General features: G+C 43.6%; 1 protein-coding gene across 1 annotated transcript; it reads right to left on the reverse strand.

Moving 5' to 3' along the window:
• Positions 1-16,681: 16,681 nt before the first annotated feature.
• LOC144688002 (kinase suppressor of Ras 2-like) lies at positions 16,682-222,735 on the reverse strand. The gene is made up of 6 exons (XM_078554657.1): positions 222,292-222,735; positions 142,270-142,410; positions 129,522-129,672; positions 83,648-84,152; positions 29,194-29,375; positions 16,682-16,782 (listed from the first exon to the last, which is right to left on the reverse strand). The coding sequence occupies exons 1-6, from the start codon at positions 222,466-222,468 to the stop codon at positions 16,682-16,684; spliced, it is 1,257 nt and encodes a 418-aa protein (XP_078410783.1). The 5' UTR covers positions 222,469-222,735.
• Between the last annotated feature and the right edge of the window lie 43,822 nt (positions 222,736-266,557).

Consider the following 266,557-nt stretch of genomic DNA (forward strand, 5'->3'; position numbering starts at 1 on the left):
AGGGAAATGTTCCGACTGCAGAAAAACATGCAGAGCCTGCTCCAGCTGCAGTCGATGTGGGGTCGATGTCAAGGAGGACCTTCAAGGGGATGAAGAGCCAGCAAGTCTCACTCTTTGCCTTGGAGGCCTCCAAGATCATCTCCCAGTCCAGAGTCTGTTCCATGGAGCAGAATGAGACGCGCTTGCATTTCTTCTTGCAAAAGGTACACAGAGAGAACTCTGTGATCAGCAGCCTGAAGGAAAAAGACAGCTCAGTAAAGTCATCGCAGTCTGACATTTTGAGGATCAGCAAATCCTTTTGTGCCAGATTGTATGAGGTGAATCCCACAGACAGCACAGTCTCCCAGTCCTTCCTGACCTCTATCACGGAAGTCTTAGACGACAGTACACGGGAGAGTCTGGACAAACCGTTAACTCTGGATGAACTGACTAAGGCCCTTGAGTCCTTCGAGAAGCGTTAAACTCCCGTTAGAAACGGCTTACCGGCTGAGTTGTATTCAGCTCTGTGGGACTGGATTGGCCAAGACTACTAGAAGTGTACAAGCGTATGCTTCTGGCTGGCAGCATGTCAGAATCCATGAGGAAAGCCATCATCACCCTCATCTACAAGCGAAAGGAGGAAAGGGAGGAAATTAAAAATTGACGACCCATTTCACTGTTGAAAGTGGACTATAAAATTCTGTCCAAGGCCATTGCCAATCAGGTCAGATCTGGAGTTGGTGATCCACCCTGTCCAGACCTGCGCTGGACCAAGCAGGAAGATCTCTGACAGCCTCGCGCTACTCAGGGATACGACTGCTTATGTACGGACAGAGCTGTGGACCTGTGCTCTCTAAAATGGGGTTTGGGGAGGGAATCCACAATTGGATCCAACTGTTCTACACAAACATCAGTAGTGCAGTTTCAATTAATGGGTGGGAATCAGGAAGCTTTCCAATTAAATCTGGAGTCAGGCAGGACTTTCTCCCCTGTCCTGTCTGTGTGATGCATAGAACCCTTTGCTGAGTCCATCAGGAAGGATTCGGGCATAAGAGGAGTGATAATTCCAGAGAGTGGAGACCCCAGGTCAAAGCCTCCCTGTACATGGACGACATCACCATCTTTTGCTCAGATCCATTGTCGGTGCGCAGACTGATCAACATCTGCGACCAGTTTGAACTAGCCTTGGGAGGCTAGTTCAGGTAAATTGTGGCAACAGCAAGGTCATGTTCTTTGGGAACTTGGGTTGACCGATCCTTTGTCCCTTTCACCGTCAGGTCAGACTGCCTGAATGTGCTGGGGACATAGCTCGGAGGAACCAGGGAATGCGTTAGAAACTGGAAGGAGCGAGTGGCTATCGTGAAAATAAATCTGGGCATGTGGGAGCAACGCTCCCTCTACATTGCGGATAAGAACGTGATCATCAAGTGTGAGGCACTCTTGGTGTTGCTGTACGTGGTGCAGGTCTGGCCCATTCCTCACTCCTGTGCTGTGGTGATCACCTGAGCCATCTTCTGCTTTATCAGGAGTTCGAAAATAGACCGTCTTCGTGGTCTAGACCATGAATAAAAGGGGAAAAAAACATGCCCAACATCACCCTCGTCCTGATGGCCACCTTTGTGTGTGGCAGCATCAAGCTGTGCCTAGATTCTCGGTAGGCAAATACCAAGTGTCACTACATGCTGAGGTACAACTGGCCCCGGTATTGCAAAGGATGGGTCTGGCCACGCTGCCGCGGAATGCTCCAAGTAGTTGGACCGTGCCGTACCACCTGTTCCTTGTGGAAAAATTTAAGCAGAGAAACACTTTTGACCACAAGTCCATCAGGCAGTGGTCTGCACGTAAAGTCCTAGAGGCCCTGTGGGAAAAGGAGATGGTGGATCCTGTCGGATGTTTCCCTGAGCAGACTGTCAAACTCATTTGGCAGAATGGCTCATCGCCAGAACTTTCAAACAAGCACCAAGATATAGCTTGACTGGTGGTGAGAAAGACCCTCCCAGTCAGACCCTTCCTACACGCTCAGCGTCTCACCCCGTCCGCACATTACCCTCGAGGTGGCTGTGGTGGGGACGGGACCATTGTCCATCTCCTTGTAGGATGTGCCTTTGCAAAGAAGACCTGGAGAGAGATGCGTTGCAGTTTTGTCGAGGTTCATTTCGAGCAGTTCTGTGACACAAGACTCTGTGCTCTTGGGCTGTTCCCAGGTACACACACCGAGACAAATATTAACTGCAGCTGGAAGATCATCAACGCAGTGAAAGACGCTCTTTGGTCTGCCCGAAACTTGTTGGTCTTCCAGTGCTAAGAGTTGCCCCGACCAAGTGTTACAGACTGGCACATTCCAAGGTCCAGGACTATGTGCTGAGGGATGCACTAAAGCTTGGGGCAGCCGCCGCAGAGGTGCAATGGGGAAAGGTCGCTGTCTAAGACCTTTCTGCCATAGTGCATCAAGGGGCTGGGAATTATATAGACCCCCCTCAGGATGTATGCCTCACACTGAATGTATGCAGTGAATATTACATCTATCACAATTATATTGAAGCACCTCAGAGCGCAACATGATCTATATGAACAACTTAGATATCACTGCACTTTCTGTAACAACCAGTTTGGAATATTTGTAATGTTCCTCTGATTGTATTGAAGCATTTCAGGGTGCAACATGTAGAAAAATTGAATATTATTGCACTTTCTGTGATGGTCATTTTGAAATGTTTTAGAATGTTCTTTCAGATATTTTATTAATAAAGTATAATTTTGCAAAAAAGAAACAAATAGAATAGCTTTTGGAGACCCAAATGAGGCTCAATGGGGAAAGGCCACTGTCTAAAGCTTTCCTGCCATAGGATACCGAGGGGCTGGAGACTGTATAAAACCACTCAGGCTGTATGCACCAGAGAAAGCGTGACATGAAACGTAAATGTACATTGTAAATATAACCTGCAATGACAAGTATAATAAGGCACCTCTTATAGTATGTTGAAAGAAACTGGCCTGTATTGCACTCCATGTAATGTCAAATTTGAATTGTTATGTGATGTACTTTTACAAATTTTATGAACAAAGTATATGTTTGGGGAAAAAATGTAATTTGGAGACCCATATCAATTTGAGAATTTAATTGTTTTGTTTTCTGTTGCTCTATTGGACATGTTATTTATTTGAACTTGTTTGTTTATTATAATAATGGTGCCCCACTTGCCATACTGATTTCCATTTGGAGACTTTGGCAACTCAGTGTCACCCAACAAGTCAATCAAAAAAAAAGACCTTATAGTGACTCCACTAATTGTCATATAGTTGGATAATAAATATGCAGAGAGGGCAACTGGAGCGCAGTTGAACTGAACTGCCAGCAGAAGTAGAAAAGGATTGGACCATTAAACTACAAACAGAATTCTTCTGATTGTCTCCAGAGGCAGAGATAAAAAAGGAGCTAATGTCGAAACGGTGAGACTTGGTGAGACCACATCTGGAGTACAATGTACGGTTTTGGTCTCCTTACTTGAAAAAAAGATATAATTGCATTAGAAGCAGTTCAAAGGAGGTTCACTTGACTCATTCCTGAGATGAGGGGCTTCTTCTCATGAAGAGAGGTTGAACAGGTTGGGCCTTTACCCATTGGAGTTTAGAAGAATGAGACGTGATCTTATGGTAACTTAAAAGATCCTGAAGGGATTTGATGGGGTCGATACCAGGGGGATGTTTCCACTTGTGGGAGAGACTAGAACTAGGGGACACAGTTTAAGAATAAGAGGTCTACCGTTTCAGATGGAGATGTGGTGAATTTTTTTCTCTCAAAGGGTCATTAGTATGTGGGATTCTCAAGGGCTGAATGGCCTACTCCTGCTCCTAAGTCTTATGTCCCTATATAATCCTTTAGTTGGATCACAATTGAAGCAGTGAGTAGCTTTTGTTACATTAGTAGGATATACAGTGATGGAAAAGTTGCAGAGCCGGGCCGGGATTTTCTAGCCCCTCCAGCCGGTGGGGATCTTCCAGTCCCGCCAAAGTGAATGGAAGTTTGAATGGCCCACCACATCCGGGATCTGCCATGCCAGAACCAGAAAATCGAAGCCTAGATCAATTAGAATGTCACCAGGGATGAAGGCTTAAAGAGTCTTGATCAGCAAGAGGAAACTTAAGCAGGAAGAGATCAATGGAATGCAGAAGGCCAGGAATATGGATTTTAATATCAACGGATATGATGAGGACAAAAGTATTGAGATTTTTACTAATTTGTTTTATTATATTCTGATGTGCACTACTTTATATTCATCGTTCAACACCAGGAGCTGCTGCAAGTGGCTCATTTGGTGTCTCATCTCTGGGATGGTTTAATCAGGTAATGGGTTAATTAATCAATTACATGTGTGCTGTAAATAGCTGTTCTGTAATTGATTGTTTTGCTGCCCAGTGGCAATTGAATTAATATGCAAATTGAGATGGTTTAGATTTGTGGTTACTTTTGAGGCATTAACCTTCAATAGCAAGAGACAAAAGGGAAGTGCAGCATTTAGCTTCATCAGGAGTGAAGCCTCAGAGGGAATTAAGCCTCAAGATACAGTTGGCCTAACATTACAATTGAGCCACAAAATTGTTGTGTTTGACTTTATTAAAGTTTTAAGAGTAAGCTATTTGGTATGAGGAGCAGCTGAAGTCCTCCACATGGTTGTTAGGCTCGCTAGCCCTCATCCCTCACCCAACCCCATGTCCCCTCATGTTCCCATGTCCCCTCTGTTCACCCTTATATTCCCCAGTTTCCTAGTACCCCCCACCAGATCTCCTCCATCTCCCCATGCTCGCTCCACCCCACCATGCCCCTTCCTTTAGCTTCATGCCTCTTTCTTGCCCCCATGCATTCTCCATACCCACTCTCCCAGTATCTGCTATGTACAGAACCAATGAGCCATCGACAAGTCTGACAAGTCTTTGAAATGCTCCTGAAATTGTCATAATGAGCAGTGGCTTTGAAAATCTACTTTGAAAAAAACTGCTCAATTTAAAACATCATAAAAGTGTCAGTCAACCACAGCCATTGATAGCATCAATGTCAAACGCTTTCATCCACTTCACAGCTCTTAATCTTTTGTAAATAAACCATATGCATTGAAAAACCACATAAAAGAAAAAGTAATTTATTACAAAGTAATAAAGATGTCAATCAAACAAAGCTTGCACTCCCCTGCAAGCTGTGTCAACAGACTCTTGATGGGCTGAGTACATTAACTGTTCTTAAAACTCAGCCAAGCATTCATAATGAGGCCACCTAAGAACTGTATCCTCTGAAGCAGTTAGAACAAATAGCCTGGCATCTGTTCTTCCAGCCAACTCAGTAGAGAATTGCACCCTTCCTGAACCACAGTTTACCCCTTCCGCAGAATCATTGAATTGTTACAGATAGAAGGAGGCCATTTGGCCCATTGCATCCATGCTGGCTCTCTGAAAGAGCAATTCTCCTAGTGCTACTCCTGATAACTTTTCCCTGTAACCCTGTAAATGTTTACTTTTCAGATAATTATCCATTTTCAACAATCTGTATTTATATTACAATTGGAGTTTTATTGCAGTCACAAAACTACCAAAATTTCAAACTCTTGGCTGACAAAAATATTAATACTATACACACCTATCATTAACAGAGCTAGATATTTAATATAATGTACAACCAAATTATTCCAATGTGTCTCATATCAAGTACATGTTTCCATTTTATATTTCTTAATTGGTTAAAAAAAAGTACAGAATGCTGCTGCATTCACACAAATGGATAAACAAAATACTCCCCCTTCCCCTCAGCTTTAAATAACCATTCAGTGAGCTGGAAGAAAATGAGCAAACTCTTAAACTTGCAACAGCATGTCATTGAAGAGAGAGCAAGAAACAACCTCAAGCTATTACAACGTCATAGAATGAAGTGAGGTGAAAAGTCATCCTCTGGCATCTGGAATCAACGTTGTCAATTGTTTCTATGTTGCTTGGATAGCTTTACATCTAAGTGTGCTTGTTGTCACTTACTGTGACATTTTCATGTCAGGAAACAGGATGCTAAGTTTTGGCTATGCAACAAACTTTTGCAGCTTGCAACACATGGAAATGAATCCAGTATCCAAATGCACAAGCATTTTGAAACAACTCAGCTACCAATTTTATAAACTCCCCTGACACTCTCTGTCTTTAATCATTTGGGACAGAGAGAATGTTTTCCTGCCTGTACACTAAAGGGAAAATTTTCACTGAAATTTCATCTGTCCGTAGTGACTGATTAGTAGCTTTATGAGAGGAAAACATATCAGTGTTTTACAACCAACATTTTAAAACAATTCCACACCCAGTTGTAAAGATAATCATTACTGCCTCATTTAAAGTGCATGCAAGACAGATTTATTATATAATATAACCAAAGAACATTGGAAACTTCAATCATTTTCATTAGGTAGAGCTTTTTCCATTGCAGAGCATCTTACTAGGGGCAGAATTTTGCCCTTGGCGGGCGGGCTCAGCGGTGGCGGTCGGGAAGCTGACCGCCGCCCGCGATCGGGACCGGACCGCGATTTCACTCTGGCTGGCCAATTAAGACCGCCCAGCGTGAAACACGAGTGGCAACGCTCAGTGCTGCCTGTGCAAGTGGCGGGAGGATGGCAAGCGTGAGCTTCGCACATGCGTGCAAGCACGGAGCTGCCTCAGGGTGATGATGCGTTTTTAATAAAGAAAGCAAAAATGAATTTGTCACATGAGCAGGGACATGTTATTAATTACATTTTAAAATGCTTATCTTATTATTATTTGCTTTTGGAAACCTCATCCCGCCCGTGGATGAGGTTTCCGAAAAAATGCAAAGGCCACTTGGCCTTTTTGCCTGCCCACTAACTGTTAGGTTGGATGGGCAGCAAAAAATTTAATTTGATAGATTATCTAGTAGCCTTAACAGGCCTTTTAATTGTCGGTGGGCACACTGCCGACTCCAGCATGTGCCTGCTGACTGAATTATCGCGCGACTGTACGTTGAGATCAGCACACTCGGCCGACGTCAATGCGCGTCATTTCACGCTTGAACAGGTCGGGCACGTGCCCACCCACCGAGCAAAAATTTCTGCCCTAGGTTTCCAGAAAATATAGGTGTTCACCCCCAGGATCTGCAATATCGCAACAACTTTTAGTTGCATTAAAGGTGAGTGAAAAACTTACCAGAGGTTTATAGTACAGTAAATGTTCCTTAATATTTTCAACTCTGAATTATGGTACTTATGGTAAATCCGTAAATGCTTTGGCCAAAAAATTCCACCGGGAGATATATTTTTCCAAAAATATACTTTATTCATAAATTTACATTAAATGACCATTCAAGCTTGACATTACAGAAAGAGCAAAACAAATCACTTCCTGCCAATTCTGTATATTACTCACCACATTTACAATTACAATGACAATTTACAATGACAGTCAATTTTTACAATGTTCATTACATGTCTAACGTGTAGCCTGAAGGGATTTTTCACAGTTTCCAGCCCCTCTGTGTACTATGGCTGAAGGGCCTTAATTAATGGAACCCTCAGAGAAATGGTTTAAGCAGCTGTTCTTTGCCATTAAAGTCATTTCTCTAGAGACTCTGATGCTCTCTTGCCAAAGTTATGGTGGGAAATCTGGAGGACCCTACAGAATTGGCTGTATCTGGTCATGCCAGAAGTCCCAGCCAGAATAGAGATGGTGGCCAGGATTTTGTCCTCGTCGGGTGGGCTCGGTGGAGGCAGGCGGGAGCGGTCGGGAAGCCGACCACTGCCCGCAATCGGGGCCCAACTACAATTTCACGCTGGTAGGCCAAGTAAGGCCCGCCTAGAGTGAAAAGCCTCAACATCTTCCACTGCCTACAAAAAAACAGTAAAAGTTTTTTCAGCTCCCATGGAATGGCTAATCGTATTTTATCATTATTAAATTTAAACTTACCTTTAATTTCAGTCTACAAGTTTTTTTGCCTTGATACCCAAGTCTTTCATAGTTGAAAGTCTTGTATCATTTCACAGGAAATGGAATGTTAGGCTCTCTCCCTGTAGTTGTCACTGTAGTGCTCCTACATAATATTCAAGCTTTTGGAAACATCTCTTCCAACTTCAGGATCATACATTGCTTCAATGTATGAAATTAAGAAAACCTACATTTATAGATGTCTCAGAAAAATCTCAAAGTATTTTGCATGAATTACCTTGAATTGCACTGATTATTATGTAGGCAACTGTAGCTGCTACAATAAAAATGAGAGGATTGGGCAATTGGGATGGTGCTGTCTGAGTGAGGAATTCAGTGAGGAATGTTGACCAAGGCACCAAGCAACCCCCTTATTCATCTTCAGTTCTGCCAAAGGAACATTAACAATCATCTGACCATGTAAATGGGACCCCAATTTAACATCTCATTCAAAGGACAGAATCTCCAACAAAGCAGCATATCCTCACTAGCAGTAAGGTCCTAAGATCAAAAACACATGTTTTCGGAAAATTCAATCAGTATGCCAGAACATTGCAGTAAGGCGAAACTCAACTACATTTAAATTACTCTTGCTTTCCCAAATAATTTTATCTGAAAGTGTTTCTGGAATAATACTCTGCTTGTTGGGAGATATTAAATGAAGCATGATGACCTTTAAGTGATTGAGATTCAACGGGACTGTTTGTCCACAGGCTAGCCCAAGAATCACCTGAAAGCAAGGTCAGGTCCTTCAATTTTAAACAATCTGTTATGACAGTGAGGGGGCACTCTACTAAATATTTAAGTTGTGCCAAAGGCTCTTCCTACATACCTTCCTCTTGAGGCTTTTTTTTTGCACTGAAATGATTAGAAATGTTGAAGTTAACAAACTGATATATATTTGACTGATTTTTAATGCATTTTTTAATGCATTCTTTCACAGGATGTGGGTGTCGCTGGCTAGGCCAACATTTATTGCCCATTCCTAACTAGCTTGAGAAGGTGGTGGTGAGTCATCTTCTTGAACCGCTGCAGTCCACATGTTGTAGGAACATCCACAGTGCTGTTAGGAAGGGAGTTCCAGGATTTTGGCCAGTGACAATGAAGAAACGGTGATTTATTTCCAAGTCAGGATGGTGAATGGCTTGGAGGGGAACTTGCAGGTGGTGGTATTCCAATGTATCTGCTGCCCTTGTCCTTCTAGGAGACAGAGGTCGCAGGTTTGGAAGGTGCTGTCGAAGGAGCCTTAATGAGTTGCTGCAGTGCATTTTGTAGATGGTACACACTGCTGGCACTGTGTCAGTGGTGGAGGGAGTGAATGTTTAAGCTGGTGGATGGGGTGGCGATCAAGCAGGCTTCTTTGTCCTGAATGGTGTCAAGCTTCTTGAGCGTTGTTGGAGCCGCACTCATCCAGACATTTATCCATCTGCTGCACAAGGAACATCCATGTATTTTTACTGATGGAGGGGTCTTTGCTTCAGATATAAATGCTTTGTGACAGCTTTGAAGTAGACCATTCATCAAGCAGCAGAGTGGTACAAGGTGCTGGTCCTGGTCCTGGAGAGAATGATAGGATGTGTATTTTTTTCCTGCAATCCTCCACAAACTGAGTCCCTGATTTGAATGGCGCTGCTGAATAAGGGCTCGTGCATGCTCAAAGAGAGCGAGAGTATATCTGAGGGAGAGATGCGGGGTCTCTCGAGCATCTCTTGTTGGCTGCTTCCACATCAGCATTTGAAAAGACCTGTAAGTAACTCATTTATCTTCCCTCTTGGCCATGGAAGGTGCTTAGGAAGAACCAGGGAAGAGAAAAGGGAATAAATCTGTCAATGGGGAAGAATCTGGCCCTCAAAAACAAAACAACACCTTTCCAGAAAAAAGGCAGCAGTGCCAGGTCAGTATACACATTAAAAACGTAGACATTTATTATTTCAAGTGAAAGGTCAATGATGTTTCCTATAATTGCTGTGTATCTGTAAACTTGATTTAATTAAAAGGTGAAAGACGCTGATGATGATGATGCTGAGTCATACCCTTTGTCAATAACCTACTGCTTTGAGAAAAATCCCACAATTCCTTGGGGATGATAATATGGTCTCTGTATTATATTCGGCAGTCCTCACCTTTCCCAGGAGACTGATCTCATCCAGTAATGTGAGATCAGTTCATTATCAGTATTTGCTGGTAGTCCCTGCTCATAGAACATGACACATGGGAATGGACTAAAGAGAGATGCAGGATTTTATACATCAGGGGCTGCTGGCAGCATATAACGGCATTCATTGTTTTAGGCTAGAAGGTTGTTGTATAAGATCCCCACTCAGCGATAAGACTTGGGCCAGAATTTTTTGCTCATCAGATGGGGGCGTGCCCAACCTGAATGAGCGTAAAATGACGCGGGATGATGTCGGGCGAGCGTCCCGATGTCATCACGCACTCGTGCAATATTTCAGTGGGCGGGCGCACGTGGGAGTTGGCAGCACGCCCACCGACAATTAACAGGCCTATTAAAGCCATTAAAGGCCTATTAAAGCCATTAATTGAATTAAATTTTTCGCTGTCGGCCTTTGGATGTTTTAGGAAACCTCATCCCTGGGCGGGATAAGTTTTCCAACAGCAATTAAAGATTAAATTAAAATTTTAACATTTCATTCATAGCATGTCCCTGCTCATGTGACAGAGTCACATGAGGGGGCTTTTTTTTTAACATTTTAAAATTCTTTATTTTTAAAATCTTCAGCTCCCTGAGGCAGCTCTATGCCTCAGGGAGCTTTCATTGTGCACGCCGGCGCACATGTATGAACTGCCGCACTCGCCCTTCTCCCCTCCCCACACAGGCAGCCCTGAGCCCGATCGCAGGCAGCAGTTGGCTTTCTGACTGCTCCTGCTCGACCACGCCGAGCCCGCCCAACGCGGCAAAATTCTGCTCTTGAAGATCTTGCTGCAGAGGCTCCTACAATAAAGGGTGGCTCCATTTTCTCACCGTTTATAGAACACACCCTGAGGAACAGTGATGGTGGCGGTGGACTACTCACCAGTAGTCTGAGCCTGGGAGCTGGTGACAAAGAATTATCTTGGCCAATACAAGGTCATGGCAGGTATCACAATATATGACAATATTTTAAGAGATTGTTTGCCGATCTTTTTTACTGCTCTTCATTGTAAATTTGGCACACCACCACAGAGAGAGAAAGCAAGGAACATGGTTAATTGTAGTTTAACATGCATTCTTACTTTTTTAGCTTAATTGTGTCATGTAACCATGTCTCACTGACCATTGAATGAATCAAGTATCAAGCAAGAAGTACTATGTCAGAATAAAGTTCCTTACAACTTACAAATTCACTTATTAACACGTGATTGTTGTCCCAGTTGTTTTGGTAGAGCTCGCCTTCTCTGTCAAGTATACGGAGGGGGAATATTCACATAATGGAAGACAAATCTCACAAACAGGAAAGGGTCACTAAAACAACAGTCCTTATGAACATCAGCATTATGACTGTGAGGACAATTAAGACTGTGAGGTAGGATGAAATTGGAGTCCTTCCCAAGCTACGCTCTTGCTTACTTGCTTATTTATAGCTTCATTCATTCCATCACATCTTTTAAAAGTTAATTCACGGGATGTGGGCTTCGCTGGCTGGGCCAGCATTCATTGCCAATCCCTTGTTGCCCTTGAGTAGGTGGTGGTGAGCTGCCTTCTTGAACTGCTGCAGTCCATGTGATGCTGGTGCACCCACAATGTTGTTAGGAAGGGAATTCCAGGATTTTGGCCCAGTGAAAGTGAAGGAACAGCGATATATTTCCAAATCAGGATGGTGACTGACTTGGAGAGGAACTTCCAGGTGGCAGTATTCACATGTGTCTGCCGATCTTGTCCTTCTAGATGGTAGTGGTTGTGGATTTGGAAGGTGCTGTCTAAGGAGCCTTGGTGAATTCCTGCAGTGCATCTTGTAGATGGTACACACTGCTGCTGCTGTGCGTTGGTGGTGGAGGAAGTGAATGTTGTGGATGTGGTGCCAATCAAGTGGGCTGCTTTGTCCTCGATGGTGTCAAGCTTCTTGAGTGCTGTGGGAGCTGCACTCATCCAGGTAAGTGGGGAGTATTCCATCACACTCCTGACTTGTGTCTTGTAGATGGTGGATAGGCTTTGGGGAGTCAGGAGGTGAGTTACTCATCGCAGGATTCCTAGTCCTTGACCTGCTCTTGTAGCCACAGTATTTATATGACTAGTCCAGTTCAGTTTCTGGTCAATGGTAACCCCCAGGATGTTGAGAGTGGGGGATTCAGTGATGGTAATGCCACTGAATATCAAGGGGCAGTGGTTAATTTCTCTCCTGTTGGAGATGATCAATGCCTGGCACTTGCGTGGCATGAATGTTACTTGCCACTTGTCAGCCCAAGCCTGGATATTGTCCAGATCTTGCTGCATTTGGACATGGACTGCTTCAGTATCTGAGGAGTCGCGAATGGTGCTGAACATTGTACAATCATCAGCGACCATCCCCATTTCTGACCTTGTGATGGAATGAAAGTTATTGATGGAGAAGCTCAAGATGGTTGGGCCGAGGGCACTACCCTGAGGAACTCCTGCAGTGATGTCCTGGAGCAGAGATGAGTGACCTCCAACAACCACAATCATCTTCCTTTGTGCTAGGTATGACTCCAGCCAGTGGAGAGTTTTCCCCCGATTCTCATTGACTCCAGTTTTGCTAGGGCTCCTTGATGTCACACTCGGTCAAATGCTGCTTTGATGTCAAGGGCAGTCACTCTTACCTCACCTCTGGGGTTCAGTTCTTTTGTCCATGTTTGAACCAAGGATGTAATGAGGTCAGGAGCTGAGTAACCCTGGCAGAACCCAAACCGAATGTCAGTGAGCAGGTTGTTGCTCAGCAAGTGCCACTTGATAGCACTGTTGATGACCCCTTCCGTTACTTTACTGATGATCGAGGGTAGACTGATGGGGCGGTAAATGGCTGGGTTGGATTTTTATGTACAGGACATATCTGGGCAACTTTCCACATAGCCAGGTAGATGCCAGTGCTGTAGCTGTACTGGAACAGCTTAGCTAGGGGCACGGCAAGTTCTGGAGCACAAGTCTTCTGCATTATTGCCGGAATATTGTCAGGATCCATAGCCTTTTCAGTATCCAGTGCCTTTAGCCGTTTCTTGATATCACATAGAGCGAATCGAATTGGCTGAAGAGTGGCATCTGTGATGCTGGGGACCTCCGGAGGAGACCGAGATGGATCATCCACTCGGCACTTCTGGCTGAAGATTGTAGTAAGTGCTTCAGCCTTATCTTTTGCACTGATGTGCCGGGCTCCTCCCTCATTGAGGATGGAGATATTTGTGAAGCCTCCTCCTCCAGTGAATCGTTTAGTTGTCCGCCACCATTCACAACTGGATGTGACAGGACTGCAAAGCTTAGATCTGATCCATTGTTTGTGGGATTGCTTAGCTCTGTCTATCACTTGATGCTTATCCTGGTTGTCACGCAAGTAGTCCTGTTTTATAGCTTCACCAGGTTGACACCTCATTTTTTAGGTATGCCTGCAGCTGCTCCTGGCATGCCCTCCTGCACTCTTCATTGAACCAGGATTGATCTCCGGGTTTGATAGTGATGGTGGACTGGGGGATATGCCGGACCATGAGGTTACAGATTGTGTTCGAGTACAATTCTGCTGCTGTTGATGGCCCATAGCGCCTCATTGGCCAGTCTTGAGTTGCTAGATCTGTTCAAAATCTATCCCATTTAGCACAGTGGTAGTGCCACACAACACGGTGGAGGGTATCCTCAATGTGAAGGCAGGACTTCGTCTCCAGAATGACTGTGAGGTGGCCACTCCGACCAATACTGCCATAGACAGATGCATCTGCAGCAAGCAGGTTGGTAAGGATGAGGTCAAATATGTTTTTCCGTCTTGTTGGTTCCCTCATCACCTGCCGCAGAACCAGTCTAGCAGCCATGTACTTTGGGACTTGGCCAGCTCGGTCAGCTGTGGTGCTACCGAGCCACCTTGGTGATGGACATTGGATTCCCCCACCCAGAGAAAATTCTGCACCCTTGCTACCCTCAGTGCTTCCTCCAAGTGGTGTTCAAGATGGAGGAGCACTAATACATCAACTGAGGGAGGGCAGTACGTGGTAATCAGCAGGAAGTTTCCTTGCCCATGTTTGGCCTGATGCCATGAGATGTCATGTGGTCCAGAGTCGATGTTGAGGACTCCCAAGGCCACTTCCTCCCGACTATATACCACTGTGACGCCACCTCAGCTGGGTCTGTCCTGCCGGTGGCATGGTGATGGTGGCATCTGGGACATTATCTGTAAGATATGATTCCGTGAGGATGACTATGTCAGGCTGTTGCTTGACTAGTGTGTGAGACAGCTCTCCCAATAGCCCTCCGATGTTGGTAAGGAACACTTTGCAGGGTCAACAGGGCTGAGTTTGCCATTTCCGGTGCCTAGGTGTTGCCGTGTTGATGTCGGGTGAGGCTTTGTAGCGGTTTGCCAAAGATATGTTCCACTATGACTCAGCTGGATATATGGGTTGACCGTACCACTTCTGGTTTTTGATTGTTTGTCACGAGCCCAAAAGCCACTCTGAAATCCTTTCAGCCCTTCCAGTAAATCTGGCTCTATTGACTGCAGCAAGCTGAACAAATCGTGGGAGTTGTTAAAGTTAACATGCATGATTCTAATCTTGTGGTCACAGGCTACCTAGACAGTGATGGAATCATGACCATTACTATTCATGGATGGTGCAATGCTCATACTGGTGGGATGATAACCACATTCTGCCACATAGGGTTCTTTCTTGCTGCCAGCTGCTTTCTACAGGAAATGGCATGAAAATCCTGGCTCTGTCAAACAATGCATCAGTTAATTTGCTTGGTGTAGTGGTTGACTGATGATTGGAAAATGGGCAGTGTTCTCCTGCATTTGCCTGGAAGGAACCTGTCATGTAACAGCTCAAAGTAGTTGTATCCTTGAGAGACACTGACAGAGTTGTCCCTGGGTGGGAATTGGCCCCTTAGTTTGGCTGCGGCAGTGTACAAAGCTCAGTCATGGTTTTCTCTGGGAATCCAGGTTGTTGCTGAGACTTCTTCAGACAGCTTCAGGTGACAGATCCTGGCCCTGTACACACGGGCATCAGCATAAGAATGTGTCTGAATGGAACATTTAAGGTGCAAAATCACCAGTCTTTCATGCTTCCTCTGATCCTCCTCCTTCTCCAGAACCAGAAAATATAGGGTTATGCCTATAGGAATATCCTTAACTCGAAGATCATGAGCCCCATGACTGCTACAGCTTTACAAATACCCACACAAAGCACAGTATAGCTTTAAGTAGCTATCAGGAAGGCGCCAATGTTTTTGAATTTTATTTGTCCAACAAGACCACAAAAATGCAGAAATAATCATTTGTTAAGAGATACAGCAATAACAGCAATAATTTATCTTTCTCAAGACAAACAAAACTGAAGGAAGGAACATCCTTTGCCACACACAGTATAAATGCTCAGCCTTTTGACATTTGTTCACACCTCCTGATGCCATTACGGGGAGGACCCCTCATTCAATTAAAATTGCCGACTCAGCAATGCTTCAGGGTCACACTTCGGCGCACTGTACTCTTTCATCGCCTAGTGGACCTCAGGCCTTTGCATCCAACAATACGGGGAACCAACTGTTGATTTAGGTCCGTGTTTCTGAGGCCCATTGTTGAATTATTCTTTAATTTGTGGCCTGGTGCTATGTTACTTAGGTCTATTGGCCTTAGAGATCAGCAGGGGTGTGATCCCAGTTGTTGGGCGAGGCTGTGAGCCGTTTTGCCAGAGTTGTAGCAGGAGCCCACCGGAAGAGATGAGTATGTTCGGAACCATTTTGTTTTAACTCCCTAACTCAAAAAATGATACACAGACATGTATTATTGCTCAGCATGCACCCCAAGTGTGAGTGCAGTCAATGTCCAAGTTTGTTGCTTCACTCTAAAAAAAAATCACCTTATTGTCATTGTTTCTGTTTAAATTAGCCAGGCAGTACGAAAAAACATGAATGTTTAAAAGCAGAGTATACTGGCTACTTAAAAGAATTAAGTACAGTAAAATCTCCATGAGTTGAATTCCAGGGGCTCCGCCTCCAAATTCGTGTTAAGCGGAGTTTTGTGACAGCTGAGGACAATCCATTTCCACATGAATGTCTCTCTATGTAACCTAATATGCTTACAAATGCAGTCTATGACAAAAGCAACAGATTCAAATGCCAAATGCAAACACAGCAGAGCAGTAAATGTGTGAAAAAGTCTTTATTCATTTTATTCACACCTTACAATGACCTGACCTTGCAAAAGGCTGGAGCTTTGCATTGAAAAAGGCCGGGAGTTAGCTCCAGAAAAACTCGGTAATCGTTTTCGGCTTAGCATGCTGTTTTTTGGTCATGCCCGATACTGTCCACTAGGTTGTCAATGCAGTCAAACATGTTTTTGCTGTTTACGTGATGCAGTGCGAAATCCTGGAGCATATCTATGGCCTTTACGGCATCAGCTAGGGAAACAGACAGGTGAGCAGGCAGGCACTTGTTTGACTCTTCAGGGTCATCGGCATCCTCGGGCTCCTCAATTGAAGAACGTACTGCATCTACGATTGCATCATCTGTCAGTTCCATCGTGCAGCATAAGGCATCGTCCATCTCCGTGTAAGTTTCCATGGTTGTCTCTGCTGGAATTTCCATGCCGGCCTACTGCTGCCGAGTGAAAAGTGCCTTGTCATCAGGACGGTTGGCCTCATCCTGCTCCTCCTCGTCCTGAACGTCTTGTGCACTTGTAACCTGTTTGAACACTGTGTGGTGGAAGCAGTTGGCAATTATAGCTTCCGTCATTGTCTTCCATGCCTTCTTCATCATGAACATGGCCTCTAGAACAGCTAGATTGTACTCCCGCTTCTTATCGAAGGCCTCGATAACCTGAGTTCAGCTCCTGTCGGTTGTGGGTTTTCAGCCCCGATACATTAGCTGCAGCTTTGCCGTGATGTTGGGAGGCAAGAGCAACAGTTTCACACTCTTGAGGCCAACGATGTCAGGGTGGGTGGGGCAGTTGTCTGTAATGATGCCAATCTTCTTTTTCTTTCACTGATACGTTTTACCCACCACTTTCCTGACCCATGCCTCAAAAATGCTAGATGTCATCCAGGCAGCTTTGTTAGCCTCGTACTGCATGGGTAGTCTCTTGACATTCCCAATGCAACATGGCTTCTTGGACTTTCCTATCACAAGAATCAGCAGCTTTTAGGTGCCATCCATGTTGGCGCAGACCATAGCAGTGACATGCTCCTTACTCCACTTTCCACCATTACAGCTTTCACCTTTAAACATCAAAGAACAGTCTGGCAAAAGACAGTAAAACAGTCAGGTTTCATCCACGTTTAAAATGTGGTGCATACTCTTCCAAGACGTGGCACAGACTATTTTGGAGCCAATCATCTGTCATTGCTGCTATAACTGCCGCACTCTCACCACGTGGAAGATGATGCTGCGCCTTGTCTTGAATTGGTCCATGTCATGAAGCTATTAATGTATATAATGTTATTGGAAATTATTTTTTTAAAGTAGAGGTTTAGTCTGTGGGTGTGTCTGTTTGTGTGTTTAGAGCTGCAACTCAAAATATACCACTTGAAAATATAGGTTATGACAGTTGTTTTAAGTTTCCCTCTGGGATTTTAAATAACTCAGCTTTTAACAATTGCTGTGTAATAACAGTCCAGCCATCTTCACTGCAGATGAACTCCATGTGTCCCAGCTTCTTTGCCAGGCCGACTCCTCTTTCCTGCAGGATTGGACCGGAGATGGGAATATTCTCTGCTTGGACTGTATTGAACCAAGTTAGCAGAGTTTCTTCAACGTCAGGTTAGGCAGCTGTCCTCATCCTGTTCCTTGCTGGAGAGAATGCCTGCTTGTCGAACTGTTCCAAGATGTTCGCCTTGTGTTTCATAACGGTTGACAAACTTGATGGTGGAATCTCCCACTACTTCGTGATGTCTGCTTTCCACTTCATGCCAGGGTTTCCCACTTGTTGTATTCAACTTCACCTTCTCTCCGATCGACAACATTTTTATCTTTTTCATAGGTTTAGCCACACTTGCAGGCTTTACATGTCCTTTCACAGGGAGATCTCAATTCAAACGATGGCTTTCCTAGTGCTCCATGATTTCGCGCTGTTGTGTGGTCTAACTCTGCTCTGATTGGTTGGCATAGTTATACAACAAGCTTAGACAAGTTCAGCTAATCCGGAGTTACAAGTGCAGAATTTCAGCTTATCACGGGCATTGTTCTATGGGATTTGTATTCTCCTAGCGGGAATGGTCGATGACTTCGACATAGCAGGAATTTTGTGACACCCGAGTTTGGCTCATTGCGATCTCTACCGAAAACATACAGGCTTGAAATTAGAATGGTCCCACATTTTCTACTTAGGCTGAGACCTGAACTGTAAGAAGAAAATTTTCCAATCAATGGGAAGTTTCTGAATTTCTCTTTAAACATAGGAGATAAATCTGTTATGCGGAAAATCCAACCAAACAGAAAAAGCACAAGTGTTCCATATATAGCTGACATTCTGCAGATAATGGGATAAACCTACATCTGTTTTGCATTAAGGGACCAAAACACAACACGGAGGAAACATGTTGAAGTAACAGATGAGAGTATGTGTGATAGACCAGTGGTGATTCAATCAACTCCCAAAAAAATACTGGGCTCCCAAATCCCTATTGTCCTTTCTTCATTCCGATGTAGATTCACGCATCTTTTCAACTACATTTCATATTTACTGTTAAACACTAAAAACAACCACCAAAAGAAATATCAATGGAAATATTCAACTGGATAAATTGTCTGCAGTTATGTTCATTTACCAACAAAAACTTAAGTGCAGGGCCTGCCGACATTTAAAGAGGCAAAACCTTCACACTTGAAAAATGTGAAATTGATACAGCCCAACATGCGATTTGACTGCTTCTCTAACTTTATATTATTTACACTGGCAAACAGTAGCAAAATCATTCCCAAAGTTGGCTCCTTTTTTCCAGACTAAACAAGGTGTTAGTCTATAAACCATTCAGACTCTGAAGTTGAAACAGCTTCCCCATCTCAAGCTCCTTTCAGCTGACTATATATTGTCCATCAAGCACCTTGTTGTAATGTGAAAGCAAAATACTGCGGATACTGGAAATCTGAAACAAAAACAGAAAATGCTGGAAAAATCTCAGCAGGTCTAGCTGTGGAGAGAGAAGCAGAGTTAACGTTTCAAGTCCATATGCCCCTTCTTCAGAGCACCTTGTTGTAACTGCTTTGTTGGGGGAGCTTTTGGGGATCTTAACTGAAGAAAGCTAGTTTCATTCAGTGGCACAATTCACCATGGCAGCACCCAAAGCGAATATTTAGAGAATTATGAATATTCTTCTCACGGAGCAGGCTGTTGCTGCTCACACTGGTTCCTAGACAGACACACTTGACAAATATGTCAAACGTCTTGCTGACATTTCCCATGTAAAATGAAAAACAGAAAATGCATGGAATAGCACGGCAGGTCAGTCAGCATCTAAGAGAGATGCTTCCAGTTCTGGTGGAAATCTCCACTGAAACATCAATTTCTCTGCTGTTTACTGCATTTATATCATTTTTGTTTCATTTCTAAATCTAACACAAATGGCCCTAATCAGATTGAGAAAAGGGAAGTTGCTGTGCCATGCAGGCCAAAATGTGCATTCAGTGGTTTAAGGGGTACTAGGACAGAAAACATAACCCAACAGGGATTCAAATTTAAGAGATAGCCACAGATCTGATTAAAATTATACTATACCGGCCTGAAATGATATTGCATGCGTGAATCGACACATCTGGTAAATGATGGCTCAAACTGAATCTTGACTGCTGAGCATCCAGCAGTTAGGTGATATTGTCAGGGACTGTTAAGCTGATGAAACCATTTTGTTCCTGCTGGTCACAGCAGCTGTTTAAATTTGTCTTCATTAGCATCTTATAAACAGGATAAACAACCCCAGAAGAAACATTTATTTGATCAGTTAAGTTAATGCAATTTTACGGGCAGCCTAAACTAGAGCTTAAAAAAAAGAAACATATTTAAAGCATGAGGCTTGCAGTATGTTTGTGCACTGCATCATCAAAATCTTCTCTTGGAACAACTCACGAAACTCCGACGGTGTTGCTCAACGTAAATCAGAAAATAGGGACAATATATTGTGTACGTCAAAGTGAATTACTTCTGCTATTAAAGTGGAACTGTATCAAAAGTGGTCTGTCCCTTTAAGGCTACAAAGTCTACTTTGGAACCTTCTAAAGTGAATTAAAGGCTGATTGCTCTTAGATTACATGGCTCGTTCCTAAGGTTTTAAAAAAGTAGGGCATGACTAGACTTTTGTTTCGATAAATGAGTTTTGCACCTGTGTTAAACATAATCAGCTGGATTTTCATCAAGGAGACGGATATTGGGAGTTGAGAAAGTTCCTGATCCCACAAACCCATCTTCATTAAGGAGTTCTCCCGACCGCCCTATTTTTGTGTCGGGGTTGTGGGGGGGGGGGGGGGGGGGCGCCATGGAGTCAGGCTTGCCAAAGCTGAGGCAGCAAAGGAGGTGGGCAAATGGTGATACCGGCAGGCTGCAAGGCCCACCTCCATTTATGGGAAATTGGGTCGAGTTGTAATCATGACAATCAGGCATCAAGCCCTCACCCTCCCACAAACCCCCATGCCCCATCAATGCCCCGTGATATCCCACCCCTCCCCATGCCCTCCTCCATGCCTGTATTTCCCCTGTATATGACCCCTCATATCTCCCATGCCCCTTCATATCTCCAATTCCACCTCAATGCCCTTTCATATCCCCCATGCTCCTTCCATGCCCCCATGCACCCTGCATACCCACTTTCCCACTATCCACTATGGACAGAACAAATTAACAATTGGCAACTCTGGTAAGTCTTTGAAGTGCTCATGTAACTGACACAATAAGCAAGGGAGTTTGAAAATCTACTCTGAAAAATACTGCCCAGCTTACGGCTTCAAAAAAAGTGTCAATCAATCAGAACCATTCATAGTATCAATGACAGAACATACTTCAAACACTTTACACTTCTTAATCTTATGTAAATAAACACAGCGGCATTGAAAAAAATCTTCAAAGCAAGGTTATTACAATGCAATAAATATGTCATCACTCCCCTCTGCAGCTGTGTAAACAGACACCTGCTGAGAGCTAAGTGAGTAGCTATTCTTGAAGCTCAGCCAAGAATTTATAATGAAGCCATCTAGCAACTGTATCAACAGCAGTTACAACAGAATGCTTCCTCCTCAAACTAATTCACTTGTCTAACTTCCTCTCCTTCTTTAAGATACTCCTTAAAACCTCACTATTTGACCAACCCGTCCTAATATCTCTTTATGTGTCTTGGTGTCAAATTTTGTTTGATAATCACTCCTTGGGATGTTTTACCAAATTAAAGGTGCTATATTAATGCAAGTTGCTGTTGTCGTTATATTACATAAAGTTAAACAGGTAGCTAGATTTCCCTGTGTTAATCATTTTTCTCCCCAATTTCAGACTGATTTCAGTGCCCCTTCATATCATGACATATCATATCATAACTGAAAACATTCAGTTTTTTTGCCTTACCTTTCCTGTTGTTTCCTTGTATAAGTCTGCCATGGCCATTTAAAAAAATGGCATGTACCCATGTCATTTATTACAGTCCATGGGCATCCTTGATTTTCTGCTTACTCGATAGCAATTGATCTGTCTGAAATCAATCTATCTGCCAATGGCAAATTACATTGGACTCTGTTTTGTCATGTGATTGGGTTGTAGATGGAGTTCTTCAGGGTTTGTCTACTTTCCATAAGTAAGCTACTGAATATTTGTTAAAATAATTATAATTTATTTACAGCTCTATGTACATCTTAGGAACTCTGCTTAAGGTTGGACTTCTCCTTCCTCCAGGTCTCTGTTACTTAGTCATGTGACATTACATCATAGTTACATCTACATCAGGCATTTCTGATGTTAACTCAACCTTTACACAATGAGCTCCACTTATGGTGCTTGTATGGCTAATGTGCCAGGTAGCCTGCAGGCATAATTTTTTTTTACACTGGGTAGAACTGGCAGGATTTCCGCAGAGGCTGACATCCTATCCAGCCAGCTTTCATGTGTGACATCAAGATGGGAGGGAGGGAAGAATGGAAGTGGTGCTTGCTCTTCGTTCTCAGAATTTTAGAGCTGGCCAGAAAGAGGTACCTGGCAGAAACAGGTGCTGTCTGAATTCCATGCTCTGCCTACCCAGTTTGCATCCCAAGCAAGCTGCAATTCTAAGGTAAAATCTGTGGAAAAAATGTTTTCAGGGATGTCTATTAAAATATCAAAATTGTGTATTAGAGCATTCACTCAACTAACTTTAGCATTCAGAGAGCATTTTTAGGACTCTCTCTCCTTGGATATGTGTGATTATTCAGATCCCCTCAGAATATGAAGTAAATTAAGGAAAACCTATGGCAGTGTAAAAGCACGTAAGCTGCAGCAAGAAGCAGGCACAATGGGTTAATTGGCTCTGCCTTGTTTCATACTGCAGGTCTGGTTATCAGCTTGGCTCTTGCTCAATTATCAATTACTTCAGCACTATCATTGCTATCGGCATGGATTAAACAGAAATTCTGCATTAAGATAAAAGCAAAAAACTGCGGATGTTGGAAATCCAAAACAAAAACAAAAATAAAAATACCTGGAAAAACTCAGCAGGTCTGACAGTATCTGCGGAGAGGAATACAGTTAACGTTTCGAGTCCGTATGACTCTTCAACAGTTCTGTTGAAGAGTCATACGGACTCAAAATGTTAGCTGTATTCCTCTCCGCAGATGCTGTCAGAAATTCTGCATTACTGGTTTCCAATGGGCCTACTTTACCATTAACTGCCTCAACGATTATTATCCTTTGCCTGTCAATGCCACTCACATGTTAGAAACAGAAAGTAGAAGAGAAAGCACAAAGCATATTGATACATTCTACTGAAGGAACTTAACATTATACCTTGGGATTACAGTTTACAAATGTTTCCATGCCTCGTTTGAAATTCCGTTATTTTTGTAGAGGCTTAACATATGTACTTTACGAGAGAGGAATTTCAAAAGGATGTGTTAAATGCTCCTCCTTCATTATCCAATTGTGTCATGTCAATGAGATGAATAAATCACTGAGTAGAAGATGCCAAAAATAGTGAGAAATGAAGATCATTAAAAAAATGAAGATACAAAGCTTGTTAAAAATGATCGCTGGTTTTATTCATTAAGTATGTAACTTTTCACAGTGTGCATATTCTCATGCCCAGCAGTTCATCCCATGCATAAACAGCCTTCATCTGGTAAAAGATTAATTGTTCATCCCTCCACCTGACAAGAATCTTGTGCAGTCGGAGCCAGCACCACAGGATGAATCATGTTGGCAGGATAAGTAGCAACAGATGAATTAGAACATATTGGTCTAGCTTTGAGGCTATGATGAGTCATGTTCCATCCGGAACAATTACAGTTTAATTTGCACTACTTTTTGCCATTTGCAGTCCCCTCATACGGTCACTTCAGATTGTAGATTAACTCATTTCAACATATTGCCTACTGAAATAGCACAACATGAAATGCTGGCACAGGTAACATCTAGGTTATAGAATGCCCACACTTATAGTTGATTAGAATAGTCGCTTGATAGTACAGAACTTGAGTATTGCTGAAAAAACAGACATGTCTAAGCTGTTCGTCTTGCACTCATCAGAACCAATATAAGGGGAAAAACAACAATTTATGCTGTACGTGAAGAGACTGCTGACTGGTTAGCAAGTGACGTTGCCATGGAGATTGCACCACTGATGGTGACTGACAGTTAACTGCCAGGCTTTGTATGAAATTTAAACCAGGCAGCTTGACCCTGATTGATCAAGGCATTGCCCTGAGCAATAAGTCAGCAAATGGCTATCACTTATTTTGTTTAGCTGAAACAGGCGCAATGTATATACATGTTCTTTCTGCCTGCAAAGAACAGGGCCTTGTATATTAATATATGTAGTTTCCAGTACACGCAAATGCGCCACATTGCGAGCCCAGCTGACAATCTTAATTGGTTGTCAGCGTAATTCTTAGCACATTGATGATTATTTAGCAAATGTTGTCCAATCGCGGAATCACATCTAATGTTGGACACTGTGCTTTGAATTTTGCGAGCACGGGCTGGTTGAGTATGGTCTGTACCCTGCCCGTTGCGAACAGTGGCTGGGACATGCTGTTTGACATGATCCACCAGTCTTTGGGATGTACAGCCGTCGTACCTAGCATCACACTGGTGCTGAAATTCATATACTGCATTACTCATTTGCTCACCATGCAAGCTTGATGCTGAAATAGGGTGCATCAAATGTATCCTGCAGGATAATGGCCACCCTGATCAGGTCATTTTGTGCCGTACATCACGCAAACTCTTGAACGGGCCTAAGGCTGTCACTTTTGGCCCTGAAAGGTGCCCATCTACCACAGATTACCCAGGAAGGGCAAGGTATCTCAAAAATTTAAGCAACAGTTGAAGCTAACTGTTTCACACTGCTACTTATGCAGCAGCAACACGAGTGGTATTCATCACTAACAGGATGCTGCTGATCAGCCAAAAAGACGTTCTGCCTATCACATAAATGAGTAATGTGGTACATGAATTTCAGTGCCAATGTGATGCTAGGTACATAGGCCGTACGTCCCAAAGACTGGCAGATCGTATCGAACAGCATGTCCCAGCCGCTGTTCACAACAGGCAAGGTACAGACCATACCCAACCAGCCCGTGCTTGCAAAACTCAAAACAGTGTCCAACATTAGATGTGATTCCGCAATTGGACAACATTTGCTAAATAATCCTCAATGTGCTAAGAATTACCCTGATAACTAATTTAAGGTTGTCAGTCGGGTGCGCAATGTGGCACATTTGCGTGTACTAGAAACTATATATATTAATACAAAGGGCCCTGTTCTTTGCAGACAGAAATAACATGTACATTCATTGTGCCTGTTTCAGCTAAACAAAATAAATGACAGCCATTTGCTGACTTATTCCTCAGGGAAATGCCTCGACCAATCAGGGTCAAGCTGCCTGGTTTAAATTTTAAACAATGCTTGGCAGTTAACTGTCAGTCACCATCAGTGGTGCATTCTCCATGGCAACGCCACTTGCCAACCAATCAGCACTTTCTTCACATACAGCACAAACTGTTGTTTTCCCCCTTATATTGATATCCTTGTGAGTGTCCTGATGAGTGCAAGACGAAAAGCTTAGACATGTCGCTTTTACCAGCAAAACTAATTAGAAATTAAAATTCTGCTAATGTCTCACTTTTTCCTGAGGACGATGTACATACATCTATATTTGTCACAGTGGTAGTTCATATCACGTTTACTGAAATTCTTTGAAATGTATAAACCTGAGATTCAGCAGTGTGTAAATATTTAAAATTGGAAATTCAATGGTTTTAGGCTGTTCATACAGATATGAGAGCCAGTAATTTATCACTTTAACCCAGATCTCCAAGGGTGGAATTTTACACCAGGACAGGAAAGTGGAGTTCAGACCACATCCAGATCAGCCATGATCTCATTGAATGGCAGAACAGGCTCAAAGGGCCAGTTGGCCTACTCCTGCTCCTAAGTCTGATGTTCCTACGTTCTAATGCTTAAGTGCCTCCAAACTAAGCTACTGAGAAATCCATAAATACCATGTAAATGATAGAGAATTTAGGGAACTCAACCTGACAATATATGATCTATGGACTTTAAAAAATGCAGAGTGCAATAGACCTTTCATTTTAATTCTGTAAATTAATCAGACCTACATTTTGCAACATATTATAATTATCTGTAGACTTAAATGTTCATAATTGTGCAATCCTTCTATTATTTTACGCTAGATTTTATTTTAATGATTTTCTATAACTACGTTATTAATTATGTTTATTTGATTTATTTGTATCACCATCACAATTCGGCATCTGCCGCCATGATGATTTTTCAATAAACCAATTATCTAACATAAAAAGCACACTATTTTCACATAGGGAAACATTCTGCTTAACCAAGTCCAGAGATTTTGGCTGCGTTGATTTGCACCACATGTAGGTTAGAGCAGATTTGTTGCATGGTCCTAACATGTTCTCTGAGCTTGTCTCCGGTTAGATGGCTCTGCCCCTATACAGGTATGCTTCACTGATCGACTCAAACATTTTTATGCCAGTACCTGTTTTCATACCAGCCTCCAGATTAACATCTTCCAGCAACTGTTATATCAAATTTCAGAACTTCCTCATGGGATATACTATGGTCATCTGCCATCAGCATAGCGAAAGAATCTACACATATCAGCTCATGACATGTCAGTCACCTTGAAGCCCTAGAAGCCCAAAGTCAATTCTACATACACCACTGGTTGCTCAATTCAGGTCCTTGTGTAAAGGACTCTGTCAAGCCTGGTGAGGTTGACTCTCCTTCCACGGTGTTCAGGAATAAGTTGATGCAAGCCAGAGGCCTCTGACACTGCAACCATCCTTTGTGCCACAAACCCACCTCTTAGCTCCACCTTGGATCTTAAACATGGGACAAAAGAAGCCCCACTGTAGCATGCTTGGAACCATAAAGGAGAACTGTTTTGACACATGCCATATATATAACTAGTCCTGTAATTTTACTTTGAGCTTTGAGGTTTGTTTGCCTACCTTGCTTTGGGTAAGCCCTCGCGGTCATCAGCGCCAGGCTTCTCAGGTAGCACCACATCACTTTTAAGGGGGTTCACAGGCAGGTCTCTACCTACCAGAGCAGCTATAAGGGGTGGCTTTTCAATGGCTGCAGAGCTAGGGCTTGCTTGGAGAAGGGAAGAGGCTGCAGGGCAAGGGCAGAACTGGGGAAGGGGTGTAACCCAGGTGTGTGTGGGAATACATGTTGATCTGTGCAAGTGGCCTCAAGATGGTAAGGGCTGAGGAGACCGTCTCCAGAGGAGATGAGGCCAGATGGAGATGTGAGGGTGTGTGAGAGCGAGCGAGTGATGATGTCCCTTTAGCTGGCAATGAGTGAGATACCAGTGAATGTGTGATGGGCTTGTGAGTGTTTGAGTTTACAGTGATGAGATAGTTTCCTTACAGCACGGATGAGATCATTCATCCTCTTTCTGCATTGGATAGCCAACCTCTACTTTGCGGCATTGGCACTGACCACCACTGTCACCGCCTTCCAAGCCAGAGTGGTGAGATTGCTGGACCTCCTGCGGCTGGAGCAGGGGTAGAGGACATCGCGGTGGGCCTGAAAAAGGCTTTCCAGTGACTGGTCACTGAACTCTTCTTGGCTTTCAGGGCCCTGTCTTCACTGGAGCAGTCCTGGGCTGCAAGGATTGAGAACTGTGTGCGCAGCTGCAGTTACAAATGGCACCCAGAGTGAGGAAACGGTGAGGTACTGGCATGGCAGGTTATTCAGAGGACCCCCCACCAGCAAGATGGCATGTTTCCTGTGGCTGCATAATTAATGAAGTGGGAAGTGAACGATACGGTGTGAAAACCGGTCTGTCCGCAAGAAAGACCCAAACCTCCCTGTCGCTTGCCATTTTAACACTCCACCCTGTTCTCTTGCCAACATGTCTGTCCTTGGCTTGCTGCATTGTTCCAGTGAAGCCCAACGCAAACTGGAGGAACAGCACCTCATCTTCCGACTAGGCACTTTACAGCCCTCTGGGTTGAATATTGAATTCAACAACTTTAGATCTTAAACTCCCCCTCCCCCCATCCCCACCCCGTTTCTTTTCCCCCCCCCCACCCGCTTTTTTTTCAATAATTTATATAGATTCTTCTTTCCCCACCTATTTCCATTATTTTTAAATCTAAAACTAAAACCTTTAGTCTTTCCACCCCACCCCCACTAGAGCTGTACTTTGAATATCCTGTTTTCCATTCTTAATTAGCACTTTTCTCAGACAAAGACCACCACCTTCAACACCTCTTTGACCCTTTTGTCTGTGACATCTTTTGATTATTATCTGCTCACACCACACCCTCAATGTGTCTCTTCGCACCCCCCCCCCCACCCACCTTAAACCAATTTATATTTCTCCCTTGTTGAAACTATGCTGCAGTTCTACCGAAGGGCCATGGAGGCTCGAAACGTTGACTGATTTCTTCTCCGCCGATGCTGCCAGACTTGCTGAGTTTTTCCAGGTAATTCTGTTTTTGTTTTGTCCTGTAATTTTACTGTCATTTAAGAAAGTCAGGAAACATCAATGTGTCCCTATGCCACTTTTCAGCACAAACTGTGTGCAGTCTGAAGCTGGTATCCACTATGATCCCAGGTATCAATATGAATCAAAAACTGAGGCCAATGTCCCTTGTATTTTCCAGTCAATATCTTTTCTATTTTCTGAGTAATTTTTTCTACTCTTACTAATAAATCCTATTTTTAACCCTACTCCAAAAAAATGATTTTCTACTACACAAATACAGCACTTTCCCCATAGTTAGCAGAGCTGACAGCTTTAGACTGGATGTAACTCCAAAACGCTTTTAAAACTTTAAACGAATCTGACTGCTCCCATTTTAATGATTGTATTTCCTAGAACACCAGTGCCTTTCTCTTGAGAAGATGGTAGAATTTTAATGTGGCTGGGCCCATTACTGACAATATCACTATGGAATCAAGCACCGTAACAATCAAAAAAAACTTTCAAGATCCTTAAAACCAAGCTCTGCTCTTTAATTTACAATACATATCATAAGGTTATTCGCTGAATTTCCTGCGAGATCTTGAACTGGATGTTACTCTGCTGTGACTCTAAATGCATGCTACAGCCTGAAATAAGTGATTTAATATCACTGGTTCAAACCAACTACCTTTGATAGCCTGCTAAAACTATAACCAGCTATTGGTAATCTCCCAAACGGTCCACTACTGAATGAACAACTGCCCCTTTACAAACTTATCAAACTCCATGTGAGTTATTTTTGGAAGTAAAACAAATGAGTAAACCAAAACAATATCAAAGCATTGGGATTAAAAATAAAGTGGCTTTAAGATTTGAAAATAGAAGGCTGATGTTATACCAAAATGAAGTGACTGAGTATTAACCTATAATATATACTGTCTGTTCAACCAGCAACCAATTCAAAATGACTTGTGGTTACTTACTTGATGAGAAATTGGCTTCAGTGTGAACGGGAGGAGTGGAAGGAAGGAAAGATGGGTATCCAACAAAGAAGGACCTTAAAGAACGTTCAGAGAGAAGAGGGGAACGTTGAGCAGGGATGTTCTCGCAGCTACCAACACTATTGTGAATCTTCAGGTTTAGTGGTTTGTTCTTTTTCTTTGCTCTGGCAGAATGATACAAAGGTAACAAATCAGTAAAGACCTATTCACATGTACAAAACGAGCCCTCCAAATATAATAAAAGATTCACTACTTAGAAACAATAATGACTACAGAAACAACTACTGCTGGACATTAAAAGAGATGCAAAAATCTTTCTGCCTCTGTTCAACTTTGATTAGTTCTTAAATAACTTTCTGGGATTTTACTGCAGGATTGATCAAATTTCAAGTTCTAGTACCCACTGCAAATACTTCAACAAATTGAACAAAGGAAATATCTTATAAAGTAGTAGGTAGACATATTTCAAATACAATACAGTTCTTCATTTTCCACAGATCTAACTGCTGGGCCAGTGGAAAATATCAAGGAACACATTGGAAAATTAAAATTTGCCTGCAAGTATCACATTAAACCTTTCTGTTTTGAATGAAGGATTAACAACAAAACTTGTTGCCTCCATCCCCACCTTCAAAAGGCTACTTAAAATCCACCTTTTTAACAATGTCTTCAGTCACTTCCCTTACCTGTTCTCTGGCTATTGTTTGCCTCACTGAAGGATCATGGGATGTTCCACTAGGTTAAAGGTGACATTTAAGCGCATGTTGTTGTTATTATTGAGGCAAATCAGTTTGAAGAGTACAGTTAGTGCTGATGGTGCATGACAACCATCTCCCCTCATTATTTTATACACTGGAAGGAATACAACTGTTAGAAAAATGCTTATTTAGAGAAACATTTTTCTATGGTTACATTAACAGACAGTTAGAGGGTCTTTGTTTTTGCTGGCTGGAGGTTTTGTAAATAATGGCCCCAATATTTGCTTGGAGCCTGGACGAGAAACAGTGAAATTTTTAATTTTACTGAGGTTTTTCCCACCCAACAGCCAGCTTGATTGATATGCTGATTATCTGTTAACAACTCAGGAATGAACGGTAGATGACTTAGAGATAGTGGGGGTGGTGTGGTGGCTGAACATGACAGAGAGGAGGGCCACTTGCAGAATATAATGAACAATGAACATCTAGAGAATTCTGTGGTGTGTGGAATAGTAGCAATCAGAGATTACCAGGCGTGGGTTGGGGGAGGTGGGGACGTGAGATGCATGGGTGAGAGGGTGCGGGTGGAAGGGGTGGGAAAAGTTGAAGATTGCTTGGAGTGGAGTCAGACATCAGCGGGGTCTGATCATGGGGTGCATAAAGAGATATGATTGAGGGCTTGGGGAAATACTCCTGTTCCTCTTGGCCCAGAAGCAGTACACTTACCTCATGGCTTTTGCCTCCTTTTACATGCTGGGATTCCTGCAGTAACCTAGTCTCCACTGGTTAAAGATAAACATTTTGGTAAAATGGGTGCATGCACTGCCCGAGAGAAGATTGAATGTCTGCCCCCTGACTTGCCTCCGTTAAAACTGGGTGGGTAGGAGACAGATTGGGGTTGGGTTTGGGAAATGGAAAATTTTTACCTTGCACCCAAACATCCTTGGGGATTTAAGATCCTCCCCACCACCCCCCTGGCTCATGAGAGAGTTAATCAGGAGAAATAATCCATGAATTGGCTCTTCTAAAGGAGAGAATGGGGGACAATTAGATGACTATGTATATGTGCACTCAAACTGAAAAATGATGTGATTACATATAAAGATTAAATAACTTACATTTGTATAATTTAGAACTGGGCGTTGATCCAATTCTGATAGGGTTGAATTTTTTGCCATGTCGGGCGGGCTCAGCAGGAGCGGTCACAGAGCCGACCGCCGCCCACGATCGGCTCTGCACCACCATTTTACACAGGCGGGCCAATTAAGGGCCACCCAGCGTAAGGCGCGAGTGGCAGTGCTCAGCGCTACCTGTGCGGGCGGGAGGAGGAGGAGGGAGAGTTGGGGGCAGCATTCTTTCGCGCATGCACGAAAGCACGGAGCTGCCTCAGGGAGATTGAAGCGCTTTAGAAAGAAATAAATAAATGGAAAAAAATTTAATTAAACATGTCCCCTCATGTGACACAGTCACATGAGATGGGACATATTTTTACATTTCAGAAAATTTTTTTCTTTAATTCATAGAAGCTTTAGGAAACCTCATCCCGCTCGTGGATGAGATTTCATAAAAAACGTAAAGACCCCTTGGCCTTTTTGCCTGCCCGCCGACCATGAGGTTGGATGGGCAGTGTAAAGTTGACCTTAATTACTTCCTTAATTGGCCTTTTTAATATTGGTGAATGAAACATTGCGAGACAGCGCGCGGGACGCACACCCAACATCATCGCGCATCATTTTACCCGCCGGCGTGTCAGGTCCGCCCCCGCACGCCGACTGAAAAATCCTGGCCATAGTTTCTGGACTCCAATTATGTTGTTTGTGACTGACTAATATGTGCTCGGTCAAATGCCTTCCTCTAAGCTAGTCGCCCAGTAAAAATCGATCCCCTAATTGATAAATTTTTTATTTTTCAAATTCCTTCATATGACTCAAAGGTATTTCACCAAAGTGTTTCTGGATTTGCTTTAGCACGCTTTATTTGCAACCTTCCAGGCACATGCAAGATATGAACTTACAAAACGACCACTGTTCAGATGCAAATATAAGTTTGTACCAACTTCGTGGCAAGATTCTGAAAGATATCTGTGGTGGCTGAATCCAAATATTAGTATTTTTTGTGCCATTTTATTTTTGAATTTACCGTGCAGTTTTTCAGTTTTAATATTAGGTTCATTGCAAACTTTAAGGGGGCAAAATTCGATTTGGTTGGTAGTTCAAGATAACGGGAGTCATATCTGCCGCTTCTTCTAATCCCTGCCGATATCCCATTCCATTGCAGCCAGCTGGCTGGGTGATGACAGTGAAGTATAGCGAGGTAGGGTCTACCAGATGGTCAAAGACCCGCGGGAATTATTGGTGCTGTCTGTGGAGAAACGGGGAAGTTACTAGAGGGAGAGTTTGTAAGTCTGTGATTTGTATTTTAAAATGTTTTTTGTCAGCCAACTTTTTTATTTTTATAGTGGCATGGTTGAAGAACTGTCACGGTGCTTGCTTAAAATTTTGGGGGTATTGGGGAGGAAAGTGAAACTAGGGGAGAAAAATTTTGCATATTCTGACTAATGAATAACAAAAATGGAACGTAACCAAGGTGAAATATACAGACGAGGAAACATTTATCCAATGAGAAAAATGACTAGTTATTGAATGGTTACATGATATAGGACAGACTCATGCAAGGATGATAGACACAAGTCATTTTCTGATAAAATAGTCGAATGCATTGTGAAAGCACCTTTATTGTCTCTGTATTACTTTCTCCCATTAAAACTATGCAGATGACCGGAATAGTACATTGTTTCCCCTTTTATCTTGAGGACATGAGGTCGTGTTTCCTGCATTATTACCATACAACAGGATTTCCTCCTGCAGCAATTACATTTTGTGCTCGTGAAATTAGTTCATCTTGAATAATAATTAAATTGTAAAGCCATCATGCCTTTCTGACAGATCCATTATTTCTAACTGGAGAACAAATGAATAGCTTTTTGAAATTGAGGTATTCATTTTGTAAAATAATGCGGAGAAATAATTTACAAAGTAGTAGGACATTTATTGGCACTTGAATGTGATAAAAACAGTAATACAAATACTGCATGACAGGATAAGGCACATGGTTGCATCAGATCAGACAGCTGTATCAAGAGTGGCATGTGGTACTTGTCAAAATGAGGAATAGGTCATCCAAATTGGGAGCTAAGAGTGGTTTCACACAGTATTTTCTGTAGCTATAAAATAGTTTCACGGCAATGACAATGTTAATGTGTTAGCACCATGTTGAGCTTTCCATTTAAAACCATTTATGTTGTAGTAAAATAATTTGATAGTTATAACTTTAATTTGCAACAGGACTTTCATAATTCCATTTTATGAAAATATAATGTAGGGAATACTACAGGGAAATATTACTGATTTTTATTTGGGTCCTTCACAATGGGATATCACATCATTAACAGTGGATAAATTAATTTATCACTATAAATGTTGCCCCCACATGTTGCGCAAATTTCCACAAAATAGCTTGTTTATTATGTGTATAGATTGTGACAATTCCTCCTTCAACTCAGACAGAGGCTAATAAATTTCACACATGACTGACTTGCAGCAATTCACTTGTGAACATGGCAGTACCATGTTTATAGTATCTGGCTGGAACTGCTGTACTGTAGCCTAGGAAGAGTTTCTCACTAGTGTCAAGTCAGCCACCAGTTTGGATTTATACTGCAACTTTAGCATCATTACAAAGCAGAAGACACTAAAATTTCCATATAAGCATACCCAAACCAAGTCAATAGGGGGGTGGAATTTGACCTGGCCAGGGATGCAGAATGGGCATATCACATCTGCCCCCAGTTGTCTGTGGCCTCACTTTAGCCTTATAAGTCCCATCTGCAAGCACTTTTTCATTCTAAGTCCATCGATATGGAAAACTGGCTGCCCCCTTATCTGGTACCTCAGGATAAACTTCAAACTCTCTCCAACTTCAAATCCCATTTGTTTTGCATCTCTTATTAGTTTATCCTCAAGTTTTTTGGCAATCACCAAAACTTCACAATCATGAGGACTTCTGCTTCCAAACTGTTCTGTGGCCTTTATTTTATTGTGTAATCTATTCAAGCTATGGCCTCCACTTGCACATTATGTCTGTCAGGACCAAGACGGCAAAATCAACCTATTGCAGTATCAGAGGGTCTTTTTCCACTATGTGATCATTCTCTGATGCATGAGACACTTCTGGACCCTCTATCAGTGCTTGCACTGTGCTTTCTTACTTTCCATTATTTCATCCCATCTGCTGCACTTCTTAACCATTATCCTGGACATTCAAACTATATTTAAACTTGCCATTACCTTTTTCTGCACATCCCTCCATTCACTAGACCCCCTCTAGAATAGATATCACTACTATATCCAACAACCAGTTTAAGTTTGTGTCTTATTATAGGGGCTGAAGTGAATGCCCAGTTAATATCCACCACCTGCATCCACTTAAATGCAATTAACTGTTATCCCTGGTGTCCCAGGGTATATATTTCTCAATCAACAACACTAAAAAAAAGTTATCTGGTCATTAACACATTGCTGTTTGTGGGAGCTTGCAGTCCACAAATTGGCCTCTGTGTTTCTGATATTTCAACAATGGCTGCACTTAAAAAGCACTTCATTTGCTGTAAAGTGTTTTGGGGCATCCTAAAGTCGGGAAAAGTTATATATAAATGCAGTTATTTCTTTCTAATTTTCTACTGTACTCTCAGCGTACAAGCAGATACCATACTCAGTGTTCTAATACTATATTAGTAGCATACATGTGGATACTATAATTCCAGTGTACCAAAACTGTGCTATGCAAGTAGATTATTACAGAGCATTTCATCTGGACAGCATAGGCATCTTTGAAACTTATATTAAAAAAGTCACTCCACTTACAAAATCTCTTATTTAGCCTGAGCAAGGACTTCTACAATGTAATATCATTTTGAACATTAATATTTATAGGCTGTCAAATCAGATGAGTAACAAATATATGTTGGAATCACTTTCTTGGTATATTTCTTTTAAATGTGTGAAGCAAACTTTGAAACCTGCAGCACTGCAAGACAATTCATTTTATCAGTGGGAAGAATTTTCCCCATGTCAGGTGGGTCATGCGGGAGCCAGCGTGGGCGGTCGTGGACTCGATCGCCGGTGATCGGGACCGCACCACCATTTTATGCAGGCGGGCCAATTAAGGCCCGCCCAGCGTGTTTGGTGACTCCCAGGGATGGCGGGAGTGGGCGGGCGGTGGTGGATCGGCAATCGCCGCCGGGTCGAATGGCGACCCGGCAGCCTGTTTAAAGACCAAGCTGCAGCCACACCAAGGCTGCTGGACATGGCCAGAGGTTGGGGCCAAGGCATATCCAGGCTGGCCATGCAGGAGGGTAGGGCGGGTGGTCACTGTGCTCCCAGGTTTTCAGACGAGTGCATTGCTGCCCTCCTCGAGGAGGTGGCAGTATGGCGGGAGGTGCCCGTCCCCGAGGACAGGAGGAGGAGGCCACCCCACTTGACCAAGCAGGCGTGGGAGGTGGTAGCAGAGGCCATGGGCTTCCATGATGTGGTGTGATGCTCATGGACCCAGTGCCGCAAGCGCTTCAATGACCTGCTGTGCACAGGAAGGGTAAGTAGCATGTTGGCATCGTTCAGTTCACCCATCATGTAAGCTTCTCCCCCTCTGGCGCCCCACCCATGTCTGAGTGGCCCGAGTGCAATGAGTCATTGACAGCATATGTCCTTAGCTGGGAAGCCCAGCAGATATTCCCTATGCGTTGGTCAGCCTGAGAGGGCTGTGATGAGATGGGTTCTGCACCCGCAGCATGTGATGGACTGACACCCACATGACTGTGGTAGGGGCAACCTGAAAAAGCTACGCCCAGGCGCAGTGTTCAAACTCCACGACATGTCGAAGTCAGGGTGATGACATGGTGGGAGGAGATCTTCAAGGTCCTGTGGCACAGATGGATGTGCTGCCCTCTGTGCTCCACGTCACTGTGCTTCCTTGCAACGGCAGGTACAACTGTGTGCCCCCAACAGTGATGAAGGCAGCATGTGGCCAAGGGGTGGGGGGGTGGTGGTTGGCGGTAGGACACACCAGGCATATTTGTGTGAGTGCTGGCCAGCAGTGGGGGAAGGATGCACTGCACCCCTGCAATGGCCAACTGGGCTTGGGGTGGGCCGGCCGCCGGGAGATTGATGGTTCAAGTATCACTTATCAATGCTATTTTTTCATTTCCAGGAGAAGAATTCTCATAACAACACCGAGCAGCTGAGGACTGGCGGTGGGCCAGCCCAGATATTGATGCTCAGCCACTTTGAGCAGGAGGCCCTCGACCTGGAGAGGCGGCACGTGCCCATGTCCGCTGCAGCGGAAGAGGCTGGGGTTCCACAGGCAGGTATGCGTGGCCAGTACTTACATCACCAACAGTCTCTCAACATCCATGGCAGTGGATGAGTGATGTAACCAACATGGTTTGCCCATTGCGTGTGGAATGATGAGCGCACGATGAGCCGGGGGACAGGCATGTACCTTGACATTGCCCACACGCTAACTGATCGAGCATCCTCACTCTTCCTTTCAGCATCAGCGGCGTAGGCCCGGGACCCGGAGCAGCAGGGGCTCCCTCTGACACCTGAGGGGCATGAAGTTCCAACATCACCAGTGTCACACCATCTTTGCCAGGCAGGCACCAGCGCAGATACTGGCACCTCAGAGGGCATCATATCTTCGGCTAGTGTCCCGGGTCACAGTGGTGAGGGCGCTTCACAGTCGCTGGAGGAGCTGGCGGAAACAGACAGTGCCGGTGGCGCCCGCAGTCGGAGGTCTGCAGGGGCCCAGGCACATGCTCAGTCCGTCGCTGATGATGAGCTTCCGGAGTCGTCAGCGATGTAGCCAAGTGCTAACATGCGGCCAGGAGTGTGGGGCCATCTGGTAGAGATACATGAGGCTGTGCTTGGCTTGGTGTCAGTGGTGGAGGAGTCTACGCAGACCATAGCCAATGCATTGAGCCTCATGGCTGAGCGCCAGGCTTACTCCATGGAGAGTCTCATGGAGAGGCAGCTCCAGGGACAGGACCAGGGGTTCCTGGGGTTGCGCTTGAACCTGCAATCCCTCACAGGGGCATTGACCTCATGTGGTCTGTGCCCGTGTCGGCGGTGGTTTGGGCACCAGGTATCTCACCTTGGTGCCCATCCATCTACGGTGAGCAGGGAGGGCCGAACAGACCTCATGTCGGCGGAGTAGCTGCCTGTCGTTTCTGCTGGTGCCTCTCAGGGCGCTCCGGATGAGGGCGGCAGCTCCTCCGCCCCTCTGGCACTGACCACTGCACCCAATGAGGCTGCGACGACTGAGGATATGCCAGCTGCAGAGCTGGCAGCTCCCTCCCAGGCGGTGCTAGGACAGGCTCGACGGGCCAGAGGACATCTGCCAAAGTCATTGAGGCCAACAGGACATTAGAGAGAGCAGGCTGTCTCAGATACCAGTGCCAGCGAGGGGGCACCACAAAGACGTAGCGCCCGCAAACGTAAAATGAAGGCACCTTAGGCACACCCCGGGTTCATCACTGGTGGTTTTATGTTGGCCCCACTGTGAGTTCCTTCTGATTGTGTGTGAAGTGCAACACCATTTTATTTCTGTTATGTCAAGAGATTTCTGTTACAGCATTACATTTATGTCATCTAATATGGCTGGGGGTGCCTCTTTTCTCAGGCAGGTACATGGATTCCTGAGATTTGATGAGTGATTTGTGTGTCATTTACATTTATTGACTGGGCCTATCGCCAATGCTCCTATCCAGACAGATTTTGCACTAAGGTCTCCAGGATGGAGGCTACAGGCCAGGCTTGTGTTGCAGATCCATATGTCCTGTGCTAACTAAAGGTTCCTTGGGTTAGAGCGTCCCGGGTGTCCCTGCCTCCCTGGAGTATGCCCGGGTCAGCGTGTGCCCCCTCAGCATTTCCCTGTGCATACTCATCCTCGGACTCACTGCTGGGCTCATCGTGTTCAGCCACAGCCGCTCCGTCTACATCTTCTTCGTCCACAGCGTCCCCCCTTTGCAGCTCAAGATTGTGGAGAGCGCAGCATGCAACCACTATCAGCAACACACGGTCTGGAGGGTACTGGAGTACACCCCTGGAACGGTCCAGGCATCTGAAGCGCATTTTGAGAAGACTGATGGCTCTCTCCACCACAGCCCTTATGGAAGCGTGACTTCGATTATACTGCTGCTCAGCTTCTGCTCTTGGATGGCGGAGAGGCGTCATGAGCCACCTTCTGTGGGGATAGCCCTTGCCACCCAGCAGCCATCCATCCAGCCGAGCCGGAGCACTGAAGAGCCCTGGAACCTGCGAGTGTCTGAGGATGAAGGCGTCGTGGGAGCTGCCTAGGTACCTTGCACAGACTTGTAAAATCAGCATCCTGTGATCACACACTATCTGCTCGTTCATGGAGTGGAAGCCCTTCCTGTTGACGAAGGCGCCAGGCTCACCTCCTGGCGCCTTGATGGCCACATGTGTACAGTCTATTGCGCCCTGGACACGGGGGAAGCCAGCAATGGCCACGAAGCCTCTGGCTCACTCTGTCTGGCTGGCCTCGTCCCAGCGGTAGTGGATGAAGGTCAATGCACACCTGAACAGAGCGTTTGTGACTGCTTGACACAAGTGTGGACAGCTGATTGCAAGACACCACAAAGATCACCCACCGATCCCTGGAAAGAGCCGGAGGCATAGAAGTTGAGGGCAGCTGTGACCTTTAGAGCCACTGGCATGGGATGTCCACCCACACAGTTAGCTGAGATCTCTGGATCAATCATCTGACAGAGACTGTTGACTGTCTCCCTTGACAGATGGAGCCTCCTTCGGCACTGCACCTCAGACATACTGAGGTCGGTGCTTCACCTTCTGTATATCCTGGCAACAGGATAATACAGTCTTCTGCAGCCCCTTGTGCCTTGGTCTACCTCTTAGCCCTGCACCCCTTGTGCCTGCACCTGTCCTCCCAAAGGTGGCTCCCTTGCAGGCTGAATGTGCACTCCTGGCCTCCTCCCCCTTCTAGCCCTCCCTTCCTCCTCAGATGAGGTGCCTCCAGTGGAGAGCACAACTCCCATTCCCAGGCTCAGGGAGGCTTGCTGAAACCTGCAGGCTCCAAAACAAACCCTCACTGAAAAGTGCTGACCTGAAGGCTACGAGTCCAGTCCAAGCAGCTGCTACGCATTTGAGACTTCTCCACCTCACACAGGCAAGTTTCACTAACTTCTGAGCAGTAACTTTTAAATGTCTGGATTCGCCAATCCACTGAGCCCTCTTCTCCCGCCCGTGGATGAGCTTCATGCAAATTTCTAATACCCGCCTGCCCATTGCGCCCGTGCGACGAGCCGAAGATCGCACGGGTGCCTTAAAATCCAGGTAATTGGAGCCTCAAGTGGCCCATTAGTTAATGGTGGTCGCGCAACGGACATTGTCGCGCGCACCGAAATATCGCGATGGCGCGCGGTGACGTTGGGATGCGCGCTCGACGTCACCGCGCGTCATATCACGCGTTGGCCTGCGGGTCTCGACCCCCGCACGCCGACGGAAAAATTCTGCCCAGTGAGTAAGAGACAAAAATATGTCTTCAATGCATAAACAGAGGATGCATGAGTTGCTCAGGGTTTTGAAAAGTGACCCAGATGTTGGATTGGAGTTTCCCAGAGCTGGAAAAGTAATCTTGAAAATCTTTTTAGCTCTTTTGGTCACATATCCATGTGGGTGTAGATTAATCAATGTAAAAGCCGCACTTCTGCGGTGTGAAATCTTTTAGAGAGAAGGCCAAAGAGACAACAGTTTTTCAGTGAGACTGGCATTGTTGGAAATAAGTTATGTTTAACTAAAATCAGACTCTGCAATGCTTTATTGGTATCATAAAGGGAAACTTTCAAGGATCTTCATGATACATGTTGATAACTTTTTGTGGGATGCTATGCGAACTGTGCTATTAATAAGATTAAGGCAGAATTTAAAACTGGGAGACAGTCTTGTGAGGCGCTTAAATATATTGGTTTAAATATTACGCAGAATAGGTCTAGAATAACATTAAGTCAACAATCCTATTTCGGGAGTGTTACTCGCATCCCAGCTAATCAAGCTAGGTCAACACAGAAAGGTGATGTTATATCTGAAGAAGGGACAGAGCAATGGCGAAGCTTGATTGGTCAGTTGAACTGATTTTATATTCAGGCTAGACCAGATGCTTGATTTGATGTATTAGAGTTGAGTACTATGATGAAACACTCTAGAGTAGAGAATGTTATGAGGGGCCTAGATAGGGTAGACAGGAAAGACTTGTTTCCCCTAGTTGAGGGGTCAATTACTAGGGGGAATAGGTTTAAGGTGATTGGTAGAAGGATTAGAGGAGACATGAGGAAAAGCTTTTTCACCCAGACGGTGATAGGCATCTGGAATTCACTGCCTAAGTAAGTAGTTGAGGCTGAAACACTCAACTCATTTAAAAGGTACCTGGATCTGCATCTGAAGTGCTGTAACCTGCAAGGCTATGGACCAGGTGCTGGAAAGTGGGATTAAAATAGGCGGCTAGTTTCTTTTTCCTCTTTTTGGCTGGCGCAGATATGATGGGCTGAATGGCCTCTTTCTGCACCATAACTTTTCTATGGTTCTATGTTTTAAGGGAAATTAAAACATTTTAAAAATTAAATCTCCAGAAATGATTACTTAAGTTCCCATCCTTAAGTGATCCAAAGAATGTGAAATAAGTCATTTTTACCAAGATTTCATAAGCTAACCTTCCTGATGGGTATTCTAATGTAGTTGGGTTCATAACATTTCTTGTGGGTGAAAATGGGAAATATTGTCCTTTAGCTCAGGAAGATAAGAAAATAAAAAGGGGTGTTAAGCTGCTTTAACTGCTGAACAATGGTTCTCGTGGAGGCAGTGGATATTGGATTCTACTTGTCAAATATTTTAAGTGGGATTCTGTACAAGAGGCATACTGAAAATAGTATATCTATTGCATGTGATGTAGATAATTGTGGAATAAGTGTGACTGAGAAAAGGTTATGGATCGACCTTGCTGGATTGAAACAAATGCTGGCGAGACAGGAAATCTCTAAAATTAAATAAGTGGATGCAAGTCATCAACTGTCTGATTGTTTTACAAAAGAAAATAAATTTATAAAGACATTGTTAGGATTCTAGAGGGGAGTCTTCAATGCAGTGCTCTGAATATAATTTGTTTTGAAAATTTGGTTATACATATTAACACTTTTTTATTTAAAGAGAGAGACGAGAATATGTTATTTGCATGACAGTTACGTTTTATTGTACGCAGATGGTCAGCATTAATTGGGCATTCGCATGAGCCCCTACAGACAAACACAGACCAAAATTGTTATCGTTGGGTTAGGAGGTGTATACTTCTGATGCATAACTCTGTAAATAAATATGAAAGAGTGTAAAGGTTGCCTCCAGTTCTATCCTTCACCCAGCTTTCTGGAATAGAACAATAACTTTCTTGAAACAGTGCCATGGGTTCTTTTATGTCCACCTTAGAGAGCAAATTAACATCAGTTAACATCTCAACCGAAAGACAGCATTGCCGACAGTGCAGCACTCCCTCAGTACCGCACTGGAATGTAAACCTAGATTTTTCTGTTCAAGTCCGGGTGTGGACTTAAACCCAATCTTCTGACTCAACGGCAAAGGTGCTACCAACTGAGCCAGGCTGAAAGTACAGTATCAACTTATATAATGATGGTACAGTAATTGTAAAGCATCCACTCACACATCGATAGTACAGTACTAGAACAATAACGGTACAAATTTTAAGTGGATAGAAAGCAAAGATTTTTTCAATAATGGTATATCAATCAATTCATGGAGAAATATCAATTCCACAAAAGTCGTACTACTTAAGTAAAACATTAACAAATGAAGTTTGAAAGGTGGAATTTCAGTATTTTAATACAGGCTCTTGAGCATATTTTATTCTTGAATGACACGTACAATAATAAACTAAGCTTTGATGATTATTGAGTCATATTTTAGAGAAAAATTAATCTTTCTGTAGGCCTTTATTGCAAGCAGATTTCAGTACAGGAGTAAAGATGTCTTGTTGCGATTGTATACAGCCTTGGTGAGACTGCACCTGGAGTACAGTGTACAGTTTGGTCTCGTTACCTACAGAGGTTTAGAGGGAGTGCAACGAAGGTTCACTAGACTGATCCCTGGGATAGCGAGATTGACCTATGAGGAAAGATTGAGGACACTGGGCCTGTATTCTCTAGAGTTTAGAAGAATGAGGGGCAGTTTCATTGAAACATACAAAATTCTTACAAGGCTCGACCAAGTAGATGCAGGAAGGATGTTTCCCCTGGCTGAGGGATATAGAGCCAGCGGACACAATCTCAGAATAAGAGGTAGGCCATTTAGGACTGAGATGAGGAGGAATTTCTTCACTAAGAGCTTGGTAAATCTTTGGATTTCTCTACCCCAGAGGGCTGTGGAGGCTCAGTCATTGAGTATGTACAAGACGGAGATCAATAGATTTCTAGATAGTAAGTCATCAAAGGATGTGGGGATAGTGCGGGAAAATGGCAGTGAGGTTGAAGAACAGCCATAGTCTAACTGAATGGCAGAGCAGGCTCAAGGAGCTGAATGGCCTACTCCTGCTCCTATTTCCTATGTTCCTATGTTTATAAACTCTGGAACAGGTTTACTGATCAGGTTTCTGGTTGGTAATCAGTTATTAACAACCGTCCAACTATAAGAGTGCTCATCTTATGTGATTTTGCAGAGTCCACTTTACTTATGTAGTGTTGGCAAGCTTTTGAAAGTTATTGGGGCCCAACATTGGAAATTTGCCAACAGAAGTAGGGAATCACATTTAAGGAGAATTAAATTGCTGCCCACAAGGAGCAGTGAGTATATTTAAAGGGACGCAAACTTCCAGGTAAGTGGCTGTGCATAGGATGTCTTGGTAGCAATTTCAAAAACTGTATACATTTTTGGAAGTCGAATTGTTTGAGACCATGAAAATAATGTAGCAAATACTGTACCACACCAAAAATAGCAACAGTTACTACTGATGGGTGCAGGTCAATCTGTTATATGCTATGTCCAATTACATTATAACGTGGCTAAACAGTCCTGAAGCCTTTTACCTCTATTTTAGGTTAGTTGCAAATCTGGACTGAGCGGTATCAAAATAGATAAATAGGTTTCCCACACCAACATTGCCCACAATTCTCCCATCAGCGTGGACAGAAAATCATGGCCAATGTGCCTATAACTTCCTGGTACACATATCTAGAAGGATAAGGGCAGCAGATGCATGGAAACACCACCATCTGGAAGTTCCCCTCCAAGTCATTCACCATCCTGACTTGGAAATATATCGCCATTCCTTCACTGTCGCTGGGTCAAAATCCTGGGACTCCCTTCCTAACACCACATGGACTGCAGCAGTTAAACAAGGCAGCTCACCATCACCTTCTCAAGGGCAACTAGGGATGGGCAATAAATGCTGGCCAAGCCAGCGAAGCCCACATCCCTTAAATGAATTTATGAAGAAGTGGAGGTTCCTGTTGGCAGTGCAAACTTGGAAAATTAACCTCAATTGGATAATCCTTTTGTGATTAAAGACAATATCTAAACATTTTGATTTGGTTACATATTTTAAGCTATCATATAAATTCAATCTGTGCATACACATACGTTTTTGGAAAGGGAAATAATCCCGTCTTTGTCATGTATGAATGCTTTAGATTTACACTTTTAGCTTTAAGGCTCCCTTGATGTAATTTCTCAGGCTCTATTTTATGGTCTGATACACCACAATAATGGGGCAATAACCACCAGCCTTCTTCCTCTCAGTAAATGTAACATACAGGAAAATTCACTGAAGGCATTTCAGTCTTCATTCTGAATTAACTTCTCCTCTGCATACTATGAGCAATGAACAAGATCTAGCATAACCTGTGGGGGAGACTTCAGGATTCCTAAATCAGTTAAAAGCAACTGTGTCATGCCAGCACATTACATTCCCTTTTTCTACAGCACCTTCTTATCTTTTCAACAGATGGAGGCATATTAATATATTTGCCAATCAAAATAATTTAAAAAATTCTTTTTGCTGCTCGAACATATATTTAATTCAAAATGTTGTTTTAATATGTTTAATATGATCTATATGACTGAGTGGCACACAACTGTTAGAAAACCTCCCTCAATCCATAGTAAAAAGGATAGGAAAATTTACGTGGAAGACAAGCTCTTTGAAAATGAGTCCTCAGTGGGTAATTCCACACCGATTACTGCCTTTCTTTACCTTTGTTCCTTACAATTATTTAATATGTCTAAGAAAGTGTGATCTCTGCTTTCTGACAAATGCATATTGTACACTTCGTACATTAGAGAAAACAGAGATGATGTGTCTACAACTCTTGTTGAATGATTCACTTTTTTGCCTGGGAGCTTAATTCCTGTCAGTTGATTAATCAATGGGGCCTTCCAATTGGACCCCATTCTTCATTTTTCAAATGGTTCGAGCATAATGCTTTGCTTAAACTCTCAGACACATCTTGATAGTAGTGGTGAGTCAAACTGGTATCTTACGGAACATTATAGTGTCAAAGGGGCCCCACTTCAGCATGTATTTTGTAAGCTAACATTTCATTCTGGCACTGAGGGGATGGTGTGCTGTCAGAAGTGCTATCTTTCAGATACTGCCGAAAAAAGAGACATGTCAAAGCTTTTTGTCTTGTACTCATCAAGACACTTCACAAGAATACCAATATAAGGGGAAAACAACAATTTATACTGTATGAGAAGAGAATGCTGATTGGTTGGCAAGTAGAATCTGATTGGCAGAGGTGTTGCCATGGAGAATGCACCAGTTGATGGTGACTGATATTTAACTTTCAGCATTGTTTGAAATTTAAACCTGGCAGCTTGACTCTGATTGGTCAAGGTATTTCCCTAAGGAATGAGACAACAAGTGGTTGTCACTGATTTTGTTTAGCTGAAATAGATGCAATGTGTGTACATGTTCTTTCTGTCTGCTAACAGGGCCCTGTGTATTAATATATACAGCTTCCAGTACATACAAATGTGCCACACTGCAAGCTCAACTGACAATCTTAAGTTGGCTGTCAGCATAAGAATTGAAACTTAGAGACTGCCTGCTATTACACCTTGATACCACTTCAGGCAGGGACAATCATTCTTGTCAGGGTGTGCAGGTCATTGGCCAGTCGTGAAGGCCAATGAGACAGTTCCAACACAACTAGTTCTTCCAGAAGCTTGAATGTTTATTTTTTTTCTTATCACAGGTGTTGTGGGAAGCAGAAGGAGAAATAACCGTGGGCATTTCTGGCTTGAGCTATGTCAGACAATGTTGTATCAGTCACCGTGGACTTGACGAACGACTCCAGGTTATGTCACTGAATCTTAGTATAAATAAGATGCTCCCTCTTCCATCTGATCAAGCTAAGCAAACATGATAGATAGAATGTACATTTAGTTATCCCAATGAGTGAGCAAGCACAGGACCTGTTGCTGTCAAAGAATCAAAGTGATTAACATATCTCCAAAAGCTAGTCTAAATTAGAATATGACACAGAGTGACACTGGCCCACTGCGTTCCACAGTGGTGGATCTGCTGGACAGGAACAACAGCAAATCATTCAAATTCTATTCCGTTCACACCAGTTCTAATCAGACTGCTATTCAGCAGAACTATATATTTCTTTAAAGCAATTATCTTTGTGAATGTGGCTCCAAATCCCAGCTAGCTGCTAGCTACCTGTTGGGGAGATTTAGAACAGCAGTGTAGAATGGCAGTGTGTTTTTCCTAAAAATGAAGAGCTTGGGTAATCTTAAGCAAACGTTTTCCCGCGCTTCCAACTCAGAATATGTTTTGCAACTAACCCTAAGTCAGACATCCACATTAATGACGCGTATTGAAAATCTCCACAATGGGGGATTTTGTGGTTGCACCAGCCACAAATAAGACGCACTGGGGCCACTCCCAACAAAGAAGAATAGAAATAACGCACCTCAAAACAATAACAAAAGCACCGAGGATCTTCAGAACAAGAGTTTATCCATTTTGGGGAGATGGTGGCGTAATAGTAATGTCACTGGGCTAGTAATCCAGAGGCCTAGGCCAATGCTCTGGGGACACGGGTTCAAATTCCATGTTGGCAGCTGGTGGAATGTGAACTCAATTGATAAATCTAGAACTGAAAGCTAGTCTCAGTAAAGGTGACCAGGAAACTATCATCGATTGTTGTAAAAACCCATCTGGTTCACTAATGTCCTTTGTGGAAGGAAATCTGCTGTCTTTATCTGGTCTGGCCTGCATAACACTCCAGTGTGGTTGACTCTTAACCATCCTCTGGAAGGGCAATTAGGGATGGACAATAAATGCTGCACTTGCCATCAATGACCACATCCCATGAAAGAAAAAAATAAATTTGTACTTGTGCTAAAATATATCTATTTGTAAATTCATAGCTTTATCTGAAAATTCAGTATCTCTATGATAACCAGCATATTTTCATTCTTCCATGTTTATTCCCAATTACCTCCCCCTTTTTCTCTAAATAATAATGGGATTTGAGTCGCAGGCACAATTGCATCTGGTGTTTCATTCAGGTACACATTCACAGTATTTAAATCCAGACAGCAAAGGTCAAGCAGGCTAAACAAAATGCCACAAGAAAAATCACGGATGACTGGAAATCTGAAAGGCAAGCAGAAAACGCCAAAATCTATATGGAGAACAAGTTAACGTAGACTTTTCACCAAAATTTCTTAAGAAAGATCTCACATCTGAAATGTTAACTTGTTTGTTCTGTTCACCAATACTGATGACTGGCTCAGTGTTTCTACCATTTTCTGTTTTTATGCCCATAAGCTTTTGATGATAAGATTCACACAGATGCACTTTCAACAACAACAACTTGCATTTCTATAGCAACTTTAACCTAGAAAAACACACCAAGGAGCTTCACAGCAGCATCATCAAAAAGAATTTAACACTGAGCCACATAGAGAGATATACAAGAGACCAAAAACTTGGTCAAAGAGATAGGTTTTAAGGAGCCTTTAAAGAAGGAGAGAGAGGTAGAGAGATGTTAGTAGGGAATTCCAGAGCTTAGGGCCCAGGGAACTGAAGGCATGGTTGTCAATGATGGAGCAATTAAAAATTGGGAATGGCCAAAGAGGCCAGAACTGAGAGATTGTGGAGGGTTGTGGGGCTGGCAGAAATCACAGAGAAAGGAAGGAACAGGACCATGGAAGGATTTGAAAACAAGGATGAGAATTTTAAAATCAAGACGTTTCTAGATCAGAGCCAATGTAGGTCAGTGAGCACAGGGGTGATGGGTGAACAGGACTTGATCAGAGCTAGGATTCAGGCAGCACAGTTTTGTATGAATTCAACTTTATGGAAGATGTAAGGCCGGCTGGGAGACCATTAGAATAGTCAAATCTAGAGGGGACATAGGCATGGATGGGGGTTTCAGCAGCAGATTAGCTGAGCCAGGGGCAGAGTTGGGTGATGTTATGGAGGTGGAGGTAGGTGGTCTTGGTGATGGAATGGTTATGTAGATGCAGCTCATCTCGGGGTCAGATATCACATGATTGTGAATGGTCTAATTTGGCCTCAGTTCTCAGTTTAAAAACTGAAATGGGGTGCTAGCGCCCCACCCCCCCCCCGCAGACTGCCACCAGGAGGTTGCCTCCTTTCATTGGCTGTGTTTTAGCCTCAGCAGGTGGCCCACATGATGACTGAAAAAGGGCCAAGAGGTTTTAATGCGTCCTTTTTGTGGTCTAATTGGCTATCCACCACTTGCGTGATTTTGCGGCCTCTTCCATGTTCGGTCCCACCTCCTCATCCAAACCAAAATTGAGCCATTGTGTAGACTGGTGATGATTAAATGTTGTGCTACTGCATTTGATTTTGCAAGCAACAGCTCTTTTTAAAATTAAAAACACGATAAGAAATATATTTGTCCTTAAAAAGTTCCAGTCATCACAAAGAGCCCTAAAAAGAAACACAGAAGCACACTTCCCCTCTCACTGACATCACGATGCCACTTGAATCTGTCAGAGTGCATGCTTAATGACGACAGCGCTATTGCCACAACATCCAGGCTTAATAAATCAAATATGCATGGGCAACAAGAGAATTCCAGGCATCAACACTGGATGCATGTAAATACTCATATAAATTCATAATCATGCCTTCAATTTCTTGCAATTTGAAGCTGCAATGCTTTTCATTAAAAGAAATGGATGATGCAAAAAATTAGTTCATCCTTGCCACACTTCAGCACTCTGATCTCCCATCTGTCTTCACTGAAGACTGAACATTATGGATGGTAATCAGCTTCAGTGTGATTTAAAACCAGCTACAGATTCCAAGTAATGTTCTTTAATGTTGATTGTTACGTGATAACACCATGGTTGGAGACCGGATGTACCCCCTCCCCCCCAGGAAATGCTACAGGACCCCTCGGAAGTCCCAATACAATAACTGTGGGAATTGCCCGGGAAGTCTGAACTTTCCCCTGCTCCCTGGGACGCTCCAAAAATGTTTCCAACTCTGAGTTAGAGTCAGAGAATTCAGACAGTTCTTACTTACCTGAATAGTTACTCAGGAGATGTTAAACAGATTAAAACCTGGATAACTAACACCTGGATAACTAGACAACTGACACCCCAAATGCCAACTCTGACCGCCCCTCCACACTGCCCTCAGCCAACCCCCCCATGCCGCCCCAACACCCCATGACCCACCTGACTCCCCCAACTCCCTGCGAATCTGATCTGACTAGCCCCTAGCACACAACTACCCGCCCATCCCCCAACTCGCCCTTCCAACTCAACCTAACTCCAAACCCCCCGACTCTCCCCTGATCCTCTGACTACCCTGAACCCCTGGCTCCCCCCAACCTGACCTGACTTGCCTTCACCACCTGGCTCCCCACCCCAACACCCGTGATCCAAACTGACCATCTTCTACCACCTGATTCCCCACCAACCCGACCTCACCACTCTACCTACCTACCACCCTATCCCCTCACCCACTCTGACCCTCCATCCCCGCCCTACCACTTTACCCACTTACTTTAGCCATCCTACTCATTTACCCACCTTACCCCCTCACCCACTTTACCCTCTTACTCACTTACCTTCTCTCCGTAGCTTTGCAAATAAGCTTTGGGACATTTAAACTCTTTGCTTACCAGAATACGGTAACTAGTGCTGTAAAAAGGCTGTGTGTTTTCTGCGTGGATTCGCTCCGCTGCTCCCTCTAAGGTTTCCTGCACTGACCTGAGTTCTGCAGGATCCTCCATCGGAAATTGTCTTGAAAAACCAGGGGAAGGTAAGTGTGTATTCTTTTGTCAGAAATAGGGGTTCCAACGCTGAACGGAAGATTCGGTCCAATGGCTTTGGCAAGGCTTTGTGAAAATCTATATGCTATTTACAAGGTAGCAGCATCACAATCACTACTTAGGAGGCAAAGTGTGTTTATCTCAATTAAATTCAACTTTCAGGACTGAACTTTTAGGCCCTGAAGGCGGTGGGCACAGAGACGAGTGGGCATGTAAACTCACACCACTAGCCAGCATGCCAGTTGGCTGGTTCTATCCCACCCCCAGCCACTTTCCAATTAGTGGGATGGGGGAGGGGTGGCAGGGCTACCTGCCCCAAGCTGTGGGTTACCAATTCAGCTAGTTAATGACGTATTAGGCCTAATGTTAGAGGCCAATTGGAATTTTCCAGTCAGCCTCCAGGTCGCCAGAGGTGTCGGGGAGCAGTGTAACTGCCTGGAGGCAGCCACCCAGCAGCTGACCAGGGGCCCAACAGACCAGGCAGGCTCAAATGTCCTCTCTTCCTGCATGATGTCAGCTGCAGGGCCCCCTGTGGAGGCCCCCCCACCCATCGCCACAATGCCCTGGCTTCTGAGGGGATTTTTTTCTGTTAGTTCAAAAAATTGGAGAGAGGGCGCTCCCTCTCACTTACCTGGAAAGGCAGCCTGTTGCTTCTTCTGTGCTGGAGGGCCTCCTACTGGCCCTCCAGCTTCAAGAGCCTGCCCACCATCCTTAATTGACATGGCCTCTGGTCACAACCAGCCATTTTGAGGAAAATCATAGCTGAGTAACTATGTCCCCTCAAACAGTGTGGGCTTCTGGTCCCCAGTGGAGCTCAAAGGTAGGGTCCTGAAGCCCGCAATGAAAATCCTGCCCTCAGTGCTTAACAGCTAACACAATCATGGTTTTTATATCACATTACATGTATATAACCTACAATACGATAAATGGAAATATGTTAACTTATTCAGTAAATTATAGAATAGAAATTAAGATTCCTCTAATCATATTGTTTACATAGTTTTTCTTTGAATGACCTCAATACCATTTCTAATTGAGAATCCAACATGGGGAGTAGCATAATATTTAAAACCTTAAATTTAGATTCTTCTAACAGAACTGAACCTTTCAGCTTGCATTATCCTTAGTGTTAGCCTACCATGAAAGGAACTTTGGACTGAATCTTCTGAGGAATGGCAATCATTGTCGAATTGCCATTCTGCTCCTTTTTTGCACTGAGACTGAGCTCCGTATTTCTGGCCCAGACTTCTGAACTGGGTTTCTACAGAAATGCAGAGCATACCTGTTCTGGGATTCCTTCTTGGTGCAAGATCGTCGGGGAAAGCCAAGCCACACCCGCTTTTTACAGCATTAGCTGCCATATTTTGGTAAGTCTTCATTCACTAAAACAGTGAATAGCTTTGGGACATTTAAATAGCTTTTCAATGTTTTAGTGAATGAATGTGTGAGGTAATGGATAGGGTGGCAGGATGATAGGCAGGCAGGGTGGTAGGATGGCAGGGTGGTGGGTGGCAGGGAGGGTAGGCTGGCAGGTGGTAGGTGGCAGTGGTAGGTGGCATGGTGGGCGAGGTGGCAGATAGCAGAGTGGGAAGAGTGGCAGGGTGACAGGTTGCAGGGTGGGTAGGGTGGTAGGTGGCAGTGGTAAGTGACATGGTGAGTAGGGTGGTGAGGTCAATTCAGGTCAGGTTGTGGGGGGAGTCAAAAGGTCAGGGGAGAGTCGGAGGGTTAGGGTGAAGTCTGACGGTCGGGTGATGAGTCAGTGGGGAGTTGGGGGGATCTGGTATACAGTTACCCAGGAGTTAGACATGTAATTTTCTGATCTACTATTTCCTGGGTAAATGAGTCAGAACCCTTTGAAGCCTCTGACTCTAACTAGGAGGTTTGCGGATGCAGGGGAATTGCCCATTGGAAGTTGAAACTTCCCAGGCAATTCCCACAGAGTCCTGGTGTTGGGACTTCTGAGGGATCCAGTAGTGCAACCTCCGGGTACTTCTGGTCTCCAACCATCCGCAGACCGGAAGATCTGGGCTCTTATCAATCAATTTACTCCTTCTGCAAGCATCATGTGATCAATATGTAATATGGCTTCATAAAACATAAATGTATGAATTTAAATACAATTTAGAACACGTAAAAAATGAACAAAGCTGAACAAATCCATATAGAATGGACTTCAAGTTTTAAGTAGGAATCTTCCCATTATTGATAGTCCAGTGAGGCCTCTACAAGCAAGACTGAAAAAAGCAGAACTGAGAACTTTTCCTCAGTGCTAGCACCTCTGATCTTTGATGAACTTGGTCCATTGCAGCCAAATTCACAGTTCACACTAAAAACAGAAGGAACTCAGCAGGTCTGGCAGCCTCTGTGAAGAGAGAAATAGAGTTCATGTTTTGAATCCAATATGGCTCTTCTCCAATGCATTAACTCTGTTTCTCTCTTCACAGATGCTGCCAGACGAGCTGAGTTCTTCCAAGACTTTCCGGTTTTATTTCAGATCTCCAGCATCCACAGTATATTGCTTTTACCACAGTTCACACTGTTTGGACGTGACTAGGTTTACATTAAATACAAGGACAAATTCAATACTACAAACACTAGGGATCATTAGAGAGCAGCACCTGTAGGACAATCAGGGCTACAGAGTTGTAGCCCTATCTCTTACTTGTCCTCCTAACCAGTAAGGGAGCACCGGATTGATGAATAACCCGAAACATGAACTTGTTGTTAAGACCCAAGTGCATTTGAATGGGAAATGCAGACGGTGAGAAGGTTATGTTGAAAGGGGAATTAATGTGGGGTGAGAGTGGGATAGGGAGGGTTTTGCCTGGTGATGGGGCATCTGCAGGCAGTGGGGTGGTTGATGGCGAAGGAATTGACATCCAATGGTTCGGCTGGAAATGGAAATGCAGCTAGTAGAGAAATGAGGAAGGTTTGAAATTTTGGTCATAGTGGGACATAGTGAGGCAATAAAGCTTGCTCATTGCTTTTCCTCACAATGCTTTGAAAGTAATTCCTTGGCTATAAAGGACTTTGAGATGTCGACAGGTTATATAAATGCAGGTTCTCTCTTTCTCCTTCAATGGGAGAGTTTGGGGGAAAGGAAGAGTTGCTCATGGTGAATTGATGAATGACATTTATCTTGCTGGGATGGAGAGATTACCACAATCCAACTCAGTGAGTGAAAAGGACTGAAATCTTGCTCAACTGAGGGATGTATGGGGAAAATTAGGTTCAGTGCAGGGGATATTAATTGTATAAATTAAAGTTAAGTATATACAGGTTGGAGGGTACTCATTGGAAATTACTTATTGTTATGGGCAGGTGAGAAGTGGTAGAATGGCTCCCTTCTCTTTCCACGCCTTATTTGACCGCAACAGTTTTTTTTTAAAGAATACGCTTGCCAATTCAGTGAGTGTTTAACTGTTTAAGTGCTGTGACTGTAAAAGACACACGCAGACAAGTTTACTTGTAAGTTTTTTAAAAGAGAATAGTTTTTATTGTACATAAGTCAGTTGTATATGGATCTAGTAAAGTGATGATTTAGATGGTTTCTAACTGGGCTTGATGGTCTTTCTGGATTTTGTGTTGGCACGCTGTTGACATACAATTTATAACTTTGCTTCTGGAGTCAGCAGCTACTGGGTTGATTCTTAAAACACTGCCTTGTGCATGTAGATGTTCAAACAACAGGCAGGGCTCAAGCTTGCAGGATGGGTGTGGAGATAGAGACAGAGACAGAGTCGGAGAGAGAAAGAGAGAGAGAGAGTGATAGATAGAAAAAATGCCCACTCAGGATCCTTCTTCTTCTTTTCTTCTGACTGGCCTGGAGAAAAGCAGTTACTTAAAACACAAAAGAGGATTAGTTGGCTCATCACATGATCCCCTCTCACCAACTGACCAGTTGCCCAAACATGGTCATAGCAAGTTGATTCCAGGTCTATGGTTTAGGCATGATTAAATTGTGGTTCCAAGAGTTCCCTTCTCAGCCAGGGTCTATTGTCCAAAGTGATTGAGCATAATGGCTTGTTCCATACCCAGTGGAATACACAGGTGATTGTCTGGATGTTTTGTGAATGGTTCAGGAAAAGGTCATTCACATTCCTCTATGGTGATTGTCTCCAATGGGTTCTTCTAGACAGCCTGACTCTGTTTTAATGTCTTAACGCTCTGAAGAAGAGTCATGCAGACTCAAAACGTTATCTCTGTTTCTCTCCCCATAGATGCTGTCAGACCTGCTGAGTTTTTCCAGCATTTTCTGCTTTTGTTTCAGGTTTCCAGCATCCACAATATTTTGCTTTTATCCATTCTAATGTCTTTGGAATTCGTGGTGTACTTATGCAAATGTTCTGCCGTCTTTGAAGCTGCTTTCTAAGTCATTTTTTAAAAAAATGCTGCTGTTCAGTTTTTTTTAAAACTCAACCAGTGGTTTCAGTCCACTCAATAATTAAGGTCATTTTCAACATGAAGTGTGGCTTTATAATACATATGCACATATAAAGAGACACTTATTGACGCTGGTGGTGGCATGTAGAGTTTGCTCTACATTATAGAGAGCTATACATTAGTAATGTTTCACTTTGTGAATAAGTCTAAAACTGAGTAAAGATTGACTTCTGGTCTCCTCTTTCACCAACTGGTTGTCAGAAGTTTAATGAGGGGGATGGGGTGGGGTGGTTGGTGGTGAAGGGTTTAGGCCATAATTTTTATTCACTGTCAGCGTGATTCTTACCCAAGTGACTAAATGTTGTTATTCCTGTGTGTTTAAAGTGTGTTTCACTGTCAGACGTGAGGTTACTTTAGATCTGCCATGATGCACTTATTAATCATGCAACATTATGCATTTGTTGTTAATTTCAGGTGCAAACCCATTACAATTTGCTTTGAATGCAGCGTAGAATAATGAACAAATGAATAAATAACAGTAACATGATACATATGTTTACAGCAGGTATTCCAGTAAGGCTATCTCTTCAACAAAGGAAAATAATAGTGTGCAATCAGTATACTAGAAATATTTTAGAATTAGCTTTCATCTACACAGTTATCTTTTATTTGTACAAACTGCAAAGCAAGGCAGGCAAACCTGACCTCTTAAGAAAATTCCAGATTGAGCTCAAAGGTTGTTGAGCAACTCCACCTCTTAGCAACTCACTAAACAGTTATCTCGGCTAATGCACTTAAATGACTGCCAGCTAAATTAAATAAAAGAGCTGCCAATCGTGAACAGAACTGAACAAATCACAGGGCATTTTTGTTTGAATAAATGGCTCAACTCCACCCTCAAGGCCATAGCCTTGGACAAAATCAAATGCACAACAGGCTTGTAAGCAAAGTTATAGTTGTACTACAGCCTGTGAACAAAGTTATAGCTCATAGAATAAAAGGGACAATAGCAACATGAATATGAAATTAGCTGAGTGATAGGAAACAGAAGGTAGAATTTTTTGCCTCGCGGGTGGGCGCGCGCCTGAGCCAAACAAGGCCTTGAAATAGCGCAAGATGATGTCGGGCGAGCATGGCAGTGAGAAGCATGCCTGCCGACAATTAAGGGGGCAATAAGCCCATTAAGGAGGCAACTTAAAGTGATTTTTCGTGGCCCGTCCACTTTTAAGGTTGGCAGACAGGCCAATTGGCCAGGCGGCCTTTACATTTTTGCTCAAACCTCAATCGAGGGTGGGATGAAATCTCCTTGGAGAAATAAAATAAAAAGACAGATCTGAGGACTGTCTTTTTACGAGGTATGCTTTCAGATGCTTGATTGTGCTGCATGGACATATTTTGTAGCATTTTTGGTGTTTTGCTTATTCTGTGGAGGTCTGCAGCTCCCTGAGGCAGTTGTTTGCCTTCAGGGAGCTCAGTGGAAGTGGTCACCAGCACCCGCGGTGATGTTGGCTCCCACCCTCTTCCCGCCCCCACCGGCAGCACTGGGCCTTTCTGAGCTGTTAATTGGCCAGCCAGCTTGAAGTTGCGGTCGGCGGCTGATTGCAGTCGGGGTCCCATTTCCCGTTCTGCTCCTGGGCCCGCCAATCACACACGCCCGACAAGTGAAAAATTCAGGCCAGAGAGTAATAATTGATGTTTTTCAAACTGGAGGAAGATTTGTTGTGGAGTTCCCCAGGTGTCACTGTTTTCCCTTGCTTTTCCCTTCCCACGCTTGCTTTTCCCTGATTATTTTTTTAAATTCATTGATGGGGTATGGGTGTCACTGGCTAGGCCAACATCTATTGCCCATTCAAATCAGGATGGTGAGTGGCTTGGAGAGGAACTTCCAGGTGGTGGTGTTCCCATCTGTCTGTTGCCCTTGTCCTTCAAGATGGTAGTGGTTGTGGGTTTAGAAGGTGCTTTCTAAGGAGCCTTGGCGAGTTCCTGCAGTGCATCTTGTGGATGGTACACACTGCTGCTGCTGTGCATTATTGGTGGAGGAAGTGAATATTTGTGGATGGGGTGCCAATCAAGTGGGCTGCTTTGTCCTGGATGGTGTCAAGCTTCTTGAATGTTGTTCGAGCTGCACTCATCCAGGCAAGTGCAGAGTATTCCAGCACACTCCTGACTTATGCCTTGTAGATGGTGGACAGGCTTTGGGAATCAGGAGGTGAGTTACTCACCGCAGGATTCCTAGCCTTTGACCTGCGCTTGTAGCCACAGTAATTATATGATTAGTCCAGTTTGGTTTCTGATCAATGGTAACCCCCAAGGATTTTGATAGTGGGGGATTCAGTGATGGTAATACCTTTGAATGCCAAGGAGCGATAGTTCGATTCTCTCTTGTTGGAGATGATCATTGCCTGGCACTTGCATGGCTCGAATGTCAGTCCAAATCTGGATATTGTCCAGGTCTTGCTACATTTCTACATGGACTGCTCCAGTACCTGAGGAGTCACGAATGATGCTGAACATTGTGCAATCATCAGCAAACATCCCCACTTCTGACCTTATGATGGAAGGAAAGTCACTGATGAAGTAGCTGAAGATGGTTAAGCCTAGGACACTACTCTGAGGAACTCCTGCAGTCATGTCCTGGAACTGAGATGATTGCCCTTCAACAACCACAACCAGACCTTGGTGTACAGGGCACAATTTCAAAATTTGTGGATCATATAAAATTTGGAAGCATTGTGAACTGTCAGGAGGTTAGTGTAGAACTTCAAAAGAACATGGACAAGTTGGTGAAATGGGCAGACAAATGGCAGATGAAGTTCAATGCCAAGAAGTGTGTAGTGGTTCATTTTTAAAAATTCATTCATGGGATCTGAGTGTCACTGGCCCATCCCTAATTGCCCTCATTCAGAGGGCATTTTTAAGAGTCAGCCACATTGCTGTGGGTCTGGAGTCACATGTAGGCCAGATCAGGTAAGGGCTGCAGATTTATTTCCCTAAAGGACATTAGTGAACCAGATGGGTTTTTACAAGAATTTGCAGTAGTTTCATGGTCATCGTTAGAATTTTAATTCCAGGTTTTTATTGAATTCAAATTTCACTATCTGCCATGGTGGGATTTGAACCCAGGTCCCCAAAGCATTACACTGGGTCTCTGGAATACTCATCCAGTGACAATACCACAATGCCACTGCGTTTCCTGCCACTGCACTCTGATGTGTTTCACAACTGTACATAAGCTATGTGCAACTGGCGAGCTGCACTTCGCTTGGGACTTCGAGGTTTGTTTGCCTCCATTTCTTCGGGCAGCACCAGTACTGTCATCAGCACCAGGCTTTGCAGGCAGCACCACTTCAGTTTTAGGGGGGGCTCATGAGCAGGTCTTTACCTGCCAGACTAGCCATAAGGCAGGGATAACTTTTCAAAGGCTGCAGGGGCTAGGGCTTGCTTGGGGAACGGGGAGAAGTGGCCTCAGGCAAGGGAAGAGACTGCAGGGCTAGGGCTGTACTGGGGAAGGGGGATATCCCAGGGTGTGTGTGGGGGTACATGTTGATTTGTACCAGTGGCCTCAGGATGGTAAGGGCTGAGGAGGCAGTCTCCAGAGGAGATGAGGCTAGGTGGATGTGAAGCTGTGTGTGAGAGTGTGAGTGGTGATGCCCGTTGAGCCTGCAGTGAGTGAGAGGCCAGTGAATGTGTGATGGCGTTGTGAGTGTGTGGGTTTAGAGTGAGATGTTGCCTTACCCTGGCGGCACAGGTGAGATCATTCATCCTCTTTCTGCACTGGATGGCCAACTTCTTCTGTGCAGCATTGGCACTGACCACTACCACCACCTCCCAAACTGGAGTGGTGAGATTGCTGGACCTCCTGCGGCCAGAGGCAGGGTGGGGGGCAGTGGTGAAGGACATTATGGCAGGCCTCCAAAAGGCAGTCCAGTGACAGGTCACTAACTCTTCCTGGCTTTCAGGGCCATGTTTGCGCTGGAGCAGTCCTGGGATGCAAACATTGAGAACTGTGCGTGTACAGTTTAGATATGGCACCCAGAGTGAGGAAACGGTGAGGTAATGGTGTAGCGAGCGGTTCAGAGGCCGCCCGCCAGTGAGACCATGTGTTTCCTGTGGCTGCATATTTAATAAGGCAGGAAGTGGACAATACCGTGTGAAAACCCACCATTGCAGCCAGCGGGTAAAGCGTCGTTTTTCATGCCCGCTACAGCACTTAGTGCAATTCTGGAACAATTCCACCCTATTCCTCCATTTTTAAAGCCCAGAATCCCATATGCATTTTTAACCACTTTCTCAATATATCCCTGCTATCTTCAACAATTTGTGCACATATACATCCAGGGCCCTCTGTTCCTGAACCCCTTTAGAAATGTGCCCTTTATTTTGTATAGTCTACCAAAATGTGCCATTTCACACATCCCTGCATTAAATTTCATCTGCCATTTGTCTGTCCATTCCACCAACCTACCTCCTCTAGAAGTTTATCGCTATCCTCTTCACAGTTCACAATACTTGCAAATTTTATATCATCTGCAAATTTTGAAACTGTGCCCTGCACTGCCAAGTTTAGATCATTAATATATATCAAGAAAAGCAATGGTCTTAGTACCCCTGTGGAACCCCACTGTATACCTACCTCCAGTCCGAAAAACAACCATTAATCACTACTTTCTGTTTCCTGTCACTCAACCAAATTCAAATCCATGCTGCCACTGTCCCTTTTATTCCTAGGACTTCAAATTTGCTGGTGCCATTAATAAGTGCCATTTGCAAGTTCACATACACCACGTTACCTTTCCCAACGCTCTCTGTTACCTCATTAAAAAAAACTCAATCACGTTCGTTAAACACGATTTGTCTTTAACAAATCTGTGCTGGCTTTCCCTAATTAATCCATACTTGTCTAAGTGGCTGTTAATTCTGTGCCAGATTATCCTCCCTAGAAGCTTTCCCACCACCAAGGTTAAACTAACTGACCGGTAGCTGCTGGTATTTTTCTGAACAAGGGTGCAACATTTGCAATTTTTCAGTCCTCTTGCACCACCCCCTTATCTAAGGAAGATCAGAAGATTATGGTCACTGCCTCTGCAATTTCCTCCCTTGCTTCCCTCAGCATCCTAAGGTGCAACCCATCCAGCCCTGGTGGCTTATCAACTTTAAGTACAGTCAGCCTTTCTAATATCTCCTCTTTATCAATATTTAGCCCATCCAGAGACTCAACCACCTCCTCTTTCACTATGACTTTGGCAGCATCTTCTTCCTTGGTAAAGACAGATTGAAAGTATTCATTTAGTACCTCAGCTATGCCCTCCGCCTCCATGGGAGGATTCCCTTTTCTGTCCCTAATTGTACTTCATCTCCTCTTGCTACCCTTTTACTATTTATATGCTTATAGAAGACTTTTGGGTTCCCTTTTATGCTAGCTGTCAATCTCTTCTCATCTCTGATTTTCTTCACTTCCCCCACTACACTTCCAATATTCAGCCTGGTGTTCTCACTTCTACTGATGACATGGGGCTGGATTTTACACTCCCCTGCCGGCAGGTTTGAAGCCAAGGGGGCATGTAAAATCCAGCAGGCGGACTTCCCGCTTCCTACCCACCCGCGCCCCCCACCCCCCCACCCCAACCTGTCTGAAAATTTATAGGGAGGTGGAGGAGGTGTCAGATGACCCACCAACCCTTGGGCCTGTTGAGGCCCTTAGTGGCCACTTAAGGGCCTCATTCCGCCACCACAGAAGTATTTTACCCACAGCTTGAGAGACCCAAGTCATGCAGTTTATGGAGGGAATTCCTGAGCTCGGCATTTGACAGCTGAAGGCACGGCCACCAATCGGGGTCTTAAGAGGCAGGAATTTGATGAGACCAGATATTACGCAAGTTATAGGGCTGGAGGAGCTCCAGGAATAGGGAGGGGGCAAAGCCTTGGAGGAATTTGAAAATGCGGATTAGAATTTTAAAATTAAAGCTTTGCTTAACCAGGTGCCGATATAGGCCGGCAAGCCCAGGGGTGATGGGTGAACGTGGCTTGGTGCAAGTTTAGGAGGGTAGGCTATGGGACGCCAGCCAGAAATGCATTGGATTAGTCAAGTCTAGAAGTAACAAAGGCATGGATAAGGATTTTAGCAGCAGATGAGCCGAGGCAGGGGTAGAGTCGAATGATGTTACGAGTATGGATATAAGCAGTTTTAGTGATGGCACAGATCTGTGGTCTGAAGCTCAAATATGACACCTAAACAAGACTGGTTGAGGTGGATAGCATAGACACTTTTAAGGTGTGTACATTCTATGTAGTTCTGTGTAATAATGATTCAATTTCAATACTCCGTCCTTATAAGATACAAAAGAATAATCATTTCTTTACAAGAATAAACAGAAATAAATTCCTGGGAAGAGTGGTGGTGGGGAAGAGAAGGGGCAGTGTGGTTACTGGACACAATGCAATGGCTATTTATCCATTCTATATCTGAACGTTGGGTCACTAACATATTCAGGATGGGCTCATCGGTAGAACTTGCCCCAACAGAGGCTCAAGAAGTTGAAGTGGTGCTATGCTACCCCAATGCACCACCAGAGGCTCACCAGACATAGGGCAAACACTGAAGTGCTGCCTCTAGGAGGTAATACATACTCTCCAGGATCAAATACTTGCTCCCTTCTGCATTTTGAAGCCAATAATGGAGGCTCACTACCCCTCAGCATGCATAGAGTACATTGAGTCTATGAGAAGCCGCACTTGGCAGCTTTTGCCAGGGAGGCCCAAGAGCCATGATAGGAGGGGAAACCAACATTGCAATACCCCACTCCCCCATCCCCAATACCACCACTATCAGAATCTAAACAGGGTGAAGTCATGGCATAGTGTGGACCCATTCCAAATTCCTGCCATCCCCCCTCACTGACTCAGGCTTTCCACCCTTTCCAGCCCCAGGAACTCAGAGATAAAATAAATTTCATATTGAACGCAATCTATATTACATCTCTACCTATTTGTATTATTCAAAATATAAGTATATATCATGCATATATATTGCAGCATGCAAATTTTTAAATATGCTGCCTTATATAAATTTAAATGGAACGATGTGTAAGGTGCTGTTGAAATTAACAAGACTGAGAGTGTGAGATTGTTGTTAGGTAAGAGAATCAAAAGACATGGAGAAGGGTAAATGGAATTGGGATACTGATCAGCCATGATCTAAGAGAATGGCAGAATTGGCTTGAGGTGCTGAATGGCCAACTCTTGTTCCAACCTTGAAATCTCAAAGTAACCTAAAATAGAATTAGGCAATCTTATAAGGAGTCAGGGAATCAGTGGATAATTTACCCACTGCCACATGCCGGTTAACAGAAGAGAGAAACCTGGGCAAAACCGAGCCACATTCTGGAGGCAGCTGCATGAGTCATAAACTTCTGTCATTTGCAATTTAGATCTTCCACACTATTTCAACTCAACATTGTCTACATCAAATACATGCAGCCATCACCATCTGAACAATCATTATGGCACAATCGTTCTCAATCAAAACATGCTTAATTTTTGATACAGATCTCATCATATTGTGCTGCATCAAGTATAAATGAATAATTATTACTGGGAAATTTTGCCTCACTACATATATAAAAATCAAATAGTCAATATTTCTTCGGTTAACTTTTATCAGTTTGATGTTAAATGATGTACAACCCAAATTGACAGATTATTCTCTTTTGTTTAGTTAAGCCTCATCACATGGTATTCAAGATTATTTAGAGTTAAATGAAATGACAGCAGCATTGCAGAGGTTAAATTTAGACACCTATAAAATGAGTGTACAGACTGAAATTTTTAGGTGTGTTGATTTTTTGAAACATTGAAGCCTTTAAGATGGTAAGTGCATCATTTTAAATAGAGACAGCTCAAGATCAGGAACTACAGGAAACACAAACCTGCCACTTGTCATCCAATGGAAGTGGCAGTCATTCATTCTCAGTTGAAATATGTAACCCATTTTGACATATGTCACTTTGAAATATTGGCTGTACATCTCATTCCTAACATTTGCCGATGTTCACACTCTATCTTTGGATATTGCAGAATCTCAGAAAGAGAATGGAACATGCACTTTAAGGTGGTCACCACTACAATCATTCAAAAGCATTGCAAAGAATTTTGGATATCTTTAGCGGCAGAAATTACTAGAGCCTTTCTCACGCTACCGATCCCTTACAAAAAGAAGCAGCTTGGCACACACGAGCAGTAACATAATGTCAAATTCCAAAGACATACAAGTTGAAATGAAATACTGCATCATCAAACTTTTTTTTAAAAAACCTACATGTTCTTAAATGTGTTGACACCAATCTTGTTTTTGTACACATCATATACTTTTATAGTGCACAATCACACATCATAAGAAATGTGCCACTAAAAATAAATGGAGCTGCCATCTTCAGTTATCCACTGATTATCCCTAAATTGACAGTGTTTTATGAATTTCATTCTAAATGAAAGCTGCTGTGTAGAATTGCATGTGCAGCAATGAGGTTCATCATACACTACCATAAAATTAATTAATTGGCCCAGATTGAAAAATCATGTCATTGAATCATAAAGTAATTATCTTCAGTGACTAAGAAAAATATTGAGCTCATGAATGACATTTACAATTGGAAGTGAGACAAGATGCCTACCCCTTTAGTCTATTTTCCAATTAAATGTGGATGTATATTTGTTCTTCTTTATCTATTGCAGCCAAAAAACATTTAGCAATGTATTTTTATGGCTGTAAAATTAAATGCCTTGCCTAGAAGCGACCACCTGTGATGAAGACTTATTAATGATACACAGCAGTTCAATCCAGATTGCGACTGAAAAACTCCATTTATCTCAAATAATTTACTTTAGATTTGTTTGGTTTTTTGAAAAATGACTTTAGGCTATCTAAATCATGTAACTTCGCTATCATATAAACAAATGTGATCTGCTCACAAAATGCAATGTTGTTAAGGAACTGTCTCAGAAGTTTTTCTGCATCCTAAATGCAGCATTTTGTTTAGGTCAAAGTTCCAGCACAAAGTTGTTTAAGTTCAGGGGTTGGAACATACTGACATGCAGAGCAACATTTTCTGAAACCCTACAACCACTATCGAACAACACAAATAATGCAGTGCAAACCCTAATTTGAAAGAATGCTACAGTACAATACATCTATCTGAAATTCCTCTGTCTGTTATTTTAGTGGGAATGTTATTTCCAGGCTGCAGTGTTCTATTTCATGTCTTCCATGACAAGGGCAGTTTTCTGTATCAATTTATTAAAAAGATTAGTGCTGTGCCACCTCATATGGTGAATTTTCAATCTGTCCAGATGCTTCCCTACAAGGAAGAGTTAAAAAAGAGTCATTATGGTTACAATTCTCCCTTTCTTGGAATGGAAAGAAGGAATGTCTTCACTGCAACTAGAATCCGGAGATCCAATCTCCACGCACCATAAATGAGGGAGGAGAGGAGAATTCCATCCAAATGCATGGAGTAGTAACAAGCATCTTTTGAGAATAGTCTATAATGGAATACTGTGTATAATTCATGACATTTAACAGTGTATCAATTTTTGTTACTTTATGACATTTTCACCCGGGGCAGCTGTCATGTGGGCGGTAGCCGAGGTGGTTGGCAAATCATTCAGAACACAGCAGTGTGAGGCTTTAATGGCATAGGTAGGAACCAACAGCATGTGAAAGAGGGATGTTGGCAACAGGAAGCTGCCCCCAGTCGCCAAAGAATAGTCCCCACAGTCAGTTATTTGACCAGCAAGTCTTCAGGAAGGCCATGCGGTCGGCGAAGTGAGGGGAAGCCTGGGACAGGGGAGCCCTAAACTTTCTTGTGGTGCCCCACGGAGCATTCCAAGAAGAAACTCAAAAGCGAGGAGAAACATTTTGGGCCTAATCCATTTGCGAGTCCTCATCCTGCTATACTGAACTGCCAGAAGGCTATACATCCACGCGCAGGCCCCCAGTTAACACTGCAGTTGGACCCTGACGACGCCATTACAGCCTGAATTCCATGTTCAAATGACGACCCCTTGGGTGCTCCAAGTGGATGCCCCCTCTTGCCTGTTCATTGATGCTGCTCAATATCGGAATCCACCATTAGACAGTGGAGACACAGCAAGTCGCATTCAGACTGCTGGCCATGCCAGTTTCCCCAGGCATTGCCTCTAGAAACACTCTCATAATACACATTCCACTGCTTTATAACAGTGTCAATTTAAAGCTATGGTGTTAATTACTCTGGAATTGATGACACTAATGATAACCAGCCAGCGGTAACAACAGATAAACATGTGGCCACGTGTCATTGGTCTGGTTGTTATTTGCCACATTTTTCTTTCACTAAAATGTTCACCTCATTCACAGAACACCACACAACTGTGCGAAGATGACAGAGATGTGAACATACATATGGGTGGAACACTTTGATCAAATAGGTGTATATTTATGATGAGGAGGAACTTGACAAGGTTTCTAGGAGTAGAAGTGAAACAAATGTTATGCCCAACATGAGCAAGGTCCACTGAGAATCAAGATAATTTATTTGCATTTATCCGTTCCCATTCATATATTCTTTATTTTGAATGTTAGTTTGCAAAATGCTTCCATTATATAAAAATTAAGCTCACTGTTCCTGATGTACTTCACCTGTTGGTGATGATTTGGGAAACTGTTTTGTTGCTGCCATCATTTTTTTTTTGTTCAAGGTGACATGCTCAACATCTTGATACTTCAATTGACTAAAATTAAAGTCAAAGGCTTCTTTAGGAAGCCTGTCTGTCGAACAGGATAAGAATCTGTAACGTCTTTCTCGGGTTAAGTTCCTCCTATAACTTTACCAGGCAGGTGTATGGATGGGTGAACAGCCAGGAACATAAAGGGATTTGAAAAGCCGTGAGCTATAATTTGTAATAAAGTGAAAGACAACAGCATAAAATATCTTTTGTTCTCCATTAAGCAAGAGATACAAGCCATGGACTAAATCGAATGCTTACTCATCCATTTTATTTGCTATTTATTGATCCCATCACCTTTTCACATTTACTGCTCACAGTTGCATTAAAGCCAGGAGTTGGGAGTTTCTACTCTAATGTCCAATAATATAGTGTATGCACGACTGCAAATGATTATTGCTGCCATCACAGTTGAAAGGGAAAGCATTCTCTGCAGATTCTAAGCACAGCCAATTAATTCTGTCTTTGGAATGCTATTTATCTTACCAAATAGTCTGAGGTGATGACTCCCATTATCAATCTACTCCCTGGAGTGAACAACATTTCCCTTCTACTCCTAAATTTGTCATTCTTAATGCCAGGAAAGAAAGAATGAGCATTAATCCAGAGAATCAGCTAAAGTAATCTTTCTTGTCATCAAGGAGGGATAAAAGATTCCCATTCATGCCAACTAGTCAAGGTAACATCCTATCACATTCTCACCCATATCCAAATGGGATAGCGAGCAGTAAGATAGGCTTAAGCAATTTACAGTCTCAAAAACCTGATTTAGATGCTTGATTACATATGAGTCTGAAAACCAGATCAGTTACCAGATCAGCGTGCAAAAAGCAAGTTCTGCCTATGGCCGACTCCATGATCGTGTCTATAAGCAGCATTAGGCTGAAATCAAACTCTACCAGGCCATTGCCCTGACCATCCTGCTTTATGGCACAGAATCCTGGATCTGCTATAAGTGCCATATAAAGCTCTGGCGCACTTGCACCACAGACACCTGAGGTCCATCACAAGAATTCAATGACAGGACAAAGTCACAAACAACAAGGTCCTTCATCATCCTGGGCTCAACAGCATGGAGACCACTCTCCAGAAAATTCAACTTAGATGGGCATGCCATGTCTCCTGCATGAATGACTACAGAATCTTCTATGGAGATCTGCCTCAGGGCAAACAACATCAAGGTAGTCAGCACAAACGATACAAGGGTTTCCTAAAAAAGATCCTTACAAATGTCTGCAATGCAGACCACCTCTCCTGGGAAAACACTGTAGCCGACTGGCCCATGTGGAAACAAGCACTGAAATTTGGTTTAGCATGATTTGAGGACTATCTATGTCAAATTTGCAACTCTCAATGTTTCCAGAGGAAGGAGGGCCAGGGATGGCGCAGCTGCAGAGGTTCCCCCAAGCAACAACAACGACAACATGAACTGCCAGTTCTATGGACGCCCATGCCGATCTCGCATCGGGTTGTGAGAGGATCCACAGAAGACGATGAAGTCACTTACAGCTTGGAATAATGAAGAGTCTATCATTGCTTATGAGGAAGATAATGAAATTATTCTCTAATGAATAATACATCCAGAACTTGCTTAATGCACCTGTACACGCCTGATTAGCCAACATTACTGATTTTCCCAATGGGAGCTAAGAGGGGCTTGTGGCTCTTATATGTGGTGTCGGTGGGTTTTAGGTTGGGTTACAACATGTGGTATAACTCAGTAATGGTCTCTTCTCTAATTATGTAAGGCCTTCACAAGCATTGCTCATGGGACAGCTGTGGTAGGAACATGACCTCTGTCTGTATATTCTGGTGTGGTCAGTGAATGGCATGCAGATGTTATGCTGCCTCACTAGATTTTCACTCTTTCATTGTTGTTGCTGTTCTTCTTCCAAAAAGTAAAAACACAGGGAATTATGTGGAACACAATGTGTTCTTTCTGAAATGATGAGAGGAATAATTGGAGCCCCACAGCCAGTGCTACAAAGTAACAAAGAAAGCTGTTAGCAATAGCAAAATAAATTTTAAAACACCAAAAGAATCAGAAATAGGTTCTCTGGAATTTTTTTAAGATTCATTCTTGGGATCTGGGTGTTGTTAGAAAGGCTGAAATCCATTCCCCAAATGCTCTTTGAATTTGTTTTTTCTACAGTGCCTAACAAACAAAGGCACACATTTTAGATGGGCATGGACATGCACTTGGGCAGAAATGATATGGCTGCTGCTTCATTTGCAGGTGCTCACATAAAAATGAGTAGATATCGCTTCTGGCCACCTAAAATGGAAGTAAGTTAGGTGAGTGCTGAAGTAGAAGGTACTGTTAATTATATTCAGGTAGTGGGTATACCCTGATTTTGCATCTGTGCTTCTGTATAAAAAGGTGCAGGCTGAAAGAGTGTTTTTGTTGGAAGGCACGGTATGCGATTTGTGTCTCTGTAAATAAAAACTTACAAGTGAATAGCAGTGTGGCAGAAGCTTCAGGCAACTTGAAGCCCTTGAGAGTGGCTAAGGAGCCAGGAAGGGAATTGGGATCTAGTCATGTTGACTGGCAGTATCCCTGAGTCTGAGAAGCCTCATGGAGAGAGAGGGAACCAGGACTGCAGCCAGGAGCTATGGGCATCAGGACAAGCCTGAACATGCCTGCTGAGTGCTGCGCTGAGAAGCCGAGACCCTGACTAGGGCAGAGATCTGGAGCATCGGCGGTGAATATTCTCTGTAAATAGTTGTTTCTTGGATTAACGTTTTCATTTGACGGTTTATACAGTTTTAATGCCAGTGGAATAAAGGAACCTTGTTTTTAAAAAAAATAAAAGCGTGCATGTGAATAAAAACTAGACTCTAGTATTCTGATCTTCACTAGCTGTCTATCCAAATTTTGACAGGCACCTTGACCAAACAGAACTCTGACCCAAGCTGCCCGATTTACATCATAAACTGGGTGCTGCTGTTGAAAAATTCACAGCTGTGTCCAAAACGAGAAAAAATATTCTGACAAACCTCACTTTGCTGAGAGAAGATATTTAATGAAGCGAACACATTCTGCTTTAACAAAAAAATGGATTCCAACATTAATTTTATTTTTAAAAATTTTATGCACTTTTATATAAATCAAGGTTGCCTGCAACATAAATGTTACATAAAATCAGATTTATTTTGTCTGGCTGCAGCAACATAATTTACGATACTTGAGTGTTTAAATAATTACAGCATCTTATTTCCTGCTTTCATGGTGGTCTGCCACCAGTCATACTAGATCAGTACTGACAATTGAGAAATAACTTCACAGGATTATAGCATTTTACAGAAGACATCCTTCCAGAATCATGCAATGGCAGGCCAGAAGGGCCCTTTGTTATTGTTTTAAATGACCGCGAAGCCCATATTGCAGGAGCACACGAAAGAGCGACTAAAAAGGGATAAATCAGCTACCGGTTACTTGATACATAATCCTGTGGATTGTAGAAGGAACAGAAGAGAAAGAGGAAAGGAAGTATTTTGAGGTTTGGGGTAAGATTGAGGCAAGTAAGAATCTAAATGCAATAGATGAGGAGCAAAGGGATTTTGGACTACATATGTACAACCAACTAAAAGTAAGGATGCAGATTATTAAGGCCATAGAGAAAGCAAACCAAGCACTTGAGTTTATTTCTAGAAGGACCGATTTGAAAAGTAGAGAAGTTATACTGAATTTGTATTCAATCTTAGTTAGACCACACTTGGAGGTACTGTTTCTGGTTGCCATAATAGTAAAAGCATATTTAGAGACACTGGTGAGGTTGCACAGATTTGCACAGATGATACCAGGAATAAGGTTATACATACCAGGAAAGAATGAACAAGCTGGGTCTCTTTCCTCATGAAAAGAGAAGGCTGAGAGGTGACCTATCAGAGGTCTTTAAAATTATGGAAGTTTTTGATCGAGTAAACATAACGAGAGTGTCTCCGCTTGTGGAGAGGAGCAAAACTAGAAGCCATCTGTACAAGATAGCCACCAGAAATCAAATAGGGTATTCTGAAGAACCTGCTTTACCCAGAGAGTGGTGAGAATGTGAACCTTGCAACCACAGGTATTCGTTGAAGTGGATAGTCAAGATGCATTTAAGGGGAGGCGAGCTAAGTACATAAGGGGAGGTAGCCAAGCCCTCCACATCAATCAAAACAAGTGGGAAACTCTAGCTGATGATCGATGCAAGTGGTGACACCAGCTGTGGGCAGGAATTCACCACCACGATGACATCTGGTTTTCGAAGCTTCAAAGCAGATGCAAGCCCTACAAGTAAGGCATCAGATGAGATCATCCTGCACCACCAGCAAGGGACAACTTCACGTGTGCCACTTGTGGCAGACTTTGCCTTTCCAGAATCAACTTGTTGAGCCATCAAAAGAAGTGCAGCAGGTGATCTCATCTGACTTCACCAAGTTCCAGAGGCTGCATTCTCATCATCTCTCGTAGATGGAAGGATGTCAACCAGATAAGCATATGATAAGCACAAGAGGAAGCAAAGAATTGACAGTTGGGCCAAATGGCCTATTTGTGTGATGTATATTCTATGTAATTCTATATAAGAATATTTTGATTTCAATACAGTGGTACCAATTAAATAGAGAAAGACAAATCGATAACAATGAAGCATGGTTAGATACTCGAGATGATAGCATGTCAATCAGATAACAAATTTTATATTTTTACCTGAAGGGGTGTTAGAAGATTCTCCCCAGACATGTCATTTCATTGATTTTATGTCTTCCCCGAAGTCAGTTGTGAACTGTGTTTCATAATTATAACTACAAACACATTCAAGTGCCAGAAGTGCACAATTAAAATTTACATAGTTGAACTCACCCTGGTAAGGGTTAATATATTGGTCCTGAATTGTCAGTCCGTTGTTAAATTAACCTGTTGATCACCTAAATGCCTAGTAGAGTTGATGCTTACTGTAAAAAGAGGTTCATTTCCAATCCAACAGTTGCCAGCTTTTCTCTCTACCATTAAATAGCATCCTTTAATTCCACACAACTTCCATAACTCTTACAGTCTTCACAGACACTTTAATTTTTCACTTATGTTCTTGGTTTTTCAAAAGAACAGCTTACAAGAATTGCTGCAAAACCATACAATATATAAATATATTCCTAGTGACCCTTGAAGGCCATGTAGTGTAGACATTCAGAAATAAAGTGAATTTAGTATAATTGTGGCTTCATACGCCATCAATTCCCAAGTATTACCAAATGTTCATTAGCTGATTTCCTTTTATTAAAATATAATTCTCAAACTTCCCCAACAGAAGTTTTCACTAATATTTAGTTTTAAGTTTCCTGTAGACATGTAACAATCTGAGCAGTTGAGCTGATTTACTACCGTTACCAAGGTTGACTTCATTCCATTCCCCAACTGAAGTATTCCAATTGCTTATCAATCTACTCTTTCCACAATGCCTCTAGTTAAAACTGTCATCCTGCTCAGACTGAACTGATAATGGTAAAATATAGATTTACTGATATGGTGCCTGGTATTAATAAGACTAAACTTAAGATCCATAAAAAGCTGCCAATCCCTGAAACTCATTCACCATTTTGAAACGGTGCTAAAAGTAAGCTATGGCTATGTATTGCCATTGCCTTATTGTCAGGTCTTGCAGCCACGTCTGTATTGATAAGAGATGCAATATTTTCATTATTCCATTTCCAAAATAGTTAAGTTTCTAAAAATACTACAATTATCATTTTTTTTAACCAAAGTTCAGTTGATGGCCTTATAGTGTCTTCTCAAATTATTTTACCTGCAATATACTAACTGATTCCTAACTCAAGGGTTCCCTATGCTTGTGTTCTTTGACCCACTCTGTTCCTTCTTTGTGTCAATGATTTCCTCCACTCATCATCCGCCCTTTTGCTGGTGATTCCTCTTTACTGCCTACATGCCCTCAGTATCCTCAGCACATTCTTCTCAAAGTGAAAAAGTTCAACTGCTTTATCTTTCCCATGCCTGTGAATGGGCTAATGGAAGGCATATTTGTTTTGATTCTTCAAAGACACAATTCCTTCCCACCTTTTAATTGCAAATTCAATTCTTGCAACACAATTATTTGGTCTCAAATGGAACTCCCTCCAGCAAGTTTTGTTTCCTTCCTTGCTCAAGGCCAACTCTTACTTAAAGGCCAAGTCCATTTAGAAGCCGAATACTGATACCACACCTGGGAATACTCAGCAGTCACATTGCTGGACAAGGTGAAAGAAAATGTTGCTATCAGACAGACAATATTTTTTCTCTATCTCTAGATTCCAATCTCCCTTCGCAACTTCACCTTTTTTGTTTCTATTTTGTTGATACTACAATAATCAAATGTTTCTCTGAATTTTCTTCTGTTATTACTTCTAGGCCTGATTTTTTCAGTCGTCAGGCACGCGGGATCGGCCAGCCCGGGAACAGACGGGAAATGGACCACCGACCGCGATCAGCCCCCGACCGCAATTTCACACTGCTTAGCATTGCTGGGTGGGGGCAGGAAGAGGGTGGGCACTGACGTAACCGAGGGTGTGGGTGAGCGCTTCGAAAGAGCTCCTAGAAGGCAGACAGCTGCCCCAGGGAGCTGCAAACCTCCTAAAGGACTAAAGGACGCGGCAAAAATACTACAAAATGTGTCCATGCAGCACAATCAAGCCCCTGAAAGCATACCTCATAAAAAAACAGTCCCGAGATTTCTCTTTTTATTTTATTTCCCCACATAGATTTTATCCTGCCCTGGATCAAGGTTTGAGCAAAAATGTGAATGCCACCTGGGAGGATGGCCCATCCGCCAACTGTAAATGTGGACGGGCCATGTGAAATCGCTGTTGATTGCATCATTAATGGGTTTAATTGCCCACTTAATTGTAAGCGGGCACACCTCCGACTGCCGCATGCGAAATATCATGCCAGCGCGCGATGACATTGGGACGTTCACCCGGCGTCATCTCGTGCTATTTCAAGACCGTTCGGGTCAGGCGCACCCCACCCTCAGAATGTAAAATTCTGACCCTTGGCTCCAGACATTGTGCACAGTCATGGAAAATGAATCAGAGGAGGAGCCGTCTGTTACCAATTCACATGAACTTCCTAAAAACACCAACTTGATTGTGGTTAAGGCACTACCAAATGCAAAGGATGAGCAAGCTTATATTTTAAAATAATGCTTATTGGGTTAAAATGAAGGCCGGCAGCTAACTGAAACTGAGTTGTTCTTGATTCTTCGCGAGAATAGTTTCCACCGGTGAAGAATGAGTTGTTTTTATATACGTAAGCACCATTAATATTTTGATCCTTCTCTGCACCACATGAAAAATACAAAGTTAAGGAACAAAGGAGCAAAAGAAGGCATTAGACAAATGTAACTAAGATGGAGGCAAAAATACAAAAGATACAGAAAAGAGGCAAAGTGTGAAATGAAACAGGACAAAACTATTACCAAACGGAAGCAACAACTTTGTTTACAGTGTGACACATGTTTTGGAGTGGGAAGATTTAAATTCCTTTGAAGCAGGAACTGTTCCGTGAGTTGCATTCACAATATTATCTAGAATTTTCAGATACTGAGCAGCCATTTCGCGAAGCTTGTGGTGACTTCAGAGAAACAAAAAGCAAAAGCAATTTCTGGATGACAGAAAAATCTATATGAAGAAAAATGAGGATGAAACAAAAAAGAGACAGAAAGTAAGAACAAAATATATTTGACCATGAAAAATAGACAGTTGTCATTAAAGACATAAGCAAACAATGAGGTGAAAATAATGCTGAAGATACAGATGTATGTGTATAGAGGTATGTACAAATATGTGTTTGACATATTGTTTTCCATCATATATACTTACATCACATCAAGCAAAAATAGGAACCAAAGACAAAGAGCAAAAATAAGATGAGATAAATACTTTGTTTCTGTTTTCTGATCACTTTATTTATTTCTATTTTTCCAGTTTCTTTTTAACTCTACTTTCAGATTTATCCACTTATCCGTCATTAGTGAATGGGAACTGGGAGGTCAATGGGCAGAGAAAGAGGAAAGGGGAGAGAGGGAGAGGGAGAGACAGTGAAGTAAAAGGAGACTGGGGAAGAAACTCTAGTCACAATGTCAAAATAAGTGCTTAGCAGTTCCAAGTACTAAAACCACCCAAAGTCCACCTGAGTGCTCTGAATTCATTACCTATTTTCAGCGGTTTATGGATAGGAAAGCCTGAAGCTGGTCAGAGCTCATCAGAGGTACCACAACAGAATACCACAATAATGTGGATCAAAAACCCGAGGGAGCTGACTGGAAGGAGGGAGGTTCTTTATAACAGCAATCAGGAGCTTATTTAACATTGGGACCATAAGTGTGGTGTTCACGTAATTTACTGATGGGCGCGTCATTAGTTCTTTTTTTCCCATGGAAAGTTAATTTTAGGTGGCAGTAAATTATTCGATTGGACATAAGAGGAAGGGCGGAATTGTCCCAGAATTGCACTAGGGGCGATGGCGAGCATGAAAAGACATTTTACCCGCTAGCCGCAATGGTGGGTTTTCACGCCGAATTATTTGCTTCCCGCCTCATTAATTATGCAACCACAGGAAACACACCGTCACGCTGGCGGGCAGTCTCTGAATTGCCCGCCACGCCGTTAACTTACCATTTCCTCACTCCGGATGCTATATCTAAACTGCAGCCGCGCACACGGTTCTCATTGATTGCAGCCCAGGACTGCTCCAGTGAAGGCATGGCCCTAAATGCCAAAAAGAGTTCAGTGGCCCGTCGCTGGAATGCCTTTTGGAGGCCCGCCGTGATGTCCTGCACTCCCACTCTGGCTGCAGGAGGTCCAGCTATCTCACCACTCCAGCTTGGGAGGCGGTGACAGTGGTGGTCAGTGCCAATGCTGCAGAGAAGAGATTGGCCATGCAGTGCAGATAGACGATGAATGATCTCATCCGTGCCACCAGGGTAAGGCAACCATCTCATCACTCTAAACTCACACACTCACAAGCTCATCACACATTCACTTGCATCTCACTCACTGCCAGCTCAAGGGACATCACCACTAACTCTCTCACACACACACTCACATCTCCACCTGGCCTCATCTCCTCTGGCCACTGCCTCCTCAGCCCACACCATCTTGAGGCCACTTGCACAGATCAACATGTATCCCCACACACCCCGGGATCCCCAACTTCCCCAGTACAGCCCTCACCCTGCAGCCTCTTCCCTTGCCTAAGGCCACTTCTCGCCCTTCCTCAAGCAAGCTCTAGCCCTGCAGCCATTGAAAAGCCACCCCCGCTAGTCTGGTAGGTAGAGACCTACCCGTGAGCCCTCCTAAAAGTGATATGGTGCTGCCTGCGAAGCCTGGTGCTGATGACCGCGAGTGCTGCCTGAAGCAAGGTAGGCAAGCAAAGCTCGAAGTCCCAAGTGAAGTGCAGCTCACCAGGTGCACGTCACTTACGTACAGTTGTGAAACACGTCGGCATGCAAACGCGCCCGGATGATCCAGCGGGGGAGATGATTCCGGCGAGCAGGGCTTATAATGAGATGCTAGAGTATTGAAATTAGCTTCCCAATAGGGCGGCAGCAGGAAACGCCATTGACGACTGGAGCGGGCGAGTGCAACCTGGTTTCACGATGGGGTAAAACCAATTTTTGCCCTTCTCTCCATATTGTCTGCTCACGCTGGCAAACACGCCCACCGCCAACGGGAGCAGAAAATTCCACCTGGAGTCTCTAAGCGGGTAAGCTTCGAGACCACAAACTCTCTTTTTCTCTCTGTTTGTATACCAATATACAGTATAATTTCTCTGCTAGGGACAGGAACTCAGACCACTGTTGCTACTTGAACTGTGAAATCTTCAACAAGTTGCATAACACCTAATAACTATATGCTTGATTAGAAGTAGTATGAAGCTGGTTAAAATGCAACAAACATAAACATTTCAGGAGCTGGAATTCTTCTCTCAGTATATGTGATGCTTGTTACAGCTACAAAGTGACAAAAGGTAGGGAAGGATGGCATGAGAGAGGGAGCAAGTTTAAGTTTTTATTCCGTGAATTATATTGAGCACATCAGAAGTAAACCTGTGTTCTGGACACAGGAGAAAATAGACTTTCAAATACTATGACAATAAACAAGTCACAAGCCCAGGCTGGTGACAGAATTTGTATTTCCATTCCTAGGCCTGTTTTTCCACATGGGCAGCTTTTTGTAGCTTTATCCAGAGTGCAAAGTTTTGATTTTGTTAAAGACTTTGGTGGAGTTGGATTGGGGGGGAGGCATACATATGGTGAGAAGCCCTTAAAAACTGATAGCCCTAAAAAACTGGGTGCAGAACAGGTTTAATGGTCTCACAGAAGTGGTCAAGGTCAGTGAATGTATCTTCAAATGACTTATCCCACCAACTGTACTACTAGCCTCAGCCACTGCTCAATTCACCACACCCCCATCACTCACTCAACAGTTTCTATTAATCAGGACCCACACTTGATATCTGTATGTTTCACCCTCACACGTTTAGCACTGTTGCAAATCTCAAACCCACAACTCACAGTCTTGCACACACTGGGAGTTATTCAACCATGACAACCACATTGCCCAAACAGCTTGCACAACAGTCACCAATACACTTCCCTCTATCTTGCAGGAGAAGGTGACGACCAACTGGAGTCAGCAGGAGCTAACCAGAGAAGGAGAGATGCGGCTGTATGCATTAATGCTCATGGAGTTTTGGCCATATTGTGGGAAGGGCTGTGGCTGAGGCCATGACCACTGGTGGGGCTGAAGCCATTGAAGATGAGGATATCCTCTTTCCTCCCACTTCTCAGTCATGTCACAGTCTCTTTGATGGTCCAGGCATGAACTGCTTCCTGTCTCTCCTCCCTCAACACAACCCTACTCTGATCCCTTTTAACTTTCTGATATCCAAGCATTTCAATCTGCCCAGGCAGCAAAGGAAGAGCAAGAAGATAGTGAGGATGAAGGTCCACCGTCGCTCAACTTCACAGTCGCAGCCATCAGCTCAGATACTGACATTGTGCTTAATTTAAAGGATAGCATAGAGGCAGAATCTACACATGGTGAGACTCCAGACACAGGCACACTGCTGCCAGGGCATGGGGAAAGGGTAGCACAGCTGCTTTTGGAGGGTGAGGTCACACACTAGTTCTGTTGCAGAGGATTCAGGTGCTGACTTTGTTGGACCAGGCTAAGGCTAGAACATACCTAAATGTTTATGTTTGGTGCACGGCAAAGCTTGCCAGAAAGCCTGCAGTCAATGTCAATGAGCACTGAGGATCCAGCACCAAATTGGCAGAGAGCTTTGCACAGAGTTTACAGCCCATCCTTGGCAGCGTGGAACAATTGGGCTACCTCCACAAACATAGCTGTGGAGCCAACCATGATGCCGCCTCTGATGGCCAATGTCTCAGCTTCCAATGCAGCACAAGTGCAGCTACCCAATGCCTGAGTGCCGCAGTGGAAGTGCAGACTGCTGTCATGAAAGCTTAGCTTGCCACCATGGAAGATCAGACTGCTGCCATTGAGGTTCTGTGAGAAGAGGGGCTCTTAGGGTGTCATAGCACTCCTGCAAACTTCTCTTCAGTAGATATTCTGCCTAAAGACCCTCAGCTGGCATTTCATCCTGCTGAGAGCCTGTCCCCCCCACTTCCTTGCTCTGCGACAACAGCTTATCCCACCCTATGTGGCCACTGCTAATTCATCCAGCTATGCCATGTCAATGCCAAGAGGAAGCCCTATTTAGCTACCTGTGTGTGGAAGCAACTGATTTTTGCACAAGGCTTTAAGTCACCAAAATAGTATGTAAGCATCAGCCTGACCACTACCTGTAAACTAACAAAACCATTAACTGGTGTGGGGAAATCATCCAAAATATGTCAAATTGCAGCAACGGCCAGCAAAAAGAATCCAGCAACTAACTTGCATTTAGTTGATGATCCCTTTCAATAACAGTGGCAGGCACTGTCGGGGGTTGGGGGCTTGTTCCTTCATACTATAGGATGTGTGTTCAGCTCTTGGGGGGTGAAGAGAGGTCATAGTCCAGTTTGACGCTCTAAAATGGCAGCATTGGTAGCAAATCAATATTGCACGCTGATGGTGACATGATCTGCTGCTCTGCATGCTACCGCTGGTCATTAGGTACCCAAACACAAGCCCCTTTACAAAGATAGCATCCAGCACACTTCGCATCAGAAGGGTACATGTGCCACTGATGCCATTTGAAACCTTAAGGTGTCGCATAGCACCTAAAAACAAGCATTATTGAGTTATGTTTCACACCTTTTTATTTTCCATATTTAGCTTCAAGTTCCTTTTTCTAATTGATACCATACTCAGCATTCCCAATTGTGTTTTTATTGCAGTAATACATGTACTCTCTCAACAGTAATGCAAGATGGCTAGACCCACTTTTCCTTACGCACCACCTCATAAACTGAGACAGTACCATGCTGTGCAACTTAAGCCCATTAGAGTGGATTGATCCGCTAAAGCCCTCAATGAGTCACAATCTACATAAGTTACAAATTCATTAAGTATGAATGTCAGTCTCCAAAGTTAAAATGATCACTTTGAGGTAATACTCCAATCTCTAACTTTCCAATCTCCAAGAAAGCATAATTCTGCACAATTTTCCAAATGGTTGGAAGATATGCACTCTTAGTGGGCGAAGGTTCCCATTAGAAGTGTGGAATCAGAAAATCCTTCCTTCTATTTAAAAATCAAGGTTATTATCCAAACTCTAAAAGAAATATGGCTGCATAAAGGTATCAGATTTGGGTTGGGAGTTAGACAACCCAATCACAGAGCACCTCTATAGGTCTGATGTGCAAAATCAGATACCCTCGGGACTGAGACCATGCTGGATTTCGGGTTTTCCTATATTTTGGATTACCCACCGGTGGAACAGGCAGCTTTGAGTCCGAAAAGTAGGGAGGGCCAGGGGAGGCAGATCTTAAAGCACTGTAATGGACTCAGGTCCTGTAGTGGTGTGTGAGGCTTCTGTTTTTTTAATGGAGAAATGGACTAGAACTTTGAACAGTACAGCCCATGGCAACAAATCAATAGATGCTACAGATACTATCACCTGAATGTAAATGCACAATGTGTTGGTTGGGGTGCGGGTTCATTCCTGAACTTTTTTGAATGCTTTGCTGGTCTGACAATAATACCACTGTAAGCCCCATTCCTTAACAGCTGTATGCAAGGACATCTTACAAGCTCTAAGTTTGAGGAAATAACATTTTTCTGGTTCACGTATCTAAAAGGAGTCCTGGTGTTTCTTTATCTCTTTCTTGTGTTTGCTGCTTTGTATAGGTGGCACCCCACACAACATGAAGTTTCTTTAGCTGTTTTAGCCACACAGTCCTCTGTGTGCACAGCTCTCGCTAATTTCGTCCTCTGGGATCAGCCCCAGGATGGCCTCTTCACTCCCGTGCTTACTCTGCTGCTGGAGCAGCACCCAGATCTCCCAAGGGAAAAATGTCCAGTTTTTGGACAATTCTGGCTTTTGAACAGCCGGATTTTTGACATTGTACTCTGTACTTTATTATTTTTATACCAATTACCCTTTATTTCTTTCTGTATCTTTTCTTACAAGTTTTAAGTTTAGTTTAATGAAGTTTATCAATCATCCCTGTACTCAATGACATTGGCTCCTTGTCTGCCAATGTCTCAATTTTAAAATTCCCATCTTCGTGTTCAAATCCTTCCTTGGCCTCTCCCCTCCCTATCTCCGTAGAGTCTCCTATCCTAAAAACTTTCAAGAACTCTGGGTTCCTCCAGCTCTAGCCTTTTATACATTCCCTGTTTCCCTTGGTCCTGTTGGTTGAGGTCACTATTGTGCCTATTTATAGGTGCATCATTACATTCAAGATTAGCATATCTTGCCAGTAAGGCCCAGCAATGCTCAAACTGTCCATTAAACCATGCAACTTTGCTGCTTGATTATTTTTCCTTTGTTTGCTTTCTCCTGCTGGGAAATGGTTTAGTATTTGGACAAGTACAGAGAAAGACAATGAGGGCGTGGGCTGTGCTGAATCAGCTTCCAAGAATGAGCCCAGGATAACCAGTATTCTCTTAGTTCCAAGTGGATCCAATTTTTTGAAATTGGAATATGTCAATTTAGTGTTCTAACCATTGGTTGTGGACAGCGCTGCTCAATGGTGGATAGTGCATCCATGTGTAGCTCTTGCTCTCTCCTTATCATTGTGTTTGACACTTTGTACTTTATTCCGTTTTCCCCTATATCTGTTGCATTTTCTGTGTTTTATTTATTCCATTTTTCTTACTCTGTCCATTTTACTGTCTATTTCCAGGCTCTTCTGTATTTTTAACTTCAGTTGCATTCAAACTTTCCAAGCAACTTACTATCCTTGTGCATTGTTTCTCTCTAAAGTGGCCATTTCCTACACAGTAATATCCCTCTTGGAGTCCCTGAAGATCAACATGCCACTTCCATTTATGCTCGGGTATCATGAAAACAGCATGTCTGCAGCTATCAAATCTGAGCTAATGTAATCACCACAGCCTGCACTGAAGAATAAGTCCCTTGTTGCAAATATTTTTATCATATTTTAGGATGATACATGGAAACAGCAAGAATGATGAAAAACAGACTTTGCAAACTATGTCAAAAATCCATATCGACCAAATAATGACCCCCAAATACAAAAACAGCATTCCATATTGCTGCACCAATGTCAAAAGTGTAACATGATTATAGCTTTGCACTTTATTAACATGAAATATTTCTCTTAATTAAAAAAATAGTTTTGAGCATCCTCAAATCCTGCTTGGATCATTAGGAAGGCACAGAAAATCAGTTTTTGTTTGGAATGAATGGCAAAAAGATTCAGAAACTGAGATGTTTCCACAGTTGAAAACTTATCATCACAACTTAGCAGCCATGCATTCTTGGAATGTGATATTCAGTGCAGATGTATTCTTCATTATATTAATAATAAGCCAATTAAAAAAATTAAATCTATGAATGTAAATGAAAATGTCTGAAGGCATAGACTGGGTTGGACTCCATTAACGCCTATGTTCACATAATAATTGTTGATTCAGATATTACGTTATATTCCACAAGAACTGATGTGATTATCTCTTAATATGATTTTGCTCAGTAAAAATTCAAGAAAGCGAATAGATGGCAAAGGAAAGAGACATAAACCCTTATTTATCAAATCTTTTCTGTGTTAGGGGACTAAGACCTCACACTGGATATTATATATATATATATGTATGTATATATATGTCTCCTCATAGCTAATTTGTAACATTTTAAAAACTGGACTATGTCCTTTTAAAAATGGTTGAAGCTATGTCTGTCTGTGACCCTGAACAAAAAGAGCTACCATGATAGTATTGCAGAAACTTGCACCTAATTATTTCTGAAGAGGTACTAACAACCCCTGTGGGCTGCAGAGACCAAATTCAAAGAGAACTATACAAAGACCATCTGCATTTCAGAAGCCAGGCCTGTCTAACCAGAGCCTAACTGTCTGCTAGGGCAAAGGATCCCGCAACCTTCCTTTCAAGTCTTAATGGTTGGAGCATTTAACAAGCTTAGGGAACCAGACAAAGGAATACACACCATTTGTCGAAACCAGAGCGGAGAGTCATGTGATATGAACCTCTAGCTGGTGGAACCAGTTATATTGCCTTATATCCCCTACAAGACTGATTCACCTCTGCATGCCTATCTCCTTCTGTGAAGTCAACTTCACTGGAAAAGTGTTATACAGCATCGGTTTTCAACCTGCCGACTTCCGTGAAGGAATAGCTCATTGGACTTCAATGCTGGACTCTGGACTCACGTGAAACAATAATTCTTTTCTCTGTGGCTTGTGCCCTGAAAATCTTTCTTTTCTCTATCCCTCTTTTACTGTATCAGTGCAAAGGAGGCAAAGTTGCTACCCTCCTCTCACATTTGAGCCTGTGAAAATAAATTAACCACTTGAATTCATCCTATCTCAAGTTTGCTGTGGGTTTGTTAGTAGAAAAATGGATCACACCAAAACTGAGGGGCTGGGAAATACGCCACCATTTATAGTGGGGAAAGCAAATCAAAACACCTTTCTGCTTATGGACTGGTGGCAAGAGGAGAAATCAGGGCTGTTTAAATTAACCCTCCTCCTGTCCATTATTCCTACCATGAGTGGAAAACAATGGGAAGCTAACCTGTGATTCTTCACATAGGTGCTTTCAACAGGCAAGGTACCTCACCATAGCTAAGGGCTAGGAAATTTTGCCCTATGAAGTAAAATACACCAATTACAAGAAACCTGTTGTGAAAGGTCACAATGCTTAATAAATGAGAAAATGTAATAATGGAATTACTAATTTAAAGAATAAAGGATAAACAAGCTTGAGTTTTTCTCTATGTAAAGAATCAGAGATGAGCATCCAAATCAACATTTATATAGTCCTTTTCATTAATAACACTGAATTCCATGGCCTGTACGAAGAGCTTTCAAAGACAAGCTCATTTTGCCAGGCATCACAATTAGTCAAAGACATGAGCTCCTACAATAACAGTTACAGTACACTTCTAAAGACTTCAATTTTGCTTTATAACAAAAAATTATTGCTAAATATTTTCTGTAACCAATTGGTCAACACCACCATAATGGACATCTGACATTGTCCTATTTGTGCTAAAGTAGCCTCCATATAAATTGAGAAAAAGTGTTGCTCACAAGTATGAAATCATAGTAAATATTGTGATACAAATCAATGTAATGATTCAAAATAGCTTCTGATATCCATAAATTATGACGGCGGGTTGCATAAATTTGACTTGTATTTCCTTGTGGTTAGAAGGATCTCTAATACGATAAACTAATTTGATAAGGTACGTACAGAGGAATCATTTATTCTCATGGGGAAGTCCAGGCAAAGTAACTAAATTTTAAAATTAAAACTTAAGCACTTAGGCCAAGAAGGAGTGGAATCAGAATGCACTTTTTCACACAAAGGGTATCTGGAACTTGCTCCCTCAAAAATGCTATGGAGGCTGGGGCAATTGAAATTTTCAAGGCTGACTTTTGTTATGTAAGGGCATCAAATGATATGATGCAAAGACAGGAAATTGGAGTTCAATTACAGTTCCGCCATGATCTGTATCTCAAATGAAAGATCTGCTCCTGTACATATATTCCCAGTATCACTGATTTTTCTTTTGCCTTGTGGACCCCACAACTTAATTTCTACAGGACTACAGTATCAATTGATAGAGTAAAAATATAGGTGCTGTTTAAGCAGTTCACTCTCCTAACAGCAGCTTGGTTGTGTGTGATAAGATTTTATTTAAAAATTAATTTGCAACTCTTCAGAGAAAACATATCATTCTGTTTATTGAGTGACAACTTAGTGTGGTAAATAATTAGTAAAACCATGATTAGTTGTTCATTTGTAGTTATAAATTCGTTTTTTGATATTTCAGTGCATCGTTAAACTACTCAAAACAAAATTCCACAGTGTAATTTCAGTTAAAATTGTTTTGTTTCTGTGTTTCTAACATGAAAGCACAAAGAAAACAGGATGAGAAGCAATTGATTTAATGCTAGGCCCTTTACCTCCCAAAAGACCACACAAGATTTCTCCAGCCTGGGCTACGTCCAATTTATTTATCCTCCTAAAGTAAATAACAAAAGCTAAAATTTTGCACAAATAGTACAGCAGATTCAGGCAAAGGCAAATGCAAGGTTAAACTAAGAAATGCAAAAGTTGCCATTTAAGATGTGCCACTCTGACATCAGCTTCATGAAAACAATATCTCGCTATCTGACTAACCGTTGAAATGCACTGGTATTATAGGTGAGCAGCAGATATGAACTAAACTTGCCACAGAAAGTTAATGCAAGTCTTTTCAAGCCTAAAAACTCTTTCAAAGGCAGGATAAGTGTTAATTACTGCCAGTAAACCTCTCAGGCACTGAAAATGAACCAAGTGTGAAGTCTCATTCCTTTAAATTTTAGTTGTTGGAGATTTTAATCATGTCGAATTTAACACTTTTAATTTTTACTTTACTTTTCAACTCTTTTCATTGTTCCTAATCCAGCCTTTCCCCCCACTCTCTTTATATCTCTTTCCCTACTTGATCTGATATTCAATTCACTTACTCTAATTTATACCTCCTTCTCAGTCCTTACACCGTAATTTCACGGCCTTTCAATCTAACTCCAAAAGGAGACAGAAAGTTGAATTCCCAATTCACTAAGTCTACAGAAACAGATACAGATTTCCCTCACTGTTATTAGCTCCCAGTTTCAGCAACTTGCCAACAAAAAATTTATTAACCTAAACAAGCAAGGAAAAGTCTAACTAATGCCGACACCTTTACAGGCCCTGTCACAGCCAAACGTGGCCCAATATTTTAAACACAGTTGTTAGCAATTTGCATTACAGTGTGCCACAGTTTGAATAAAAGGAGTTACTTTGCCAGAAGCTTGTTGAAATGAATAGGGCTTTCACATGTTCAACTTGACTTGTACAATGCTATTGTCTTCAAAGTCTAGATAACTATTGGTTGATATAGATGGCATTAATTTCGTGTAAAAATGTTTTAATATTAAGACAGCACTTTTGAGATAACACAATTGATGGTCAAGACACAGGGCAGAATTTAGCCCTTGTCAGGCGGGCCCGGTGGGGGTGGTCGGGAAGCCAACCGCTGCCTGTGATCGAGGCCAGAAGGCAATTTCACGCTGGTGGGCCAATTAAGGTCCACCCAGCGTGAAACGTGAGCTGAAGCGCTCAGCGCTGCCTGTGTGGGGGAGGGTGGGGCGTGTGAGCGGGGCGAGCGCGAACTTCACACATGCGCGTGAGTGCGTGCTTGAGAATCTCCCTGAGGCAAAGACCTGCCTCAAGGAGATGAAGGGTTTTTAAAAAAGATAAAGATTAGAAAAATGTTATAAAACATGTCCCCGAACATGGGCAGCGAAAAATTCTATTCAATTGGTCCTTTAATGTCCTTAATAGGCATTTTAGTTGTTGGCGGGTGCGCTGCCGACTCCGGCACATGCCCGCCGGCTGAAATAACGTGCGTCATTTGATGCTCGAGCGGGTTGGGCACGCGCCTATCTGCTGAGGTAAAAATTTTGTCCATGAAGTTCAGTGAGAAATAATAATGCATTAAGAGTGTTTAACTTACTTTGGCGTTTGTGTTTCTTCCACCCGGTTTCCTAGCTGGAACTCATGTGATTTACTTCGGTGTAGTGCAGTGAAGCCAGGGATGAGGTGAATCAGTTTGCGAGAAGTTGGTGGAGGAGTTCCAGGTGGTTTCAATTTGTTCCTTCTCCTCACCGGTGGCGTTCCTGGAGGTGTCATTGTCGTCACTATAGGAGGGGTTCGTGGAGGAGTATGAGTAGCATGCCATTGTCGTGGAGATGGTGGCAAAGAACTTGGTCCACTCTCAAATGTAGGGTAAAGTCCAATCGGATCTCCAATGGTCAGTCTATCTGTGTATGTACAAGTGGGTCCTAGCACAGGCACTGAATGGAAGTCTTGCTGCATGAACTTTGATGGGAACTTGGGACTGTGTGCGGGATGGCATCCAGGCCACTGGACAGGTTCTGCTTGGCTGACAGGAGTATTCTCTTTCCCAGTTTCTGTTGTTGGCCACTGGATAGCCCAGTCCTGGCTGGAATGGCTACTCCCTGCATTTCAAAAACACAAGACACTCATTAAATCCAACAAATATAAAAGCATAAGAAAATAATAATATATTAATTAGCAGTCTTAATAGGCAACTAATTGTCTCAAAATTGCCTTGGCTACAATACCATTTTTCCTAAAAAAAATTTCCGTTAGTGTTACTTCAGGACTGCATTAATTTGATAATTCAGGCAAATGCTCAGCTTGCTTCTTGCCAAAAGTATAGCTCTGGGTTCAGATTGCCTAAGTGCCTAAAGGAGTAATGGGACCAGTTTAGCTGTATTCATGATTATACTTCAAAAGTAACTTATTGGCAGTAAAACGATTTCTGCTGTTCCCAGCTTATGAAAGATGCTGTACAAATTTCTTTCTTACTTATTCTTGTTGAAATAAGCTGTTCCTTCAATTCATGTTCTGTTATAAAAGACACTGAGTAACATTATTAGCTCATTCTAATTTGACTATCAATTTTGTTACAGTACTGTGTGAAGTTTTAACTTTTAGAAGGGAAGGTGAGAAACAGGAAGTTTTGCACTTGATTTAATTCGACCAACGTCTATTTTTTGTCACTAAAATAAAGGCAAAATACTGCAGATGCTGGAAATCTGAAATTAAAATAGAAAATGCTGGAAAAGCTCAGCAGGTCTAGCAGCACCTGTGGAGGGAGAAACAGAGTTAACGTTTCAAGTCCATATGACTCTTCTTCAAATCTGTTTCTCTCTCAACAGATGCTGCCAGACCTGCTGAGTTTTTCCAGCATTTTCTGTTTCTCTTTCTATTTTTTTTCTCTCTGTTTGGGATATGTCTGTCATGTGACTGTGAGCATCAAGGACACCTGGGTCAGGTACATCATCAATATCGTAAAAAAGTAAAGCCCAATTTACCTGCTCCAACAATGGCCAGGATTTTCCAGCCCCCATAGAGATGGGACTCGCCGCAGTAGATTCGATGGCCCAGCCAAAAGTCCATTGACTTTTGGTGGGACCGGGTGATCCCAGTGGTGGGTCGGGCCGGAAAATCCTCCCCAATGTGCGGTTAACCTTTATCTACAAAACAGCCGCGGCACTTCAAAACACAAATCATTTGTGAAACAGTTTGAGATATTTTGATATGATAGGCACTTTATTATGACTCTAAACTGTTTCTGGAGTACAGTACAGTGGCACTGAGGTTATGTTACTGGACTAGTAACCAAGGGGCTTAGGCTAATGATCCACACATGACTTCAAATCTCACCATAGCAGCTCGGGGAATTTAAATTCAATTAATTAAACAATTCTGGAAATGAAAAAATCTGCTCTCAGTAATGGTGATTGTCAGAATGTCGTTTAAAAAAGACCTGGTTCATTAATGTTCTTTAGGGAAGGAAATCTGCTGCCCTTACCCAGTCTGGCCTATATGTGACTCCAGACCTAAAGCAACGTGGTTGACTTTTAACTGTCCTCTAAAAAAGCAGAACAAGCCTTTCGGTGGTTAAGAAGACAGCTCACCACCATCTTCTCAAGGGCAATTAGGGATGGGCAATTAACACTGGGGGAGGGTCTGTTTAAAACAAGATTGCTTTGGCTGCAAAGACTTTGAATGGCTCTATGGAGCAAAGGAGACTAGCAAAAACTGATGGATAGCAAAACTAATATAGAGTAAGAAAATAGAAGCTGATGGCACGCGATGGTGCCAGGAGAGGTGCCCTGCTTGGCACAAGGGTGCCTTTCCCCCAGGACAGCAGTGGAATATGCTTCCAGGAGGAGGAGATGGAAATGCTCATCACTGTGTATGCCACCCACAAGACTCATAACAGGTGCAGAAGATGATGCCTACCTTAGAACACTCAGCATTATTACTAAGCAGGTAGACAGCCCAAGTGTGCATGACACAAAGTGCTCCAGCAGCACCATTTCACCAAGGGGATTCCACCACTTACATCAAAGTTACGGTAGCACACCTGAAGAGCTCCTCCAGAATTTCAGAGTTTCTTTGGACATTTTTAAACTAACCTGCCGGCCGGGAAACTGGCAGGATCGGTGCAACACTGGTTTTTCAAAACGTTTTCAAATCATCAGAGAGTTATATTGGTCAGGGTGTGAATCCAGTATACCACCTGATCCCATTTCCCAACTGGTGAGTTAGGTTAAAATTATTCCGGTGTTTTTGTATGCTCTTTCTTTCTATTACTTGGTGTTGTTCCGTCAGGTGAGTTTACCCGTTAACAGAAATCAAAAGACAAAACATGAAAGTGGAAAATCACAAACCTTAAGGAAATATTTGATGGCAAGAGGAGAAGATGGGGAAAGTAACAGGGAATTGAACATTTATGCAGCATTATCAATAAGAAAATGAATATCATTAAGTTTATCTAAAAGCACTATCATTGGATTCACATGGCTTTGTAAACTGCTTAAAATTTGCTCTTACAGTTTAATATTTAATTTAAGCCAGAAAGACATTTTAGCCCATTAATTGTTCTACGTATTTAGCATTTATGTAGAAATGGATAATGGCTAAAAACTGCAAAGTCCCTTTAATTATACATCAGAGAATCCCCATTAAGCTAATCAGATGGAACTGCTTCTTTACCAGAACTAGTGTGATCAGTGAAACAATGATTTTAATCATTTCATTTGCACAGAATTGAGAGGATGCTCCAAGGGGGACAGTTAACAAGAAGTTATTTAGGCAGGGTTCAGTTTTAGCAGTTGTTTTCAGCTGTCATGATCTTCATTTGCATAGAGAAAGCAATTCAAAACAAATCTGAAATCTTGTTCAATTTTCAATAAAAGCTCATTAAAGACAAATGCTAGTTTCGGTGGACACTGAACAAGTAACAATAATAGTTTGTCATTGGACAAGCAGATTAATGAAACAATACTGAATTACATAGTGTTTACAACACATAAACAGGCCATTTGACCTTCTGGTCTATGTCGGTGTTAATGCTGCAAAGCCTCCTCCCACTCTACTTAATCTATCCTTATCTGCATATCCTTCTAAAACACAGAAATTGTCAAGTAACACAGTAGGACTCCAAAAAAAGAGATAAGACAGATTCTTATCTCAGGTGGAGATCCTTCATCAGAACTGGAAAAGAAATGCAGCAAAGCCTCTTTGCAGGACTGACTATGATTTATGTAAAATATAGGGCTTGAAGATGTGCTTGTGCCACTGCTTTCTGACTTGGGGATCCAGCACCTCCAGCAGCAGTTCCAGTGCAACTTTACCAGAATAGATAGCATTGCTGTCAAAGACCTTTCTGCCATGGTGCACCAAGGGTTGTAGGCTCACAATGAATGTATGCATTGAATAATAATTGTATTATAATTGTATTGAAGCACCTCATAGTGCAACATGATGTATGTTGATAACTCCAATACCATTGCACTGTCTGATTGTCTGTAATGACCATATTGAAATGATTGTAATATTCATTGATTGTATTGAAGCACCTCGTGATCTATGTGTAAAAGTTGAATCTGATTGCACTTTTTGTGATGGCGATTTAGAAATGTTTTGTAATGTTCTTCCAGATATTTTATGAATAAAGTATATTTTTAAAAATAAATTGTGGGGAGCATGCCAAACAACTGCACTACCCCCTGAACCTCCCACTCCCCAGCAGAGTGAATCAATGGAGGAGGAAGCAGCAGAAAATCATCAGGAGGAGTGGCAGCTGGTGAAGTGAGCCAAGAAGAAGAAGGGGCTAAGAAGGGACCAAGCCACTTCCCAGATGAGTGGCAAGAGGCATCTCCCATCTGACATGGATGACAAGGGCAGCTGCTCTTTGGATGAAGACGGGCAAGGGCAGCACCTACAGAAGAAGCGGCAAAGCTCTAGGGAGTTGGAGAACGAGACACCCGAGCTCCAGAACATTGGAGACAATGATGAGAGCAGCGCACCCCAACTTTGCCCACAGCTTGAAGAGGCCAGTGCACACCAGCCCCAGGAATCTGAAAGCAGTGAAGCGCTCAGCGCACCCCAGCTCCAGGAAGCCAGGAGCAGCAACGCCCCAGAGGGGGAGAGGATCAGAGAGACTTCTCCAACAGAGAACAATTCGAATCTCGTTCCTTGCGTGAAACCCCAGATGCCACCTGAGTGGAACATCTCCAATGGGGTGGTTCAAGACAGTCTCCTCAGCCCATCCAAAGTGAGACAATTTATGAACACTATGGGTATGCAGGAGCAGACCAAAGGTCTGGAATTCTCAAAGTCAGCAGGTTTGGTAAGCGACAAAATGCTTTAAAAAATGGGGATAAAGATTGTATCCATAAATGTGCCTAGCATTAAATCTATTACGCGATGTGTTACGACCGTGGATTACCTTGCCAAGGTTAAAGCTGACCTGCTGTTTCTGCAGGAGTGTGCGATACCGCACCTCAGCTCCTACAGGCAATGGTCATGATGGTGGTCCCATGGGCCATCGATCTGGTCGGGAGGAAACGATTCACATTCCTCCAGCCTGGGTATTCTGCTGAGGGGAGGCAACTTCACCATCTCCGAGGTTAAGAAGGTGGTGGGCGGGCGCCTCCTAGTAGCAGACGTATTGTACAAGAATGCTCCACTCCGGTTAATTAACGTGTACACCCCGGCACAAAAGGGCGAGCGGCTGGCGGTTTTTCAGCAGCTCCCACTGCTGATGGCAACCTCCAGGCCGGTATTCTGGGCGGTGACTTCAACTGCATCATCGATGCGGCTGGACGATCCGGCAGGGTCAGCAGCAGATTGGACATTACGTCCAGATCCCTGATGGAAACAGTTAGGGATGTCAAGCTGCACGACCTCTTCAGCAACCCTGCAGACGGAGCGCAGCATAGATACACCTGGTCGCGGCCAGAAGGGTCCATCCATTCCAGGATTGAATTCCTGTTTGTGTCCCGTGCGTTCACAGTCAGATCCACCGACGTCAATCCGGTGTTCTTCTCTGACCATTGCCTCCAACTGGGGCTGACTGTCATTACAGGAAGACCAGAGGGTTGGCAGGGGGGCATGGAAGCTGAACGTGCAACTGCTGACCCCAGAGAACATTGAGGAGCTCAAGAGGGATTACAAAGGTTGGAGAACCGTGAAACCCCTCTTTGAGTCCCTGACACACTGGTGGGAAGCGATCAATGAAAACATCAAAAGGTTTTTCATCCTCAAAGGCATCCAGAAAGCTAGAAAGGAACAGAGGGAAATGTCCTGACTCCAGAAAAGCATGCTGAACATGCTCCGGCTGCAGTCGATGGGGGTCGATGTCAAGGAGGAACTCCAAGAGGTGAAGAGCCAGCAAGCCTCGCTCTTTGCCTCGGAGGCCTCCAAGATCATCTTCCAGTCCAGAGTCCGCTTTGTGGAGCAGGATGAGACGTGCTCACGTTTCTTCTTCCAAAAAGTACACAGAGAGAGCTCTGTGATCAGCAGCCTGAAGGAAGAAGGCGGCTCAGTAAAGTCATCGCAGTCTAACATTTTGAGGATCAGCAAATCCTTTTATGCTGGATTGTGTGACGTGAAGCCCAAAGACAGCGCGGCCTCCCAGTCCTTCCTGTCCTCTATCACGGAGGTCTTAAACGACAGTACACGGGAGAGTCTGGACAAACTGCTAACTCCCGACAAACTGACTAAGGCCCTTGATTCCTTCGAGAAAAGTAAAACTCCCGGAAGTGATGGCTTGCCGGCTGAGTTGTATTCAGCTCTGTGGGACTGGATCGGTCCAGACCTGCTAGAAGTGTATGAGAGTATGCTTCTGGCCAGCAGCATGTCAGAATCCATGAGGAAAGGCATCATCACCCTCATCTACAAGCGCAAGGGGGAAAGGGAGGAAATTAGAAATTGGCGACCCATTTCACTGTTGAACGTGGACTATAAGATTCTGTCTAAGGTCATCGCCAATCGGGTCAAGTCCGCTCTGGAGTCGGTGATCCACCCTGACCAGACTGCGCTGTGCCCAGCAGTAAGATCTCTGACAGCCTCACGCTACTCAGGGATATGATTGCCTATGTGCAGAACAGGGGTGTGGACACCTGCTTCATCAGCCTGGATCAGGAGAAGGTCTTTGACAGAATATCGCACACCTACATGGCGGATGTGCTCTCCAAAATGGGGTTTGGGGAGGGAATCCACAACTGGATTCAACTGTTCTATGCTAACATCAGTAGCGTAGTCTCAATCAATGTGTGGGAATCAGAAAGCTTTCCTATTAAATCTGGAGTCAGGCAGGGCTGCCCTCCCTCCCCTGTCCTGTTTGTGTGTTGCATAGAACCTTTTGCTGAGTCCATCAGGAAGGATCCGGGCATAAGAGGACTGATGATCCCAGGCAGTGGAGGAACTCAGGTCAAAGCCTCCCTGTACATGGACGATGTCGCTGTCTTCTGCTCGGATCCGCTGCCGGTGCGCAGACTGATCCACATTTGCGATCAGTTTGAACTGGCCTCGGGAGCCAAGGTAAATCGTGGGAAGAGTGAGGCCATGTTCTTTGGGAACTAGGCTGACTGATCATTTGTCCCCTTCACCGTCAGGGCTGACGGGCTGAAGGTGCTGGGGATATGGTTCGGAGGGACCAGGGCATGCGTTAGAAACTGGAAGGAGCGAGTGTCTATGGTGCAAAGAAAACTGGGCATGTGGGAGCGACGCTCCCTCTCCAAGGTGGGTAAGAACCTGGTCATCAGGCGTGAGGCACTCTCGCTGTTGCTGTACGAGGTGCAGGTCTGGCCCATTCCAGACTCCTGCGCAATGGCGATCACCCGAGCCATCCTTTGCTTTATCTGGAGGTCGAAAATGGATCGTGTCTGCAGGGATGCGATGTACAAGCCTCTAGATAAGGGGGGAAAAAACATGCCCAACATCGGCCTCATCCTGATGTGTGCGGCTGCATCAAGCTATGCATAGACCCTCGGTATGTAAACACCAAGTGTCACTACGTACTGAGGTTCTACCTGTCCCCGGTGTTGCGAAGGATGGGTCTGGCCACGCTGCCGCAGAACGCTCCAAGTAGTTGGACCACCTGCTGTCCCTCGTGGAAAAATTTATGCAGAGAAACACCTTTGACCACAAGTCCATCAGGCAGTGGTCGGCACGTAACGTCTTAGAGGCCCTGTGGGAAAAGGAGATGGTGGATCCTGTGGGATGGTTCCCCGAGCAGACTGTCAAAGTCATTTGGCAGAATGCCTCATTGCCAGAACTTTCCAACAAGCACCAGGATGTAGCTTGGCTGGTGGTGAGAAAGGCCCTCTCCATCAGATCCTTCCAGCACGTCAGGAGTCTCACCCCCTCTGCACGTTGCCCTCGAGCTGGCTGTGGTGGGGACAAGACCGTTGTTCACCTCCTTGTGGATTGTGCCTTTGCAAAGAAGGTCTGGAAAGAGATGCAGTGGTTTCTGTCGAGGTTCATCCCGAGCAGCGCGGTGACACAGGACTCTGTGCTCTACGGGCTGTTCCCAGGGACACACACCGAAACAAACATCAACTGCAGCTGGAGGATCATCCACTCGGTGAAAGACGCTCTTTGGTCTGCCTGAAACTTGTTGGTCTGCAAAGAGTTGTCCCCGGCCGAGTGTTGCAGACTGGCACATTCCAAGGTCCAGGACTGTGTGCCGAGGGACACACTAAAGCTTGGGGCAGCCACAAAGGTGCAATGGGGAAAGGTCGCTGTCTAAGACCTTTCAGCCATAGTGCACCGAGGGGCTGGGAATTGTGTAGACTCCTCGGGCTGTATGACTCACATTGAATGTATGCAATGAATAGTATATGTATCACAATTGTATTGAAGCACTTCAGAGTGCAACATGGTCTATGTAAACAACTTAAATACCATTGCACTGTCTGACTGTCTGTTCTGACCATTTTGAAATGTCTGCAATGCTCCTTGATTGTATTGAAGCACCTCAGGGTGTGACATGATGTAGGTGGAAAACTTGAATATTATTGCACCTTTTTGTGATGGCCATTTTGAAATGTTTTGTAATGTTCTTTCGAATATTTTTTCAATAAAGTATATTTTTGCAAAATAAAAAATTGTGGGGAGCAATGTGCCCATCACCTACCTGCCTCTGCTGGGTTTTACTAGAGGCATGGGGGTGCCATGCCACATGGGGAGGCCCTCCTGTATGGGTGCTCTGTGTCCAACAGAAGGTTCCTCCACCCCAAATGCAAGACCTGAGCCTGCTTGTCCTCCCATTCTTGCGATCGCCACCTCTCAAATCCCCACCTGCCATGCTGGGACATGCCTGACTCTTCTCCATCACTGTTTCTTGTCGGGGACTGACTGCAGTCCCAGCATTGGCCGCTGCTCCCAGTACCGCTCTGAAATGACAATCTGTTGACCACCTGATTGCCCAGCAGCTCTTCAGTTAACTGCCTGATGGCCATAAAATACAGTTGTGGCTTCCTGTGGCAGCAGTGGTGGTTTAACCCCCAACTTTTGAGCTGGTGGACGGGACCAACACCTCCTCAAAAATTTCCACCCATGCTCCCTGGTCTGCTGATGGAGTGGTTACACCATTTCCAGTTTTTTATTTTGTTTTGAAGTATCAACAATATTTTGGTTTAGTTTTAACGTTTATATTGGAGCTGCTGCCCGGCACGATTAGCTTTGGGAAGCAATGGCTAAAGTGCCCCTTTAAAATCCATTTAAATCAAATGAAAGAGTGTTCAAAGAGCAGGCAAATAATACCAGCACTGAAGTAGTGAGAATGCTGAAAGCAGCTAATTGCTTAGTAGCCTGGAAACAGATCTTTTAAACATCTTCTTTTAGAGATTAAATGAACTCTATGATAAATAATGTCACCTCAGCTAAGCTGTGAAAAAACTACAGGAAACCAAAACTGAAGTCTTTAAAAAATATAAATGCTTAACAAATTGCAATAAAATGAATGATGAGCAAATATCTACAAGCTGACACAATGGATATGCTATCCGTTTAGCTGACCTAGCTACACTTCAAATAATAAATGATAATTTTTAAGAGCATACTTGGGTAAGGGCAGGACAGACTGGCAGGAGTTGTTTTCACCCAAAGTTTAAGGTCTTAGCTACACACAAAGAGAGAAAGAAGAAGAAGAAGGAGAAGAAGAAGAAAAGTAAACAATATTAGTGTTCTCGCTCAAGCCAACATCCCCAGCATTGAAGCATTGGCCACGCTCGATCAGCTCCACTGGGCTGACACATCATCCACATGCCTGACATGAGACACCCGTTGCAAGCACTCCACTCAGAGCTGTGACACGGCAAACGAGCCCAGGAGAGGGGAGGATACACTTCAAGGACACCCTCAAAGCCTACTTGAAAAACATCCCCACCGACATCTGGGAATCCCTGGCCCAAGACGGCCTGAGGTGGAGGGAAAGCATCCGGGAAAGAGTTGAACACTTTGAGTCTCATTGCCAAAAGCCAGCTGAAGCCAAAAGTCAACAGCGAAAGGAGCATGTGGCAACTTGGGCACCCTGCCCACCGGTTCCCCCTACCACCATCTGCCCCACCTGCGGCAGAGACTGTAGGTCACGCATCGGCCTCTTCAGTCACCTGAGAACTCATTCTTAGTGTGGAAACAAGTCATCCTCGATCATAAGGGACAACCTAAGAATAAGAATAATAAACAGCTGTGGCCGAATGCAAAAACTTAAAAAAACAAGATTAAGACCAGCCCAACAGAGTTTACTGTCTGAAATTATTGAATTATTATTCTGCCATTCAAACCCTTCTGGACAAATCTTCTGTTTCTTTACCACAACCATCAACACTCTCTTTTACTTTTGTACCATGAAATCTTTGCCATTCAATCTCTCCTGCCCTCCACCCTATCACAGAACTCTCCTTTTGCTCTTCCTCCCCGCTTTCACTGCTCAATGGCTGTTACATTTCTATCTTCCTTCAGTTCCGCAGAAAGGGCCTTGATCTGCAATATTAGGCTGGATTTTCACTAAGAGGCAGGTAGCTCGAGTCAGGAAATTTCCCGACTTGGCAGACCCACCTCAGTTTTAAGAGTCCGTTAAAGCAACTTTTGCTCCGGGGAGGTGGGGACGGGATAGACTCAGCAGAGTATAGGCAGCCACAGGGGCAGATGAGTGCTGAGCTGGGCTGGTTAGAAGGCCCGCCTCGGTTCTCTGAGACCTTGTCCCAGTTGTTATAAAAGCAAGTTAGGCCCTCTAACCCTCACCACTGCACCGCCCCCCCACCACCCCCCACACCCCCACCCACCCACACATCCCATACCTCTCATATTGCCATGACCCCTCCATGCTAACTCATGCCCTATCAATCCCCCATGCCCTTTATAATTCCCATGGTCTCTCATGCCACCATGTCAGCTCCATTGCCACTCACACAGTATTCACCAGCAGCGGACCTCAAAATCCACATGGAGATGTCAATAAAACTTAACTTCTAACAACCTAATGCAGCTCTCACTCATACATGCTTGATGGTGAAAAAAACTCCCATTCATGAAACCCATTCAAAGTTTTTAACTCCTCTCAAGTGTTCAATCTGTTATAAAAATAAATTTCTATTCCATGCCCACATCAAAGGCAGTTAATCCTTGAATTCAGAATCCCCTTTAAGATAAGTGTTTCTGTAGCTTTTGAAACTCAGCCAAACATTCACAATTACCTTAGCTGTAACAACAGCCCTTGGAACATGTCAACAAAGAACTCTATTGAAACTGTGAAACAGCTGGTCATGGCTTCTTCTAATGTACGCTAGTTGACCTGTCAATCAAAATGGTCCAGCAGATATTTTACTCCATATGACAGCCTAAGCCTGTGTGTTCAAGTTTAAAGAACCGGGGATTTTAAAAAACTTCAGATCTTGACATTTAAACAGACTTTATCCACCCTTCAAGAGTGCTTACGTCCACTCCATCAATTCATGACTCCCACACTGCGGAATGAGGCCCATGAACCAGCGAAAATGGGGTCTGTATGAACTCAATACTAGTTTCAAATGGCCCTGCAGAGTTCGGGTTTCACGCCTATGTGAATCACGCCCCATCCCCGTCCCCCGCCAGCAAAAATTGGGATCTGGCGGAAATGGAGGCAGGACTTCCACATCCGGGTCCCGCCCACCACTTCTAAAGGTCTCCAGAGTTGGCCTGTCTCCACGAAAATCCGGCCCATTACCTCTGTTTCTGTATCTATTTATGAGTGTTTCCAGCATTTTCTGTTTTTATTTAAGAAGATAGGTGACCAGAAGCTTGTCCAAAGGAGTAAGTTTCAAAGAGCATCTTGAAGAAGGAGAAAGAGGCAGAAAGGTGGAGAGGTTTAGGGAGGGAATTCCAGAATATCGGGCCTTGGCAGCTGAAAGTGAAACAGCAAAAATCAGGGATGCGCAAAAAGCCAGTATCAGAGGAGTGCAGAGTGGTAGGATGGGGATAATGCCTTCTGTACAACTCCCGATATTAAACCAAGCTGTCAGCCTTGTCTCTGTGGTAAATTTCTCTGAGTGTAAAGGGCCTGAGTTCAAACCGCACCATAGGTAAAGAGAAAATCTGCATTAATAAAGTACCATTTTCACTGACAGTTATCCTTATTCCACGCCTTTCTGTTGGTCAGAGCACTATTTACAATGCTATATAAATGCATGCTCTCTTATTGTAACATAGATAATCGTGATGCAGTGCTGTCTTTGCACTGCCGCTGCCACAATCACCATGGTTTTGCTATTCCGGGTCTGTTCTCACTGGCATATGGAGATAATAAAGTACAGTAAAATTTTTCTGACATATGCCAGAAACACAACATTTCTTTCACAGAACGTAGCAGGTTATTCCTGATTCTGGCATTTGTTATTTTAGTGTTTTTTTTACTCAAAGCTTTTAGTCCTATTTCAATTGTGCAGTCTGAATAGCTCTGATCTTTGCTCACTGAGACTAATGGCAATAATGAGACCTTTTCTGATGTTCACACAAAGTTAACGGCAGCCACAACAATACCTGGAGAGCTACAAAGGTGACGCACAATACAATAAACTTCGTCACATTGTAAAGATTCCGAGTCTGTGTCCTCAATACAAGCAGGTCATGACTTCCTTTTGTGTCTACCTGTGTGTTGCCATGGCCTCAGTAAAGCCTGCACACTTGTAGCGATATGGGTTTTTGATAATATCCCTTGGATAACCTGCAAATAGGTGCTGGTTTCACTCAAAAAGCACCTAAGGCTAACTGAGAGGACGGTAGATGCCACACTGATTCAATAGGGCCAGCTTTTCAGAGAATGGATATAGCTACATGGCTGCGTGCTCAAGATTTGCATTAAACATAGAGTGACAATGAGAACTTTCAAGATTTCCATAATAATTTATGCTAAGTTAGTTAGTGTCAATAGGTTTCCGAACACCACATCAAGTGACATCATGTAATGGTATATTTAGTTAGGAACAATGACAGTGAGCCACATCTCACTTATCACTTAGACCATGAAAACACTTGATATTAAAGTGATTGATGAAAGAATTGCACAGCTTCAAGCTATTTGTGTTGCGCAGGCAGTCAATATAAGTTAAAATGTGCGCATACATCAGCTTTGTTACTAATTTCACAACCTGTCAAATGTGCAAAATATTATTGGAAAATTCCTTGTAATCTTTATAAATACACTGGGAGGTTTAGAGGGGAGAATAATTGGTGCAGTATGCTTAGAATATTGTCCTGTCAACTTTGAGGCACTAGATTTAGACTAAAGGCATGAAAGCTTCCCTTTCTGTGGTGGAAACAAGGGTGATTTTCTATCAGTCACAATCGAATAAAACTGCCTCCATAATTCATCAACCATTGGCTATTTTACCAGAGTCATTAAGGCTGACTGTGAGAATTGGAAATGCCATATTTATTCCATTGGGAGTGCATTTCAGAGGTTAGCTGAAAGTGCAGTGTTAGGAATTGTCATCTCAGCAACTATCAGATTTGGTTCAGATGTAGCACTCCTAGTTAGAAGATTGTGGCCGGAAGTTTCCAGCCCCTCACGCCGGCAGGAACTTCCGGTCCCACCAATGTGAATGGAGATTTCAATGGATCACCGGCCCCACAGCAGGGGAACCTACTGCAGGGGGCTGGAAAATTCTGACCTGTGTGTTCAAACCTCACTTCAGCTAAATGACCTTGCATTGATATAGCACCTTCGCAGATGTTCCAAAGCGCTTTACATCCAATTAATAACTTTTGCTGTGTCATCACCGATGTAATACAAGGAAACACAACAGCCAATTTGTGCACAGCAAGGTCCAACAAAAAAATAATGAGATAAATGACTAGATAATTTGCTTTTATTGATGCTGGATGAGATACAACTATTGAGCAGGGCACTGGAGGAACTCCTCTGCTCTTCTTCAAATAGTGCTATGGGATCTTTTATAACCACAAATGTCCTATTTTCTGAGTTAGTTTAGTGCCTTCTCTCAGAGCTGTACCATTTCTGTGGTGTTTGTCTTGCTATTGAAGTTATTTTTAGTGTTATATTTTCAATACAAGTTGTCAGATCAACTGACCTCAGTGAGGGAGGAGGAAGGTTGCTGAAATTAGTTCAAAAGGAAATGTTTTATGGTCATTGGTGGGTTTGGAAAAAAATAGTAATTTCATCAGGTAGCCTTGTGGTATTTTCTTGTTGTTAATTGGCAGCTTTTCCTTTGCCTCCAGTAAAGGGTCATGAGGACTCGAAACGTCAACTCTTTTCTTCTCCGCCGATGCTGTCAGACCTGCTGAGTTTTTCCAGGTAATTCTGTTTTTGTTATGGATTTTTTTTGTTTGTTTCACAGGGAATCAAATACTTATGCCAATAAATATGGTTACGAGACCAGCTACTTGATGAAATCGTAACTCGTCATCCATTGGATGGGTGGCACATTTGAGGTGTGATAATATGGACACGACAGAAGCCCGAGGGCAGGATTTTGAGTCTGGCGTGCAGGAGCAGCAGGGAAACGGGCCGCTGCCTGGGATCAGCCCTCGGCCCCAAAAGGCAGCTCCCCAATGGTCGGGAAGGGGCAGGTGGGGGCACTGCATAGACCCTCATGGACGAGTGCGTTGCCTCTTCCATGGAGAGAGTGGCAACTCTCATGGAGATGCAGCTCCAGGAACAGAATCAGGGACTCCTGGGGTTGCGCTCGGACCTGCAAGCCCTCACACAGGCACTGACCTCAGGTGGTCAGTGCCCATGTGGGAGATGGATGAGGCACCCAATATCCCAGCTAGGTGCCCGTCCATCAATGGTGAGCAGGGAGGTCCAGACCGACCTCAGGTTGGTGCACGAGGTGCCTGCCATCTCCTCTCAGAGAGCTCTGGATGATGGCAGCAGCTCCTCCGCCCCTCTACCAGTGACCATGGCATCTGATGAGGCTGCAGTGACTAGGGAGATGCCAGCCATGGAACTGGCCACTCCCTCCCAGGCAGGTCAGCACAGGCTCCACTGGCCAGAGGAGGGCCGCCAAGGTCATCAAGGCCAAGAAGACAGCACAGTCAGCAGGCTGCCTCCAATGCCAGTGCCAGCAAGGGGGAGCACCAAGACGTGGCATTCGCAAACGTAAGTTTAAGGCACCATGAACACAAGAGTGACTGGTCACCAGTGATCTTCTGTTGTGCAATGTTTTATTTATTTTAACTGGTCTGAGGTGAAGATCAGAGAAGGGTCTGTCAATTTGTTTTGACTGTCCACATGAGATTAATTTTTTTTTGTCGTAATGGCCTGAGTGTGCTTCACCTTTTTTATTTAATGTGGTGCAGGGTATGGTCAGTATGTAATGCTGGATGTGGGTGGCTCAAAATTTTATTGCAAGGCACTGAGTGGACTTTGGGGTCAAAGAAAAGGGTCATTTCAAACATCCAGGATGGAGGCGGTAGCTTTGGCATGAGGCGGTAGCGCTTATTTGGCAGCCTAGCTGAAGGAGCATTGGATCAAGGCACCCCTGGTGTCCCTGGCTCCCTGGAGGTTACAGAGGTCTGCCTCCAAATCTTCAGCGGTTTCCTCGCCATGCTCCTCTTCTGACTCACTACTGGATTCATCACCTGGGACCTGTGCAGCTGCCTCAAGATCCTCTTCCTCCAGTGGGTCCCCCCTTGTCACTGCCAGATTGTGAAGTGCACAGCATGCAACACTATCAGTGACACCCGCTCTGGAGGGTATTGCAGTGCTCCCCCTGAACGATCCAGGCATCAGAACGAATCTTCAGAAGACCTCTGGTCCTCTCTATCAACGCCCTTGTGGGGGCATGACTCCTGTTATACCACTGCTCTGCCTCTGTTCTTGGGTGGTGGAGAGGCGTCATAAGCCACCTTTTCAAGGGATAGCCCTTATCACCCAGCAGCCATCCATCCAGTCTGGCTGGAGCATTGAGGAGCCTCGGCACCTGGGAGTGCCTCGGATGTACGCGTCATAGGAGTTGCCAGGGGTTATCTTGCACAGACTTGCAGAACATGCATCCTATGGTCACACACTATCTGCCTGTTCATGGAGTTCCTGTTGACAAAGGCACCTGGCTGACCCGCTGGCGACTTGATGGCCACGTGTGCAGTCGATGGCACCCTGGATGCGGGGGGTCCCAGCAATCACTGCAAAGCCTCTGGCTCGCTCAGCCTGGCTGGCCTCGTCCATACGGAAATGAATGAAAGTCAATACCCGCCTGAACAGAGCTTCTGTCACCAGCTTGACGCAACTGTGGACAGCTGATTGGGAGGCTCCACACAGATCCCCCACTGTCCCCTGGAAAGAGCCAGATGCATAGAATTTGAGGGCCACGGTGACCTTCAGAGCCACTGGCATGGGGTGTCCACCCACACAGTCGAAGGTGATCTCAGCCCCAGTCGTCTGACAGATGGAGGTCACTGTCTCCCTTGAGAGGCGGAGCCTCCTTTGGCATATTGAGGTAGCTGGATTGCCGCCTGTAAACCCTGGCAGCACGATAGTGGCATCTTCTGCGGCCCCTAATGCCTTGGACAGCCTGCTGGCCCTGCGCGCCCTGTGCCTGCGCCTCTCCTTCCACAGGCCGCAATCCTGGAAGCTGCACTGGGTCACCTGACCTCCTCTCCCTTCTGCCCCTCTCTTCCTCCTCAGAGGAGGTGCCACCAACAGAGACCACAAACCCCATTACCAGGGGAACGGAAGGCTGTCTGATACCTGGAAGGGTCCACATGGTCTGAATTGTCCATGGTCCTTGGAGACACCAAGGAGTCCTGAAATGAAGTGGAAATGCTAACAATGAAGCCCTGAGCAGAGATGAAGCTGCTTTATACCAAGTCACCAGCAGCAAACTATCTACCAAACTCCTCACTACTCACACTGGCAATGCTGCCGCCCCTTTTTATCCCACCTGTGGATGAGGTTTTTGATTGGCCGCTTGCTCGTTTTGCCTGTGCGACGAGGGCAAAATCACACAGGCAATGAAAAATCAGTGTCAATTGACTTTTTAATGGCCTTAACTGGCCTCTTAATTAATGGCGGGCACAGCTCCAGCACCTGCGCGCTCCCACCGACCGAAATACCACGCGAGTGCGCGATGATGTCGGGGTGCTCACCTGACATCATCACGCGGTATTTTAGACTCGAGCATGTCGGGCTCACGCCCGCACGCTGAGCGAAAAATTCTGCCCCAAGACTTTCATTCTCAGGGAGGATGGCCTTCAGATTAAAACTCCTGTCTCCACTTTTTGGTTATGGTGGCCACTGCAAAATGGAAGAACTGTACCTGTTAAATACAATAATGTAAGATTTACACCTGTGCATTGTGAACACTGGCATTGAGATAATCAAAAGTCATTCTTGGCATTGGTCAGGTTATTTATTCAGCCTTCTATACAAACCTAAAAATATCTAGGTCAGATATCCTGATCAAACTCACTGCGGTGTCAATGGTATTATAAGCCTGGATGACGTTTCAATTGGTAAGTAGCTTCTTAATTGAATTTTGCTGGTCATACGTTTGCTTTCTGCAGGCAGATTTATTACCTGCTCATTTTACTGATTTCTATCCTTCATAGTCTAAAGGACATCTAATTCAGCCAATGGATAATCAAACTGTAATGGCAGACTTCTTGAAAGAACATAAGTCTAAATTATAGCACAGGATATTTAACGTTCCCATGGTCCAACTCTTCTGACTTTGCTATGATCCACTGGTTTAATGTTTTCTGCATCCTCAAGTCAGAGTTATTCATTGCTGTCTTTCAAACTGACAGCTGCATACTTCTTGGCCAGCTAAGCCCCCATTTTCAAGAATGTTAATTGCATCCTCTAGCTCACACAAGGGCCAGAATTTTCCCATTGGCGACTTGGGAGCGGTGCCCGCTCGCCGACGGGAAAATGACACAGGATAACATCGGGAGGAACCCCTAACGTCATCCCGGTCCATTAAAATTTTTAGGAAGGCGGGCGGACAGCGAAATCAGCTGTCCGCCGGCCGACCTGTCAATGGCCAATTGAGGCCACTGACAGGATCATTAAGCTCATTGAAAGACCTGCCTATCCAACCTTAAGGCTGGCGGGCAGGCCAGGAGCCCCAGCGGGCTTCTGAAAAATCATTAAACCTCATCTACTGGCGGGTTGAGGTTTCATGTTCATTTTTAAAAAGTTTATTAAAGTTTCACTCATATTTATTAACATGTCCCATCTTGTGTGACAGTGTCACATGAGGGGGACATGTTAATAATGTTTTTCTTTCTCTATTTTTAAAGTTTTTTAAACATTCAGCACTCTCCCTGAGACAACACTTAGTCTCAGGGAGCAGTGCGCGCATGCGCGAAAGAGCTCCCTTTGACAGATGGGGAATCCCTCCACCCCCCGCACAGGAAGCGCATAGTGCATAGTGCTTCCTGTCAGGCAGGCTGCTGGGCGGGCCTTAATTGGCCCGCCCACATAAAATGGCGGCCAGCCCTGTTCGGCGGAGAAGTTCGGCTGCCCGCCCACCGCCGAGCCGGTGGGGCCCACCCGCCCATCAAGGTCAAAATTCTGGCCAATAGTTTTAAGTCTGCTTCATTCCTTACCCTGAAGCGGTCTGTGAAAAGCCCAATACAGTAAAAATGCCATGAATCCAAAAACCTCCCAAGAGGGGCCTTTTGTTTGAAAATGCAGCAGCTTCTCTTTCTCATGATACACTAATTATCTGACATGCCGATCAATTCAAACTACTGTGATCACAACAGTGGCATTTACATGTACTTAAAATTATTTTCCTCAATTTTATTTGCTTCAAAAAGTATTCCTTGCCTGTCTAACTTTTATTAGTAATTATTTCATTCACTAAATCAAATACTGTAGTGTGGCATAGGGATATTCTCTGGCTTAATTTTATTTAGAATAAGCTGTGCCCAAAAACCTGTGATCTTTTCAATAGATGCAGGAACCTGTTAGTGGGAGAAGGAGCTAATTTTGGGGTAGGACCCAAGCCACCTGGTCTCTACCCCATTTGACATACACCAGTGATATGGTAGCCTTGCGTAGCCCATGCAGTTACTGAGGCATGGACAAGTGGCTAGATGATATCATCTCCTCTGCTGAACAAAGCAGATGTGCATTACCTGCCAGGACTACATCCTTGTCAAAATGGGTCTGATAGCATTTTGAAATGCCAGTGTCCTTATGTCAGCCAGTTGCAAAGCAGAACAGTTTTCATTTCAAGTGTGCATCTTTATTCAGCCTTCCAGGCGCTCCACCAAAACCACTGCCCACTGCTCTCTTTTGGGTTAACTGGCATGGGTACCTGCATATTTTATGCCCCTAATCCTGGGAACTCAGACGTGATCAGGGGTGCAACATGCCTGCAGGTGTAAGTCCCACTTTGCCATGGTCACTGTGACAGAGAAGCACTTACAGGTTTTCAGGCTTGCTGCTTTTAACCTAAAGAACTCAATACAAAGCAAGACCATAAGTTAGAAACAAAAATACTCTACTGTTGTCACACTGTCCCTGTGAGGGATTTCCTTGAGCAAGAAGGGGAGAAAAAAAATACAGAGAGACAAAAATGACATTTTGGAGCAAAGTTTCCACATAATATTTGCCTAATTGATTGTTAGTAAGTCATGTTGATGAATTTCATGATGCAAAGTTAGAGAAATTTTTAACAAACAGTGGAGTTAATGTTCCACTTACCACCCAAGTGTAAATCCAGCACTGAGTCCTGGATTTTACAAGGCAGCAGTGGCCCTGTCCATTGGTTGGAAAGTCAGAGGCAACCCCACCTCAACCGATTCTGGGAGCCCCATCTGAATGTTAGGAGGATCAGGCAATTAATTGTAGCAGGGGCTCCCATTCCTTTCAATCCCTGGCAATCTTAAAGTGCAACTTTGCTGTTAGGTGTGAACACTACCAAAAGAGGATACAATTCCCACACCATCATCCTACCGCTTACTGACAAGTTGGCCTGTCTGCTTGAGAAATACATCTTCAAAGAGACTGTATTAATTATTAAAGAGATCCCAATGTGTAAATGACAAGCATTGCAGCAATTCTCTGTTTCTTTCTTTATGCCTTTGCAGAAGTAGTCCGGTAGAGCTTTGTAAAGAGCACTTAGGTATTCAGCACTGGAGTCTGTCTGCTCAAGGGTTTTTCAAGAGAAACAAGACGAATTAAGACTCTTTTCTTAAACAGTCAAAGCATTTTGCATGTAATATTAACTGATGATTGTCCTGAATAGCATCTTGCCCATACAAAGTGGCCTAATGATGTGATACTCTCTGTCATCTGGATTTACAAGATCTGTACTGGTACCCTCTGGTAAGCAATTTACCGCATTAAAGGTTAGTTGCCAGTCTGGGGTTATGCTAACTCACTGCAGCAGAGAATAAAAGTCACAGGTTTACGTTCATAAACTGACAGAGTTTGCTTATGGATATTGTCAAATCTTTCAAATGAGAAAAATGTGCTGAAAAAGCCTAAACCAAAAAATGAGGGTTTACCATTTGACAGATTTACAATTTGTAGCACAGTAAAATGGCTCACTAGCAAAAGGGTCAGTTAAATCAAAGTAAATATTTAGTTTACCTTCTGAAAGTGGGCCATTATTCAACTATGCTTGCTAGATTTATCACTCCTGTGCTTGAGAACCGGACAGTTGTGCAGAGCTCTCACTAGTCCTGGGGCAGAATTTTCTGCCTGTCGGGTGGGTGGAGCGGAAGTGGGCACAGGCGGGCGCAGACCCGATCGCCGCCTGCAATTGGGCGTGGGCAGGCCAATTAAGATCACCCACCAACCACTGGAAGGAGCCAGAGACATAGATGTTGAGAGCAGCTGTGATCTTTAGAGCCAAGGACATGGGGTGTCCACCCACACAGTTAGCGGAGATCTCAGGCCCAATCATCTGACAGATATAGCTGACTGTCTCCCTTGAGAGACGGAGCCTCCTTCGGCACTGCACCTCAGACATGTTGAGGTAGCTGCTTCACCGCCTGTATACCCTGGCAGCGGGATAGTGGCGTCTTCTGTGGCCCCTTTCGCCTTGGACTACCTCTTGGCCCTGCACCCCTTGTGGCTGCGCCTGCCCTCCCAAAGGTGGCTCCCCTGGAGGCTGAATGTGCACTCCTGGCCTCCTCCCCCTTCCAGCCCTCCCTTCCTCCTCAGAGGAGCTGCCTCCAATGGACAGTTCAGCTCCCATTCCAAGGCTTCCCGAAACCTGCAGACCCAAAAAAGATTCCTCACTGCAGAGTGCTGACCTGAAGGTTGTGAGTCCAGACAAAGCAGCTGGAATGCGTTTTGAAGTATTGCAGATCACACAGGCAAGTATCAGTAACTTTGAAAAAACAATACTTGAGAGAGCACACTCACGACCCCACTGAGCCCTCTTATCCCGCCCGTGGAAGGGGTTTATACAAATGTGTCCTACCCGCCTGCCTGTTACGCCCGTGCACCGACTCAAAGATTGCATGGGCGCTGAAAAATCACCGTTGATTGGTGCCTCAAGGGCCTTAAGAGGCCCGTTAATTAATGGCGGGCACGTATTGGAGATCAACGCGCGCCCGCCCAACAAAATATCACGATGGCGCGCGGTGACGTCGGGACGCTCGCCCGATGTCACCGCGCGTCATTTTACGCGTGGGCGTGTGGGGCCCGCCCCCGCATGCCAACGGGAAAATTCTGGCCCTGGTGTTCCAATTTCAGCATATCCTCTGCTGCTTCAGGGTACCTGGAAACATTCTAACTAATCGAAGAACGGTTTCCTCTCCTTCTTTCACTGTCCCCACCCTAATGCTTACATTTAATGAAGACCCACATTGGAGGTTCCCTGCGCTCCATGCTTAACTCAACCTTTGAAGTAAGTTATTGGAGCACACCAGTAATGGAGAAATCATGGGAAGCAGGTTCCACAAGAATCAGTTCCACTGCATAGTCCTTGATTTAGAGTAAAACAGCTTTTTTAGTTATACATCAAATACTGAAATAAAGCATCACAAATGCATGAGACTCGTTAAAATGGTGCAAACTAAAAGCCACCTAAAGTGAATGACACATACTATTCTTAAAAAATTATACTTATAGAATTTTTTTTTCTGTTCATAGGATGTGGGCATCACTGGCGAGGCCAGCATTTATTGCCCATCCCTAATTGCCCTTGTTCAGAGGGCATTTAAGAGTCAACCACATTGCTGTGGGTCTGGAGTCACATTTAGACCAGGCCAGGTATCCTTCCCTAAAGGACTTTAGTGAACCAGATGGGTTTTTACAACAATTGACAAAGGTTTCATGATCATCATTAGACTTTTTAATTCCATATTTTTATTGAATTCAAATTCCACCATCTGCCGTGGCAGGATTCAAACTCAGGTTCCCAGAGCATTACCCTGGGTCCCTGGATCTCTAGTCCAGCAACAATACCACTACACCAATCCCAATTACTATTGATTAATAGTTGCATAATTTTCCTCTGCATGTTTAGCTTGATAAATTCACTGATAGTATTCAGAATCACCAAAGCTTCATGGAATTTTACAGGGTGATATTGTAGCTCAAATCTGTCATAACACCCCACATTGAAAAATCAGCCAAGTGAGGAAAATTGCACTTTAATGTATTATAGTGTGGTGTACTGGATAACCACACATTGATTTCCAGTCACTGGTAGCAAAGCCGACAGTTTAAACATTGAGAAAGTGACACAATGGGGAAAGAAATGGAGTTCAACGGTTTTCCTGTGTATTAAAAAAGGCTCTTTAATTTGACACTAAACCTGGAAGCCTCACTCAAAAGGATGGCTGGTGTGAAAAGTGGAAGAGGCAGCTAAGCACTGTAGGAGTGTTCTCCTGACATTAGGGTTAAGCCACAATGTTAAGGCAGCAGTGATAGAAATATTTGGATTTGGACTTTGTTGTGTCAGATCCCACAGTGCTGATACAAAGAAAAACTCTTCCATTGTCCATCACTGGCATCGCTCACCTAAGTAAACCCCTAACATTAGGTTGTAGGGAGGTCAAACAGTTATAGGGATTACATAATAAATGGGAATATACTAAGAGGGGTAGATGAAGTGAGAGATCTTGGCGTACAAGTACACAGGTCCCTGAAGGCAACAGTTCAAGTAGACAAAGTTGTAAAGAAGGCATATGGAATACTCTCTTTCATTGGCAGAGGTATAGAATATAAAAGTAAGGATATAATGTTGGAATTGTATAAAACACTGGCGAGGCCACAACTGGAGTATTGTGTGCAGTTCTGGTCACCACATTACAGGAAGGATGTAATAGTTCTGGAGAGAGTGCAGAGGAGCTTTACAAAAATGTTGCCAGGGTTAGTAAAGTGTAGCTACGAGGAGAGATTGGATAGGTTGGGGTTATTTTCCTTAGAACAAAGAAGGCTGAGAGGTGACTTGATTGAGGTGTACAAAATTATGAGGGGAATAGATAGAATGGACAGGATAAAATTGTTTCCCTTGGTGGAGAATTCTAGAACCGGGGACATAGATTCAAGATAAGTGGCAGAAGGTGTAGGGGGGACATGAGGAAGAACTTTTTTATGCAGGGGGTAGTGGATGTCTGGAATTCGCTGCCCAAGTTGGTGGTAGAGGCAGAAACTCTAAACTCTTTTAAAAAGTACCTGGATCTGCACCTTAAGTGCTGTAAGCTGCAGGGCTATGGGCCGGGTGCAGGAAGGTGGGATTAGAAAGGGCACCTGGGTGTCCTCGGGCGGCATGGACAAGATAAGCCGAATGGCCTCCTTCTGTGCTGTAACTTTTCTATGGTTCTAATAAGTATGTGACATAGAATATAGAATAAATACTTATTTTTCAGAGTTTCCATTGGCTTAAGTTAGGCGGATGAGCGAGAGACGTCCCATGGAAAATAAGCCCTCATAATATATAAACGCAAGGAAGCACTGTTCAACTGGTGCAATTAAGGTCTTAAGAACTTAGTTACACTGCAGTTGAAGTACTGTGTGTAGTTCTACAAGCCCCATTATAGGAAGGATATAATAGCAATAGAAAAAGTGTTGCACAGTTCCACTAGGACATTTCTGTTCTGTACCATCCTAGAATTCGTTAGGCAGAATTTTACATTCCCTTGCTGATAGGTTTCTAGGCAGGGAATGAGAGTAAAATTTGTCGGATGGCGTTACCAACGGGTTCCGCCCACCCCAACCTCTCCGCAATTTTACGCTGAGATGGGCAAGGCTCACCCACCCTTGCTCCAATTTAGAAACTTAAGTGGCCAATTATTGACCACCTAACGGCTGTTTTCCACCCAGCCTCAATTTTCAGGCTGGCAGGAGCAGTTCAGCGGCAAGGCAGGAGCCCGAAAATTAACCCGGTTCAGTCCTTGGGTGGGAAGGTAGGAGGGATACATCGGGCAGCCACTCCCCCCAAACCCGCAAAAGATCTGACCCTGCGGGGGCTCCTCCCCACCCCAATCTCTCAACCGACATCCCCAGGACTCACCTACCCACCCCGCTGAGAACACCAAGACTTACCTGTTGCTACACTCCTGGAATTAGGCTCTGGCAACTGCCTTCTGTCTCAGTCCTGTCTACTACAGTTTTTGGCACAGCAGGGACTCGAAAGCTGATGGCCAATCAGATTGGCTGGCAGCTCTCTGAGGTGGGGCTTCTTCCTGAGTGAGGAGTAGAAGTCCCACCTGAAGCCAATTAATGCTTGTTGGAGCGTTAAATGGCTGCGGGACAGGCAGAATCGACGGGGATGTGTTCCCTGCCGACTCTGCAGCTGGCAGATAGGGTAACCCCGCCATCCAAAAAATCCTGGCCTGTGATTAAGAAAAAGGATTGAAAAAAAACCCTTCCAATCATTAATACGAGTGCAATTAAACTGTGACAAAGTAGTTATTGTGTAGCAACTTATATCTCAACAGTAATTCTGACTGCAGCCACCATTTTCAGAAGAGTCTTGGCCGGTCGTGACAGCTCCTGTGTGTTCACAAAGCAAAAGGCAAAACTTATTTTATATTTTCAGTCACAAACTAAGAAGTTGAATCTGGGGTTTCTCAGTGTATGGCTCAAACAATGAAAATCTGACTCCTAGCCTCAAGTTCACGTCACAGGAGATTGGTTACGGAACTCACATTTTCAGCTTGGTGCACATTGTCAGTTCTCAATTGAAAACACGGTATTGTATCTCAGGGGAAAAGGTGAGCTTTATTTATCTGGGTATGCAGACTTGAAGCAGTGCCATCACTGGCATTCAAAGTGTATGGGCCAACAGATAGTAGGTAGGCATGGTTGACACAGTCTGATATTCTGACTGCTTGAACCATATCTTTTGGCTTCTCCAATGGCTCAATTGGTCAAAACCAGTAAGTAGCTGAGCCACAGAGACCAGACGGCTCCTACGTTCAATATTTGATCATCGCTAACATTTTATTGCTCTCAGCCAGAGCTGCAAAAGAGATGCAGCAATTGGATTTAGTAATCTTAGTTAATAAAGGAAACCAGTCAGGGTTCCTACTCGATTGTTATCGAGGTGACTCCCATCAGAAAGTGTGCATGTTCGGTTGCTCAGACATTGACTACGATGCTCTGTACTGTGAAACAACCAGTCACAATCAGCATCTCAGTGATGCCTAATTTCAAAAACCAGTTTTCACACAGAAGGTTTAGAACACGAGGCCAGTTTTCTCATGCATTAGACGGCAATATTACAATTACATTAAAACAAGTAGAAAATAAAGAGAACGCTTAAATGTCCTTCTAATTTCAACAAAGTGTGTCATTATGACCTCTCCACATCTCTTCTTTCTAAATGAGATTAACTAAATCCAATTGCTCCACCTTTGTTGCAGCTATGGCTGAGATCAATAAACTTAGCTGAGACCAAAGATTGAGTGTGGGGTCTTTCAGCTCTGTGTGACTGAATTACTCACTGGTTTTGTGTAGTAATCTGATGTTAAGATTGAATGTGCTTTAAAACAATTGATAAATATTAATAAAATAGATTTGATCCCATATTACAATAAACCTCATTGCGAATATGGGCTACTTTATGTGGAATATCTGAAAGTACAAAACTACACAAAAAAACTTAGAATGCCTAAAGCATTGTGCCTGAAGAATGTCAGTTCCATTTCTGGCATTTGAATTTTATATCTCAGTGGCCCTTGTTTAGGTATAACACTGCTTCATAATAAAATGCCTTCTTCAGAAAGATTGACTAGCAGGTTCAGGAGTGCCTAGTGTTATATTTTCTCTTTGTGTAAGGCTTCAAGAGAGCTGTCACATTTAGCATCATGAGAGGTCATGGATGTTACCTCACTGACTGGTCTTAAAAATGTACATGACTGAATTGTGACAGATAAGCTGTCATTAGCAAATGTGACAAGTGACATTATGGGCTCTACATGCAAAGAAAAACTGATATTTTGACAGTGCAGAATTTCCCAATGGTGTCGCTGCCTTCTCTACTGAAAGCTTTCTGTTATTGTTTGTGTCTGTGATAAAGAAAGTAGAGCTGCGTATCTTAGCCTTTGAACATAAGGAGTAACTGTTTACTTTCAGATTAAGTGTATTTTATTGATTTTTCTGTAACTTTTTTAACTGTAATCAAATCACAATTTTTAGTGACTAAAACAGTACAATGAATTCACTTTGCCTGTGGATTTAAGGTGCCTTTGGCGCCAACGCCACTGCTAGGGGCTTTTAAGGTCTAGTTTCTTTTCATGTGGTCCTTTGAGATTTGGGTTTGAATACAACTGAGCTGATGCGATGTAACGTCTCTTTCTCTCTCGCTGCTGGTTGTAAGTGCAGTGAATTTGGATAACCTGGTTGAGACCCTAGTCAACGCACACTCAAAGCACAGTAAAGATCATAATAAATTAATAAAATTGCAATTTCATTCAGAGAGGCTACAAAGGTGACTGGTGTGAGAAATTAAAGTGTTTCACTTATACCCTAAGGATATTTGTTGAGTGAGTTTCTGTTGATTGTCATTTGATCATCAGGTAGAATATGGCAGCAGGGTTCTCTGTTATACTATCAGGAGGAGTGTTTGAGAATATCAGAGTATTTGAACCTCAGGGAGAGCTAAACTATTTTTAAATTCCAGATCATTTTTCTAATATTCACATCTTAGAACTTATTCATTTTAATCACTTCACTCTTCAAAAGGCTAGTTTGAAAATGGATGTGAATGTGCTGATATCATATCTCTTGGCTGACCTGGTGACTCTACTGGTAAAATGTTGAATCCAGTGCCCTTGGTTTGTGGGGCTAAAGGATCCGGGTTGCATGCTTGTTTCGGGTTGACTGAGTTGGTACCAAGGCAGAGAAGGTCTGTAGACTGTTCTTAGAAGAAACACATTCTGTTTATTTACAAAAGGAACTCAGCAGCCTCGCTTGTGGGCTTACAACTCTAAACTCTGTCTTCTCTCTTCAGACTCTAACTCAAGACTCCTCTACAGAGGTAGCCTGTGCTACTCTGCTATTGGGTGTCAAGATCATGTGATCTTGTGCCTTGCAGTCCCCAGCTGGAATCATGGCATGTATCACTTTATAAAGCAGTCCAGTCAACATGAACCTGCTGGTCAATCTTTCTGAAGAAGGTATTTTATTATGAAGCAGTGTTATACCTAAACAAGGGCCACTGAGATATAAAATTCACATGCCAGAAATGGAATTGACATTCTTCAGGCACAATGCTTTAGGCATTCTAAGTTTTTTGTATAGGTTTGTACTTTCAGATATTCCACATAAAGTAGCCCATATTCGCAATGAGGTTTATTGTAATATGAGATCAAATCTATTTTATTAATATTTATCAATTGTTTTAAAGCACATTCAATCACAGAGATATTACTGACTAAGTCAATGCAAACATTTTTGTTTCCAAATCTCTCAAAATGTCTCTTTTCAATTTCCAGAAACATAATGGTTTTTATGGAGCAAAATAAAAACACAATCTAAAGATGGACTGCGTAGGATAACAGAGGGATAGGGAGTGAGTTAGGAGGCGATAATTCAATCAAGTGGTTCTGATGGTATCATAAACTATATATTGCCATTGTATTTTGCAGCATGTTCCTATACCAATGCTGCTGCACAGCACCAAGCAGGGTTCATTTTAAACTGGTATATGTAACAAGGATCTCATAAGAAAAAAAGACTTGGGCGGGATCTTCCGCACCTGCCCGCCGCTGCGATCTTCCGGTCCCACCGCAAATCAATGGGTTTCTGGCTGGGGCACCACCTCGCCCACAGCGGGTCCCGCCCACGACAAGACCGGAAAATTCCGGCCTTGGATTTATATTTTTTATGACCTCAGGATGTCCCAAAGTGCTTTACAGTCAACAAGGTACTTTTGAACTGCAGTTACTGTTTTAAGGCCGGAAAAACAGCAGCCAATTTGCGGGATGGTGAGCATATAATCGACTTCAGTGATGTTAGTTTAGAGATGAGTATTGGCCAGGGAACCAAGGAGAGCTCCTCTGCTGTTCTTTGAAAGAGTACCTTGGGATCTCTTACGTTTGCTTCAGAGGGCAGGTTGAGCCTCTGTTTAGTATCTCAGCGGAAAGATGGCATCTCCAACTGTGCTGCAAATCCTCAATACTGCACTGAAGAGTCCGTCTTGATTTTGCAGCAGCAACAACTGATCACTTTTACCTTGTGTCAGCCCAAAACCTGCTTTCACCTGTTGAGTTTTCAAAATGTTTATAGATGGCAGCTTGAAAATAGAACACCTTTCTATTCGGCAACGGTGCTCCAACAGCCTGAAATTTCAATCATACGCACTGCACTGTGCAACATTACAGTTTGTCTTCTTAAAAGTAGCTATATCCTTTAATGATAGCACAACATGCAGAATATATTCAGATGGCACTCTAAACCTTGAAAAGGAATAACAAGAAGTTTATAGAATCATCCCTCTTACTTGAATTGCAACCTTGCAATGCATGGTGCTCACAGCTTTTCCCGGAAATCAATTGCAAGTTGTTTCTATGGGCTGGATTTTAAGCTTCCCCATCGGCAGGTGTAAAGGCGGGATTGTACGTAAAACCCAGTGTGTAGCCTTCATGTCACCCACCCACACCTCCCCGCCCAGTCTGAAATGTTACAGGACATCAGGCTTAGGCTTATTGAGGCTTTTCACCCACAGTGGAGGGAAGCCCATGCTATGCAGGAAGCTCAGCAGCTTTGGCTGCACAGGCTGATGTTGGGCAAAGCCAGGGGGTCCCCTGTTCCCGTCAGAAGCACCCCTCCCCCCAAGGTCTTCCCCCCCCCCACCTTTAACCCTCTTCCCAGTCTCTTGAACTTGGCCTCCCACCCCCTCACCACCCTCGCTGAGACCCTTGAGCCCAGACTAACCTGGGTACTTGACATGGTGGGACTGCCTGTAGTTCCAGCATTGGCCACTGCTCCCAGCTGGTGCTGTTGAGGCAACAGAGCTGTCAGCCAAACTGATTGGCCAGCAGTTCTCTAAGACAGGAAAGGGATGGAAGTCCTGCCTTAAAACAATTACTGCTGGTTCCAGCATTAAATTGCTGCTGGGCAGCTGTTCGGATCAAGGGCAGGATCCCCCCCCCCACAACTTTTTAGTGGCGGGGGGAATCGGGGACCCTGTAAAAATGCAGCCCTATGATTCTAAAATGAAACAGAGTCGCTTTAATGAACACCATGACCTCCACTGGTCTCAGCAGGCTTACATCAACTCCACTTCTTGGTGAAACAGAGTTCCGATACTCCAGCAATGGACTGATTTCTGAACTTTTACTTAACTACCGTCCAAATTTGGTGATTGCTCCAAATATTGTTAACAATGACCAACTTGTACACCACAAAAGATGTAGCAATATGCTTCAATGTGGAGAAATGTTGTATATTTGAATCAGATGACATTAGCCATCACTGTGATATGCACAAAGATGTGAAGAGAGGTTGTACTGTTAAATTATCTCAGCCAGAAAAGCACAATTTCAAGGACCTTTGAAACAATATTCTGACCAAACCCAACTTCCCTTCCTGGACCCCATGGTAGTCGATCTGGTTAAAGGTTCCCTCTCCTGAGGTATTGACCGTTCCTCTTTCAAATCTGCCGTCATCAGTCCTCTTCTCAAAAAAGCCTGCCCTTAACCCCTCTGTCCTTGCAAATGCATCTCCAAAGTTCTTGAATGAGTTGTAGCCTCTGGAATCTATGCCCAGCTTTGAATTCCTCCATATCAGGTTTTCAGCCCCAACACAGAACCAAAACAGCCCTTATCAAAGTCACAAAGGGCATTCATTGTGACAAAAACAGAATTACCTGGAAAAACTCAGCAGGTCTGGCGGCATCGGTGGAGAAGAAAAGAGTTGACGTTTCGAGTCCTCACGACCCTTCAACAGAACTGAGTATAGTTAGGAGAGGGGTGAAATATAAGCTGGTTTAAGGTGGGCGGGGGGAGAGAGAAGTTGAGGGAGTGGGGTGGTTGTAGGGACAAGCAAGCAGTGATAGGAGCAGATAATCAAAAGATGTCACAGACAAAAGGATCAAAGAGGTGTTGAAGGTGGTGATATTATCTAAGAAAATGTGCTAATTAAGAATGGATGGCAGGACACTCAAGGTACAGCTCTAGTGGGGGTGGGGTGGAAAGACTGACAAGGTATTAGTTGTAGATTTTAAAATAATGGAAATAGGTGGCAAAAGAAAAATCTATATAAATTATTGAAAAAAACAAAAGGGAGGGGGAAGAAACGGGGTGGGGATGGGGGGAGGGAGTTTAAGATCTAAAGTTGTTGAATTCAATATTCAGCCCGGAAGGCTGTAAAGTGCCTAGTCGGAAGATGAGGTGCTGTTCCTCCAGTTTGCGTTGGGCTTCACTGGAACAATGCAGCAAGGCAAGGACAGACATGTGGGCAAGAGAGCAGGATGGAGTGTTAAAATGGCAAGCGACAGGGAGGTTTGGGTCTTTCTTGCGGACAGACCGCAGGTGTTCTGCAAAGCGGTCGCCCAGTTTGCGTTTGGTCTCTCCAATGTAGAGGAGACCGCATTGGGAGCAACAGCGCCTCATCTTCCGACTAGGCACTTTACAGCCTTCCGGGCTGAATATTGAATTCAACAACTTTAGATCTTAAACTCCCTCCCCCCATCCCCACCCCGTTTCTTCCCCCTCCCGTTTGTTTATTTCAATAATTTATATAGATTTTTCTTTTCCCACCTATTTCCATTATTTTAAAATCTACAACTAATACCTTGTCAGTCTTTCCACCCCACCCCCACCAGAGCTGTACCTTGAGTGTCCTGCCATCCATTCTTAATTAGCACATTTTCTTAGATAATATCACCACCTTCAACACCTCTTTGATCCTTTTGTCTGTGACATCTTTTGATTATCTGCTCCTATCACTGCTTGCTTGTCCCTACAACCACCCCACTCCCTCAACTTCTCTCTCCCCCCGCCCACCTTAAACCAGCTTATATTTCACCCCTCTCCTAACTATACTCAGTTCTGTTGAAGGGTCATGAGGACTCGAAACGTCAACTCTTTTCATCTCCACCGATGCTGCCAGACCTGCTGAGTTTTTCCAGGTAATTCTGTTTTTGTTTTGGATTTCCAGCATCCGCAGTAGTTTTTTGTTTTTATCTATTCACTGTGACTGTTGATGTAGTAAACTATCCCTCTTCATCCTTCTTAACCTATCTACAGCCTTCAAAACAGTTGACTACACTAACTTCTCTAATGCCTATCCTCTATTGTCTAGCTGGGTGGAACTGCCCTTGTTTGGTTTCAGTCTTATCTATCGAATCAGAGTCAGAGAATCACCTGTATTGTCTTCTCTTCTCACTCCCACACCATTATCTATAGAGTGCCCCAAGGATCAATCCTAGGGCATCCACCCACCATCTACATGCTGCCCCTTGTCAATCTCATCCAAAGACACATCAGATTCCATATGTACATTAATGAATCACTTAGCTTCATCTCAACACCACCTCCCTGGACCCATACTGATTCTTATTTGTCACACTGCTTGTTTGATATTGGATCAGCAAGAATTTCTTCCAACTAAATATTGAAGGCATTGAATGTTGTCCCTGCCACAAACTGCATTCCCTGACCACCATTTTTATCCCTGGCAAATGTCTGAAGCTGATTGAGACTATTATCAACCTTGGTGTTGTGTCTGGCCCCAAAGTGAGCCTCCAATCACATATCTGCTCTGTCACTAAGACCACCTACCTCCGGCCCTGTAATATCCTTCGACTCCAACCCTGACTCAGCTCATCCGCTACTGAAACCTCATCCATGTCTTTGTTACTTCTAGACTTGACTATTCCAATGCACTCCTGGACAGCTTCCCACCTTACCTTCTACATAAACTTGTGTTCATCCAAAACCCCACTGACGTTATCTTAACTCCCTCCAAGTCCCTTTCACCCATTATCCCTGTACTGCTGACCTAGCCTGGCTCCCGGCCTGAAAAAAACCTTAATTTTAAAATCCTCATCCTTGTATTTAAGTCCCTCTATGGCCTTGCCCCTCCATATCTGTCACCTCTTTCAGCCTTTGAGATATCCGCACACCACTTTAACCGCTCACCTTTGGCAGCCATGCTTTCAGCTGTCTTGGCCCCAAAATCTGGAATTTCCTCCCTAAGCCTCTCTAGCTCTCTTTCCTCGCTTAATACATTCTTAAAACTTACTTTTTTGACCAAGTTTTTAGCTATCTGTTCTGATAGTTCCTTCTGTGACTCAGGGTCAATAAAATTTTTATTAATATTGGAATGTTTTGCTACTTTAAAGACACTATGGGCAGAATCTTCGGCTCGGCGAGCAGGGGTGGGGCCCACTCGCCGAGGCGTAAAATGATGTGGGTGACGTATGACCTGTGTCCCGACGTCACCGTACGTCATTTAGATTTTCAGTTCGGTGGGCATGCAGCCGACTCAGCTGTGCGCCCACCAAACTATCAAAGGCCTAATAAAAAACAAAAACAAAAATAGCTGGGAAAACTCTCCCAGCTATTTTTGTTTTTGTTTCAGATTTCCAGCATCCGCAGTATTTTGCTTTTATCTTAAGGCCTAATAACGCCTGTTAAAAACCAATTAAGGCAATCAGCTGAGCTGCCCATCCAACCTTAAGGTTGGCGGGCAGGCAAAGAGCCCAGGCGGCCTTCACATTTTTCATGGAAACTCATCCAAGGGCGGGATGAGGTTTCATGAATGATTTAAAATTTTCAGAAAAATTTTTAATAAAATTAATGCACATGTCCCAGCTCATGTCATAAATATTTTTTCAACACTGTTTAAACTTAAAACTACCTCTGTGCTTCAGGGAGATTTCTGCACTCTTTCACGTGCATGCGCAAAAGAGTGTACTCCCAACTCAGGCAACCCCCCACCGCCCGCACATGGAGCACACAGTGCTTCTGGGTGTGCGTCACGTTGGGTGGGCCTTAATTGGCCCTCCCATGTAAAATGGTGGCGCCCAGCCGATTGCGAGCGCCGATCGGCTGCGCGCCTGCCTGCGCTTGCCCCTGCACAACCCCCCCCAACGGGGAGAAAGTTCTCCCCTATATCACAACAAGTTTTTGTTGGTGTTGTTGAAACCTGTAAATTAAGTAGACCGAGGGATTTACATCAGGCGTCCTTAATTTGAAAAATTCTTATTTTCAAAATGGTCATAATATGTACAGCAATCCGATTGAGCCAAGTTTCCCAGGACTGGCCGCATCTCCTGCAACATTCCTTCTTCCTTCAGTCTCAACTGAGATCACACCTAATTCAGAATCCCTGTGATTTCAGTTAACTTTCTGTTCCTTGAGTTTCCTAATTCATTACCACCCTCAGGTCCTTTTTTATTAAGGGCGGGATGCCCAGATCCTAGGATCTGCTTTGTTGGCAGCCTGCACAGTGCAAGTTGGCTGCTGTAGGGTTGGAATGCCTGACAGCTCCCAGCCAAAGTGGGTAGGGGGTTGAATTAATGTCTTGCAGAGCTCTGTCTAGGGCCCTATTTCCTCCTGTGCTGCAGCTACTAATGTTTGAATTGCTGTGGTGATGGGCAGCTACTGTAAGCTGCTCAGTATCTGAAGTACTGGTGGAATGAGATTTCTAGAGTTACCAACTTTGGTTGGAGACATTCCTGAAAGTTTGATTACCTGATATTCTGATCACATCTGACCCTGACATGTGAGCATGTGACATCTGCTCATATGCCCCAATTCCCCATCTCTCCCCCAGCCACCATTGCCCATCCCCAGTCTCCATCTCTTTCCTCAAGCCCTGAGCCCCCACTCTCCTTCCCTCCCAAATCCTGACTCCTGAGAGTACCCCTGCTGACCTATTCCTGAGGCCCCTTGATCCTCCAGTTCAGTCAACATATAGTTCCAGTCAAGATAGTTCCCAACACCTGTGCTCATGTAGCTCATTATTCCCCAGAGTCCCAAGCAGCCGGTCCTGACTCTCTGTGGGAGTGGAGGTGTATCACTGGGATAGAGGTGAGAAGTTACACAGTGGAACCCAACGGATATCTGAATGTAAACTGAAGATGAAGTCAAATGGAGAGTTATTTACCCAGCATTCATTGCAGCAGACAAACCCCTCTATCTCTGGGATCGAGTCACGCAAAATTCAAATACCAGAGACGGATGCTGGATAAAGAGATCTTCAGTCCACAAAAGGTGTTTCTTTCACCCTTGCCACCTTGCATTTAACTGCATGTCCAGTGTTTTAAGTTGTAAACTGACTTGGTGCATTGAAGGCTGCCTATAGTTCATATTTTCCAAGTGTCGTGGGCAGCTTGTATCTATTACAATATATGCTATTTGGAATGGTCAGTAAGTATCCATGTTTTGCAGGTATCCATTTTTTGGAGTTGCCCGTTTATAAAAGTGTACATCACAGGAGTGCATTACAATGCTTTAGTTATACCAAATCAAGAATGGGGCAGAAACTGTTCACACATGTAGTGGCACTGTAAATACTTCGATGAAGTCGTCCAATGGTTGACATTACATTGTAAATGCATTCAAACACCTTCTGGACATATTTTTAAATGCCAGGACTCTAAATCTCCAAGAGATTAATGTAAATGAAGGGAGTGCATGTCTCTTTTGTGGAGTGCGCTTCCCAATTTTTTTTCATATGTATTGATTTTCTTCTTCTGCTTTGTCATGTGAAAAAAATACATTGGAGATTTTATTGTTTTCTCCCTTTGCTCAACACAATATTCAGCACCTCTGATGGAGAGTAGAGTCAGAGAATATGTTCCAGGGCCCTGCAAATCCTGCCTTTAAATCAGTCCCTAATTGATGCCTGTTGATTGTTGACATGCATTGCATCCGGCTTTACAGAGGCGTTAATGGTGTAATATTTGACATATGGTGTCGCTTGTCATTATCAACTTGCTTAAAGGTGCTCACCCTTATTTGAATGGACACTTTTGGCATCCAACTTAAAAGACACCAGAAAATACGTCAAACACAGAAATGGACAGGAATCTGATGCAACAAGTTCCTGACCCATGTTAATTTTAGGACGGGAAGAAAGCAATATGAGTTTGGAGAGGCAAAGATATAAGCAAAAGGTACAAAGGCATGACTGGCCTCTATTGGTCTGTTTTTCCTCTTGTCTACTTTTTATCTGAAATTATGGAGATGATAAAGATATACTCTTTCTTCTTATGTTCTCAGCCACAACATTTTGGAGCACAGTGTTTCCTCTGACTGCTAATGCAAGGATATAAATTTGGAACTGACTTATATATTCACAGTTGCAAACAGAGGAAAATATGCCCAACTAATCTCTAGCACAGTGTCTGTGCCCATCTGCCGACTGTGGAAATACATCAATAAAAGAAGACTCACTGTGCACAAGTACGGACTGTTCATCATATTCTAATTTGAGAAAATATAGCAATTAAGAGAACATGTCTACAGCCACAGTGAAAAATTGGATGTGAATGCACAGAGGAAATTAAAAATATTGTAATTGCGAAAGAATGCTAATTTTGTACACATTAAACACTAACATACTAGAACAGGGACAAGTAGGTTTCAAATGCTCGATATGTACACTTTGTTCCAGCCACTTGCATCTTCCCCGGTAACCTGATCCCTGCTGCTCCCAGTAATTAGACCCTGGTGAGATGGTGAACGTGTGAACTGCTCTAAAAAGGCTTTGTTAATGTTTCCCTGTTACCCACCCAATATAAGGTGCATCAACAGCTTCTCAGTGAGTTTTATTCAGATATTCCTTCCTCTTGGGAATTGGCTGTGTTCCTCGCCTCTTCCTCTTGTGTGGAGAAATCATGAGCGTAAACCACTATCATTCCTTGATGCAGTGTGTTGGAGATCCCATAATCGATGCCAATGTTTAAAACTGCATGTTCCTTCTAGCTTTCATTAAAACTTTTAAACATTTAAACTGAGGGAGAAACAGTGGTTCATGAATTATAACTTTGTCTATCCATCTGCTCCACGTGGATTTGAACTAGCCCAGACTTGAGAGCGAGTTCTACTTGCTCTTGTAACTATAAATGGTTCTAAGTGAAATGGGACAGCTGTTGTCCCAGCTCTTAATAATTTCTATTGACCTCTCTGGGTGTGATTGCCAGTTTATTGTCAAATTGTGGAGAGCTATGGATTAGTGTTCAAAATGAGCTGAGCTGAGACTTAACCAAATACATTTTGCTTAGGAGCTTACCGTCAACAGTGTGAGGAGCTATAATTTTATCATTCTAGATATGGACACTACTACAGGCCCTCAGATGGGAAATGAAAGTGTGCTAACTTACTATATCATGCATTCCCACTAATTAATAAGAAAACTAATTACAGATAAAGATACAGGTACAGTAGGACAAGTGGGTATTTTGGTGCACATAATGTGCCTGAAATTTCTCTCAACAGTCCTTGAAAAAATAATTTTAATATTAGTATTTCACAATTCAGAGCAACTCTCTCTAAATTTAATTTCTTTTAATGCAAATTCCTCATTTTGGACAAGACTTTGTGATCATGAAAATTGGCATGACTGCCTTTAATAGAATTGAAAAGGACTGCTGACAAATTGTCCTGACAGAACTTCTAATAAGTTGGAGTCATAATAGCCAACTTGTGAAAGATGTATTTCTGAAATTTGTTTTTGTGGTCTCTGTTTTTTTTTTACCAAATCTTAGGCATCATATAATATATCAGTCAACACAATGGTGGGGGTGGGCTTGGGTGGAGGGGTGACATTAACTGCTAGCTACTTTCATATTCTCACCTATCCATTGCAATTTGAGTCTTAAGGTTAAGTTATGGAGCAGAAGTAGGACGTTTGGACTATTAGCAACAGTGCTGGTGGCAACTTTCCAACTGGAACCTTTCTATGCCCTTTTAGCAAATTCCAAACTGTGGAAGCAAGACTTGGCATAGTTTTGAGTATGTGAGTGTAAAGAGCTTGACAGAGTTCTGTCACAGAAAGTCTTTTGTGTCCTTTTTTCATGGATGCAATTTAATTTTGTTGGCAGGTGTGGGTGGGAGGGTAGCGGGGCAGTATTAATCCTACCCACCTAACAGTTACAACTAAGACTATGTTACGTCAACACTATTAAAATGCAATATCAATGTTAATTCATCAGATATTTTTTCAAATATTTAGCATCTCAATATTAAATTATTTAACTCAATAATGCTGAAAAAGTGTAGATTCCAGGGATTTCAGCATGCCGCTGTCAATTCAATCATACCAAAACAATTCCAGCATGGTATTGAACTTAATATAGTCATTTTTCCCTCGGTTATTACCAACTGACTTTCTTTTTTTTTTGCTATTTGAATGACTACTACTAGGCAGTTTTCAAGGTGGTTCACTTCCTAAGATGCCAAGAGCAGCTAACACTAGATTTTTCAGCAACAGAAACCACCACTCCATCTGTTACTGTTGCTGAGTGGCATGTGCTAAGCTGCTGGGGCACTAAATGAAGAGAGTAAGTTCATGTCAGTGTTTTCATTGAACTTGTGAGGTTCCTGATTCCTCCCAAGTATTTGCCCAAAGGCAAGAATCGAGAAAACAAATCATAGGTAGAGTCACCAGGGGTCCCCTCCGCACCTTATTGGAACTAGTTTCAGAATAAAGGAAAAAGAAAGATTTGCATTTATATAATACATTTCACAGGAACACAGGATGTCCCCAAGTGTACTGCCGTCAATGGATTATTTTGAACTGTAGTCACTATTGTAATGCAGGAAACACAGCAGCCAATTTACGCATAGTAAGCTCCCCAAAACAGTAACGTGACAATGATCAGGCAATCTGATTCTGTGATGTTGATTGAGGGAAATTCTTTGGCTAGGATGCTGGGGATAGCTCCCCTGCTCTTCTTCAAAATAGTGTTGTGGGATCTTTTACACCAACCTGAGAGGACAGATTGGGCCTCAGTTTAACGTCTCATCCCTAAGTCAGCACACCTGACAAAGCAGCGCTCTCTCAATAATGCACTGGAGAGTCAGCCTAGATTTTGGCACTTGAACCCACAAGCTTCTGATTTGGAGGCAAGTGTGCTAGCAAACCCACACTAAGGTCAACAGTCTGCTCTCTTAGCTAAAAAACTAATGGAAAGGAAATGGAAGGAGAATTTTTTGAAAACGGAGATGCTCAAAAACTGTGGCATGCAATTTTTACAATCGTCAAGACTTCAATTTTTGACAATAACTTTATGTTATTGAGTTTACAGTTTGGGTCATTTAAATCTAACAGCTCACAATATGTTAATGCCCCTGTCTTGGATCAAACTGAAAAACTGCACAATATGGGGACACAGTGGGTGCACTTTGAAGATACTCGCCCTCGCCTGCCAAATTACTGCTTTTGTCAAATACACAACAGTTAATCCAAACTGTAAAGGGACTGCTACCCTCTGCTGGTGAAAAAAAACACCTTAAAGAAACTAAGCAGTTCATACAATGGTTTCGACTTTGTGCGATGGTGCAATCCTTAAACCCAGTGAAGGCAAATTGGAAGGGGTGTAAAATGAGTCCTTCTACACATGTGCACTAAGCCAAAATCTACCTCAATACTTCAGCCATTATTTATTAATAAATTCAAATCTCACAACTATTTCCTCTTCATATGTAAATATTTCAACCTCTTTCTGGAATAATATATCTTATTTTATCAGAACACATTAGATCGCTTTTTAAAAATTTGAGTCTACACCTGTGTGTCACAAAAGCTCCCAGCCAAGGCTCGGTAAGAATTGTGATGCAAACCCAAACCTTTCGTGAATTTTACAGCAAAACGCAACAAGTGTGGAAGTATAACTGCAGGATGGATGTTTATCTTGGGATTGCCTTTCAAAGTTATGTTGACACAGACGGCCAAGAGAGTTACAGCAGTTGCCAGAAAGGTCTATGTCTGTCCTGCATTAATTGAATTCAGGTGGAGTGGCAGTAAAGGTACCACAGTTGGCCCCACTGCTCTGAGTCAGAGAGGAGGAAAACAGACAGTTGAATGATAACCAGATAGGATTCAGACTCACTGGCCGGAATTTTCTAGCTCCGTTGGCATCGGGCGTCATGGCGAGAAAGCTAAATGTGGCGAGAAGGCTAAAAATCGGTTTTACGCTGTCATGAAACCAGTTTGTGATCATCCGCTCCACCCATCAATGGCGGGTCACGTTTCCCACCGCCACACATCAGGATCGTCATTCTAATACATTTGCATATAATTACTATCCCTGCTCGCCAGAGTCATCCCCCCACGTCAAATTTACCACTCACGTGGGTGCGGCTTCAGAACGGCGTGCTTCACAGCTGCTTTGAAAAGGCATGCACCTGGCGACCTGAACTTCGAGGGGAACTCGGAGTTGAGTGCTCACAACATTGCGCAGCACTCACGAACATCACCCGTAGGACATCAAGGAAGAGGCATTGCGCATTTGGTGTGGGTGGGAGTGGGGGGGCATGTGGGGGTGGGGGGGCACATGGTGGGGAGGGAGCATGTTGGGGGGGGGTCACTTTCTCTCGGCTGGCTTTCAGTGCGCTGCCAGGGACAAGGGTTCCAGTGTGGGTCAGATCGGGTGGATGGAGTGTGGGGGGTAAAGCAGCACAGTCTGAAGGAAGTACACAAGGACATGCTGGGGGGGGGGAATGAGGGAAATGGCCACAAACTTGGAAAAGCTTGTCACAAGTGAACATTCTTCTGCAGCTGAGACAGTTCAGCTGCAGCTCCATTGACATGCTCAGAGTCAGGCCTCTGAAGCTTTGCTGCCCAATCAAGCAAACAAAAGCATGAAAGCGCCACCAAATGCTCCTGAACTTTTAACCCCTTGGGCGCAGACTGCAAATTAATGTGCGGTTTGGTAACGTGCAGCAGAGTAATTGGTTGACTGGACAAGTTGTATAATCCCCTTGTGAAAGGTGGCCATGGCGCAGTCACTGGTGGAGGTGCTCACAGCCCCTAGCAACGTCTTTATTAAGGTTTGGACCAGTCTCCTCCATGGTTCAAGCTAACAGCGCAGCCTTGCAATGCGGGATGGGAGAATGCCTGCACTTGAGCTGACAGCACAGCATGCAGTGCAGTTGCCAAAGCTGTCGCCAATGGGTCAAGTGACGCTGAGATGGATGGGGTTTTGGACAGCCAGTGAGCGCACTAAACATTGGCCATCCAAATGGTGGCTAGCACTCTACTGCATGCGTGAAGGGGCCTTCAGACTTAACCAAGAGAGGTTCTTAGTACACCTATTCTAACTCACGTGTCTCTCTCCTTTCATCCTGCAGGAGGAGAACATCAGGATCATAGAGCCTGGTGATTTAACGATTTACCCCATGGCTTAGACACCAGAGAAGAAAAAGAGAGTGGCAGAGCACCTGACTCGGCAAAGGGAGGAGCACCTCCCTCGAGATGAAGGGGCAGCAGGGTCTGCTGTGCATGCAGCGGAAGATCCACAGCGAGCTATATGTCTTAGGCGCATCGCTAGATCCAGAGTCTATGAACGGCGCCTGTCATTCCTGCAGATGACTGAGAACCAGTGTCACCAAAGATTGTGCATGTCTATGGAACTGGTCGGTCGCATATGCCACCTACTGCCGAATTTGGTGCCATGGGGACATGGAGGGCATCCACTGCCAGTGGCCATGTAAGTGATCACGGCGCTCAATTTTTACATCAGTGGCTCGTTCCAGGGCTCCACCGGTGAGCTGTGTGGGATCTTGCAAGTCTCTGCGCACAAGTGTATCCAGGATATCACTGATGCCATCTTTGCGAAAGCACAGACCTTTGTGCATTTCACCCGGGATCAGGAAAGCCAGGAAGCAAGAGCGCTGGGATTTGCGCAGATCTCAGGTTTTCCACAGGTGCAGGGTGCCATCGACTGCACTCATGTGGCGCTTGGATCTCCATAGCAACAAGCAGTCAAGTATGTCAACCACAAGGGCTTCCACTTGCTAAATGTTCAGCTGGTCTGCAACCACCACAAATGCATCCTACAGGCCTGCACACAATTCCCAGGGGGCATCCACGACTCCTACATCCTTAGCATGTCTCAGATCCCTGACATCTTCCAGGGTCCACAGAGGCTGCAGGGTTGGCTCCTAGGGGATAAGGGCTGCCTGCAGAGGACGTGGCTGATGACGCTTGTACAGCGGTCTCAGACTGCAGCAGCACAATGACACAATGAGGCTCATGCCACGGCATTGACTTTAGTGGAGCAAACGATAGACATTTTGAAAATGAGATTCTGGTGTCTCAACAGGTCCAGTGGAGGGCTGCAGCATAGTCGCCAGAGGGTGTCGCGCATCATCAACACTTGCTGCAAGCTCCACAACCTGGCGCTGCAATGGGGAGAGGATCTTGCTAAGGAGGAGATGGGGGAGCTTCACATATCCTCCGATGAGGAGGATATTGAAGGGGATGATGATGATGAGGTCCTCGAAGGCGAGAATGCTGGCAATGAGGCCATCACACTGGCCAGATGAGGCAGGCGCACTCAGGAGGCCCTCATAGCCGCAAGACTCGTGGAGGATGATCACGAGATGCAGTGAGGACAGTCCTGACATCCTCACCTTGCACCTGTGAACATTTGACTCCTGTGTGGCTGATGGCAGCGCACATACCCTCAGTGCTCAGGCTCATGTCATGGAGACACAGTGGAGGCCCTAATAGTCACTAGATTCCAGGAGGATGATGACAACATGCAGTGAGGTCACCCCATAGATCTTCACATTCCCTCTGTGAATGTCTGACTCCTGTCAGGCTGACGGCAGCTCGCTTGCACTCTGTGATCAGGGTCATATCATGGAGACGCAGCTGTGAAACTATAAATGCATCTGATCCTTTGTCAGTCTTTAACACCTGATCCCTTCAGGAGCACAGCATCACCGGTCACAGATACTGTAGAGATGGGGGCCAGCCCCACCTCAAAGGTGCTGAGAGCACACAGAGAGAATGACGGAACTCTGCCCACGACATTCTGGCAGCAATGACAAGCACTGTCGGGGCACAGGCATCACTAATGTGTCCAGGGAGTGTGAAGCCGGACCATCACTTTGGTCTGAAGGTTGCACGCTGCACAGGGAAGAGGCCCTGAACTGAGACACCTGCTTTTATCTTGTGCAGGAACCAAGGTTTCACATCTGAGTGACACAAACACTGCTCATGAGAACAAGGAGCTATAGGCAAGGAGACATTCTTGGGAGTTTATTTACAATAGTGAACATCAAGTACAAGTGACTAATACCCATGTCCAGACTGTGCAACTACATCTTCTTAACGTTCCTAACCTTGCCACTACGCCTTGGTGCTCCCCTGACGTTCTCAGTGGAGGTGGAGGCAGCCTACTGACTGCTATGCCCTGTCTGTGATGACTTTAGCAGGCGTCCTCTGGAGGGCCAAGACTTGGAGGGCCCCGGCCTGCTTTCAGGGTCCTGCCGTGTGGCAGTGGCACTCTCCTTGAGCTGTGGAGCTGGAGCTGCTGGGGTCACAGGAAGAGGGGAGTCGGATGGGCTAGACACTCTCAGAGTCACCTCGGTGTATGGCCCCGGAGTGTGCACCTACTGATCCTCCTCCCTATGGGTTCCTAAGGGCCCGTAGCTGACTCCTAGAGGAGAAGGGGAAGCTGGAGTGAGATCAAGCTGCCCCGCACCCCTGTAGCATTGACACTGTCGAAGGCCAACTATGGCGTCAGTGATGGAGTTCAGCTTGCACAGCAGTGCAGGACTGATGTCCTGGGCCAAGGTCTCCATGACGGCTGCCATCCTCCCAGTGTTGGCCTCAGTGCGTTGGCATGCCGGCGCTATCACCTCAGCGTGAAGGCGGACGGACTCCTCCACCATGTCTTGCAATCTGAGGAGTTCAATGGACATCCCTTCCTGATGTTCCCAAGCTTGACTTTGTAGCTGTAACAACTGAGGTATGACCGAGTCCAGAGGCTTCTCATCTGACTCGGACTCAGCAGACTTCTTGCCTCCAGCAGTCCTCAGAGTACCGGAAACCTGGGAAGTCCTTGCCGCTACCTGCTGTGGATCAATCAGTGTGATGTGCTCACCAGATTGTGACCCCGAGGCTACTCTAGAACTAGGTCCCACCAAGGTGTGTGTCCCTGCACTGGTGGGGGGTGTGGGTGAGTGCTCTGATGCGTCTTCAATTAGTGTGTCATCAGATTCTTCTTCTGAAATGTCTTCGGGGCTTGAGTCGAGGGCCTGGCCTGTGGACCCCCTTGGCTGCTTCCCAGATGTGCCTGCGAAAGCAAGGAGAGATAATTAGTGCATGGCAGGGGACTGTGGAACAGGGGAATTCACTCACAGCATGGTTGTGTGATGGATGTTGCACTGCTGGACCCTCACTTAGTTGAGCAGCGCCAACCTCACCATCAGCACGGGAACGGTCCACGTCGTCGCCGGCCAGCTGGATGACTCTATTTTCAAACTCTGTGAGGACCTTAATGTCAGGCACTCCTCCGCCAGTCTGCGACCTCTCCCTTTCATTGTGTACCAGCTTGTACCACATGAAGATAGATGGAGAGAATGTAAACAGGACGCTTGCCAAGCCAGATGAGAAGGATGCCTGGTATGTGTGGGTGGTGAGTGGTGCCATGGATGGAATGGGGATACGGTCCACAGGGCAGATGAAGATGTGTGCGAGGGAGTGAATGGTGACCTTCCTTGAACTGGCAGTGAGTGAGATCCCTGTGGATGTGTGATGGGTTTGTGAGTGTGTGAGTTGAGAGTGATGAGAAGAGTGACTTACCCTGGCAGAACAGAGGAGATCATTCATCCGCTTTTGGCACTGGGTGGCTGTCCTCTTTTGCAGGGCGTTGGCACTGACCCCCGATGCCACTGCCTCCCATGATGGATTGGTGACCTTGCTTGCTGGTCTTCATCCAGATCGGGGGTAGGGGACTTCACGGCAGGCCTCCTCTGCATCCAGCGGGTGTCTGAGGGAGGCATCGCTAAGTATGGGGGCAGCATGTTTCTTCCCTTTGACAGCCATGACTTTGCACCTTCCAATCCCTTAGAGAGTGCAGCTCTGTGCAGGGGAACCCTTTCAATGTTACGCCCGGATTATTGAAAGCCTGGGATGACGGTAGGGTGGGCGAATCAGGGGCCGCCTCGTCAGCAGTCCAGTGTATTCCCCGGGAATGCATTACTAATGAGATGGGATGCGCCGGGAATGGGACGATACAGCCCGAAAACCCGGCATTGCGACCGTTGGGTAAAACGTCCATTTTCCTGCCCTCTACCTCACGTTGTGCAAATCTGGGACAATTCCGCCCACAGTCTGGAACACATTACACATTAGAATATTGACTTGGCTAAGGCAGCTAAGGCAACCAAATCTGCGAATTGTACCACAGCAACGTGTTAATGCCTTCCAGGGAGGGGGGCTAAGAAAACTGGTGGCAAAATGAGGAGAAAAAAAATTTATATCAACCTATGGGTTTAAACTGAAAACTAAAACACACTGCATTCTAAGGGCAGATATTTTTAATATCTTCATAAAGAAGGTAATGCTTGCTGGAAAGAAATCTGTTCACTTTCTACCCCCAAGTGGCAATATGATGTAATAACATTTCAGATCCTACCATGTCTGCATTATGGTAGTGGCTGATCTTGCCCAATTTCTGCAGGATTCATTTCAGTTGACCCCAGTTGATCAGAACATGTCCTTTCACAGCTGTCCAGCACAGGGATTCACACCTCAATGAGGATGAAATTCAACTTCGACTGGGGCTCAAAAGGGAAGGTTGCAGATCAACCACCAGTTATACACCCGACCTTGCCCCCTCACCCACCCACCCCCCCGATTTCCTTCCCATGGACTTCAATGCCGCTAGTCCCCAGTACTTTTCCCTAATTGTGAATTCATCATAAATGAGTTTGGATGGTTAATATCAAATGTTATTAAGTCATGGAGGGCGTGGGTACCAAGCCCAAGGCTGTCTCCACCCAAAATGTATCCACATACACTTTCAAGCAGGTGTCAATGAACAGCATTGAGGAGCAGGAAATCACTGCTCCAGTAGCTAACTTAGGTCTGTATAGCTCAGTGATGCAAGGGGGCAGAGTCTTTACAGAATCACAGAATTGTTACAGCGCAGAAGGAGACCATTCAGCCCATCATGACTCCGAATGAGCAATTCACTTATACTGCCATTCTCCCAGTAACCCTGCACATTCTTTCTTTTCAGGTAACAGTCTATCTCCCTTCTGAATGCTTCAATTGAACCTGCCTCCACCACACTCTCAGGCAGCGCATTCCAGAACTTAACCACACCCTTTGTGAAAAATTGTTTCCTCATCTCGCTTTCACTTCTTTTACTAATTACTTTAAATCTGTGCCCTCTCATTCTCGATCCTTTCACAAGTGGGAACAGATTTTCCCTATCTACTCTGTCCAGACCCCTCATGATTTTGAATACCTCTGTCAAATCTCCTCTCAGCCTTCTTTTACTCACTGTACTACAGAGCTGAGTTAACTATGCTTTAAATCCTCTGCACAATGTTTATATTTATTAAACAGGAAAGTTTTAAGGACATGAATCTCACTCTTCCATAATATCTAATCATCTTCAATGTGCTCACTTTGGGTATATTGCACTACACAAGTTGCTCACCTGATTTATACACACTTCTTAGGCAGGATAGTGAGGCATTTAATCTGGCACATTCCTCACTATTTGTTCCGTATTTCTTCACCGTTTCACATACTTCCTCATCGGTCATCTCTAACAGGGCTTCCAGAGTCAGCTGGTCAGGGGTTATGTCCTAAGGGTTTTAAGAGAAAGTTTAAATTATAAAGTGTATTGTATGCTCATGATGTTTTTAATACCCTTGTGCTGCACTTCACCTGTCAGTTTGAGAAACATTGCCTCTGTTTCACAGACACAAAATGGAAACCATTCATTCAGACTAATTAATTAGTCCATGCTGGTGTTTATCCTCGCCAAAAACTGTAATCCTAATCCAATGTACCCACCCTGTTCCCACATTCTTTTATTTCTCTTTTCCTCACCCACTAGTGTTGTCAAAATGTTAACTACTAGTTAACATGCTAACATATGGCTAATTGGAAACCCAGCAGTGGCTAATTGAACTCATGATTAGTATGTGATTACAACGTTCACAATCACAGGGTGTAAGCACATGCACTTCAACCTTTTTGTGCACTAGTGGTAAAATGGCAAGACAGGAAGCAGAGTGTGCTCAGTTATGATCATTGTGTGAGCTTTACTTCCTTTGTTATTGATTAACACTGAGGAAGCACTGGTTTTCAGCAGGATGGCAACACTGAGGTACTGTCATGTTTAACTAATCAGAAATGGAACAAAGCAAACTCAAGGCTCCAACAGGGCATGTCATGATAAAGGACTAGCAGCATCCAATCATGTGTGGATGGAGGGTGGGGTAGGATCTGGATAGAGAGGAATGGGGTCTGATTAGAGAATGGGGGTTGGGTCGGGATGGAGGGTGGGGTGAGGTCTGGATGGAGGAAGGGGGTTCCACTGTCAGATTGTGTGTCAACATTCTCAGAAATTGCACCAAGGAAGTGACAGTATGGCTCACACCTCCTGGGCATAAACCTCAAAGCTCCACTAAGTTGTTCCATGTCCGATAAGTTGAGGCCAGAACTATGAACTTTAGCATGAAAGAATGACTGCAAATTTCACATTAGTGTCAGATGTTCATTCAGTAATTATGCACATGCAGCATATTTACCAGTATTGTCTATAAAGCGTTCTCTGCTAATATTACAGTATGCACTAAAACAGTCTCACCCTAACTGCACCAGTACCTAGTCAGTGATGACTATTTAACCTATTTTTAAGCGTTGACATGGGAGTAGCTTTTCGATTGATCATGAATGAGGGTTTCAGCAGCAGATGAGCTGAGACAGTGGCAGAGTCAGCTGATGTTACAGAGGTAGAAATAGGCAGTCTTAGTGACGGTGCGGATATGTGGTTGGAAACTAATTTCAGCGTCAAATATTATTGCCAGGTTGCGAACAGCCTGGTTCAGGCTCAAACAGTTGCCAGGGTGAGGGATGGAGTTGATGCCTATAGAACTGAGTTGATGGCGGCGACCAAAGGCAATGCCAGTGTTAAGAGAGGTGGTAGAGCTGGGTGTCATCAGTGTGCATGTGGAAACTGACAGTGATTTCAGGTGATGTCACTGAGCAGCAGCATGTAAATGAGTAATCTCCTCAAAGGGCTGTGGATCCTGGGACAATTAGAGCTTTCATGACTGAGATGACTAGGTTTCTGTTGAGGAAGGTAATCAAGGAATATGGAGCTATGACAGGTAAATGGGGCTGAAGCTCAGATCAGCCATGGTCTGACTGAATGGCCGAGCAGACTCGAGTGGTTGAAGCCTATTCCTGTGTCTATGTTCCTTGAGGAGTGCTGAAATCAGGAAAAAAGGGTTCCGGACACAAAGAGAAGACTTGGAAAGGGGGCAATACAAAATCAGCGCCTCGTTATTGTTTGCAGTAGAATTGTAATGTTCCAGATTCAAAACCAACAATGTGCGCTTTCAAGCAAAAATGAATTTTCTAAAGAGGTTGTCCTCATTGTGGCTATAGAAGTGGGTTATATTATAGAGAAACAATGGATCTACCGTTAAGTAAAAATTCTTAAACCAAAACGTCAAGAAATAGATTGCGAACAGATCATTCTCCAGGTCAGACAGTGCAGTTTTCAGATTAATACTGCCCTCTGCTGGATAAAGTAATATTTCAGATGAGAAATGGGCACCTGAATTATACGAAAAAGCCAAATGTTATGAGTAACTATGAATAATAAGATAAATGTTCCAGTGCCAAGAACTGTACCTCTATAAATCTGTCACCAATTCGGAATTAATTAGTTTTAAATACTGCTGTAAATTGCAAAAACTAAATATATTGTTAGGATATAAAAGAGCAGCAACCCGAGGCTCTGAGCAGCAGCAGCGAGAGGTGGGACCATAGGTAACAGGGAAGAGAAACAAAGCAACACTAGAGCAGCAGTAGGCCATTTGGCCCTTTGAATCTGCTCCACCATTCAATAAGATCACGGGGAGCTGTGGCTCAGTTCATAGCACCCTTGCCTTTGAATCAGAGGGTTGTGGGTTCATGTCCCACTCCTGGAAACCAAGAACTGTGATTGTACTCGAAAGAGTTGCAATCTCTGACTGCTGATAACTCAAAAGAAAAAAAAAATTCAATAAGATCACGGCTGATCTGGTTGTGGTCTCAACTCCACTTTCCTGTCTGCCCCCCCCATAACCCTTGACTCCCTTGTCTATCAAAAATCCATCTATTTCTACCTAGAATAAAGTCAATGACGCAGCCTCCACTGCTTTCTAGGGAAGACCATTCCACATACTAACCACTCTTTGAGAGAAAAATAATTCTCCTCATCTCAGACTTAAAAGGGACACCCATATTCTTAAACTGTGTCCCCTAGTTCTCATCTTCCCCACAAGTGGAAACATCCTCCCGGTATCTACCATATCAAGTCCTCTCAGGATCTTAGGTGTTTCAATAAGACCATCTCTCATTCTTCTAAACTCCAATGGGTAAAGGCCCAACCTGTTTAACCTTTCTTCACAGGATAAGCCCTTCATCCCTGGAATGAGTCGAGTGAAGCTTCTCGGAACTGCTTCTAACGCAATTATATCTTTTTTCAAATAAGGAGATCAAAACTGTACACAGTATTGCAGATGTGGTCTCACCAATGCCCTGTACAGCCGCAGTAAAACTTCCCTACTTTTATATTCTATTCCCCTTGCATTAAACAGCAACATTCCATTTGCCTTTCTAAATACTTGCTGTACTGCACACTAACTTTTTGTGCTTCATATACCAGGATACCCAGATCCCTCTGTACCACTTAGTTCTGCAATCTCTCTCCATTAATAGCATACCGCTTTGCTATTCTTCCTGCCAAAGTGGGTAAGTTCACATTTTCCCGAATTATATTCAATCTGTCAAATTTTTGCCCATATTGTCTACACCCTTTTGCAGACTCTCTACCTCCTCTTGACAACTTACTTTCCTGCCTATCTTAATGTCATTGGCAAAGAAACCAAAAACAAGGAGAAAAATCAAGGAGGATACAGGTAGGTGATTGGTTGGTGAGCATTACAGTTTATTTCTTTGTATGCCGGAGCTAGGACAGTTGTATAAACTAAGAGCTGGGGAACTATATCTCTTATTTCATTAAATCCAAGAGCCTGGTAATAAGAAGCATGGACCTGAAGGAGCATGGTGGTGTGGTGTGGGGGCGGGGTGGGGGGAGAGTAGAGCTGTAGAGCGGCAGAGCCAAGAGAAAGCCAGGGAGCGAGGTAAAAAAATGCTAAGTAATGTCAGCGCAAGTGAAGGTGCTGACTGCTGAGTAGCAGGTGAGTTTTTTTTAATAAGCCTTTAGTTTATTACTGTTAACTTTAATTCATCTGATAAATTGAGACATGGCAGAGCATTTCAGCCCCATGCAGTGTACATCCTAACTCACTGTGGGAACTCCAGGACACTTCTCATGTCCTAGACAACCAAGTGTGCAGGAAATATCATCAAGTTGGAGCAGCCTAAACTCCGGGTTTCGGAGCTTAAGCAGCAACTAGGTGCATCCATGAGGCTCAGAGTTATGTGGACAGCATGCTTCTGGATGTGGTCATACCGCAGCTTAAGGATGTGAAGGCAGAGAGAGAATGGGTGACCACCAGGCAGTCAAGCAGGGCCAGGTAAGTAGTGGAGGGGTCCCATGTGTGCATCTCACTCTCTAACCGGTATTCAGTTTGGAATACTTTGAGGACAATGATTCCTCTGGGGAATACAAGTACAGCCATGGGTGGCTCAGCTGCACAAGGGTAGAGGAGCAAGGTCAGGAAAGCAATAGTGATAGGAGAGTCTATAGTTAAGGGAACAGGTAGGTGTTTCTGCAGCCGCAGGCATGACTCCAAGGCGGTATGTTGCCAGGGTCAAAGATGTTACTGACCAGCTTAGAACATACTGAAGGAGTGGGGTGAACAATCGGACGTCATGGTCTATATTGGTACCAATGGCCTAGGTAAAAAAAGGGATGAAGTCTTGCAGGCATATTTTAGGGAGCTAGGAAAGGAATTAAAAAGTAGGATCTCAAAGGTGGTAATCTCTGGATTATTCCCAGTGCCACATGCTACTGAGTACAGAAATAGGTGGACAGTACAGCTGAATACGCAGCTGGAGAGATGGTGTAGGAGGGAGGGCTTTGGATCCTAAGAGCACTGGGATATTTGGGGAAGGTGGAATCTATACAAGCTACACAGGTTGCACCTCAACAGAGTTGGGATCAATATCCTGGCTGGGAGATTTTCTAGTGCTGTTGGGGAGTGTTTAAACCAAATTGGCAGTGGAGTGGAACCTGAGTGTAGATTTAGGAGAAAGAGAAGCTGGAAATAGAAAGAAAATTAGGAGGGAAGGTTGCGAAAACAAAGGCTTCAAATTAGACAACAAAAGAATTGTTGAGTGACTAGTGTTAAGTACTTCAATACAAAGAGTCTAATGAATAAGACAGGGACCTGAGGGCACAGGTAAGTAATTGGAAGTATGATATTATAGCAATTACTGAAACATGGCTTAAAGAAGGGCAGGAATGGCAGCTCAACATTCCTGGTTTTTGGGTTTTCAGAGGGGATGGGAGGGGTGTCACAATATTGGTTGGACAAATGATATGCTAGAAGGAGCATCAAATGAGGGTTGAACTAAGAAACAAAAAAGGGGTAATCGCACTGCTGAGACTATAGACCCACAAACAGTCAGAGGAAGACAGAAGAGCAAATATGCAGGCAAATTGCTGAAAAGTGCAGAGACGAAAGGGCAGTGATAGTAGGAAGTTTCAATGACATTAATATTGCTGCTGCAGCAGCTTGTAGCTACTCCTGTCATGGTATGTCACACTAATACTTACTGGGATAAATTCAGTTTAAAAGATATTGAGGGTGAAGAATTCTTAAACTGCATTCAGAACTTTTTTTAGTCATTACATAGCAAGCCTAACAAGAGAAAGGGCATTTCTGGACTATTAGCTTTAGGGAATGAAGCTGGGCAGGTGGAAGAGGTATCAGTAGGACAGCATTTTGGTGGTCCTGATCATCATTCAGTTAGACTAATGAGTAGCAATGGAAAAGGATAAAGAAATATCAAGAAACGCCAATGTTCTAAGCTGAAATGAGATTTGCCAAAGATGGACTGGGAGCAGCTATTTGAAGGTAGGGCAATGGGAGGCATTCACAGAGATAGAGAGGTTTCAGAACAAAAGGAAAAGGGTGGAATCAAAAACCAGACCCTACCACCTGCCTCTCCGGATGTCAACAAATAGGATAAGGCAAAGAAGGAAAATATGCCAGGAACCAGGAGTGCAATACTGCAGAAAACCTAGAGAAATATAGAAACCACAGGGGTGAAATTAAAAAGGAAATTAGGGAAGCAAAGAGAGGGCATGAAAAAATACTGGCAAGTAAAATCAAGGAAAACCCAAAGATGTTTTATAAATACATAAAAAGCAAGAGTATAATTAAGGAAAGAGTAGGGCCAACTAGAGACCAAGAAGGCAACTTGAGCATGACAGTGGAAGACATGGGCATGGTTCTTAATGAGCACTTTGGGCAGAATTTTTCCCTCATCAGGTGGGCTCGGCAGGGGCAAGCGGGAGTGGTAGGGAAGCCGCCCGCCGCCCGCGATCGGACCGCGACCCCAATTTCATGCTGGCAGGCCAATTAAGGCCCGCCCAGCGTGAAATGTGTGCTGCATCACTGCCTGTGTGGGGGGGGAAGGAGGGCGAGAGCGTGGCTGCGTGCAGTGAAAGCTCCCTGAGGCTCAGAGCTGCCTCGGGGAGCTGAAGGTTTAAAAAATTAAAAATGAAGAATTTTGAAATGTTAAAAAACATGTCCTCTCAAGCGACTCTGTCACATGAGCAGGGACATGTTATGAATGAAATTTAAACATTTTTATTTAATTTTTATTTGCTGTTGGAAACCTCATCCCGCCCGTGGATGAGGTTTCCTAAAAAATCCAAAGGCCACTCGGCTTTTTCGCCTGCCCGCCAACCGTAAGGTTGGAAGGCCAGCTAAAAATGGAACTTAATTATTACTTTAATGGCCTTAATCGACCTTTTAATTGTCGGCAGGCGTGCTGCTGACTCCCGCGCACGCCCGCCGACCGAAATATCTCGCGATGATGTCGGGATGCTCGCCCGAAGTCATCGCGCATCATTTTACGCTCGTTCGGGTGGGGCATGCGCGTGCCCAATGAGCGAAAAATTCTGGCCTTTGTGCCTATTTTCACAAAAGAGAGTGACAAAGTAGACATTGTGCTCAAGGAGGAAGAGTATGAAATATTGGATGGAATAAACCGCATGGGAGGAAATAATAAGGTGTTTTGCATCCTTGAAAGTGCATAAATCACCAAGCCTGGATGAAGTGTATCTCAGACTTCTAAGGGAATCAAGGGGAGAAATAGTAGAAACTCTAGCCATCATTTTCCAATCCTTTCTGGCTGCATGACTGGTGCTGGAGCACCAGAGGACTGCTAACATTGTCCTGTTGTTTAAAAAGGGAGGAAGGGATAATCCGAATAATTACAGGTCAGTCATCCTAGACTCAGTGGTGAGAAATTGTGAGATAAAATTCTCAAAGACAATATATATCATCACTTAGAGAGGCACAGAATAATCGAGGGCAGTCAACATAAATTTGTTAAGGTAAGGTTGTGTCTGACTAGTTTGATTGAACCTTTTGAGGAGACAATAAGTGGTAGGGGGGCGGCGGTGGCTGTGGCTAGGTTCTTGGCAAGTTTCCATGTGGCACTCTTCTAGAAAATTAAAAGCTTAAGGGATTCAAAGGAAAGTGGCAAGTTGGATTCAAAATTGGCTCAATGGCAGGTAGCAAAGGGTTATGGTCCATGGGTCTATGGATTTTGTGATTGGAAGGCTGTTTCTAGTGGGGTTTTACAGGGCTCAGTTATGGGGTCCCCAGTTGTTAATGGTATTTATCTATAATTTTGACTTGCATGTAACGGGCATAATTAAGAACTGTGCAGATGATACCAAATATTGGCCATTGGTTAATGTTTCGTGGTGTGGTAGGGGTTTAGGCAGGGTTTGGGGATTGTCTAGCCTCCCAAAAGTATGCTGCTCGAGTCCATAGACTTTTTAATGAGAACTTTTTATTTACAGCAAGTAGTTGGACCTACATGCAAGGTGAGAGCTTCTGCTCTCTTCAAGATCTCTCTTACTTCATAGTGATGTGATCTGACATAATTATTGCATCAGCATCATGTATGCTTCTGATGTTAACCCTTTACTCTACAGCTGACAATGAGAAAGAAAGCTGTAGACTTCAGGAAGATGGTCAGGTGGGCGAAAAAGTAGCAAATGGACCTCAATCTCAAGAAGTGCAAGGTAATGCATTTGGGGAAGGCAACAAGGTGAAGGAATACACAATAAATGGTAACATTCTGAGAAATATAGAAGAACAGAGGGACTTTGAAATGAGTGTCTACAGATCCCTCAGGTAGACAAGGTGGTCAAGAAGGCACACAAAGATATCTTCCTTTATTAGCTGAGGCCTAGAGTAAAAGGGCAGGGAGGCTGTGCTAGAACAATATAAAACACTAGTTAGATAGCAGCTAGAGTACTACATACAGTTCAGGTCACAACATAAGAGGAATGATGTGATTGCACTAGAGTGGATACATAAGAGATTTATGAGGATGCTGCCAGGAATAGAGAATGTTCGCTATGAGGAAAGATTGGATAGGCTGGTGTTGTTTTCTTTGGAAGAGAGGAGGCTGAGGGGAATATCTAAAACTATGAGGGGCCTAGATAGAGTGGATAGGAAGGATTTACTTTTCTGTGAGCTGGGAGGCCAATAACAAGGGGCATAGATTTAAAGTAATTTGTAGAAGGATTAGAGGGGAGTTGAGGAGAATTTGTTTTCACTCAGGAAGTGATGGGAATCTGAATCTCATTGCCTGAAAGAGGAATAGAGGCCAAAACCAACACCGCATTTAAAATATACTTAGGCACTTGAGGTGCCATAAACTACAAGGCTACGAGCCGAGAGCTGGACAGTGCCATTAAACTGGATAGCTCTTTTTTGGCCAGCAAAGATACGATGGACTGAATGGCCTCCTTTTGTGTCGTATATCTTTCTATTTTTTTCTATTGGACCAGCAATGTCTCAAGTTCTATCAATGGCCTGTGCTGAGTTCGTTGATTTTGGCCAGTTCAACAGTGCAATAGAAAGAAGGGTATTTATATATTGCATAGTCACTGTTGCAATGTGGGAAACCCAGCAGCTAATTTGGGCATACAATGATCCCACAAACAAGAATAAGCCAACGGTCAGATAATCTATTTTTGCGATTTTGGTTGAAGGATAAATATACTTGGCCAGGACATCGGGAAAAACCCCCCTTCTGTTTTTCAAAATGTGCCACGGGGTCATTTACATCCACCCAAGAAAGCAGACACGGATTCAGTCTAACATGCCATTCAAAAGACTGAACCTCAGGATAGTGCAGCACTCCCTCAGTACTGCACTGGAGTGTTGGCCTAGATTTTATGGTTAGATTTAAGCCCATAACCTTTGATTCAGAGACAAGAGTGCTGTCAACTGAGCCACAACTGACAATAGCTTCAGCGCCCCATGTAAGAGAAGGGCAAGTCTGCTGGACTTCCTGTCCCTGTTTGGAGGTCTAGCAATTGTCTTGCTGGGGCCTCAAGAAAATGTTCAGTTTGGGGCGTTCAGACATACTGATGAGTTGCACAAAGGCTCAAGCAGTGGGGCTTAGCCTTGCACAAATCGCAGTGGGGAAGCCGCAGCAAGACTGCATGATATGCAATGCATTGGAACTCACCCTCTCAAGTCCTAATGGCAAATTGCTGCCCCTAGCCAGAGAACTCTGCTGGAAATACATGTCTGTGGACATCAGGTGAGAAGTGGATCACAATCAGCCACGATGGCCCCACAAGTAAAGAGTTCAATGACACTCACTGTCAAGACTCCAACTTGATTAATGCTCACAGACACTAATACAAAAGCAAAATACTGCGGATGCTGGGAATATCAGCAAGTCCGACAGCATTTGTGGAGACAGAAAGAGAGTTAACAGGTAGATTTTTCACTCAGTTGACCTGCAGATAGTGGGTGGGTCAGGAAGTCAGGAGAACTCAACATTCGCAATTCACCCCACGCTTTGATATCGCTGTTCCCCAGCTGAAGGTCCAACCTAACAGAGAGCTGAGCCCTCAGTTGGGAAGAGCTGGTCACTGTTAGTCATGCAACACCTACCCTTTCATCTCGTTCCTTCCTACTGTACAAGGCCCCAAACAGGTAAAACAGCGATTTGCTTGTACTTCTTTCAATATAGAACACTGGGTTTTTTTGCTCGCGATGCAGTCTCCTCTACACTGCTGAGACCAACCACAGATTGGGTGATTGCTTTGAGAACACTTCTATTCAGCCCACAAGCTTGACCCTGAGCTTCTGGTCGCTTGTAATTTTAATTCTCCACCCTGCTCCCACTTTGGCCTCTCTGTCTTTAGCCCTCTGCACTGTTCTAATGAAGGTCAATGTAAGTTTGAGGAACAGCATCTCAACTTTTGATTATGCACTTTATAGCCTTCCGGACTCAAAATTGAGTTCAACAATTTCAGATCATCTGACCTCATCCTTTTTTTTTGTTTTTGGATCTCAGCTATTGATAATGATTCTGTTTTTCCACCTATACCTCTTCTAAACATATATTTAGCTCTGTTATTTGTGCTATTATCTTTCCCTTTTACCATGTTCTGTCATCCCTTTCGTCGTTTAATCCCTCCTGCCTTCCACCCTATCACAGACGCTCCACTTTTGCTCTTTCTGTCCCGCTTCCCACTTTCCCTACGTGTTTAAAACCTGTTATAATTCTAAGCTTTCCCAGTTGATGAAAGGTCATTGGCCTGAAACGTTAACTCTGTTTCTCTCTCTACAGATGCTACCAGACCTGCTGGGTATTTCCAGAATTTTCTGTTCTTATTATGGTCAGAAGCAGTTGTATAGAGGCAATGTTTCTGGCCTAGCAACCTGAAGGTTGTGAGTTCAAGTTGCACCATAGCAAAATTAAATTCAATATTTCTGGGTCAGTATAAAATGACTGGATTGCTCATGCCCTTCATGGTGGAATGTATCACCCCTACCTTATCTGGTCTACATCAGACTCCAGTCCCATGTTATGTGGTTGACTCTTAAGCCAATTGAGATCCCATTCAGAAAAGTTCCCATGGCAACTGTAACTCCATTAAGGAATCTACAGATGAGGAAGGAATCGGGACAAGATTGACTGAAAAAAAAAATGAATCTAAAGTTTGGGTGACAACCACTGGAACAGTTTTTCTAGCTCTCTGCCAGATGTAGGAGAGGTTCAGGGAAATGAGGACAGATTAACAGGACGATCATTCCCACACTATGAAGTTTGCAACCTTCTAAGAACTGTGTGGAGCAGTAAACAAGATTCCAATGTCACCTATGATGTTTAGTGGCGAAGACAGGAAAAGATAATTCCCAGGAACCAGAGAAAGGAAATTAATCTCCAATCACTCTGTAAATTCCTGTAAGTCTCCACTGCTTTAGAGCAATGACAGGCAGACTTTAAATAGTGGCTCGTGACTGCCGCCTCGGTCAGAGAACCGAGTGTTTACACCAGGGAAGACAAAAGATACTTGAAAGGAAACATAAATGATTAATGATAAATGAACGTTTCCACAGTATCTCAGTGGGTAAATGCACTAGAATGAAGCAGTTCCATTCAACAAGAATAACTTGTGTCACATTTTTCCACTTTAATTTTCCACCTTTAATTTACTGAAATATCCCGAAGTGCTTCATTATGGGGGAGGGAAGTTGTGTTTGCGGGTTGGGGGAGAAGGGGGGCTGCCTGTCAGAAATCGGGCACTGATCAAAATTGAGAAAACAGCGAGGGAAGGTGACCACAGGCGAACTTGATGAGGTATGTTTTCAAGGTAGTGAGAGATGCAGCAAGGGAGGATTTAGGAAGAAAATTCTGGAGTGCAGGGCCATGAGGCAATAACAACAACAACTACTTGCATTCATATATACCTTTAACATAGAAAACGTCCCAACGCGTGACACAGTACTGCCAATAAAATAATATTTAATACCAAACCACGTAAGGATATTAGAACAGATGAGGTCAATTTTAAGGAGTGTCTTAAAGGATGAGAGAGAGAGAAATAGAGAGGCAAAGAAACTTAAGAAGGGAATTGCAGAGCTTAGGACTCAGTTGGCTGATGGCATGGCGTCCAATGGTGGAGCAATTAAACTTAGCTTTGTACTGGGATGTGATTCCCACATAGTTTAATGGCCTGTGATATTTTTGTTTAGTATTGGATATGAGCAAGGCCCCAAAGCACTGTCACCTCTCATGGAGCAACACCTGACATGAAGTAACACAATCAGGAGAACATGGGGTGACAAGGAGAATACAGAGCAGAGGTAAACTGAGAATTATTTACAAGCACAGGACATTTGTCAAATTTTAAATATTACAGCCAACAACTGGCAGCAATTCCTTTCCATCCTCACACCCACAACTTCCCACCTGTCTGCCAACCCATCTCCTGCAGTTACTTCTTCATGGGCTACAGAGCCCATACACTGGGCACTCTTCACTCCCTTGCCTAAGAGGCCAGTCTACATTTACTGGTCTAAGCAATGATTGATGACAGGTTATTCGACTTTGTGATAATAAATAAAGCCGACAGCAATCCTACCCTGAGACTATTTCCAAAAGGGGGTTGCTAAATGATCCATTATCATCTCATTGTGCATTTGTGAAGTGCTGTGGCATGTTTTCCTTCACTGAAGTACAGGCATTTAAATGTAAATATAAATGCTGCTGCTGTCGATCAGGAGCAGGAATCCACTGTAGTTTCCCCTGCCTTGCATGCTGAAGCCATTTGTAGCACCTGACCACCCCCCAAGGATGTGATCAGTGAACTCAACACAGACCAATTCATTGAGTCTGTGACCTTCCCAAGCTTCCAACTTTGAACAAAGCATTCTTATGGCAACATTTTTAATTTGCAAAATCTGCATCTTACAGCTGAGCTTCAGATCTACCTGAGTTAGGAGGGGACTCACTTATCAAAAGATATTGGAAAAGAAGAGGTGGACTTAAAGAAATGCAGAGAAATCTCCCCAAATTCTAGATGACATAAAGGAATGCAGATTAATAAATCCGATTTGTACTACATTCAATCCACTAATACTGCAAACAGTGCGTCATACCAACAGTGTAATGGGTTACTCAGAAATGATGTCTTAACCACTATACACCAGGTTTACCTCTATCACTTCCTTGCGGATATTTACAATCCGAAACCAATGCAGAAGGTGTGGAAACCCGTCTAACTCAGCACTCCGCTCCTGCAGAGAGACTTTGCGTTTACAGGAAAGCTGGCGGCTGAAGTACTTCACAAGTTTGCCCTAAAACAAAGAAAAAGAACTGTTAGAAAATGCCAGTGAGTTATTCCTTTGAAGAAAGATTGTACACAAATCCTTATCAGACCCAAAGACAGCAGCTTGGGATTTATCTTTCATCGATACTGATTGAAACAAAATTATTAGCATATATCACAGCTTTACGATTTTCTCCCCTCTCTGGCCTGGATTTTCGCAACAGTGGAAAGCCTTTCCGTTGTTGTGAAAATGGTGGAAGAGGCAGAAATCTGGAAGTCTCGCCCCTGAACATGGCACCTACCATTTTCGCAGGGGCGGGAATGAGCCCAGGTTGGGATTTGTGCCCGCACATTTCACGGAGGCAGCTTCCAATATAAAACAGCGGCTGCCTCCAGTCATGTCTGATTTTTCGTTAGCCATGAGTGAGATGACAGTGACTGCCCTTGACATCAAGGCAGTATTAACTGAGTGTAGTATCAGGGAGTCCTAGCAAAACTGGAGTCAATGGGAATCAGGGGGAAAACTATCCACTGGTTGGAGTCACACCTAGCACAGAGAAAGATGGTTGTGGTTGCTGAAGGTCAATCATCTCAGTTCCAGGACATCACTGCAGGAGTTCCTCAGGATAGTGTCCTAGGCCCAACCATCTTCAGCTGCTTCATCAATGACCTTCCTTCCGTCATAAGGTCAGAAGTGGGGATGTTCGGTGATGATTGCACAATGTTCAGCACCATTCACAACTCCTCAGATACTGGAGCAGTCCATGTCCAAATGCAGTAAGAACTGGGCAATATACAGGCTGGGTGACAAGTGGCAAGTAACATTCACGCACACAAGTGCCAGACAATGACCATCACCAACAACAGAGAATCTAACTATTGCCCTTGACATTCAATGGCATTACCATCGCTGAAACTCCACTGTCAATGTCCTGGGGTTACCATTGACCAGAAACTGAACTGGACTAGACATTTAAACACTATGGCTACAAGAGCAGGTCAGAAGTTAGGAATCCTGCAGCAAGTAACTCACCTCCTGACTCCCCAAAACCTATGCATCATCTACAAGGCACAAGTCAGGAGTGTGATGGAATACTCTCCACTTGCCTGGATGAGTGCAGCTCCAACAACACTCAAGAAACTTGACACCATCCAGGACAAAGCAGCCGACTTGATTGTCATCACATCCCCATCCACGAACATTCATTCCCTCCACACCAACGCACAGTAGCAGCAGTGTGTCCCATCTATAAGATCCGCTTGCAGGAACTCACCAAGGCTCCTTAGGCAGCACCTTCCACACCCATTACCACTACCATCTAGAAGGACAAGGGCAGCAGACACATGGGAACACCACCACCTGGAATTTCCCCTCCACGCCACTCACCATTCTGACTTGGAAATATATCATCATTCCTTCACTGTCGCTGGGTCAACATCCTGGAACTTCCTCCTTAACAGCAATGTGGGTGTATCTACACCACATGGACTCGAGGTTACAAGAAGGCAGCTCACCACCATCTTCTCAAGGGCCATTAGGGATGGGCAGTGAATGTTGGCCTAGCCAGTGATGCCCATATCCCATGAATGAATTTTTTAAAAAGTAGCTCACCTCCTGATTCCCCAAAGGCTGACAACCATCTAAAAAGCAGAAGTCAGGAGTGTGATGGAATACTCTCCATTTGCCTGGAGGAGTGCAGCTCCAACAACACTCAAGAAGCTTGACACTATCCGGACAAAGCAACCCACTTGATTGGCACCCCATCCACAAACATTCACTTTCTCCACCACCGACACACAGTGGCAGCAGTGTGTACCATCTACAAGTTGTACTGCAGCAATTCACCAAGGCTCCTTAGACAGTACCACCCAAACCTGCGACCTCTACCATTCTAAGCCTCTCTTTGATTCAGTACTATTCCATATCAATCAGTCAAACTCTTGCTTCGACAGACACTCCAATTAAAAACATGATGTATACTTTGAAGCTTTTCTTACACAACTAAGGACAAGGACAGAGGGTACATGGGAACACCACCACCGGCAAGTTCCTCTCCAAGCCACACACCATCCAGACTTAAAACTATATCGCTGTTCCTTCACTGTCACTGGGTCAAAATCCTGGAACTCCCTTCCTAATAACACTGTGGGTGTACCTATTACCAGATGGACTGCAGCAGTTCAAGAAAGCGGCTCACCACCACCTTCCTCAGGGAAATTAGGGATGGGACAAATGCTGGCCTAGCCAGTGATGCCCACATCCCATGAAGGAATAGAAAAAAGCTATTTAAACATTGTAAGGAAAGGGTTAGTCAAACTGTCCAGAGTCTACTAATATATCATTATTACTATTACCACTATTGATTTCTCTATTCTTTGTGGAAACATTAACCTTTAGCCTTTGGGTACTAAGCAGGGATGTTTAAGTCAATTTAATGTACCACTGGGCTATTGAACCAGGGCTGACCCTGTTACAATGATCAGCTTCAAAATGAAGTAGTGAGAGGTTTAATTAAAGATTGCCAATAAATTATTTAACAACAGAGCGGAAAAGCAGTTAGTTGTGTAAGAAAAGCATCGAAGTATACATCATGCTTTTAACTGGAGTGTCTGTCGAATCTAGAGTTTGACTGATTGATATGGAATAGTACTGAATCAAAGAGAGGCTTAGAATTCGAAGTTCACTTGGTAGAATAGCAATTATGTGTAACAAGAGTGAAACTACTAACAAAATAATAAAGTCTTCCTTCTTCTCAAGTAACAAAAACTAAAGCTATTGTTTAGAGACAAGTCAATTAAATTCTCTCTATATGAAGTTATATTTTAACTTCTATATGATTATGTATTGCAGAATTGTGTGACTTGTCACAGAGATTGTAAGCAGAATTTATAAACAGTGTTTGTATGCAATGTATATTTGGATTCATAAAGGTCTAAATATAACTCAGAACTGTAACATGTTAAAATCCCCAAAAAACCATCATTAGGCGTGGTTGTAAAGGTTACTTTTTAAGTAAGTGTATATTTAAATATTATTGTATGTGCTATGTGCTAATTAACCTATGATACCTGATTCTCGATGTCTGGACCCTTTTGGAATTTGGGGAGCACATAATTTTTTTTATTCATTCATGGGATGTGGGCATTGCTGCCTAGGCCAGCATTAATTACCCACCCCTAATTGCCCTTGAGAAGGTGATGGTGAGCTGCCATCTTGAACCGCTGCAGTTCATGTGGTGTCAGTATACCCAAAATGCTGTTAGGCAGGGGGCTCCAGGGTTTTGACCTGAACAACTCCTCTAACACATTTGTGCTTTGAAGACATTTGTGATTTGGGGAAAAGCCTGTATTTTCGTTTTGTAAATGTTCCTTTAAGTCCAAAGTGAAACCAAGAGGTTTCTGGAAAGGGGGTGTGGGGGATGGGGTTAATTGGGCTTCTTGGTATCACATAATTTCAAAGAACTTAAGCTCTGGCTGAGTTTGCTGTTGTGAAGAAAGCTAATTGGGGGTGATGTCCAGTTCCAGCCTGCTCTGTTGCACCTGGGCTGTGTGGAAGGACATAGAATTCGTGTGCAGAGAAGTCAGCAAAGCTTACTATCAAAAGGTCATTTGTTTTTTTTTGGCAGTAAGAAGAAAAAAAGAATTCCAGAAGCTCTTGGGAAGCAATGTATGAGCAAGCTAAAAGGGACTAAATCCTAAAGTCATGCGAAATAGCTACGTTTGTATCAGAGGCTCGTGAACGGGATATTGTTGGCTGGTTGGTTAAAAATGAACTCTGGAAAATCACACCCTAAGGTCTGGTGTGGCCCGTGTGAGAGAGGGTTTTTTAGACTCGTGCCTTGTTGGTGTTAACTATATTCAGGAACTTTGGATGGAATGTGATTGCCGGTGAACGTGACTTGACAGCCAAATCAATTGAGTGGAAAGTTGCGGGATCCTATATACCGGACGCCAAGTTAAAGAACTTTATAACTGCAAGTGGTGCCACATGTGTGCTGGGAGTGATGCAGGTGCTTGTGGTTTTGTGAGACAGTCTTTGTTGTATTGACTACTTAAAGTGAAATTAAGGGCAGAATTTTGCCCTTGGTGGGCGTGTGGGCCCCACCGGCTCGGCAGCGGGCGGACAGCCGACCCCCGCCACCGAAACGGGGCCCGCTGCCATTTTGAATGGGCGGGCCAATTAAGGCCCGCCCAGCGGCCTGCCCGACAGGAAGCGCTATGCCCTTCCTGTGCGGGGGGGGGGATTCCCCATCTGTCAAAATGTGCTCTTTCACGCATGCGTGCGAAAGAGTGCACTGTTCCCTGAGACTAAAGTGCTGTCTCAGGGAGATTACTGACAGGTAAAACAAAACACCAAAAATAGAAAAATATTAAAATTATTAACATGGCCCCCTCATGTGACAATGTCACACAAGATGGGACATGTTAATAAGAAACACATTAGCTTCATGACACTTTTTAAAAACGGACATGAAACCTCATCCCGCCAGTGGATGAGGTTTCATGTATTATCAGAAGCCCGCTGGGGCTCCTGGCCTGCCCGCCAGCCTTAAGGTTGGACGGGCAGGTCTTTAACAATCTTAATTAGTCTGTCAATGGCCTCAATTGGCCATTGACAGGTCGGCGGGCGGACAGCTGATTTCGTTGTCCGCCCACCTTCCTGAAGATTTAAAGGGACTGGGATGACGTTGGGGTTTCCTCCCGACATCATCCCACGTCATTTTCCCGTCGGCGAGCAGGCCCCGCCCCCAAATCGCCGACTGGAAAATCCTGGCCTAAGTATCATTTGTCTGTAAATCAATGTTTGAATTATGTTGATTTCAGTTTGTTTGCTACAGTAAAAGTTCTAAAAGGTGAAATCTTGTCTCTCAGTTTTCTTTTCATCGGCTTCATCGGGATTCCTTTCTTTTTAAAAAGTTACAGGTCTATACCAGGATCGCAACACACCATGTAATCAGAACCAAGCCTGATCCTGTGCTAATCTATGTCTTCAACACACTAACTTTCCAGCGGCAAGCACTGAAGTTATCAATAAGAAAAATCTGTTGTGAGAGCGTAAACATATTTTCAACCTGGCTTCACAGCAGAATGAATTTACTCTGCACTTAGTGCCATGTCCAATCATTCCCTGCTGATGTAACTGAGAAAGTGATCTGAAGTTATGAACATAATTCTGACACACCTTCTGTAATAACCCCAATGGCAACGCATCCTTTGTTCAGCCTGTTATTTTTTTTACATCGTCACTCAGTGCAATACATATAACATTTATATAGATTTTACATTCATATAGTTTCCAATTATTTGCCAGATTCCAATTAGAAAACTAGAAAATTTCTAAATATTTCTAAAAATTTCTGTTGCTATAACAGAATAACTGACTTTCATTAGGGCAGAGAAGAAAAACAGTTGAAAGAAATGTTCACCGAGTCCTGCAGTCTCAGTAATTACCTGCAGAAAACTTTAAATAAAACAATTACAGAGTATCCAATTTAAATTATTTTAAAATATTCCATTGAGCATTAAAACAGAAATTTCTGGAAATTTAAGCTAGGTATAAGTACTTCCAAAAAGAGAAAAGGCAGGTTAGTATTTGAGGCATGGAATTTTATTTTAGATTTCCAGAATTTACATTTCCCTATCTTGGAAAAGCTGCTATCTCAGAAGGGAATTAAAATGAATTGGGACGTTTAACTGTGACAAAAAAGTGTCAGAGGAAAAACATGACAAAAATATTAAAGTAATAGAAATGTGTTATAGGGTGTGTGGCCTGACAGGAAATATCTGATTTAATCTAACATATATCTAATATGTAAGACTGAGATAGTGAATTGCTATTTAGTGTTTATTAACCATCTGTGAAAATCATAAACAGCTAGGCAACTAATAATGGGGAGAATTGGGAAGGCAGGTGTCCTGATATCCAGTAGAACTAGAAAAGGGGTTTTAGAGCATTTGGGAGTTCAGGGTCTTGCAGTTTTGAGACTTTCTAGGATCTGTCAGTTTTGGGGAGAGTAGATTATAACAGCCTTTTTGGGGAAAGAATCAAGCAGAATAGAATACAAATGGTCATTGGATCATTTTAGATCATCTAGGCTCAAACCACCTTACCATGTAGCCCCGTGCCAGCCTCCAGACCTTTCCTCAGCTCCCTTTACGCTCTCAGACACCACATTCCCCATAGTCAGCAGTTCCAATCTTTATGTGCCTAGCATAAAATATTTAAGTGTAAATTTTACACTTTTTAAAATGAATGGGCTGAAGGGGACTGCGCAATTTCCTAATATGCACCCCCAGGATGCACCACATGGGCAGAAATAAGATATTTACTACACGATAAGTAAGTTTGCTAACTTATACAATCTTTACTAAACAAACTAAAGGTACCTCAGAAACATTCATAGGTTCATTGTTTAATAGTTTTCAAGTTCTCAGACCGAACAAAATCCTGATGAGGGATCCAGAAGTGATATTTAGACTGAATTAAATTAAACAAATAAAATGAAATAAACTAAATCAAAATAAATAAACAGCAGCAAACTAAAATCCATTCTCTATAAACACTGTTAAATTAGAGATCATAGTTCAAGCTCTAATCCAGAGGCAATGCAGCAGAGTGTGCCAACAAATTAATAAAGAGTTAAAGTTGCATGTTATCAGTGCATTAAAAAATTCAGCAATTAGTGCCGACGAAGAGATATCATGTGAGTTGGAATCATCATAAATTGCTGGACGATTTTAGCCACTCTGCTGTTAGCTTTGAAGGAACAGGAGCTCACCCCAAACCTTACCAGTTGTTTCAGGAAATTTCTGGATTAACACCATAAGTATGTATTAAGCTTGCCATAACTAGTTAGGGCTGGTATTTCATATCATAAGGACCCTTTTAATGGCAAAATATATGTTTCTAAAATGGTTCTCAACCTTGGAGGCCCAGAAAGAAACAACTGAGACAGTGGAGTCTCACCCCTGGGGACAGTAAATTGTTCCCAGAGGTTTATTAAATGTGAAATTTATATATTTTTTTACTTTTCCTTTATGCCTCTTATCTTTATCCAATCTTCCTTTCTCTGACTTTATTTTTCTTTCTATATCTAATTTGATTTCAATTCACCCTATTTCTCTGTTTCTTTCTCTATTCTAAAATTTCATTGGTTAAAGAGTTATCAATTCGCATTTCCAAAAATTAACTACAGCTGAAGGGTATGGAAAATATCCAACTCACGGTGCTCACCTGAGATGCCCTGTTTCAGTAGTCCTGGGACATAGTCTAAGCTGGCATTTTGGTGCAATACTTGGGGAGTGTTGTCCTGTCAGAGGTGTCATCTTTCATGTGAGATAGTAAATTGAGGGTCCATCTGCCCTCTCAGTAATCAGTTGAAGATCAACAGGGGAGCTCTCTTGGTGCCCTGACCAACATTCATTCCACAATATCACTTAATTACATCAGAAGCAGTGAGAAAACGTTATTTTGAGAAACTCTGCAGTGAACAATATTGCACGCTTATGTAACAGGCAATTCAGTGAATATTTGGTACAGAGTTTCTTTGGAGCTTCTTTGTCACTTTATCTTTATCATAAGTGCATTAACATTGTTTCTGCTGAACTACCAGTGAAGTTACAAAGCAGAGCAGGAGCAGCTCCAAGGAAATGTCGAGCTTTATGATCAAACAACATAATTTGCACCGAGCATCTTAATTTTCTTTGAGTATATAAAAGAAACTAAATGCATAGAGATTACAACAGGGAAGAAATCCGCTTGGTCCAACCAAATAGTATTTTCTGTCATGCAAGCAAATGGTTCTAATAAATTCAACCTGATAAAATTGAATTTAAATCTGATGTATATATGAAAAGTCCCATTAGACTCCACTAGGTGGCAGCATATTACCCTTTACACATTTCCCAGTGAGATTAAAGACCGCACAGCACACACAATGTGAACATAGCCGAATCTTCAAGAGTGGCAATCACCTTCAGATTGCCACTCCAATACTATTTTTTTACATAGCATCAGAGTTCCGCATTTCTCACCCGGACATCCAAACCCGGCCTCCTCAGCGTACCTGTTCTGGGAGTCCTTCTTCGTAGCACAGGCTTGTGGGGGGAAGACGAGCCAAACCACCTTTTTACGGCATTATTTGCCGTATTTTGGTATGTCTTCATTCACTAACAGGCTGAAAAGCTTTGGGACATTTAAATAGCATTTCACTGTGTTAGTGAACAAGTGTGAGTGAGGTAAATCCGTAGGCTGGCAGGATGGGTAGAGGGGTAGGATGGTTGGTAATAGTGCGGGTAGGGTGACGGTGGTAGGTGACAGGGTAGGTAAGATGACAGGGTGGGTAGGGTGCCAGTGTGGGTAGGGCAGTGAGGTCGGGCCAGGCCGCTTGGGGGGAGTCGGAGGTTTGAGGGGAGGAGTCAGAGGGTCGGGGAAGCCGGACGGTCAGGGGGCGTCGGAAGGTCGGGGGGGAGTTGGAGGGTTGGGGGATGTAGGAGGATTGGGGTGAATCAGGGGGTCGGGAGGAGGCGAAGGTTCCAGTGGAGGCAAAGGATCGGGGGGAATTGAAGGGTTGGGGGGTGTCGGAGGGTTGGGGGCGAGTTTGAGGGTGGGGGTGAGACAGAGGGTAGGGGAGGTGTTGGAGCATTTGGGGGAGTTCAAAGGTTGGGGGAATTGTAGTGTTGGGAGGAAATCGGCAGACCGGGGCACTCAAGAGAATCGAGGGGGGGAGGTTAGAGGGGAATCAGAGGGTCGGGGGTGTTGGATGGTCAGGGGGAGTCGGGGGTGGATTGGTGGGAAGTCACTGAGTCAGCTGTACAGTTACCCAGGAGTTAGACATGGTGCTTTCCTGTCCAATAGTTCCTGGGTAAGTGAGTCGGAACCCTTCAAAGTCTCCGACTCTAATTCAGAGTCGGAGACTTTTCAGAGGGTTCTGGACGCAGGAGAATTGCCCATCGGAAATCATAATTTGCCCATCACTGTTAACTTAACTGCCTGATGGACAGAAGATGCAGAAGGACTTCCTCTTCAGAGTCAACGTGGGTGTCTCGCTGCTTTTTCAGGGAGTGGGTGAGACACCCACCGAGAATGGAAGATTCCGCCCACTGTTTCAAGTTCATGAGACCATAAGACATAGGAGAAGTAGGCCATTCGGCCCATCGAGTCTGCTCTGCCATTCCATGAGATATGGCTGATCTGATATTCCTCAACTCCACTTTCCTGCCTTTTCCCCATAACCCTTGATTATCTTACTGATTAAGAAGCTGTCTATCTCAGTCTTGAATATACTTAGCGACCCAACCTCTACAACCCTATGTGGTAAAGAATTCCACAGATTGACTACCCTCTGAGAGAAGAAATTCCTCCTCATCTCTGTTTTAAATGGGAGTCCCCTTACTCTGAGATTATGCCCTCCAGTCCTAGACTCTCCCACAAGGGGAAACAACCTCTCAACATCTACCCTGTCAAGCCCCCTAAGAATCTTATATGTTTCAATAAGGGCACCTCTCATTCTTCTAAACTCCAATGAGTCCAGGTCCAACCTACTCAACCTCTCCTCATAAAAAAATGCCTCCATGCCCAGGATCAACCTCGTGAACCTTCTCTGGGCTGCCTCCAATGCCAGTATATCTTTCCTTAGCTAAGGGGACCAAAACTGTTCACAGTATTCCAGGTGTGATCTAACTAGTGCCTTCTATAATTTTAGCAAGACTTCCTTATTTTTATACTCCATTCCCTTTGAAATAAAGGCTAACATTCCATTTGCCTTACCTATTACCTGCTGAACTTGTATGCTAGCTTTTTGGGATTCATGCATGAAGACCCCCAAATCCCTCTGTGCTGCAGCTTTCTTCAGTCTTTCTCCATTTAAGTAATATTCAGCCCCTCTATTCTTCCTGCCAAAGTGCATAGCCTCACATTTTCCCATATTATATTCTATCTTCCACATTTTTGCCCCCTCACTTAACCAATCTATATCCCTCTATAGGCTCTGTGTCATCCTCACCAATTGCCTTCCCACCTATTTTTGTGTCATCCGCAAGCTTGGTCACAGTACATTCATTTCCCTCATCCAAGTCATTAATATATTGTAAATAATTGTGGCCCCAGCATTGATCCCTGTGGCACTCCACTAGTTACAGGTTGCTGCCCTGATAATGCATCCTGTATCCCAGCTCTCTGTCTTCTATTAGTTAGCCAGTTCTCTATCCAAGCTAATATACTACCCCCAACACCATGGGCTCTTATCTTATTAAGATTAATGTCAAACACCTTTTGGAAATCCAAATATATTACATCTACTGGTTGCCCTTTATCTATCCTGCTTGTTACCTCCTCGAGGAATTCTAATAAATTTGTCAGGCACAATTTCCCCTTCATGAAGCTATGCTGACTCTGCTTGATTATATTATGCATTTCTAAATGCTCTTCTATTAGATCCATTATAATAGACTCTAACATTTTCCCAATGACAGATGTTAAGCTAACTGGCCTATAGTTACCTGTTTTTTGTCCCCCTTCCTTTTTGAATAAGGGTGTTACATTGGCAGTTTTCCAATCCTCTGGGTTTTTCCAGAATCTACAGATTCTTAAAAGATTACTGCCAGTGCATCCACTATCTCTGCAGCTATGTCATTTAATATCCTAGGATGCAACCTATCAGGTCCAGGTGACTTATAGGCCTTTAGCCCCATTAGTTTCCCTACTACTTTTTCTCCAGTGATAGTTATTGTATTTATTTCCTCCCCCTCCTTTTGCCCCTTGATTATTTAGTATTTTTGGTATGCTACTAGTGTCTTCTACCGTGAAGACTGATGCAAAGTATTTATTCAACTCCTCTGCCATTTCCTGGTTCCCCATTATTATTTCCCCAGCCTCATTCTCTAAGGGGCCTATACTGACATTGGCCTCTCTCTTCCTTTTTATATATTTAAAGAAGCTCTTACTGTCCATTTTTATATTACTTGCTAGTTTACCCTCAAAGTTTATTTTCTCCCTCTTTATTTTTTTTTGGTTATCTTCTGTTGGCCTTTAAAGCTTTGCCAATCCTCTGGTTTACCACTAATCTTTGCCACATTGTATGTTTTTTCTTTCATTTTGATACTATCCTTAACTTCCTTGGTTAACCATGCTTGGTTTATCACCTTCCTGGAATCCTTCTTCCTCACTGGGATATATCTTTGTTGTGAGCCATGAACTATTTTCTTAAACGTTGGCCATTGTTCATCAACTGTCTTTTCTGCTAAACTCCTTTCTCAGTCCACTCCAGCCAACTCAGCCCTCATTCCTTTGTAGTTACCCTTATTTGAGTTTAGCAGAGTTGTTTCTGAATTAAGTTTCTCAATCTCAAACTGAATGCTAATTTCCACCATGTTATGGTCACTGTTTCCTGGGGGATCTTTTACTCTGAGATCATTTATTAAACCAGCCTCATTACATGTTACCAGATCCAAAACAGCCTGATCCCTGGGTGGATCCACAACATATTGTTCTTGGAAACAGTCCCAAATATACTGTATGAATTCGTGCTCATGGTTACCTCTGCCAATTTGATTTTCTTAATCTACGTGAAGATTAATATGTTGCCTTTTTTACAAGCCCACATTATCTCCTGATTTATTCTCTGTCCTACAGCACAGCTACTGTTAGGGGGTCTATATACTACACCCACTAGTCTTCTTCCCCTTGTTATATCTTACCTCCACCCATATGGATTCCACAACTTCTGATCCAAGATCATTTCTTGCTTTCGTACTTGTTTCATCTCGTACTAATAAAGCTACCCCACCACCCTTTCCTTCCTGCCTGTCCTTTCAAAAAGTCACACACCCCTGAATATTTAATTCCCAGCTTTGATCTCTCTGTAACCATGTCTCTGTAATGGCTATAGAACCATACCCATTAACTTCTATTTGTGCTGCTATGGGGAGACGGTGGCACAGTGGTATTGTCATTTGACTGGTATTCCAGAAACACAGGGTAATGCTCTGGGGACCTGGGTTTGAATCCCACCATGACAGGTGGTGAAATTTGAATTAAATAAAAATCCGGAATTAAAAGCTTGATGATAACTATTGTCAATGTCCTTTAAGGAAGAAAATCTGCTGTCCTTACCTGGTCTGGCCTACATGTGACTCCAGACCCACAGCAATGTGGCTGACTCTTAACTGCCCTCTGAACAAGGGCAATTAGGGATGGGCAATAAATGCTGGACTAGGCAGCGATGCCCACGTCCCATGAACAAATAGAAAAAAATCATCTATTTTGTTCTGAATACTACGTGGCTATCTCTGCCAATTTGATTTTCAAGTAATTTTGTCTTTTTACCATTTTTTCCCCCTTTGACCCTATTTGCCGCGGTTTTTTATGTTTTTACACTCTGTCCCTTCCTGTCACACCACGGGTATCATTACCTAAGGCAATGACATTTCATCAAATCTTTCCGTGAGCTTTTTTTTATGAAGGTTTAAGAAATTTTTATGCTTATGAGCCTCTCTCACCTTTTGGCAAAATCATGACTGTGCATTTCATGACAGATTTGTAATTGTAAGGTTTGGATTTATGAGATTTATGCACCTAGGTTCCTGTCATGTTTTGCAAGATTACACATTACATCCTAGCGAGAATTTAGCAAAAAATATACCAAGCATGAAAGCAGCATGCGATAGTGTTGCAGTTTGATGTTTTTATTTATTGTAAAATTAATACATAAAAACTGAGTTGCTACTAATAACTGATTGAAATTAAACTGTTTCCACCTGGCCTTTGCCTGCCTCTAATCTCTCTGCTGAATTATTCGCTCCTGGCTTATACTTCTGACTTCTACAAAATGTTTCCATTGTTAATCACATTGACCTGCAGCTGAGAAGAGCTCCAAATTTTTTCATGATCTCAATGAAGTCCGAACAAACAAAAGTTGTCTCTCTTTTCCTCACTCAGTCCTCTGGACACTGCAGGGTGCGAAGGGGACGGTTGGTGTGTGTGGGGGGGGGGGGGGGGTGATTTTTAACTCGACAAAATGGGCAGGATTGGATCAGGCGACAGATAAAAATTTTAAAAGTCTCAAACTTGAAGCAAACCCGCCTCGAACCTGCCCATTTCCGGTTTTAAGTAAAACAGGAATGTGGGCAGACCAACCTGCTCTCAGGAGGTGGGTCCCTCATTTGCATATCCTAATGAAGCCATGTGCCTCAGCTTTGTTTTCTATTCCAACTTTCACATTGGCCGGCTAGGTTTCTGGGCCTGATCAGAAAACCCGACAGCTAAAGGAAGAAGACTGCAGCGAGAAATGCACAGGTTAGTGCTTTTCCAGCATGTAGGCCAGCAGGAGCAGGAGTGCTTGACTCTGTTCCACCCTACTCTCAACATCTACCACCTGCAAACCTCCCCAGTGATTGGAATTGAAGTTTAACCTCCAGGGCGCTGCTACGAGCAGCCCAGGAGAAAAGTCATAGGAATGTTGCAAAAATTGTGTTGGCATCAAAATAAAAAATCATACTTGCTAGAAGCCACATACATTCATGCACAGGGACCCGTTCTCTGAAAACAAAAGGAATATGTTCAAGCCTTGCGCCCTTTTTGAATTACCCAGGAACTTGGGGAGCCTGTAGCTCCCCTTTGCTTTCTCCATGGCAACGCCTCGGCCAATCAGCGTCATCCTGCCAATCAATCAGAACCCTTTTCTCTTGTAGTATAAATTGTTGTGATTCTTTGAAATTTGGCATTCTTGCGTTTGTCCTGATCAGTGGAAGGTCAAATGTTTCAGCAACAAGACTCCCTTTTCAGCAATATTCAAGTTCTGTACTGCCAAGCAACTGTTTAAAAAAAATTGCGTTTTTTTTTCATTTTCTTTGAATGTTTATTTGTTGTAAACATTTTGGAGATGAGATGAAAAGTTTGTTTCCATGACATTCAGCATCACCCATTTAGGTAATCAAGAGCCTGTTTGCCTTCAAATCAGTATGGGAAGGCAGTGTGCCATGAGGGTGGAGTTGTCAGGTGGCCAATGAGGGCAGGGTGGCAAAAAGTCATGTGATGAAACCTCCAGGATACATTCAACTAGAGTCCTCAACCCTAAATTCAGGATTAAGGCTGCAACGGTAGGACAGAGCAGTGTCCAACATCAATGAGAGTTGTAGACCAGTCTGGTTGGGAGCAGGATAGGGACACAGCATATGCTTGAGGCAGAAAGTGACCAATGGGAACGACAGAACAGAAATGATACAATTTCTTAGAATTCTGAAGGATTAATGAATGTTGTTGGCAAAAAAAAAACACAAGGTACAGACCATGCCACTGGGAAAACCGGTTAAATTACGGGGGCAGAAAAGATGAGGCACTTGTTGCATCAGACTGTTTGGTAAATGAAAACATTTGAATACAAAAATAAACTATAGGTGGCTGAAGAGCCAAGAAATAATGAATCAGCTTCACTTTTCCTGAATCAAAGGCCAATAACTTTTCTGGACAGGAAGGGAACAGTGAACTTTTCAATTACTGCAGTTATTGTCTTGAAATCAAGACTGAATATCACAGAATCACAGAATTGTTAAGGTGTAGAAGGAAGTCATTCAGCCCATCATGTCTGCAGCGGCTCTCTGAGCATTTTAACTCAGTGCCAATCTCCTGACTTTTCCCATAATCCTGCATGCTTTTTCAATTTAAATAATCATCCAATGCCCTCTTAAATGCCTCAGTTCAACCTGCCTCCACCTTCCAGGCAGTGCATTCCAAACCCTAACTACTCGCTGTGTGAAAAAGTTTTTCCTCACCTCACATTTGTTTCTTTTGCAAAACACTTTAAAACTGTGCCCCCTGGTTCTCGATCCGTTTACGTGCGGGAACAGTTTCCCCCTATCTACTCTGTCCAGACCCCTCATGATTTTGAAAACTTCTTTCAAGTCCCCTCTTAGCCTTCTCCCCTCCAAAGAAAACAGTCTCAACTTCTTCAATCTTTCCTCATAACTGAAGTATCTCATCTCTGGAACCATTCTCGTAAACCTCTTCTACACTCTCTCCAATGCGTTCACATCCTTCCTATTGTGTGGCGCCCAGAACTGTACACAATACTCCAGCTGAGGTCTAACCAGTGTCTTATATAAGTTCATCAAAACCTCCCTGCTCTTGTACTCTTTGCACCTTTTAATGAACTGTATGCTTTAGGAACAGCTGTCTCTACCTGCCCTGCCACTTTTAATGACTTATGAACATGTCTACCAGGTCTCTCAGCTCCTGCACACCCTTTAGAATAGTATACATTATTTTATACTGTCTCTCCATGTTCTTTGTACCAAAGTGTATCACCTCACACTTCTCCACATTGAACTTTGTCTGCCACCTACCTGCCCACTCCACCCAATGTGTCAATGTTATTTTGAAGTTCTACACTGTCCTCCTCACACTTTATAATTCTTCCAAGTTTTGTGTCGTACACAAACTTTGAAATTGTACCCTGCACACTAAGATCTAGATCATTTATATATATCAGGAAAAGCAAGGTCCCAATACCATTCCCTGGGGAACTCCACTACAAACCTTCTTCCAGCCTGAAAAATACCCATTAACCATTACTTTCTGTTTCCTATCCCTCAGCCAATTTTGTATCCACATTGCTACTGTTCCTTTTATTCCATGACCTACAATTTTCCTCACAAGTCTGTTGTGTGTCACTGTATCGAATGACTTTTGGAAACCCATTTACACCACATCAATGGCCTTGCCCTCATCAACCAGCTCTGTTACCTCTTCAAAAAACTCCAGCAAGTTAATTAGACATACCATCCCCCCACTTTAATTCATTTGTTCCTGGCCTCAAAATCAGGCAACTCCTTGTCTCCTTTCCTCCTGTACTTTACAGGTTCTTAAAACTCAAGCTTGGCAACATCTAACCACTTCTTCCTGATATAGCTTTGCTTCTCTTCTACTCTTCAACAGTTCTGGTACCCTGCACACATTAGACTGTTATTTAGGTTTCTCAGTTTAAAAATAAATAATTACAAAGACAATTCTATATCATAAACTGCTCATTGACAAGCATTTCAAACAGGTCTTTGATTATACCACGCAAAATTGTGTATTTTGATTTTGACTTTGAATCAAAAATTCAAACATTTGGATGTTGTTATTGCTCTAGAAACAGATAAAGCTGCTTAAACTCATGATAAAACTCACGAAGGGCCACCAATTATCTTGTAAAATGATCATCCTTCCGAAACGATAAACAACAATAGTCTGGCACCACACAGAGCAGAGATAGCCGTGAATGAGAAGAACCAGCGACCTGAATGTGAATGGTGTGCAACAGGTCAGCAGATGCTACAATGTGGATCAGATTGTTATGTGTGTGCTTGACTCTAATTAAAATTGTTCCGTTTCACAGCAGTAGTTCTGATGTGAATTGTTTCCAAGACTGAGTAAAACTGGGAACCCACTGTGGCTTTTACAATGATTCTCAACTGTCCAGAGCCCTCATGTTAAAAATTAACCAAGCTCTTTTGTCATTTTCAGCTTCACAGCAATGAGTCAAATGAAAGCAAGAGTGACCACAGCACATGTTGTGCTGATCTTCACACTGATACTAAAATGCTAGTGTTCAGAAGTCCCCACCTCCTTGACTGCATCAGCAGTGATGTTGCAGCCCATGTATTTCATACTGAATCTAAAGTTTGACTCTCATACTGTTTGTACAGAAAAATAAACAAGTGCGATATTGATGCTGGATTAGAGGCTCTGGCTCCTAAACAGAGTGGGGAAATTTTCGGGTTGCTTAAATATGTCTTTGGGTAAATGCAAATATCTTTCAAAAACAATGCCGATAGCAAAACTATAGAGGAGGGTTTTAATAGTGCTGTATCTGTTCTCCTCACAATAGTCATTTTAATGATGTTTTTGGTTAATTAACAGCCGTCAAAGTTATTTTAAATTGTTTTATTGCTCCTTAGTCTTTTCCAAGCTCTAGAAATCTTTTCTCCCAAAAGCCCAATTATTTCAATTAATACATAAGTTATGCAACACATCTCACATTGATACGAAGCCACTTCCCAACAGAAGTACCTTGTGTGTGAAGTCACCTATATCTGATCCCGAAGATGGTTTCTGGAGCACAATGAAATAAAGCTTAAAAAGTTTGCAACTGTCTAAATTGGTCCTTAATCCTTTGAATATTATTTGTAGCAAATGTACACACTGGTTCTTTGCTAATAATAAAGTTATCAGTAGTTGGACATCAGACAACAGAGCTCTGAGCATGTACTTTTGTGTATATGGACAGAGTTCCACTATCTATAGTCAAACAACAGTACAGAGCCAGCAGTGTAATTCAAAACTATTGGTCTCATATTGTCCTAAACAGGTACTGGTCTCACACCAAGCAATGAGCTTATTATGAATTCGGATCTGCTGTAGATGCCCTGACGTTTCTTTCTGGCAAAGATAAACTGAAAGCTTTAAACCTAAATAGATTTAAAAGCTTTTGTCAAATCATTATTTCTCATTTCATAATTCAGTGACATTGCATGCTCTGTACTTCATCACCTGTACATTTTTCCAGCTTATTATCTCTGATGAAACAATCTGTTGAGTGATCCCCAGTTGGAGTGTGAAGAGCAGGCTAAGGATGGTCACCAGCTTGCATTTCTTCACACAGAGATATAAACAGGTGGAATAGATTCTCAAGGAAAGGCAGCTGAGATCACGGGCCAGATTTTGGCCCGTGATGTCAGGCCTGGTGCAGGCACAATTTTGAAATCGCAGATCCTGACTCCTCCAGGACAGTTTGGAATTTTCAAAGGAATGGTGGAGCTGGTGGTAGCAGGAAGGAAACAGGAAATACCCTTGCCACCAATTAGCAGCCCATTAAGCTCCTTAAGGAACATACCAGGGGTATGTCTGGTGGACAATGCTGCATTTCATCTTTATTTCGGCAAACCCAAACAGTCCACCAACTGTCCAATTGGCGGGTCCACTGCAGGGACATCAGAAGGTTTCCATGCATTTAATTAAACCTTTTCTTTCATGGATCTATTTGCACCACTGTGAGCGCTGTAACTTCATTTAGCTTACATGGACACTTTCATCTGCATCAACGCTGCTGGCCCTCTAAGGAGCTGTCTGCTCTATTCAGCAAGGCAGCAGCAGGCCCCAACATGGCTGCCATCTGCCTTTGCCGCTGACGGCATGAAGGCACCTCCCGCCTCTTGGAGGTGCTCAACACCACTATATGGGCACAGAATTCACCTTGTGCCCAATTAAGGCATTTAAATTTAAAAACAGCACCATGAAAGCAACGCTGTTAAGGTGCGGGGTTGAGACCCGGAATTCATCCAGGTGTCGGTTTTATGACCCCGCTTTGAAAATTCAGCCCCGCTGCACTGGGCTCATTTAAATAAAATAACTCATGTTTTAATGAGAAGACATCAGAGCTGATATTCTGCAAAGAGAAAATCAAAGAGGCTGACAAGCCTTCTTCATCCAAATATGTTTGTGAGACTGAACTCTATTTTTTCATATTCTGGAATAATTCTCTTCTAATGTAATATGCTGCGCCAAATAAAAGCCTAAACAAATTCATATTCAAAAAATTGTAGCACCCAGCAACAAGCTGTTTTCATAAAAACTTATATTTTCTTATTCCATATCACAATTTAATGTATCTGAGAATTGAAAAGAATTTAAATCTATTTATGGCACTCTAAAGCTTGCTACTGCAAGTTTGTGGGCAGGATTTCCCCTTCGTCAGGCGGCTGTGGTGGGTGGGCCCAGGAGTGGCTACGAAACAGACTGTCACACACTATCGGGCCCTGACCGTAATTTCACGCTGGCAGGCCAATTAAGGGAATGAAAGCATCAAACGCAGCTCCGCACTGGCCGGGAAGGGTCGAGTGGGGGCTGCCTGGGGCCTGTCGGCTGCCGAGTCTAATGGCGACCTAGCAGCGGATTAAAAATGGCCCAGGCAGCCACTGGAAGGCTGTCACAGAGGACGTCTCATATACGTTCCCAATGGGGTCGAGTGTGGCTGGACAGGGCAGGCGGGAGGGCAGGTTGGGTGGGCACTCGGCCCCCCTGCTTCTCCGATGAGTGTCTCGCCATCCTCTTGGAGGAGGTGGCTGCCAGGATGGACACCCTTGTCCCCAGGGATAGGAGGAGGAGGCCACCGCACCTCACCAAGAGGGCACGGGAGGATGTGGCTACACTGGATAGCAGCCATGACGTGGTGCGGCGCTCCTGGGTGCAGTGCCGGAAGCACTTCAATGACCTTCTGCGCTCAGGAAGGGTGAGTACTGTGTTGGCATGGGTCAGCGTGCAGATGTGTTAAGGTCTGGCCATCCCCCCGTGGACCTCAGGGGCGCTAGAGTCTGCGTGCCAACTGTCAATTACGCCGGACCTGGCCAAGGAGGTGAGCCCTGGCTGCTTGGACTGAGTGCCTTGTGGTTCGAGGGCTATGACTCAAGAGTGCCCTGCCAGGTGCTCCTCAGCTGGGGTTGGCCAGGCTGTAATGGCGCTGCAGGTAGAGAGTGGACTAATCAATGCTCCCTGTTGTTTCAGGAGAAGACTGCCCACAACAATATAGAAAGGTCACAGACTGGTAGCCTCCTAATCCTTTCGAGGTGTGAGCAAGATGCCCTGGAGCTTGAGAGCTGGCATGCCCCACGTGCAACCGTGGAGAGGTGGGGGTGCCAGAAGAATGCAAGAGTGTAGTGCACAGAGGTGAGAATTTCAACTTGTGCAACCATTCTAGTGTAGCCTCTTCATTGATGTGAGCCTTGAAACTGGATTCCTCATTGATCACTGGAAGACGATGGCACCATGATACAGATCTTCATTGTCTCACCAGGGTGCCTGGCATGCACAGTGACAGTGTGATGACTTTAACTAATGACATGTACTTCTTCTCCCTTTTAGGTTCGCCAGCAGGCGTTCGATCTCTGGATCCCAAAGGGCCGCCTGACAGCAAAGGACCACCGGAAGTAATTTGCACCTGCATCACACTCACTCTCTGAAGCAGGCACCAGCACTTAACCAGCACCTCGGTGGGCATTAGAGTGGCTCTACTATATCGGTGCACATTGGTGAGGGCACTTCACAATCACTTGAGGTGCAGGCAGAGGCAGAGAGTGCCCAGGGCGACGGCAATCGGAGGACTGCTGGGGACCAGGATGATGCTGAGTCAAAGGCTGATGATGAGCCTCTGGAGTTGCCCATTAGGCGGCAGTTGCTGGATGTCCAGCGAGATGTGCGGAGATCCATGAGAGTATGCGTGCTATGGTGTCCGTAATGGAGGAGTCCATGTGGGCGTGAGCACTGCGTTGACCGTCATGGCCGAACGCACTGCCTCTTCCATTGAGAGAGTGGCGTCGCTACTGTAGAGGCAGCTCCAGGGACAGAATGAGGGGTTCCTGGGGTTGCATTCGGACCTGCAAGCCTTCACACAGGGACTGACCTCAGGTGATCTGTGTCAGTGTGGGAGATTGATGAAGCACCCAGAATCCCAGCTAGGTGCCCGTCCATCAATGGTGAGCAGGGAGGTCCACAGCGACCTCATGTTAGCGCACGAGGTGCCTGTCGCCTCTCGGGTTCCTCTCAGGGCACTCTGATTTACAGCAGCAGCTCCTCCACCACTCTGCCAGTGACCTTGGCATCTGGTGAGGCTGCGATGACTGGGGAGATGCCAGGTATGGCACTGACTGCTCACTCTCAGGCAGGTCCAGCACAGGCTCCACTGGCCAGAGGACAACCGCCAAGGTCAATAAGGCCATCAAGACAGTAGAGTCAGCAGGCTCTCTCTAATGCCGGTGCCAGCGAGGGAGGAGCGCCTAGACATGGCGCTCACAAACATAAGTTAAAGGCACCATGAGCACAAGAGGGACAGGTCATGGGTGATTTTATGTTCATTTTTGTTAACTTTATATATACTGGTCCGATGTTTAACACCAGAAACGTTTCTGCTAACATTATTAAATTGTCAGAATGACATAAATTGTCTTCATGGCCTGAGTATGCTTCACCTTTTTATTTCATTGGTGTGGGTTACGCCAGTATGTAATGCTGGATGTAGGTGGCTCTGAACTTTATTGTACAGGCACTGAGTGTTCTTTGTGTTCAAATGAAAGGGTCCTTTCAGACATCCGGGATGGAGGCAGCAGCCCTGGCATGCGTTTGAAGCTGATCTTTGGTAGCCAAGCTAAAGGAGCTTTAGATCAACACGTCCCTGGTGCCCCTGCCTCCCTGCAGGTTACCGAGGTCTGGATCCACACCCTCAGCGTTCTCCTCACTGTGCTCAACTTTGGACTGGACTCTACTAGACTCATCATCTACAGCCTGTGCAGTTGCCTCAAGTATACCCCGCCCACATCACCTTGCCAGTGCCGGATTGTGGAGAGTCCAGCATGCAACCACTATCAGTGACACCCGCTCTCAGGGGGTATTGTAGTGCTCCCGCTGAACAGTCCAGGCATCGGAAGCACATCTTGAGAAGACTATGGTCCTCTCAACCACCACCCTTGTGGAGGCATGAGTCCTAACATAACGCTTCTCTGCCTCTGTTCTTGGGTGGTGGAAAGGTGTCATTAGCCACATCTTCAACAGATAGCCCTTGTCACCCAGCAGCCATCCATCCAGTCGGGCTGGAGCACTGAGGAGCTTCAGCGCCTGGGAGTGTCTGAGGGTGTAAGCATCATGGGAGCTGCCAGAGTACCTTACACAGACTTGTAGAATCTGCATCTTGTGGTCACACACTATCTGCACCTTCCTGTTGACAAAGGCACCCGGCTGACCCGCTGTCGCCTTGATGACCACATGTGTGCAGCCGATGGCACCCTGGACCCAGGGGAACCCAGCAATCGCTGCAAAGCCTCTGGCTCGCTCAGCCTGGCTGGCCTCGTCCGTACAGTAAAGAATAAAGGTCAGTACCCACCTGAACAAAGCTTGTCACCAGCTTGACGCAACTGTGGACGGCTGATTGGGAGACTCTACACAGATCCCCCAATGACCCCTGGGAAGGGCCGGAGGCATAGACGTTGAGGACCACTGTGACCTTCAGAGCCACTGGCATGGGGGTGTCCACCCACACAGTCGGAGCTGATCTCAGGCCCAATCATCTGGCAAATGGAGGTTATGCTCTCCATTGAGAGGCGGAGCTTCCTCCAGCATTGCAACTCAGGCATATTGAGGTAGCTGCATGTACACCATGGCAGCAGGATACAGGCGTCTTCTACAGCCCCTTCCACCTTGGACTACCTGCAGTCCCTGCACCCCTTGTGCTTGCGCCATTCCTCCCACAGGTCCCTCCCCTGGAAGCTGCATTGGGACACCTGGCCTCCTCTCCCTTCTGCCCCTCTGTTCCTCTTCAGAGGAAGTCCCTCCAGCAGAGACCACAATCCCCATTACCAGGTTAAGGGAAGGCTGTCCAATACCTGGAAGGGTCCACACTGTCTGAATTCTCTGGGGGCCTGGCAGGCAGCAATGAGTCCTGAAATTAAGCCTGGAAATGCTAAGAATGAAGCCCCGAACAAAGATGAAGCTGAGAAGTGCCAATAAGCAACCAGCTGCAAACTATTTCCAAAACACCTCACTACTCACACTGGCAATGCTGCTGACCCTATTTATCCCACCCTTGGATGAGTTTGTGAAAATGTCGGCTGGCCGCCTGCCCATTTTGCCCGTGCGACGAGCAGAAAATCACACGGGCCAGGAAAAATCACAGTCAATTGGGCTGTTAAGGGCCTTAAGTGGACGCTTAATTAATGGCAGGCGCTGCTGCAGCACCCGCGTGTACCCACCAAGTGAATTATCGCGCAAATGCGCGATGACGTCGGGACACTCACCCAACGTCATCGTGCAGTATTTTACTCCCGTTCAGGCTGAGCGCGCGCCCGCCCGCAGAATGAAAAGTTCTGCCCTACAGATATTTTGGAGTGCCCACATAAAGACACGAGAATAAGACCAAAAAAGAAAATAATTACAAGGTTACAAAGTGACACCTAAAGATACCATCAGAGATCTCAGGGAACAGGGCTTCACAGATACATAATGAATTCTCCTGAACAAATATTCCTCTCATTTCTGCATGCAGATGGATTTGGGGAGGTCCCGAATGTTACAGCAAAGCCCAAAGGAAAAAAAATCATGAACATGAGGAAAATCACCTCCTATATATTCTCTATACTGTGCAACAATGCTCATACAGAACAAGTTTCTTCATGGTGACCACCGCTTGGAGAAACAAGGGGAACAGGCTGGAAGTGGACAATGTGAAAATAGAGCTCAACATCGGCATCAATTTTTCAGAAGAATGCAAAGGGTTCCTGGGGAGCAAAAAACCTTTGAGTGCCGCTAAAAGCGGACAAAAGTATAAACTCCGGTCGCTTCCATGGTGTGTTCATTGGCTTTAAATTGTTGACACGGTTATTGGTTATTGTACAATGTATATTAGTTATTATACTACATCTATTTGCTGTTAGTACAGTTATTATTGGTAATTATTACTTAAACTTAAATTTTTTGGGGGGACACTGATGTAGTGGTACTGTCACTGGACTAGTAATCCAGAGGCCGACTGTTGGGCTAATGGCCTGGGAATACAGGTTCAAATCCCACCATGACATCAGGCGGAATTTAAATTCAATTAACAAATTCTGGAATTGAAACTACTTTCAGTAATATTGACCATGGCCAGGTTTTTCTGGTCCTGCCCGCATTGGCAATCGTCGCAGGCGGGACAGAAAATTTGGCTGACCAGCCAAAGGTCTGTTGACTTCAGGCAGGAATTTCCGGTCCTGCCCACTGCGGAAAATCCCGGTCCATGAAACTATCATCGATTGTTCAAAACTCCATCTGGTTCACTAATGTTCTTTAGCGAAGGAAATCTGCCATCCTTACCTGGTCTGGCCTACATGTGACTCCAGAACCATAACAACATGGTTGACTCTTAACTGCTCTCAAGGGCAATCAGGAATGGGCAACAAATGCTGATCCAGCCAGCAACGCCCGCATACCATGAAAGAATAAGAAAAACAATTAATGCAATTGCAGCAGTGCTCATACTGGTTTTAATTATTAATATTGGCAGGCCAGCCAGGCTTTAGCTTATAGCCATTTTTGCATACGTATGTAGGTGGTGGGGGAGAGGGACGTACTCTGTTTCCAGTGTTCCTGGCCTCCACCAGTGGCCATTGTAGTTTTAGTACATGCAACAGTTTCAAAAAAGACCTTTTGGCGGCATATAAAATAACTTCTGGAAGTTCCTATCACGTGAGTGATAAAACAATTGGAAAAGCTCTTGCGTTTGCGCCTAAAATAGTTCTTGTAATGCTGCTGTTCAAAATGTTTTCTGCAGTATCAAAGTGCCCAGTAGAGTACAAATTATTAACAGAGGACATGAGCATAAAGCTGTCAGCAGCAGCTTCAAATGAAAAATAAATGATCTCAAGTGTACATGTTTATGAAATAAGCCCCTAAGTGCAGAAATTCAATTATAATATAAGCACGATGCTTTGAAAATTTTGAAAGGAATCTGACAACATTTCTCAACTTCACGTCTTAGTAAATGTATCCCTTTGGCAACCCTCCTGTGAGCTCATAAGCTTGCCCAATACATAAACTGGTTTGATCATCCATCATTCGGCCAGACAAACCCTCTCTCAGAGAAGGGCCCTTAATGTTTTTAATAGCTTTGACAAAGTGCATTTAATTGTAATGTTATGTTAATAGATTTTCAACCGGCTTCTGGGAATTCTAGGTTACATCACTCTGGGGAGTCTCAGCAAACCACAGCCCTCCTGTCCACATTACTGATGCTCTGAGCATCCATTTTAGTGGAAATTTATTTAACCCTTTCGGTAATTAATTGTTTTTCAAGCCTCTAACGCACTTAGAATTGTCTCATGTGGAATATATAATCTGCACTATTGCATCACTAAAGGCAAAAGTAAACATTGTTTACTTCATATCTTTTAGTAAAGGGTGGATTTCATGCATGGCAGATGAGTGTCACTGAGGGGGCAAAGAAGATTTTTCCACTTTTTCTCTCTACTATAAATCTTCTTCTTAAGTAGTCCCTTGGGATCGAGAATGACTTGCTTCCACTCTGGTTCAATGAGTTCTGAGATAGCTGGTAAGTACAATGGCAATCTGCAGACTCAGCCATGCGGAGCAGGTAGTGCTTTAAGGGTCGGGCAGGTGAGTTATTATTTGCAGATTTGTGCACTCTCGCCGATGCCTTGACTTTGTCGCTGCGTGTTCCCGACAAAGTCGCTCAAAGTGTTCAGTGCCTTCCCAAATGAACCTTCTCCATTTTGATTGGCCACAGGCCAAGGACTCCCATGAGTCAGTGAGTATGTTTGACCTCGTCAGGGATGCTTTGAGGACATCCCTAAAGCATTTCTACTATCCTCCTGGGACTGTCCTGCCACAACCGGAGGATTATAGGGCTGCAGGAGATTAAATAGATGGGGAGGGGAGAAGCCATGAAGGGGTTCGAAAACAAGGTTGAGAATTTTAAAATCAAGGCATTGACCAGGGGCTAAAGTAGGTCAGCATGTAGAGGTGTGATAGGTGAATGAGATTTGCGCAAGTTAAGACATGGGCAACAGAGTTTTGGATAACTCCACATTATGGAGGGTAGAACGTTGGAAACGTTGGAATAGTCAGGTTTAGAGGTAAGAAAGGCATGATTGAGGGTTTCAGCAGCAGACAGGAACATAGGAACATAGCAGCGGGAGTAGGCCATTCATCCCATCGAGTCTACTCCGCTATTCAATTAGATCTTAGCTGATCGTCTACCTCAAGGCCACTTTCACACGCTATCCCCATATCCCTTGGTGTCATTAGTATCCAGAAATCTATCGATTTCTGATTTGAACATGCTCAATGATTGAGCTTCCAAAGCCCTCTGGGTAGAGAATTCAAAAGATTCACCACCCTCTGAGTGAAAACATTCCTCCTCATCTCAGTCTTAAATGGCCTGCCCCTTATTCTGAGACTGTGCCCCCCGGTTCTAGCCAGGGGAAAGATCCTATCCACATCTACACTGTTATACCCTGTAAGAATTCTGTAAGTTTCTCATTGAAATAACCTCCCATTCTTTAAAACTCTACAGGCCTGGTTTCTTCCATCTCTCCTCATAAGACAATCCTGCCATCCCAGGAACGGGTCTGGTAAACCTCCACTGCACTCCCTCAATGACTGAGATTGGAGTGATTTTGGTTTTGGATTGAAGGCAGCATAAGTTGAACAGTTTTCTGTCTGTTCTGTAAATTATCTCCATCCCTGCTGGAGGTGAAGTGCAGTATTGCAGTGAGGAAGATGGAGAAGAGAGTTGGTGTGATGACAAAGCTTTGTTTGACCCCAGTCTTCACCAAAATTGGGTCCGTGGTGATTCCATTGATGAGGATCATAGCTTGCTATCATTCTGGAGTGGGTGGAGGATGGAGGCAAATTTCCAAGAGCAGCCAAATTTGAGGAGGATACTCCAAAAGCCTTTATGGTTGACAGAGTCAAAGGCTTTCATGAGGTCAACAAAGGCCTTGTACAGCAATATCAAGTACCACCAAGTACGATATAGCAGGAGTCAAGTGCAGAGTAAAGGTCTTGTTCCAAACCCCAATAATGTGCCTATTAAAAAGCTGGGTCTGCTGTAGGTGCCATCTCAGTTCAATGGTGTCAATCACTCCCAGAATCCGCCTAACTATCTTTACTTTTATGGAACAATAGCAAAATACTGTGGATGCTGGAACAGCGGTGGGGTGGGGGAGACAACGGGGGGGGGGGGGGGGGTGAGGGCGTGGTTTGGGGGGAGCTGACAGTCTCAGAGTTAACCCAGCCACACACCCACCAGTCTATGCAGCTCAAGAGAGATGAAGACAGCTCAGAGAGAAGCCAAGTGCCTATACAACACTGTTTGTGACAATGGAGGCACAGAACTGCTTTCCCCCATCCTCAAGTTTACCTGTTTCCCTGATATCACCTTTCTCCCACCCATCAGATCCCCCTGAATCAGGACTTGGCAGCCTTGGGAAACCCCAAGGATAGGACCCCCACGTGGGTTGGGGATCAAACATCAACCGCCCTGCCAACATTCCCTCTAATATTTTTGCAGGGTATGTAGGTGATTTACTAAAGTGCGTCATCCCTTCAATTTTTTTGGTGCAGCTGCACATGTGTGGTAACTTAAAGGGGCCAACTTGTGCTTAGTGACTTTCAGGTTGATGTACAGCCATGCAGCTTTGAGGGAACATTTCTCCCCTTCCCTCCATGCCTGGCAACACCTGCTGACTCTCTACCTAGGGCTGGCCTGGAGTTTTTTTCAATTCATTCACGGGTTGCAGGCATAGCTGGCTAGGCCAGCATTTATTGCCCATCCCTAATTGCCCTTGAGAAGGTGGTGGTGAGCTGCCTTCTTGAACTGCTGCAGTCCATGTGGTGTAGGTACACCCACAGTGCTGTTAGGGAGGGAATTCTACGGTTTTGACCCAGCAACAGTGAAGGAACAGTGATATATTTCCAAGTCAGGATGGCGAGTGGCTTGGAGGAGAACCTCCAGGTGGTGGTGTTCCCATGTGTCTGCTGCCCTTGTCCTTCTAGGTGGTAGAGGTCATGGGCTTGGAAGGTGTTGTCTATGGAGCCTTGATGAGTTCCTGCAGCGCATCTTGTAGATGGTATACACTGTTTCCACTGTGCGTTGGCAGCGGAGTGAGTGAATATTTGTGGATAGGGTGCCAATCAAGTGGGCTGCTTTGCCTGGATGATGTCAAGCTTCTTGAGTGTTGTTGGAGCTGCACTCATCCAGGCAAGTGGAAAGCATTCCATCACACTCCTGACTTGTGCCTTGTAGATGGTGGACAGGCTTTGGGGAATCCAGAAGTGAGTTACTCGCTACAGGGTTCCTAGCCTCTGACCTGCTGTTGCAGCCACAGTGCTTATATTAGTATATATCAGTTTCTGGTCAATAGTAACCCCCAGGATTTGATAGTGGGGGATTCAGCGATGGTAATGCCATTGAATTTCAAGGAGCGATAGTTAGATTCTCTCTTGTTGGAAATGGTCATTGCCTGGGACTTGTGTGGCACAAATGTTACTTGCCACTTGTCAGCCCAAGCCTCGATATTGTCCAGGTCTTGCTGCATTTGGATATGAACTGCTTCAGTATCTAAGGAGTCACGAAAGGTGCTGAATATTGTGCAATCATCAGCGAACATCCCAGTTTTGAACTTATGATGGAAGGAAGATCATTGATGAAGCAGCTGAAGAACATTGGGCGTAGGACACTGCCCTGAGGAACTCCCGTAGTGATGTCCTGGAACTGAGATGACTGACCTCTCATCCCAACTGAAAGCCAAGCCTGCCAGTCAGGTTGGTTATCAGGCATGGATCCTGTCAAAGAAAAGAGTCAGACGCTGTGGAGTTAAAGCTCCACAGAGTGCAGGGAATTCTGGATTTTCAAGTGTTCTTCTTGCAATGCTGCCCCCACACACCCACCAGTCTATGCAACCCACCCCGTCAATATTGGGGCCATTAACTCTCTGTCTCCACAGATACTGTATTTTTTTTATTCTTTCATGGAATATGAGCAAGGAGAGGAGGGCAAGGCCAGCATTGGTTGCCCATCCCTAATTACCCTTGAGAAGGTGGTGCTGAGCCACCTTCTTGAACCACTAAAGTCCATCTGGTGACCACAATGCTGCTAGGAAGGCAGTCTGGGCTGTTGAGTGTTCCCCAGCATTTCCTGTTCTTATTTATTTTATAGGAGTAGGCTCACAGTGACTGTAATGTACTTCCATTATAGCAGGACTCAGAGATGTAACAATGGAATCCCCTTGTGACTTGCACTGGGCATCAATGCCTTCTGCAACCATGTTACTTCAATCTCACCGAAGTTAGTCCAAGCCAACCGTGGATGAGGTGAAGCTTGGTTCCAATTGTTAAACCGCTTTATTGCACAGTGACATGAACATGGGGGGCAATCTATGATTAAATTCACTTAGTTCATTCAACACAACTTATCTTTGTATGATCACAATAATGTTGTGTGCATTTTGTGATCCTAGTTCGGTGGGCCTTTTTGCTTCACATAACCGAGCAACCTCTCTCCATTTAATCCTCCAATCAATAGTAGAGCCTCCTCTCCCTGTGCATTCCTGACTTTCAAAGCCCTTAGCTGCTTGCTTGATTGTGCTGTTCCAAAGCCTTTGGTGACTGCAGCTCTACTTTTCAATGCCGCTATCCCCCCACCACCCACCCACCCACTCACCCACCCACTCACTTGGTGCCCTTTTCATACACTCATGGGAATGCACTTTTCTTTCAAACACCCATCATCATTAAAACAATTTTTTTACAACAACAACCTGCCTGAATTTTAATTTACCTGACCTACGAGGAGCAGGGGCATTGGTAAGGCATGGGGAACCAAAGTCAACACTCTTCCACACGCTGTGGAGCATTAACTCCACAGCATGCGCTTGATGTTACCGATTGGTAACGCCCGGGAAGCCAGTCTGATTGACATGCTTGGCAACTGGTCAAACGGGGAAAAAGTCAGTGGAGACCACAAGATAAGATCAGTCTGGCGCCCAGAGCAGGTGGATCTGGTGGGTGGGGGGAATCCTGGGGGGAGAGAAAGGAGTCAAAGCGAGGAATAGGTCAATCAGGATGGGGGCAGGGGAGGCTGACGTGGAGGGAAGGGGTGTGGTCAATCTCAGGTAGTGATGAGAAGGTTAATTCTGGTAGGAGCACAGTGTAGATCACAGGGCTTGGGAAAACCAGCCTTCCATAGTTAAGCCTAATTATAATATTTGCAGTGCCAACCTGCCTTCTTGGAGCAGATTGGTTGACTGCCCACCTCAGTGAACAGTTTTGGCAAAGAAAAACATGGCTCAATAGTGTTTTACGCAATCTAGCCAGATTTGGCGATGAATGGCTGAACCAGTCATCCACCGTTCATGTTAAAGTTTGGATCTAAGAGGAAATAATCAGGGTGAGGAAGAATAACGATTTTAATGGGGACTGCGGCATCAAAGGTGGAGATGATGGAGTGACTGATAGTGGCAGAAATGTCATGATGAATGGAGAGCCAAAGGTTAGATAGTCGGAAAGTGCCACTGTTGGTGCTTTTAAAAATGGTCAAAAATGATTAAATCAACCTGAAAAGTGATTTTGCCTTACCTGATGAAGTTTGAAAGGGTATCCTAAGGTACCAAATTGTACTGTCCATTTCCTATATCTAACCCTGCTTTTAGCTTTTCAGATAATATGAAAGCTTAAATTTCCCAAGGCAGCGTTCAGTTGTTGAATTGCAGCAGGCTCGCTTGCTGACCCTGCTGCTGACGCTGGCAAATTTACCAAGCTTATCCTTTATCATAATTGGTGTTGCTATCTCACTGGAGACCTGTCAGTAGTTGGGCAGATTTATTTGTGAGTGCAGAAACTGTGGGGCTTCTAAAGGATTAAAAGTTCTGTATCAGTCTAAAGGGATACAGGCATCCAATACATTTTTGAAGGGGAGGTGAAAAGTCTCCGCAGCTAGAAAACCCGCAGGAAAGAGAGCATCAAATTTCACCAACGCTGAGATGGAGCTGCTCTTGGAAGCAGTAAGGTGTTATCTGCCCTATGTCAGAACACATATTGCATTTCTTGGGCCAGCCAGCCATGATCATCTTCATTCTCCTACTTATCAAACCTCTGTCCTTGTCCTCCTACCTTTCCTGTGAGAGTTCCTCCTCTTCTTGCAACTGAGCACCTCTCTCTAGTGCCAAATCCTGAAGGGCGTAGTACGCAATGGACATTCTTGATAGTTAAGATAATGCATATTGTTGAGAGATGGGAAAGGGCATGATATGGGGTAGGAGGCAAATTAGAGGAAAATGCTGGTTCAGGTTTGGAGGAAGGCAAAGGGTCATCCAGAGAGAGGTTTCCTTTGATGAGCAAGTGGAAAAAGGAGGCAAAAGCAGCAGAAGCAGCTGAATGGGTAGTCTCAATACAAGTGACAAGTCTATGAACTCAATGCGCTTTTTGTATTTTAGAGTGGAGGGGACAGGGAGAGGGGCTTAAGTAGATGGTTAATAGTTTAGAAAAGAAGTCAGGTACATTGTTGCTGTGCGGGGGTGATCCTGGAGTCAGGTTGGTTTTGGCAGAAGACAGTGAGCAATTGATGCGATCCAATGTTGATGGATGACAAAGAATGACACTAGGAATGGAATATAAAACCGAGTGATGAGAAATATATTTAAAACAAAAACAAAAATACCTGGAAAAACTCAGCAGGTCTGACAGCATCTGCGGAGAAGAATACAGTTAACGTTTCGAGTCCAAATGACTCTTCATCAGAACTAAGGAAAAATGGAAGAGAGGTGAAATATAAGCTGGTTTAAGGGGGGGTGGGACAGGTAGAGCTGGATAGAGGGCCAGTGATAGGTGGAGATTGCCAAAAGATGTCATAGACAAAAGGACAAAGAGGTGTTGACGGTGGTGATATTAGCTAAGAAATGTGCTAATGGTGACATTAAGGGCAGAAAGCAGGACGAGCAAGATACAGATAGCCCTAGTGGGGGTGGGGTGGGGTGGGGGGAAGGGATCGAAATAGGCTAAAAGGTAGAGATAAAACAATGGATGGAAATACATTTAAAAATAATGGAAATAGGTGGGAAAAGAAAAATATATATAAATTATTGGAAAAAAGGAGGATCGGAAAGGGGGTGGGGATGGAGGAGAGAGTTCACAATCTAAAGTTGTTGAACTCAAAATTCAGTCCAGAAGGCTGTAAAGTGCCTAGTCGGAAGATGAGGTGCTGTTCCTCCAGTTTGAGTTGAGCTTCACTGGAACATTGCAGCAGGCCAAGGATGGACATGTGGGCATGAGAGCAGGGTGGTGTGTTGAAATGGCAAGCGACAGGGAGGTCTGGGTCATGCTTGCAGACAAACCGAAGTTATATTTACATAGATGACAATAACCTGCTCGAGGGCTTCAGAGAGGGAGAGGTTGTTGCATGTGGGCAACACTTGAAGAGGATTGAGGCACTGAGGAAAGGTGCATTTAAGGGTAGTGATGACAGTGCTTGCCGGGGGAAATGAACAAGTACTTGCTAGAGGGGCAGTGAACAAGAGAGGGAGCCACTATCATCAGTTTCAAGTTAGTATCAAGAATTTGGAATCTGCCAGAAATTTCAGTGCATACATTATTCAAATCATAATGAGAGCTGTGAAATAATGAGCCAGGTTTTGCTTTTTTAAAAAAAAGTGAGGCATCATTATTTATGGGTAAATGCTACAGCAACTGCAAGTAATGTGCAGATGCATGTTTCAATGCCACTATCCAAAAGTTGCTGTCCAAGTTGCACTACTCCACCATTAGCTTTGCAAAAACAACATTTCACTGAAATGAATTGAATGGTGTAGAGTTGTATTTGCACAGTAGATACAAACTAAACTCAAACTTGCCACAGAAGAGTGGAGACAATGGGTCGAATGGCCTCCTACAGCACTGTAAAAATTCCGATTCTGAGAAAGTTACATCTTGTCATTTTAAGTATAAATATCCTTTTATCAATATGCTAAGTGTGAATTACTGCCTTCTCTGACACTGAAAATTAACTGTTACAAGTGTGGAGTCTCATTTCTTCCTGATTTATACATTTTTTACTTTTCTTTTCATTCCTCCTCAGTCCCTGCACTTTTAATTTCACAATCCATCTATCTGATTAGTTAAGGGGAAACATAGTTGCTTGCCCTGTTAACTCAGGTACTAAATGCCTGATTTCCCTCGCTATCCCATTATCAATTCACTAGCTTCAGCAATTTGCCATGCAAAAAATGTAAAATCTCTCAAGTGTAAGGACAAATCTAACTAATGGAAAAGGCCATTAGATGCTCTGCCCAATATTAATTTAAATACAGATTATGTAAGCCTGCTAAAGACACAGAAAATGAAATCCTGCAATTTGAACTAGATGGCCTGGACTTCTAAAAATGTTGGGCTGCAACTGAATGCAGAGGTCCTACCTCCATTTCTGCAAGATCCTATTTTTTGCCAGCAGAGGGAAGGAGGCAGGGTGTGAATCATACAGATGGGAAACGCAAACTAGGCAGAGCCATTTGATTTCATTGCTGAGTACAAATGCACCCAATTTTCATTGCTAAGCAATCTTAACCTATGGTTTGGGAACCACAATTTTATGGAGGAGGCATCAATGCTTGTGAAGGATGGATTAAAGATCTGCTAAATGTCATGATCTGAAATGATTAAAATCCCCAGCCCTGTAAAATTTCGGTTTTCATTTCGAGTAAAAAGAAATGCTGCTGAAGTGCACTGATTGACATGCCATCAGGTGTAGCTTACAAAAAAAACATTAGCCATCTGTTTTTTCAATTTCAACAGGCTCTATTGTTTTGATTGCCCAAAGTTTATTATTGTAGCTGAGCCAATTATGAATGCTTGGCTGAGTTTCAAAAGGTCCACAACAACTTATATCAGCAGGGGGCTATATAGGCATTTTGACTGACAGTTTAAAGAGTTATTGAACGATTAGCTGTCTTTGATGTGGTTAGTAAAATAGATGTTTGTTTTTATAACAGATTAAGGGGATTTAAAGTTTTGAATAGGTTTCATCAGTGAGAGGTTTTCAGTTTCAACTGTGTATGAGTGCTAAAATATTAGTATTAGATTGTTAGAATTTTTTTTATCTCTACATGGCTCCTGAGGTCTGCTCATAAAGGATACTACGTGAGTGGCTATGGGGAAATGGTGACGTAGTGGTATTGTCACTGGGCTAGTAATCAAGAGACCCAGAGTATTGCCCTGGGGATCTGGGTTCAAATCCCGCAGCAGATGGTGGAATTTTGAATTCAATAAAAAAATGGGATTAAAAGTCTAATGATAACCACAAAACCATTGTCAATTGCTGTAAAAACCCAATTTGTTCACTAATGTCCTTTAGGGAAGGAAATCTGTCATTCTTACCTGGTCTGGCCTACATGTGACTCCAGATCCACAGCAATGTGGTTGACTCTAAACTGAAATGGCTTCAAGCTACTCAGTTCATGGGCAAACAGGGATGGGCAACAATCCAGTGATGCCAGTGATATCCATATCCCATCAAAGAATATAAAAAAGGGGACATGGGGGCTTTTGGGGGTTATGGAGGTGGCATGGGGAATATGAGAGGACATGGGGATATGAGAGGGCATGTTAGTGACATGGGGGTATGGAGTTCGCATGGGAAATATGTGGAGGTATGCAAGGAGAATGGGTGGACAAGGGTTTGAGGGCCTGACATTCATCATTAAAACTGGGCCAATGTCCCAGCAAATGGGGGCGGGCATTGTTGCCTGCTGGCCTAGCCATCTGCCCACCTCTATTGTCACCCTGACTCCATTTCACCCCACCTCCCTGACACAGGAATATGGCAGGCGATGGCCCTTTCAAAGGAGATGGGTCTGTTGGGTCATGAAGTTTCCTGCCTCGACTTTCCAGCATCCTCCATGAAAATCCAGCCCTATATCTAAATAAACCCTTCCCTAATTGTGAAGTGTTTTCAAATGAACTGGAGTTTGCTTTGAAACTGGAACAAAAAGCACCAAGCAATCTTGTGCACCTCTGAGACAACAGGTTCTCGAAATTATGCAGGGATCCTCTGGTCTCCTGCAGTAAGGCCAGCAGGAGATTGTCCGAAAGCCTGGAAACAGCAGAGACCCAGTTCTGCCAGATTCCCACTATTTCCAGAAGTTATCAATATATATTGTAAGGGGCGAAAGTTCTGTTCATCCTTTTCAAGGCAACTTGTATCATGGGAAGAAGCAGGGGTAGCAAGAGAGCAAGATTCACTTAAACAAAGAGTTTATGCAATTTAAACTACTTAAATGTACTGCATTTGCACAGTTGTGATCCACTGTACCTGTGGGGGCCAGTATGAAGAGTGAGATGAGGTCTCATGATTGCTAGAATACATGAACACAAGAAATAGGAGCAGGAATAGACCATATGGCCCTTCCAGCCTGGTCCACTATTTAATACTATCATGGCTGATCTTGGGCTACAATTCCATTTTCCCACCCGCTCCCCATATCGCTTAATTCCCCGAGAGACCAAAAATCTGTCTATCGCAGCCTTAAATGTATTCTACAATGGAGCATCCACAATTCGTAGAGAATTCCAAAGATTCACAAACCTTTAAGTGAAGTAATTTCTCCTCATCCCAGTCTTAAACGATCAGCCCCTTACCCTGAGACTGTGCCCCCGTGTTTTAGGCTCCCCGACCAGCGGAAACAGTCTGTCAGCATCTAGCCTATCAAGCCCAACCAGAATTTTGTAGGTTTCAATGAAATCACCTTTCATTCTTCTAAACTCCAGAGAATATAAGCCCAATTTACTTAGCCTCTCATCACAGGACAACCCCCTCGTCCCAGGGACCAATTTAGTGATGCTTCACTGTACCTGCTGTAGAGGTGGGACTCACTGGTGGAGTCTCCTTAGAATATGAACATGTAAAAAAAAAAATCACCCTCCTGTCCTCTTAAACTAGATAAAGGGTTAGTGGTCAGGATGATGAGGGGGTGTGGGTTGGGGGAGTTCTGGGCAACTTTCTCCCCACCGTCAGATTTTCTGGACGCGAGGGGTGGAGGGTGGGTGGGGGGTTGGGGGAGGGTGGGTGCCAAAGATGGACTCCTGGTAGCTCTTGTACTGAAATACCTCAAGCAGCTTAGGTACCTCTCACTGGCCCTGTAAGCCTCAGCAAGAAAGCCAACTGAAGAATTCTGATCCCTAAAAGGTTATTTCTGCCATTTGCAACAGCACCTAGTTTTGTTTCTGTGGCTGTATAGAGATGAAAATACCAGACAGGCAAAAGGGAAAGAAAGGTTCTATTTATAAAACAGTACCATAATAAAATAGATGCTCACTGCCTAAGGCATGCATAGAAATTACAAAATATCTGGCTCTGCCACATAGCCACCTGCTGATAACACCAATTCTACTTGAACTGCAGACTGCAAAGACTAAAATATGGAGACTGAAGTGCTTGCTCAGCAGTATATGGTGTACAGCCCTGAAATTGAATAGACTAAAATAAAATGTGCAGGTGGGTTGCTGACTCACTGAAAATGACTCTCTACATGAGTGGAATTATTATTTCTCCGTAGCCAAGAAACAGAACTGTTTATGGCAAAATTAATTTTACTTCCAGCACCAATTTTGTCATTTAAGAAATGTGACGCATGTAAAGGCCCATACACTGGTTTCCACCAAGATGAAAAAGAGTAGAAAAGGATGCATGTTTAAGTGAGAAAGTAGTAATTAGGTGATCCCACAACTTGGATTTTAAAAAAGGGGAAGAAAATAAAACAGATAAGGAGCTCTATAATTATATGCTCCTGCGAAACAATGAGATAAAATTGATGGGTCCACCGTGTAAATGCAAGTCCTTGTTCATGCTTTTGTTGTTTCTTGACTTCAATGCCTATCAAATGAGAAACACAAAACGTGTTTCGTTAAACTCAAAAAAGCTAAATCATAGCTGCAGTCTAACAGGTATGAAAGATTGTTGATTTTATTTTTCACTCGCTACATGGCAGGAGCATTCAACATGAAAGGAGTGTTCATGCAGCACCCTGGTTTTAAAATTTTCATCCTTGTTTTCAAATTTCTCCATGGCCTCGCCCCTCTCTATCCCTAAAACCTCTGCACACAACCCTCCGATTTCTGCACTTCTCCGAGTCTGGCATCTTCCGTATCCCTGATTTTCATTATTCCATCATTGGCAGCCGTACTTTCAGCTGCCTCGGCTCTAAGCTCTAGGATTCTCTCCCCAAACCTCTCTACCTCTCTCTCCTCCATTAAGATATTCCCTGACATCTACCTCTTTGAACAAGCTTTTGGTCATCAGTCATAATATCTCCTTCCTAGTCTTGTCAGATTCTGTTTGATAACTCTCCTGTGAAGCATTTTGGGGTGCTTTACCAGGTTAAATTCATTATTTAAATGCAAGTCTTGGTGGTGATGGTGGGTTGCCATTTAAAATGCTAACCTGTCTTTCCTTTCACTTTCTGACAAATCTCTATCATGCCCAGTGCAAGCATGTCATATCATGAACTTTTAGTCAATACTTCTAAAAATTGGACCCAAACAAGCTGTTAAGTTGGCTGCCACCAATCATGTGATGTTTGGCATTTGGATTACAGACATTTATCAAGTCTCCAGTGAATGCCTAATTAAATATGGACATAGGTGATGGTACCTCACAGCCATTTATGGAATTCACACATCTCATTGTTTAAGGATGGACCAACACGTAAAGACTATGGAGTTTCCAGACTGCCCAACTCCATGTTCCATACTGGACAAAGGGGAAGATCAAAACTCAATGGCCACTATCAACTTCCTACTGTATCACGATGGCCTCCCCCATCAAAACTAGACTGAGAGAGCCTCAGGTGTGTTAACCTGGCAGTCATGTGATCAAAGCTGGTTTCAGGGACTGCACCCTTATCACCCCAGGACCCAGAAGATCTATCGGAATCATCAGTCATCAGCTAATCTGAGAACCAAACTCTGAAACCAGCTGAAAGTAATCAAGCAGCCAAAGTACTTAACCTGTTCCAGTTTCAAAGCTCACCTGAGAACCAACCTCCTAGATATTTGACTACATGGAACCTCACAACATGCTATGAACCCTTCACTTTACAAGACCCTCACTTCAGCTTTAGATGATTGAATCCAATTAAGAAATCAGAGGTCTGCCACCTGAGAGACTGGAAATTGTAAATCAGACACTGAATTAACTGTAACCTGTAAAATTGCACCATCTTTACTGTATCTAATTTGTGTGTGTGTGTGCCTGAGACTAAGTGTGTGACTTTGTGTTAATTTGAGGTAAGTGTGTGGAAATAAATAACCTTTTTATTAAACTCACGAAAGCTTGCTGCTGATTATTTAATTGGAATACATGCACCAAGGGTAAGGAAGGACACACCTCTTTCCATGCAAAACATACTTATTATGGACAAAAAGAAAGCAAATACATTCTGTCCATGAGACCTCCAAATATTTTTGTGTCACAAGCATTCCCTAAACTAAATAACTATGCTTAAATAAATCCTCATTTTACCTTTAATCCCCAAATGATCAGCCAGTACATTTTAAAAAGCCAAGATATTAGCTATTAGTCATAGCTCAGTGGTATGACTATCACCTCTGAATCAGAAGATTGTAGATTCAAGCCCCACCACAGAGTCCTGAGCACATAAGCTAAGCTGGCACTACAGTATTGAGAAAATGCTGCACTGTCAGAGGTGTCCTTTTTCAGCAAAAACATTAAAATTAGATGCATTATATGGAATACCCTTCTTTGATTTGTAATCAAATTATCCCAAGATGGATCTTGTTAAAAGCAAAAAACTGCGGATGCTGGAAATCCAAAACAAAAATAAAAATACCTGGAAAAACTCAGCAGGTCTGGCAGCATCTGTGGAAAGGAACACAGTTAACGTTTCGAGTCCGAAACGTTAACTGTGTTCCTCTCCGCAGATGCTGCCAGACCTGCTGAGTTTTTCCAGGTATTTTTATTTTTGTTTTGGATCTTGTTAACAACACCTTAACATTGATTGAATACTTTTGATGAATGATCAATAACCTTAGCCACTTTCAAAGTTCACAAGCCATGAGGTAGAGACTAGGGAAAAAATCCTTCCCCAGTTCCACAGGATATTAGACATGTTGGAAAAAATTCTAAGGTGATTTGTTAAATTAGGTTCAAATGACAGAAGGGACCTGGATCTATTAATACTTGCCTGAAAGAAGAAGTGAGGATTGTAACTTCAGTGGGACATCATGAAAATCCAGGAGAATGTCGGAAACTGGGAAAACCTTGGTGGAAATTTTGGACCAAAGTATTTTACTATTATACTGCTTCACATTAAGGTAGCTTTAATCTCTACTATTCTAACCACTGGACCAAATGGTTGTGTTATAGGATTACTACAGCCAGAAGGACAACTTTGGGAGAATCAATTGTTAACAAGACTCCAACTTGGTATCAGTGTTACCGCATACAGATCCAATAATTTGGAACAGCACCATGGACAGAGATCCTATAAAGCAGTGATCTTCACTATTTTTCAAATCAAGGGCCACTTTAGCTAAAAACTTGTCATGTGAGAGCTACATCGACTACTTTACTAAATTATCATTGCTTACCACTCCTTCATGATGTAATGTTACACATGTATTTATTTAAAGTTCCGGTTGCATTCCTGAAAATCACGACTTTAAGTGAATCATTGGTTCCCATAGGAATCAACGTTAGGTTCTGCAGGAACTTCTTTTCAAAAAAAAACAAGTATTAAAACATTATACCCTCTAAGCTGCAATATTCTACATTGCTAAATTCCTCCATTGGTAAATGAAATAACTTATATATTTTTTAACATTTTATTTTAAAAGAAAAATACAACTTTCTACTTAAGTTACCTCCTGCCTGCCACTAATCCTGCTTCCTGAACCTCCTGCTCCCTGATCCTCCTGGTTGCTGCAGATCATCCTCTTCCGCAACCCTCAGCATTGTGGTCTCTCCCCATCCCTGACCTTTGAGTTGTGGCCTCTTCCCCCTCTCTGACTCACCCTCTCACAGAGCCTCCCACTCCCTGACTCAGCCTCTCACCACTTCCCTCTCCTGGACTTGCATTCCCATTCAAGATCCCACCACAACTTGTAGGTCAGGGAGTGGCCACAACTCGGGAGTCGGGGAATAGCGAGAGACTGCTCCAAAGTGGAGCCAGGCAAGTCACATGGGAAACGACATTAAAACAATTCTCGCGACGCTCAACGAGATTACAGAAAAGGGAGAGTGTCGGGGAGAGTCGGGGAGCCACACTTAGTGAGGATGGGGGACGCCACTGGCTCACGGGCTTTGCAACGAAGAACAATACTATATAAAGTATGATTTTTGATTTAGTGGCTGCAGCCTCAGCTCTGAATCCAAAGGTTGTAGATTCACGCCCCACTTCAGAGATTTAAATTTGTAATCTAGGCTGACACTTCAGTAGGGCACTGAGCAGTATGGTTGGAGGTGCTGTATTTTGGATATCACTGAACCAGTTCTTCTGGTTTATCCCTCAATCAAAACCATCAAAAACAAGTTAACACATTATCTCAATGCTGCTTGTGGGTCGTGGCTGTGTGCAAATTAGCTGTCACATTTGCCTACAAAAGTGACTACACTTCAAAAGTAAGGCTGAAACCTTTACAGGATTGCTAGAAAATACTCTGAATCACCCAAAAAGTTAATTTTTCATCGTAATAGCACGATATCTATACCATCTCTGCTTGGAACACAAATTCTGTTGCTAATAAAATAATAATAAAATTGAATGTCCTTAGGCCATAAAACATTAGTTACAGTAGGTGAAGGTTTGAACCAAGAATTCCCCATTGGTGAGTTCTTGATCTCAGCCAGCCTATCCAGGCAGTTGCTTACATACTTCCCCTATCAAATACTGAGTGTCTTTTTGCTGAAAAATTGAAATTGTATAGGGGATTCTCAAAGAGAATGTAAAAGTCCTCTCCAATTTTTAAAATAATTAGTGGTAGTGTAGGCTGTTCTTTTTTACAGGTTCCTTTCAGATCACTCAGAGTTGCCACATCTTTATTGCCTTTAGAGTAAAATGCTGGAATTTTCAGAAGCAGGCTGACAGGCTGGGAGCCATAAAGTGAGACCCGTCGCCTATCAGCCTCCACTTGTATATTATCTGTGGTGGAGGGGGGCATACTTGGGCCAATTGAGGCCCTTAAGTGGACAATTAATGGTCACTTAAGGGCCTTTCTCTCAAGAGGTTTCCACATCATGTGGCTGGTGACCTTTTTGTGGGCTGAGGAGGTCCCTCATGTTCAGGTACCCTGTGCTCAATGGATGCCCCCCACAATGCATTTCCACACCATCCCCTCCCCTCTATTGTGTGTTCCCACTCCCCTACCCTACCGAACCTAAACCCCAACCCCTTCACCGGGGCCTGCCAACCTGGGTACAGTGAATCCCCAGACTTACCTGCAATGTCTGGCAATATTGCTCCTCTCAATTGGGGTCTGCTTTTAGTAGCAGCAATGGCCACCACACCTGGTGCTGCTGATGGGACTAGACAACTGCCGGTCCTTTGACCGGCCAGCTGCTCTCAGATGGAGGAGAAGTCCTTCCCTGAGCCAATTTAAATGATGGTCATTAAATCGCTGCAGGAAAAACCGGCGTAGTGGAGGTGGGCTCACCTCAATTTTTCAGCCGAAGGGGAAGGGCCACCATGTAAAATTCTGGCCATAGAGTCATTACAGCACAGAAAGATGTCATTCAGCCCATCAAGTCCATGCTGACTCCCTGTGGGACAATCCAGTCAGTCTTATTTACCCACTATTGCAGTATCCCAGCAAGTTTATTTCCCTCAATTGCCAATCCAATTTCCTTTTGAAATGATTGATTATTTCTGCTTCCACACCCTCGGAGGCAGCAAGTTCAACTTACTGTGTAAAAACATTCTTCTTCACATTTAGCCTGCATCTCTTGCCCAAAACATTAAATTTGTATCCCCTAGATCTTGTACTATCAGCTAATCGGAACAGCTTTTCATTGTCTACCTTATCTAAACCTGTCATAACCTTGAACAAATCTCCCCTCAATTTTCTTGGCTCCAAGGAGAACAACCCCATCTTCTCCAACCTAACCTTGTAGCTAAAATCCTTCATCCCTGGAACTATTCTGGTGAATCTCCTCTGCCTCTGATGTCCTCTCAAGGACCCTCACATCCTTCCTAAAGTGTGGTGAGCAGAACTGGACACGATACTCTAGTTGTGGCCTAACCAAAGCTTTATAAAGGTTCAGCATTACCTCCCTGCTTTTGTACTCAATACCTCTTTTTATGAAAAGCGAGACCACATATGCTCTGCTAGCCACTGCTGAGTCATTAAGTTTATATTGCCTCTCTGTTATATTTTACTTTGGAGTCGCTTTGCTCACGAACCGGTTGCACACTTATCTGTTGGCAGGTGAGTCGATTACAATATACTGCAGATGCACAGACCAATATGAAGTACATATTATTTATTTACATACAGAACAGAGCACTAACATGATGTGTGCTTCTCCAACCAGACCCTACTCTAGACTAACATTAACATGGTAGCCCGCACTGCACAGATATTAGGTCTTACAGGCATGTGGCCAATCTGCTCATATTCTCTTAAAGGTGTATTACATCTCAGATTATCACATCCTTCCACCTTTACTTGGAAGTATAATATATTAACTATTTACAAAAATGAACTATTTACAAATTCAGTCTCTCAAGAGGCTTTTTCAAACCTGTTGACCGTCGTAGTTCTACAGCTTAGGATGGTTTATTTGAGGCCTCCCTCTCAGGAATTATCTGTCCACTAGGCTCCCCAGTAGGAACCTGTAAATTTGCCTCTTTGACTCTCTCAGGCTCAACGGGTTCTACAGGTACGTCCAAAGAAAGAGGAGTTCCTTCTACTTGTGGTGTAGACTCCAACGGGAATGTTTGGCGCAACTTTTCTTGTGGATCTATTTCCCATTTCCTGAGGTGATGTACATGTCTCCTGATTATCTGACCTTCAACCGATATATGGTAGGACAGGGGCCCTGTCACTGCACTGACTGATAGCCATTTGGGCCCATCTCCAAAATTCTTTGCAAAAACTGCTTCTCCTACAATGAAGTTTCTTTCATGAATGTGGTAATCATGTTAATTTTTCTGGGCCTCCTGACTTCTTTCTACCCTCCTCCCTAAATTTGGCCTTACGAGGCTTAACTATGTCCTGAGACGTCTCTTCATTAATAACTCCGGAGGGGACAATACCGGTTGGTCATATGTGGCGTAGTTTTTTTAATATTCATTCACGGGACGTGGGCTTCGCTGGCTGGGCCAGCATTCATTGCCCATTCCTAGTTGCCCTTGAGAAGGTGGAGATGAGCTGCCTTCTTGAACTGTTGCAGTCCATGTGGCGTAGATACACCCACAGTGCTGTTAGGAAGGAAGTTCCAGGATTTTGACTCAGCAACGGTAAAGGAACGGCGATATATTTCCAAGTCAGGATGGTGAGTGACTTTGAGGGGAACTTCTACTGCCCTTGTCCTTCTAGATAGTAGTGGTCATGGGTTTAGAAAGTGCTGTCGAAGGAGCCTTGGTGAATGCCTACAGTGCATCTTGTAAATAGTATACACTGCTGCTACTGTGTGTCGGTGGTGGAGGGAGTGAATGTTTGTGGGTGTGGTGCCAACCAAGCAGGCTGCTTTTTCCTAGATGGTGTCAAACTTCTTGAGTGTTGTGGGAGTTGCACTCATCCAGGCAAGTGGGGAGTATTCCATCACACTCCTGACTTGTGCCTTGTAGATGATGGACAGGATTTGGGGAGTCAGGTGGTGAGTTACTCGTCGCACAATTCCTAGCCTCTGACCTGCTCTGTAGCCACAGTATTTATATGGCTAGTCCAGTTCAGTTTCTGGTCAATGGTAACTCCCAGGATGTTGATAGTGGGGGGTGCAGTGATGGTAATGCCATTGAACATCAAGGGGCGATGGTTGGATTCTCTCTTGTTGGAGGTGGTCATTGCCTGACACTTGTGTGAAGCAAATGTTACTTACCACTTGTCAATCCAAGCCTGGAAATTGTCCAGGTCTTGCTGCATTTGGACATGGACTACTGAGTCCTATAGTCCTATAGCTGAGCAGGAAGCATGATAACTTCTTTGCCATAGAGTCCCCCTTTAGTTTTTTTCATTCCGGCCTCGAAGGTCTGGACTGCCCACTCGGCCAACCCAATGGATACAGGTTGGTACGGCGAGGTCTTGACATGTGTTATGCCATTGAGAGTTGTAAATCTTTGGACTTCCCCGCTAGCGAATGCTGTTCCATTATCAGACACCATTACCTCTGTAAACTGTGTATTGCAAAACTCTAACGCAATCTGTCTATGGTGGCAGCAGATGTGGGTGATCGCACCTCATATACATCCATCCATTTGGAGTGGGCATCAGTAAGTAAGGGGAACATTGTGCCCTGAAAAGGCCCCACATAATCAACATAGAGGCGGACCCATGGCCTTCCTGGCCATTCTCAAGGATGCAGTGGAGCAGAAGGAGGCAATTTTTGTACCTGTTGACACTGCACGCAGTTCTTGACCGTGATTTCTATTTCAGTCTCCATCCCTGGCCACCATGAGTAGCTGCGCACCAACATTGTCATTCTGGAAATGCCGGGGTAAGCGCTATGCAATTCTATCAATAATGGCTGTTTTCCACTGGGAGGCACAATGACTCTCGCTCCCCAGAGTAAGATGCCATCCTGGCAGGTGAGCTTGTATCGCCTGTTAAAATAGGGCTTATTTCATCCGACTTTGGCTCATTAGACCATCCCTTCAAGACTTGTTCCCTGACGTGGGACAAAACTGAATCACGGTCTGCCCATTCCCTGATCTATTTGGCATTCACTGGTGATGAATCCAGAAACTTTAAGAACAAGTCAAGTTCTTGAGGGATGGGAACGTTCAATTGTGGGCACCAGTTCCAGTGCCTTGCTGAAGTCTAAATTTGTTTCTGACAACAGCCTTTTTTGCATGGTGTCTTTGTTAATCCCACACACTAATCGGTCTCTTAACATGTCACTAATCGAGGTCCCGAACTCACAGTGCTCTGTCAATTGTTTTGAGGCTGCTACACAGCAAGCGACTGTCTCTTCAGGGGCACGACACCTTGAATTGAATTTAAAACACTGTGTTGTTACCGAGGGTTTCGGTTGAAAGTGGCATTTCACAAGATTCACCAACTCATCAAAGCTCTTGGAATCTGGGGTGTTGGGTGCCAATAGCCTACAAATTAGGCCATATGTTTTACTGCCACATGTCGATAAGAGGATCGTCTGCTTCATCTCCTCCCCCGATATGTCATTGGCCAAAAAGAAAAACACGAGGCATTCAATATAATGTGGCCATTCATCGGCGGTCTGATCAAACGGTTCGATGCGGCCAAATTGTGGCATACTGGGGGGTGATCGCTTCGACGACTATGGTGAGGGTTTACAATTGTAATGTACTTACAATCGGCCTTTAGGGCATGGCTGATTCACTGCAGTTGAGATTTCGCAGCTTTCCTTGGTGTCGTCGACTGGTCGTGTTTTGCCTCATCGCCAGTTGTTATGTTTTACTTTGGGGTCGCTTTGCTCACGAACCGGTTGCACGCTTATCTGTCGGCAGGTGAATCAATTACAATGTACTGCAGACGCAGAGACCAATATGAAATGAAGCAGCTACGATTTACTTACACAAACAACAGAGCACTAACATGATATGTACTTCTCCAACCACAGCCTACTCTAGACTAACATTAACATGATAGACTGTGCTACACAGCTATTGAGTCTTACAGTCACGTGGTCAATATGCTCATATTCTCTTAAAGATGTATTGCACCTCAGATTACCACACTCTCCATCATAGATCCATGCTGGCTCTCCTTAATTAACTCAAACCTTTTTTCCCTGATTATTGTTTCTAAAACCTTACTACCATTGATGTTGAACTGACCACCCTTTAGTTACTAGAAATGTCGTTACACCCTTTTTTCGTCATATTTGCCAGACTCCAATCCTCTGGCACCTCCCCTGTATTTACAGATGAGAGGAAGGTTATGGAAAGCCCTTCTACGTAGCTCCACTCCCAATTCCTTTAGCTACCTGGGATACAAGCCATCCAGACATAGGGACATAGGAGCAGCATCAGGTCATTCAGCCCATCGAGCCTGTTCCACCATTCAATTAGATTATGGCTGATCACCTACCTGTAAGCCACTTTTCCATGCTATCTCCATAGTGCTTGATGTCATTAGTACCCAGAAATCTATTGATTTCTGTCCTGAACATGCTCAATTATTGGGCTTCTACAGCCCTCTCAGATAGAGAGTTCCAAGGATTCACCATCCTCTGAGTGAAGAAATTTCTCCTTATCAGTCCTAAACGGCATGCCCCTTATTCTGAGACTGTGCCCACTGATTCTAGACTCACCAGCCAGGGGAAACATCTTAACCTACATCTACCCTGTCACTCCCTATAAGAATTTTGTAAGTTTCTATGAGATTACTCTAGAGAATACAGATCCAGTTTCCTCAACCTCTCCTCATAAAACAATCCGACCATCCCAGGTATTAGTCTGGTGAACCTCCGTTGCACTCCCCCCATGACAAGTATATCCTTCCTTAGATAAGAAGACTAAAGCTGTACACAATACACCAGGTGCGGTCTCACCAAGGCGCTACACCCTCACTAGATTCCTTCTCATCCCATTGAAGTTAACTCTTTTCCAATTAAGAAGTTCTACTTGAGATCACTCCTTGCTCATCTCCACTGCTAATCTAAAAGTTATGATACAATGATTACTCTTATCCAAGTGCTCCCCCACAGACACTTGGTCAGCTTAGCCCATCTCATTTCCCAGCAACACTTCCAGCAATGCCTCCTTCCTGGTTGGACATTTACTCTAACATTGTCCCAATCGATAGTTGGATAATTGAATATCACCACTGTATAGTTCTTGCATATCTCTGTGATTTCCCTGCAGGTTTAATGCCCTACCTCCCCCTCACTATTTGAAGACCTATAGAATACCTCCAGTAGCATGATCATCCCCTTCTTGCTTCTCAACTCTAACCAAATGAATTCTGCCCTTGCCCCTTCAAGGGAACTCTCTTTCCAACATTGCAATGTCTTCCCTAATCAGTACTGCCACCCCACCTCTCATTTTCCCTTCCCTATTTGTTATGATAGCTTTGTATCCGTAAATATTAAGCACCCATTTTTAAGCCACATTTCCTTTGTTGCCACTACATCATATTCTGATATAGCAATTTGTGCTTGTAGTTCACCAACCATATGAAACAGGCATTGTGAATTTTCATAGATGCATTTAAACCTTTGTCTTTGTATTCCTCATACTCCTTCTTAGTCTGCTCCTATCTAGTATGGTACTACTTCCTTCTCCATTGCGACCCAACACTCTCACTCCTCTATGCGCTTTATCCCTCTGTTCTACTTTTGTATGCTGGGCCCAGTCCCCTGCCAATTTAATATAAACTGCACCCAACCATACTAGTGAACCTCCCCACGAGGACATTGGTCCCAGTCCTGCTGAGGTGCAAAGCATCCCTTTTAAACAGGAGCCCCCTGCCACAGAACTGCCTGCAATGCCCCAAGAATCTGAAGCCCACCCTCCTGCACCATGTCTCTAGCCATACACTGATCCTTCCTCTCTTCCTATTTCTACTCTGGCCAGTGCGTGGCATTGGGAGCAATCCAGAGATTACTATTTTCAAGATCCTACTTTTCAACTTCCTCCCTAGCTCCGGAAAGTTCAATACCTGCCCTCTCTATGTTATTGATACTGACATGTACCACAACGACTGACTCACTCCCTTTCCCCTACAGAATATTCTGCACCCTCTCTGTGATGTTTTTTACCCTGGCACCACGGATGCAACACACCATGGGTGACTCACGATGTTGGTTAAAGAAATGCCTGTCTGTCCCCTAACTATGGAATCTCCTATAATGGCTGCATTGTTATTCTTTGCTGTTCCCTCCCATGCAGTCCCTTGCCATTGGTGTCATGGTCTGGAATGCACTCTTTCTAGGTGTTGTCACTCCTCAGCAGTCTCCAACACTGAGTACCAGGTTGACAGCCAGGTTGAGAGCTGAGGACTCCTGCACTTCCTCTTCCTGCTCTTATGGGATGGCCACCCATTTACTATCCTGAACTCTTTAGTCTGTGGGGGGCGGGGGGGGGGGGGCACCTCATGGAACCTTCAATCCAGGAAACTCACATCTTCCGTGATGCTCCGTAGTGCCTCCAACTTCCCCTCAAGCTTGGAAATCCTGAGCTTGAGCTCAAACAGCTGGAGACACTTCCTACACTCATGGTCCCCCAAGATATATGAAGTGTCCTGAAGTTCCCACATGGCACAGGAATTGCAAGCAACAGGTCCCAGCTGCCCACCCAGAGTCTAAAAAAATCTGTTTTAGAATCTAGTTGATAACTTGTTTAAACTATTAATTCCAATTAATGCCTCTAGAATGCACTGTGCTAATACTCTTATTAATTCATTTACTGCTATAATTAGCCCAATTGAAAATTTTAATTTCCCAATTCTGAGCTTAAACAAATGTCCTAGTTTAGAGAGAGAAAAAGAAAAATACTCACTAGCCAATCACTGACCTGCTTTCCTATGACATTTTAGGAAACCTGTTATTTTAATCTGAATCAAAACACTGGTAAACTGATCGTAATCGAAAAGTACAAAGTGTACTCCTGTGTATTTTTACATTTCTGGCCAAATAGCCAAACAACAAACACATCATTTTCCTAGGCTAAGGCAATATTTTCAATCAAATCAGTTTGGCTTCTATACCATATTCTATTGTCAAGCTATATTGGGAAAAAAATCAATATTGTCTTGGACAAGAAATGTTTGTTTATATTTACATGTGCAAAAAGTTTTCATACAATATTCTCACATGATAAACAATGAGTCACTGGGCTAAGTGTAATAGATCCTTCAAATCCTATTTAAGTAAGAGATTTTAATAATCACTGAGCAGTACATTTAATTCACACCTGACAGTATTTTATAGAATCATTGAAAGATGCAGCACAGAAGGAGGCCATTCAGCCCATTGTGCCTATACCAGCTCTTTGAAAAAGCTATCCAATTAGTCCCACTTTCCTGCTCTTTCCCCATAGCCCTGAAAAATTTTCCCTTTCAAATAGTTATCTAATTCCCTTTTGTTACTATTGAATCTGCTTGATCCACCCTTTCAGGCAGTGCATTACAGATCATTACAACTCACTGCTAAACAGCTTTTTCTTCATGTCACCTCTGGTTCTTTTGCCAATTAACTTAAATCTGTGTCCTCTGGTTATTGACCCCTTTGTCACTGGAAACAATTTCTTCTCATTTATTCTATCGAATCCCTTTATGGCTTTAAAACATCTGTATCAAATATCACCTTAACATTCTCTGTACTATTGAGAACAATCCCAGTTTCTCAAGTCATTCCATGTAACTAAAGTTTCTCATATCTATTAAATCTCCTCTTCACCTTCTCTAAGGCTTTGACATCCTTCCAAAGTGTGATGTCCAGAATTGGCCACAATATTCCAGCTGGGCTGCAATCAGTGTTCGGAAAGGGTTAGCATAACCGCTTTGTTTATGTAATCTATGCCTCTATTTATAAAGCTAAGGATGCTGTATGCCTTTTTAGCAATCTACTTGTAACTTGCAATTTAAGCACACAAACTGCATGAAGGTTAAAAAAACATAGTTTCTTTATTCCACTGGCATTAAAACTATATAAGCCGTCAAGGGAAAGCGTTACTCCAAGAAACAACTATTTCCAGAGAACATTCGCTGTTGATGCTCCAGATCTCTGTCCTAGTTGGGGCCTCGGACCCTCAGCACGGCATTCGCCAGGCATGTTCAGGCTTGCCCTGCTGCCCAGCTCCTAGCTGCAGTCTTACTCCCCTCTCTCTCCAGAGAGACTACGGGGCGCGGCCAGTCAGTCTAGGTCCCAATTCCCCTTCCTGGCTCCTCAGCCACCCTGAGAGGCTTCAAGTTGCCCTAGGCTCCTGTCACACTGCCACTAAATGTCCTGGCTTTGTCCTGGCTGCTTTCTCCCTGGCTTCAAGGCTCTGTCTCCACCCCTTTGGCAGTCTTCCCAACTTGTCCTGACTTGTGTGCATACACATCCAAGACTCTCTGTTCCTTTCCTCCATTTAAAATTGTACTATTTAGTTTATATTGCCTCTCCTCATTCTTTCTACCAAAATGAATCACTTCTCACTTCCTATGTTAAATTGCATCTGCCATGGATCTGGCCATTTCACCAATCTGTCTATGTCCTCCTGTAACTGTATATGTTCATGTATCAAGGACAAGGAAAGGCCATAAAACCCATACATATTTACCCCCACCTGTACCAATTTCATGAGATTCACCAATCCTTTCTGATCCCCTACCAAGTTCCAGGAAGGGCAAACATACAGAAACCTGTAGCCAGTCCTCTGTCAAAAATTCCTCTCCATCCTTCGTGGTCAAGCCCCAGGAAGACTCAAGCCTGTTAGTTGTTATCAAGAATGATTTACTCCATATTTTTTACTTTCTATAAGCTGTGCTTGCTAACTTACATTAGCTCCCAGACAAGCAACATCTTGATTCAAAATTCTCATCTTACAACTCTCTCCATGGCCTTGCCCCTCCATATCTCTGTAATCTCCACAAATCCCCTAAGATATCTGAGCTCCTTTAATTCTGGCCTTTTGAGCTTCCCCAATTTTACTTGCTTCACCATTGGTGGACATGCCTTCTGTTCGTAAGCCACAAGCTCTGGCATATGCTCCCTACACTTTAGTCTGCCTCTCTACCTCTTTTTCCTCTTTTAAGACCTTCCTGGATATCGATCTCTTTGATAAGATTTTAGTCATGTCCTAATGCAGTTTGATATCATACTTTGTTTTATATTGCTCATGTGAAGCACCTTGGGACACTTTATGAATATAAGTTATTGTTGTTGTGACCCCCTCTTTTTCAGAAAGTTCATCCATTGTCTTCTTGAAGGAATATAAAGAATCATTCTTCAGGACATCTACTAAAATTATTCTCAGAAAAAATAAAACCTAAACCTCAATCAGGCTGCTCAGTTTATATGAGTAACCCCTCTGACCCCATCACCTCAAACGCAGCACCTACGATTATGTTGCCCTTGCCTTTTATGATCTTAAATATCTTGGTCAGATCTTTTCTAAGTCTCCACCTCTTAGCAAACAGACTCACTGGAGGCTTCATTTACTTCATTTAAATATTTTTAAGTTTTGTGAAATATAGCCAACAAATATTATGGATGTCATCTTCATCCATATTTACTTCCAGGTCCTACAGGTAGTGCATGCAGGATGATCACTGACTGGTACACTGTATCAGGGGAGGGCGCCTTTGAGTGGCAAACAGAGCAATCCTCCTCATTCAGCAACACATTCCTTTTGATTAATAAGGTGTTAAGTGCTTGATCGATAACTCAAAGACTATTTTCTTCCCCCACGTGAACTGTGCCAACCATTACATTTTTCCTGTTACTTTTTCTGCCTCAGAGAATCTTTGAAAAGGATCAAACATGCACTTAAGATATTCACCATATTTTTAAAAGTTTACAAAATTTCTGGCCCTAATGTGGCAAATTCACTTTAAGTGGCAGAATCCTCTAAAACTTTGCTATCAGGACTTGATATCAGCCCTTTGGGACACAATATTGTTCTTACCACCCTCAATACTATCAATACTAGCCCACAATGTCACACTCAGCATAGTCTGCAAACTAGCTCTCTTTATTAGAAATTAGCATAACGCATGGAGCTTCTGCAGGGTCCACATTTAGCCAATCAGATGGGTGCTAATCCTGCTGTCAGATTCAAAAAGCGGCACTCCTGTTTGCTAATGAGAACAAAATGAAACCAAATGCTTTGAATATAGGGTATTTACATCTGCTCAAAAGTACAAATTTATAAAAATTTCCACTTGACAGTCGGTCAGGCCAACGTTCTTTTTTAAATATCTAGTCAATGGGACGACACCGTAGAACACTTGAGCAGCTAAAGTAAATTTTTATATGCTGCAGAATGAAAGCAGTCTCTAACAAAAAGCTTAAAATCACGTTATTTAATGCCTAGATATTGACCGTGACAAGCTTAATAAAATTGCTGGGCTCAGTAATAATTTTGCAAAATATTTCAACATGAGGGAAGAAACATTGTTTATTGTAGATTACAATAAAGCAAATGCAGTTAGGATGCCTGAAGCTAAGGCCACCCTTGCCATGTTCAAAATGGAATATTTATGCAACAATCCAATATTTTGTTATGAAACCTTTATGTTTAGTCAGAATCCTAAGGGCCACAGTACAGAATATCATTAAGGTTGCAAAATTAAGCAAGAAACTCAAGCAAATCAGATGCAGAAAGCTTGAGTTTTTCAAAGCCTGTAGGTTGAAGGTGGGTTGCTTCTAATGGAAGCATGATGTTTAAATTTCTGAAAATCTTGCAGCATTGTTCTCAAAATTATTTATCGCAACTGTGTTTTTGTGATGCAAAATCGAATGTCTGTGCAATTATTTCAATGATGGCCCAGAAAACCTAGAGAACATAAAATGCTGCGCATGTAAGAAAAGATTCTGTGAGCTACATTCGTACTGGATCATCACAACACAATTCAGCTTCACAATGTGTGTACCCACTAGTCTTAAATCAATTCACATGTTAGCAGGCAACAAATGAGAATTGAACAGAAGTGGTAACCATTCCTTTCATTTATAATTTTTTTGTGTTAATCTCGTTGAAAGGTATTAGTCCTAGTCAGTTACAGTATGGTTACATGTAGATTAAAGCTCTCTCTCTCTCCTCTCATCAAAAGAGCACTATAAACTCCATTGATGTCACATTTTCCATTTCCCACACGAGCTGCCCTTTGGCCTGTGATTGAGCTTGGCAATTTAGTATCAATTAGTACTGAATTAGGAGCAGTTTTGTGCTGCAGGACTACACCTAACATGAACTGGGTTGAAGGTGCACCCACGGTGCCAGCTGCAGAATTGCTGCAAATTCCCTTCATATTATGTCTATGCTGCAATGCAGACCGAGACCAAACTCCAGAATGAAGCAGAGTGGGGCACCATGAGGGATGGAGTCTCACTCTACTTCACTCATGAGTCAATGTGGGCCTTAACATCTAATTCATAATATGCAAGTGTAAATGCAGCCTCAGGCTGTCCAAACTGAATTTACAAAGAATCCTTACTATTCCTTTCACTGAGCTATTTGTTCAAAAATTGAGCCTCTGACTCAGGAGATCACTGTTTGAAGTCTCACACCAGAACTTGAGCATCAATCTAGGCTGGAACTTTATTGTGGTTATGAGGCAAGGCTACATTGTTGAAGTACTCTCTTTCAGATAAGATGGTAACCATCTGCCCTCTCAGGTTGTCATAAGAGATCCCATGGGACTATTCAAAGGAGAGCAAGAAATTCTCCTGCTGTCCTAGCCAACATTCATCCATCAACCAACATTGCTGATAATTTAACTAATTTTCTGTTTGTGGGACCTTGCTGTCTGCAAATTGGCTGTCATATTTGCCTGCAAAACAACAGTGACTACATCCAAGAACAATTCAATGGTTGTAAATTACTTCAGAACATCCTTATGTAAATGAAAGGTGCTACATGTGAGCAAAATCTTTTCTTCATTCATGCCTATTGTAAAATATTACAGTAGAATAAGTACTCACAGCTGTCACAAACTGGCTGTTGACATGCCATAGGCTGTGGAAAATATGAAAAATAAAATGCTACATTTTTCTGGGAAGGCTTTTTGTGCATATCATAGAGAGGACTATAGACACAAAGGAAGCAAATACATAATTTCAGCATCAAAAGGTATCAGAGCAGGTATCCACAGGCTTTATTAAGATATAATGCACTCTCATTTATTAAACTATAATACTTTTCTATATTCATGTGTTCTAACTATATCAAACAATGAAAAGAGACCACTGATCAGAGGGATAAATTGTCTCAAAAGCACCACTAGAACATCGCTTCGAGAAATATTAATGCTTCATGATTCAATACATTGCAGGACCACCCTGTTGAAAAATAACAAGTACAGACACTCAAATTCAAGTTCTTAACGTCCGAATATTCTCTCTCCCCTGAAGGTGCCATGTGGTTCCCTAGTTCTAGCTGCCCCCTGGTCCCAACAATCATTCTTCAAATATAGTGTGTTCCGCCAATTCTGTCCATTTGTTCCTAACAGCATGTGGACTCATTCAGGGCAGTGGTGAATGCAAACACCCTGACGTGAACCTTTATTCACCTGACTCCATCTACATAAACTTTCCAACTAGGGGCACTAATGAGAAGTCAGCAGTGATAAGCTGAGACCGTTTGTAGCTACCCTCCTACAACAATACCAAGATCAGCTAACTCACTTTAGACTGGAAACTGAACTGGAGCCTTAGTGGTCTGCATGACTCATTTTAACAATGAGCAGTGCATTTCCCAAACGAACAATCAGGGAAGGTCTAATAAAACTGTAAAGCAAATCATTTTCAGATAGAAAAAAAATGACATTTCTCAATACTATCATGTTGCAAATTGTTTAGCTAAATTGTACCAGTGAAAATGCTTTTCTTCAGAACTAGTGGCTTAACCAGTATTACAGATTCTTGATTGGTTCACTTGTGGGTAATGTGGTTAGGTCACCATATGTGTTAAACTGTCACACATCAGCTAGCCTCTGCACAGACCTTAGAGTTCTGTAGTAAAAATAAATAGATCAAATACACCAAGAAATCCCACATTACCCAACGGAAAGAACATACATGATAGCAACAAGCAGAAATTTCACATCATATACCACAGTTTTAGTGCTTTTTCTTAAGTAACAAAAAACTACCCTCCCATGTCACAGCAGCCCAGCTGCTTGTCTTGTTGAGTGTTTAAATAGTAAATGTTTTTATTCGATAGCTAATGTAAAAATATCTATATTGATATCACAGCCAGGGTTTTTAGGATGGCGGGGTTTTCCTTTCCGCCATCTAAAGAGTCGGCAAAGAACACATGCCCACTGTTACTGCCTGCCCCACGGTCACTTAATGTTCCAACAAGCGTTAATTAGCTGGAGGCGGGACTTCCGCCCCTCACTCAAGAGGTAGTCCCGCCTCAGAGAGCTGCTGGCGAATTTGATTGGCCAGCAGCTCCCCAGTCCCTGCAGCACCCGAGGCACCAGGACTGGGACTGCAAGCAGACCCCAGAGTATGTGTCATGGGAGTCCAGGATCAGGTAAGTGTGGGGATCTCAGAGTGGGGAGGAGAGGTGAGGCCCAGGGGAATGGGAAGAGGGCGGTGGGGGTATTGGCAGAGAGACCAGGGGGGAGGAGGGAGGACCTGCGGGGGCTGGACTTTCTGGGGGGGCCGCCCGATGTTAAGCGGGGGCTGCTGATCAAGTTGCCCCCCCACCCCACCCCTTTCCGCCTGAGACCTGAACATTTTCGGGCTGCCTCCCTGTCCCTGAACTCCTCCTGCCAGTCTGCAAATTGAGGCTGAGAGGGAAACAGCCCTTCAGTAGTCAATAATTGGCCACTTAAGGGCTTCAACTGAGGCAAAGGCGGGCAGGCCGGTATAGGCCTGGCCCATCCAAGCATTAAATTGCGGAGAGGCCAGGCCTGGTAGGAAGGCCATTTGAGAAATTTTACGGTTACTCCCAGTCTACAAACCCGCCGGCGGGAGAACGTAAAATTCTGCCCCATATTTCTTAATAGAAGTATGGTACTGCCCTTCCTTTTACTAGTACCTCTCACATATTAAGACCTTCAATTCAACATACTCTTTATACATTCCTGGAGAGTCCATCAAAGGAACCTATTACAAAACCCTGCTTTTTGCATTACTTCTGATGTTAATGTCATAGAGGGGGATTATTGTATTTCAATTTTATTTATTTCCCCTGTTTCCACCTTAGGTAATTTCCCACCCAGGGGAATTGTGTCATTCCCAAAGCTGTTTCTAAAACTGGTTTGCAACCTGCCACAGGGGGGCATATGGCGGATCAGTATTTGATATTCCCTTCCTAAAAGAGTTGCCTTGAGACTGATGATCCCTGAACAAGATTGTAAACTCACTGATTTGGCGAATATGTGTGCGCATGTGTATATTTGCGTATGTGCGTATTTGTCTATCTGCAGGGCATAACAGGGTCACAAAATCTGGATATAATTTGGGACATTATCCTAATTTCGTCAATAATACCAATGGTATATATTATGTAACACATAAGCACCCAAATTTGAGTTTTATAGCTGGTTTAGCATCAGCCATAATTGCTTTTAGCAGCCAACTTAGGAGTCGAAGACATAGTAGCCTAGGAATGGATCAGTGTTTATCCTAGTACAATAGTGCAAATAGTACCAAAAGACCTAAAGAGAGGAAGAAAATGAAGAGAAGAACGATATTAAAAATGCAATAATTAAAACAGCAGTAAATTAAAAAAAGAAAAGGAATTCGGTAACACATTATAATTAGCGATAAACTTAGTGTGATTCATAGTTTAGTATTTTATCAATTTGTGAATTTCTAACATCTGACGTGTTAGATTTTTGTGGCAACTCTCAGTGTGTAATGAAAAACCCTAGATCTCAACAATTATTTTGGGCATGAAATCAAACTACCTCAGAATTTAAAATGGAACATCAGGCTGTGAAATTCAATGATCCCCAACCCCCCCCTCCCCCCCCTCCCCCACCAAAAGCGGATGAGGAAATTGTGTTGTGCGATTAACCCATACCTGTTGCTTCCAATTGCTATGATCAGGTGAGGAGGGGTTGAATAGTTCCCTTCTTTGCCCTCTCCTCGTCTGACCGCAACAGGTTTTTTTGGTTGAAAAGAATATACTTGACAATTCAATGAGTACTTAACTGTTTACGCGCTGGATCATAAAAGAACCAATCAGACAGGTTTTCTTGAGTTTAACGAAGAAAGAGGTTAGCTGTAATGAACTTAAACAATCTAAGTAAAATAATAAAATATGCTCCGACTTTTGCACATGAAGACTCAAAGTTCCCACACACACAAATACAGATTACAGAGTGGGGGAGGATAAATTAGCCAAATTAGAGTCCATTAAAAGGAAAAAAGGGCTATACTATCTGTAGTTTTGTGACTTAGCTGGCTTCCGACTTTCCTTCAAGGTCCCGATGCTTCCAAGTTAAAGGTGTAGCCAGCTGATTTGGTTGTTTTTCCGGAGACATTGGTGCTGGGCCGAATTTCTTTTAAGAAGTCTCTGTGTGCAGCAGGAACATCCCTGGATGATCATGGTCAGCAAACAGGGCTTGAAGCTTGCCAGGTGGGATGGGGAGGGAGGCAGGTGGGACCCCCACTTGGGTCTTCTCTCTCAGATTCTCAGCTCTGCTGAGAAAACATGTGCTTAAAAGAAACAAAGGGTTGACTTGTCATGTGAACTTCCTTCTTCAACTGCCATGGGGGGATCCCAAATAAGGTCATTGTCTGTCAATTCCAAGAGTAACTTGATTAGCTTATGGTCTGGAAACTACCTTAGCTAGGGTCCCACTGTTCAAGTGATTAGCCTTAATAGTCCATCTCCAACAATTGAATACCTCATGTGATTGCCCTAATGCCTTGTTGATACAGTGGGAGATGTGAGTCTCAGTCCATAGCACCCTCGCCTTTGAATCAGAGGGTTGTGGGTTCATGTCCCACTCCCGGAAAACCAAGAACTGTGATTGTACTCGAAAGAAGTTGCAATCTGTGACTGTTGGTAACTCGAAAGAGTTTTCCCCAGGAGGTCGTTGCCTTTGGTGGGTCTTGCAAATGGCTGTCTCATCCCAACTGAGTTGGAAAATGGAATGCATAGTGATGCAATTTGGGGTAGCCACCTTTGGCTGTGATCTCAATTCACTTTTACTCTGTGTTTTAAAAAGTCTGTTTTTAAAAGTTCAATTCAGCTTTCCAGCCAATGGATTAAAAATCATTATTAGACATAAAGCACATCTACATGACACACTGCAGGCAAAATGCAAACTTTGTGCTACCTGTTAATTTAAATAGATGTAGTGTACAGCCTTCCCTAAGCATGATGTTGAGTAGCTGCACAGCTGAGCAGGAGTTTCAAAATAGTGAGACGCAAGCAGAAATTCAAACCAGCTACCTTCTGCTACTTAAAGCCTGTTAACTTCTGCTACTTAAAACCAGCATGCACCTCTTGAAGTGGAGGTGCATTTTGCTTGAAACAACTTTGCTTGAAACAACAAAATAGCAATTTTGAACTTGTAAAGACACAAGAATGGCACAACATTACACAGAGCAGGTTCCAAGATAGTCTGATGCTGCATGGGAGGCTTTGCTGAGGAAAGTGGAAAGGAGGAGAGATGACACCTATCCAAGCAAGGGCCAGTAGGCCATCTAGACAAACTTTGCGAAGGCAGTGGGACAAGATAGTCATTGCATTCAATGCCAGGTGTCTAGCTCCAAGGACTGGATGCAGTGCAACAAGAACTTCAATGACCGCACAAAAGTGATCAAGATCAGTAAATGTATTTTCAAATGCTGTATTCCACCAACCACACTACTAGCATCACAAACTGCTCAATTTATGACACCTCCATCACTCAGCTACCATAGCTGCTATGAATCATGACTCAAACATAACATTCATAGCTTCACCTCACCCTCACACATTTAACTGCATCTCAGGGCTTGCATACACTACCAGCTAGTCAACCATGAGAATCACATCACCCAAATACATTGCACCACACTCATTGACACGCTTCTCTCTCTACCTCTTGCAGGACAAGGTGACACATAACCAGAGGCAGTAGCACCTACACTGCAGGGGTAAGCACAGCTGCATGTTCTTACCCACATGGAGGAGATGGCAGCTACCGTCACTGAATCGGCCATGACTTCAATTGTGGCCAACAGTGAGAACATCGAAGTTGATGGTATTTTTATGCCTAATCCTCCTTCCCACATTCCAGTTCCCTTTCATCCCACAATCTCTTGTGATTTACAGCTGCATCTGGTGAAGCATGCACCTGTTTCTTTCACCATGTCCCTTCAGCATGACTTTACCTTTCCTGCTTTCAGCTACCCAAGAACTGCAACCTGACCAGCCAATGGTGGAACAGCAAGAGGTGGAGAAGCAGGAAGACACTGGTGAAGAAGAAACACCATCACTTGCTCTCTCACTCACAGCCATAAGCTCAGATACTGACACTGCACTTAATTTAAAGGATAGTTTAGAAGTGGGATCTGTACATGATGAGTTACCAGTCATAAGTTGCCTGCAGCCAGGGCAGGGGACACAGGTAGACTCACCAGAGGGTGAAGTCGCACACAAGTTCTGCTGTAGAGGTCTCAGTTGAGGACTTTAATAGGGCAGCCTGAAGTTGATGGTTATACACAATGGAATGTTTGGTACATTACCAGGCCTGTCAGAAAGCTTGCAATTAATGTCAAGAAGCGCAGAGAAGTTTGACACCAACCTGGTACTGAGTTTTGTGCCGAGCTTGGACAAATCTTTTCAACATAGAAGTGTTAGCCAATTCCATTAGCATATGTATGCACTCAATCATGATGCAATGTCTGATGGTCAATATCTCAGCTTTCATTACAGCACAAGCAGAGGCCACCCAATGTCTGGGTGCTGCAGTGGGAGTTCAGACTACTCTCATGAAAGCTTAGCTTTCTGTCACACAATCTTAGACTGCTGCCAACATAGCCGCGGATACCAGTGCTCAAAGGAGTTTGCAGGATGTCACAGCTGTCTAGCTATCTGTCACCTAACAGCACGAGGATTGCTGAAGCATCATCCCGGGTGAGTGACAGTGACACCATGGAGTCATCCTTCTCAGGTTGACAGCATTTGTCCTACTGCCATTGCCATTCCACCCATGCCCTTGCCATTGCTTCTCAAGCCAGCTGGCCCAGACTGCTACCCCCAATATCCAGTCAGTGTAGTCCGCAGCCCGATCCTTTAGACCCAGAGCTGCTCAAGGTTTTCCTGCAAGACCATCTAAGTCTCCCACACTAAAAGTCAGCAGCAACCAAGCTGCAGCAATTGGATGTCACTGTGTAGGAGCAGAAGGACAGACAATGGCACATGGAAGGCAGACACAAAGGGAACACATAAGGTGATTCATTGACTTTTGTATGCAATATGGCATGGTTTCATTCATAAAATTAGTCTGAAATGTTTATTTTGTGGTGGCTTTTATTTTTGTATTGTGGCCAAGGAGACACTGGGATGGCTAGTGACAGAGGGAAGGTAGGAGGTGGGACTGTTAGAGAATGGGAAAATGGGTTGCGTTTACTAGTATTGCAGCCAGATGAGTCGATTACAGACAGTCCACTACTACTCTCCTCCATCTGGCTGAACTTGTTCACTCACTGAACAATTTCTCCTTAAACTCCTCTCACTTCCTCCAAATAAAAGGTGTGGCTATGGGTTCCTGCATGGGCCCCGGTTATGCCTATCTCTTTATGGGGTATGTGGAACATTCCTTGTTCCAGTCCTACTCCAGCCCCCTCCCACTACTCTTTCTCCGGTACATCGATGACTGCTTTGGTGCTGCTTCATGCTCTCGTCCAGACCTGGAAAAATTTATTAATTTTGCTTCCAATTTCCGCCCCTCCATCATTTTCACATGGTTCATCTCTGACACTTCCCTTTCCTTCCTTGACCTCTCTGTCTCAATTTCTGGTGTTAGACTGTCCACCAATATTCATTACAAGCCTACCAACTCCCACAGCTACCTTGACTACAGGTCCTCACACCCCACTTCCTGTAAGGACTCCATCCCATTCTCTCAGTTCCTTCGCCTCCGTCACATCTGTTCTGATGACGCTACCTTCAAAAACAGTTCTTCTGACATGTCTTCCTTCTTCCTTAACCAAGGTTTTCCACCCAAGGTGGTTGACAGGGCCCTCAACCGTGTCCGGCCCATCTCCCGCGCATCTGCCCTCACACCTTCCTCTCCCTCCCAGAACCATGATAGGGTCCCCCTTGTCCTCACTTATCATCCCACCAGCCTCCTCATTCAAAGGATCATCCTCCGCCATTTCCGCCAACTCCAGCAAGATGCCACCACCAAACACATCTTCCCTTCACTCCCCCTGGTGGCATTCCGCAGGGATCATTCCCTCCAGGACACCCTGGTCCACTCCTCCATCACCTCAACCCCCTCCCACGGCACCTTCCCATGCAACTACAGAAGGTGTAACACCTGCCGCTTTACGTCCCCCCTCCGCACCGTCCAAAGGCCTAAACGTTCCTTTAAAGTGAAGCAGCATTTCACTTGCACTTCCCTCGATTTAGTCTATTGCATTCACTGCTCCCATTGCGGTTTCCTCTACATTGGAGAGACCAAACGCAGACTGGGTGACCGCTTTCCGGAATACCTTCGGTCTGTCTGCAAGCATGGCCCAGACCTCCCTGTTGCTTGCCATTTCAAAACACCAACCTGCTCTCATGCCCACATATCCGTCCTTGGCCTGCTGCATTGTTCCAGTGAAGCTCAACGCAAACTGGAGGAACAGCACCTCATCTTCCGACTAGGCACTTTACAGCCTTCTGAACTGAATATTGAGTTCAACAACTTTAGATTGTGAACTCTCTCCTCCATCCCCACCCCCTTTCCGGTCCTCCTTTTTTCAATAATTTATATATATTTTTCTTTTCCCACCTATTTCCATTATTTTTAAATTTATTTCCATCCATTGTTTTATCTCTACCTTTTAGCCTATTTCGATCCCTTCCCCCCACCCCACCCCCACTAGGGCTATCTGTACCTTGCTCGTCCTGCTTTCTACCCTTAATGTCATCATTAGCACATTTCTTAGCTAATATCACCACCATCAACACCTCTTTGTCCTTTTGTCTATGACATCTTTGGCAATCTCGACCTATCACTGGCCCTCTATCCAGCTCTACCTGTCCCACCCCACCTTAAACCAGCTTATATTTCACCTCTTTTCTATTTTTCCTTAGTTCTGATGAAGAGTCATTCGGACTCGAAATGTTAACTGTGTTCTTCTCTGCAGATGCTGTCAGACTTGCTGAGTTTTTCCAAGTAATTTTGTTTTTGTTTTAGAAAAAGGACCTGCTGGTTGTCTCTTCCCTTCCTCCTCCTTCTCCTCAGCTGGTCATCATTTGGCCAATGGCAAAGGCCAATCTCTGTTAATGGTGAGACTGTGCACTTGCAGCAGACCACCACAAATCTTGACACATGCTCTGCCAAGTACTATAGGGCTCCTCCAGAGTGATCCAGGCAGTGGAAATATTGTCTAAACAATAAATGAAACAAATTTCAGATTGATGTAGTCAATGACTTTTGTAGGACAAGAGTTTGCATTTAAGAAGCAACTTTAACATATTGTTGAAAAAAGAGACAAGCTGTTGAAGCTTTTCTTCTTGCACTCATCAGAGCAGACACAAGAATGCCAAATTTCAAAGGGAGCAACAATTTATGCTGCATAAGAAAAGGGTGCTGATGGGTTGGCAAGTCAACTGTGATTGGTTGAGGAGTTGCTATGGAAAATGCACCAGGGAACTATTATCCCCCACACTTTAGTTTAATTCAAAAAATGTGCAATGCCTGGACATGTTCATTCTGCCTGCAGCGTTCCAGTCCCTGCGTATGAATATACGTAGCTTCCAGCAAGGGTAAGTGAGCCACATTACGAGCCCAACTCATAACTTTAAATTGGTTGTTGGTGTAATTGTTAGCACATTTGGGGTTGTTCACCAAGTACTGTCCAATTGCCGAATCACATCTCACATTAGATCTGCAGGCAAAAGGAACATGTCTAGGCATTGCATCTTTTCTGAATTAAACAAAAGCATAGAGGACAATAGTTCCCTGGTGCATTCGCCATGGCAACACCTTGACCAATCAGAATCAACTTGCCAACCCATCAGCACCCTTTTCTCATGCAGTATAAAGTGTTGCTCCCTTTGAAATTTGGCATTCTTGTGTCTGTCCTGAAGAGTGCAAGACAAAAAGCGTCGATATCATGTTTCTTTTATCAGCAATACACAAGTTTTGTACTACGAAGCAGTGATATTTAATGTAGTGAAACAACCCAAGACACCTTACAGGAGCATTATTAGACAAAGTGTGACGCCGAGCCACATAAGAAGGTATTGGGACAGGTGGGTTTTAAGGAACATCTTAAAGGAAAAGAAAGGCGGAGAGGTTTAGGGAGGGAATTCCAGAGCATGGACAGTGGAAGGCATGGTCACCAATGGTGGAGCGAAGGAAATCGGCAGTTTACAGGTGGTCAGCATTGGAGGAGCTCTTTTCTCTCCTAGTCTATCTCTGCACTGCATCTAAGAAAATGGCTTTCATTTGGCCTTCTGGCTCTGTAGGTCTGAGTTAGTTGACACCTTGATTTTCTTCAACCTTTCTGCAGCCCTGTTTCTTCTCAACAGCTTTGGGGAGTTGTCAGATATTTCCCATGTTTTAATAGAGTGCCTTCTCGGTCTGCTTTTAGCCAAATCAGCCAAGTGATGTGTTGGAGTAACATAGCAGCTCTACTATAAGGATCATTCTTCACTGTTACTTTTGCGCTTCCATTAGAACCACTCAGCTGTTTGTTGGCCACCTAAAGAATATCAGCTGTTTTATAGATAATCGAGTGAATAAATGTAGCCCAGTCAGTTCTTCTGTAGTCCAAGTGTTCTAGGTGGTCAGAGTCAAACAGATAAGGTCAGATAAACAGGACTAATTGGGAGTGACTCCCTACATCATGGGTTCCAATGAGAAGCCGTCAACCTGACATTAACTCTGTTCCTCTCCCCACAGGTGCTGCCACACCTGCTGAATATTTCCAGTATTTTCTGTTCTTATTTCAGATTTCAAGCATTTGCAGTATTTTGTTCTTTGTTTAATTTCATTTGTTCCTGGCACCTCCTCTTCCCACCTCACCCTTCCACAGTCAGTCTTGAAAAAGGCTGACAAATAATTAAAACACTTTCTCCCACATGCAACCACTTACCTTTAAATGCACATATTCTTTAAATTTAAGGAGCTGGCCAAATTTTGTTCATTCCCTGTAATGCCAAATGTCAGTGCGAGACCAAAGCTGTGACGGGAGCTTTTGCTAACCGTTTGAATAAATTGAACAAATAAAATTGCGTTCAGGTTGCTAACTATTCAACGCAAATATCTTAAGATCAAAACTTGCTGTCAGGAGGTGGCGATCAATGTCAACCTGGAATTTATAGGGAAGATGATGCACCTTAAGAAAGGCACCAAGCGTGTCCATTGACACCATTTACCAGTAAGCCTGCCACAATCAGTTGTCAGGTAACCTGTTGCATGTTTATTGCCGGATTATTACCACTTTATAATTTTATAATTCTTTCATTGCTCACCAATCGTACCCATAGGTTATTCATTACAGTAATAATTTACAATTAAAGGTCTTGGCATTTTCACATTATCAAAGAGTTTCACACATAAAAGCACTGTTACACAACATAAGTTATTCTACTTAAAAGTGTGTAGCTAAAATATACCATTATGTGTTGTGTATTTTAAACTGACTAGTAGTATTAGAAAGATGATGGTTACAGCATTGTTTATTTTTCTCAGAAAGTCAAATGTCTCTCGATAGTAAACTGCCCACCTGTAACACATTTTGTAGCATCAGATGATTCAATTTTTGACCAAACTCCAAAATGGCTTCTTAGAGTACATGATAGCTGTAGGCTCCCCGAGTTTTCCTGAATGCTCTGCCACAACTCCCGCTGGAGTCCAGGGAACCCTACTGGAAAAAGGCAGGGGCCTGATTACGTCAGGTCCCAACCACCAAATGTTGGAGATCCCAGCTGATCTTATCAGGAGCAGATTCTCGTCCAGCCCTCAAAGCTGATATACTAAGAGAGGGTTGTCACATGCGGTCACAAGGTTATTTTTACTGTTCTAAATATTCAGCTTAAAGTTGATGGGTTAGACCTGAGAGTGAATATTTATACCCTGATGCCCCAAAACTACATTGGATATTCAAATCACACAGAATAACAATCATCTTAATTTACCCAACCCAGAGTGGCCAGGAAACAATGTATAATTCCAAGTGTTTTTTTTTTGCCTTTAAGTCAAAAAATCTAATTTGTTGCCCCTTTCCAAATGGAACCTGCAAAACACATTCATTTTCCCCAGAGGTTTGAAAAATTATCTGCTATATCTTTAGTGGAAGGTCACTGTAACATTATTAAAATGTTGGAAATGGCATTTATGCAGGGGAGTTCTCCTTGGTGTCCTGGCTAATATTTATCCTTCAACCAACGTCAAAAATACATGATCAGGTATTATCACATTGCTGCTTATGGGTCTTTGCTGTGCATAAATTCACTGCCACATTTCCTACATTACAACATTGATTACACTTCATAAGTACTTAAATTTGGGAATAAGACTGTGAAAGGTGCTATATAAATGCAAGTTTTTTTTGTTGTTTTCTTCTCCAGGATTTCTGTGGATCTTCAGCAATCAGGAGAATCCCAAGGAAATTTGAACGCCATCCTTTCTTAACATGGTCAAAAATGTATTAACCTTTTATCATACAACCAAATTTATGATTTCATATTTTATCTTTGATTATGATAGCGGAATTATTCAACTGTCTTTGGCATAAAGTTTCTTGTACCAACACCACACAATTGTACATGACCACACAACTGCAGAATGATGTGTTGCGTTCCCCTATCATTGAGCATGAGGCTGTTTGTGGAGCCTCCTCCTCCTGTTAGTTATTTAATTGTCCACCACCATTCATGATTTGGTGTGGAAGGACTTCAGAACTTTGGCTTTAAGATTATTTAGCTCTTCCACTGTTTAGTATCCACTTAGCCCTTTGTTGTAGCTTCACCAAGTAAGCATCTTATTTTTAGGTGTGCCTGGCACGAGTCCTGGCATGGTCTCCTCCACTCCTCCATGAACTCTGGTTGGCCCTCTAGCTTGATGGTAATGGTTAAGTGAGGGAGATGCAGGCAATGAAGTTACAGATTGTGGTTGGATACAATTCTGCTGCTGCTTATGGCCTACAGCACTTCACAAGTGCTCGGTTTTGAGCTGCTAAATCTGTTCTGAATCTATCCCATTTAGCACGGTGGTTGTACCACATAGCATGATGGAGGGTGTCGTCAATGTGAAGTCAGGACTTCGTCTCCACAAGGAATATGCAATGGTCACTCCTATCAACACTGTTGTGTCCAGATGCATCTGTGACAGGTGGTGGTCAAGCAGGTTTTTCCCTCTTTTTGGTTCTCTCACCACCTGCCCCAGGCCCAGCACGGCAGATATGTCCTTCAGGACTCTGCCAGCTCAGTCAGTGGTGGTTCTAACAAGCCACTCTTTCTAACAGACATTGAAGTCTCCCACCCAGTGTACATTCTGCCCCTCATACTCCCAGTGCTTCTTCTAAGTGGTATTCAATGTGGAAAGGTATTGATTCATCAGATGAGGGAGGGCGGTAGGTGGTAATGAGCAGGAGGTTTCCTTGCCTATGTTTGATCTATGCCACTGGTTGCCACCTCTGATGGATCTGTCCTATTGGTGGGACATGCCCATGGATGGTGATGGAGGAGTCTGAGAATGTAGAATGGAAGGGTGTAGATATGCTGGGAGCAGCACCAGGCATACTGCAAAAGAAGTGGCAATCTGGTAAAACTGCAACACAGGAATACATATGTGCTAAACAGCAAAAACTGATTTTTGCATAGACTGATCTGATCAATCCCCAGAGATCAGATCAAACTCTGAAAACCTGCCACATTCAGCTGCAAATAGTGGTGGCCAATTAAGAATCTAATGCAAGGAAAAGGCTTCCTGAATATCACTCTCCTCAACAAAGATGGAGTCAGGCACACAAGTGCAAAAGATGTGGTTGAAGCATTTGCAATCACATTCAGCCAGACATGTTGAATGCATGATCTTCTCAGCCTCCTCCTGAAATCGCCACCATCACAGAAGCCAATTTTCAGTAAATTTGATTAAGAAACGTCTGAGTGCACTAAATGTAGCAACTGCTACAAGCCCCAACAACAACCCAGGTGTCACCTTGAAGTCCTATGCTTTAGAACTAGCCATGTCTCTTGCCATTCCTATACAGCTACAACAAAGGCATTTACCCAACAATGTAAACAATTTCTAGGTTTTTCCGACCTCAAAAAAAGGACAAATCTAAGCTGGTCAATTATCACCCTATCAATCTACTCCCGATCATCAACAAAGTGATTGAAGGATTCATCAAATGGCCTCTACTGACCAAAAAGCTGTTCACCAATACAGTTGGGTTTCACCTGGACCAATCAGCTCCAGACCGTATTATAGCTTTGGCCCAAACACAGACAGGAGCTCAATTCCAAACATAAAATGAGAGTGCTTGCCCTTGATATCAAGGCAGTATTTGGTCAAATATGCTACCTAGATGCCCGAGTAAAATTCAATGGGGATCGGGAGAAAAATTCTTCAGTGGTTGGAGTCATATCTGAGACAATGGAAGAGGGCTGTCATTGTTAGAGGCCAATCATTGCAATCCCAGGACATCGCTAACCAACCATATCCAGTTGCTTTTTACATACGGACATATGAACGTATGAATTAGGAGCAGGAGTAGGCTACTCAACCCCTCGAGCCTGCTCCACCATTCAATAAGATCATGGCTGATCTGAACGTAACCTCAACCCCACATTCCTGCCTACCCCCGATAATCTTTCACCTCCTTGTTAATCAAGAGTCTACCTGGCTCTGCCTTAAAAATATTCAAAGACTCTGCTTCCACTACCTTTTGAGGAAGAGAGTTCCAAAGACTCACAATCCTCTGAAAGAAAACATTTCTCTTCATCTCTCTTAAATGAGCAGCCCCTTATTTTTAAACAGTGACCCCTAGTTCTATATTCTCCCATAAGAGGAAACATCCTCTCCACATACAGCCTGTCAAGACCCCTCAGGTTCTTAAAGGTTTCAATTAATTCACCTCTTACACTTCTAAATTCCAGCGGATATAAGCCTAACCTGTCCAGCCTTTCCTCATAAGACAACCCGATCATTCCTGGTATTAGCCCAGTAAACCTTCTCTGAACTGCTTCTAACACCTTTACATCTTTCTTTAAATAAGGAGACCAATATTGTACACTCCAGATGTGGTCTCACCAATGCCCTCTACGACTGATGCATAACCTCCCTCCTTTTGTAATCAATTCCCCTCACAATAAATGATAACATTCTACTAGCTTTCCTAATAACCTGCTGTACCTGCATGCTAACCTTTTGTCATCCAGGTCCCTCAATCTCTCATCATTTAGATAATAAATGTATTTTTCATTCTTCTTGCTAAAATGAATGATTTCACATTTGCCTACATTATACTCCATTTGCCAGATCTTTGCCCACTCACCTAACCTATCTACATCACTTTGTAGTCTCTTATTGTTCTCTTCACAATTTACTTTCATACCTATCTTTGTGTTGCAGCAAATTTAGCAACTATTCCTTTGGTCCCTTTGTTCAAGTCATTTATATAAATTGTAAAAAGTTGAGGCTCTAGCACTGATCCCTGTGGCACACCACTCGTCACATCCTGCCAATCAGAAAAAGACCCATTTATGCCAACGCTCTGCTTCCTGTTAGTTAGCCAATCTTCTATCCATGCCAATGTTACCCCCCTACACCATGAGCTTTAATTTTCTGCAATAACCTTTGATATGGCACTTTAGCAAATGCCTTCTGGAAATCTAAGTACAGTACATCCACTGGTTCCCCTTTATCCACAGCACATGTGACTCCTTCAAAGAACTCAAATATATTGGTTAAACATGATTTCCTTTTTATAAAAACCACGTTGACTCTGCCTGAATGCCTTGAATTTTTTGAAGTGCCCTGCTATAACAACTTTAATAATAGCTTCTAACATTTTTCATATGACAGATGTTAAGCTAACTGCCTATAGTTTCCTGCTTTCTGTCTCCCTCCCTTTTTGAATAAAGGAGTTATATCTGCTATTTTCCAATCTAATGGAACCTTCCCTGAATCTAGGGAATTTTGGAAAATTAAAACCAGTGCAACAACTATCTCACTAGCCACTTCTTTTAAAACATTAGGTTGAAGTCCATCCAGACCTGGGGATTTGTCGGCCCGCAGCCCCAACAATTTGTTCAATACCACTTCCCTGGTGATTGTAATTTTCCCGAGTTCTTCCCTCCCTGCCATTTCGTGATTTCCAGCTATTCCGGACTGTTACTTGTGTCCTCTATAGTGAAGACCGAAGAAAAATGCCTGTTTGATTCATCCGCCATCTCCCTACTTTCATTTATCAATTCGCCAGATGCACTCTCTATAGGTCCAATGCTCACTTTGTTGACTCTTTTCTTACTTAAATATCTACAGAAATTCTTACCATCCATCTTTATATTACTAGCTAGCTTTCTCTCAGACTCTAATTTTTCCCTCCTTATTAATCTTTTTGTCATTCTTTACTGTTCTTTATATTCTTTCTAATCTTCTCCCCTGTCACCCATCTTTGCGTAATTATATGCTTTTTCTTTAAGTTGACACTGTCTTCAATATTTTTTAGTTAATCACAGATGCTGGGCCCTCCCCGTGGGATTTTTCTTTCTCATTGTAACATATCCAATCTGTGCATTCTGAAATATCCCTTTAAATGTCTGCCACTGAACTTCTATTGACATATCCCTTAACTTCTTTTGCCAGTTCACTTTAGCTAGCTCTGCTTTCATGCCCTCATAATCACCCTTATTTAAGTTTAAAATACTAGTCTTTGACACACATTCCTTCCTCAAAATGAATGTAAAATTCAATCATATTATGATCGCTGCTACCTAGGGGTGACTTCACTAGGAGGTTACCAATTAATCCTATCTCGTTGCACAATACTAGGGCCAGGGTTTCCCCCCCCATTGGGGGGGATGGTAAAGAGCAGGCGCGCAGAGGCGCACCTCCGATTGGCACCCCTGATCGGGGGCGCGCCGCCATTTTACATGGGCTAGCCAATTAAGGCCCGCCCAGCGTGACGTCCGCACGGAAGCACTATACACTCCCTTTGCAGGTGGGGGGGAATCCCTGAACCCGAGAGTGCGCTCTTTCGCACATGCGCATGAAAGAGCGCACTCATCTCCCTAAGGCAAAGTGCTGCCTCAGGGAAATTGGCTCTACTGTAAAAGATATTAAATACAGAAAAAATTCCCTGACATATCCCCTCATGTGACATTGGGACATGTCCAAAACTTTTAAAAACACTTCAATTAAATCTTTAAAAACCTACATGAAAACCCATCCTGCCCGTGGATGAGGTTTCATGCTTTTTCTAATGCCTGCTAGGGCTCCCGGCCTGCCCGCCAGCCTTAAGGTTGGACGGGCAGGTCCATTAATTACTTCAATGACTCTGTCAATGGCCTCAATTGGCCATTGACAGGTCAGCGGGTGCACAGCTGATTTTGCTGAGCCCCCGCCTACCTGAAAATTTAAATGGGGCGCGGTGGTGTCTGGAGTTCTGCCCAATGTCACCGTGCGTCATTTTACGCATCGGCGAGCGGGCCATCCCACTCACCAACCAGGAAATCCCGGCCCAGGTCTAGTATAGCCTGCTCTCTGGTTGGCTCCAGAACGTGCTGTTCTAAGAAACTAACCCAAAAATGTTCTATGAACTCCTCATCTACGCTACGTTTGCTCTTCTGATTTTTCCAGTATGTATGGAGATTAAAATCCCCCATGATTATTGCTGTACCTCTCTGGCAGGCTCCCATTATCTCGCCTTTTATACTCTGTCCTACTGTGTAGTTACAATTAGGGAGCCTGTACACCACTCCCACAAGTGACTTCTTGCCTTTATCATTCCTCATCTCAGCTCAAACCGCTTCTACATCCTGGTTTCCTGAACTTAGGTCGTCCCTCTCTAATGTGCTAATACCATCATTAATTAACAGAACTACCCCTCCACCTTTTCCTAATCTCCTGTCCTTTCTAAATGTCACATACCCTTCAATATTCAGGTCTCAATCTACGTCACCCTGTAGCCATGTCTCTGTAATGGCTATCAGATCGTACTTATTTATTTCTATTTGCGTGATCAGTTCATCTGTTTAGTTTTGAATGCTATGTGTGCTTAGATAGAGAGCTTTCAGTTTTGTCCTTTTACTATTTTTGCAGCGTCTCACCTTATCTGCTGATTTATTCTTAGATTTGTACTGTCTATCCCTTCCTGTCAGTTTGTTTATCATTTCCCATATTAATACCTGTCTCTCTTGCTTTGTCTCTATTCTTTGGTTTACCACATCTTCCCAAGTTTGATCCCTTGCCCTCACTATTCAGCTTAAAATCCTCTCTACTTCCCTAGTTAAGAGGCTCCAGCCCCAGTACGGTTCAGGTGTAGACCATCCCAACAGCACAGATCCCACTTTGCCCAATACTTGGTGCCAGTGCCCCACAAACTGGAACCCACTTCTCCCACACCAGTCTTTGAGCCACGCATTCATTTCTCTAATCTTATTTATCCTATGCCAATTTGCACGTGGCTCAGGTAATAATCCAGAAATCATTACCTTTGAGGTTCTGCTTCTTAATTTGGTGCCTAGGTCGTCATACTGACTATGCAGAGCCTCCTTCCTCATCCTGCCTATGTTGTTGGTACCTTCATGAACCACAACCACTGGATACTCTCCTTCTCACTGCAAGTTCCTCTCCAGCCAAGCAGATGTCCTGAACCCTGGCACCGGGTCGGCAACAAAGCTGCCTGGATTCTCGCCCTGCAGAGAACAGTGTCAATCCCCTTTACTATACTGTCCCCTACTACCACTATATTCCTTTTTGCTCCGCCCACTTGGATGGCTTCCTGTACCATGGTGCCAATTCTCAGTGACATTCCCTCCATCAAAAAGGACTGTTCACCGATGGTTGCAGTATTCAGCTCCATTCACAATGCCTCAGATAATAATGCAGCTGATGCCCACATGCAGCCACGTACACTGTGTAAAGAGAGTGAATGTTTGAAGTGGTAGATTCAGTGTTTTGTCCTGGATGATGTCAGGCTTCTTGAGTACTGTTGGAGCTACAAGCCATGAAAGAGTATTCCATAACAATCCTGACTTGAGCCTTGTAGGTAGTGAAAAGACTTTGGGGGAGTCAGGATGTGAGTTACATGCTGCACAGTATTGAGCCTCTGAATTGCTCTTGTAGCCAGATAATCTATGTGGCTGGTCTACTTAAGTTTCTACGTCTTAGGACTTGTACGTGCATGAGTGGTCACTAAATCAACCAAACTTTCAGGTCTTCCATAACATACCACATGAACTTTATAGAAAATAAATCCTGCTGTAAAACTGACATACAACCTAATATAAAACCAACTGAGTGAATACAATCTCAAATGCTAAATTGTCTCCTTTCTATGACAAATATCAATGAGATTTTCATGTGAGTTGTGTACTAAGTATATATATTATACACTATAATTAAAGAAAAAGGCTACTTTTGATAGGATTATTTTTTGTCCTCTTCCAAATGAGGAAGGCACATCAAAACTGGGGACTGGAATATATATCACAACATCAAAAAACATGCCCTGCTGCACCAGTGTGACATTTCCATAAACATGTGCCATATTTACAGCTGGATTATAGCAATGCTGCCCAAAAAAGGCTGAGGACAAATCACTCAAATTCACTGTGATTCTGGAGAGCCAGGTTAACTATTTCAGAGTCTGACACAACTTCCATCCAAGCTATAATGAATTAAGAGCAATAGAAAATACTGAAGTGATATCCCAGCACTCTAAACAACAATGATACAGCTGATGGGTACAGCCTCATAGAAATAAAATAATTCACTATGTGGTTATGGTATTACATTTGTAAACTATTATAACAGCAGGGTACAACTGCGCATTGATACATGGGTAGCTGGATTTGGATTTTTGTTGGGTCATATTCACATTTGTCAATGTTGTTCAGCCATGATTAAAACCTGTGTTTGTTTACTTGTATAATAAACAATTGTTGTGTGAACTGGTAGTGAAGACCATGACTTCTCTTTTAGCCTAGGTCAGCATGTTCCAGTGACAATTGCTTTCGGTAACAGTTATTTTAGTTAAGATTAAGTGGATTTATCTTTGGACTGCAGAGCGCCCCTTGATACAGGTGATACATAAAGAACAATTTGAAAAAGAAAATGCATTTGGTAGAGAAGCTTAAACATAAATTTCTGTCATGAGCTCACAATTCTATGAACAGAAAGAAACAGAAGCTGGAAAACCCAAACCACCAAAGGTGTTTACATGATGTTAAGGAATCTGAGCTTCAGGTCTGAAATGGCAAGTGCTAAGGTTTCAGTTTTAGTTTTAAAGTTTGTTGACCTGAATCATTTTTACAGTCCAATTTTAGCATATTGGAAACCACTTTGCAGCAATGTTAAATTTAAAGTGCAATTGACACCTTCAGTGAAATTTGCAGCTCATGTTAATCTGTTCCAAAGCTTGGAAAGTTTTGTGGCATGGGTTCTTCGGGTAAAAATTTTATGAGATTCTATAATACCCACAGGGCTTTGTAGGCAGCAGGTCATTAATCGAAAAATTATGGTGGCAAATGCTGCCATTTAATGCCTGTTCACTGATCAATAGACCAAAAAAAATTGCAGGAAGTGGGAAGGTCTGCTGGTGGCCTAGTCTCAAAATATTCTGACCATTTCCTTTAGAAATTGGCCAAATTCAATTCACAACAGTAGAGGTGTCTAAAATAAACTCGTTTCTCCTATCAGTCTGGGCTGAATTGAAACTTAGATTCAAGAAGTCAATCAACTGTGTTCTAATCCATTGGATTATACTGTTCCTCAAACAATAATCATTTTGAAATTTGTCTATGGTAGAATATTGTCATTTCTGTTAAATTACACCCCCGAAGCAAATCACCCATATATAGAACATCATTGATCTTATCCCTGAGTCTGGTAAAATTGAGAGTTTCGTTACAAATCCACATAATTTAACACATTTTTATTAAGAAATGAGTCCATTAATAGGACTAAATGACGTAAATCAGCAATAAGTATGATTCAGACACTTTGAAAACAGCAAGTCATGTCATTTAGATGATTAAATCAGGAGATGGATTTTCTCAAAGATGGACACAGCTCAGATTTATTGTGTTATTAGGTAATGTTTGTGTGAGACTTAATGGCTTATTTCTCAGAGCGCACTGGCACACCATGTGGTGAGGGGGAGGGAAGATCAACACTAAGGCACTTCTTTTGCATCAGATCTGAAACTGATTCAAGCAGCAAACTTTGAAATATTTTGTACACTGTTATAATCCAAATGATCGCATGTCTAAGTGGTTTGACTTGGAAAAGTTGAAATATTTAACTGGACTTCCATATTCTTGAATATAATATAAATCTTGAAGGATTTTGATCAAGTAAGAAAGAAACTATTTCCACTACAGAAAGGTCAGTGAATGGAGAAAACAGATTTAAGGTAATTAACAAATGAGCCAGAGGCGAAATCAGGAGAATTTTTTTTCACGGAGAGTTGTCATGATCTGGAATGAAAGATCCAAATGAAACTTTCAAAGGGAATTGGATAAATACTCGAAAGGGAGAAATTTGTTAAAGCTATGGGTAAACAGCAGGGGAGTGGGACTAATTGGATAGCTATTTCAAAGGACCACACAGGCATGATGGGTTGAATGGTCTCCTTGTGTGCTGTGAAATTCTATAATTCCATAATTAAAATTTCAATGCCTACTTTTTGTTGTGAAAGCATATTTGAAAAGTATTTGTTTATGACAATACCTACTGTGCTCCTGACATTAAAAATGTTTATGTAATAAAATATAGGTAAAATCCAAAAAGCTAAGTTTTTCATAACTTTTCTGCTAAATATTTTCAGCATTTGCTGCTACAAAGACACCAATAGAAAAAGCTTGCATTCATATAGTTCCTTTCATGTACTTGGAATGTCCCCAGTTGCTTCACAACCAACCAATTACTCCTTAAATTGTATTCAATATTGTTACATCGGCAAATATAGCAGCCAATCAGCATATAGCAAGATTCCACAAATGGCAAATAAATAAATATATGGTCTGCTCATGTGTTTTTGGTGGCTTTGGTCAAGTGTTAAATGTTAGCAAGGGCATTGGGAGAATTGCTCTTCTTTGAACAGTGCCATCGAACATTACATGTCCATGTGGCTTAACATTTCATCTGAAAGACGTTACCTCCAGCAACACAGAATTCTTTCATTCCTGAACTGAAGTATCACCCTATTGGGATGCATTTTATTTGCTTCTGCCGGGCGTGTTTCCAGCGGGGGTGGCGGCATGTAAAATAAGACAAGTGCCTACCCCACTACCGTCTACCCAGCCTCACACTCACCCTAGTAATACGCAGAGGGGGCGGGGTAGTGGGGGGGACTTGAGCAGGCACCGAAATCTGTAATCAATGGTCAATTAGGCTTGTTACCAAGCCAACTGACCCTGATAATATGTTGTCCATGCCATAAAACGTCTGCGATGGGCAGTCGGGCGGTACCAGGCAGCCTGATTTTTTAATTGCATTCGTCAAAGGGCAGGGAGGAAGGTTTTTTGATCTTTGGGGTATGCCCTTTGTGGATGCGTAAGATAGAACTCTCCCTTTCTTCCTAACCTCCCGCAGTCTTATACCCAAACCCCTTCCCCTGCCATCCTCCCTGACCAACCGAAACCCTCCCTGCCCTGACATTTTATCAGCTCATTGTTTCCTAAAAATCCCTCTTTAGAAGGGTATTAGAATGGCATATGGTGATATATCTTAACCAAAAAGTGTCACATTGTTTTCAGCTTACCTAGAGAAGGAAATCACTATATTGTAAAGTCACAAACCTGTCCCAAAACCTTAGTGTTAAACAAATTACTTTTTGTTTAGTTATTCATCCCATTCCTTTTTCAGTCTTACTCCACACATTAAAGGGATGGACAAGCAATCTGGTCCCTCGTTTGCCAATAAGATTCTAAGTATATCATTTACCTTCGCCATTGAAGGTGAGCAGAGGTAACATTTTTGCCCCTGTTTGTTAGTCTGTCTATAAACAATATATCTCAAAAACTAATGGACAGATTTTAGCAAAACTTGGTACACAGAGGTATGGTATGGACTAAGGAAGAACTAATTAGTTTTTGGAGAAGATGTAGGTCCGGATCCTGGAATTTTTTTAAAGGATCCATTAACATTGGAAGAAAGGGAAAACTGACTTTTTATTTAGAGTGTTGTAAATTGTTTTATTTAGAATGTTGTTGATTGCTTTAGAATGTTGTGGTTTGTCTCAGTTGTTGTGGTGGAATTTGTCACAACTGTCAAAATGTGAGCAGAGTTTTCAGAGCAGACTGTTGGATGTGGATTGGCCTGAAGCCTTCTCAGTGAGATGGAAGCCTTTAATAATGTCACAGTCACCGCATATGCCCATAAAGCCTATTAGAAAGATGGACACTTTACTTAAAAGGCAGCCTTAAATGTGGACAAATACCTTCACAAAATGGACTCCAGAGGGTCAGGTGACTTCTTTTGTGGTTTCTTAATAGACAGGGGCTAACTTCATATCTGGGCATGCCTCTGGAAAGGTATTAAAATGTAAATGACCTTGGAGGACCTTCTATTGAAGAGTCTTAAAATAACAATGACTGTTAGACTTGCTGGCCCCACAAAGATAGAATTACAAATAAAGATATTTCAGAGGCTATTCATAGCTGGGGTTGTCATGGGTTATCAAACACCCTCCATTGCGTGGTGAATTATTTAGCCATCAACCCATTTTGTGGACAATGGAAAACATTGATACTTTTGTCACATGGCAGAAACTGGCTGGTGAAAAGAGATACCTGGAAGTACCTTATTAATCCACAAAGACAGGCCAGGGCAGGTCAGTCTGGGATACGAAGACTAAAGGGAAGCTATCCTTCACCCAGTACAAGGGAGGACTCTGCCTCAAAAGTCACCTTAGGCAGAGAATTGGAGCTTATTCATTTTACCCACAAGAGTATAATTTTTCACAACAAGGGCTTGACCAACTCTGACTGGAAAGCCAGAAGCTTGCTGTTGTTTGGGGTGAACCAGTCTGAATCCATCACAAGAAACATCCACCCTTCATTTTTCTTCAGTGCATCAAGAGAGAATCCTCCAGGTCTGCAACATTACAACTATCATGTTGCCGACTATGAACTAAGTGCAAGCTACATCTTTAGAAATAAAATTTTCGTGTGTGTGTGTGTGTGTGTGTGTGTGTGTATCTGGTGTAAATGAGGATCGGGTGTTTGTTATATTTACATTTTGGGTGTTGTGAAAAATGTTTATCCTTACTTTTGATTTAAATTTCCACAAAAGTCTGTGGCTTTCCTTAAAAGTCACACCATTCAAGGGGTCAAAGCACCCCTTCTGAAAAGATATATCTTGTTACAGTCAGCCGAGAGGGCAAGAAAAGGGGGAAATTATCCCAAATCTCTCTGCTGTCCACAACAATAAAAAGATTTATTTTTTCATCTTTGTAGTTACAGAGCATCAACTAGGCAGGGAAAAGCAAGCAGCGTAATTGTCATAATATTGAATTAATACAATGTGGTTTAAGAGATACAATACCATGATCCAGGTGGATTCCTTTCCCCTTCCCTGTATGATAAAGCTCTATTCCCTCCCCTGACTGAAAACACCAGCAGTGCAGTACATGCACAGTCACAGCAGGGGAACCCTATTACTCTGTAGCACAATGTATTGCTACCCTTATGTGCAATGCCAATGGCCACCATATCATATTTAATAATAGGAACAAATTCATTATAATTTTGATCGAAACATCCACCAATCCATAAGAGTTTTGAGATTTTATCCCTGTTAATTATATGTAGCCATGTAAGTCATGTGAAAGTAGTCATTTAGCTTCCAGTTTTACACCATGGTAACTGGAAATTTGCACTAAATATAGAACGAGGCAAAGCAGTGTTCAGAGCACATTCTATGCCAGACAATATTAAGAACTCTGGTCAAACTGCTGTGCTAATGTATATTTGAGTAGTGTTCTTTAAGTGCACGCACCAGTGCTGCACCTTGTCATTCTGTAGATATTGGTGTGTCAGTAGAAGTGGCCTCATTGCATCATTTTGACTTCACTTTGCTTGCATATCTACCCGAGATGAGGTCGGGAACTTAGGCTACAAAGTAAAGCGTGGGCAACACAGCCTGCTTCTAACCACACTTCATTACACATCCAACTCTTCAGGGAGGGCCCTCGCAGTCGGGGCTCGAAGTAGCGAGTAGCAAATGTTTTAACTAAATTTGCATATGGAAAATTGCAACACACTCCCCATTTTAGGTCAACTGCCATCAATTCCTGAACTTTCTCACCGCTTCTGTTACTTCTAACCGAAAAGAAAGAAAATGATCACTGCCTGTTTGGCAAAAGGTAACATAAGCCTGACTCAAAGCTACCCCAAGTTTACCAGCTCCTTAACAATACTTCAAAAAAAATCTTTCATCTGCGACAGTTTCATAAAATATTTTTAAAAACCTTTAAAAGTATTTGTATTGCTACAGAATTATAATTATTCAAGATTAATGACTGGTTCAACATATGGTTTTGTAAGTATATTTTTCAAAATTACTTTGGACTGTATTTTTTTTAATAAATCAAGTTAAAATAATATATTTCCTCGAAATCTAACGTGGAAAAGAGATTTTCCGTTTGCTTTGAAATGTCATAAGTTAAATTTATAAATTTATCAGCAAAATCGTTCATCAGCTTTTAAGTTACCAAAATAAAACTCAATTTCTGATCGTTTTGCCTTCCCCTCCTGCAAAAAAATAAACTAACATGAACATTTCAAGTCAACTAATGCCTATCAGCTTCTGCAAGTTAGTTCAGAGTTAGTAACTAATAACTACTGCAATAAATGCAGGTTCAAATCGTGGCCCGCGGTCCAGCATTTCATTCGGACAATTTTGACCAGAAGCTTATGCGTGTTTTGGCAGTTTCTTCAAGGATACACTGCGAACAGTAGATGTCGCCAGTTACACGGGGAGCCAAGCGCCGTGCTACCCTCTGCATACCTTGAGAAACTTACACCTAGACAATATACTGGTGCACTTTCTGGAATTTGGTCCCATCTCTCCCATGCAGGTGAAAAAAGTATTGGTCGTTGCTGTCAAGCGCGTCTCTCGGGGATCACAGAGCGCCCAAGGATACTGTATATGGGATCATACAGCGCCCAGAAATATAGTACTGCTAGAAATATTGTAAAGCAATCCGCGCCAAACATTGGTGCAGCCTTCAGAAACGTGTAATCTGCAATATTAGATGTAGTCCCCAATATAATACAAGAGCAATGCAGTGAGAAAACCAATACGCTGCTTGGAAATTTAATGTTAATTTCCATTCCCGGTGCAATAGTTATGCGGTACCTGCAAGTTTGTATTTCGGTATGTGATCATTTGAAGGGAGTCTAAAGTTAATCTAATCACAGGTTCTTTAGAATGGAAACCATGCATTTTTTAACATGAGAATTTTGCGACATTTCAGTTCAGAACTTATTACAAGTCGAAAGCTGAACCGACCATAATGATTCAGAACTACAGAAATAAGTCACACTTCAATAGCGCAGTCATTTGAATCCCTGTGAAGTTAAGAGCCGAAAAATTCCCCACCTACGAACCATCAGTGTGACTGGTCCCAGCCACGATGTGTTGTACATTAAAAGACAGCAGGCAGCTAACATCTCTATCCGTTAATGACAGGACCACAAAAAGACAGGGCGTCTCACAAATATATTACCATATATTATTAATTATGACCATGGAACGGTTTGCAAATCATCTTGAGCCGCGCGTAGATAGAAGTGCGCTTTCTTTAATCACCGCTTTTATTATTCAGCTTGTATTGACATCCTTATCAAGAACCATCGACGCAAAAGTGGGATTCAGGATTTCTTGAAACGACATGTATTCATTTATTTTAAATGAGTGTAAATAAATAAATAATGCCATCAATTATAACACAGAACCCACCACCTTTCCACCACCTGCAGAATGCGCAGGCTCACTTCATTCTGCTGCAGCTCCTTAATTTATAACACTGCACACACCATTGTATATAAACAAAATACAGCAGACACCTAGCCCGCAACCAGCCTTCTTCGTATGTTACGCTTACATCATTTATTTAAAATTCAATGCAGACACAATTTGGGTGGGGGGCGGTCAAATATTTTAATTCATTTTTATCGTAATTATCCTTACCTCCAGTGTTCTTATTTCTTTTTGCGTGAGGTCATTTGATGTGGCACATTTAGTCCTTAACCCTTCCAGACTGGAGATGCTGATGTCTATCATATTTTGGACCAATTCACATTGCTGCAATGCTTTCTGCAAAGTTAGATGCTGTTCTTCACTCTTTGTCGTGTTCTCTTCATCCATGGCTGGAAATTATTGATATTAAAAATAATGATTATTATAGGGCAGCAAAGACTGAATAATAAATCTGAAGGAATTAAATATATATTTCAAATTGGCTCCATGCGGCTGGGTAGTATTTGATGGGAGACAGTGGCCTTGTTCAGCAGAGCAGCTTGTGCTGCTGATGCTACGGAGAGCTGCGCGCTTCTGCTGCAGGTGTTTGTTGTCGCCGTTCCCAACAGCTTGCACCGGGGAGCTCTTTCTCCACCGACATCTTGGTTGTCAATCAAAGGGAGGGAGGCAGTGCGCCAGCTCTCGCGAGATAGATGCGCGATTGAAATCGTTGCAAAAAAAGCTCGCAAACCCCAGAAGAAACTTCAGTCAGCCTCGGTTGCCCTTAGTTCCACTTCAATCTTTCACATTTTGCCGTTGATTTCTCCAGCACAAACAAAATGCATTGGTGTCTTTTATGTATTGTGTCTTCGTGCCTTGTTAATGTGCCACTTCGCACGCTGATGGATATTTTCATGTGTAGCCACATCGCAATAAAACCCACCGAAAATGAAAATATCTGCCTTTCTCCAGTGCAAATAAGATTGGTGTCCTTCGCCCATCAACTGCCTTTATTTTATGATAGTACATTTTGCAAATATTCTAAAATCAAAATATATTCATAATCCTCACGAATGACAGCTGAGAAGGGACTGGCAGACTCTGAATTTCTTTTCACTGGGAAAATGAGCAGGAGCTTAGTGGTTCGATCCAAGTCTTTTTGGCTCTTTAATTACCAGGGTTAATTACCAGTTGCTGAAGGCAAGAAAAGTGAAATGCCCTCGTCGAGGGAGTTTCACTTCAGAGTCAAACTGGGCCCTCCTTCATTTATACCTCATAGATTTAGCTTCAATGCTCGGAGGATAAAGTGCAAATGGCTTCACACCAGCACTTGGCATGTACTGTAAATGCACCCTAAAATGCTGAGACATAAATGATGTAAGCTTATTTGACTTTCCTTGTAAGCACAAAATTATTTTGTACAGTTTCAAAGTTAATAAACCTCAAGTACGATTGGAGGATTTATTTTCCCTGTGTAGTGATGGATACACGGATCAGTAATTGATGTGTTCACTAACCACTTACTAAAAGAGCTAAATAGATATCTGGGTGGAATGGGATTAAATGTAATAAGACAACTTCAAAAAGTCTATTTTTCAAATTATAAATTCACAATAAGATTTAAATCTAAGCATCATTACTTCCATTAATCCAATAGCTCAAAAAGCAAAAGCAAAATCAGTATTGGCCACTAAAAACTCTAAAGCACAAAATCCAAGCACCAGTTATGTGTTGCTGGTCTATTAATAACTTTTCTATTGCTCACTGTAATATCCCCATGAACAAGCACAAACCTAAGTAATCAGTTTCCACTGATCAAATTGCAAAACTTACTAGTTCTGGAAGGACATCCAGCAGGTCTGTGTTTTATCAAATTGCCTAAGGTACATGACTGCAAATATAGGGATCAGAAATTTGTGTTTGAAACCCCTGAGCACCTCCTTACCTATGTCATTGGTATGTAGATGTGTAAATTTTCTCGATTTAGATGATTAGCTTTGAAAATGACTATGGGGAACATGCCCTCAAATTATTAAATAGTGTTTACTCATCCAAATTAAAGATGCTAAAGGTAGTCTTTTCTCATTCCATGGCTTTCTATGTTCTTAGTCAGGAGCTCAATTTATCACAAAAAGAGATTAGTTTTTCTGTATACACTGCACTTGTGACTCTTTGTACATCATGCTTGTAAATGGAGTATTGCACAGTTGTGAATTTTTTTATTATGATTCATGTTCATTCACAATGATATACCAAATTTATTATTTTGTTACCAGATTATAAACATAAACATTTAATACCTGGAAAAACTCAGCAGGTCTGGCAGCATCTGCGGAGAGGAACACAGTTAACTTTTCGAGTCCGTATGACTCTTCAACAGAACTAAGTAAAAATAGAAAAGAGGTGAAATATAAGCTGGTTTAAGGGGGGGGTGGGACAGGTAGAGCTGGATAGAGGGCCAGTGATAGGTGGAGATAGCCAAAAGATGTCATAGACAAAACGAAAAAGAGGTGTTGAAGGTGGTGATATTATCTAAGGAATGTGCTAATTAAGGGTAGAAAGCAGGACAAACAAGGTACAGATAGCCCCAGTGGGGGTGGGGTGGGGTGAAGGGAAGGGATCGAAATAGGCTAAAAGGTAGAGATAAAACAATGGATGGAAATACATTTAAAAATAACGGAAATCGGTGGGAAAAGAAAAATCTATATAAATTATTGGGGGGAAAAGGGGGGATCGGAAAGGGGGTGGGGATGGAGGAAAGAGTTCATGATCTAAAATTGTTGAACTCAATATTCAGTCCGGAAGGCTGTAAAGTTTTTGTTTTCGATTTCCAGCATCCGCAGTTTTTTGCTTTTAACATTTAATACCTGACCTTGTATGACAGTATTCAAAGACAACATAAATTTAGCTTTATAACACACCAGTGAAGATTGCATGACATTAATTACATCGGCAGAGGTTACATTGTTACGTGAAATGGATGCTGGGATGTGGGAGATGAGTGCAAGGGTCACTGAAAGGATTTGGAAATAGGATGTGCTCAGGGACATGAATTTTCAAAAAATAATTCTCAGAATGTGGGCATCACTGGAAGGTCATCATTTATTGCCCAATCCTTGTTGGATTGACAACTGAATGATTTGATGGAAGTAATTATGGAAGTAATGATGCTTATATTTAAAACTTATTGTGAATTTACAATTTGAAAAATAGACTTTTTGAAGTTGTTTTATTACATTTAATCTTATTTCCACTCAGAAATCTATTTAGCTCTTTTATGAAGTGGTTAGTGAACACATCAATTACTGATCCATGTATCCATCACTTCAGAAAGCATTTAGGAGTCGGCCATATTGGTGTGGGACTACAGGGACATATAGGGGTAGCGTATGGGCAGTAGGTCTCCTTCCATAAAAGACAACAGTGAACTTGTTGGAATTTTAGAAATACCCAACAGCTTCATGGTCATTTTTGCTGATACCAGTTTTTCTATGTCCAGACTTTTAAAACTATTCAAAATGTAAATTCAGTTATTTTAAGTGCTTTTGATTGGTTCCTGGAGAATAAGAAACATGGAGCAACAGCTAATAAATAAGTAAATATGTTCTTTGCACATAATTGTTACTTCAATAGTTATATCTGTGCACGTATCACAGAGGCGGAAGAATGATAAGCTAATTCTACTTTCCACTATGAAATTAGACATTAGGATTTCTTTCGAGTATTCTAAGTAGTGTTCCGATAGCTCATTTATTAGATTTCTTAGTGCATATGCACATCTCTCTTTTTTGCTCTAAATTAGGCAAAGAAGTCATCTGGATTAGAACAGTTAATTCTATTCAACTTTGCATTTATATAATGCCATTAACATAGAAAACATCCCCAGGCAATTCACAGCAAGTGTTAACAAACAAAATTTGATACTGAACCATATATGGAGATGCTACTACAGGTGACCAAAAGATTGATGAAAGAGGTAGGTTTTTAGGGGCGTCTTAAAGGAGGAGAGAAAAGCCGAGAAGTGGAGAGGTTCAGGGAGGAAATTACGAAGCTCAGCACCCAGGCAGCTGAAGACACAGTTGCCAATGATGTAGCATTGAAAATCAAGGATGCACAGGAGGCCAGAATTGGAGGAGCTGAGATCTCAGAGAGCTGTAAGGCTGGAGGAGGTTACAGAGATAAGGAGAAGCAAGGTCATGGAGCAAGTTGAAAATAAGAAAAATAATTTTAAAATTGTCAAATGGGAGCAAAGCAGGTCAGGGGTGATGAGTGAACAGGTCCTGGTGTGAATTAAGATAGGGACAACAGAGTTTTTGTTGAGCTTATGTTTATGGAGGGTACAAGGTGGGAGGCTGGCCAGGATACCATTGGAGTAGTCAAGTCTAAAGGTAACAATGGATGAAAGTTTCCGCAGCAGATAAGCTATTGCCAGGGTAGAAATGGGTGATGTAAAAGAGGTGAAAGGAGGCAGGCATTGTGTTAGAGAGGATATGGGGTTGGAAGGTCACCTCAAGATCAAATATGGCACCAATGTTATGAATGGACTGGTACAGTGCTAAACATTGGCATGGGGTAGGAATGGAATCGGGGGCTAGGGAACAGAGATTGTGAGGAGTAGACCAAAGACAATGGCCCAAGTTTTTGCAGCTGGGTTGGGTGCGTAGAGATGGGAGAATTCCTGGCACCGTGCACCTGACCTTTGAAAATGGCTGCTTGGACGTCAGATTTTCGGTCCGGGGTGCGCGGGCTAGAATAGGAATCCAGACGGGTAACCCGGGAAGAAGTGAGGAGGCTGCCAGCTGGTGGGCTGGGTGGAAGGCCTACCTTGTGGCTCCAGCAATGTGTCCAAAAATTAAAAAAAGATAAAAACATAAAACACCCCTCCAACTCTTACTCTTTACACTCCCTCATCCCTCCACCCACTCCCCATCCACATCAACCCATGCCACCTCATGCCATGTACCCTCCCCAATGGACATTCTATGCCAACCCATTCCCCTCCACCCACCCCCATGGCCCTTTATAGCCCCAATGCCAACTGAGTGCCAACTCATGTCAACCCATGCCACCCCACCCACTACCCTTTGCTCTTACACCTACCATGTCAACTTACCTAGTATCTACAATGTGCAGACCTCAGGACCCAGGCAGAGATGAGATAAAGTTCTATAAAATAAAGTTCTAGGTGTCTATTGCAGACTTCACTACATTGAAAAAGTACTCTGCATTCAAAAAATCTGGGCCAATGTCTTCAACCTTGCCAATATTTAAATGAGAGAAATTTCTGCACATCCAATGCTATCCAGCATTCATATGGGCAAAGCATCCAAAGCTGATGTCATGAAGGCCAGTCCATCACTGTCAGCTATAATATTAAATTCATAGACTGTTTAGAAAAATCTATGGCATGTATAACATAAATTGTGAACAAACCAGATTACAGCTCATTGTTTAACCTTTTTTTTAGATAGAGCATTAAACTTTAATCTTTTACATTGCAATTCTGTCTGCCCTTTATATTTTGGGGTATGAAATAAAATATTTTGAACAAAAATGATAAAAACTGTTTCTTTCAAAACCAGCTAGTTACCTAAATGATCAAATAAGCAGATTGCCGAAGCTGGTGAAGGCGTGTTTTAATAGAAAAACTGAGACAGGTAATTATAAATGTGATGGATCCAGACCATTGTTATGGGTCCTTGGCAAATTTCCTGAGTATGAGGGGGTTCTTATGGGAAATCGCATCAGCCTGAAAGCCTGGGGAAAGTATAGAAAGCTGTAATAAAATTGAAAGTTGTGTCAAAGTAGTAAATAAATGGAAAGAACTAACTAAAAATAGCAAAACAAGAAAGGAAGAAGAAACTTATATTTGTCTGGCAATGGTGGAGTACTCAATATACAATCATAAACATCTTCGGAAATTGTAATACCTAAAGAAGGTATCATTATTTAGGCAATATTCATGATGTTGAGAATTCAAGTCTGTCTGTGCCCTCCTATCTGCCCCAAATTTCAGCCAGGAAATGGCTTCCTCTTGAGGGACAGAGGCACAAAGCTGGGAGGCAACAACACTATCAAGGACCTTAGAAGTAAAAGGTAGGTTGGAGATGGCACAATAATTGGCAAGGGCAGAAGGATCAGGTGATTTTTTTAAGGAGGAGAATGCTAGTTTTGAAGGGAAGGCTAACAGTGCCTGATATGAGGGAAGCATTAACAATGCTATAACGGGGCCAGGAATAGAAAATGGGTGACTAGTAGTTGAATTGGAAAGGGATTGAGGAACCTAAAGGTGGGTCTCATAGACAAGATAAGCTTGCTGCTGAGGGACAGGACACAGGGCTAGAGAAGGTATGAGACTGGAGTGTAGCTGGGGTCTAGGGACAACTGGAACAGGATAATACTGAGGAGGCAACTTGGTGGATCATCTTGATCTTAGTGACAGAGAAATCAATGAACTCCTTGCAGTTGATATTTATGGGGATGGTGGAGATATCAATGAGAAAAAATTACAGAGACAGTTGGTAGTAGAAAATTATCCTAGAGTTATCCTTTCCCCCGAGGATAATCCTGGGTGCCTTGGGAAAACAAGTAATGCACAATATGGTATTTGATTTGTTGAAGCCAGTTCTGATAATGCATCAGTAGGTCAGTTGTCCTATAGGTACATTTGAATTTATGTTCTGCAGCCTTGAGGAAGTGAAGCTGGGAGTTGCATCAGGTCGAACAGTAACAGTAGGAGAAAGTAATAGCTTTGTTGGGAACAAAGGCATCAAAGACAGAGAGTGCGATTAAGCAAATGGCAGATTAGAAGGGTCATTGGGTGAGATTGAGGCTGCAACAGAGATGGGGAAGATTTCTTCCATGGGTGGATAGTGAAAGTAATAGGATTGTAGCAAGGTACATGATCCCGTGCTGTTAGTCTCTGACCACATGTGAGGATAAGGATAAAGGTTGAAAAAAAAGCAAGACTTTTATTGTTGGCTGAAATTCCACCTGAACTGGGCTGGGACCAAGATCCTAGATGAAAGGATAAATGGGGAGGGGGGCTGGGTGGGGGGGGGGGGGGGGGGGGGGGGGGGGGGGGGGGTTGGTCACAAGGACTTTAAATTATTAAGTGGGCATGGGAGAAGGACTAAAGTGGAGAAGATAATATTAATTACAGTTCAAAAACAAAGAAAAGGGAAGAGACTAAAGAATGTGCTTTAGGCACTACAGGTAAAGGTAAATCTAAAAGATTTAAAGTAGAAACCAGGAGAGTGAAATAATAACTTAAGAAATAGGAGCAGGAGTAGACCATATGTCCCCTTGAACCTGCTCCACCATTCAATACAACCATGGCTGATTTTTAGCTGCAGCTCCATTTTCCCGCCCACTCCCCATATCCTTTGATTCCCTGAGAGACCAAAAATCTGTTTATCACAGCCTTAAATATATCCAATGATGGAGCATCCACAACAAACTGGGATAGAAATAAGAAATGTTTGAGTAAAACATTAGAGTGAAAGGAGGGGATAGGATATGTGGCCCAAATAACCACTCTGTATACAAATGCACAAAATGTAAGGAACAATTTAAATGAATTGCATGTACCATTTCAATTTGGAGGGTATGACATGGTAGCTATTACTGAAACTACAAAATGGTCAAGACTGGGAACTACATATATCATATTATAAGGTCTACAGACATGATAGGGAAAATGTTAGAAGGAGAGGGGTAGCCTTAATGATTAAGGATGAAATCACCTCAATGATAAGAGAGAATATGACAGGCATAAGAAGATATTGGTGACTTTATGGGTAGAATTAAGAAATAGAAAATGGTTTAATACTGGAGTGGCAGTTGTGTATAAGTCCCTTTGTAGCAGCTGTGAAGTGATAGACAATTTAAGTGCAGAGGTTAGTCAAGCATGTAGCAAAGGCTGAGCAGTTCTAATGGGGAATTTTAACTTTCATACAAATTGGGATAACTAAACAAGCACATCAGAAAGGTAGTGAATTTCTTGAGTGTGTCTAGGATAATTTTCTGCAACAATATGTTCCAGAACCAACAAGGGACATGCCAAATTAAATTTAAGAATAAGTAATGAGCCAAATTTAGTTAACGGCCTAATGGTGTGTGAACATTTATCCATGAAGTGACTATTCGTTCTACAGTATGACATTGTTACAAATGGAACATATTTAAAATGCTTTATCCTATCCATTACCAGAACCACTTATTTCCATCTCCACAACAAAATCCACCATTGTTCTTACTCTGCCCTTGCTGTCACTGAAATTCTTAACCATACATCTCCACCTTTAGACTCAATTCCTTTGATGCCTCCACAATCCATAACCTCAAATTTATCTAAAACTCTATAACCTACATTCTGTCTTACATTAAGCCTCACTCACCAACCCCCTTTGGCATCAGTAACCTATCCTGGCTTACTATAGCCCCAGCAAGTCAAAGTCAGAACCCTGGTCTTTGACTGTAAATCTTTCCATTACATTTCCCCACTCCATCTCTGCAACCTTCTGTAGGCTTACATCCCCTCTGATTGATCCTCTAACTTCAATCTGTGCACCTTACCCTCCCCACCCCACCTCCTCTCCCCTCTGCTTCAATTTTTGGTAGCATAGCCTTTAACCATCTTGGCCCTCACGTCTGGTACTTCCTCCCTTTCTGCCTTTCTTTCCGAGGCATCTCAAAACAAATCTCCTCAACCAAGCTTCTGGACACTTCTCTAGTCCTCCTGCTGATCAGTGCCTACTCCTTGTCTCCTCTATGAAAATCCTGAAAATCTTTCTACATTAAAGGTGCTATATAAATGCAAGATGCAGTTGTTACTGCAAGGTCCTGTGAAATCTACTGTGTCCAACCTACTGGGTCTTGACTCGAAAGGTTTCTTCCCATGCTTGTTAATTTCAAGACATGACGCATAAGATGTTACTATAGTATTACACTACTGAGCCACACTAGAGTAATGCAGAAACAGCAACCAACAATAATAAAAGTTGCATACATGGGAAAAGTCTTATACAATTTTAAATCTAAAACTTCTTAACCCAGCAGTAACCTTAATTACATCACAATTCTATTCTCTGAAACCATGGCCAGAATTTTGAGTTTGGCGGGCGGGCGCGGTTGCTGGGCCTGGAAGTGGCCCAGGAAAAAGCCTGCTGCCTGCAATCAGCCCCCGACCGCAATTTCATGCTGGCGGGCCAATTAACGGCCAGCCAGCATGAAACGTGCGCTGATAAGATCAGTGCTGCCTATGTTGGGGATGGGAGGAGGGCGAGCGCTGAAGTCAGCGTGGGCGCGGGGGAACGCTCACTGAAAGCTCCCTGAAGGCAGAGAGTAGCCTCAGGGAGCAGACGACTACAAAAGTGTCAAATAAAGATTTTTAAATTAGTAAAAGATACAAGCATGATACAATACATGATACAAGCAGTCACCTGAGCATAGACATTATAAAAATTTTGTGCATAGATTTTTTTTTTAAGTTAATGACAGAAACCTCATCCCGCCCTTGGATGAGGTTTCCTGAAAAATGCAAAGGCCGCCTGGCTGATTTGCCCGCCTGCCAACCATAACGGTGAACGGGCAGCAAAAAAAATCCCAGTTAATTGCGCCGCTAATGGGCTCAATAGCCCTCTTAATTGTCGGCGGGCGCGCTTCCAAGTTAGCGCGCGCCCACAAACCAAAATATCACGTGAGTGCACGATGATGTCGGGACGCTCGCCCGACATCATCGCGTGTTATTTTACGCTTGAGCATGTCAGGCGTGTGCCCCCATGCCGAACAAAAATTGCTGCCCCATGATTTGAACCTGTTGCCTGCACTATTTTTCACAGGGCTACTTGTACTCCAAATTTAGAACAGCTACTGTGACTCCCATTTAAAACAATTCAGTCAAAGCTAGCTTCCCACACCCAATCACATTCTTTCACAAGTGAATCCAGTTTAGAAAAAATACAAAGTGCATAACAGATATGGTGGTGCTGATTCTGCAGTCAGGTGCTCCCAGTGAAGAGCAGCACTCACGGGGAGTGCTAGTCAGGAAGTCATGTGCCAGCGGTGCCTGATTTTCCATCTTTTTTTAAAAATAGATGGATAATTAGGCCCACAGTTTCCTGTCTAGCACTCCCTGCAAGTTCAATTTTGCATCAACTGTGGAATTAACTCCAGTATTTTTAAATTATTAACCTATTTTTCATCAACCTTGATGGGATTATAACTCCCTCCTCCAAACAATGGGCCATAACTTCCAAGCTCCCCAGCGTCGGATTTGGGGAGTACCTCAAAGGTGCGCTGGGGAACTCCTCTCGAAGCTTCGAAGGGCAAAATTTGCAGGGCAATTGTCCGGAAGTGTAAACTTCCTCTGGGCAATTGCCCTGCTCTGGGAACCATACGAAAATGCAATTTAAATCAGAAACTTCGGATGGTTCCGGCTGTGTTACACAAAGTTACTCAGAAAAAGTTAGAAGAATTAAAACCTCTTCTAACTTCCAGGTAAGCAATGTAAAGACACAGACTCCTCCCCCCACTCCTCCCAATTGGACTCCCCCAACATCAAGTCCCCCCCACACACCCCGGCTCCCCCTGATCCAACCCGATCCCCTCAACCTCGGGAGGCCTGAACCAAACCCTCACGTCCCCACCAGGCTCAACTCATCCCACACCCCCGCCCCACTGCTGTCTTCTGGACCCCCCCCACCCAACCCAACTGGACTCCCATCTTCCCCCTACCCACTCCCCCTCCCCCACCGCAGGCCCTAACCCCCACCTGACCCAGCTGGACGGACCTCCCTCCCGACATCCGACAGCCACTCCCTCACCTATGTCCGAACACCACCCCCCAATCCTCTGATATCCTACTAACCATACCCCCTACCGATGTCTGACCACCCCATACCTGCCCGATGTATGATTCCCCCATGCCCCCTGATGTCTGACACCCCCCAAACCCCTGATGCCCAACCCACCCCACCTATGTCCAAACCCCCCAAATCCTATCCACTTACCTTAAGCACTTACAGCTAGTGCCATAAAAAGTGGGGCATGTCCTTCTTCAATCTGACTCTCCTGGACTGCGACACTGTGCTGCGCTGCCCGGATCTCGCCTGGCCTGAGTTGGAATGTCGGGCAAGACAGGCACGGAAGAAATTTCGTGTAAGTAATTTCGGCACGAAGTGGCAATCTGAAGCTGATTGCCACTTTGAGGAAGTTATGGCCCAATGTAGCCAAATAGTGCCTGATGTAATGTGAAACTTTGAATTTGAAGTTTTGCCTTGTTTGTTTATACAATGATATGTTATAAGTGGTTGTCGCAGTTTTATCTCTTTTATTGTAAAATTTTAGAAAGGTATAATGTATTATTTTTGTATATTAGAAATTTAACTTAATGAGGAAAAACAGCAGAAAAAAGGTCAAAAAAGTGATTTGTAGGAACCCAGTGGCCCAACGTGTACTTACAGAGTGATGTGTTTACATTGATACATTGGGCAATAATTTGCTGTGGTTGGGCAACTAACAGCATCTAGCATTAATTAAACTTGCACTTGCATGCTAAGGTTTTTACAGTTTTTTGTGAGGAAAATTGTTGAAATTGTGAACTGATAATGGGACTGCGAGTGAAAGTGGGAATCTAGGACCTGAATGAGCAGACGAAGCAACTGCATAACTCCTTAACCAATCAGATTAAAGGATTATGAAATTGACAGCACAAGACTGAGAGGGATGAGGAAATTGGAGTAGGTGAATTCAATGTCACAGGAAGAGATATGAAGAAAAACAGATTGGATTAAGAGAGAGAGAAAAAAGAGAAAGAAAGGACAAGTAAAGCTTTTTTTTACATCTTACATTTTTAAAACAACCAACACCAGTTCACATTTGAAGGAATGAGACTATCAATTGTACAAATACAACAACTTTTTGCCATTCAACGCAGTTCAATTGTGAGGCAGGTATTTTCATGAAATTAATGCTGGAGAGAGGTGGTGGCAATGTCACTAGACTAGTAATGCTCTGGGAATGTGGGTTCAAATCCCACCATGGTAGTTGAACTTAAATTCAGTAAATAAATCTGGAATTAAAAGCTAGCCTAATGTCCTTTCGGAATGGAAATCTGCAATCCCTACCTGGTCTGGCTTACATGTGACTCCAGACCCACAGCAATGTGATTGACTCTTACATGCCTTCTGAAATGGCCTAGCAAGCCACTCAGTTGTATGAAACCAGATGGACTACCTGGTACTGGAGATGGCAACAGCCTTGTTGACCTAGCAAAGTCCTCCTTAGTAAATCTGGGGGCTTGTGCCAAAATTGGGAGAGCTATCCCACAGGCTAATTAAGCAACAGCCTGACATAGTCATACTCATGAAATTATACCTTACAAACAATGTCCTAGACACCACCATCACCATCCCTGGGTTTGTCCTGTGAGAGACCAAGACCACACATTGCATGCTTTTATAAAATGCAAATAGATATGCTCATTGCTATTTCTAAAATTTTTAAAACTGAACAAAGACCTTTAAAATGGCTGAAACTGTGTCTGCCTGTGACCCCAGAACAAAAGAAGCCACTTGCCAGTTTTAGGAAAATCCACATCTCATTATCTCTGAGGAGCCACTAACAGCCCTTGTCAACTGTACAGCCCAACATCAAAGAGGGATATACAAAGGCCATCTGCATTTAATAACCCAAGCTGGCCAGAAGGAGATGGGTCATCTACTAAGAAAAAGGCCCCACAATCTTCCTTTCAATTCCTAATGACTGAGACATTTAACAGTCATTGAAATCCAGATGATGGATACACAACCTTTGTTAAAGATGGTGGAGAGGTGGGAATGATATGACATGGGCCTCTGGCTTGTGGAACAAGTAATATTGCCTTGCTGAACTGAAAAGCTCAGTCTGCTGTTTACCATCTGCTGTTTACCATCTGGCTAGCAGCCAGACAGAAAAGGGGATCTGCCCAGGTCGAATACCTGGTCCCCAACTACTTCTGCTGGAAATTCTGTACCATCACCTCAAAGACTGATTCATCTCTGCATGTCTATCTCATCATGTGAAGTTGACACCACTAGAAAAGTGAATTATCCAGCATCGGTTTTCAACCCATTGATCTCCGTGAGGGAATACCACATTGGACTTTGATTCTGGACTCTGGAACTCATGTGAACCAATATTTATTTTCTCTGTGATCTCTGTACTGTAAAATCTTCTTTTCTCTATCCCTCTCTTTACTGTTTGAGTATGAAGGCAACATTGCAATCCTCCTTTCGCGGTTTGAATGTGTGCAATAAACGAACCCATTTTTAGTTCATCCTTTCTCAAGTTAGCTGTGGGGTTATCAGTAGAAAATTGGATTGCACAGAAACCGAGGGGTTGGGAAATACATCATTGCTTATAAAAAGGGAAACAAGTCAGAACACCTTTCTGTTTACAGACAGATGGTGAGGAGAAATTAATGCTGTTTAAATTAACCCTCTCCTGTCTGTAACAGTCCTGTCTCACTGACAAGACGGACCCACCAGAGGTGGCAGGACAGTGGTTTACAGTCAGGAGGGAGTTGCCCTGGGAATCCTCAACATCAACTCTGAACCCCATGAAGTCTCATGGTATCAGGTCAAACACAAGGAAACCTCCTGCTGATTACCACCTACCACCTGCCACTGCCAGCCCCCCCCACCCCACTCCCCCCACTCAACAGATGAATTAGTACTCCTCCATGTTGAACTCTACTTGGAGGAAGCACTGAGAGTGGAACAGAATGTATTCCGGGTTGGGGACTTCAATGTCCATCACCGAGAGTGCCTCAGTAGCACCACTGAGCTGGCCGAGCCCTAAAGGACATTGCTGCTAGATTGGGTCTTTGGCAAGTGATGAGGGAACCAACAAGATGGAAAAACATACTTGACCTCCTTCTTACCAATCTAGCTGTCAATGACAGGATTGGTAGGAGTGACCACTGCACAGTCCTTGTGGAGACAAAGTCCCATCTTCACATTGAGGATACCCTCCATCATGTTGTGTGACACTACCACTGTGCTAAATGCGATAGATTTTGAACAGATCTAGCAACTCAAAATTTGGCATCCATGTGGCACTGTGGGCCATCAGCAACAGCAGAATTGTATACAATCACAATCTGTAATCTCACAGCCCAGCATATACCCCACTCTACCATTGCCATCAAGCTGGGGGATCAGCCCTGGTTCAATGAAGAGTGCAGGAGGGCATACCAGAAGCAGCACCAGGCATACTTAAAAAAATTAGGTGTCAGCCCGGTGAAACTACAACACAGGACTACTTGCATGCCAAACAGCGAAAGCAGCATGCAATAGGCAGAGCTAAGCCATCCACAACCAATGGATCAGATGCAAGCTCTGCAGCCCTGCCACATCCAATTATGAATAGTGGTAGACAATTAAACATCTAATTCAAGGAGGAAGTTCCACAAATATCCCCATCCTCAATGGTGGGGGTTCCAGCACATCAGTATAAAAGACAAGGATAAAGCATTTGCAATCATCTTCAGCCAGCAGTGTTAAGTGGATAATTAATCTTGGCCTCTTCCTGAGATCCAGAACATTACAGTTGCCAGTGTTCAGCCAATTTGATTCACTCCACATGACATCAAGAAAAGGCTGAAGACACTGAATACTGCAAAGGCAATGGGCCCAGACAATATTCTGGCAATGCTACTGAAGACTTGTGCTCCAGAACTAGCCACGTCACTAGCCAAGCTGTTCCAGTACAGCTACAACACTGGCATCTGCCTGGCAATAGGAAAAATTGCCCAGTTATATCCTGTCCACAAAAAGCAGGACAAATCCATCCTGGCCATTTAGTGTCTCATCAGTCTCCTCTTGAACATCAGCAAAGTGATAGAAAGTGTCGTCGACAGTGCTATCGAGCAGCATTTACTCAGCAACCTTCTCACTGATGCTCCGTTTGGGTTCCACCAGGGCCACTCAATTCCTGACCTCACTACAGCCTTCATCCAAACATGGACAAAAGAGTTGAAATGAAGAGGTGAGGTGAGAGTTACTGCCCTTGACATCAAGGCAGCATTTGACTGAGAGTGGCATCAAGGAGCCCTAGCAAAACTGAAGCCAATGGAAATCAGGGAGAAAGCTTTCCATTGGTTGGAGTCATATCTAGCACAGAGGAATGCGGTTGTGTTTGTTGGAGGTCAATCATCTCAGTCCCAGGACATTGCTGCAGGAGTTTCTCAGGGTAGTGTTCCAGGCCCAACCATCTTGAGCTGTTTCATCAATGACCTTCCCTCCATCATAAGATCAGAAGTGGGGATGTTCATGGATGACTGCACAAGGTTCAGCACCATTCGCAACTCATCAGATGCTGAAGCAGTCCATGTCCATATGCAGCAAGACCTGGACAACATTCAGGCTTGGGCTGATAAATGGCAAGTAACATTCATGCCACACATGCTAAATCCCACACTACCAACATCCTAGGGTTTACTATTGACCAGAAACTGAACTGAGCCAGCCATATAAATACTGTGCTTACAAGAACAGGTCAGAGGCTGGGAATTCTGTGGAGAGTAACTCACCCCCTGACTCCCCAAAGCCTATCCACCTACTACATGGCACAAGTCAGGAGCATGATGGAATACTCTCTACTTGCCTGGATGAATGCATCTCCAACAACACTCAAGAAGCTCAACACCATCCAGGACAACACAACCTGCTTGATGGCACCACTTTCAACATTCACTCCCTCCACCACCAATGCACAGCACCATCTACAAGATGGTACAGCAACTCCCCAAGGCTCCTTCGACAGCACCTTCCAAACCTGCAACCTCTACCACCTAGGACGACGAAGGCACCAGATGCACATGGGAAAACAATCACCAGCAAATTCCCTTCCAAGTCACACACCATCCTGATTTGGAACTATATCACCGATCCTTCACTGTCCTTGGGTTAGAGTCCTGGAACTCCCTTCCTAATAGCTTTAATAACACATGGACTGCAGCAGTTCAAGACAGCAGCACACCACCACTTTCTCAAGGGCAACTAGGGATGGGTAATAAATGCTGGCCTAGCCAGCAACACCCACATCCCATGAGCAAATAAAAAAAAGGAGCATAACTTAGACAACAGCTTTTGGCTATTTGAGTTTAACCTCATATTTGCCTTTCAACTGAAGTTGTTTAACTGTTTGCGCATAAGTAACAGCGAGCCCCATTAGACTCATCGTTATTTTGACAGCAAATTCTGACTCAGTATAAATGTAGGCATAAACTTTAAAAAATTATAATGGAAAAAAAGTTGAGGCAAAAATGTGAGATAAAGAATTGCAACAGGAAGAAAAGTTTGTAGCCAGCAAGTGCATGCGGATGTGATATTTTTATAAGATATAGGGCTGAATTTCATGGGGGTTGAGGGGAGATGGGTGTATTGCTCCCCTCCCCATTGCAGAAGTTGGATGTCAGCTGACCACCTTAAAACAACACGCCCCACTGTGATATCGTGCTGCCGGAGTGCTAAACAAGTTCATAGTAGGACTTTCGCCCCTCAGTAGGAGGAAGTTCCGCCCTTGAGAGCTGCTGGCCAAATCTGATTATCCGGCAGCTGTAGCAGCCCCAGCAGCACCAGAACTGAGTAGTGGCTCTAACTGCTGGGGCTTCAACGAGGCTCCGGGAAAAAAACCTTGGCATCCAGACCCAGGTAAGTCCTGGGCTTTTAAGGGGAGGAGGAATTGGGCAGCCTAGGGAGTGAGGGTAAGGAAATTGGGGAGGGTGGATTTGGGAGGCCAGGTGGGGTGGAACAAAGGGGGAGGGTAATATCTTGGGGGGGTTGCCCCCAACGCGCACAGGGCATCCCCCGATTTCCCGGATTGATGTGCCCCCATTCTTTCCCAGTTTTTCAGGAAAGTTATTTAAAACACAGCCAAGCCACGCTCATCCGCCTGTCCACGCCAACCGTAGCATGGCATGGGTAGTGTAACATGTGGGCAATTAGCTTGTTAACAAGCTCAATTACCTGTTAATTATTTATTTAAAAATGATGGGCGGGCTGCTGATTTCGGCACCCACCCACCTACCATACTATGGGGACCAGGTCAGGATGGGCGGAATGGTGGTGGACTAGCCACCAGTTGTATTTTACATACCCCCCACCCCCCGCCAAAAGCACGCTTGGCAGGGGGGCCATAATATCTAGTCCATAGATAGTAGAAATGTTTGATGAACAAGAACAAATATAAATTAGATTCAATTTTTCTTGAATTATTAGAGGGGAATTTTAGCCCCCGGGATTGGGTGGTTTGGGATGGCAGAATAGCTAAAAATAATTGTTCATTGGATTGCTGCCACAACTTGGCTCTATACCCCCACTTCCAGGTTTAACAGAGGCATTTGAATGCTCACAAGTACCCTACTTGCTGAAATCAGAGGGTTAGTTAGTGCATAAACAGATACTTATTGCTGCAGTCGACACCCCTTAATTAGGTATTTTTAAATTGAATTCTACTTAGGCAAAATTTAACTCATTCACCATGGGTTTCTCAGGACTGGAAATTTACCAGTGAAACAGAGGTGAGATTGAGTTGGGCATTTAAATTCATGATTTTGCCATCTGAATAAAAGGTTAATTATTATGGCTGGTATCTCAGTTCATTCTGGCAAATTTTTGGCAGAGGGTTCTTGCTTGGATACAGCTTTTGCTAAACTTTGGAGTCTGTCAAATTGACAATTTCAAGAAGCATACTGGATGTGTTTAACAGTACAACAGAAGAGAGAATCAATCACAATCCATGGCAATGATAAAATGCTGCAATGGGATCGGCAGGTGCACGAGAGGGAGGGCCACAGGAAGGAATTACACAGGAGAAAGAACCATGATCACAGGAGGTACTACCATGTTGCAAGGTTTACCAGCAGAAGTTCGGTTTCCTTGACCTCCCAGAAGAGGAATGCTTCCAACAGGCTGAACTTGTCACATCAGGTGGTTGCAGACATCTGCAGCCTCCTACAAGAAGACCTGTAACTTGCTGAACCTGCTGGCCAAACATTAACAGTGTCTGTGATGGTCACTGCTGCCCTCAATTTATTTCCTTCCAGGATGTTACCCGAGACATTTTGAAGGTCTCACAGTCTACTGCACTTGAATGCATAAGGCAGATGATGCATGTACTGATTACCAGGAATGGGAATTATATAAACTTTCTCTGTGATGAAAATAACCAGGATGAGAGGGCACTGAGGTTTGCCTCTCTGGCTGAATTCTCATAGGTAAAGGGAACTATTGATTGCTCCCACATTACCAGGAGTTTCATAAACTGCAAGGGATATTTGTCCATCACTATGCAGCTCGTGTGCAACCACAAGAGGTTCATGCAGGTCTGTGTCAGATTCCCTGGGAGCTACCATGGTGTATTCGTACTGTAGCAATCCGAGCTTTCAGACCTTTTCATATCAGGAAGCAGCCTTAAAGACTGGTTCTTCGGATGCAAGGGATACCTCCTTCAAAATTGGCTCATAACACCTTTGAGGAACCCGACCAACAAAATGCAGGAGTGCCACAGCGAGAGCCACATGAACTCTAGGTATGCACACATTGAGCAAGTCACCAGAATGCTGAAGATGCAATTCAGGCACTTGGAAAGGCCTGGCAGCATCCTTCAGTATCCCACAGCCAGGGTCTCCGGAAGATAGTGTTATGATCTGGTTAGGGACAGTTAATGTTTGAAGAAGGAATCTGAACAACCAGCAATTAACTGACAGAACTACATGATTTAATATTCTTAAACAAAAACAAACTTTATTGTATATCAAAAACAATTAAACAAAATAAGCACTATTAACTTGGCACTGTAGCTTATAAAGACTAATGCTATAGACTCAGTTCTACTTTTTATTTCCCCTCAAGAGTTCCCTTATCTTATGAAATCTTTAAGGTTTATTCACTTTTCCTGGGACCAATGTAAAAGGTATATCATCGCTCTCTGAAATTCACTGATTTCTCTTTCATGTTCTATCTATTTGCCAAGATACAAGATTTCATGAGGGTTCTTCTATTAGCTTTTGGCTAAGCAACCCTCCAATTTCTTTACAAATCTCACAGCTCTAGATTCCACAGCTCCAGCTTAGGCCTCCCTGTGATTCCTGCGCAGTGACTTAAAATATCAGGAAACACCTCGGCTTCCAATAGCCTGCTGCTATGGTTTCAAACTGCAATCAAGGAAATTACTTCCAGAACTCCAACTGAAACAAGTTTAATTGCCTTTTATTGAGAGGATTAATGTAGATATCTTCCTTTAGCTACCAGATAAACAAATCTTCCAGTCGTTTTTCTCCTTTCCAACTTTGTCTGACACTGAATACTAGCTCCCAATTGCAGGCTGCATCCTAGATCTAGCATTTACACTTCTTCAGGTGTAGAACTGGCTTTATCTCCCGATTCCCAAAGAGCTACAACCTACATAAGACCCAAAGCTTACACAGTCTCTTAGCTGCTTCTCTCAACCAGGCTTGCCTGCTGGCTATACCTTAACTGAATTCACAGAGATAACTCAAAACAAAGAATCTCTCTAAGCTCCAACCAACTCCATGACAATGTCACATACACAATCTCACTGTAGAAGCAGAAATTAACCTCCTTTTAATTCCAAAGCTTCCCTTAATTCTGGAAAACCACATAAATAACTTATCCTTTACTAGAATAACTGCAAACATCATATGGGGCCATAACTTCCTTGGAGTGGCAATCGCTTTGGTTTGCCCCTCTGTGCCCAATTACTTACATTAAATTTCTTCCATGCCTGTCTGACCCAAACTTCTGACTCAGGCGGGGCGAGATCCAGGCAGTGTAGCTGTCCTCGAGGCCCAGTGTCAAAGTTGCTGTAAACCAGCTAAGTTAAAGGTCCCACTGAAATTGACAGGCCAGGGACAAAGTAAGTGCCTAAGGTAAGTGGATAGGATTTGGGGCATGGGGGTGATCGGAGGTCAGGGTGGGGGGGGGAGATTGAAGGTCGGGAGGGGGGATCGGAGGTCGAGGGTGGGATTGGAGGTCAGGAGTGTGGGAGTGGTGGGGGTTTGGAATTTTGGGGTGCTGGGGGTGGTGGGGGAGGTTAGACCTCAGGGGTGTGGGGGGGTGTGTCAGACCTTGGTGGGGAGTGTGCAGGGGGCAGGGTCAGAAATCGGATGGGAGGGTTGGACCTTGGGTGGGGGGTGGGGAGGGGTGGGAACTTGGGTGAAGGTGGTGGGTTTTGGACCTTGGGTGGGAGGTTATCGAACCTTGAGGGGGTGCGGGGGGGTTGGACCTCAGGGGTGGGGGCGTCGGACCCTGGATGAGGGGTGGTGGAGGGTTGGACCTCAGTGGCGGATCAGGCGTTGGGTGGAGTGGGGTGGGTCGGAGGTCGGGTCGGTTTTGGGGTGTCGGGCCTGCGGTGGGGGGGGGGTGGATCGGGTTGAGTTGGGCCTGCGGGAGAGGGGGAAGGCGGAAGGGGTAGATCGGATCGGGCAGGGGGGTGTCGGTGGTTGGGTTGGGAGGGGGAGTGTCCCATGCCTTGGCAGGAATCCAATTGGGGGGGGGGGGGGTGGAATACCGTGGGGATGGTAGTTAGTCGAGTGGTAGGGAGAGTCTTCTGGAGGATCAGGGGTTGGGGGTTGGGAGAGTCCCTGTGGGAGAGTCGGTCTGGGTATTTACAATAGTTACCCAGAAGTTAGAAGAGGTTTTAATTCTTCTAACTTTTCCTGGGTAACTACTTGTGTAACACAGCCGGAACCATCTGAAGTTTGCAATTTAAATCGCATTTTCAGATGGTTCCCAGTGCAGGGCAATTGCCCATAGGAAGTCTGCATTTCTGGGCAATTGCTGTGCAAATCCTTACTTGTGAAGTTCCGAGAGGGATTCCCTTGCACATCATTGGGGTACCCCCTCCAATGCAGCGCTGGGGAGCTCAGACATTACAGCCCATGTTCCCCATTTCTTTAGATAAATAAGCCCATCTGCTGTTTATGATCCTACCTTTCTAGCTGTTAACCTCCAAGTTAACATGGCCCCAACCTTTTAAACATAATGAACTCTAAGCTTGCATTTACTTCAGAGCTGCTTTTACCAGTTTCTCAACCAGATACCCCCCATTTTCTACAGTTAAAACTTTAATTCCTAAAACTAAATGTCATATTCTAAAACATAGATTTATGGACCATATAGTCATGACAATAGCATTCCAATGCATCTTGCAGAAAATTGTGCAGTCGAGAGGATTACAGTTGGAGGAGGACAAAGATGTCCAACCACTTGTTTTTGGATGAGCAGAACATTGAAGAACAGTAAGAGGAGGATGAAGGGGCTCATCACCCATCTTCAAATGAGGGGACCATAGAGGAGGATGAGTATGAAGATGGGGCACCTATCGCCAGACAAGCTGCTTTGGGATGCCAGGAATACCCTAATATAGTGAATGTTCACCTAGTGTTGACTCACACTAGCAAAACACAAGAAATTAAATCCTGTGGCTCCCCCACCAGGACCTTCATCCAAAACCACCACCCACCCCCACCTCAACCTTTACATGAAACCATCCTACAACCATTCAGCCACCCATTGCACAGCTGCCCAATGTATCCTGTAATGCATTGACATTCATCATGAAACAAGTGAAGGACACACACTCAAGATGCTATAGTGAAAGCACCCTATGAATTACAATTTCTTTAACTTACCCTTACATCTTTTGTATCCTGTGTGGCTTCAGCAGAGGTAGAGACAGACTGCTCAGATGCCTGCCATGGCTACTGAGTTGATTTTGGCCTAGGGCTCTGGATTTTGGAGTTCCTGAGTACCTCACCAAAGACTGTTCCACCTCCATTTGTGCAGGGATAGAAATGATTGAGAAATGGGGCAGCATGGATACTGGCTGGCATCAATGGATGAGAAGTGGGAGCACTTTGAGTGAAGCTCCCGCTTCTATATACTGAATCTTAACTCCCAAAATGGGTGGGCTGGGGCGGTATCAGAGGTTAAAATACAAAAAGTTTGGAACAGGAATTAAATCTGCCTCGAACCCACCCCAGGACAAGGGGCGGGTAACCAACCAACTCAAAGGAAGCGGGTTGGTCATTTAAATATAATGAGACTGCATGCCTTCATTTCAACGGTCATTTCAGATCTCAGGAAACTCAGCAGCTGAAAGAAGACAAGAAGTGCTGGATCCATCAGGTATGTAAGTGCCTTTACAGAACTGCTTGTGGGGCAGGAGAAGCAGGAGTGCTTTCTCCAGGCCCAACAAGCTACTCAGTAAAGCACACACCCCCTGATCTGTTCACTCGCCACCACCCCCCACCCCCACTCCAAACATCATTGGACCTCCAGACTACCATTGAACCCTCAGATTACCATTTTATTTCCTGTGATTGGCACAACTTCCACTACAATCTCTCTCACTCCCCAAATACACCTACCTAGGTTTCACTCCTGTGAAGCAAGCTTCATTCCCAAAAGGCCTCTAGCTTGTCAATCAGGCTGCCAGTGAGCAGAAAGCCAACTTAAAAGAGCCTTGCAGTTAAATATTGTAGGGAATTTGAGAAACCCGTTGCTCCAGGTTTCCTGACCTCACAACAGTTCCCCCAACTCTTCCGCACAGAACGCACATTCGGGTTAAAATTCAGACCCATGTTCCCTTTCGCCATCATCTTCCTCTTGGGGCAGCAACAATTCTCTGCTTTCTCTCCTCGCAGGAAAAGAGAATACATAATTTTACAAGAGGCAGAGCCCTGGGTGAGAGTGGCCCTCCAGTGACAGGTACCTTGTCAGCCACTGGCAATCCATTACCAACCTGCTCCACTGGGAAGGAGGTTTTGTTCCAGATGCTGTAATGATCCCAGTAGAGAGAGATAACTTAAAAAAATTAGCTTCCCAAATGACCACATGGAAGAAACCTTTTTTTAAACCCTCTACTGTAACAAACAAACAAAAATCAACATAATTCAAACATTAATTAACAGGCAAATGATACTTCAAATAGAAAAGTAAATTTACTACTGCTAAATTCATAAGCTTCTTCCACGCCATCTTGAAAGCTGGCAGCAGGGAAGTGCAACTGAAGGTGACTGAAGTGCTAGACAAGTGAAGTGTATTTCAATAAGTTGGCAATTACCTGTCAAGAAGTGTTTTGAGCAGCAGCCTCTCAGCTGGCCATGGCTGGAACTCTTCATTTTAACTGATCAAAGACTTCCCATTCTGTTAGTTTCACTGAAGAAGTTCTTACTGCTGTGCACTGACCTTGGTAACCCTGGCAAGGTGCACACACAGCATGGAACCCCTGCACTGTCAGGAAAGAAGGAATCTAGGATTAAAAAAGCTCTTAACTGCCTTTTTCATTTGCTCAATTGCCTCCCTGCCAGACTCAAAGGGGTCCCCAGTGGACTCAAAACCTGTTCAGGGAAATCTGGAAGTGGGCACGATGATGCCGGGATCCTGACCCTACATCAATTTTAGGGGATTTAACCCACCGCATGCACTGAAATCCACCTCCACTTAGCTGGGAAAATTCTGTCCACGTCTTTCTTTTTCCAAATGGTTGTTGTTTTCATACCTTCAGTCTTCCCTTGGAGAATAGCGTGAAGTGGTAGGAATAGTCATAGACAGATGAACAGGCTGACAGTCTGTGACATGAACTCACCTTCAATAGCCATAATGTCTATCTGCTAGGTGAGTTCAGGGTCTCGACAGGGCCAGGCTGGCAGGCCCCGGTGATTGGGGGAACCGAGGTGGATAGGGCAGGGGAGGAGAAGTGTGGGGCGGTAAGACCCTGGGAGGCATCCAATGCATCCAGGGAGCCCATAAAAGAGATTACCCCTCACCCACCCCAGATTTACCACCAGCCCAAACAGTGAAACTTGCCAGGCTGTACACTTGCTGTGGGCCTCTCCGTCTGGGGTAAAATCCAAGAGACGGTGGGAGGATGCCCGTAAGTGACCACTAATTGGCTACTTGAGGGCCTCAATTGGCCCAAGGGCAAACAGACATCCCAATGCGTCCCCCACCGCTGGTAAAATTGCAGTGGGGGCAGGTGCATAGGTGCCAGGAACGGTGTCCATGGCATGGCACCCAGTTTTATAGCCCCTCGCCACTCTCCATCTGCCAACCAGACCCCAGGGGACCATATAATCCACACCAACAGATGCAAATAGCCCACTGGATGTCAGCACAAAATTAAGAGCCATAGCTCTGATCTCCACTCAGCAGAACTGTCTGGAGCGAATGTGATTCAAACTGCACTTTCTGACTCAGAGATGGAAATTCTACCACTAAGCCAAAAGCTTACTCCAACCTAATTGGTAATAAGAAAGGTGCCAATGTCATTGAGTCCTGCAAGAATTTTTTTAGGTCTATAACATTGATGAAGTAGAAGGTCTTGTGGCACAGTGGATAGCATCCCTGCCTGTGAGCCAGAAGTTCCAGGTTCGAGTCCCACTCTGGGACTTGATGGCCATGGAAGGCATGCTCATAACATGGCCAAATAGATTGATTATCAACCTGTAAATCCTTGCATTCTGCAGGAGTCAATGGCAAACCGCTGCAGTACCTTACCATGCTGTGGTTTTATCTAATGTGTAGTATACCTTTAAGTAAGATCACATGATCTTGTGTAAGCAATAGTGGAATAGCGTGTGCTAACTCTGTAGTTAGTTGGAAGTTAGTAGTCTGCAAGTGAGCAGCAGAAGTATGTAGATACAGTTTTCTGTAGAAGCGTACGTGTAGCTGCTGAGTACCTTGTAAATAAACAGAATACGTTCCACCTAAGAAATGTGTGCAGAACTACTCTATCTGGAGTACCAATTCAGTCACTCCGCAACAAGCGTGCAATTGGGACTCAAAAGTCTCAACAAACTGGCAATGAGGATAAAACGAGGATAAAGCGAAGACCCAACAAACTTGCGACGAGGACGCAACAAACCAGCGACAAGGAAAAAGTGAGGATAGAAAGAAGACACAATGAACTAGCGTCGAGAGTAAAATCATTTAACAAAAGAAATTGAGAGAAGCGAAATCGGGCTGTACCTCGCACAGTAATGGTAAGTAGAATTTCTAAATCATCGAAGTAATTCGGAAGAATTGATTCTTTCGATCCAGCCACGGATGATTGGTCTCATTATATTGAACACCTCGCGTTCTATTTCCAAATGAACAAAATTACGGTGGAAGAGAAGAGGTGGGCGATCCTCTTAACTAGATGTGAGAATACGACTTAATTCTAAGTTTGATAGCACCCAGTTCCCCAGATTCGCAAAGCTTTGATGAATTGGTGGACCTCAAGAAGGTCAGCCAAAGCCCTCAGTAACGATGAAATGTTTCAAGTTTAATTCAAGGAATAGAGCCCAGGGGAGACTGTTGCTTGTCATGTGGCAAGTTTAGAACAGTTAACAGAACATTGCGAGTTTGGTGCATCTTTAAACGATTTGCCCAGAGATCGTTTAGTGTGCGGTGTGAAATAGGACATGATTCAGAAGAGATTACTGTCCGTAACAAATTTGGGTTTTAAGAAGGCGCTGGAGATAGCACTGGCCATGGAAAGTGCAGTAAAAGATTCAAAAGCCATACAGGGAGCACAAAATGGCACCATCCTCCACTTTGGGTGGGAAGCCTCAGCCAAGAAGGGCGCGAGAATGCAAGACTCTGCCGAGAAGCGGGAAACAGCCACTGCTAGCAGAAAAATAAAAAGAATTGGCTCAGCAGCGAAAATAATGAATAATGGCAACAGAGGTGGAAATAAGCAGATGAGTAACAATTGGCAGTTTAAACAAATCGAATGTTTTTATTGTCATTGAAATGGACACATAATGAGACAGTGCAAGGAAAGAATCAGGCAGACGTTCAAGCAAAAGAGAAAACGTTTTGAGATTTACAGTGTAGAAGAGCCTGAAGCAACAAATTCAGATATTTATTCATATATACAAAAATACGCCTTAGTCTTCAAGGATGAACTTGGGAAGACCCAGGGGCTGCAAGCAAAAATTCATGTGGCTCCAGAGGCAACCCCGCGATTCATGAAGGCAAGACCAGTACCTTATGCACTGCGGGAAAAGGTTGACACCAAACTGGACATATTAGAGAAACTGGGCTTTATACAACCTGTACAGTTCTCAGAATGGGCAGCGCCAATAGACCTGACCAAAGCATCTGAATGTTCGGAGACTACAAATTGAGTTAACAAAGTGGCTAAACTGGACAGACACCCCATACCAAAAATCAAAGGCCTGTATGCCAAGTTGGCAGGTGGAACCACTTACACGAAGCTTGATATGCGTCATGCTTATCAACAATTAGAGTTAGAGAAGGCCTCCTGGGAATTTATCACAATTAATACCCAAAAGGGGTTGTACCAATATACTTGATTGCCTTTCGGCATCTTCCAGAAAACAATGGAAAGTTTACTGCAGGGAGTGCCCCATGTTGTAGTTTATTTAAATGATGTTCTGTTGACAGAACTCACTTAAAAGGAGCATTTGGTGAACTTAGAAGAAGTATTAAAATGTTTTTTGTAGGTTGGGGTGCATTTAAAAAAAGAAAAGTGCACATTCCAAGTGAGGGAGGTAATCTATTTGGGTCACCAGGTAGATTCACAGGGCTTCCACCCAGTTGAGGAAAAAGTGAGAGCCATAAGAGAGGCACCTGCGCCAAAGAACACCTCCGAGATCAAATCATTCTTGGGAATGATCAGTTATTATGGGCAGTTCTTACCCAATTTGTCTACAGAATTGGCACCCCTGTATTCTCTACTCAAGAAGAACCAACGTTGGTCTTGGGAGGCACCCCAGAAAGAAGCTTTCATTAAAGTTAAACAATTGTTGCACTCATCCAACCTATTAGTACATTTTGACCAGAGGAATGAATTGATATTGACATGTGACACATCCCCCTATGGAGTGGGAGCAGTGCTCTCCCATCGAATGGACAATGGCACGGAATGACCTAAAGGATATGTGTCAAGAATGCTCACCACAGCAGAAAAGGGATACTCACAGATAGAAAAAGAAGGCCTGTCAATCATCTTTGGTGTCAAGAAATTTCACCAGTACGTACACGGCCATCATTTTCCTATCCTTTCGGACCACAAGCCATTGGTAGGATTGTTCGGCAAGGACAAGGCTATACCACCCATAGCCTCAGCGAGAATACAACGTTGGCCCTGATCCTGGCAGCAGACAAGTATACTTTTGTACATAGACCTGGAAATCAAATTGCAAACGCCAATGCACTGGGTCATTTGCCTTTACAAGAAAATGATGAAAGTGTCCCAGTTCCACAAGAACTCGTGTTATTATTAAATTTCTTAGATTCATCACCGGTATGTGCTAAACAGATCAGAGACTGGAAAGTAGGAACCCAGTCCCATCTCAAGGATGAGAACAAGTGCTTCATGGTTGGTCACAAGAGCCTGTGTCTGATGAAATGAAACCGTACTTTAACAGAAGACATGAAATAACCAGCCAGGATGGTATCTTATTGTGGGGAACACGAGTGATGGTTCCTCCAAAAGGACAAAAGCCATTGTTAATTGAACTACACTGCATATCCAGGAATATCCTGAATGAAGACCATAGCACGCAGCTATCAATGGTGGCCTGGGGTGGATGGAGAAATAGAGAGCTTAGTGAAGAATTGTCAGTGCAGTGTCATAAATTGCAAAAGTTATCTTCAACAGCTCCGTAACACCCTTGGGAGTGGCCAGGAAGGCCATGGGTATGATTACATATTGACTATGTGGGACCTTTCATGGGAACAATATTTCTGCTCATTGTTGATGCCCACTCAAAATGGATGGACATATATGAGTCACCAACGTCTTCTGCTACAATTGAGAAGCTATGTCAAAGTTTTGCAATTAATGGAATACCAGAAGTGGTTGTATCTGATAACGGCACAGCATTTATGAGTGCTGAGTTTCAATGGTTTATCGGCCTCAACAGTATCACTCGTGAAAACTTTGATGTACTACCCTTCTTCGAACAGACTGGCTGAAAGATCAGTTCAAATGTTCAAGTCAGGCATGAAAATGTTAACTGGAGATTCCCTAGCAACCAAGCTAGCACGCTTTCTTTCTCATTATATCCCTCATACAACAACAGGTGTCAAACCTGCGGAATTATTAATGAAACACCGTCTCAGGGCAAGATTGAGCTTAATAATGCCGAACTTATGGGGGAAGGTGGAAAGGAGTCAAGAAAGTCAGAAAACTGGACACAACTGGCATAGTCATGAGAGGAAATTTACTGTGGGAGAGACGGTATATGTGAAGAGCTTTGGAGAAGGACCAAACTGGTTACCAGACGAAATAAGTGCAGTGATTGGACCTCTATCTTACCATGCGAAGGTGGAAGGTCGAGTTATATGGAGACATGTGGATCATTTGAGGAAGAGAGAGACAAATCATCAAGAAATGATTCCACCAGTGTTCATAACCAAGTCAATGTATCCTGTTGAGAGAACTCAACCTAGAACAGATGTGTCTGAAGTGCCTGTTGTACCTACAAGAGTTGAGGAAACAGATCTGCAGGAACCCACCAAAGAATCTGATGTTCAAGGAACTGCAGAAAATGAGGTTCCTGACAAAGCATCTGAAGTTGTAGAACTGAGACGTTCTACTCGCCAAAGGAAACCCCCAGAAAGACTGAATTTGTAAATTATCTATCAGTGTAAATAATTTGTCATTTTGAGAAAATTGTAATTGTAAATATAAAAATGTCTCCGAGTAAAGGGGGAGAGATGTGGTAACTATGGTTTTATCTAATAATACTATTTGTGTAGTATACCTTTAAGAAGAATGTTATAAAGGAAGATCACAAGATCTTGTGAAACCAATAGTGGAGTAGCGTGAGCTAACTCAGTAGTTAGTTAGTAGTTAATTAGAAGTCAGTAGTCCGCAAGTGAGCAGCAGAAGTATGTAGATAGAGTTTGGTGTAGAAACACATGTGTAGCTGCTGAGTACCTTGTAAATAAACAGGATATGATCCACCTCAGAAGTCTCTACAGAACTACTCTATCTGAAGTACCAACTCGGTCACTCCGCAATAAGAATGCAATTGGGATTCACAAGTCTCAACGCAAGCATAACCATGGACCCAGTCAATGTCCTGTTAGGGCATGGTACCTGAAGAGAGAGAGAGATATATTGATGAAACAAACATATCATATATACAATAAAAACAGGAAATGCTGGAAATATTCAGCAGGTCAAGCAACATTCGTGGAGAGAAAAACAGAATTAACGTTTCAGCAAGATGACCTTTCATCGGAACTGTGCAAGAATAAAGTGCTGTGCTCTGTGCTGAAAATCCGGTTGGCATAATTAGGTTGTGCTGAACGGGACCTACACTTTCAGTGCTGTTGAAGAAGCAGTGCTGAAACTGGTAATTAACATTGTTGCTACCAACACAATCCCAATTTTGCCTGGAGTAGAAAAGCTATTGTCAATAATTATTTAAAAAACAGGGAAAAAGAGAGAGGGAGAAGAGGGAATGAGAGTGACAAGATGTAACAGAATTAAATAAAGAGGGAATAAGAGAAAGACAAGAAGGAACAAAAGACAGAATGAGAAGCAAGGAAAGATGGAGAGAAAGAATGAGTTAAAGGAGGGAATAGAAGAGATGAAAAGTGAAATTATATCTTATAGAATTCCACCGCAAAAAATGTGTGATAGTTCAGCATGTCTTGAGGAGACACAAACTAAAACATTTGGGCGAGGAGCTGGTCAATCTACATTGTTACGACCCACCCCCAGGTGAGGTTCCCCAAAGTTGTTGATCCAGGCAAGACCCCTCAATTTTGCCATCATCTGGCTGGGACACCCCCAAATTGTTATGCCCTGGGTGAGGAGGGATGAACTGGCTCCCTGTCTTTATTCAGCGCCCCCTTGTGTTGGTCGCAACAGGATTTCACCTAAAAAGGGTCCCTTTTGGGGATACCTTTTTTCCACACCCAATCGTTCTGGTTTTGAAGGAGCCAATTTGATCAGACTTTCTTGAGTTAAAGGTAAGAGTAAGTTTATTAACTACTAAAGGCAAGAAAGGACAGAACACATGCATAAACAGTCATACGGGTTAAAAGTAAGAATTTAGCTTGAAGTAAGTTAGTATATATATATATATATATATATACACACATATATATATATTAAAAAAAGGTATATGGAACAGTTCTTGTCTTGTGGGGAGTAAGTGATTGTGTTTTGGCTGTTGCGATTTGAGATTCCAGTAGAAGGGGCTCTGATAGATGAATAGTCAGATTCGAGATTCCAGCGGAGTTGACTCCAGTGGATGAATAGTCAGTTTTGAAGTTCCAGTAGCATAGAATACAGTAGAGAAGGAGAGTCGGTTTCGAGGTTCCAGTGGTGTTGAAGGGAGAGAGATTGGGATACCTGCAAAATGGCAATTTGCAGGGGTACTGTGTGTAGCTGTTACTTCTGAGTCAAACTTCCAGCACTTGTTCTCTCTCAGAACACCCACCAACAGACAGTGGGGCAGCTTTTCAGCTCACTTTTAGCCCCTTCTTTGTATATTCTAAGTGTGAAGCAAATTCAAAAATCTGTCTGGTCATTGCTCACAAGATTTCTTGATGAGCTGATACTCATCTCCCATTATGTCTCATCTTCTCTACTGGAGGGAGCAATTAGTTTCTGGATATCTTTAGAAGTACCTTGTCTGGCAACAGGGTGGGGTTACCTCTTAAGGATTCACCCTGCAGTATTCCAGCCAGAGGCTTGCGTACATTTTTAAAAATTCAGGTCTTATTTTTAAAGGCCAATATTTCCAGACCCAATTCGGCGTTTTCCTTTCATTATCATGACAACATGTCAGCTTTCTTTTATTTAGCTATCTGAAATAGGATTTGAGTTCATAAGAAAGCCAATGCTCATACTGGGGAAGGGAGAAAGTAATTAAATGGATGTAAAGAAGTGATCAGGCACTATACAAATGTAAGTTCTTTAAAAAATAAGTCTTTAAATGTGGGTATAGCAATAGTCTTGACAAAATCAAACCCTAAAACATATGACTTGTTTGATAATTTTTGAGATTGTAAGAAAAAAACAGGAATAGCAGAATTCTAAAATAAAAAATAGTAATTGAAGTGCTAAGCAGGTCCATCAGCACCTGGAAGAGAAAGATGTGTTACTGTTTATCATGGATTCTAAGCCTACTAAAATGGATTATAAATTATAAAAAATGTGGATTATTCTTTGTTCTGCAGTTACGCACATAGAAAAAGGTTACGTTTTATTCATAAGAACATAAGGCAAGAACAATTAAAGCCACTCATCCCATTAAAGCTGATCTCTAGTACCCCAACTCACTTGTGTACCATCAACGAAGAACACAGTTGAAGGATTGTCCAGGTGTTTGAACAGACAAAGAAACTGCAGTAATGGATTCCCAATGTGACAAGCTTGGAGCTCACTTCACAAATACATCCCTGGAGCTGATGCTGTGTTCTGTAAAGGCCCACAGGGAGATTTTTTTTCTTGCCACACCATGACCCTCAACAATTGTTATTGAACCATCTACTCAACACATTCCATTACTCTCACCTCACAGGTTTCTTGTTTCCCTTCTTTCAGGGGAAGAAAGCACAGAACATCAGGGAGAGGCAAAGAACTGAATGTGGTCCTCCAAGTGTGGTGGCCTAGGCAACTGCAGGGAACCCATTTGGTGCTGGAAGGGTTAATGAAGAAGTTGAATTGTATGCCTAGGCCTGAGAGAAAAATACTCCAACCTTGAGAAACAATACCATCTTGTCTGACCACAGTTGTAGCATGAGTCCTGAGACATTCCATTTTGTTCTTTCTCGGGCCGAATGTAATCAGAGTTGTGATAAGCAACTGCGTAACCAAGCATCTGTTGTGAGGGAAATGGAAATTTACTGGAACATGGATTGGTCAGTTAACTTATGCAAATAAGCAGATAGGTTTGTGCAAAATTTACTGATTGGCTGTAAAAATGCTTTTAACAAGTCTGCGCGTATTCTGCTACGAGATTGTACAGTAGCTCTCATTGTACTGTCTCCCTTGTGCACAAGTAATAAATGGGGTTTCTACGTACAAAATGATGCCTCGGTGTGATTAATCTCCTACAGTTTCTTAGAGGTTCCACCGAGATGACTAACCCCTAGGGTTGGGTCACGGAGCGCCAGTGTTAGGACCTCGCGGTTCAAGGACTCCTCAGTCCGCGGCAGCCCGATTTGGGCTTCTGGGGTTCGTTGACCCGCGAACTGTCTTCGCCTGCCTGTGGCTGACTCTTAGGGTAAGTCATCTACTTAAGTATTTAGGAGATTAGTTGTCGCGGTCCGGGACCGCTCTGGCCAGAATATAGTTGAGGTCGGTAGCATCTGGAGTTTAGGTTTAGAATATACTCGAGGTCGGTAGCCTCTGGAGTTTAGGTTTAGAATATACTCAAGGTCGGTAGCCTCTGGAGTTTAGGTTTAAGTAATACTCGGGGTCGGTAGTGCCTGGAGTTGGTACTGAGTGTGTGTGTGCGTGATTGCACCTTGGGGTCCGGGACCCCTTGAGCGCGTGAGTGGACCCCCAATCTACTACCTTAGTAGTAGATTGGGGATCGAGGACCCGCCAAGGACTGGCCTTTGTTTTTTTTTAGTTATTAGATAGAAAATGGGTAATATGGCATCAGGTTCCTCCTCCAAAGGGTACCCCAAATGCTTATATGTATGTCCATTATGGACCTGAAAGTGTCCAACATGTTTCTGAATGGGTTAAGTGGACCCAAGGTAAGGGAGAGAGCTTCCCACCAGATGGAACTTTTAATCGGGATAGAATTGAGCGCTTAGCATATGTTTTAAGGGAGGTAGAGAAGTCGGTTAAGAAGAAGGTTGGTTGGCCTGCGTATGTCCAGTGGAAGGATGATTGGGACCCGAAAGGTCCGCTACTGAATTTTCTGTAACTTAAAAAATGAATTGATCTAAGTTACAAGAGCTGTTTGTGCTGAAGAGAGATAGAGAGAGGGGGTACCCCTAGGGGGTTAATGAGCAATTGACAAGCAGCAGCAGAGAAAATCTGAGCTTTCATTAGTTTGATTGTCCCTATAGGTGGAGCCTTCAAAATCCCTTTATTCCCCCCACTGCTACTTGAAGCTTCGTTTAGAGTTAAGTTCAATATTATAGGAATTTAAATACATACCTTTATATATGTGTTTGTTTGTGTGCAATGAAGCATTTGTATGTGAGCCTTAACGTGTTTTCTTCCCTGAATTGTCTTTTGTATGTGTAGTTGAGCACTTTAGAGTCAAAAGCCCCATATTAGATTAAAGGAAAAGTATACTCAAACATTCCAAAGTTTTGAGTATAAGGTTTGAGTTGAGATTTCAGGCAAAAATCGCAATTTGAAGGTAGTGTAAAGATAAAACAGGGCTTGCCTTTGTTTGAGATGAACCAACCCTTGTACCATCCCCTTGCAAACTAGTAGGGAATAACCCTCATCACCAGCTTCCAAGCTGATTGGGATTGATACATACGAGTTGGTATTCTAAAATTCTGAGGACAAAAAAAGATTACATGAAATTCAAAAGGATTCTAGGAAAACCAAAAGACATAAACACAAGGTCTAGGTGGTTCCAATGGATAAAAAGGGGTTTCTTATGAAGAGATGAATTAAATATTAAAGGAAATCTGCATCCCAACAGCACTGTAATTTGAATTTGGGACAATCTTGAGATGTAAAGTGCAGTGTAATTTAACAGGTTACTTTGGAATCACTAGGTTGCTATCTAAGATAAAGAATGTGTCGATAAACATACGGAAATTATAACTTGGATACAAATCAACACACATAAGAAAGAGGTAGTTTTAATTTTGATAGTGTAAATTACAGTTCTTACAAAGTTTAAAATTTGAGGTTTGGTTCCTGATAATTTCTCAAAAGGGAATTTTCATTTTAAAAGGTTTGACAACAATTGGCACTAATTCAAATGCTGCAAGCTTTTGTATTTGTAAAGTCTGTTCCCAAAATATGAAGCTAAGCTCAAGACCTTGACAAAGTTTGGCAGGAATCTAATTTTTGGCCAAGTTAATGAATCTGGGATAATTCTAAAAGAAACGGGTCAGACACAATTTATTGGGTTACTTTTGAGACAATAAAATGTTTGAGAAGAAGATAAGGAAGCAAAACATGTCAATACCTCATTTCTGTTTTCAAAACAGTTATGAGAATATTTTATTTATTTTAAAGTCTCTCCAGGCAACCTGAACAAGATAAGATGGTAGCTGTTGCATGTGTAAAATGGTATGAGGCAAGTAGGAGAATGAGTTAGGGAAAGAGGGCAGAATATACAAACTTTTTAAGGAGAGTGAATTTGATAATCTGGCCATCAACTGAGACATTGGAAACGCACAGGGGGAGATAAGCAAAGATCTAGAGACAGAGATCTTCGTTGACATTGGAGAAACTGAACTCAAGAGAATCTTAGGATGATCATGGTCAGGAAAAAAATAACTTAGAGGTAAAACTATGTGGAATCTGTAGTTCAGGAATTGAAATGTAAGGAGAAATAATACTTAACAACAATTTACCGCAAGATGGATACAGGTAAAGGGAAAGCTGGAAAAAGGCTAAATAGATGTATTACTGATTGTATTAACGTGCCTGCGAACTACAAAAAGTAAGACCACAGGATTAACACTATGATGACAGACAGAGCCAAGCAGCTCGCAGAGAGAACCATCACTGGAAGTGAAGGTAGTGAGCCATTGGAAGATAGGATAAGAAGGTGCACTGTAGAGTTGTGTTGGCAGTTTAAGGAATTGAGGTCCGATGTGGGACAGCAGCAGGAGACAGTAGACTGGAAGGAGTGGGGGGTGCCTACCCAGATGGATTCAGATCAGGGAACTCATTTCACAGAGAGAGTCATTAAAGAAGTGTGTAATCTTATGGAAATTAAACAGAAATTCCTTACCACCCCCAGAGTCCAGGGATGGTGGAAAGGATGAACTGAACTTTAAAAACATCTATAGCCTAAGCAATTCAGGAGACAGGCAACAGTTGGGCCATGGTATTGCCCAGCATTCTGATGTGCCTTAGGGCTACACCAAATAGGACTACCAGGTTCACCGCATTGAATTGATACCAGGAGGGGCCATGCATTTACCTGAAGGCATTTTAGTGGAAGGAGGAGATGTAGGGCCACTGAAAGGAAAAATACGGACTATGTAAGGGAATTAAGTAAGCAATTGCATGAGCTAAGGAAGAAAGTCAGAGACCGACAGGTAATTAAGGATATGGAAACAGGCAAATCCAAAGAGCAACAATGGACCAAGTGGGGAATAAGATGATGGTCAAGAAGAGCTCGGAGCGAACAGGCATGGACCATACGAGGTAATTATGACAGGCGATACATGCGCACTTGTAGATATGAGAACGGGAAGTAAATGGAGGCATTAAACACAGTTAAAGATTCATGACAATTGACCAAGCGGTAACCCGGAGAACGGGAGCTGATGTTAATGTCTCCACAGATCTATGATCCTGGTCGTGGGCATATCAGTACTGGCAACAAGGTCGGGGATCATCACTGCTCATCCCGCACCGCCGGAGGAACTTTGGTACAGCACAGACAGTGCTGAATGCGACACGCAACAGGGAATGATAAATGTAACAATAGGAGAACAAGTGCTTTCAAATTGTAGTAAGGGTTTGCTTCAGATCAGGCATGGGAGGTCCGCCACTACCCAGCCACCTTCCACATCTACTTCCACAGTCCGAGTAGAGATAATTGAAGCCCCTCAAACCACACCGACTGACCCATCTTGTCCGACTATGCATCCAGGACTGACGAATGGTTTGGTACTGGTTAATCAGAAGTTTTGTATGATAATGTACACCACGAGCTGGTACCCGTAGTCTTGAACATATCCGGAATTGCCCCGCCCCAGTGGTGCTCAACCCATACCCAAGCACTCTATACGGCTCTGACGTGCCAATTGATGACTGAAGCAGTTCAGTTCAATGGCGAGATGCAATCAGGCTTGGGAGGGAACCACGCTAAGCGCAGCCTGATAAATGATGCCGCTATGATACTCAATACAGGGACATCAGTGGTTAATTCAGAACCTGGCAACTGTTGACCAGAAGGTCTGTACCCTGAGCTTTAAGCTTAAGGAGATTCTAGAGCAGGGACAGGGGGTCCAGGATACCCAATTAGATATGGACCAGGACGTGACATGGTTAATCCATGGCCTGGCTACTGTGCTCGAAAGTCATGCAGGGACTATCAATAAATTAATTGAAATAGGGAAAGATATTTCAGACGAAGCGAGCAGAAATGATGTATGCAGCACCTATGGATCTTGGGCACTGGAACAAGCCCGAGAAAATTTAAGACAGATTAATGAAGGGGTAGTCCCTTTATGGGCATTTATTGAATCTCTCACAACTCAAGAATCATGGCTTGACCGGTTGCCAGCTCAGAGGTTTGACATGCATATATAGAATGAATGTTGAATGTATAGTGAATAGTAATATGCTAATAGGCATTGTATTAGTAATACCTGTCATACCTAGGTCAACACTCAGCAGGACATTATATAGAATAGAAAATATTGGGGCAAAGAGGGGATGAACAGAATGGCACAACAGATGTGGTTGCACCTGGGTTTTTCGCCATGGCAGCTAAAATAGCTTCACAATGTCTGCTTTGTCAACAACATAACCCAGGCAAGACACCCTCAGTGACTGCTGGTACGGGACCCCAGCCATGGGGCCCGTTTGTACACCTACAAATGGACTTTATAAAAATGCCTAAATGTATGGGATATAATTATGTTTTAGTTATAGTATGTTTGGTCTCGCAATGGGTGGAGGCGTATCCCACCTTACGAAATGATGCTGTTATTGTTGCAAAATTGTTGCTGCATGAATACATATCCAGATTTGGGATACCAGAGATTTGATCAAGTGATAATGGGCCTCATTTTACCGCTAAATTGATAAAGGAACTGCTGAAGAACTTACAATGTAACCATCACCTTTCCTGCCCATACCACCCCCAGTCTACTGGAGCGGTAAAAAGACAAAAAGCTCAGAAAAAGCCCACCATTGAAGATTGCCATCAATACCAGCACGGAGACCTAGTCCTGGTTAAGACCTTCAGGAGAAAGAACTGTTTGGAACCTCGATGGAAAGGACCTTTCCAAGTCCTGCTCACCACCCATACGGCCGTGAAGGTTGAAGGACAACCTTTGTGGATCCACGCCTCACACGTCAAGGGGACACTGGCCTCGGATGAAAGTGCTTGAGCAGGAGCTTTGACTGAGCTGTCAGAATGTGGACTCTGATCTGGATCCTGTCCTGCGCGGCCCTTGCGGGGGCATGGACTACCAATTCCACGGTTCAACGAATGCAGGCCGTTGCCTCACAAGGCAATCGAACTAAATGTTGGATTTGTACTCATTTTCCCATCCTTTGACTGGTGAGGGTGGCTCCCTAACATCAGCGGGTGGTTTGGGGGCCTTTTTAATACCCTCCTCAAATACCTTGTCATAGGTCTTGCCCTACTCATTGTTCTGTACATTGTTATCCAGCTCATCCTCTGTTGCATCCGCTCTGTCTGCCGACTACAGAGCCTCCAGAGTCCTGGTGGCAAACCAGCTATCTATTCCCTTCCTCTCCTCAGGAATCAGGACCCCACTGTGGATGAAACCGGCGACTAGGAGACATAGAACTTGGCTAAGGGCAGAGGATTGTCCTTTTAGGACAAAAGGGGGGAAGTGTGGTGGCCTAGGCAACTGCAGGGAACCCATTTGGTGCTGGAAGGGTTAATGGAGAAGTTGAATTGTATGCCTAGGCCTAAGAGAAAAATACTCCAACCTTGAGAAACAATACCATCTTGTCTGACCACAGTTGTAGCATGAGCCCTGAGACATTCCATTTTGTTCTTTCTCAGGCCGAATGTAATCAGGGTTGTGATGAGCAACTGTGTAACCAAACATCTGTTGTGGGGGAAATGGAAATTTACTGGAACATGGATTTAACTTACATTAAAAGTTAACTTATGCAAATAAGCGGATAGGTTTGTGCAAAATTTACTGATTGGCTGTAAAAATGCTTTTAACAAGTCTGCGTGTATTCTGCTACGAGACTGTACAGTAGCTCTCATTGTACTGTCTCCCTTGTGCACAAGTAATAAATGGGGTTTCTACGTATGAAATGATGCCTCGGTGTGATTAATCTCCGACTTGCCATCACCACACTCAAAGCTGCAGAGGAGGAATCATTGGCAATAAACCAAGCCTTAACATGTCTGCTTATTGGCAATGCCAAGATGGGGGCCTCACAGCTACCTGGTGACAGAATTAAATATCACACAGCCACATGGCATACAACTCTCATTCATGTAAACTTTATGTCAGCAGCCAATGAAATATGATGATGTGTACAATGTTGACTTAGCGCATTCTTACCTTGTCAGTTCTAATTCATGTCTTTCATCTCCCAAAGCTCCATCAAACATTCCACAGGAGGTGATGCAGGAGGAAGTCGAAGACTCCTCAGAGATCCCTCAGTCTGAGGATGCACCCTCACAGGACTCATGCAGACCAGATACACAGACCTCAGTAGGACTGGTAAGACAAGTAATTGAATTTTCATAGATTGTTCACATATAACAAGTGATCAAAAGCAGATGGTGGATACAGGGGAAAGCAGTGGAGAGTCCTTATTGGGGGCCATCAATGAAGAGGATAATTCTGTAGCAGCAGCAGCAGCAAAAAAATCTATGAGGTGCTGAAAGCATTTCCAGTTGCACTGTGTATGCTTGGAGAGAGATTGGAAGCATCTATCTCAAGCAAGGGCACTATGATGTCACAGGCCTTCGCAATTACATCTTTGCTCATGAAAAAATGACCTTTTGCATATAGCATTAAACATGGCATTCAAACGAATGCTGTGCACATTCTGAATTCCATCTTAAACAGGATTGGAGAAAACCTATCCTTATACTCCCCGGGGCTGGGACAGCGGGGGGGCTGGGGAGGAGGGTGGTGCTGGTGACTATATATATGGGGTGGGGTTTAAAATAACAAAAAATTACAACTTATCTCGTGGAGTCACATTATCATCTCTCTGCCGGCCAACTCTCAGACTTGCAGTCCCGTTCAAATCACATATTCAGATTCCCAAGCTCCAAACTCATAGACTGTCCTCGAAATACGGGACAAAAGTGGCCCCTTAAGTCATGTGGAACAAACAGTCAAAATAAGAGACAATCCCTTAAAATACAGGACAGTTGGTCACCCTGACATCAATAATAAAATCCTGATTTAGTTGATAAGGATGATTCTGGAGGCACATAATGCTTATTTTGGCATTCTTTTGGTTTGATTGCATTGTCCCCTAAAAGGAGAACTTGTGATGATTTTTGATGATGGGCAGAATCTTCCATTCTGGAGTATAAGTTTGGTGCCAGGAGCAGGTGAGAGTGATTTCTGCAGAGGGTTGGGACAGCTGGCCACTTGCAATCTTGCACTGTTCAGCTCATTATATATGTAGACGTGAGGAACTCAGCAAATCCCGTGGGGAGGGTGAGCAGGAAGTCACTGTCCCCACTGTTACTTCATGGGGCTAAAGGTCCTGGCGCCATATTTAAAGGGCACCCGGACAGCCATTCACTCACTGCAGGCCAGGAGCATCTGTCTGGCTGTCATGCAAGGACCTGCATGAACGAGAACGTCCCAGAGAAGACAACGTATGGTCCCACAGTTTAGCAAAGCCTCCCTGCACGTGCTCCTCATGCCATCCAGGAAAGACGGGAGGTGCTGTTTCCCAGGGATGGCAGCAGGAGGCCCTCTTGTCTGACCACAGCGGTCTGGACGGAGGTTAGTGCCCAGGGGGCCCACAGGAGAAGTGCAGGAAAAGGTTGAATGATCTGCTGCACTCTGCCAGGGTAGCTGCAAAGTGACACTCATTAGGGCATCAGGCAGTGTAAGTGTGAGTGTACAGGGATGTTAGACAGGAGTTTGGGTTGCAGAGCTCAGCAGCAGGTGGGACTTGTGCATTGAATGTGCGCCAGCCTCTTCATGCTGTCAATGTTCTATCAGTTGCAGAACACCCTGCTCGTTAATCACTTTCTGGGGAGGGCTTATGTGCTGGCATAGGCATGCATGCTCCTAACTGCTCATGCAAACATATTGAGATGACAATCAATCCTTCTCTGTCTGCAGGACAGAGACATGCACAATAGGAAGGAGTGGGCCAACACCAGCGGTTGCATGCCTGATATTCGAATGCGCACTTCATTCAAGGAGCAGGCCACTGAACTAGTCGGGAGGAGCAGAACTGTGCCTGTCCTGAAGGCGAGATAGGACTCCACCAGGAAGCCAGTGAGGATGCCTCCAGTCTGTAGTTCTCAGATGCATTGAAACATTGCTTTCATAGGGGAGCCTACTTAGGCATTCACTAAATCTTTCTTTTCTCCATCCCAGGTACCAGCAAGAAAAGGGGAAGGCATACAAAGGTGTGAAATTTGGTTCCCCTATCATAGTCCAACAATCAACTCATGTAGATTCACTTCTCTCACATTGTCGACATAGTGATTACTCAATAATCCCACATATGCATGCTTAAGCACTGGCCATCAGTTCAGAGTGTCTGGCCTTGCATCATGCAATTCGTTACTTGAAGCTCACCATGTTCTAATCTCTGAAAATGATGTCTGCACACAGTGCTCAGCGAGGTCATTGCATCTCCTGCTGCTGTTACCCTGACGTAAGATGTGGATGGATGAAAGATGCCTCAAGGGGAGTTAAACATGCTATGCAAGGGGCAAGGAACACCATAGATGCAGTTTCAGGGTTGGAAGAGTGAAGTTCTACCCTGTGTTCTTAACAGGAGAAAACCAGAACCTTCCTTACATGTTTGGAGAAGGCTGTGCTGGGCATGTCCAATTGTTACTGGCTGTCCTTGGTGATTTGTCATTTTGATCTAACATGCAGGTGAAGGCTACAAGTGAGAAGGCAACAGGCAAGTTAGTCTTGACTGCAAGAGGGATTGAGTGTAGGATTAAAGAGATCTGTGTGCAGTTGACTGAAGCTTTTATCCACCCTCACATGGAGAATTGTGTGGCCTCTTCGTCTCCTTATCAAGGGTTACACTAGACCCCGCATAAAGGAATTGTAACCAAAGTGCACCAGACCTCATTGAAGAACCAGGGTATTATTCCATGAGGTGAGAGAGAGTAGAATGGCTGGTATGCTGGACTGTGCTGAGAACTGTGAGGCTATCCATGTGAAACATCCTCAGCCCTTACTGGGATCTGCTGGAGTCCAAGCAGGAATGATGTTTAATTTGGCTGGGGTGTCCAGAATGACGGATCACAGTCTCACATAAACACTGAGACTTGCAGGAGTCTCTGCAATTGGAGGGTCCGGAGTGGTTGCTACTCAACAACCCATAGTGCAGGTGAGGCACTGTCATTGAGTGGACTCCAAAGTAACCTCAAAACGTTTTGGGATTAGAAAGATGTCAAGGAATATGGGGTTACTATGCATGAACGGTGACTGGGGAGCAGGAACACAAACTTCCCTGATCAATCTGCAATGAGGAGCAATTTCCAGGGCCAAATGGTGTTTTCATGCTGCTCCTCCTGGTTCTGCCTGAAAGGTCTGCCCCCCATTGGGAGCAGGTGTGAGACATGAGTGCATACCTACCGAGATAAGATTTCATGTTTCTTTCAAGGTGGCATGCATATCTTTGTGAGGACATGGGAAAAATCTCAATTCAACTTATGGGTGCCCAAGGTCACAGGAGAACAGTGCTGAGCAGATTCTAATGTGCGTATTTAGATCCAGGGCTCTGTATATCAGCATAGTTTGGCACAAAAAAAGGATCAAACCACCAGCAGGCCAGACATTAAGTAGCGCAATTTAATTCAGGCATCATAAATCAAGGTACATGAGAATAAAGTATAATATCCGTTACAAAAAAGCAGCTGCAGCCTGTCAGCCAGCAGAGGATATAAAACCAAATAGTAAAAGAAATGTATCGGCAGCTTACTCTGCCAGGGACCTGATAGCTATCAGATTGTCATGGGCCTCCCTACCATGTCATACCCTTGTAATGGCCTCTGCATTTGCCTCTACGACATCTCGGCCCTCGTCATCACCAGCCCCTTTACTGTCTTCATCATTGGAGGAGACATCTCAGTCCTCCATGTCTCCCTCAGCCAAGACATCCCTTCTTTGTAGCGCCACGTTATGCAGAACACAGCAGACAACGATGATCCGAGACACTCTGTGTGGTGAGTATTGGAGAACCCCTCCAAACATCTGAACCTCATCTTTAGGAGGCCTATCATCTGCTCAATCATGGCCCTCATGGAGGCATGTGTGGCATTGTAGCTCTCCTCAGTGGCACTCTGCAGACGGTGAACTGGCACCATCAGTCAGGTCTTCTGGTGGTATCACTTGTCCCCAAGGAGCCAGCCCCGCAATACCTGAGGTCCTTCAAAAACATGTGGCACCCGTGGTTCAGAATGTAGGCATCATGGGAGCTCCTGGGTAACTGAGCACAAACATGGGGGATGTGTCTTCTGTGATCACTTTCAGCTGCAAGTTCAAAGAATGGAAATCCTTCCTCTTTATGAATATAACTGGCTGATGCCAGGAGGTTCTCAACACCACATGTGTGAAGTCAATAGCCCCTTACACTTGTGGGAAACCTGCGATTGCTGCAAAACCCAACTCACTGCTGCCTGGCTTTCAGGATCCAGGCGGAATTGGACAAATTGATGCACTCTCCTGAAGAGGGTATCTTCACCTCCTGTACGCATTTGTGTGCCGTTGACTGGGAAATACCACACAGGTCCCCGGTGCAGCCTTGGAAGGAGCCACTGCAAAGAAGTTTAGTGCAGCAGTGACTTCTAATGCCACTGGCATGGGATTGCCTCCAAGTCCTTGCGGCCACAGGTTCTCATGGAGAAGCTGACAGAAGTGAGCAACCACATTTCAGGACATCCTAAGGCATCTCCAGCATTGCCTTTCACCCACCTGTAAATTGCTGCACCACCTGCGATATACCCGAGGTCGGGCCAAAACTTGCTGTTGCACTGGCCCCTGGTCGCCAGCATCCCGACCTTTTTGAGGCCCCGCTGCCACTTGCTGTTTGGCCATTGCTCCTCCTGGCCCTCTGATAATCTGTGCCAGTTCCTCCTCCTCATTTGGATGACAGCCAGTAGAAAGGCAGGGTTGCCTGGAGCCTGCATCATCTAGGCCTCATGTAGTAATCTATCTAGTGATCATATTATTTGTAGATTAGCCTCCACCTCTGAGCCACCAAGCCAGTGCTAAGTCCGGTGCCTGGCTTCTGTCTAGACATGGCGTCCCCACAGCACCCCTTCCAGGTGAAGGACACCCTGGAGGACCAGAGATGAGTGTTCTTCCTATTCATACTTGACAGTGCATGGAGACATTGCGCAGTGACCAGGGTGATGTCAGCCAGGGTGAGACAATGGTCCCTCTCTGAAGTGTTAAGGATAATGGAGGCAAAATGAATAGTGTCTGACTATCCCTCACTTCAGAAAGGGACCATTTCCTTAGCATCATAGAAAGACTTAAGACATGAGCCATGATCATTTACCAGGGAGGAAGAAGTTTTGGAGTCGGGAATTTGGTGCCGTTCACCACCCATGTCCCTTGGATGCATTCACCTCCCTCTGACAGCAACAGATGTCAAATCGCACAGATTAAATGGCAGCTCAAGACTTGATGGATTCTCGCTGGAATGCAACCCATTAGTCATGGAGCAATGCTGGTTTATTGAGCATTGGAACCTTGAGAGCATAACTCAGTTGAACCCGATTCTTCATGGAGCGGACTCGTAATTATTAGGGTACCCCTTCACTTGGTCCAAAAAACAAGGCATTAACTCCTCCCAACCATTCTGAGACCCCTCCCATATCGAATGCTGGACAGGTTTTATGAACTTCACAACAACCTTGAGAGCTTCAGCATGTTGCGTGAGGTTTGCCAGCACATTAAGCCTCCCCTGTTACCCACCAAGTTCCCATCCTCCACCAAAATCACTGCCTTCTCATTTCCCTCCCTCCTGTAACCATTCCACTTCCCCACTGTTATCCTGGACTCAATTATCATTTATGTTGACATTCCTGCTCTCCCCTTCACTTCTCCTCTTCCCTTCACTGTCGACATGTCCATGCCCTGCCTGACCCTAGCCCCTCCTGTTTTCGAGGCTATGTATACCCTGACTGTCCGTGACACCCCCCCCCACGAAACCATCCACTACCCCCATGAGCCTAAAACTTCCATCCTACTTGATCCAACTCCGTGACCGGACTCGCTGAGTCTCAATACCCTCCTTCAAACCCCAGGACCAAATTCAAGAACTCATGGACACGCCCTTTAGACACATTTCCCTATGGATGATGCTCACTGCCCAGAGAGGCTTTCCACTGCCCTACAACAGGACCAAGCTTACCCATGCTTATCTTTCTAACATGTCCAGAACA

This window comes from Cetorhinus maximus, chromosome 12 (assembly GCF_964194155.1).
Source record: "Cetorhinus maximus chromosome 12, sCetMax3.hap1.1, whole genome shotgun sequence".
In the NCBI taxonomy this organism is placed as follows: domain Eukaryota; kingdom Metazoa; phylum Chordata; class Chondrichthyes; order Lamniformes; family Cetorhinidae; genus Cetorhinus; species Cetorhinus maximus.

Coding starts and splice junctions, on each gene's coding strand:
- LOC144688002 (XM_078554657.1), bottom strand. CDS start 222,468: ATGGATGAAGAGAACACGACAAAGAGTGAAGAACAGCATCTAACTTTG. Junction 129,673..142,269: donor TCCGCAAGGAAGTGATAGAG/GTAAACCTGGTG, acceptor TAAAACCCTTAG/GACATAACCCCTGACCAGCT. Junction 84,153..129,521: donor AAGAAGTGTGTATAAATCAG/GTGAGCAACTTG, acceptor TTTGAAATGCAG/GGAGTAGCCATTCCAGCCAG.